This window comes from Ptychodera flava, chromosome 10, assembly GCF_041260155.1.
Source record: "Ptychodera flava strain L36383 chromosome 10, AS_Pfla_20210202, whole genome shotgun sequence".
Lineage (NCBI taxonomy): Eukaryota > Metazoa > Hemichordata > Enteropneusta > Ptychoderidae > Ptychodera > Ptychodera flava.
Window position 1 is genome coordinate 20427764 of NC_091937.1, and position 288358 is coordinate 20716121.

A 288358-nucleotide genomic window follows, 5' to 3' on the forward strand; every position below is an offset into this window, starting at 1 on the left:
GTGCCTGTTGCAATCTAACGCGTACATATTTGAAATGGCTACGTTCATATGTTCATGAATATGTGTATATATCCATGCGTATTGTATTTCCATGTACAGTGCATGTGCATAGTATGTGCATACTCAACCCATTTTATTTTACTGTACACCTACAAAAACGTTTTTAAATGTGTATACTAATTATTTTACATTCAGTTCATCACACACACAAAAACGCACGCACACACTCTGACGGACCAACATAATGATGACACAGGGCACAATTTGAGGTGTCCAGACTGATATCATGCGTTTTTCTCTAACAACAAAATGTATGCGAGAAGAACGACTTCACTCAGTTATTACCTTGATTCCTTGTTTTTTCAAGTCTTCTATTGTTTTTGTCATGTCTGCTATGCCACTCAGCATTTGCCCAGCACCTCCCATGGCCCCCAATGCCTCGATCAAAAGCTCAGCTGTGATTGCCATGAGTAAAGAGTGTGTGATAAGTCCTGGAAACATTCAAATTAAAACGAATGTAATTCAATTAAGGTTATTCCTTAGGAATTCGATTCACTTATAATGGCCATTGTGGGCTGTTTGCAAAGTCCAGAGGGACATCTGATGTTGGAATCTGCAGGGGGGGGGGGTACCATGCTTGTTTTAAAACAGTAAAGAGGATTGGATCCCTTGTTTTCAAAAAATTTACACGCTGACAAACATCTTTTCGTGGTATGAAAATATTCCAGGAAATGAACGTGATTCTCCCTGTGTTTTTATGTGTTTTCATTATAACGCTTCAGTACACATTTTCCCTGTCTTGTCTTGGCAACTGTATAAAGGCTTGTCTATGTGAAATTTTGGTATTAATAAAGTCGGGCTGGAACTTGAAAAACCCTAACAAACTGAAGCTTAAACTTCTTCGCTTGGAATCCATCCCCAACTCTCAAGCATAGGTAATCGAGGATGTGGTAGGGCTACGGATCTGCAGGATCACGCCCTCTGCTCAACACGAAACCCGAAAACCTGTTTCATTAAGCCTACATGTCTTCATACATTTCGCTTTTCTCGGTATATGGGGCCTATTCTGGTTTCGCTGATACAAACTTGAGGCTGTTCTGCATAAATGAGAGTAAATTTTACCGTATTCATGAACGAACTTAACAAGGGAAGAGACCTGTACGCATGTACGAATGTTGTCATATTCTCGTTTATCTCATTTTCTTTGTGAACGCGGCAGCATATGCCATCGGAACTACGCTATTCTGAAAAGAGCATGTGTAAGAGAAAAATCAAGATAGGGGTCCTTCCACTCGAAATTTGTGGAGTGATTTTGGAGTGAAAATACGTTTCACTCTCATCGAGACATATCAGAAAACGATAGACGAAATGCTGTTCACTGCATGTCAGACCTAAGTAGAAAACTTTTAACTTACTTGCGTTTTTGTAGCTGAGTTTCAAGAGTAGGAAACGTCACTGGAGCTCTCTCTGTTCAGGAGAAGTGTTTAATCGTCTTGTGAAAATACTGTCTTATTGGTTAATAAGACCTTGGAGAAAATGAATTGACGTCACTTAATGCAGATTTATTAGAGAACAACATTTTACAAAGGGGAGGGCTGCATAGTTAACAGGGGATATTCTCTTTTCCAGGAGAGAAAAAGTTCATTGATTTATATGTTTAATTATTGGGATGAAGTGAGTTTGATATTCATCATTTCTTGCATGCTCTAGTTTCGATAATACCAAGGCCAGAAACAACGTTTCACCGCCTTTCGACAAAAGATATATGGCCTAAAGAGAAGGTTTTGACAAGTAAATATATATGTTAGAGAATGGTCTTTCAAGTTTCCCAAATCCTCCCTGCGAGTTGCATGGTTCTGACCAAATTGCAGCAACAAATCAGAGGGGAGCCTTAGAATAAACAAATGCGAAACAGCAGTCGGTTATTGGTCAACGAAGTGAAAAACAGATCAGCCATTGGGTGAGTCAGATAATTTAGTTGATAATGAAATGTTCCATGTAAAGTAAAGTTATTCTTTGAGTTACCCACGCGAAGTACGCTTTCTAACAAAAGTAAAAGAAACATTTTACTGAAGGTGTAATCATGCTCTCTTCTCTGCAGAAAATTAAACAGGGGGAAGGAGTAGACAGAACAAATCAAAGTAATATTTTCAGTAAGCTACCCTTTTACAACGAGAAAATATTCCACAACAGCGCAACATTCGACATCAAACATGCGATTGCCCACTTCTCATTGTTTGTGAATATGTAGTTTTTGACCGAACTTTGACAGTGACATTATGATATTTCATATGTTATATTTAGGAAAAAACCGAGGACTGCAAACCCAATGAGGTCAAAAATGTGTATCAATTAACCGTCCTGACAATTTCAGATGACACTAGACACGCATCTTGTATGTTCGTTTCCATAGGAAGAGAAAACAATCAGTCACAGGAAGCGATACTCAAGCATTTTTTTTCAAAGTTGCTTGAGTATCGCTTCATGTGGCTTTATTTTTTTCTAGATTTTTTTTCTTATAGATGGTCCCTCCTCAGTAAATCAGTAGAGTGACAAAAGGCGACTTATGACAACCCTCTCCATACGTCAAAGGAGTCAATGGACGGTGAAGCCGAGTGAGTCCAAAACACACTCATATATTAAAGAAGCACAAAAGTGTCACTGACACTCCTACACCTGAATCACATTAATAGCATTTGGTGTATTGCAGAGTGTTTGAAGAACGACTCAAGCGTCGCAAACCATCAATCTGAAGCCACCCACGCAAGGTACATTTTTAAAAATACGTGAATGAAATACAACATAAATTGTATGTCAGTTTGCGCCTACTGGAGTCGAACTGGAATCACTTGTTTAATTCTGTGCACAGTCGCACTTTTGACTTTTTTAAACTGATACTGACGATGTTCACTTATTTTCGATTTTATCTGTAGACGAACTTAGCCTCAGTTGTGCTTTTGGTGATCAGCTGTTTGATTGGATAGTTTTATTAAAACCCAGTATGATGAACACTTAACGACAAGCTCTATGCCATTACTGGTAGGTAGCGTTCAAACTAAAGTACTCGTCCAGTTTCTTTGTTTAACAATCGTGACCAAAAGGGTGACTATGAGAATGCAGCAACTGCAATAGCTTTTGGTCATTCTCTGCTTAAAGTGTTTATAGATGAAATAATCCATCAAATTCAACCCGAGGTTAAGCTTGCTCAAATCCATCAAACTACTATTCATTATACTTTTGATTTGGCATGCATATTTATAATTGTTTTGGTAACATGTATTATCAATGTTCACGATTCGAGCTTGTGGATTGACCATCTATGTCACTTTTCGTCCGCCAGTGTTTCAGGAATTTTAATAGACTTCTAACAAAATAGGTGGTCTGTCGGCTCGAAATTTCGGGTGACAGTCTTCTTGGATTAATTTTTGGACTTTGTGTTACATTTTGAAAAATATCTATATGGGAAGATCATATCCTACAAATGTTTGTGAATGCAAAGGGTGTATGTATGTATGTGTGTATGTATGTTTATATGTATGCATGTGGATGTGTGTGTATTTATGTCGCTCTTGGTGTCCCCTAATGAATGTAAAACTGCATACACAGCGCAAGCCTTTGTCACAGTTTTCAAAGTTGTTTGATTTATGTTGTATATTTGAAATCATACAAAGAGTCACGTACTTTTTACATAACAGGTATTTTATCAAAATGTTACTGCATTGTTAACATAAATGGATCAGAACTTATTTCCGATGAGTGAGCTCACACAGTATTTGGTTCCTTTTAATGTGTTAGTCACTAGACAAGATGGTTCAGGGCATGGTTCGGTCTCTCGGTGTCATGGTTTTTAGGCCTGCCAGGTATCATATGTGGGACATCAATCTACTTAGTTTGATCGGATCATAAATAATCTGTTATCTCTCACATTGTTTATTTCTTTCGCGTAAGTCTGTGTTTGTTCAACCAAATCTACTCAAGGAATTTGTGAAATACCTAAAAACAAGTCCTCAAGCCAAACACATGATTTTTTTTTTATATTCTAGACAGTGGAATTTGTAAGTGATTCCGCTGCCGTATATCTGTGGCGCGGCAGATGGTGACTTAAGACCAGCACTATTTGTCAAGCTGCGCCGACATATTGTACTCTAGGATTATCTCAATCTTACTCAATCTTACTAGCGATCCCGAAGATTCACTTGCTATCGATTATCTTACTGTACTCTGATAAAAATAGCTTTTGACAAACGATTCTTGTCGTGTTGCACAATGTCCCCGTGGTGGCACTTGCAACACAGGCTGAGTGCCTATACTTGTTCCGCAAAATTTCAAAACACTTTACCTTGGATTTTTCGACACAGAGACATCCTTACTTTGAGAACAATAATGCTGTAAAAGTGTATATAGCTCAATATTATCCATTTCTGGTGGTATTAGTAAGAAAGCATTCAGTTATTAAGGCCGGGGTTGGCCAGCAAAAGCCAGATCGGTTCACCTTAAATTTTAAAACTGCAAGGGGGGAGGGGAGGGGGGCTCTATGTATTTTTCAAAAAGCCGGAAAGGAGGGCCCCTTGATTTTCATAAGTATCCATCCTATCAAAAAGCACTTTCAGTGTTCAAAAATATTCTGGAAAATGAAAATGATTGTCTGCATGATTTCATTCTCTGAAGTCATTTAACTGGAAATCTGAATAAATGCAAAATATATTGGCCAATTGACCCCCTTCATGAATATGACCTTATATCCTGGCGTTTTTGTTGATATGAGGGAATTCCAAATGCAACATTTTCCTCTGAAAAATGCATGTATGTCAAAATGCACATTTCTTTTGAAGTGAGGCATGTTTGAGATGTGGGTGAATGTTACACAGTTTTCAATTAATCTGGTAGACTTGTATCAACAGAAATATTATACGTAGTCCAAGAAGGGACCACTGAAATTGCCATGTAGGTTTTAGTTCAATGCCCGTTGAGAAGTACACGCTTTGTACATTATATGTACAAAAACTGAACAAATACTAGATTCGTTCCAAGTCTAAGGGCAGATAAATATCAAAACAGAACAGCAGGCGGTCACGTTTGAAGTAGAGTGTCGCATAGATCATGAGCTGGACTTGATGGCCCTCACCAGCCAGTGACTGCTGCCGAGAAAAGCCAAGTTTCTGGGAGCCAGTCTAAACAAATAATTAATTAATTACAATCGTTCAATCAAAGAGAACAAAGGAGAACCAGATGTGAACTGAATGTGCTCACGTGGTTTACAACAGGTTCATTACACAGTTCTACACTTCAAAGAACAATCAGATATCTGTCAGATCATTATATGTAGAAGCAGGTTGTATCAACTTTTGCACAGTAGTCTCGGAGTTAGATCACTGATTACAAAACTGCATTTAATATGCAAATGAGTTGTTTATTAACTCCAAACTCCCCTAATTAATTTGACACCGCTCAGTGCTTCACGCAACGATTAGAAATTTATCAGATTAATACCTTTAGCAGGTTAAACCTAATTTGGTGCCATAATTTCAGAGTTATATCACTAATTACAAAGTCCATTAAATATGCAAATAAAACCTTAATCAACTTCACACTGCTAAATGCTTTACAACACAGTCAGATATTTGTCGGATCAGTATCTGTAACAGATTTCATCACATTTGGTGCAGTTATTCCGGAGTTATATGACTAATTGTAAAATTTCATAAAATATGCAAATGAGCTATTTATTAACTTGCCACTGCCAAATGCTTCTCAGTACAATAAGATATCTATCCGCTTAATATTTGTAGCAGGTATCATCAAATTTGGCGCAGGTATTTTGGAGTTATGTCACTAATTACAAAAGTTCATTAAATATGCAAATGAGCAGACAATTGACATGACACCAACAGAATCGTATGAAACAAGACCTTTACTCTTTTATTAAAAGACGTCGATACATTAAGGTCCAAAGCCTACATGGGTGTTGACCCTTATGTGTTTTACTGGACTTTTCTTCGTTCTGGAAACCTGCTGCAGCTCTTAAGCCTCATCAACTTGGCATGGGTATAAGATAACTAATGCACCTTACGTTGATTATAATGCCTGGCCGTCATATAGGGTTTTCCGAAAATCTTAAAATATCAAGGCTAATCAACTAGAAAATTTGACATGTGCTATGTAGGTCCCATGCCCTTTGGGGTTACATGACTTCGGTTACCGTACTGGGGTTTTACCAAATTATTCTTCTCCGGAAGAGACGCGCCATTTGAGCTGAAATTTTGCCCATCATTAGTTTTTGACTATTTTTAAGTTTGCAAAAGACTTTTCATTAGGTCAGCACACATGATTTTGAAACAATTGCTAAAAGCCTACAATATCCAAGATATACTATTCAAATTTCCTTCTCAACAACCAAAAGACGATTCGGGCTAAAACAATTGTCATCATTAATCCAATTACTTTCAAATTTATGCAAGTGCTTTCAAGTGATTGCGATTGGTTTTGCTGTTATACCAGAAACCAATATTTTGAAATCTTGTTCAACAGAGCCCGTAGGCCGTCTGAGCTCAAATTCACAATCAAGGAACCACTATCTTCTCCAATGTCCTTTATGGCCTTGGATGATCTTTGACCTGATCTCACATATCTCAGCAACTTTGATAATCAGCAGGTTACTCTTTTATTGATATTGACCATTATGATACCGAATATACTATGAATGATTCAGGATGGTCCTACTTTACCGTCCGTAGATTTTACACCATGATATGTAGCTTTGAATTTACAATTGACCCCATGTGCTAAGTTAAACTCAAAACAATAGAAGTTTAGTATAAATACTCTCTGTAAATTAAGAAGCCGTTCGAACACGAAATCCGGACCTTAACGTTATCAGCTACGTAGTTTTCAACTTATTCCCGGAAACAGGATGGAAACATTGGAGCCGGAATTTGTACAATGGCTATGGAAACCAGCGGTTCTCTCAACATGATTGGAACTTTATAAATTGGGATAATTTGATAGTGTAGTAATCTTGGATGCAAATGTAAGCTAATTATGCTTTCCCTCTTTTTGCAATAACCTGTTTTGTGGGTAATTTGTAATATTGCAACTTTCAGACGAGTCCGACGGCGGCGCTAAAACTCTATTCCGAATCTTTGTATCCGCGTCCCTGTCCGATGCACACATCTATGATGGTGATTCCAGTTTTTCAACCGAACCCTACGTCAAATGTTAGCAAACTCCGAGCTCAGTCCCGCACGTGAAGGCGAGCCGGCGGCCAGACGATGATGTCTTGCATAAACCATGTGCGCCACGGTGTAGTTCAATTACCCCGACAGTTGTCAGATATACTGTAGATAGTTGTGTCATGCAGTTCTTAAAGTGGGTCCAAACATTTACATAGAAAGATCTGTCCAAAAAAGTTTTGTTATAATAGATAGTCATTATATTGTCACGCAGGTTTTAACGCGGGTTCAAAAACTGACATTAAGTAATGTCCAAAAATTGTTTTATTCAAATGACTGATTCATCGCCTTTGTTATCGTCTGGACATCCTGTTTTCGTTCGGAAAGACTGTTACATCAATATCTTCCCTACGCACAGATCGACCTGCTGTGGCACGGTCGTGCTTCCAATGTTTAAGAAACATCTCGCCAAATATCCACTTACTAGGTGACGTTTGTGCACGAGCCACGTCTTGTATGTTAGTAGTCAAGAACGTGTGACAGTTAGTTATATTAGGCCTATATTGGTCAAATTTCGATGGAATAGAGGATGGAAAAACTTTGGCCGACTTATTATTTTTTATGCAGCAAGCGACAAGTCCCCCCCCCCGCTATGTAGATACCAGTTTCACTGATGATTTTAGCAAAACTACCAAAATGCAATTTTCTCCATGTGTCAAAAAAGCAAATTTAATGAATATTTTCGAAAACTTCACGTACCTGTCGCAAAATATGTGTAATCATTTTAAATATCAGTTTTATACAAGTTTTTCTGTACCTTATTTGTCAAAAAAGCTGAAATATGAAATATTGATATTTTTAGGGAATCTGCTCATCAATATTAAAGACAGAGTGACGAGAAACAAACTGTTTTCCATGGTCATTTCATCAATATATGCAACAGTGTAATTTCACTCTTAAAACTTACAGTTAAACAGGCTTAATGCTGGCCAGTTGTAAAAATGTAATGAAGAAAACAATCATTGAAATAAATTGGAACAAGTGACAAACTGTCAGTTTAAGTCCTCTTTGATGAGATCTGGATTTTCTAAAAATGACAAAGTTGCTGTAGAGATAATGAAATAGATTTAGTAAATTCTGTATAGCAGTAAATTTGTTAAAAATGGATGATTTATCTAATTCTGCACCAAAAAATATTGCATGTCAGTAGTTTTTTCACCTTTTTTGACAAATTGTTCAAAATTCTATTCTCCCAATTTCGTTCCAATCTTGTTATTTATAAATTTAGTCCATGGTCATTCTGTGAAATCAATCCAAGTCATTTTAAAGTTTATCTTTGTTAGTACAATATGTCGGCCAAAGTGAACTTTCATTATTCCAAGCATACCCTTTTCACGAAACGAGTACGTCTGTACTGTTCTATGACGTTTCTATTCCCATCAAAATAGGTAGAGCAAGTGTACTCGATGTGCTGTTCAACTGGTCAAATAAAAAGATGCTTAGAATGATATATTTCGTTCCAAAGGTATTAGTCTACAACATCGGTGAAAATTAAGGAGATCTAAGTTGAGGTTGATAGTTTTGGTAAGTTACAAATCCAATATCTTGCAAAAGTGAAGATATGGGGTTACAGATTTGTTGGAATGTCTTCAGAGTTCTTCTGACACACTGGCAAGAAGACGCTACTTCTCAATCAGAGTCTCATTTAAGTACACAGAAATTGTATCAAGGCAACAAACGATAGATCAGAGTTTACCTAAATGAGTTTTAACAGAGGACGTGATACCTTATGGCCACTGAGATTAAACATCGAGTAGAGGTCAATCTGATGAGGTCGAACACTGAAAGTCGGTCAACTCTCAATGATCTCGTTCGTTACAAAGGAGTCAATGGACGGTGAAGCCGAGTGAGTCCAAAACACACTCATATATTAAACAAGCAACAAAAGTGTCACTGACACTATAATACCTGAATACCACTAATAGCCTTAGGGAAATTGCAGAATGTTAAAAAAATATACGACTCAAGCGTCGCAAACCATCGATTTGAAGCCACCCACGCAAAGCACTGCCATGGTAAAATAGCGACAATCCTCTGTTTTGTTAAACATTTCTCTGCTAGGAGATAACCCTTCGTTCTGTAAAAAATTGTCTCCGATCTTTTAAAAAGTTCTTTGCTAGGAGACAATTCTCGGTTCCGTTAAAAATGTCTCTGCTAGGTAGGAAACATGTTTCAGTTCTGTTAAAAACTCTGCTGGGAGACGTTCTCCGCTCTATTGTTTCCAATTTTGCTCCACTGTTTGCTGTGGCACAGGAGTACTGGAGTGCATTATTTACAAAAAATCAAAACTAGCAACAACTAGGACGACACTGTAGTAAGAAATGTGCTACCCTTCTCTGTAACTGTCTTCCTATACATCAAGAAAAACAACAATTCAAAACAAAAGCCTTCATCAAGTCTTTGTTGGGAAACTGGAGCTGTCTGTACTAAGGCTGAGAGTTGGCCGTTCTATTGGGTTGGCCAGGAAAGAAGACAAAAGACAACATAAACAATGAGCTGTCTTACTAACATAAACAAGTGACTACGTTTGCTGATAACAACCAAACCACGAACGGCCTTTCTCAAGGCCGACACATATTCAGAAAAGAGCACTACCGTCAAAAAATAGCGTCAATGACACTGTAGCTCCCATCCTGGACTATTTAGAGTTTGTTCTCTGGTAGATATTTGAACATGTGTGAAAGGGATTAAGTGAATGAAGTGAAAATACTTAAATGTAATGTACTGGAGACAGTGAAATATGTTTAATGTATTTATTCAGAATATAAAATGGAAAAAATACAGAATTTGAAATATCGAACACTGTGATACTATGGGGTGAGAACACCGCCAAAATTATCTTGAAATCTTTATTTAAACTTATCTCATCATTATTATTCCATTTATTTTGGTGATTTGGTGATAATTATGTAAATATTTTGCCATTATTATGCAATTATTTGATCATTATTTGGATATTATTTTGACATAATTACGAACCTATTTGGTAATTCGGTTGTTGTGACATTATTTGGCATTGATGTCTTGATTTAGAACTTATTTCACAATTATTATGCCATTATTTGGTGATTTGGTCATTTTTATGTCATTATTTTGTCTTTATTATTCGATTATTTGGTCATGATTACGACATTATCTTGATATTATCTTGACATTATTATGAATTTGTTTTGTTAATTAGCTTCTTTTGCTATTATTCGACATTGATGTCTTGATTTGGAACTTATTTCATCATTATTATTCCATTATTTGGTGATTTGGTCATGTTGTCAAAGGTCTCCCATCCTACTAAATAAAAAAAGACATAGCACTTGTGGTTACTTATTTATTGACATAAACATATATTTTAGGTAAAAGGTCATCGAGGTCACATGACATTTGGTCAAAAATTTCTCTCCTATAGTTATCCCTATATACCAAAAATCAGACATCCAGCTCTATTGGCTTGCTCAGAATTAGATATGTGCATAATTAATGGGGTACAGTATGTGGTGTCATAAGGTGTCCAATCATACCAAATATGAAGGGTGTAGCACTTGTGGTTACTGAGTTATGGACAAATATGTATATTTGAGGTCAAAGGTCACCGAGGTCACGTGACATTTTGTCAAAAAAATTGTATTGCTAAGTTATCCCTATATACCAAAAATCAGACCTCTAGCTCTATTGGCTCGCTCAAAATTAGATATGCGCATAATTAATGAGATACAATATGTGGCGTCATAAGGTGTCCCATCATACTATATATGAAGGGTGGTAGCACTTGTGGTTACTGAGTTATGGACAAATATGTATATTTGAGGTCAAAGGTCATTGAGGTCACATGACATTTTGTCAAAATATCCGAGATATCTGCGTGAACGGATGGACTCACGGATGGACGAACAGACGGACATGACCCAATGTATAAGCCCACTGGACTTCATCCGTGGGGACTAAAAATTGTGTCACTGCATCCTTTTTGCAATATGAATACGATGAGAAACTAAATTTTTATTTTTCGTGGCCTTATACATGGGAGTCTATGGAGATCTGCCTTGTACAGGGGAGTCTATGGACGTGTAAACTAAACATATGCAAATTTCACCACGATTTGCCCAAATTTGGGAAAGGTCACTCCTATGCACTTCCATACCAACTTACAAATCAATCGGACTTTTGGTTTCAGAGAAGAAGATTTTTTGACCAAAAATGGGAGAAAATTACAAAAAATTCATGAAAAATAGCAAATCCAAGATACTGACCCAAGATTTGCACAATCATTTCAGGTCAGCCCAAAGTACTTACATGCTAATTTTCATGTAATCTGCTCAGTGGTTATTGAGTTTTTCAATTTTGACTGTTTTTACATTTTTTCACTTAATTTGCATATTTTTGGCAATGACATCTTCATTGAACAAAATCTCATCTACAGCCCATCATCCATGTACACACCAAATATCAAGATGAAATGTGCAGTAGTTTTGGAGTTTCTGATGTTGACGGACAGACATACAGACACACAGACTTACATACATACACACAGTTCCCTAGCCTATAAGAATAGCTTCCATTGCCATATATACATATGGCTATGGGAGCTAAAAATGGAAAACCCAAACCACATGCGACACAAATCTAAACATAATAACAGAAAATACAAAAAACAAAACAAAGCACAAAAAGAAAACGCAGAAACAAAAATTATAGCATGATGAAAAAAAACCCTCACAATACACAAAGGACAAAATTAAGCAATGTTGCAAACAATAACCTAAGATTGAATAAACCTGTACACACAAACAAACATCGACATTAGAGTACGAAGCAGAAGTTTAAAATTCATTTGACACTTAATCGTCGAAACAGAATGTCCTTGTACATGGAGGAAGAGGTAGTCCTATATGTAAGAATTTATACTTTGTCAAACCTTAGCATTTTAAAATTCAGTCATTCTACCAAATCTACAAAAGTCATACTAAATTTATCTTTGACGACACAAGATGTCGGCCAAAGTAAATTTTCATTATGCCAAGCATACCCTTTTCGCGAAACGAGTATGTCTGCAGTGTACTGTGACTTTTTCATTGCCGTCAAAATAGGTAGAGTCAGTGTACTCGCTGGGCTGCTCAACTGGTCAAATACAGAGGTGCTTTGAGCGATATATTTTGTTTCAAGGTATTAGTCTACAATGTCGGTGAAAATTAAGGAGGTTTTAGGTTGGTAGCATCGGTAACTTACAACTATGCAAAGGTGAAGTTATGGGTTTACAGATTCGGTGGAAAATCTTCAGAGTTCTTCTGACACACTTGAAAGAAGCCCTACTTCTCAATCAGAGTCTCATTGTAAGTACACAGAGATTGTATCAAGGCAACAAACGATAGATTAGAGTTTACCCATATGTGTTTCAACAGAGGACTGATACCTTATATGCCACTGAGATTAAACATCGAGTAGAGGTCAATCTGATGAGGTCGAACACTGAAAGTCGGTCAACTCTCAATGATCTCGTTCGTTACAAAGGAGTCAATGGACGGTGAAGCCGAGTGAGTCCAAGACACACTCATATATTAAACAAGCACAAAAGTGTCACTGACACTCCAACACCTGAATCACAGTAATAGCCTTTGGTGAATTGCAGAATGTTTGAAAAACGACTCAAGCGTCGCAAACCATCAATTTGAAGCCACCAACACGAAGTAATACAACATGAAATACAACAAAATGAAATACAGCATGAATTGTGCGTCAGTTTGCGCCTACTGGAGTCGAACTGGAATCACTTGTTTAATGCTGTGCACAGTCGCACTTTCGACTTTTCAAACTGATACTGACGATGTTCACCTATTTTCGATTTTATCTTTAGACGAACTAAGCCTCATTGTGCTTTTGTTGATCAGCTGTTTGATTGGATAGTTTTATTAAAACACAGTATGATGAACACTTAACGACAAGCGCTATGCAATTACTGGCAGGTAGCGTTCAAACTAAAGTACTCGTCCAGTATCTTTGTTTAACAATCGTGACCAAAAGGGTGACTATGAGAATGCAGCAACTGTAATAGCTTGTGGTCATTCTCTGCTTAAAGTGTTCATAAATGGTATGTAATGTATGTATGTATGTATGTATGTATGTATGTATGTATGTATGTATGTATGTATGTATGTATGTATGTATGTATGTATGTGTATGTATGCATATATGTATGTATGTATGTATGTATGTATGTATGTATGTATTCATGTTTGTATGTATCTATATATCTAAGTATCTATGTATCTATGTATCTATGTATGTATCTTTGTATGTATGTATCTGTATGAATGTATCTACATATCTACGGTATCTATGTATATAAGTACGTACGTACGTACCTATTAAATGTCTGTCTGTCTGTCTTTCTGTCTATCTGTCTGTGTGTAAACATGGAATTATGTCGGATCTGAGTGTCCGATCTTGAATATGAAGCTGCATACACACCCTTTGTCACAGGTTTTTAAAGTTGAACGACTTATGTTTGTATATATTTGAAATCACACAAAGAGTCACGTACTTTTTGCTTAACATGTATTTTATCAAAATGTTACTGAATTGTTAACATAAACGGATAAAGAATTTATTTCATATGAGTGACCTCACACAGTATTTGTTTCCTTTTAATGTGTTAGTCACTAGACAAGATGGTTCAGGGCATGGTTCCGTCTCTTGGTGTCATAGTTTTGAGGCCTGCCTGGTCGTCATCAACAGAACGTTAACACGGAGTTTGATAGGATCATTGATAATCTGTTGTCTCTCGCATTGTTTATTTCTTTTCTGTGCGAGTGTGTTTGTTCAACCAAATCTTCTCAAGGAATGTGGAAATACCTAAAACATTTCTTCAAGCCAAAAACATGAAATTGTATTCGTATTCTAGACAGTGGAATTTGTATTTGTTTAATAGTTCCGCTGCAGTCAATTTGTGACGCGGCAGATGGTAACTTAAGACCTCCTTCACTACTTACTTTAGCTGCGCAGACATTTTGTATTGCAGCGTTATCTCAGTCTTACCAACCTTACTAACGTGCGCAAAGATGCACTTGCTCCCTTTCGTGTTACTGCACTCCGATAAAATGGTTTAAATTAATGACTATACTTGTGTTGCACAGCTTCCCCTGTAGCAGTCACAAGAAAGACTGGGTGCCCAAACACCCATAGTCTAGGATTTTGCAACCAAAGAGCAACCTTATTATGAAAAATATATATGTAAAATAAACCAGAAAAAACCTCCCCATACGATATATGAAATCTAGGAATGGGTGAGATAATTTCAAATACAGTTACAACCATGTGGATGCTGTAAAGAGACTAAGAATGTCTTGACTTATCAATGTGCAGTCTGTAGTCCATTGTTGTCGCTTATCTCTATTAATAGTTGTGGAAAAGAGGCGCACATTTTGATGTCTGTTAAGACCTGAAGCATGTCCCTGACCATACGTCCTACTGACATGGCTGTTCAACTACGAAATTAATTTGCCAAATTTCATAGGAGTATAATTCTAATCCGCTTACGGAATCAGTGTTAAAGAAAAGCACGTGTCTATCTTTTGCATTTTCACGGGCCAAGATTATGAAAAGTAACTGCTCCTTTTCCGTGGCTTCGCGAACGTAACACGTAAGGGTTCCCATTTATATCTGGATGTGCCACTAGTGGGCCGCTGCTTGCACTTTGAATTCAGGGACTTTTGAAGGTCGCCATCTATGGTGTCCAATCCCTGCCAAATTAGTACTTTCTATTTTTAGAGGCCCAAGCCTACAACTGCATGTACACGTCCCAAACTTGGTACATTACTCATGGCTAATGAGAGGTGGTGCACCTGACCCTTGAATTTTTAATTATCCACGTGACCTGGCGGCCATACTGGATTTATGAAAATCGAAAAGTGGCTTCTTTTGGTGACCTAGGGGTATGGTCAATTTGAAATTTGTATAGTAGCAAGCATCTTCTCTGTTTTTTTTTAGCATTTGCTAATAAAGTCGTTAGCGGTAACGTGACCTTGGCCGCCATATTGGATTTTTTTAAAAATCAAATTTAATCTATAAAAATCTTAAACTCCAGAACCAAAACACCTTTCCATTTGAAATTTTACACATATTATCACGAGTGTAAATACTATCAATTTTTGGAAATGCATCTGGATTGGTAACGTGGTTTGGCCACCATATTGGACTTTCGTAAAATCGAGTTTAATCAATAAAAACCTAAGACTAGAGAACAAAACAACATTTGAACCGAAATTTTTTTCATGTCATCAGTAGTGTTAATACTATCAAATTTGTGAAAAAAATTGATCAGTCAAGTGGTTTGGCCGCCATATTGGATTTTTATGAAATCGTTTAATCTATGCAAAACCTTAAACTCCAGAACCAATACAACATTTTAACTGAATTTTTTTTCTTTTCATCACCAGTGTGAGTACTATCAAGTGTACAAAAACCATATACAGATCGGTCACGTGCTTTGGCGGGCATATTGGGTTTTTTTTGAACAACCTACGATTACCAGCGAATAATGTTTATAAATCTTCTTCTCCATAACCACCAAACCATTCGAACTGAAATTTTGATAATATCATGCATAATGTTGGGTACTTTCAAGTTTACAAAAGGCATGTGGATCGGTCACGTGGTTTGGCGGCAATATTAATTTCAAAAAGACCAATTTAATCTTTAAAAAAACTGAATATTTTTCTCATATCATCCTTACCTTATCAAGACTGCAAATCGTGTGATTTGGCAATCGGTCATGTATTTGGCTGCCATTTATTTTACCAAAAATCTACAATACCCATCAGATGATTTTCAAAATTCTTCTTTACAAGAACCATAAGACCTTATAAGCTCAAATTTTGCTAATAGTATTATCAGTGCAAGTACTTTCCACAATAGCAATTGCTTGGGCCCCAGTAACGCTGCTTGCAGCTTATAGTCGGAATTCAATCTTACAACTCAAAATTCTATTCTGAAAAGTCTCTTGTTTTTTCGAGTTGCCCGTGCCAGAACAACCTGTGTGTATGGACTGAAACTATGGGTGGTCAAACTAACGTGCTGTTCTTTTCTGTGTAAACCATAGACCCTAAAGCATCAGTCAATTGAAAGGCCCTCTGGTCCGGACATAGCGGGTCATTTTACCTAAAGAATAATGCTAACCAAGCCTTCTCACCATGGACAGTTTTATAGGCTCAAACCAAAAGGAATGAGTGCGGCCTGAACAAAATCCAAACACAATTTTGTCATATATCGTGAACTTGAATATTACTGCAACTGTGTTAGTATATCATATTATCATGTTTCATATGACAGGAGTGACCCTACATTTCGTTTTCTTCGTTGCCATGGTTTTCACGTTGAGTCACCGTTTCATGTTGGCAGTGTAGCGTCTCCGTTGGATACGGAGTTAAAGCCCACCGTGCAGTGAAAGCGTGTAAGGGAGTGTTCAGTTATTATGGCCGGGGGTGGGCCGGCAAAATCCAGGGGGGGGGGTCACCTCAAATTTGAAAACTGCAAAGGGGGGGGTCATGTATTTTTCAAACAGCTCAGAGGGGGTCACTTAATTTTCATAAGTATCCGTCCCGTCAAAAAGCAGTTTCAGTGTTCAGAAATATTCTAGGAGATAAAAATGATTCATTGCATGATTTCATTCTCTGAAGTTATTCAACTGTAAATCTGAACAAAAGCATTATATCTGTCACATGAACATCTTGACTTGGTACCTCTGAGGCTTGTCTTATTGTAAATCGAGCTCACTGAGGACAATGAACAATTCCTATTACTTACATTTTAGAGATATAGCAAGTTTTGTCAGGGAAATTATTTAACAGTTACCTGTACTGAGACTACTAGTACCATGAAAAGTTAAATAATACTTTTAGGTGTAATTCCAATATCATAATTGTTGTCCACATCTGAACTTTCAAATACCCTATTTGAATCAAGTAGATTTGTATCAATTATCAAACACCTGTAAAAGCACAAATTAATTTAGGTTAGCATTGTAAAAAAATTATTCTTATTTTTTTCATTGACTCCAATGTATAGCGAATCAACATTTCGGTGAAATTCCAAAATCCAATTTCTTGCACACATATCAACCTTTAACCACCCTAGGCTAACTAAGTACTGTAAAATGAATTATCAAATGTCTATAAATACACAGATTTAGATAGTTTTGTATTGGAAAAAAATTATTCATAGTTTCCTCTTAGACTCCCATGTACAATGAATCTACATTTTGGTATAATTCCAAAATCCAATGTCTGGCAAACACATCCATTTAAAATTTGTTACCTCCCTAATCTAATCAAGTACATTGATGTCAATCGAGAGTACATAAATACACGGGTTTACCTATTTTTGTATTGAAAAAAATTATTCATACTTTCCTCATAGACTCCCATGTATAGTGGATGAGCATTTTCAGTAAAACTCCATAATCAGATTTCTTGTATACATAATATGCACCTTTAACCATCATATTCTAATCAAGTACAATTATGTTAATTATTGAACGTCTGTATATGCACAAGCATACCAAGTTTTTATTGAAAAAAAAATATTCACAATTTTATCATTGACTCCCACGTATAATGGATGAACATTTTTTGTGAAAGTGTAAAGTCAAACTTTTTGTCCACATGCAAATTGTAACAACCCTATTTCATTTAAGTACATTTATGTAAATTATCAAATATCTATAAATACATAGATATAGTTTTGCATTGAAAAAGTATTACATAGTTTTCTCATACATTACCATGTATAGTGAATCAACATTATCAACAGCTGATTTTCAATTAAATCCAAATATCAAAATTTTGTACACACACGCTTGCGCAAAAATATTGCGATCCACCTGTAATTTCTGTCCAACCCCTGTGAGGGGTAATTTCAAAATTATAGCAAGTCAGAAGGGGAAATCTGAGCATTAACACCTTGTGAGTTTGTAAGGAAGGTCATTTGAAAAAATCTAAGATTTTTTTTGTGTGTTCTATCGCTCCATACCCGCCTGAGGTGTTTGTGTGTGCAGCTTTACTCAAGCAATACGTGTGTGTGTGTGTGTGTGGGGGGGGGGGGGGTCATGAAATTTTTGTCATCTTAAAACGGGGGTCATCAATTTTTTGTTACAACGCCACAACGGGTAGGGGGGTTCACTTATTTTGACTGACGCGCAGGAAGAATTTGCCGGCCCACCCCCATAATAACTGAATGCTCCCTAAGAGCATGGTCACCAAGCAACGACGTCAGGCAGAAGTAGCCCGGATGACCCATAATGATATCAGGATACCATGCATGCTGCATTATTGCTTGTGTTTTCAACAGGTGCCTCCGGTATACTGTGTGATCGATGATGACGTCATCGAAGTAGCCCTTGTCGTTGTCGCGTAAAGCTGTCACCTCTCTGGCATTTATAAGTGTGCCGGTAAAGTGCTTGATTTTACTTCAACCTGCCATCAGACCTGCTTGGGACACCCCGCTATGTACATTATTCGTGTGTCGAATGATCATATTAGACAATTTAAAGTATATGTCACCATTCTCCCTACAATTATTCAAATTCTCGACAACAGAATCAGTGCATCGTTAGGGACACGATGGTTGTTGTCTCTAAGTTTAAAGTTCATGGCCTGTTACATATAGGAGTAGACAAATCTGCACTCGTCATAATGATTTTAAAAGGCAAATAGCTCTGTCTTTTCATGTTTTTTTTTTCCACTAATTTTCTTGTGTATGTCGACTGTGGCTTCTGGTTCTGCTCCCCAAATTATCTTTAAAAACTACCATTTACAACCCATAGTCTGTGCATATGAATTGCACTGTTATTATTTACATTTAAACTCTAGTCTGGCCCATAATTCGATTGTCAACAATAACAATTGCAGTCTTCATCTGTACAGGCTGAGTTGACACGCTCAACAATGCATATCTGAGCATGGTTTTGGGAGTAGAACAATAAATTATAGTTGACATTGAAAACAAAAATAGTGAAAACAAATCATCTAAAGATACAGGCAGTGGTCCTTTCAACAGCATCTCAACTATGCGGTTCATTGTGTGGATGCGAATAAAGGCTTCACAGTAAAGTATGCTGGTTCATTCTAAAATTCCGAAAACACCTTTTAAATTATAAAGCATCAGCACTGAATTCGGTCGAGTAAGTGAGACTAAGTAAGAACAGTCGTGGCCCAGTAATGTAACTTTTTCTGAATTCGCAGAGCTATCACTGCTCACCACGTGCAATGGAACAAACCCAGACATCGTATACTTAGGTTTTCTTGAGAGATTGACTCAAACACAAATATTATGAGCTGACTAATTTTGATATGGGTAATTTGGAGGGGCCTACTCTCTCCACACTACCCACATACATATTGCCATTCTTGTTTCTTTTATTGTCTGTGATTAAAACAAGACAGTAATTTCCGATCGATACACTCTGAGTGCCCTGTGATCTTTAAAATCGAATTGTATTTTCTTCTTCGTGTCACGCTAGACACACGAAACACTCAGCGTACAATAACAGACAGTGCACTGACTATGATGCAGAAACTAAGGGCGACATTTATTATTTTTGTGTTTCTCATCTCCCGACCGACGGTAAATTTCAGCTACGACATAGAAATAAAAAAAAAACTTTTTCTATTTGCGCCACCTCTGAGGCGATCATCCTAGCAACAGCACCACCGTCATCAAATTGTGAGATTGCAGCGACTCAGACTGAAAGGACAAAGAGCACAGAACACTGAACTGAAAGACAAGAAATTGCAGTGACTGAATGGACAGAACATTGAACTGAAACAAATACACGTTTATTTGTACTTAAAAATTGTAGAAACTGAAGGGACAAAACATTGAACTGAAACAAATACAGTTTTTTTTGGTACTTGTTTTTTTATTTCGACCGCCCGCCCTGCCCGAGTATTCCTCTGGAGATGAGAAACAAAACAAAAATAAAAGGGTCACCCTAATGTTGTCACACGATAGTCAGTTTAGGATCATTTCTTCCGTAAATTTAATATTGCAGTCTTCGAAAGGGATTGGCACATTTTTGTCCGGAATCTGTCTGAGAAATAGAAGAAAACATTTATTTCTGAGGTGTGTATGATATTGGTTAGGCCTTACTTATTGCGGATGGTGAGTGGAAAAGACGCCATCTCGCGACCAAGTGTCCCATTGAAATCTGGGTTCCATTCATTTGAAGCGCTTTTTATTTTTATTTCAGGTAAATTAGTTTAAATGACGATCGAGGTATCGCCAAAAAGGTTTAATTTCGAATAAAATATGCATGCTTTATCTTCGTCCTATTAATATTGTGTAACAGATTTGATAACTTCTTGATTCATATTTACTTGTTCTCCACCCAGCCCTACAATGTGAGGCCATTTTAAGAAAATTATTTGTGTGCCGTCCTTGGATTTTTTAAAAAAACTACCAGCCAGCCAGGGAAAAGAAAACAAACACAGAAAAAAATACAAGTGTATTAAGGTAAGCTCAATTTTTATTTGGTATCCTTAGGAAAAATAATATTTTTATTTGAAATAGTGTTTACATTGTATTTGTTTTCGTAATTTTCTCTGGAAACCTACCAGCACGCGGACGGCAAACAGATAATTTTATTTAAAGCGCCTAATAGGCCATTATCCCAAACACAGGTTGCCGTCTCTCCCTCTGTTTTTTAACTCGAAAGTTTCGGCGGGGATTGATGCACGTGTATGAAGCTGGATGAAACAGCACTTCTGTCACCACATATGACTACAGGAAAAATCTTGATTTTCCTGATGACAATTATGTCTTCATAAGCTTATAGCTGCATGACCAGCGCCGGAGTCCCGACCGAGTCCCTGTGCCGGTGTGGCGCCCTCTATTTAAATCATATCCCCCAGCCCTCTCTAAACTGTTGCACATAAATTAAGACCTTCCTCAAAATCAACAGACAGCAGCGACCGCCTCCCTCGGTCAATTCTTTCCGAATCTCATACGAAGTCATGGGAGATTGCAGTGTATCCATTCTACCGGACATCGAAACCATTCAACTTTGTAATGAAGCCATGACATTATAACGGCGTAATGGAATGAGCTTATCCGATGAAAACAACTACCGTGGATTCGTGACATTTGAAAAATGCCACGATTTAATATCGGGATGGACGTCCAGCAAACTTATGACTGCCAGCCTATTGTCATAGCATAATCTGATATCAAAATAGGTCCTTATCCTCAATTCTACCTCTGGAAAGCGGGGAGGAATGTGACCGATCGACATCCCTAATCGACTTAGGCTTACTTAATATTACTTCGAGTCATCGGCTATTTGCCAGATGAACATTTGCTCCCATCTACGCCATCACAAATTTTGGCGCAAAAAATTCTGATACTACCCCAACATTGAACATTCTCAAACAACAGGCCCTATACCGACAAATGTGCGATCGAATACAACTCCACAGTGACAGTCGATTTTAAGCAAATAACTTTGGGGAAATTGTCATCATTTCTAAGCTATCGATAACAAGTTTGTGAAAACGTTCAAGCAGATTCTGAGCGGAAAATATAAATGATCAAAATGCGTGGACCGTGTGTAGAGGGCGCTGGTCATGACCAAGGAACGTGGCGGATATCCATCTCCGGGCCCTTCGCGTGGACAGCTGAATTTTTGCTAGAGCAGTGATTTGAATTTTTCAATAACAATAAGAGGTGAAGACTTAATTTCGTTCAACATTTTCGACTGTCTGATTTGATTTCGATCTTTATATATGGAATAAATCCTCCTTTGGTATTTTGTTTATTGTTCGAAGTTTTCAAAATATTACGATTAACAGACTCCAATAAATTAGCTACTTTTAGTCCGGATTTCATATTTAGGAGCCATCTGCATAATTCTAGGAATATGCTTTTTAGTATTTGTCAGTATATTGAAACATTTCTTGCCAATATAACTAAGCCGCTTCGCCTTTTGACATACATTTAGGTTTTATTATCCATCTTCTTAAATTGTAAGCTGACTGTTTAGTTGAAAGCGGGAAATTTCCACTACTGGTAATGTCACCACAACACGTTCAGTCTAATCATAAAACAAGGATATCCTAAGTCGTGATTTTTTTTGAATAGCGCCTCTTGAATCAGATCTTGTAAATGCTCTCGTTTGGTCAGCGGGTTATAGGCTGTTTATACTACCCCTTGGGGAAATCGTCGAGGGATGTTAAATCAAGCGTTCTTATCAATTTAGGTCGTTTGGATAATACGGAAAGTATACAAGACAACTTTGTATCATATATTACTATATTTAATAAAAAATATAATGGGAAATTCTGCGAGAAAAGTCTGACAAATTAATTCTTTTTTCTTTTTTCACATTCCACAAGAGTTTGCGTTACTGCCATTTTAATTAAGTATAACTTCACATAACAAAGAAGAGAATCCTTGTCCTTAGGGTACTTTCTTGTTAGTCTAGACGTTGAAGTGTTTGCGAAGGATGTATACACAGACATCTCTGGAGGGGAGGAAGAATTGACGGAGGGATTTGAAAATATCAAGGGTATGTTGGGGTCATTTGAAGGGATTGGGAGGCTCGGGACTCGAAACGAAACTGCCTTTGGTTGATATGAAACATATGTGGGGTTGTCTCTTACGTAAAAAGTCACAAAAAATAAATTGTATGGATAAAAACATCCTAGCCTCTGTTGTGTATCTATTGTTATGAAGACATACGCAAACATACAGGTACTTTCGTCAACCAAGATCACATGGAACAGCTCCAGCCTCTTTGTTCTGTGTGAACATGAACATTAATTTTTGTTTTTATAGAGCAGTACAAAGATTACAATGTGTCGCTTGTTCCAATGCACGATATTTAGCATTTATGAAATTTTCGCAGCATTCTCTGGTAGAGACTGGAAATCAAAACGTTTGCGCTTCTTGTAAGACTGAATGGCAGCTGTTGATAAAAGTACTGAAAACAACTTGTTCGGCCCCCTTTCCATACATTGACACTGCAACAGTGGAAGTCACATCGGGTCATTTTTAATAGGGTACAAATGAAACAGTATACACACACTGACTGGCCTCTAAGTAAAAAATCAGATTTATGGGTGAGACTAGACCATCTACGTGACCCCAGAGACCTTACTCTATTAATAGTTGTAACGTTTGCCTATTTTTGTGATGGTTTTGCTCTGTGTATCCACTGCTGTTTCTTGTTCTTCTACTTGAACCGTGATGTAAAGTCCAGTTTATTTTAGCTTATCAACGCAGCCATATACAGTCAGCATCGTTATTGCTTAAAACTGAATTCTAGTCCGGGCTAGAATTCATTGGCCATCAATGACAACGATTATGGCTTTTTCACACATTCAGAGAGAATTTTGCCAAACAGAATATTTGTCATAGCATGGCAGCGGCTATGGGGAGTTGAACAAGAAACTGCAGTTGATTAAGGGACCATAACGTTATGAAAAATTGGCCAAAAGGTACAGCAAATGTCCTTTTTATACAATTATGTTAATTATTTTTCGTTTTCCTGACAGTTGGGGGAAGTCATCCTGTTTCCAAATCTTTTTTATGTGTTCGTTGTTTTTTTCTGTTTTATTACGTGAAGTTTTCCGGTCAGAGAAAATATGTCAAAACAGAGGCTACTTCCCTGCAAACAAGCACACACACCTACACACCGAAAAATTACGTCAACTTCAAGATCAGGTCACTTTTATTTTGAGGGGGATTTCAAAATTATAGCAAGTCAGAAGAGGGCATTCAAATGCGTTTTAAGTTTGTGAGGCTGGTATTTGAAAAATAAGAGAACTTGTTTGTATCCCCTTCCCTTCAAGAGGTGTTTATGAATGCAGCTTAAATAAAATGTATAATTTATTTTAGCTTCTAAGCAGAGATGCAATCACTGTATCATTCATTGTTTGAGTCAAAATCTTAAAAGACAGAAGACTTGATTAGAAAATTACCAAGATAAGGAGAGGGGCTATCTTCCGTGCACTCTTCTGCTAGTCCAATATGGTTGTTGGATGACTTTGACCTGGTGATCGCCTGTCCCGCTGAGGTCACAGTCATTGATGAGTTAAACAAATGATTGAAAGTAAGTTTATGAACAGACAAATTTCTAGCTGCAAAACTATTCAGTTAGCAACAAGCAATATCACTATAGCGAGAAACCTGCACTGCAATAGTTGTTTGTGGGGTTTTTTCATGAGCGTCAGAATGAGGAAACAAAACAGCTGCGTATTCACGGGGGTATATTATATCAACACTGACAAAATTATCACTGACGAATAACAAAGTCTGGTTTCAGAGGAACAAAATCACAATTTAGAGTATCTGGACATGACTTTCGGCGATAACAAGATAAACGAAACGCACAGTACTGAAGATTTCCCATAATTCATCATGATTTGTGCACACGGAAACTCCTTCGTGAAATCTACTGTGTCTCTCATGTGTAGACAAATTCACAGACTAGTTTTTTAAATTCTGAAATCGTACTTTTGAGGATACCATTCTTCTCAATTCCCTTTTTAAATGATTTAGAAAAGTATGCTTGATTGAGAGAGGAGATAGCACTTTTGTAAAATTTTCCACTGATTGTGTCTTCAGCCATACAGAATAATGTAATGAAAAGTAGGGAGACTAGTTGCACCTGTTTTATGAAACAAAAGGATATTGATTTTTTCCAAACAGAAAGACAAAAGAAATTTGCATGCTAAGTTTCCTCAGAGAATGACCCCTTCAGTTTGTCATAACTTGCTGCCTAAAAGTATGGCATTTGTAGTACCTGCAGAATGTGACTTTTATGGTTATTTAATGGTTTCTTTGAAATTTATACGGAAATATCTAATCGCAGTTTCAATAGATATAATTAATCAAGTATCTAGAGGTTTTTGTTTTTGTTTTTTTGTTTGTTTTTTTTTTGTAACTGGGTGAAAACATACAGAATAGTAATAAGTTTTATTTTCTTTACTTGTCTTTTACAAGTTGTGAGAAAGCACTTTCATGTTCTCTTAATCGCACTTCGGCGTTAAAAAATTCAAATAAATTAATATTTTGCAGCTTATTTGTATCTTTGTAAAGCATCCATGACTTATAGATGGTGAACATTGCTACTACTATAAGAAGATTAACAACTTTGTTTTGATTTGGTAGACCACATAAAAGTGTCTTCAAGGTGATCTCTACATGAAAATGAAAGTTTTGTAATAAAAAGGATCGAAAGTCTCTCCAGAAAAGCTTAACACGCTCACACTCTATGAACATATGACAAGGTCATTTGTTGACATACAGATCTGACAAAGACTGGTTTCCATTATTTTCCACCTGTACAGGTTTAAACCATGAGGAAGTATGTCATGTATAAATTTGTACATAAAGTTTGACAGTTTTCTTTCCTTAGTTACAGTTATAACTCTGTTATACCATAGTTCTGACCAATTAAAGTCATTTCCTAAATTTAAAACTCGATTCCACTTTTTGGAAACCCAAGGCTCGACAAATTTTTACGAATGAAAGACCAGTAGTATTCCTTTGTTGTGATTTTGTGGACAAATTTTCGTGAAGAAAAACCTGGCAGAAAAACAGAGGCTGTCAACAAGTTCAGCGGCTCTGGTTGAAAAATAGAAGTTGACTGCTCTACTTGAGCACGCTTGCCAGCTGGTATGGCATTATACAACATAAACAGCTCACATACAAAATTTGAATTGTCATGAATATTACGTGAAAGCCATCGTATACGAAAACTACCATCAGTATCAATGACGTCATTTATTAAGAAAATATTAGACTCGACCCATGATTTGAATAGTAGAACTTTACCCTTAAACTGAACATGTTTGTTACACCAGATAACTTGTTGTACGATATCTTTTGCATTGTTGACTGGTGAACAGCCCCCACCAGCCTTGTGCCATGCGATGATGGCATATCTATAAAAGTCCGGGAGACCAGGTGTGGCCGGACAATACTTTGAGTCATCAAAATTCATGTGAAAATCATTTTATCAAGTCCTGCTCTATACAAATAAAACAGGGGAATGCATTTCCATGAAGGCATAATATTATCGGAGTTTTCTCTCAGAAAACGTGAAATCAAAGCAGCAAGGAATGGTTGTGATATCCATCCATGATTCAGCACACTAGCTTGACAGTCATTATACAGGACTCGAATAAAGTTAATAAAATATCCCCAAAATTAAACTTCTTGAGAACATTGAACATAAAATTCCACTCAACTGTATCGAAAGCTTTTCGAAAGTCAAGAAAGAGGACAGCACCTGGTAAGTTTTCATTATGTGTATACTCAATGATATCATAAATTAATCTAATATTTTGCCCGATAAAGCGCTTTTTCAGATAGGCTGTTTGGTCATGATTAATAATCCTACCTAGAACGGGTTGTAGTCTGGCAGAAAGAACAAAGGCGATAATCTTATAATCCAAATTAAGAAGACTTATCGGTCTCCAGTTTTTAAGTCTGTCTCGTTCATTCCTTTTATGAATTAAACGAAGGAGGGCATGTCTTTGCGTATATGATAATTTACCATCTTGCATACATTTGCATATGGTTTCATGAACTATAGGGCCAACACAATCCAAGAATTCCTTGTAAAATTCCGCTGTTAACCCATCACTCCCAGGGGCTTTATCATTTCTTAAACTGGCAACAACTTTAGTGCATTCACTATATGAAATTGGCATGTCCAGCAGTATTTTTTCCTGGGCATTTACACTATTCTCGACAATAATATTATTTAAATAAGTATTGACACTATCACTAGAAACCTCATTTGATGAGTATAATTGATGATAAAAACCCCGAGTGGCATTTAATATATCCTCAGGATTTTGTAATGTGGTCTCGCCATCCTTCAGACTTACAATGTCATTTTTAGAGCTGCGCTTTTTTTCAAGATTTAGAAAGTACTTAGTCGGCTTATCACTTTCTGCATACCATTTTGCTCTGGCCCTTACTTTTGCACCCTTTACCTGATCAGCATAGAGTTGCTCAATCTCAAACTTCACTTTTTCATACTCATTTAGGACCATCGAGTCAAGGGTAGAATCTATTTTCTTTTCAAGCTCTACAAGTTTTTGTTCTAGCACAGGTAGGCGGTCACGCTTTTCTTGTGCACGTGATTTGGAAAAGTTGATAGAGAAATCCCTTATGCGGGTTTTACAGAGTTCCCAAGTTAAATCAATGGGACAACTACGACTTTCTATTTTTTGTTTTTTTCAATTACATTTATTACACCTTCTTTGTATTTTTCTACTTGTAGTAGATTTGCATTCAATTTCCAGACTCCGGTCCTCTTGGAAAATCGGAAATCTTAACGGAGACAAAAACAGCACGGTGATCGGTGAGGATGGCTGGCTGGATTTTACAAAAATTTACACTTTCCATGAGAGTTTTCGGAATAAAAAAGAAATCAAGCCTTGACAGGACTAATGGTGTCTTTTGACGAAAAGTAAATTCTGATACATTAGGATTTTTAGAGCGCCACACATCAACAACTTTCAAAGACGAGCAAAATGATTTAAGAGCAGTTATTGAACTGGAAGCAAAATTAAGACTTCCGCCTTTTTTATCCTTGAACTTGTCGAGAAAACAATTAAAATCACCAGCAATTATAAGTTTGTGTATCACATTGGAAAAAATCCAATTTGGAGTATCTAGAGGTATCTAGAGGTTTTAGATTATTGCTTTCAGGCAGTACTGAAAAAGTTATAAAAAATTTAATGTCGTGTGTACAAATCAAACTGAATTGTGGGTAATTTATTGTACTGTGAAACGTGCGCGAGAAAAATTGGTATGAGAATACATCGTCTCCTTGACGTTATTTTCTTGTCTCTTGTTGTAACAATTGAATCAACTAAGCTCATTTTTTTTGCTTAATGTTAACTTGGTATCAGTAGGATGGAGAACTAACCTCTTGGAACTATGGCTGAATAACAGTAAACAAGCTAATAATTTAGTAGAAAAATAAGAAATGGGACAAAATAAAACAAAATAAATAAAAAACAAACAAGAAAACTAACAAAAAACGACTGACGGATTAATTGTGAGACTTCCATGAAAAAGACAAGATTCGCCTTGCTATGGAATGGTACATTATATAGCAAGGTGTTTCCAACAGTTGTGTAGTTGTGTGTCAAGTTCGCGTACCGCTTTTAGTCTGGCTCAGACAACCAAACCCCATATATTGCGTTGTGATCCACGGGCTGGCCCGAAGTCTAACGAAATAAAATCGTATATACCTACAGAGATCGTTCACCCCCCCCCCCCCCAATCTGTATACGAGATGGCAGTTATGAAACACTCTACCGTATTCTGTATAATCTCGAACAGTTGTGTGGCCACTATGTCAACACACACACTTTCAAAATCGCGTACCATTTTTAGTCTGGCTCAGACAACCAAACCCCATATATTGCTGGGTTCCCCGACTCTGGCATAAAGTCCTGCAAAATATAAATCGTGTACCTACACAAATAGTTCAGAAAACCCCATTTGTATCGGAGATGGCAGCTATCAAAAATTCTACGCGCGAGAGATCATGGAGGTAGTAGAGACTCTACTACCTCCATGGAGAGATGAAGGAAATCAGGAAAGGAGTAATCGAAATGAATCGTAAATATCTTAGTTGCTGCTTTTCTTGACGGCCTTATTGTTTGGAGAACATAGGATCATGTTCATCATGATAATGTTGATACACTATACATGGTAAACATATATTTTCTCATACATGTATGAGGAATCTATGTAATACTTTCTCAATGCAAAACTATATCTATGCATTTATAGATATTTGATAATTTACATAAATGTACTTAAATGAAATAGGGTTGTTACAACTGGCATGTGGACAAAAAGTTTGACCTTAGAATTTCACCAAAAATGTTCATCCACTATACATGGGAGTCAATGATAAAATTGTGAATATTTTTTTTCCAATGAAAAACTTGGTATACTTGTGCATATACAGACGTTCAATAATTAACATAATTGTACTTGATTAGAATATGATGGTTAAAGGTGCATATTATGTGTACAAGAAATCTGATTATGGAATTTCACTGAAAATGTTCATCCACTATACATGGGAGTCTATGAGGAAAGTATGAATAATTTTTTCCAATACAAAAATAGGTAAACTCATGTATTTATGTACTGTCAATTATTGATATCAATGTACTTAATTAGATTAGAGTGGTAACAAATGGATGTGTTCGCAAGAAATTGGATTTAGGAATTATACCAAAATGTAGATTCACTGTACATGGGAGTCTGTGAGGACAATATGAATATTTTTTCCAATACAAAACTATAAAAATCTGTGTATTTATAGACATTTGATAATTCATTTTAAAGTACTTAGTTAGCCTAGGATGGTTAAAGGTTGATATGTGTGCAAGAAATCAGATTTTGGAATTTCACCGAAATGCTGATTCACTATATACTGGAGTCTATGAGAAAACTAAGAATATTTTTTACAATGCTAAACTAAATTAATTTGTGCTTTTATAGGTGTTTGATAATTGATACAAATGTACTTGATTCAAATAGGGTATTTAAAAGTTCAGATGTGGACAACAATTATGATATTGGAATTTCACCTAAAAGTATTATTTAACTTTTCATGCTGCTAGTAGTCTCAGTACAGGTAACTGTTAAATAATTTCCCTGACAAAACTTGCTATATCTCTAATATGTAAGTAATAGGAATTGTTCAGTGCCCTCAGTGCAGTGAGCTTGATTTACAATAAGACAAGCCTCAGAGTTGTCAAGTCAAGATGTTCATGTGACAGATAATTATACTTTTGTTCAGATTTACAGTTGAATAACTTCAGAGAATGAAATCATGCAACGAATCATTTTTATCTCCCAGAATATTTCTGAACACTGAAACTGCTTTTTGACGGGACGGATACTTATGAAAATTAAGTGACCCCCTGAGCTGTTTGAAAAATATATGACCCCTCCCCCTTTGCAGTTTTCAAATTTGAGGTGACCCCCCCCCCCCTTGGATTTTGCCGGCCCACTCCCGGCCATAATAACTGAACGCTCCCTAAACTGAACACTTTCTTACGACAACAGCGGGTAATATGAATGCGCTGTGATTGGCTATCCTCTTCGGCTAGCACTGCTTCATTCCAATCAATGCTGTTGTGGTCGTGTCATGACGTTTCATGTTTGGAAGGTGGCACCTAAATACATGCATAGAAGATCGTTTTTGACGCAAAGAGGATAGCATGTATGAGTCCAGTGTATTGGAAGCCATTGATGCTGGTTTCTTGAATAAACTGTGGCTTTTGGGTCAGGGAAATCCGTCTCGTACGTGCGTATAGCGGCCATTTCGATTCCCAACTTGTAATTGCATATTGCATGTGCGTGACACTCTTAGTGCTGAAACCAGCACCAGTAGTATCTGGCAGCAAGTAAAGCGCTTTTCAGGTGTTAGGTCACGTACTTGTGAGATATCGCCAACTGAATGGCTTCAGCATTTTAATTCTGCTCACAATCCTGTAAGACAGAAAAGTAATTTTGACGCTACGGTAGAACATTTTCTAGACAGTTTTGACTTTGGTGACAGTGTACTAAATACTGATCTAGATGTAATTCTTAACGGTGACATTACCGTCACTGAGATCCAAGAAGCACTGTACAAACTCAAATCAGGTAAATCACCAGGGCCAGATGGCATCCCTTATGAGTTTTATAGTTCAGCTAAGGACACTCTGATACCTCTTTTGCATTCATTTTCAATGTTATTTTTGATTCAGGGGTTTATCCCAACGATTGGTGTAAAGGGATCATTGTTCCGCTGCATAAGAAAGGCAGTCAGATAGACCCTAACAATTATAGAGGTATAACTCTGCTAAATTCTCTTGGAAAGATCTTCACTTCTATTTTAAATACACGCTTGGTAAAATGGGCAGACACAATTGGTTGTATTTCCGATTGTCAGGCGGGATTCAGAAGTGGTTTCAGTACAGTTGATAATATTTTCAGTCTGCATATTATGATACAAAAGTACCTCTGTAATTCAAAAGGTCGTTTTTACTGCGCTTTCATAGATTTTAGCAAAGCTTTCGATTCCGTAGACCACAATTTATTACTGTACAGACTTTGCTTTGAGGGAGTAAGGGGTAAGATGCTATGTATTTTAAATTCAATGTATAGTGAGCTGAAATCATGTGTAAGGGCTGGACAAGGCATCACTGATTATTTTCAGTGCTCTGTCGGAGTCCGGCAGGGTTGTATGCTAAGCCCTTTCCTTTTTTCTCTTTTTATAAACGAACTGAACAATATGTTGGAAAATTCGGGACATTGTGGTATACAGATTACTCAAGAATTGCACGATTTGTTTTCCCTTTTGTATGCAGATGATGTATCTATTTTCAGTGATACTCCAGTTGGTTTACAAAGACTACTTACAGTACTGGAGTCTTTTACTAGCAAATGGAAACTGTCAGTAAATATGAGCAAATCACAAATTATTGTATTTAGACGTGGCGGGGTTTTGAAAAAATCTGAAAGGTGGTTATTTAATGGGGAATGTATGAAACGGTCAGTTATTACAAATATCTCGGTTTAATGCTTTCCAGTAGGAATACCTGGAGTAAAGCTACATCAATATTAGCAGATCAAGCTAGGAAGGCGATGGGCAACATTTTTAGAATGATCAAGCACACTGGCAGCTTGCCATTTAAAGAGTACTTTAAACTTTTCGACGCTATGGTTCTGCCCATTATCACATATGGGTCAGAAATTTGGGGTTACACAAAATACCATGTTCTCGAATGTGTTCAATTGAAGTATTGTAAGAGATTTCTTGGAGTTAAATCATCAACCCCGGACGCCTGTGTGCTAGGTGATTGTGGCAGGTGTCCTATTTTCTTAGTCACTCAGAAAAAAGTGATCTCATACTGGTTAAAACTTTTAAAAATGCCACAAAACAAAATAGCAAAGCACAGTTATAACCTTGCGGTGCGGCTAGATGACAATGGGAAAGAATCCTGGGCAACGCATGTCAAAAATATTTTGTTTAACCATGGGTTTGGGGAAGTTTGGTTATTTCGGACACTGCATGAAAACGCAATAATACAGATAAATTCACATTGATGAGTTGCCTGTATTATAGAATAATACACGTGAATTCACATGAATCCACATGAAAACAGGCTTTCTGAATACAAGCAATGGATTATTAACTGTATTCACCAGTATATGCACTATTCAGCTAAAATACAGGCAATAATCCATGCTAATACGGTAAGTATTATAGCGTTTGTATGCAGTGTCAGGGGCCGGGGGACTTCAATAACTTCCTAAAACTTTTTGTAATCAGAGCAAGTGATATTTTCAAGCAAAACTGGTGGTCAGAAGTCTGTACCAAAGATAAACTTCGTCTTTATAGAAATTTTAAGTTAAACTTTTTACCAGAAGATTACTTATTTATTGATATGCATATGAAATTTAGAAGATCAATTGCTTGTTTGCGGAGTTCGGGTCTTGGTTTAGAAATTGAAGAGGGTAGGGTTCGTGGTATTTCTCCTGAGGAACGCACCTGTAAGATTTGCGATTCGACAGAAATTGAAAATGAATTTCACTTTATATCTGTCTGTCCCCTTTATCAGAATTTAAGAGAATCCTATTTACCAGTCTGGTCATATAGACAACCTTCAATTGAAAAATTTTATTCTCTTATGTCATCTGATAACAAGTTATAATTTCAAACCTTGCTATATTTGTGTACAAAGCTTTTAATTTGAGAAAAGAGTATTTTTGAAGTATTGTATTTCCTTTTCTTCTTTTGTTTATCAATGATTTATTTATCTCTGTGTCTGTTTACTGTAACTTATTTTCTGTATATTTTTTGATGTATGCGATCCGGTGGCCTTCTAGAGCAATAAACCATATTATATTGTAATTGCATACCTGAGCGGCCTTCGCCGTGTATCCAACCGCAAGCGACTGTGGTCCCTGCATACGAACTTTTGAGCTAAACTCTGACTGCAGCCGCCACGTCATCGGTCTTTTGTGCATCTGCCACCCACCATGCCCATCGACACGATGGAATGAAAGAGCGAACTGCGAATACCACATCAACTGACTTGAGATTACAAATCGTCGGTTTCAGTCGTGTTGCTTTTGTACAACTATGATTATTAAGGTATGGTTCCACTCTTTTCCATATTCGTTTTCGATCCGTCGTCTTCGGTTGATTATCAGCCAAAGTCGTGGCCACCTCCGGCCCCTTGAAGGAAACTTGTACGTTGCGGCGCGCAAATCTTTGAAAGTTAATAGCAAAGAGGTTATTTATTCGACCAGTTTGTTGGCATATCCAAGCTACATGTATACTGCAATCCAAAGCTAATTATGGTGAATAAGAGAAAATTCTCTGAAGGACAGTATGTATGCGATTTTACGGATCTCAATGACACTCACAAAAATGCTTCTCTTGTCTATGGTATATGGGCAGGGGAGTGTCTCAGGGAGCATGGTTTTAAACTTTGTCGGCAACTTCGGATGTGCACTCTTGAACACGACATAATATTGACCTTTTATTTTAGAGACGGAGAACTCTTCTCGCTGTCTGCAGCATTTGGTTGACTTGTATCATAATCTACCTGACGAAGACGTCATCTGACGAATGGTTGGGTATACCGATGCCTTCAAGATTGAAATTCTCTTCATTGCGGACCAGTTTATCAGGGTAATGAAAATAAAATATAAAACAACTGTTTTTCGTCTTTCACTTGTCGGTATTCTTCACGATGTAATGGCGGGGTTTGCTTGATCTACGCTTTTCAACTCGGGTTGACTTTAAAAAGTCCCGGGAGAGAAGACAGTTTACAAGTTTAAGAGGCTGAAGATTTCAGGGTCAGCTGCTAGTCCAGTGCCTCTGTGAACCGATTCTTCATGAAGTCACGTGATGAGAGGTCGACATGTGTCGCTGTCAATCTCTATAAATAAGGCTGCGTACACAAATAACGGTAGGGGAGGGAGGAATCGCGATTGAAATTTTTCTCAGATCAATACCCTCAAAAATTTTAACCCCCCCCCCCCTCCCACAATTATCATATAGCAGCATACTTTAGGAATGCACACAAAGAAAAAATAAACATGTATTTGGCAGTTCTGCTCGCAAATGTTCAACACTGCCTGTTAGTAGCAGTTTGTAAAGTCATATTACCAAGGAAAATTCTTAAATTGATTCATTTTTAAACACATCAGTGGATTTTTTTGATTCATTAGTCAAAGCCGACTTGAGTTAATCCAACTAGATCTGACCAGGCCAAAGGCACTTCTGAAGAGCACACAAAATGACGATCATGAGAGATTTTGCAAATTGTGAATTCCTGGCTACATTAGATGCTACATGTAAGTTTTTGCAAAATCAACAATACTGGAAGCTTAAAATATTCCATCAGATAAACGTTTTCATCCCTGGAATTTTTGGTGTAATAATGGTAAATTTATTAAAATTAAATAATTCCATTTAGTCACATATTTGTTCATTTAAATTACTGTAGATTCTTTACTGTACAAAGTTTTATTTGTATTTTACGATGAGAATGTGAAAATTCAGAAAATCAAGTATGATGACCCCATCTTTTCTCTTTTATATTTGCTTATTCTCAAATGCCAGAATTCAAAAATCCCTGACAACTTTCAAGTGTCCCGGTCTTCCATGTGTTGCTTTCTGGTCTGATCTTATGTACAAGTATGTTTCGCTGCCATGATTGTCACATGACCCGAACTCTTCTTCACGTATTTCATAGTCAGAGCTATCTCTGTCACTGCCGGAATACAGTGATAGTGACACTGCCTGTAGGCAGATTATAGCTTTGATAATTTTGACAACAATTTTGTACAGTTTATACAACTGCATTCTTGTTCTTCTTTCCTACAGTGTGTTGAACTGTCCAATCAACACAGCCTGTGAATATGTATCCCGCATTTGTATCATTGACAAATGACTTTCAGTCTGGAATCTAATTCAATTATCACCCAATATCCATATATGCGGGCTTTTGTCGACAAACTGAATATTGTGTGTTTTAGCATACTGTAGGGAGACAGCAAGACACTGTCTTTGATGCTACATAGAAATATTGAAAAGATTATCGACAGTTGCAGCTTCTGCACCTGATAGTAGGCCTACTTTGTTGTGGTTTTTTTACGACAGTTGATACATTTTCAGTTTTTCGAGACAAAAGTAATGAAGGGAACAAAATGGTCCTAGATCTTGTTTAATTACTACTAACATTAGAACAATTGGATGACATGAAAATGTTATTAAATTTTCATTGGATTGCCCATGAAACCCTTGAATCGTAAAAAAGGGGAACCAAAACATTTTCAGGTTCCCCCCATAGGCAGAGCAAAACTTTCAAGTCCCTCTCTACGTAGCTATACCCGAAAATTTTCGATTCCCCCCTGAATTACCTTGGCAGACAGTATTTTACTTCAGAACGCTTTGTTTTATAGAGAAATGTTAACTTCCAAGATACTGTTTTTCACGCTCTTTATGCAGACATTTAAACTGGTCAGTCTGCCGCTGATTTCAAACATTGCTGTTTTGACAATTCGGCCGAAGTGGCCGGCTGCAAAACGCTTGCCTCATCCATTTTCTATCCAAGAAAATAAGAAACATTACACTAAGGGAGCCGTCATTATTTATGACCTGGGGGGTCGGAGGAATCTGAGGGGGGTCACTCAAAAAATCGAAAGCTACAAGGGGGTTGCTCGAAAGTGGAGAACAAGAAGGTGGGCTACTCATCATAATACAGGTGGTTTCAAGTATAAACTTAAATCTCATTCAAATGAGAATGATCAGCTATTCGACGTGTCAAACCTTATGTTAGAGGCTAGTACTGAGAACATTTTTCAGTATTTCCTGATTAAAGATTGATATACTTGCCCGATCATTCATGAGAAACGTCTGCTTTCTATATTCTACATGGTATAGGTTACCGATAGGGGAATGTGTAAAGCAAGCTAATTCTCATTCTATAAAGTTTAAAACCAGTGGAATGCCATGACATCAAACCTATCTTTTATTGCAGGAAAAGAATATTAATAATAAATATAAATAAATGTATGTCTGTCGCTGTTTTTCCGTTTTCAAAAAATGTAATCTTCATTGAAATCAGTGAACCGGAATATAAGTTTTGGAATACTGTTTCAGATTTCTTTTCCTTTGAATTTTACATACAAAATAAATTAGAAAAATGTACTCCCCAAGTGCCACCAAATAACACCATTTTAATCTCTATTTTTCAAAAGCTCCAACAGCAGGAAGGGGGACACCCTGTCATAGCAATGGAACCTCTTTCCGACACGTACCACATGTCCAGGGTTTAATCAGGGTCAATACAGGACCTGTCGCAGCAGCAATCCATTTTACGGTATAGGTATTTAACTTTCCCATTTTTTTTGGAGTGGGGGTCTCTAAAAATTTCTGTAGCAGAGAGGGGGGTTACTCAAACATGTCATGGTTGGCAGGGGGGTTACTCGAAATTTTGGAGTTTCTAAAGCAATTCCTCCGACACCCCCCCCGGCCGTAAATAATGACGGCTCCCTAAGCTAGGGGGTCCAAATATATATACTAAATACTGACCAGGCCGTTGTTGACCTCTACAGAAACTTTACTGCGATGAAACTTGAAACTTGCTTTTAATTAGTTCTCGTTCCAAAGACCCATTAAATAGAAGGGTCGGACACTAAACGCCATAACACTGTGGATTCCGCTCATAGTTTCTTCTGGAGGCGTATCCATCACTACAAATGTCCTTGCACAGAATGACACAGATGTAGGCTTAAATCGCAATGTTTATTTTAATAGCGTCACATGTAACTCAAGCATGTAAATCAGCACATTGAAAGAAGTCAACAGTTTAAATTCAGCTTTCCATATAACAGATGACTTGCTCTTGGTTAAGGCTTTTTTGCAATGGCGCACGTTTTGACGATTCACATGCATATTCATAATTTCTTTACCAAAACCTTGCGCAATGACTGGTAAATCACGTGACGTGGACTGTGACAGCGAGGGTGACGGCAATCCAACACAGTATTACAATTCTATGGAAGACCGGTCACGACATGCGACATGCGACCTGCGACTTCAAAACTGCGACCTGCGTCCTGCGAGTTTGAAACATACGACCTGCGACTTCGGCATTTAGACCAAGGTGTAGGCCTAACCTGCGACTTCACAACAGCGACCTGCGTCCTGCGTGTTTGTCAAACTGCGATATCAGTCTTGATTTGTTCGCACCATTGCTGTGAACACGAGCCTGAAAAACACGAGGGACACCATTGCACTATATTAAAACAGCCGGTTTACCGCATTCTCGCGACCAGAGCATAATTTTCGCACCGCTGGCCTACGCAAAAATCGGCCAGCGAAAGAATTCAACCAGCGATAGAAGTGCATGAAGCTGTGACGGTAGAGAATTCCACAAACGAAGAGCACAAATTTATTTTCCTTCTTACGAAAGGCAAACTGATCTGAAATAATGCAATAGCAATAGGGTTTTAAACGTCTACATCAGTGTTTAGGCCTAATAGTTTCTGGAACCTTCTGCCTACATGATCTAAAATATTATATACACACAAAAAATAATATGTACATATTATAGTATGTACATATTAGGCTTAAACACTGAAACTAGGATTGTAGGAGTGTTTAATTATGTCCTATTTACAGTTTTAACTCGCGTTATCTATAAAGAAAGTCGGTCACTGGCTATTCATGGTTAGCAAATATGTTTGGATTGCACTTCTGTCAATATCAGTATTATTTTAACTGCTTTACTTTGCATATGTTATTTGTGTAGACAAATGTAGTCCGAAGTTAACCAGTAAGAATATTTTTATTTTTCCAATGAACAAAAAGTTGGATCAATTCGATTTTTGACGAAAAGTAAAAATGAAATTAGACGAAAAGATGGCAACATCCGATGATCAATCACTGGAGAATTGAACAAAACTGGAAATGTTAGAAAATGAACGACAATAACTGAAAATTTGAATGTTTGCAATGACATTGACGCAGTTATGATACAGGGGGGACAACTGATGAATTAAACAGACAGCTAGATGGTTATACCACAGTGAAATGAGGATAAATACCAGAGATATCTAAAAATCAAAAGGTTTGTCGATAACATAAGGAAAGAAGCGAGGTAAGGCAGACGAAGAATATCTAAAATAATTTGAAATTATAATATAAACATATAAATGCCTATCACGTAGCATATCATTTTCCATGCATTAACACGTACTGTCAACATTTCCGTCATAAAATTGTCTCTCCAGATGAAAATGAGTGAACTGGTGAGTACATGAATTGAGTTTTGCCAGACTTGGTGAACGATTTACCAAAGCGAAAGCAATGGCTTATTAATTGATCGATGTTGAACGTTTAATCTCATTTCCACGTTTTACCCTTTGAGCGCTGTAATTTTCTCCCACCAAAATTTTAGTGCAAAATTTTACCAATTGTATGAATTTTCTGTAATTTTTTGATAATTTTGGACCAAATCGACATCACATTTCATTGGCTACAGGTTTTTCCCAAAATTTTTGCAAAAATTGGAGAAAAATTGACAGGGGTTTATTATATAAAGGGGACAAAAATCGACTTTGGCGCTCAAAGGATTAAAGTTCACGCAAGACGCCTCCAATCTAATACTGAGGAAAACACCATGAAGCGTTACGTGTTGTTGTCGCATGTCGCAGTTGTGAAGTCGCAGGTCGCAGTTTGACAAACACGCAGGTCGCTGTTGTGAAGTCGCAGGTTACACCTAGGTCTAAATGCCGAAGTCGCAGGTCGCATGTTTCAAACTCGCAGGACGCAGGTCGCAGTTTTGAGTCGCAGGTCGCATGTCGCATGTCGTGACCGGTCTTCCATACAATTCATACATCGATAATCAGTGCGGGTCATTTCCCAAGTTGGCGACGCTATACCATAATATCATTTCCACGATTAGCCAATCACCAATTGGATTACGTCATCGATATGATTTTAGTCACTGCAGGTTCGCCAGCATTGTATGAATCACTGTCGGCAACTCCCGGCCGTCGTGTAGGCCGTAAAATCCAACACTTCGCACTTCTTCCTGAATTTCATAATGAACATGATCCTATGTTCTCCAAGAACACTTCGATAAACAATAAGACCGTCAAGAAAAGCAGCAACAAAGATATTTACGATTCATTTCGATTACACCTTTCCTGCTTTCCTTCATCTCTCTCGCGTAGAAATTTCGATAGCTGCCATCTCCGATACAAATGGGGTTTTCTGAACTATTCGTGTAGGTACACGATTTATATTTCGCAGGACTTTATGCCAGAGTCGGGGAACCCAGCAATATATGGGGTTTGGTTGTCCGAGCCAGACTAAAAATGGTACGCGATTTTGAAAGTGTGTGTTGACATAGTAGCCACACAACTGTTCGAGATTAGGGACTGGACATAAATTACAGGGGGGGGGCTGGGTCGGTGTTTTCGAAAGACCGCTGCATCAAAAATAGTGACCCTTCAAAAGTTCATTCACAAAAATTAATGACTCCCCTTATCCGTGCATGAAAATAAGTGACCCTCCTATGTTACTGAATACCCCCCAAAAAACCGCAATGTGTTCAAGACCTCCTTCTGACTTGCTAGACTTTTGAAGTCCTCTCCCAAAAGGAAGGCAAAATGTGGCCGATATAACGCTTTGTCCAAAAAATATCAAATCATATGTGTGTGATAATTGATGCAAATGTACATTGCTTGAAGTGGCAGGTAAAAAGTGCATGCGTGTACAAAAAATGTAATTTTTAGATTTCATCGATAATGTTGATTCACTATACATGGTAGTCGACTATAAGAAAAATAAGAACGTGTATTTTCCAATATAAAACTGGCAATATCTGTTCATCTATAGATGTTAATAACTGATATAAATATACTTGATTTGCATACGTTGTTTACTAGTGCTCATGTGAACAAGATATTTGATTTTGGAATTTCGCTCAAAATATTGATCAACTATATATCACATGTGTGATTTCACTCATTTTTATTTAATAGAGAAAAAGTAACTTCCATATGTTGTCAGACAGTTTCTACACGTATGATTGAGTGAATGTGTTTTGTGCACTCAGTACACTTACACAATAATTATAGAGATTGTTCGGAGGATACGCGATGTTATATTGCTGGAGATATAGACTCTATAATCTTCGTACTTTGGATGGAGATGAGTGAATTCGAGAACTTTTGCTGGTCTTGTGCGGTAGCCAGCGAACAGAACACCAGCCAAGAAAGTTTGAGCGGCTAAACGCCAGTGATTGGCGGGCTATGACGTATACTATGTCACATGTCTGGTGACGTAGAAGAAGAAGCTGGAAGACGGCATGGGGCCGGACGCGACTTGTGTACAGTCGAATTTCAAACTTTCTGTTCCGACGTTGTGAACGTCGGAACTGACTCAACCATCACACCGTCTAGTACGGGTGAGACTCAGGAACATTTAGAGAACATTCATATGTGGTAAGAGAGACAATTTCTGACAGAACGATCCATCGAGCCCGACCACGTGTGGGCGAGTGACGTAGCTACGAGTGAAAGGACAGACCGGAAGCTTCGGCGCGAGTGGGAACTCACCAGCCTGTAAATGGAACTTCTATGCACCTTCAACGCTACGCCGCGCTACCGGACCAGGACGCCAGGAACAGTAACGATCAGGTTTAGTAGATATACACGCTTGTAGGACAACAAAGATTCTCGTCCTTCGAACTGTGTAAACTTTGCCTACAAATCCGAGCTTTCGGCGGAATCGAAATCGTGCTTTAATAATCACACACACACGAGTGTAAGTCGATTTTGTATGAGTGATTCTTCGCCGCTTGGAGGGACGTTTATAGTTTGGATCGTGGGTGAAATTTGTTCGAAAAGTGGGCGATTGTTATTTCCCTACAAGAAGGCTTAGAATTGTATGAGTGTTTGTACAAGTTGTCTGACACTGAAATACTGTTGTATTAGTTTGGTAGAACTACAACTAATTTCAGATTGACGTTTAGTGTTTACTGAATTTTACTGAACTGTTGCATTGTTCGAGTATCAGTTTAGAGTTAAAGCCTCACTGCTATAGGCTACTTTTATTTTCTGTACACTTGTAAAATTACTACAGTGTGTTCAAACTTTGAGATAACTTTTATTTGTCATAGTGACCGGAAATACTGTAGAGTTGTCACTATTAGACTGCTGAGTTTGTTTTGAGTGCACACCATATGAACAGAGAACTGGTGTATTTCTATGTGTTGTGAGTACAGCCAGTTCAAAGACATTAAGGCTTACTAGCACATAGCTATCATGTTTTCAGTGTTATTCAAGTAAATTGTGACGTCACGGAAACAATTTCTTTGATGTGTTACTGTCAGTCTTTGCTATACTTGTTAGCGAGTTGTCAATCATTGTACAATACAGGGGTATCTGCGAATACCCGCTGTTGTTGTTGATTTATTCTTGGGTAATAAATATTGTTGTTGGCGGAACTGTTGTGCCAACTGATATGATTGTGAGATCGCTTTGTATTGTACATTTAGAAGTAAATACCACCTATCTGAGCGAACTATCGCGACCAGGTTAAGAGGTCTCAGTGGAACGAAAGTGAGGAACATTTTAATTGTCAGTTTAGGCACAGACTTTCATGCCGTTTGACAATATATTTTCTTATAGTCACGCCTGGCACAACTTAAACAAATTTTTGTCAACTCTCAGGTGTGACATATAAATGGCGCCCAACGTGGGGCATTAACTAACAAAAAGGTTGTGCCCAGTATCCAGATCAGGTGGTAAACAGTTGATAAAAGAATTATTTAACCAGCTTTGTCTGTTGTTAAGGATATTAACATTTCATAGCATTATCAAGTGTATAGTGTTACATAAGTTTCAAAGTGATTTACTGTAAGTTGCGTGCTCTGTATGTCGCTGTGCGTGTGGCTTGTATTCGCAACTGTGATTTGCACAACGACTAGAATGGCATCGGATGAAACAACCCCTCTTTCGTTGGGCATGGCTGGCCGGGGAGTGAGACGTTTGCGAGGAGTGTCATCAGCAGACACAGCAGTTGGTAGGAGAGCTGGTGAGCCACAAGACTTTACCCAAACAAATATAGAGAGAGAGATTTCACTCAGGCTGGAGCAAGAGAAACAAAGATGGAGGGTCGAAGAGAGTGAACGGTTAAACCAGGCAAAGGAGCAATGGTTGTCAGACGAAAGACAAACAAGAGAGGCTTGGAAGATAGCCATGCGGGCAGAAGAAAATGAGAAAAATGTCCAATTTCAGAAAGAAGTAGAAGAGAGGTATAGACGACGGGAAATTGAACGGCGTGATTGGGAGCATAGAGAACAGTTCAGGTGTGCGCAGGAAAACTGGGATGCTGATTATGGAGTCAGTGGAGGTGCGGTGGGAGGAGCTCGTGTTGCAGAGAGTACGCCTATGCGACCAGACCGATCCAGATTGCCCAATTCCACACCTGCTGCGGGGGAGACTTCAAGCCCCATATCAGCGAGGCCGAGTAGAGAGTACAATATACCCACCTCTTCACGTCAAGACTTGTTTGAAGATGAGATCGCTCGTCTAGACAATGCATTAGAGAAAGAAAAGATGACCGTGGGCCCACATGGTAAAAAGTGGCAAACTGCTGACGCTACACCTACGACCTACAGAGACAGCGATGGTAATTATACAGCAGTGTACTTGGGAGACAAACACAAGTTAAGTACATTTTCTGGTGATGTAAACCGCAAGTCTGATGTTGACTTCCAGACATGGGAAGGGGAAGTCATGACGTACATACATGGAAATAAAGAGTCTGCCATGTCGATGTTACGAACTATCAGAGCGTCGTTGAAAGGCGGTGCGGTCCGACTTGTTGATGGAATGGGACCGACAGTCACATTTGACCAAATGTTGAGAAAGTTACGCAAACGCTATGGTAATGTGCAATCAGCAGAAACGCTGCTAGCGAACTTTTATAGTAAGGGTCTTCAAAGAGACAATGAGAGTATAGCCGACTTCGCTAACCGCTTGGAGGAGGAATTGAATAAGGTACAGCGAAAGGGTGGTATACCCAAGTCAGCGATGGATGAACGGCTGAGAAGCACGCTGAGAAGCACATTCTGGAGAGGTTTACGAGACGAAGACATTAGAGACAGTGTTCGTCATCGCGTCGGCCAAGTTAACGACTTCGATGAAATTGTAGGGCTTGCACGAGAGGCTGAGGAAGAAGTCCGCGAGCGAAGACAGCCCCGTCCTTCGACATCGCGTTCGAGATCAGCTGCTGCCCACCAAATGATTGCCGATGAAGACGAGGAGATGGCAGACAACTCAAAGAGGACACTGCTTTCTGAAGAGGACATCATAGATAGTGCAGCTAGAGAGTTTGCCCGACAACTTGAGCCATCTCTGAATTCGGTTGTGCAACGCTTGGACATGTTAGAGACGAAAGTTAGTTCTACTTCGGGGTATGGCACACAGGGTTCAAGCTCCGCTAGCAATGCCAACCAACCCAGACTTAAACAACAAACAGATAGACAGTATGCGGCTAGACCCAGGGCACCTCGACGCTGTTTCGGATGTGGCAATGTTGGCCACCTGGTGCGAGACTGTCCAAACCCCAAGCAACAGAACTCAACATGCTACCGCTGTGGAGAGGGAGGACACTTCTCCAGAGACTGTCCACAAAACAAAGATGACTCTAAACAAACATCGTCGGCATCTGGCAAGTCAAATAACAAGGCCCGTAAGTCTGACAGGAGTCAAACCAAAAATGTTCGGCCAGAACGTGACCCACCTGCTAGGTATCACCGCAGGCGGTTACAACGTAGAAAATGGTATCATGCATCAAACGGAGATGACAGAACGACACCGTCGGATGTAGACACAACTGACCAAACCCTGCGGATGATGCAGACAGATATACGCCGCAGAGTGGTTGGACCAGCATATGAAGAGGCGATTGTAGTGGATGGCCATGATGCCCGCTGCCTCATGGACACAGGTTCGCAAGTTACTACTTTGAGCAAGTGGTTTTATGACAAACACTTTTCGGACCGCCCACTGGAAGCATCAGCTGATGATTTGCGTATACTTGGAGCCGGTGACCAGGCAGTTCCAGTATTAGGGATCCTGGAAGTACAGGTGAGACTGCCGTCAGCGATATATGGCGTAGAACAGACAATGGACGCCCTGGTGATAGTTGTCCCCAACACCGAATATGGAGACCAGATACCTATAACACTGGGCACAAATGTGTTAGAACCATGTATGCGAGCTGCGGCAGTCATCAGAAAATCAAATCACAATAAAGTTGACAAGATGTCGGTCCAAGGAAGACGAGCGTATGACAGAATTCAGTCCAGGTACCGTTTTGCTGGCAAGGATGGCCATGTGGGGTCGGCACGTGCTCTTCTGAAGAGACCAGTTACGATTCGCCCGGAAAGTAGCGTAATCGTGACCGGCAAATTGTCAGGCGCAACTGCGAATGATGAGTACATGGTCAGCGTTGAACCAGCATTGTCACCCAGCTGTGCAGCAACGGCCAGTCCAGTTGTTACAGCGATGCGTTGCCAAGTGGATCAGTCTACAGTTCCTGTCAGGTTATACAATGGCAACAACCACAACATAACAATCAGACCTGGCAGTGTTATCGCGGAAATCAACGCAGTGACAACTGTAGAAAGTGTCCCTATGAGTAGACTGGATGCAACCGTAAACAGTATCCAGGCCGATACCAACAGTGACTCATGTGATGACGTTAAAGGAACTACTATAAAGGGTGTTAAATTTGACCTAGACCCAACATTGTTGTCCAAGGAACGTCTTGGAGTGGTGCGTGATTTGTTTCGTCGGAACTTGGGTACATTTTCTACTGGCGATACAGACCTTGGGAAGTGTGACTAGTGAAACATCGCATTAGACTCACAGACGACATACCTACACGAGAAAGACATCGTCGACTGCCGCGCCAGCAAAGTACGCGGAGCTTCGTCGATTGATACAAGACATGATGGATTGTGGCGTCATAAGGGAGTCCAACTCGCCGTACGCAGCGCCGATTGTCTTAGTTGGGAAGAGAGACGGGACAACCCGGCTATGTATTGATTATAGACGTCTGAACAGCAAGACAATCCGGGACGCCTACGCGCTTCCAAGGATCGAGGAAAGTATGGAATGCTTGAAAGGAGCCGACTGGTTTTCCACAGTTGACCTCAAGTCGTCCTACTGGCAACTATTGATGCACGAAGATGATATCGAGAAAACAGCCTTCGTGACTCCGGTTGGGCATTACGAGTGTCTCCGTTTACCCATGGGGCTGTGTAACAGCGCTAGCAGCTTTCAGCGTGCAATGGAGAAGTGCCTTGGAGACTTGGTTAACCGCTCGTGTATAGTCTACCTTGATGATATTGTGATATTTGCTTCAACGTTTGAGGAGCACTGCCAGCGTCTTGAGGAGGTACTCAAGCGGTTGAAGAAGCATGGGTTGAAAGTGAAGGCTTCTAAGTGCCAGTTTTTCCGGCGAGAGGTCAGCTTCTTGGGACACATTGTGTCACATGAGGGGGTGAAGACCGACCCAGCGAAGACTGAAGCAATTAAGACCTGGCCTGTATCCCGCAGTGCTAAAGAAGTCAAAGTTTTCCTGGGAGTGTGTGGCTATTACCGCAGATTCGTAGAAGGCTTCTCCAAAATCGCGAAGCCCCTGAATGACTTGACCACAGGACTCTACGTAAAGCACAGGACGAAGGGCGGAAGATGGTACGACAGAAGCCACCAGAATTTGTGTGGACAGAGAAGTGTCAAGTGGCATTTGACACCTTAGTTGAGCGTCTCACAAACCCACCCGTCCTCGCATATCCTGATTACTCACTGCCTTTTGAGCTGCACACTGACGCAAGCCTACTCGGGCTTGGAGCAGCACTATACCAGGTACACGAGGGAAATGTAAAGAGAGTGGTGGCATATGCCAGTCGTGGGCTCTCGAAAAGTGAGAAGAAATACCCAGCCCACAAGCTGGAGTTTTAGCGCTAAAGTGGGCTGTGACGGATAAGTTCTCTGACATGCTGCTAGGCCGCCATTTCCTGGTATTGACTGACAACAATCCCCTAGTGTACGTTACCACCAGTGCCAAGCTAGATGCTACTGGACATCGTTGGATGGCAAGGTTGGCAGATTATGACTTTCGGATTGAATACCGTCGTGGAGTACTCAACAGAGATGCAGACGCGCTCTCTAGGAAACCACAGTCGGGATACTCAACAGATGCAGAAGGACGTCCTCACTGGCTTGATTGGGTCCCTCCAACCCCTCAAGAAACAACAGTAATGAGCAGCCAGATGGTTGTGGCAATTCTTGAAAGTAAACTTGTCCCCATGGTACCAGCCATGGAAATTATCGGCAAAATTCCTAGATGTAATGTCCAGACGTTAGCTGACATGGTTCCAGAAGGTACTGCGACATTACCCACCATTAGTCATGCCGAGTGGAAGGATCTACAACTGGCAGATCCGACGATCGGCACGATATACAACTATGTCCAAAGAGGTGAACCACCTGACCGTCAGCAACGTGCGTCAGAGACTCGCCAAGTATCTGCAGCATTGCGAGAATGGAAGAAGTATCGGTTACGTAATGGTGTGCTCTACAGGCAAAGAACAGAAAAGAGCGGTAGGACAGTATACCAGCTATACTTACCACCCAGCCATAGAGAGACTGCCATGGATGCATTACACGACGAGATGGGTCATCTGGGCCAAGAACGTAGTATAGAACTGATGAGGTCACGATTTTACTGGCCGGGTATGACAGATGACATCATCAACAGAATCCGTCGATGTGAGAGGTGCACACGCCGGAAGATTGCAGCTGGAGGTCGTGTGGTTGCTCCCTTGGTGCCGATATTGACAACGATGCCCTTAGAGTTACTGTGCATAGACTTCCTCTCCCTTGAGCGATCAAAAGGAGGATACCAGGATATCTTGGTCATGACAGACCATTTTACTAAATATGCCATAGCAGTGCCGACTAGAAACCAAACTGCCAAGACAACTGCGAAGGTCTTGATGGACACATTCTTGCAGGAAGTCGGCATCCCAACTAGGATCCACTCCGATCAAGGGAGGAATTTCGAGAGTCGGTTGATTGCTCACCTTTGCACTTTGTTGGGCGTGAAGAAGTCGCATTCATCCCCATACCACCCTCAAGGGCGGGAATTGTGGAACGCTTTAATCAGACGTTACTAGGCATGTTAGGTACGTTGCAGCCAGAACAGAAACAGAATTGGGCTCAACAAGTCAAAATGCTGACTCATGCATACAACTGCACAACGCATGAGGTCACAGGTTATTCCCCCTGGTATCTGATGCATGGACAACACCCGAAATTGCCGATAGACTTATACCTTGGGTTAGAGCCTACTGATGAAGCAGAGGGGACATACGACCAGTATGTGGAGAAGCTGCGAAAGGACTTGCAAATGGCCTACAGGATAGCGGGCAGCAGAATGGCAAACAAGGCGCAGAAGAATAAGTACCTGTATGACAAGAAGGCCAAAGAAGCTGAATTGGAACCAGGTGATCGTGTGTTGGTGCGCAATGTGTCTATCCGAGGCAAACAGAAGCTTGCTGATAAATGGGAACACAGTCCTTATCTAGTTGTGAAAAGGGTGACCCCAAACATCCCAGTCTACGTACTGAAGCCAGAGTTTGGAGGGAAGCGTAAGACAGTCCATCGTAATTTACTGATGCCATGCTACGCACTACCAGCAATTCCTCCAGATCGCCCTATGCGCGTACCAAGGAGACAACCCTCCAGGCCAAATACCGCATACAGAATCCGACTAGACATACAAATAGAGCAGCTGCAGAACCGAGCGACGCAGAAAGTGAAAGTTCTTCCAGTGATGAAAATTGGGCTCAGAGAATAAGAGTACGACGAAGTAGTCCAACAAGACCCACAGAAGTACAGATACCAGAAGTCAATTCACCCGCACAAGGGTCACATTCTGATGGTGATACAGAAGGCATCAGTCCACCTCGCGATGAGCAACAGAACCAGTCAACACAGATGGATGGAGCATCGTCAGACAACAATCTGAACAGCAATGTGTCGCTACCCACTCAACCCGAGGACAATGTGGGAAGGGCAGGACCAGATGTTCAGCCAGAAGACACAGTCGCAATGTCACGTGGTACTGATGACAACAAGAGTGCTAAGTCTGCAGATATGTCAGACACCCAAATCAGCAATTCGAATGTGAATGCGACTGCCCAGAGTGATGCAGCAAGTTCCGTGCATTGTGAAGAGGATGTGGTGAATGTTACCAGTCAGGCGTCGGAACCAAGTCAACATGATAAAGATGTGACTGATTCCCCTAGCGTCAAGGTTGACACGGAAGTAGCAGATGACACAGCTACAGAATGACGGTATCCAACGAGAAATCGACAGAAACCACAGTATTATGGCTACAGTAATACGAGATATGTCGTCGACCACGGGTTGAATGCAGAAGCACCAGTGTTTGTGCCAAACAATGAATTAGTGGGATGTGAACCACTTCAGATGCCTTGCTACCCTGTGATCCAGGGGACTAGAATGAGAATAGAGTTACCTGGTCTGAGAAACAGAGAAGTGTACAGTCATCAGCTTTTTGCGAGAAAGCTGGCTGCCATGAGAAATTCTGAGAGAAAGCCAAGTTATGTTGGAGTCTGCAAGAGGGACGAGATTCGTCGCATGCCGACTTCACAGCCGAAGCCACCTATTTTGGGAAACAACCCATATCTATCAGACTGGCGATATATACCATTACCGACAGTCAGCCATGGACGACTATAGAGTATGTTACCAAACAATTTTAAGTTATGCATTGACCGCTTCCACTTACCGATTCATGTACAGGTGTGTGTGTGTCATGTAGCTACTATGTAAAGAGGAGCCCGTTTGTGATGGAGTATTTCAAAGGGTCCTGCCACCAGGTGTGTTAGATGGAATTCTCGCCCTGCTGCATTGTTCCCGTACACGCTATCGTGTAGCGTAATTGCAAGATTTCGAGTTGACATTTATCCTTCTCATATGGCTTCGCAAGTTGGGGGACAGTGTGACATATGGCGGAGAGATAGTTGGCCATGGTACGAGTCGGCGACAGAGTACCAGAGATGTGTTGGTACGGGTTGGATGTGGAGGCGTGTTAGAGATTGGTCAAACAAATTATACGCAGCATAAATATAAAGACGGCGGCAACCTGTCATGTCGCTAGCCTGCGTGTTTGCAAAGTCTATGTGTGGTTTTGTTCTTTGTGTTTACAGAATTTCTTACAGTATTCTTTTTAGGAGTAGTCAACACTGACTGGTTGCAGCAGAGGAGCCAGTCATTCATTACCCTATATGGCTTCAGTCTCTTTTGCTTGCAGGGTTAGCAGTGTAATGTTGTAGAGTCACCCCAACAGTGCCCACCTGGATTGTCCTTGGATGACCCTTGGTCATATCTGTGAACATTCGTATTATGTAACTGTTCTACTGCATGTATTTACACCTCACCCCTGAGAGGGCTTACCTGGTATACCTTATATACTAGGGTGGTTACTTGTAGGTAGGACTTCTAGATTGTCAAGGAAGAGCAAACACATCCTTATTAGACCGCGATGTAATAGGTCCATATTAAGATGAAGTTTAGCTATTGTAGTCAAAGCCACTGTAAGGAGTTGTGTGGTACATATTTCCAAGTAGGGGCAGTTCCAGGGAGGGTTGTTGGCATGTCTCCCCTTACACTCCCAGTCGGCCGATTATCGACCGATGGTGGAAATGGAGGATAAGGGATGACATGCTTTGGGGAGGGAGGGTATCACATGTGTGATTTCACTCATTTTTTATTTAATAGAGAAAAAGTAACTTTCATATGTTGTCAGACAGTTTCTACACGTATGATTGAGTGAATGTGTTTTGTGCACTCAGTACACTTACACGATAATTATAGAATTGTTCAGAGGATACGCGATGTTATATTGCTGGAGATATAGACTCTATGAATCTTCGTACCTTTGGATGGAGACGATGAATTCGAGAACATTTTGATGGTCTTGTGCGGTAGCCTGCGAACAGAACACCAGCCAAGAAAGTTTGAGCGGCTAAACGCCAGTGATTGGCGGGCTATGACGTATACTATGTCACATGTCTGGTGACGTAGAAGAAGAAGCTGGAAGACGGCATGGGGCCGGACGCGGCTTGTGTACAGTCGAATTTCAAACTTTCTGTTCCGACGTTGTGAACGTCGGAACTGACTCAACCATCACACCGTCTAGTACGGGTGAGACTCAGGAACATTTAGAGAACATTCATATGTGGTAAGAGAGACAATTTCTGACAGAACGATCCATCGAGCCCGACCACGTGTGGGCGAGTGACGTAGCTACGAGTGAAAGGACAGACCGGAAGCTTCGGCGCGAGTGGGAACTCACCAGCCTGTAAATGGAACTTCTATGCACCTTCAACGCTACGCCGCGCTACCGGACCAGACGCCAGGAACAGTAACGATCAGGTTTAGTAGATACACACGCTTGTAGGACAACAAAGATTCTCGTCCTTCGAACTGTGTAAACTTTGCCTACAATCCGAGCTTTCGGCGGAATCGAAATCGTGCTTTAATAATCACACACACACGAGTGTAAGTCGATTTTGTATGAGTGATTCTTTGCCGCTTGGAGGGACGTTTATAGTTTGGATCGTGGGTGAAATTGGTTCGAAAAGTGGGCGATTGTTATTTCCCTACAAGAAGGCTTAGAATAGTATGAGTGTTTGTACAAGTTGTCTGACACTGAAATACTGTTGTATTAGTTTGATAGAACTACAACTGAGTTCAGATTGACGTTTAGAGTTACTGAATTTACTGAACTGTTGCATTGTTCGAGTGATCAGTTTAGAGTTAAAGCCTCACTGCTACAGGCTACTTTTATTTTCTGTACACTTGTAAAATTACTACAGTGTGTTTCAAACTTTGAGATAACTTTTATTTGTCATAGTGACCGGAAATACTGTAGAGTTGTCACTATTAGACTGCTGAGTTTGTTTTGAGTGCACACCATATGAACAGAGAACTGGTGTATTTCTTTGTGTTGTGAGTACAGCCAGTTCAAAGACATTAAGGCTTACTAGCACATAGCTATCATGTTTTCAGTGTTATTCAAGTAAATTGTGACGTCACGGAAACAATTTCTTTGATGTGTTACTGTCAGTCTTTGCTATACTTGTTAGCGAGTTGTCAATCATTGTACAATACAGGGGTATCTGCGAATACCCGCTGTTGTTGTTGATTTATTCTTGGGTAATAAATATTGTTGTTGGCGGAACTGTTGTGCCAACTGATATGATTGTGAGATCGCTTTGTATTGTACATTTAGAAGTAAATACCACCTATCTGAGCGAACTATCGCGACCAGGTTAAGAGGTCTCAGTGGAACGAAAGTGAGGAACATTTGATTGTCAGTTTAGGCACAGACTTTCATGCCGTTTGACAATATATTTTCTTATAGTCACGCCTGGCACAACTTAACAAATTTTGTCAACTCACAGGTGTGACATATACATGGGAGTCTATGACAAAACTGTAAAAAAAATTTTCACTATTAAAAATATGCACTATTTGTGCATATATGGACCCTGAATAATTGATATAATTGTACTTGATTAAAGGAGGGTGGTAAGACGTGCATCTTTGTACAAGAAATTTGGTTTTGGTATTTCGCATAAAATGTTGATCCATTATGAATTGTTGTCTATGACGAAACTATACTTTTAAAAAAAAACAAAACTTGGCAAATCTGTGTATTTATGTATGCTTGATTATTGATATTTATGTTCTTGATTAGATTAGAGTGGTTACAAGTCCATGTATGTGCAAGAAATTTGATTTTGGGATTTCACCGAAATGTTGATTCATTATCCATGGCAGTCTATGATGAAACCCTATGAATAATTTTTATCCAATACAAAAATAGGAAAATCTGTGCATTTATGTACGCTCGATTATTGGTATTAATGTTCATGATTAGACTAGAGTGGTTTCAAGTCAATGGTTGTGCATGAAATTTGATTTTGGAATTTTACTGAAATGTTGATTCACTATGCATGGCAGCCTATGATGAAACTATGAATATTTTTTCCCCATACAAAACTAGGTAAATCTGTGCATATATATATGTACACCTAATTATGAGTATTAATATTAATGATTAGACTAGAGTGGTTTCAAGTCAATGGTTGTGCAAGAAATTTGATTTTGGAACTTCACCGAAATGTCGATTCACTATGCATGGCAGCCTATGATGAAACTATGAATATTTTTTCCAATACAAAACTAGGTGAATCTGTTTATTTATGTACACCTTCTTATTAGTATTAATGTTAATGATTAGACGAGTGGTTTCAAGTCCATGGTTGTGCAAGAAATTTGATTTTGGAATTTCACCGAAATGTCGATTCACCATACATTGTAGGCTATGAGGAAACTACAAATACCTCATAGGTTATCTGATCCTAAATTGTTATTCAAAAGTTGTTCGACTTGAAGCTTCCAGTTGTTATTGATTACATTTTGCACTATTCTGAATAGTTCGTATTCTGTCAATGTCCTCAAAAAATAAAAAATGTACATACAGCTTCATAAATATTTGACACCGACCTATACCCAATGTATTGTCAATGAGAGAATGATATCAAATAAGTGATCTCCCAAATCGTTATTGAAAGCGTCATTATAGGGGACAGTTTATATGCACAATAGAGGAGTTGGATAAGTAGAAATCATGACAACTTAAATCAATGTGGCTGCTTGGATCATCAAGACATTGTTTATTATACCCTTAAACTTGCGCCCGAAGAGCGCGCCGAAAATGGAAATGACAGAAAATGAAAGTGCCAGGAGGTATTTTTTTTCTTTTTTCAGTATTCCATATTTTCCAATACGTGCACATGCAATTTCAGCTTAGATGCATAAAAAAGGTGACCCTCCTCCATAGGCTTGCACAAAATTTTATGACCCTTCAAAAATGCTTGCGCGAAAAATGGCGACCGACCCCCAAAAAACACCGGCCCACCCCCCTGTAATTTGTGTCCAGTCCCTAAGGTAGAATTTGTATCGCTGCCATCTCCTATAAAAATGAGTTTTTGAACGATCTGTGTAGTTACACGATTTATATTTCGTAAGACTTCAGGCCAGTGTCCGGGGACCACAGCAATTTATAGGGTTTGGTTGTCTGATCCAGATTAAAAATGGTACGCGAACTTGACAGAGTGGCTATACGGCGCGATTAATTGTTATTTCACGAACGACATCCGTATTCCCATGACGTGTGCAACGCCAAGTCTTTTGGCAAAGCCCCTCTTTTACAGCTGACGATATTTTTGACACGGATGCACGATAATACACGATTAAGTTATGTGAACTGTACAGCGGAGGTGTTTATAGCAAGATAGAGTTCAACACTATGGCGTACGTAGACGCACGTGGAGGTTGCCAGAAATTTTTTTTTACTGATGGCGGGCTGGCCGCTGATTGGCTAATGATAGGAAGAAAATAGTACGGAATAGCGTCGCCAATTTTGGAATGACCCGGACTGATAATGTCCGACATGTCGTTGCATTGATTCATCTAAAACTGACACAGTTTACACAATATGGTCTAATGTGCAACATACTAATCTGACTTGTTAAAACGGCAGGTCTCAATCCCAGGTTTTCGCATTGGTGGTTGTTGACATTGGCTAATTATGAGGTCTTGTTTTCCTTTGAAATTTGTGTCAAGTCTATCAATTGTGTGGAAATAAAGATGATATGATAGCAAACCTACCCCTTTAAAGTCAGAAAAGGCCTTTAGAGAATGATTCCATATTTTGTAAGAGAAGTAAAATTAAAATTGATGTCTCCTAAAACTGGTATTCACGCTTTTGACCCATATTAGCGGGAATTATTTATATGATCACAGAAGCTGACTATAGCTGACAATAGTTTTATTTTATTGAATTGAATTTGGTAATAACAGTGTCGGTCAGATGAGCGGCAATCAACATATGAATCGTTCACAAAGTGTTAATATTTCCTTTGTATCAGTCTACAACAACGAGCTATTACTACATTTCTTTTGTACAAGTCTGGCATGAGCATGACGAGTGGCGGGAAATATCCGTTTCGTAAGTTCTCTTTCCTCTCGTTTCAGAATCTCGTCGAGAATGGCGTCTACACTTCACCTCACGAAGGAAGATCTCTGTGTACCTACGAAGAACATCGTCTACGTGAAGACCCATAAGACCGGCAGCACGACACTGGCCACCATTTTCTACCGTTACGGACACGACAGAAACCTCTCCTTCTTGTTCACTTTCCGGCAGCCACACGGTCACTTCAGACAGGAGCCGCTCACACCATATTCTCAGCCACAGGTGTACCCGCCGGTGGGAGTCCCTTACGGAGAATATGAACGTTATAAATTCAACATTTCGGCTGGTCATTTGATTTATCACAACAAAACTGTCTTTGATTATCTGATAGCAGGACGACCTAAGTACATCACAATTCTACGAGAACCAGTACAACAATTTGTTTCCTTTTTCAGTTATTTTCATTTTCCTGAAAGATATATGAAAATAAAAGCTGATTCGCCGGAAGAACGGCTCGAGTATTTGGAAGAATTTCTCAGACAGCCGTCAAACTACAGCATCCACGCTCGACTTGGAAACCGCAGCATCTACATTCCAAATAGAAACCCACAGTTCTTCGACCTTGGGTTACCCTTACAGCAAATGGACGCGCCCAGTGACGTCACACGGGCCCTGTCCAGAATCGAAGCAGACTTTGATCTCGTGCTGATTACGGAATATCTCGACGAATCTCTCTTGCTGTTGAAGAAAAAATTCTGCTGGGATATGAATGATATTTTATATTTTAAAACAAACGTTCTTCACGCAAACGGGACCAAATTGCCTGAGAATCTTGTACAGAAGACAAAACAATGGAACAGCGCCGATGTAATATTGTATGAACACTTCAATCGAACTTTGTGGCGGGAAATAGGAAAATACGGGCCGACGTTTGAAAGGGATCTTTTAGATTTGAGAAAACGTTTGGAAGACCTGAACAACGAATGCATTCAAGGACAGGTCAAAAATGCCAGGACACTTAAATATGTCAATGTGCTCAAACGCAATGCGTCGGTTCTATGCCAAGACCTCAACCGGAACACACATTCGTATTTCGTAAAAATAACAAGAAAGCAGAAAATACCACCAGATGCGAACGAAAAGCTTAAAAAAGGCTTGGTTCCTCAATTCTGTCACAAGAATGGAACTACGGGCGAACGTTTGTAGGTCCCTTTGTTGGATATTTCATTGGCGAGATTTAGACTCTAACTTTCATACAGCAGACGGAGTTGCCGCCCTCCTCTTAGCTGCATTCAATTTTACAAGGGGGGGTCGGAGGAATCGCGTTGAAATATCATTGTTTTTAGACACACACCTCAATACCCTGAAAATTCGAATCACCTATCTATATGATCAAATTTGTTTAAGAAGTTCACCAAGGATGATTTTTACATATGTGCTAGCTCTGTGGTCATTTACCCAGGAAAAACTATTTTCACCATATTCATAACTCGCAGGATTTTTCACAAAAAACGATAATATAGTACAGGAAGTTGCCCATGTAATTTGAATCATGGGAAAAAAGCTCCAAACTTTGAGCTTGCATAATGTGATATGGAAGGGACCATTTTTGGACGGGTATGGCCCCCCACATTGTCTACTCACAGTAACACAGTAGTAAACAGCAACACAAAATCTGACAGTGGATAGTTTATTATAAGTAATTCATTGTTTATGCAAGGATAAACAGTATAAACAAAAATTATGTAAATACGCACAGCCTGGTTTAAGCATGGGTGAGTGGACAATGCCATATCCATGGGAAAATGGTCCCTTCCATATCACATTATGCAAGCTCCAAGCTTGGCGCTTTTTCCCATGATTCAAATTACATGGGCAACTTCCTGTACTATTTCTATCTTTTTTTTTGTAAAAAATCTTGCAAGTTATAAGTGGCGAAAATAGCTTTTCCGGGGTAAGTGACCTCAAAGCTAGCACATATGTAAAAATCATCCTTGGTGAACTTCCCCTTTATTAAGTCCCCCCTAAACTATCATGTAACCAAATATGCATTAGGGATATTGAGGTACTATCGCGTAGTTCTGCACGCAGGCGTTCGACTCTTAACTACCTTTTTATGATGCACGCATAAATATTCTGTAGTGGTTATAGAAATGTTGTTAGCAGTTTGTATGGCGATATTCCTCAAGCAAGTTCTTAAATTGATTCATTTTCAAATGCATCGGTGGACCTCAGCGATTTATTAGTCTGAGTCCAGTTGAGTTAATGCAAATCTGGCCGCAGCGGGGTCAGTTGTACCCACCGAAGAGCACCCAAAATAATGATCATCAGAGAATATGCAAATTGTCATTTCCTGCATACATATTGTAAAATTTTGAAAAAAAGAGCGCGATGACCTAGATGATACTTATAAAAGTTTTACAAAATTGACGATACTGGAAGATTGAAATATTCAATTCAATAACACTTTTAATCTCTGAAATTTGGGGTGTAGCGATGTCAAATATGGTAAAAAGCTAAATGATTCAATTTAGTAACTTTTTTCATTTAGATTAAGAATTTTTCCCGTTGTAAGTGTTAATTTTGTGTTGTTAAGAATGTGAACATTTTATTCACTGCATGAACTTGAAGAATTGTTTTGTATAGTGATTTGAGGTGATTTTTCGTGAAAAAGTAACCTTTGATAGTCAGTTTATAGAGAATCAAGCATGATGACTCCATCTTTTCTTTAATTTTTTATTAATATAATATACAGAATTTCAAAATTTTCTAACTAAAAAGTATGACAATAGTTTCATATATCTTTAAGAAAACAGTGTTACAAATATAAATTTCGATACTTTTTTTCAGTATTTTTGCTTTTTGTATCAACTCCAATCTCTTCCTTAACATCTTATCATATTCACTTTAAGCTTATCGACACAATGTATTTGAAAATAAGAGAACTTGTTTGTATCCCCTTCCCTTCCAGAGGTGTTTATGAATGCAGCTTAAATAAAATGTATAATTTATTTAAGCTTCTAAGAAGAGGTGCAATCAGTGTATTATTCGATGTTTGAGTAAAAAGCATCTAAAGACAGAAGTTTTGTTGAGAGCATTACTAAGATAAGGCATATCATTGAAAGACACAAGTTTTAATTAGAAAATTACCAAGATAAGGAGAGGGTCTATATTCCGTGCACTCTTCTGCTAGTCCAATATGATTGTTGATTGACCTTTGACCCGGTGATCGCGTGTCCCGCTGAAAAAAGGTCACGGTATTTGATGAGTTAACCAAATGATTGAAAGTAAGTTTATGGACAGACAAAAGTCGAGCTGCAAAACTATTCAGTTAGCGACAGGCAGTATTAATATAACGAGAAACCTGCACTGCAATAGTTGTTGTTTTTTTCATGAGCGTCAGAATGAGGAAACAAAACAGCTGCGTATTCACGGGGTATATTATATCAACACTGACAATATTATTACTGACGAATAACAAAGTCTGGTTTCAGAGGAACAAAATCACGATTTAGAGTATCTGGACATGACTTTCGGCGATAACAAGATAAATGAAATGTGCGTGAGCAAAATTGGTATCGTCTCCTTGACGTTATTTTCTTGTCTCTTGTTGTAACTTTTACTGGGCAGGCAATTACATTGAATTTACCATTTTTTGCTTAACCCTTGGAGCGCCACAATCAAATTTTTACGGCGTCTATAAAATAAACACCAGTCAATTTTTTTTCAGATTTTTGCCACAATTTTGGTAAAAAAAACTGTAGCCAATGATATGTGATGTCCATTTGGTCCAAAATTATACAAAAAAGTGCAGAAAAAATTCATAAAAAATTATAAAATGTTGCTGTAACATTTTGGCGGGAAACATTGCAGCACTCAAAGGGTTAATGTTAAATTGGTATATGTAAGGCAACGGCGATTTAACCTCGGGGAACTCTGACTGAATAACAGTAAGGGTAAAAAAATAAATTGTGCTGTTCCGATACATGGTTTTCAAAAATTGGGAAGGTAGGTAGGGATTTTTTCCAAAATATTTTTAATTTTAAATATGCATTTTAAATATGCAATATTTCCAGAAAAACGTATCATACATATAAAAGGAATAAAAATATAAAAGACGTCCACGTTCAAGCAAAAATCAAATGCCAGGTAACGAACGCGTGATTTTATTGGATTTTTTTTTGCTTTCTGTTTTTACCTCCGTGTTTACGTAGTTCTAAAACGTTTAAGGTCGGCAGGAAAATATAGGGTAGGTCGGGTTATCGGAACAGCACATTTTTTTCTATGGCCTCAACAAGGAAATAAAAAATAAAAGATAAAAAATATGAAAAAAAGGCCAAAAAAGAAAAAAAATTGACGAAACAAACAAAAATAAACAGGTACACCAGCAAACAAATAAATGACTTACGGATTAATTGTGATACTTCCATGACACAGACAAGATTCACCTTTCTATGGAATGGTAGGTGAATGGTAGGTGGCAAGGTGAATCTTACAGTTGATTGTGTAGCCAATCTCTCAAGTTCGCATACCATTTTTAGTCTTTCCCAGACAACCAAACCCTATATATTGTTGGGTTTCCCCGATTCTGGCATAAAGTCCCACGAAATATAAATCGTGTACCTACACAAATCGTTCAAAAAACCCCATTTGTATCGGAGATGGCAGCTATCAAATATTCTACACGAGAGAGATGAAGTAAATCAGGAAAGTGGTAATCGAAATGAATCGTAAATATCTTAGTTGCTGCTTTTCTTGACGGTCTTATTGTTTATCAAATTGTTCTTGGAGAACATAGGATCTTGTTCATCATGAAAGAAGTGCGAAGTGTTGGATTTTACGGCCTACATGAGGGCCGAAAGTAGCCGACAGCGATTCATACAATGCTGGCAAACCTGCAGTGACTGTAATCATATCGATGACGTAATCCAATTGGTGATTGGCTAATCGTGGAAATAATATTATGGTATAGCGTCGCCAATATGGGAAATGACCCGCACTGATTATTGATGCATTAATTGTACAAAGGTAACATATTGCTACTGTGTTCTACTGCAGTAATCTAGTCTGTTTCACAGAAGTCTCACAATTGAGCAGTCCGTCGTTTGTTTGCTTCCTTGTTTACTTGTTTATTTTTGTTTACCTGTTTGATTTATTGTTTTATTTTTCTATTTTTATCTACTTTTTACTCTTTGAGTTAGAGTTGCCTGTGGTTTAATGGCGAGGTATCATGTTGGAGAGTTTGATATGGAACGTTGTAGCAGCTTGGTCTGTTGAGTTAGCCGTAACTATATTTTCATTATTTTTGGTGCGATTTCCGACGGGACCCGCGCTTTCAACATGAAATGAACACTTTCTTACAACAACAGCGGGTAATTTGAATGCGCTGTGATTGGCTATCTCCTTCCTAACAGTTAGCACCGCTTCATTCAAATCAATGCTGTTGTAAGAAAGTGGTCGTTTCATATTTTTAGAAGATGGCACCTAAATCTGCTAAATATGCACAGAAGCTCGTTTTTGACGCAAAGAGGATAGCAGGTTTGAATCCAGAGATGTATTGGAAGCCATCGATGCTGGTTTCTTGAATAAACTCTGGCTTTTTTGTCATGGAAATCCGTCTCCGAACTCTGAAATACGTGCGTATAGCGGCCTTCCGATTCCCAACTTGTAATTGCATACCACAGCGGCCATCGCCGTGTATCTAACCGCAAGCGACCGTGGTCCCTGAATATGAACTTTTGAGCTAAACTCTGACTGCAGACGCCACGTCATCGGTCTTTTGTGCATCTGCCACGCACCATGCCCATCGACACGATGGAATGAAAGAGCGAACTGCGAATACCACATCAACTGACTTGAGATTAGAAATCGTCGGTTTCAGTCGTGTCAAATTTGTACAACTATGGTTATCAAGGTATGGTTCTACTGTTTTCCATTTTCATTTTCGATCGTCTTGGGTTGATTATCAGCCAAAGTCGTGGCCAACTCTGGCCCTTGAAGGAAACGTGTACGTTGCAGCGCGCAAAATTTGAAAGTTAATAGCAAAGAGGTTATTTATTCGACCAATTTGTTGGCATATCCAAGCTACATATATACTGCAATCCAAAGCTAATTATGGTGAATAAATGGAAATTCTCTGAAGGACAGTATGTATGCATGACACTCATAAAAATGCTTTTCTGGTCTATGGTATATGGGCAGGGCGTGTCTGAGGGAGCATGGTTTTAAACTTTGTCGTCAACTTCAGATGTGCACTCTTGAACACGACATGATATTGAATTTTATCTCAGAAACAAAGAACTCTTCTCGCTGTCTGCAGCATTTGGTTGACGTGTATCATCATCTACCTGATGAAGACGTCATCTGACGAATGGTTGGGTATACCGACGCCTTCAAGATTGAAATTCTCCTCACTGCGGACCAGTTTATCAAGGTAATGAAAATAAAATATAAAATAACTGTTTTTCGTCTATAACTTGTCGATATTCTTCCCAGAGGGTTCGCTTGATCTAAGCATTTTGAACTCGGGTTGACTTTAAAAAGTCCCGGGAGAGAAGACAGTTTATAAATTTAAGAGGCTGAAGATTTCAGGGTCAACTAAAAGTCTACCTCTGTGAACCGATTCTTCATGAAGTCACGTGATGAGAGGTCGACATGTGTCGCTGCCAATCTCTTTAAATAAGGCTGCGTACACAAATAACTAGGGGGGAATCGCGATTGAATTTTTTCAGATCAATACCCTCAAAAATTTTCAAGTCCCCCAACAATTGTCATATAGCCGCATACTTTTAGGAATGCACGCAAAGAAAAAATAAACATGTATTGGGCATTTCTGCTCGCAAATGTTCAATACTACCTGTTATTAACAGTGGGTAGAGACATATTGCGAAGGAAAATTCTTAAATTGATTCATTTTTAAACACATCAGTGGAATGTTTCCATTTATTTGTCTAAGCCGACTTGAGTTAATCCAATGTGACCAGGTCAAAGGCACCTGCTTAAGAGCACACAAAATGACGTTCATGAGAGAGTTTGCAAATTGTGAATTCCTGGCTACATTAGATGCAACTTATTAGTTTTTGAAAAATCAACAATACTGGAAGCTTAAAATATTCCATCAGATAAATGTTTTCATCCCTGGAATTTTTGCTATAATAATGGTAAATTAAGTAAGATGAAGTAATTCCATATTGTCACACATTTGTTCATTTAAAATACCGTAGATTCTTTGCTGTACAAAGTTTTACCTTTGTGCTATTTTACGATGAGAATGTGAAAATTCAGAAAATCAAGTATGGTGACCCCATCTTTTTTCTTTTATATTTGTTAATTCTCATATGCCAGAATTCAAAAATCCCAGATAACTTTCAAGTCTCTGGTCTTCCATGTGTTGCTTTCTGGTCTGATCTTGTGTACAAGTATGTTTCGCTGTCATGAGCGTCACACGACCCGAACTCTTCTTCACGTACTTCATAGTCAGAGCTTTCTCTGTCACTGCCGGAATACAGTGATAGTGACACTACCCGTAGGTAGATTATAACTTTGATAATTTTGACAACAATTTTGTACAGTTTATACAACTGCATTCTTGTTCTTCTTTCTACAGTGTGTTAAATTGTCCAATATTCAGCTTGCCAGCACAGCCTGTGAACATGTATCCCGCATTTGTATCATTGACAAATGACTTTCAGTCTGGACTCTAATTCAATTATCACCCAATATCCATATATGCAGGCTTTTGTCTAAAAACTGAATATTGTGTGTTTCAGCATGCTATAGGGAGACAGCAAGACACTGTCTTTGATGCTACATAGAAATATTGAAAAGATTATCGACAGTTGCAGCTTCTGCCCTGATAGTAGGCCTACTTGGTTATGTTTTTTTACGAAAGTTCATACATTTTTTTAGTTTTTCGAGACAAAAGTAATGAAGGGGACAAAATGGTTCTAGATCTTGTTTAATTACTACTAACATTAGAACAATTGGATGACATGAAAATGTTATTAAATTTTCATTGGATTACCCATGAAACCCTTGAATCGTAAAAAAGGGAACCAAAAAGTTTTCAGGTTCCCCCCTACAGGCAGAGCAAAACTTTCAAGTCCCCCTGTACTACCCCAAAATTTTCGAATCCCCCTGAATTACCTTGGCAGACAGTATTTTACTTCAAAACGCTTTGTTTTATAGAGAAATGTCAACTTCTAAGATACTGTTTATCACGCTCTTTATGCAGACATTTAAATTCAGTAAATTGGTCAGTCTGCCGCTGATTTCAAATATTACTGTTTTGACAATTCGGCAAAAGTGGTCGACTGTAAAACGCTTGCCTCATCTATTTTCTATCCAAGAAAATAAGAAACATTACACTTAGCTAGGGGGTCCAAGGATATATAGTAAATACTGACCAGGCCGTTGTTGACCTCTACATAAGCTTTAGCGTGATGAGACTTGAAACTTGCTTTTAATTAGTTCTCGTTCCAAAGACCCATTAAATAGAAAGGTCGGGACACTAAACGCCATAAAACTGTGGATTCCGCTCATTGTTTCTTCTGGAGGCGTATCCATCACTACAAATGTCCTTGCACAGAAACGCAATGTTTATTTTAACGGCGTCACATGTAACTCAAGCATGTAAATCATCACATTGAAAGAAGTCAACAGTTTAAATTCAGCTTTCCATATAACAAGTGACTTGCTCTTGGTTAAGGCTTTTTTGCAATGGCGCACGTTTTGATGATTCATGCATATTCATAATTTCTTTACCAAAACCATGCCCAATGACTGGTAAATCACGTGACGTGGACTGTGACAGCGAGGGTGAAGGCAATCCAACACAGTATTACAATTAATACATCGATAATCAGTGCATGCAGGTCATTTCCCAAGTTGGCGACGCTATACCATAATATCATTTCCACGATTAGCCAATCACCAATTGGATTACGTCATCGATATGATTTCAGTCACTGCAGGTTCGCCAGCATTGTATGAATAGCTGTCGGCTACTTTCGGCCCTCGTGTAGGCCGTAAAATCCAACACTTCGCACTTCTTTCATGATGAACATCATCCTATGTTCTCCAAGAACACTCTGATAAACAATAAGACCGTCAAGAAAAGTAGCAACTAAGATATTTTCGATTCATTTCAATTACACCTTTCCTGATTTCCTTCATCTCTCTATCGTAGCAATTTTGATAGCTGTCATCTCTGAGACAAATGGGGTTTTCTGAACTATTTGCGTAGGTACACGATTTATATTCGCAGGACTTTATGCCACAGTCGGGGAACCCAGCAATATACATGATATATAGGGTTTGGTTGTCCGAGCCAGACTAAAAATGGTACGCGATTTTGAAAGTGTGTGTTGACATAGTGGCCACACAACTGTTCGAGATTATACAGAATACGGTAGAATTTTTCATAGCTGCCATCTCCTATAAAAATGAGTTTTTGAACGATCTGTGTAGGTACACGATTTATATCTCTATTTATTTGACCACCCTATCATGACAAACTATTTTGAGCAATTTCTTTTACAGGGCACAATAAATGACGGTTCAGAATATGTCAAAGTTGGGATTCAGGAAAGTTGCCTTTACATGTTGTAATCTTCGAAGATGGTAAACATTTCACTATGAACTGTCAAAAAAGTTGAACTTTCTGATAATTCTACACTAAAATTATTTTGTCTTTGATTATTTCCTAATTAATTCAATTATTTAAAATCATATCAATTATTTTTTTCTGGGTGAATTGATAGGGTTTATACAGTACAAGAATTACATACAATGTAAGTCATATTTTGATCAAAAATGACAAAAAAAAATTCCTTAACAATACAGATTTGCATATTTCATCACAATTTGAACAAATCTAAGTTGGGTTGTCCCTAAGGACCTGTATACCAAATAACAAATATGTCTGACAAGCGTATATGAAGAAGAAGATTTTTTACCCAAAACGCCTTTTTTGGCATTAATTTGCCTTATTTTCAACAAAATCAAAAAATCAAAATAAACAGTTTCTCAAAATCATATTTTTCATCTACACAACAAATATCAAATCAGTAAGTACTGCAGTTCTCAAGATATTTGAGTGGACGGACGCCTCACAAACGGACATACATACATACATACATACATACATACATACATACGTACGTACGTACGTACGTACGTACGTACGTACGTACGTACATACATACATACATACATACATACATACATACATACATACATACATACATACATACATACATACATACATACATACATACATACATACATACATACATACATACATACATACATACATACATACATACAGATTGACGGCGGACGTCGGACGGATACCCATCCCAATAGCTTCTATAGACTATAGTCTATAGTAGCTAATAAAAATGATATGATGGCAAACCTGTCCCTTTAAAGTCAGAAAAGGCCTTCGCATGGTAGGTTTAGAGAATGGTTCCATATTTTGTAAGAGAAGTAAAATTAAAATTGATGTCTCCTAAAACTCGTTTTCACGCTTTTAACCCACATTGCCTGGGACAATTCATATTCACAGAAGCTGACTATAGCTACAATAGTTCTATTTTACTGAATTTAATTTGATGATCATAACCTGTCAAAGGGAACAGTAACAGGAGTGCATTCTCGCGAGCCAGAGCTTAATTTCCGCTCCGCCGACCTACGCAAAATTCAACGGGCAGAGCTAAGTTGTTGCCGTAAAGAGGCGCGTTGTTTACGACGATGCAGCAGTGTCGGTTTAATAGATGAGCGGCAATCAACATTTGAGAATTCCCTTGTCGTTCACAAAGTGTTATTTCCTTTGTATACATCTACCATGACGAGTGGCGGGAAAATATGTTTCATAAGCAGATAACTTCTCTTTCCTCTCGTTTCAGAATTTCGTCGAGAATGGCGTCTACACTTCACCTCACGAAGGAAGATCTCTGTGTACCTACGAAGAACATCGTCTACGTGAAGACCCATAAGACCGGCAGCACGACACTGGCCACCATTTTGTACCGTTACGGACACGACAGAAACCTCTCTTTCTTGTTCACTTTCCGGCAGCCACACGGTCACTTCAGACATAAGCCGCTCACACCATATTCTCAGCCACAGATATATCCGCCGGTGGGAGTCCCCTACGGCGAATACGAACGCTATAAATTCAATATTTCGGCTGGTCATTTGATTTATCACAACAAAACTGTCTTTGATTATCTGATAGCAGGACGACCTAAGTACATCACAATTCTACGAGAGCCAGTACAACAATTTGTTTCCTTCTTTAGGTTTTTTCAGTTACCTGAAAGATATATGAGAATAAGAGCTCATTCGCCGGAAGAACGGCTCGAGTATTTGGAAGTATTTCTCAGACAGCCGTCAAACTATAGCAACCGCGCTCGACTTAGAAACCGCAGCATCTACATTCCAAATAGAAACCCACAGTTCTTCGACCTTGGGTTACCCTTACAGCAAATGGACGCGCCCAGTGACGTCGCAAGGGCTCTGTCCAGAATCGAAACAGACTTTGATCTCGTGTTGATTACGGAATACCTCGACGAATCTCTCTTGGTGTTGAAGAAAAAATTCTGCTGGGAAATGAATGATATTCTATATTTTAAAATAAATGTTGTTCACCCAAACGGGACCAAATTGCCTGAGGGTCTTATACAGAAGACAAAAAATTGGAACAGCGCCGATGTAATATTGTATGAACACTTCAATCGAACTTTGTGGCGGGAAGTAGGAAAATATGGGCCGACGTTTGAAAGGGATCTTTTAGATTTGAGAAAACGTTTGGAAGACCTGAAAAACGAATGCATTGAAGGACAGGTCAAAAATGCAAGGACACATAAATATGTCAATGTGCTCAAGCGCAATGCGTCGGTTCTATGCCAAGACCTCAACCGGAACATATTCTCGTATTTCGCAAGAATAACAAGAAAGCAGAGAGTACCACGCAATGCGAAGGAAAAGCTTAAAAAAGGCTTGGTTTCTGAATTCTATCACAAGTCATAAGAATGGAACTACGGGCGGGACGTTTGTTGGTCCGTTTGTTGGACATTTCATCGGCGAGATTTAGACCCTAACTATCACATAGCAGACGGAGTTGCCGCCCTCCTATTAGCTTCATTTAATTGTACGGGGGGGGGGGGGGTTGGAGAAATCGCGATTGAAATTTCATTGTTTTTAGACACCCCCTCAATACCCTGAAAATTCGAATCACCTATGTGATCAAATTTGTTCAAGTCCTCCCCCCCCCCCCCAAAACTATCATGTAACCAAATATGCATTAGGGATATTCAAGTACTATTGTGTAGTTCTTCACGCAGGCGTTCGACTCTTAACTACCTTTTTATGATGCACGCATAAATATTCTGTAGTGGTTATAGAAATGTTGGTAGCAGTTTGTATGACGATATTCCGTGAGCGTGATGACCTAGATTTTACTTATAACATTTTTACAAAATTGACAATACTTGAAGATTGAAATATTCCATTCAATAACACTTTAAATCTCTGAAATTTGGGGTGTAACAATGTCAAATATGGTAAAAAACTAAATGATTCCATTTAGTCACACATTTTTGTCATTTAGATTAAGAATTTTTCCCGTTCTAAGTGTTTAATTTTGTGTTATTGTACGATGAGAATGTGAACATGTCATTCACTGAATGAATGGTTTTATATAGTGATTTTCAGTGATTAAAAGATTTGCAGTGACTTTTCATCGCCAGTTTGTAGAAAATCAAGCATGATGACCCGATCTTTTCTTTAATTTTTTATATTACGCAGAATTTCAAAATTTTCTGATTCAAAAGTATGACAATACTTTTACACATCCTTAAGCGAACAATATTACAAATATAAATTTTAATACTTTTACAGTATTTTTGCTTTTTGTATCAACTCCAATCTCTTGCTTAATTAACATCTTATCATATTCAGTATTCAGCTTATCGACACAATATGGATAATGTACACTTACATTGGTGTCAGTTGCATTTCAGTCCGGCCATAAATTGAAGTGTCAATACACGATAACGCAGCTGCATATTCATACTCAAGCTGTGTAACTAGACTTAAAGCGTTTCAACATGATAAAGATTCAATTACTTGGTCACTCTTTACAGACGATGTATTCTTTGCTGACAAATACAGGTAGCCATATAGGAATAGAATAAGATGCACTTTTTGTTTACCATAGTCAACACTTTTCTGTGAACATTAATACACCTATTTTCCCTTTTGACCATTGTTTATTGATAAATGTCAAGTCTCCCTGTCTTTCATATGTTGCTCTCTATTCTGATCTTGTGTATGTTTCATTGTCATGAACGTTGTATGACCAAACAGAGATTTTTTCAACCACATCAGTGTCAGAGCTATCACTGTCACTGCCGGTATGCAGTGACAGTGACACTGCCTGTAGCAGTAGCAGTGCAGTAGCTGTATTTTCGAATATTTTTGTCCAATTATCAACTGCGCTCTTGTTCAGCTGGCTATAGCATGTTTAACTTTTAAAGTGTTCCGCTCACCAACACAGCCTGTGTATGTGTACCATGCATTTGTATCATTGAAAAACGACTTTCAATCTGAACTCTAATTCAGTTATCAACAATATTATTTACATATACAGGCTTTGTCGACAAACTGCATGTTGTGCGTTTTAGCATGATGTAGGGAGATAGCAAGAAACTGTATTTGACAAAGTGCATAGAAATATTGAAAAATATTATCAACAGCTGCAGCTTCTGCCCTGGTAAAAGGTCTACTAGCTGTTTTTCCCCATGAAAATTAAATGGCATTCATACTATCTTAGATTTTTTGAATAAAAGTCATGTTAGGTGATAAAATTGTTCTAGACTTTGTTTATTACTAACATCAGAACCGTTCAAGTTGGACGACAAAGATATTGACTTACCTACCAAATTCTGCAATCTGAACATTGTAAAAAATGGAACTTTGACCAAATATTTTCACATTACCCTTTTATCCAGAGCAAAACCTTCAAGATCCCCTCTACAACCCCCTGAATCCCTCCTACCCCACTCTCTAGTATTTGTGAATGGAGACTTAGTGATAGTAAATACGAGAAGCAATATTTGTGCTACTATGTGGTGCTGATAATCCCCTGTCTGCTGTCACGATGATCTGCCAGGCCGTCCGGCATTTAAAATGGTTCTCCTGCAAACGATGAACCCGTAAATAGAAGCAAGCTCCTTTAAACTTTGCGATTTTCAATGCAGGATATTTTAAAACCAAATGGATCGAGCGGCAGGATATAAATATTTAGCTATAAACAGAGAATAAAATGGCACTGACGACAAACACAGCTTCGACAACACATCTCTATGTTGGCCTTTCAAACATGTCACCAAATGCTTCAAATTAAACAAGTCATAATCAGAACCTTGAAACTGATGGCGACTACGCTGACGAGGCAAACAACAGGTGTTGCTCTAGGTACATGCAGATATAAGTTCGTTCACCCGACACAAACACAAATTTAAAGCTGTACAAAAACGTTTGTGAGCTGCACTGCACTTCCATCGAGCAGATGTTATCCACAAGTATCGCAGTGACAGGTTTGACTGGAAATGTTTCCTTCAAACGTCAGTACACTCTAACAGAAAAGTAACCTTCCCTTCACAAAATAAAACCAACCCTGGCATGTGATCTATGCATGCATTTCTTTCTCCGTATACAACAGATTATACAATCAATTTTTTCTTCCATAGAAATTTTACAAAGTCATATTAAATTTGTTTTCTATTTTTTGCTCGTTGCATTTTCTGATGATATAGAATTCACGAAGCAATACTCTAACAACAGTTTTAGACAAGATTAGTGAATCCTAGCATAGCAAATATTCACAGGAGACTCTATAAAAGTTGATGGAAAAACTAATTCTCGCATCTTTCCCCTTCTACATAGATTGACCCACGCAAATGCTAAAAACATTTTTCTTTGTTCATTGTAGTATACTTCATCGTCAAAGCCATATAACACGGGGACCATGAAAGTCTTACCTTGATTCTTACTTGTATCACCAGTCTTTTGAAAGCATTGCCAAGGTCACAAAACAACATTTTCTCGGGGTTTTAACATATTAACCCTTTGAGTGCCAACGTCAATTTTTGTCACCTTTACAAAGTATAATCCAGACGATGTTTTCGAGGTCCAAACATGTTTTGTATGATTTTTTCCAAAATGTTGACCCAAAACTGCAGTCTGTGAAAAGTGCTGTCCATTTGGTCCAAATTTTTAAAAGAATTATAGAAAAATTTGATAAAAATTTGCAAAAATATTGCACTAAAATTTTGGTCAGAAATATTACAGCACTCAAAGGGTTAACTGAAACAGATATGACTAAATTTAAGTTTACTCTGCGAATTTCGTGACCCACCACCTGGTCAATATCTAAACGGTGACGTCAGTCGTGGTCAGGGTGTCGAGCTGACATCACAGAGTACTCATACACGACGGAATCGGTCCCCTAAGTGGATCTCTATGTGTTGTCCAATCGCGTCAGTGTGTCTGATCCATCAAGTGTTAGTATCTAAAATGTGTTTGGTCATCCGAAGCCATTTTGACAAACACGTTTTTGTTGATAGAAACTAGTTTTAACTTGCCATGATAAAGACAGATATGCACAATTTACCTTTGAGAGTGTTACGCTATGGTGCATCAAAGACACTTTGTTTTCTTATAACGAACTGTCAAATCTCGCGTCTTGAAACGTTGATAAATGCAATTTTCAGCATGCTACGAATCGTCCAGTAGCAAATATACCTAGTAATGAGACCATTCGGAAAATTTCCCTGTATAAAAGGACTAGAACGCGATTATATTCTTTTTCTATATTAAGATTGCGATTGTCGACGATGCTGAGTAAAACGTGCATTCCTTTGTCAGCCGATGTTACCTGTATGGCAGTTGTATGTGTATGTGTATGCTCAGTCTAAGTTAGGAATGTTATAAGTGGCGTCAATATTTTTTAGTGAAATTCTAGGTTGATGCGACTAGCAAACGATTTGAATGGGGCGGAATATTCATTTTTTTAGCAAGTGGAACCTTGAATCCACGATGTCATCTGAAAGTTACAATGAAATGTAAAATCGATAATAAAATTCATCCCATTGTAGATTCACACCATACCAATGCTCCTCGAAAGTGAAAGACTTAAACTTTTGCTCAAAATTTCCTTAGGGAATCTTCCAACCATTCTCTTTCAAAATCAAGAATAAAAATCAGGGGTCACTGTGCAAATTTTGGTACTAGAGAAACAAATAACCCAAGATTTACCGATATTTAAAATTCAAAGTGCCCGCCATCCCTGGAGAAAAATAGAGAAAAATATATGGAGAAAAATATAATTTTCGAATTTCGGAAAACTAAGCTGTTGAAAAGGTTTTTTTGCACCAAGAGCTTTAAAATGAACCCCCACAAGTGGTAGATCAGAATTGAATTGTAAAAGTTTTGGAGTCCGAATGTCTGTCCCCGAGGTGCGTTCTGCCTTAAGTTAAAAGTTTTAAAAGGGTTATTCCAGTCGAATCATTACACACAATAAGAAAACAACAGTTAGATTCCAGAGATGAAGATTACATTGGTAATTTTTTCAGGTAGATATCATCTAATCCGGACTTCTCTATCCAGTTCACAAGATGACGATTAACGATGCCACTGCAGTGTTTGGTAACACGATAGGACGTAAAATTTATGAGGACACCACGTCACCAGTCATCGCGTAGGGGCCTACACATCGACCCCTCTGACCCCGCGCCGATGATGTTAGCAGGGAAAGACACTCTACGCTAGACGTGGTGAAGAAATTTTCAAGTTTGGACGTATATCTTTGACAAGTTTTCAACATCACGATATGCAGGTAAAGTTTTGTACCGGAATGGTGTAATTTTTCCTTCAGTTTCTTTTCCATGACACGGGTAACATACGACACCATGGTTTGCCGTAACTGAGCTACATGTGAAATTCGTCGACAATCTATTAGTATCGTCAACGTGTCACAATACGCTCGAAAGATTTTTTTTAAATCTGAGCGCTTAGCACAGCACTAGAGCTGAAGAAAGCTTACTGTGTATGCAAACGTATGAGTTCGCTAGATCGAACACTTCATTTTGTAGCAATAACAAAACCCTAGTCAGGGAAACTAACGCTGTTAGACCTAGACTCACTCTCTCTAGAATGGCTGAGTTAATTTTTAAGAATATTTCACAGACATTAAGCAAGAGTGTTGTGTATTCTGCCTTCTAAAACACCTATATCTCCTGTGATTGAACTTTTTCATGACTTTATATATATATATATATATATATATATAATATATATATATATATATATATATATATATATATATATATACATACACACACATAATGTATGTATAGGAGATACTCAGTGATCGAAAGAGGGTGTACGGATCTATCTTGCCCTTTGAACTGAAATCGTAAAAACATTGACAAGTTACGAAATAAAATATCACAAGATTTGCCTGTCTGACTCGTAGTTATTCATATCCACCAAAGTACAGACTTCATCGAATCCTCCTGCCCTGAAATGGACACCGAAGTGGGGCGAGACATTGACCCATCAAAACGTCTTTAGCAAAGGATGCACTGTCACACTGTGAAATTCAGTTCGGGTGTTTTATTAGTTTAAAATCGCTTGACTGGCACTGCCAAACCACCTGGGTATCCAGCTTTGTTTCTGAAATCTGAATTTAATGCAATCAGCATTTCCAAAATGGAAGTCTCATAGTCGTGAAAATTTAACGCTGACCAAATGGGAAAAAGAGCGACTATTTCAATGTATCCTTGGGAAAAAAACTGCATGGAAATTAGAGCCTTTTTTACAAATATAGCCGAATACGAGGTAAATGTCATTGATTTTATCGATGAATTGAAGCGACACATTGGTCAAAACAGTTGAACTTGAACCTTAATAGCAAATAGAAACGATAACAGGATAGACGTGGACGCTAAAACAGTTTGACAAACAGTCTGTCTAGTACATCACATTCACGCAAATTCCTTGAGAAACTTTATACATCCACGTCGAAATTCTTTTTACAGTGCCAGGACTTTTCGTAGGAATATAGAACATACAGGGAAACCAATTTGTGACGTACGATACCATGGTAACGCCACTGCAACAGATTACGGAGTCATCATCATGTCTTAACTAAGATGCTTTTCTGTTTTATATCTCAGAAACAAGTGACCCTCATCGCTGTCTGTGGCATTTCTGTGTGCTGTATTTTCATTTATCTCATCGATACTTCATCAACGAGATGGAAGTTTAAGGCAGTGCCGACAGGATTCAAAATTTTCCCGATGACCAACAACACAACAAGGTATCAGTAATTGAAATTAAGGGCACAATTAGTGTATCTCTTGATCACATTTTCGTTAAAATTCAGTGACATAAATAAATAATGGCATTGGACCTAACACTGATATATGCTGTATGAATTGCCAAGTTGAATCTTGGTACTTCTACACTATTTTGGGAGTGGGACAACACTATGTATCTCCCAAAGACAACAAAATTACTCGAAAATATATCAAAAAATTACAACGAATGGAGCATTAACCACAACTTTGTGTGACAGACATTTTATAAAGAGTGCTAGTGAACATTTTGAAGTGTGCAAGACTGTAGCATCACAATCACCCTGAGTGGGCCCCCGAACCACGACTCGCCCCAGCCATCATCAATCATCGATCGACGGCATGGACTGTAAGTCAAACTGCCCTGCAGTAGTATAAAGTACTGCTTTTAGAGGGTAGTAACGTTTGCAGGAAACCTAATCGCATCCTATCGCAATGATGCTCTTCAGGGACAGATATTCGGACTCTCAATTTTTACATTTTTTTCTGATCCACAAGTTAGGCATGTTGGTGCTCATTTAAGGTAGTATGCACCTCGAAAGTGAAAGACTTAAATTTTTGCTCTAACTTTCCTCAAGGAATCTTTCAATCATTCTCTTTCAAAATCAAAAATAAAAATAGGGGTTCACCGTGCAAATTTGGTACTAGAGAAACAAATTACCCAAGATTTACCGTTATCAGAAATTCAAAATGGCCGCCATCCCTGTGTTAACTCTATGGAGAAAAATAAAATTTTCGAATTTCCAAAAAACTAAGCCGGTAAAAAGTTTTCTTACACCAAGAGCTTTAAAATGAACCCCCACATGTGATATATCAGAAGAGAATTGTAAAAGTTTGAGAGTCCGAATGTCTGTCCCCGAGGTGCGTTCTACCTTAAAGCAAGCTGATGACATAAGAAAAGTTTTCACTATCTTAGTTTTCAAAAATCGACAATTTTATTTTTCCTCATAGAGTTAAGACAGGGACGGCGGCCATTTTCAATGTCAAGTATTGGTAAATGTTAGGTTATTTGTTTTTTAAGTACTTAACTTTGCAGAGTGACCCCTGATTTTTCTTCTGACTAGTAAGAGAATGGTTGAAAGTTTCATTGAGGAAAGTTTGAGCAAAAGTATAAGCCTTTCACTTTCGAAGCGTATACTACCGTAGAGGAATATATTTTTCTCGATATTTTTTATCTAACCACTGTTCGCATTCGACATACAATTAGTTACAGTAGCAAGAAGACACCTCAATTGTCAAAAGTCTAAACTAGTGACACGGGCCTCATGGTATACACATACAAACTGGTTTAATATCTAAATATCTGTATTGATTAGGAGTCGTAGTTAATACAAAAAAAACAATAGCTGTGATCACATGGTATACAGCGTTGGTCCATTGACGAGGAAAGCATGATGAATTGATCTTCTTGATTTTCACACCGTATGATCTGTCAAAATATCGTTAAGTTTTCAATATATACAGTTTGTGTTTCGTCGACAGCAGTAGTGTAATAAATAAATCAGTGAATGTAGTTGGTGAAAAGCTCTCTTCACTGTGTGTGTGTTTGTGTGTGTGCATGCATGTATGCACTCGTATATAGTATGTGTGGGTGTATGTGTGCATGCATGCATGCGTTTGTATGAGAGAGAGAGAGAGAGAGAGAGAGAGAGAGAGAGAGAGAGAGAGAGAGAGAGAGAGAGAGAGAGAGAGAGGGTGGGGAAGCAAGAGACAAAAGACGAATGTATGGAATAAATGTTCGTTGACTCCATTATTCCACGTAAAATGCACATTTCTTATTTATTCGAACAATTATTCTTGGTGTTCAGCCTGTGAACATGCCTACGTGTGTTCTGTCCAATGCTATCGTTGACATCTGAATCTTAGTCTAGAATTCATTTTTCAACTTGATATTGCACATTATTCAGAATTGCCGCGTTTGCCAAGCTAATGGTTTTGTGTTTCAACATTACTCTGAACGAGTAGAAGATGTCTGTGTGTTTGTTCTCTCAAAGAAAAATAAATATTATCGAAAGTTACAGTCATTGCTGCTTTAGGTACTCGCTGGAAAGTCAAGTTCAACTTGAAAACATTGTATGTTGTTCAGCGATCCTTCAGAGTTAAATTTAAGTCCCTTTACGTTCATAATCTTGAAAAGTTGCCATACAAGTCAAACTTATCAACATGAGGTCACAGAACCAGAAACCGTAACTACTGAACATAGACCCTCCGACCCTAAACTGTTTACCCGCATGGTTTTGATAATTTTTGCTGGTTTTTTTTTCAGCTTCTCGTCGATTGTGACAACAAGCTTTGACATATCAGAGCCAGCCTCGTGCAAGCCATCGAAGAACGTCGTCTACATTAAGACTCACAAAACCGGCAGCACAACACTGGCCACCATCTTGTATCGCTTTGGTTACCATAGAAACCTGTCCTTCTTGTTCAGTTCCAAGCAGAGACTAGGCCACTTCAGGCACAAGCCGATGACGCAACGCTCGCTGCCAGAACTCTATCCACCAATCGGAGTTAGTTATGGAGACTATGAAAAGTACAAGTTCGACATTTCAGCAGGTCACGTGATTTACAATCGTGCAATATTCGAGCTTTTAATTCACGAGAAACCCAAGTACGTTACGATCCTTCGAGAGCCAGTCAGACAATTTGCATCTTACTTCAATTTCTTCAATTTCAGGCGACGATACATGAATAATACGAACATTTCATCATCCGATCCCTTCGCCTATTTAAACGAATTTGTCTCAAATCCCTCAAAATATACAAATGCAACCCATAGTGACGTCAACAGCAGGACTCGACAAAATCCGCAATTTTTCGATCTTGGCTTGCCGGCAAGTAAAATGTCCGACAGGAGTTTCATAAACCAATCCATATCCCGCCTAGAGGAGACTTTGATCTGGTTCTGTTGACGGAATACCTCGACGAATCACTGATACTGTTGAAGAAACGGTTTTGCTGGCAGATGGAAGATATTTTATATTTTAAGATGAATATTCGTCACACAGATCCAATAAGGGTTCCGGAAAAGTTAGCCGGTAAAATCCGACAGTGGAACCACGGTGATGTGCTGCTGTACGATCATTTCAATCAAACTTTGTGGCGAAAGGTCGCCGAGTACGGTCCAAGGTTCAAAACGGATCTGGATATATTTAAACGACGCTTAGAAAACCTCAAAGCAGATTGTGTAGACGGATATGATGATGTCAACTCTCGCATCGTCAAAGTGTTGAAGAGCGACGCCTCTGTACTCTGCCAAAGGCTGAACAAGGACATATATTCATGGTTTAAACAAATAATAACAAGACAGAATTTTACCCTTACAAAGAACCGCATAGCGCCAGTACAAATGCTTCATCGATTTTAGCTTCCAAAGAAACCACGTACAATACATCGACGACAACGAAGAAGAGATTGAAGCACCGTCCCTCCAGCAATGGACGGCTGGTGTGAGAACTTTGCTACCTGACCTACAACGCCCTCATCGGTGGAAGTCGGAATAATGCATTACCTTCGAATATTTTGTTTAAATATCACAACTTCGCATAGCTACTTACAAATATCAAGTCGTCGTTACATTCCTTATTAAATGAACTTTTCTATTCGTCGACGGACAAATAAGCGATATTTACATTTATATGACGTCACATGACGCAAATGCATACTTGATAATTGAAACGACATTGAGAAATCGCTTCGTTTTTATGAACTTTACATACCCCAGTACCACCAACAATTAGAACACCAAATGCATGACAATAGTCTGCTGGCTCTTACAATCGTGTTACACCACTTTTTTCTTTTAAAAACGTTGTTTTATCTATTCGATAAAATGTTGGAGGACTATTCGAAAGAAGGAAGAAGGGAGTCCCTCTGCGACTTACAATTGTAGAGTTAACGTTTAAAACTCGTCCGACAAGTGGACAATTCAGAATAAAACTTATGCTTTGTTTCACTCAAAAATTAAGAAGTGCTTCCACTGAAATATTTTGTCTGTACAGGAGTGAGATAAAGAATGCTGGGCATTGTATCAGTGTTATTTTATCCCATATTTGATGAATAATCTCCACTATCATTTTCATCTACTGGAACTTATTGCATGACGATGCATGATTTCACTGATTTTTCAATGATTTTAGAACTTTGATAAATTGTATAATTTGATCACTTTGGTTCCTGATCAGATTGTTCAAGCTTCTAAACCGACTCTTTGAGTACAATGATTTGCAACTGGTTCTCGACCACTCGTTCACATGTACGCAATGCCTGTTGCCGCATAAATCAGTAGAAGTGTACAGAGAATAAGTGATGTGGTACATGCACACTCCAACCATTGGTGGCGCTGTACATTATATCCTTCTTGGGCGTTCTGCCACTGTCTGTATTGCAGTGTGGCTGTGGCGATGGTTAACACATATCGGGGCTGCAGTTCATGAGACACGTTTATCCTTGATTTTTCCATTACGTACTTGATACCATGCATGAATTGATTCGACGAGTCAACAAATATTGTCACAACCTAGTTTTCGCCTAAATTCAGATACGTTGAATACCTCACAATACAAGACAAGTATCGCATAAACGAAACTTTGGAATCGATAAATATTAAAGGGTCAAACGCTGTAACTTTTGTTCATATTTTCATCATGTTTGTTCTATAAACCGAATAGATTTATCTCCTCCCCGAAGCATGTCGAAATACAAGGTATTTACCTTGCTGATGTAGTTGTTTACAATATCCAACGTTTTTGTTGTTGTTGTTGTTGTTGTTGTTGTTGTCAAATGACGATAATAATGAATATTACACGTAAGAGGCCATTTTCACTATTTTAACACCAGGCATTCCGACATTATTTTGAGGATACGACAAGCAACTATTTTACAGACAGTACAGTAACCATTCTTGAAAGTACGTCAAAAGTTAGAACCATGTAATTTCCCATCGTCCCGCATCGTCCGCCCGCACGGCTCGTAAGCCAGACAGGAGTCTTCTGCCCGAACAGCAGGCTTGGCAAGCGAAGATGATAACCCCGCTGTGAATTTCACTTCCTCCTTGCGTTAGTATCAGTAATATTACGGTAAATATAAAGAGGACAGAGGACGCTAATATTAAACATTACCATGGTTGTTAAAGTATATTTATTATCCTTAAATACAAAGTTTGACAACAAGAATTTTAACAACAACAGAAAAAACACATTGTTCGTGAAGACGTCTGATGAAGGAACAGAGAACATCGTATGCTGTAAAAAGACTATTCACTGAAAATTGACATCCTTATCAATGTGGACTAAAGCCTTTGAGATTTTGACATTGCTTAAACTTCAATAACTGATTCAATTCCTTTTAAAAAATCTCTAGCATCTCAATATTTAGAGTTTAGTAAACACGACAACGCACTAAAGCCTCCCAACTTGAAATATACTGCAGGAATTATAACAGCTTGCTGTCTAGACTTGTCGGCTGGGCGTTTCAAAATTTACTTGAAATAACCTGAAAGTTTACTTCAAATTGCAACACTTATCAGTGACTTGCAGCATGTACAAGATTAAGAGCCTTCATGATTTTTTTTCCAAACCAGGCCTTAGATACATTATATACGAATGGAACAATCACACTCACAAATCAAAGTTATCAAATTGAGCGTACATTGAACAGTACCCGGCACATGAACTGTAAAGTTGATATTCAGTTGATATTGCCCCTACTGTGAAAGGCGTTTGTTTCCATGGCAGCAGCCAGTCTTAGCCAAGCTGGAATTCGTCGACAATTGTGACAGTTCCGTCAAAATAAACTTTCAGCGATATCAAGAGAATTTTTAATAAATCAGAGCCGTCAAGACGATGCAATACGATAATTTCTGTATTTACTGTATGACAGAGTTAAGTTGCGTTTAGATACCATGAGTAGCCCTACACTATACCATTTGCATGCTCAGTACCTTATTAACATTGTCATGCGATGAATTTACATTTTAATACTGCTCAAAAGACAAATTAAATTGTGTCGTGTGTTGACCAGATAATTTTAACAAAAACATTACGTCAGGACTGAACGATAGACTGTAAATGCGCAGACTAGATAAAAAGGCTGAATACTGGGCGCATAACCTTAGGCATGCTTAACTGATAAATGGTTAGTAAAAACATCTATACAAAGAGCGAAATAATGAAAAGTATACTATTATATTAGCTGTGGGCCCATAGCTGAGGTGGTTTTCTGATGGGTCTGTGGTAACGGTTTGAAAAAGTCGTCGAACTCAAATTATCAGCACGTAGTAAAAGGCAGAAACCCCGTCAGAAAACCACCACCACCACCACAGATATGGACCACCATCTAATACCTCAAACTTATCGACATTTTCTCGGAACCTTTTCGTTCTCTGATCGACTGTAGTTCCATTTGAATCGTTTTTGAATTATATTTGCTGTTGCTTGCATCTTATACACATCAAGTGTCATCACTAATTTGCATTGCTGTCGTCGACAAGCGATATATTCCGACTTAAATTATTTCGGGCTAGACATTTTTCACGACGTATTTACCTTCATCGCTAACTAGCACGGAGGTAAAATTTAAGTCAGAGCATGTCATAAAATCGACTTCATAGCAGCTCCTTTATGCAGAGCAGGCGAATTAATTTGTGACTGTTGACACGCGAGTTTTGAGTGTCTGTATGATACAACTAATGTGTTGGTTTTGATATCGCAGCCGCAGTCGCGATCAATGGTAATGAATAATGACCTCGTCCACGGGAAGCTGTGGTATGGTCTGATTTTCCATACGATTTTGACGTAGAAATGTTTTGTGGCTTTTGGACGAGGACTGAGCGCTGCGTTTTGATTGGCTGGTAGTAGGTTGGTCGTGCGCTCTGCGACGATTTTACTGTCTTCGAACGAGGAGGCCGAGGTACGCCATAGTACATCCCCAGTCGCTGTACGTAGGTATCTGCAATATACAGAAACATATTGAATATCTGTTGGAGAAAAGAGTACGACGAACAAACGAGCATGCATGCATCAACTGATTTACCCTTACTTTGCTCACAGACCGGTGATTTTGTTTTATCCATCTTCAACAGTGTCACAAAATAACATTTCTGACAACATTAAGGATGTAAAGGAAATATTCAAATATTTTTGTCCTTAAATCAAGAAATCATCATATAGATTTATTATATGGCTTATCTCTGAAAAGATGGGGCCAGTAGATGTCAAGGTCGTTTAAGACCAAGGTCTTCGCAATTTTGTTCAAAGAACTGCCATTCTTTCATCGTTTTGACTTTTATTGTTGAAAATTACATTCGAGGACGTGTATTTGTTCGGGGTGAGTATGTATGCTAGTATTTTTCTGACACTTACCATTATTTCGATTTGGTCTGTTGATCTGGCTGTGTTTCGTTCTTGCAAACCTGTTGTACTGTGACGTCAGAGTGGGCATAGCCGGTTTCGAATTTTGGTTGTCCCCAAACTTACTCCTGTTCTGGTACCTCTCATCTTTGATTTGTCCGTTAACGATAATGATGCAGCCATTTTTGGCATTCCTATCCGAAACACGCTTCGTTTTGGCGTTAGAGTCGTGAGTTTCCACGAATGTATTTGACCGCCGCACTGCTTCGATGGGGGTCAAAGGTGAAGGAGTATTGCTTGTGTTTCCGTTCAAAGCGATGTCTATTTCCTTCCAGATATCATCAGGGTAACAGTCGTCATTAGAGCTCATTCTCCCTTCCCGGACGGCCTGCGCAACTTCATCTGCGCATGATGTCAGAAATGTAGTTCCCTCATCATTTCCGCTGTCAGGACGGCCATCTTCTCCCAGTAGGCCATCGCCACTCTGCAAGGCTCGCTCCCTCTGTAAACTAAGAGCAACTTTTGCACTTTCTGGTGAACATTTGGCAGACACTTGTCGGGCCTTCACTTCAGCATCGTTCTCTGACTTTCCGTTTGTGTCACAATCATTTTCTGAAGTTTTCTTATCGGCCGAAAGGGCGACCTGTATATAATACATGCCCTCTGAGTCATGTCTCCGAGGCAATAAATTGCTTACGGACGCAGTGACGTCATCTTTGTCTCGTCTTGGCGATATTCCCATACTTTTCGACATGTCCTCGATCACTTCTTCCTGGGTTGGAGTTTGTACGTATCGGCGCTCTTGCTTTTCTGACTGAGCTCTTGCAACTTTTCGGGCGAACGCTACGTCTCTCAGCCCCTTCGTTCTATCGTAATAATTTCGCTTTTTAGGTTTCAAGAACCCTTTACGTACGGCGTTCCATTTACTGCACTCCATCGCCGAACGCAGAGTGGACGTGTTGGAAACTGTCGACGAAACGGTTTCCTCTTCAGAAACAGTGGCCGTCTCTACATCCGGGTATCCGTACCCGCTCATTAATCTCATCACCATTAAGTGATAAGTCGCACTGCTGGATACCGGTTTTCTCTCGATAACAGATGATATCACTGCAGCTGAATCAAATCCGTGGTCGACCATCTTGTTCAGTATGGTCTCGTCGAGTTGATTCTCCTGCGGTTTAACGGGGAACTTAGACGGGAAGAGTTTACATGAGTAACCACGATTAATCCAGGAATGCCTCATGATTTCGCGAACTTTGATCCTTGAGCTTTCATTTGGTTCCAACATCTTCCTCAGCAAATCCTTGCAGTCTGGAAAAGGAGCATATATTAACATTGTTGAATGTGCATTCTCAAACTTCTCTACAAAAAGATACAAATTAAATACAAAAAAAGGTCAAACGAGCATCCTTCTCACTTTCCTGAAACGTTGATTATAAACTTTATGAGGTTTGATTTTAATATGATACTCTTTGCCAGGGTCTTTGCAATATAAAGGCTGTTTGACCGACTCGAAAAATTATATTACCTTGCACTCAATCAAGTCAATCAAGTGCACATTTTCGTTGAACGCCATATATTTTACATATTGGCTATTGTACAAGGACATGGAATGAAAGGCCCTGATTTTCAATGTCTAGATGATACTAGTATAAGTGGTCAATTATACGTTACCATATCACCTGTGGTGTACTATGGTCATGTTGGAGTATTGCTTAATCTGTCTTCCACAGTGGATAGGTCAGTACGAAAGACATACCCTGGCGGATTGTCATCTGATTAAAGCGACTTGAAGGCTTGAACACACCATAACAAGTTTCAGATTCCGATTTTGAATGTCTCACCTTTCGTCAACATGTGTGGAATCTCAACGCCTTTCAAAATCCTCTTCTGTAAGTTTGGTATGTTCATCGGTGGATCCACTTTGAATGGCAGTTCACCTGTCAGCATGGCGTACATATTCACACCCCTGTAAACGAATGACGGACTATTAGACCCAAGCTTTCATTTTGAAAAACACGAACATCTGTGATTCGTATTTGTAGTTTTTATTTTCGCTATTTTACATCGATTATATCTTAATGCTACAGGCACTTCATGATCAGTGCTCACTAGTGTCGACGACTAGTTTACCTATGGTCAAACAAAATTATCCCTTTGAAACAAAGTCACTGAGATCTCCAAAAGGGAAGCATGGACGAGCATTGAAATCTCATTTGAGGCCCGGAAGCTAGGTTTTGCTTCGTTGCTTTCAGACAGATTCGATGTGCTGACGTTGCACGTCTAGAATTCTTAAATTTTGTTGTACATCTTCCATCCTGCAGAGCAGCTGGTTTTGACAGAAAATAGTAATAATATTGTCCGTCTTACAGTAGATTTCTTACGATGGACGATTTGTACTTACATGCTCCAGACATCAACTGCTGGACCGTACTCAGTATTACAGAATATTTCTGGTGCTGCATACGCAGGCGATCCGCACTGCGTTTGCAGGAAACCGTCGGGCCCCAACATGTTACTTAAACCGAAATCTGAAAGACATGCACATTTAACATTTGTAAGAAACTTCAGTAATTGTCTGTATTCTAAAGTAACTGCTTTCGTCATATCGCTTAGATGGTGAGTTGTGTTAGCTTAATTTTGTGAAGGTGGAATCACACCTAGCAAAACACAAGCATGGAAAAACAAAACCTGTTTCGTTTGGCTGTAACTCACCTAGCCGACAGACTAGATTTACGCAAAAAATCCGAGCACAACAATATGATGAAAGTCCCTAAAACACGACAACTTGCGAAAATAGGTTGTTGGAAGTGATACATTACTGCCAGTCTCATGAACAACAAAATCTGGATGGTGTAGTTTCATGCATATGCAACATTTCAAAGGAATTCAAAAGTGTTACATGTAGTTCGAATTTGAGTTCAATAATAGAAGAAGAGCTTATTCTCTTCTCCTGAACGGAATGAGTTTTGTCATGCGTGTTTTAAATATTCACGGTCCCTCATTACTGACAGAAAAATGCTGATATCTAGCTTTCAACTGTAAACTTCAGATATCTGATGCTGTCGGTAGAGGTTCCGATTCTGAACCAGCTGACAGTTGAAGTTAATAGAACGAAAGATGATGGCGTATGTATTAAAATGGACAGTGATCCAACAGATCCGTAAGCGAATCGATTATCTTGTCACCTTTCTGGTCGGCAGCTGATAGAAATCAGCAGCTGACCTTCTAAGATGTTTTGGTGTTTTAAGTATATGTACGAGAAACTGTCAGCAATCGAACGAGTAAACAGAATTCACGCTACTAAAGTTAATTGAGTGGGTAAAATTAACAGCAAGGGAGCCGGGAGATGACATGGAGGAGGAGAAAGGCGCCATGAAAAAGGAAATATGTTTTTTTCGGGACATTGACAATTTCTTAGGGCAGTTCATACCGTAGGGACTGCGAAAAAAATCAAATATAGTTTCCCTTGGCTCCCCTGCCGTTGATTTTTCTCGTTCCCTGAGGATTTGGCGAAGGTCCTTCCGTTACAGAATTCTCTAAGCTCTGATTGCACGGTAGTGACACTAGCTTTTACAGGTTCCATGATGCAGTGCGCACTACTGGGGTATACAAAAAGCGTACGTTGCTCATAGAACTTTTTAGCCGTAGGGTTACTCATAGAACACTATGGAAGGTTACACCCTGGACTATATTTTCGTAGCTGATGGATACAAAATACCTACAAGACATATTTTGGCATCGCAAATTTGTTTCATTCTTGAATAACAAACCGTTATACTACACAAAATCAGTATGTTTTTGTTGTTTTGAGTGTGTATACGGTGTTTGATGCAGCCACGGCAGTGCATTGTGGGGTAAGCGGGAAAAGGTCTATTAATGTGCAAGAGTCTTACCAATCATTTTCAGGTTGCAGTCTCTATCCAGGAGTAAATTTTCAATCTTGATGTCCCTGAAAAGAGAGATGTGTCGTGCGTTTATCATTATTCGATTTTATACGGTTATGATTGCAAATTGCTTTGTGATTTTTGACATTATATTTTGTATGAATGTATCGGCAATATAACAAGACCAGAAGTAACGCCCGAATATTAATCTCCGCCGAGGATTACGAGACACTAAAATAATGAGCGCAAATAACGTCTGAAATGTTTGATTATCTGGCGGCGCCTTGTTGATGAACCTGCGCCGCTACAAACTTGAGTTGACTCTGTCAAGTGAGCAAGTGTTTCGTATTTATGAAAACGATACTTTTTTAGACTTTTAGAGAAAACGTTCATTTAATCACCAAATATTAAATGTTGCACATTATTATAGGTTCACGGGCAAATGTCGATTTTTTGGTCAGTAAAGCATCACAGTTCAGTGTTTTTGACTTGTTACTTTACTAGCCTTGCTGTTCATTTGAATGATTTTTTCCTGTGAAATTCTAACCTGTGTATTATGTCGGCTTGGTGCATATGATCAACTGCTGACGTCAACTGTCTCATGAATTTTCTTGTTTCTCTTTCTGTGAATCGCTTCTTGTCTTGTAAGTAGGTCATAAATTCTTGGCCGTCCGCCAACTCTAGAACCAGGTAATAGTTGTTTGGCGTCTCCAGAACTTCGTAGAGTTGTATTATGTTTGGATGATGAAGACGTTGCAACATGGCCGCTTCCCGACGAAGGTTTCTCTTCACATATTCTCGTTTTTCAACCAGTTTCTTATCAATGACTTTAACTGCAACCTGTGTGTGGTCACATAGGTATAGAAAAACAAACGTTAATACACTACATTCGTTGAGGGCGAATGGCAAAACCGTTGTGGTAAGACTGACTGCACGCTGATGGCTTGGACTATGACCTCAGCCAAATCCCGAAGGCCAGATTATAATGTGATATTCATATCCTAACAGTTGCTTTCAAGAAACATTTTAGAGACAAAATTAAAGAAGAATCAATAACAAAGGCATGATTTATGGATTTTTTGTAACACGCGTGGAATCATTCAATGAGTTATAAACTATATTTTGACAGCGAAGTCATCTTAGTCAAGTTCGAGAAATATGGAGAGAGAGAGAGAGAGAGAGAGAGAGAGAGAGAGAGAGAGAGAGAGAGATGGTGAGGAAGAAGTAAGAATGAGGGGGAGGAGACTGAGCTAAAAACTGCAGTAATAACGTCAACCAACTGAACCTGCCTAAGAAGATCATGGAAAGAGTCGGATGTACCGTGGTATTCCAACAAAGAGATTATCTTAAACCATGTGTTGTTTTTCTTCACGTTGCCGAATTCTCATTGAATAGTCTGGGGTTATAAACTATAAACAATGAATCTTTTGTATACGGTTCTCAATACTTTCTTATCGATTTACAGTCATTGGACTTGATTGTCAGCCGGAAGGTATTTCACTTGTCGATATTCTGGCGGAGCGTAATCGCAAATACCAACACAAGCACAAGCCATGTGCAAGGGACTGTGGGTAATTTAAACTTGGCCGTTTCGTTTGATCTCAGAGTCTTTCCCCTGACCGGAAAGTTTGGAATTTGCGAATCTGTGACAACGATTTGAACTTCTATCGAACACAATAAATTGCTAGTAAGGTTGACACTGCCGACAGGTTTTCGAGGATCAAACATTTCACAGCAAAATGTGTATGCTGATTGAGCCGCATCACGCATCTACATGTACACAGTTTCCATGGCGCACGCACTGTAACCGTTGCGTATAAGATGGCAACCCTTGCATGTTAGATATAGTAACAGTGGCATATAAAACCTTGTAAAGTCGGTGCAAATCATATCTACGCTAATCCGTACGTTGTTTCATTCGTTATTGGGCGTTTTTCTAAATATCGACGGCCCCTAAGTATTCTTTTTTGTTTATGCATACACCCAATATGGTTTAGGGGTGTTTTCTAATTGTCATCGCTCAAAGAGTCAAGCCATAGATGGATCGTAGGCAAGCCGTATTTTCAAGCTACGTGTTGTCGTATACTGTCGCCATGAACACGGGTGTAATCCTATTAAATGTTCAAAAAGAAATTCTTACAGTTTGCGCAGTGATAGCAGCTGACAAAACTTATTATGTTCTTCTTCGTAACAAGCACTGGCAACAATATCTTCCCACCACCCATCCATCCCCAATAATGTGAACGATTCAAAACGCCCAAGAATGAAGTCATGTTCGAAGAAAGGACAGGCGTGGAAAGTGAATCGATCTCAGAAGACATCGCGTGCTAAGTATTCCAACCAATCACAAAACAGTGGACGATTTCATCCACTCATTCTGTTCTCACCAGACTGTCAATCGATTATGCCATATTTTGAAATAAAAAGTCACACTCCAGTTATAAAAGTATGAGTAAACTTGAACTTTCCAATAAACTATGCCAACGTATGGTATGTCTGTGAACCCTGGAACATGTTTTTGCGGAATTGAGCCTACAGAAACTTAAAGAGAATTTAAGCTGTAGTCCGAATATTCTTTCTAAAACAATAGACACAATGATGGATTAACTTTTTAAATTTTTTAAACCAAAAATTCCAGAGATAATTTGATAAACGCAGCTTATTTCGCGGCATTTTGGAAATTTGAATAATGTCAAAATCGAGAAAAGCTGAATTAATTATGTGAGGCACACTAGTCATTTGAGATTGTAGTACATGGAGTGCCAGGTCTCTACCTGGTTGAACTCGGTCGCTGGTAATACGCCCTGAACTTTGCTACGGTAAAGGAACTAGCATATAAGCCTAAAGGCAAGCGTAATTGCTTCATTCGTGTATTGTTTGCTGAAGTTTCAGTGTGCAAAACACTACTGTATCAACAACGGTACGTAACACCGACCTCTGTACAGTGTATTCTCGCGGTTGGCACTGAATCCCGTCGATGTACCGTTGTCTCCAATCAGATATTCGGCCAATGAAAATTGTTCACGGTAGCTGTCATCAGTAGTTTTGCAATGTTTACTAACAAAGCAATCTACTGTTGCGGATTCGTAGGCGGACCGCCAGCAAAGGAATCTTTTAGGGACTTGTCAGTTTCTTCGGCCGGGAGGGGGCAGTGGATTATTTTTTGCGGACATCAAAAAGTGGCTCCATCTCTTAGAAAACACAAAAACAGGCCGACCCTTCTGCTTTTTACACCCGTAACACATGTTTTTTTATCTCCCGCTGGTCGATTAGCATTTTATTGTATCAGTTTCCACTTGTTGCAGTTGTATACCTCTTTTGAGGCTGTTTGTATTTTTACCTAGACATGTCACACACGCCCACATACCCATCCGTCAATCCATCAAGCCATCCACCTATACACTGACAAGAGATGATGAAGGGACCGCCGTACTACTTTTTATACCTCTGGATGAGGCATTGAGTTTAGTACTCTGGCAGTTTAATTAAACTCAAGCTTGTCCACTAAGTATCGCAGATATTCTACAAATGCTCAAAAATCAAGAGCTACCACAATACAATGTAATGTGACGAGTATCTGTGTACAGAATTAACAAACCTAACGCGTCAAAGGACAGCCCCGGTCAATGGTTGGGTCAGATTGAGTCTACATCCTCAAATTCAAGTGTTCAAGAGGGAACAAAGAGATTGTATGTCTGTTAGTTTTTCATTTGTCATGATAGATCTAACGGTGCGTGACTTTATTAAGCATGTGACAACAACAGGATAGAAACTCAACGTTTAAAAGACATAAAGGTTGGATGTGACTACTATAGAATTTTCATGCTGAAACGTTGTGTTTAAAGCCCGGATTATCCAGTGCGCACAGCATTATTTGGATTTTTCCCGAGTGTTTATTAACTTGCAGCGTTAACAAAAGCAACAGAATTGGTAGTTTGGCTCTATGTCCATTGTATGGTGTTAAAGTGCCCTCGGATGAATAATATAAACATCACTTTGCACCGCATTGTCACCAGTGTGAGTTAGCGAAGAATTTCACTACTTTGTCGATTCAATTTGCGGGTTCAGTATGAATCGAAGTTTCTCAACTGTGGATGTGACGGCGTAAAGATTCATTAATGATAGGTATATGCCCGGACTATGTATATAAGGGAGGTTATTAACTCATCAAGGCCCTATTAAATGCACAAAGAGTAACAAAGTGTCCATAGCATATCACTTTTCGGATCCGCTTACAAGCGTTTACAAATATCCCGACCTTGTCTGAAGAGTTGGGTTCACGGCGCATGACCGGTAAACAAAGATGGTTCTTGTTGTGTCGCTGCCATGACGACAAAGCCATGGCTCGCTTTATTGTAAATCCCTTGGTTACAACACCGCGCAAAGCAGTACGTACACTGTAAACCATCATAAGAAAGCTTACCTGGAAGTTTAGATGACCGAACTATGCAAAAAAACTGTTATGAACTTACACGAATGGGCCTAACTTCAAAGTTATTAAAAATTTACTTGAACTTGTGACCACACAAGGTGGAACATATTGTTCAGCGTTCGTGCAATATTAAAGTTTTAGAGTCCTCGGCCTTCACCGTTGGTATGCTTACTATAGGAAGAGTGAACGAAATAGTAGACTTTAAAAGCACACTGTATCAAACTACAGACGAGGTTTTTCTCCTTGTCTATGATCAAACAATCCTTCAGCGTCCATGACATTTCACAAAGCTGATTTTCATAATATGTAAAGTAAAGAGTGTATCAAAAAGTATAATGATAGCTTTGACGATAAAAGTCCCTGTTATAGGTAAATAACTGATCTCGAGTCTAAATTATCAATTAAAAATCTCTCTCTCTCTCTCTCTCTCTCTCTCTCTCTCTCTCTCTCTCTCTCAGAGCAGTTATATCGGTCAAACGTCGGCTGCCCGACTTTACAAGTTGGCAAGGATCCAACCGACAAGCTAATAACACATCGTTTTTTACATGTTTCTCACACAGTGTATGATTTTTAATTACATTCCCTTCATTGTGTGCGCGTTCACGCTTCTGTCGCTCATAATCTGTCATTTATTGTGAAAAAAAATGAAACCTTCCCCGACACGGCTCGACGAGTTTCCTTTCTACCAACTCATAAATTATCGAGATAAATGATTAAATTTTCAAAGGTCACGACCCTGAAAGCGGACGGAACAAATTTGTTCAATTCGATGACCATATAGCGGTTAGAATTCATAACAAAGGTTAAATGATATGAGTACATTGTGCTGTGTATATATTTGCTAGGCGTATACACCAAGCGAGATTAAGATTGCTAAATTGTCAAGGTGCCGTTTAAACCGTGCACCCAATGTTTCGTGATTGAAGCCTTATATTTGTAGGCCATTCTCTTCGTGAATTTTTTTATCAGATGTGGTGAAAAGACGGGAAAGTAGTTTTTATTTTTTTTCTGACGGTCGATCTAGGGAATTCATTTATATATGTAAAGTAAATCATGTTCGACATGCAATTAAAGCTTACATAAAGTTGCAGCACTTTTAACCAGACGATATGTTGCCAACAAGTTTTCCAAACTAACTGCCTGAATATTGCTTTCAACGTGCGTCACGACCATTAGCCTTATACTGAACGGATATTTCATAGTATCTCGATAAAATAAGTATTATATAATATAGAAGATTTTTTTCTAATACCGGTTTTGAATCAGATTCCAGGTCGGTTTCTGACGGTGTACTCAACAATTTGGCGTCCGGTTTTAGTTTACGGTGATCCTGTGTTTCAGAAGCCATGCACGTTTTCTCGGGATTTGGAAAAAATCTACCTTGATGCAGTAAAGGCTAAAGCAACATTTGTATACGTGTGCCCTGACCTTGGGTATATGCCGCACTGATACAGGGACGCAGAAATAATCCACAATATGCATTTATTTTAAAGTTAGACAAAAATTTCAAGACAGTAACTCAGCGTCGGTGTTGCCAAAGTAAAGCGATGTGGTATACATTACGAACAATAAAACACACGAACGTTACAGTAAAATAGTCCCAGTGTTGTACATTGGTCCGCAGGGAAGAAAATCCATTATACTGAATAGTGCCATCAGTGTAACGACACACACAGAAAATTGAAATATAACCACTGAGTTAGTATAAATATAATGGAACAGGGTAGAACCGGAGGCACTACTCCAGTCAACCATCAGGTCCATGATGGAAGGACCAGTGTGTCAACAGAACAGAAACTAAGTTTTGGTCTTACCCTTTCTTCCGTCAAGATATGAGTGCCTTTGCAAACTCTAGCGAATGATCCAGACCCAATAATTTGTCCGAGAATGTAGCCTCCGACTTTCTTCCTTTTGTAAGCCCTACTGGACGGTGCCCGTCCTGAGATGATATCATCCTCACAGAAGGCGTCGTGTCCAGCCATTTTGGTCCGAGGCAGACTTCAGTTATGCAGGGAACGTGGCCGACAGCACGCTCTGTCATGACCGATGCAGGAATGCGTAAAGACGGGGATTTCGCCCATCGCTTCGATGCTAAAGTACCGAGGTAGCTAATTTTGAAAAGGGATCATGAGATCTCGTTTGAGGAACAACATTGTTCGAGATTTGTAGATTCGCACAAGTCACCCTTACGTTAAGCTTTATACAGCTCCATCGTTGAGACGTCGTTTATCTGAAGTAGCAGACTTCAACACACGGTGAAATTCCGCCAACTTGTCGTCTGATCAAAAGCTGCGTAACCGTTGCTTCAGCAAGCGATTCACATACACAAAGCAGTGTCCGTTATGCGGTATTTAGCCCCCGCTTTACTTATATGTGTATCCAGCACTGTTTACTGAAGTAAATGGCTGGTGGTGCGTAGCTCAGGGGGAAAGTATACGTGATCAATGGTAAATATTGATTCGGATAGACTGTCTCAACACTCCTTGGCAAACGCTTTGAACAACAAAAAACAACTTACAAGGCCTATCCGTCAAAATTATCAAAGGCAGTCAAGCCGAAAGTTCACCGTGCAATAACTCTTCCCGCGTTTTAGATATCTTCTATAGGCAGGGAGATAGGCCCTTCAAAATTTGCATAAAGCTAATGAGAAAGTCGTAAAAGCATAAACTTCGGCACTGAAGATTTGTCTCGCGGATCTAAAGCCGCTGAGGGTGAATTTCTATAAAACAATCAATATTGAGACTTATTTGCATGAAAATTGGACAAAGAGTCCTTAATAAATGGTACTGACCTCTGACCTAGCATTCTTGAAGCATTGTGGCTACTTTCTCATTCACATGCGTTAGGTATTGCTTATGCTTACTGAGGAAAAATCCAGTGGCAAATTGTTAAAGTTCCCCCTAAAAGGCTGTTACTGGATCTTTTCTGGTAGCCGTTGCAGAAGAAATATAAAAGAGTTTGAGAAGCAGTAAAGTATATTTTTTCCGAGTCAACTTGTACGAAGCGATGATGAATGAAAATAAAAAGACAACAATATCACATGTTCACGTATCAATTTCAGTGTTGCTGCCAAAATTACCGGTATCAAGTGAACCCAGATGCTCCAAAGATAATTAAACTCAAGAATCATTTTCGGTTGATTTGATTGTTCTGTGAAACGATTTCTTGCAGAAGCCATGATCTAAGAAATGAGAGAGAGAGAGAGAGAGAGAGAGAGAGAGAGAGAATGAAACAAACCTCTTTGTGTTATAAATATTTGTTTTACATGTTCGCGAATACCAGTCAGTCTTACCATGCTGTAATTGTCTTCTCTGACTTTGAAGACCGATGACGTAGACATTTACGTCATATCATGCTTGTTCAGTTCTGTTCTCGGAAAACAAAAAGCGAAAAGCACATTGCGTCGCTGTCGACTTTGAAACCATTTCCGACTGTAATGTTTTGGTACATACCAATAGATCTTAGCGGGCTTTTGTTTCCAGTCACGTGATTATTTTTTATTTATTTATAAATTCTATATAATTCTTTTTAAATTTATCTACAAATAAAAAAATAATCACGTGACTGGAAACAAAAGCCTCCTAAGATCTGTTTCTATAAAGGCAGTAAGACTGAAAACATTTCCTATTTTCCCCAAATGTTATCAAATTTACTCTCATCAGAGATTTTCCTTTTTTCACCACCTCTGTGGATCAAATTGTCCATCATCTAGATATTTTTACAGTTTTGACTTACTGAGAATGAAAAATGATGTTGATCGGAATATTGTCACATTAATTCGATGTTATCAAACATTACCACAACAGTCATGGCGAATGAACTGCGTCCCGCTCTTTATGTTTGGCCCATTATTGAATAATTGAGAAAACAATCACACAAAATGCTCTAAAATCTTATCCTTAGTTTTCAATATTCAGCGAAACAACCACTTATAAAATTCAAGCAGACTTCGAGAAGTAAGAACATTGTCGTGTCCGAAGCCAACTCGACAATCGCGTCTTCTAAGTTTCTCTGTGACATCACAAACGTTCGCGTTCCGAGATTCCTAACCTCGTTCGTCTTAAAACTGGAATACCGTATTCTACGCAGAATGAGAACTTTAAAACTCCGAATGTTTTCTTGGGACGAGGCTATCGTCACCTTGATACGTTCTAAGTATCACAACAATCACAATATTCGATTCTGTGCGGATTGTTCCTGGAGCTATCTCCACAATTTCTGACAATTTCGTCATATCCAATCCTCGTGGCATTTTCCTCGAGTTCTTTCATAATGCCATCCCGGCGCAGAGGTTTCCGACGACGCTTGCGCCATTGTCGAAAAGCCACCAGAGACTTTTCAGGGCAACGATACTTTCGTCAGTGCCGTCGTCTACCAGCGAAGCGCCGGTTGGTAAATCCAGGACCACTCACTTTAAACTGAAAGTTTTGTCACATTATAGCTTACGCGGGAAAATGCAATCTTATAAATTACAGTACTTTTCTTAACCTAAGTTTTATTGTGCATTATACAGATAAATCTAGGAAACGGCAAATCCGAGAGTTTCGAAGACACACATTTGCTGTCAGAACAATCGAGTTTACGAAGCGAAACAAACAGTCTTGTTGAGGAGACTACTGAGGTGGATGTCGATAATAATGTCAGCGATGAAACTACTCGTGTTCCGAACATCATACCAGGTAAAGTTTAACGTTTAAATAGTTATTTTATTCATCAAACGAAACGGATATCTCTCGAAAGTTTGTTGAGCTATACTATCTATCTGAAATTTTATCAGACTACCTATGTATATATATATATATATATATATATATATGTGTGTGTGTGTGTGTGTGTGTGGTGTGTGTGTGTGTGTGTGTGAGTAGGTGTACGTGTGTGTGTGTGTGTGTGTGTGTGTGTATACGGTGATCGTTACTGCTTACTTTCCCTACTGAAAGTGAACAATATCGAGTAGTACACTAAGCAGAAGTTGTTGCGGAACAAGTAAGTAGAGTTGGACCTTCTATGTCAGTTTTACAAGAATTGTCAAGCTTTCCGCACATCGTCCGGTCCGCATGGCTTGGTTGGGTCGGTTTAGACAATATAACGAGCTAAAATATTCCTTTGCATTATTATTTCAGATTAGTGAATATCTCATTTGTCCAATCATCGTAGCCGAGTCCTCTTTGTATTATGATAGTGCGATACATCACCAGTCTGGTCCTCTGCCCCATTTCTACCGAATTGGCTGAGCTGCTCACGAAAATTTCGTGAACAGCGCAGCCAGCGGTAGAAACGGAACAGGGGCAGACCATGGAGCTTGACCAGGCTAATAAATCACGAGATTTCACATTTGAGATGTTATACACCAGTTGACCATTTTAGTTGATAGAGCAGAATCAGTTTCTTGGCCAGCGTTCAGTGTTTCTAACACTTTCAACATAAATCTAGCCAATGACAATTTTGAAAATTTTGAAAATTGATAACCTCTCATCCAGGATGGCATCAATCTTCAAGAATTTCTTTCTGAAGTTTCGATTGTTTGCACGCGGTTTCAAAGCTGTATCCAACATCGTTTTCGATTGATTCCTGAAAATATTGTAACATGTATTATGTAGTGAACAACAAATCGCATATGACTGAGTTGATTTTGAGAAGGAATATTTCATATTGGTATCTTGTTGACATATCGTTCATCTCTTCAACATAAAATTGAATAAAAAGAATGCAAGGCTCGAAACTAGCACTATGTGGACCTTGTCTGTCCACGTGACCGTAATAAAATAATATTGATTAATAACAAATGGCAAAGTGTGAAACACAAACGGGTTATTCTTTGCTCATGTCTTTCTTTATTCTGTTCACAGTAAGATTATAGCAATGGGGTTTTTGTTTTGTGGATTTTATCGTAAATATCAAAGCCATGGACAATTTTGAAAATTGATATAACCCTAATGACTTGTTTTTGTGAAAAAAACCAAAAACAATGCAAATGAGTTCAGGATTGGATCTATCGAGGATGGACAGAAAGAGTCACACATTTCGCTTCCTATAATGTAGCACATATTGGCGTTTTTTGAAGATCATCTAAAGTTTAGTAAAATTTACACACTTTTCATAAACCCAGTCGTGTCTATGGATGTAATGATTCATTTCTGGAAAACACTATCAAGATAAATCGATATTTCCTACCCTCTTCGCAAAGCGTAAGTCCCTTGGAAAACGCCAATTCGATGAACCTTTTCTGCCAACAACGCGACAATCTATTCTTGGACTTTACCTTCACCTGACCTTTGCAGATAACGCTTCCTGGCTAATAGAATTACAACAATAAAACATACATTTAATCGTGTAAACTACCACTCTCCATCATGGGTTTCAATTCAATGTTATATTTGCTTTATATCTGTTGTCTGAATAAATTTCAACATGGTAAAGGAGGACCTCACTAATAAAAGTGAAAATTTCACATATCAACAACATAATTTATTCATCGTTGCTTGTTATGAGTTATTTCCTGTGAACAAAGAACGGAAAGGGGTGACTTTGTCTCGGTTCAACGCTGCGGCACAGGCGACCCAATCACTATTAATAAGCTTATTATTGAGTTTTTCTCAGTTTTCTCTGATCACTATCAGTCCCTCTCCTTTTTTCATGCTCTGACTGATCGTAGTAAATAAAATAAATGACTATATAGCCTTCCCTATAGCCTCTTGGCTCTTTGTTTATTTTACACCCCATTACAAGGACGCTTATCTCTCATATAGGGCCTACACATCTTGTAATTAATTAGTCAACACAACTAATTAAGCTAATCCGTGGACTTATCAAGGGTTGGTCAACATTGCAAAGATAGAGATGTAATGAAAAAGTAGATCTACAAACATAGGTGTTGATCATTCGGAATCATGAAACAAAGAGTAAAAACTAACTTCTGCACTATTCTCAGATAAGGCGCAGTTTCGTCGCTAATTTAAAAGTAATGGAAGGTTCGACCAAACGAAATAATGTGAGTCGAATACTTACCGAATATAAACTTGCGAGCGCGTTAATGTTAAGGAAATTTAAGAAAATCCATTCTAATCACAATACTGACAAATAAATTACGGCAAAGAAGAGCACACAGTAGGAACAAGCGTTGCGCATCGAATAAACTACAGACGTTCTGTTGTTCTTTTGTTGTTGCTATAGCTGCAGCATCAATGGTTCTACTCCAGAATAAAGAGAATGCGTCATTTTCCAGAGTCTCGACTCGGAATGCCAGGGAGATCACGTGATCGCGGTACGAACAACTCACGAGTACAATCGCATGTGGAATTACACGTTCTTTCTAAAAGAGTCCGTGCACTGGAAGAAACTTGGACCAGTGAAGTAAGTCTGGACATTTTGGCACGACAGATTAAAGCAATCTGTCAATGATTGTGGTAACTTAGGATTGTACAATACACACGCTACCTTATAGAGGTTTCCGCCAATGGGTCCAGGGTCAGCGACAACAATTTTTTGTCCATATATCTGTGGATTTGCTATGTGTGTTGCACTGCAGACACAAGTGTACTCTGATAGATTGTATGAAGGATGCATGTAAGACTAAAAATTATTGCAAAGGATCACAAAATTTGACTTAATTTACATGCATGGGACAAAAATGTACTGGACTTGATTTTACTAATAAAAACCGGGAAACAGAATGGAATGATACAATTTGTACATTTGGAATCTTAATATTTTTATTGGCATTTTTGTACATGAAAAACAATCCCGGCAAACAATGCTACTTTCATAAAGTGTTTTCTTTGGGTTTTGCCATTTGAATCATTCAGGTTGGGCATCTATTCGAGCAATCCAAATACAGGTGAGATATTTCATCAGTCATGACACGTAAATTTGTGAAAAAAAAAACCCACGACAGTCATGATTTAGCACAATTTGGGGATTTGCTCTCACTGAGATGATGTACAAAAAAATCTAAAATGATGTCATCGTTTGGGGTGGTATGAGGTGAGGATATTTGGTGTTGTTTAGCTATGGCTTTTCTAAATGACAAAAGAAAGGCACCAAGTCTTCAGACCAATCAACCACACAACATATTTACACAAACAACATGGTTTAATGATTCTCTAATGTATGTACAACTTTTATTCTGTAATATTATGCAAACAATGTTATAAAAACTTCACGGGAAAGAGAGCTGTACCGAACGCTATTGATGAAAACAGATACAGGTGAGATGTTATCCAGAGCAGACAGGCGACAGTATTTACAAAGGAAATAGCAACAATGAGCACTAGATGGCGCTCCACATTGCAAGCCGCAGAGGGTATGAGAAGTACAGAAGATTTTACAACTATTAGCAGAGAAGGCAACTGTCAATATTGCCGTTACAATGATAATCAAATTCGGTAAAAAGAGTTATGAAACATTATACAAATCAGGAAAAACAAAGAAAGACAGAACTTACTAAAAATCTAACGATAAATGGAATCTATTGTCACAAAATCTTTTAACATTATAAACATGTTAAATACATTAGAGACGTATAAGACTCTGTTTAAATAAATTTGAACTTGACACTTATGGCAGTGACATTTTCACACATTAGTATTTCACCTGCCTTGGTGGCCAGATCACAATCTGATCACACATTTTTGTCAATCATAAACAATGTTTTTTTCTGATCTATTTCCAGGCACTCATGTACTGTATTCTCTGTGAGGCTCCTCATTGGTGTTCTCATTTTGTGGAAATATGATTGTGTAATTAAAAGCACCAATATTAGTATGAAAACAGACTTACTTATTTACTGTTTGACCCAATGGAAAAAGTCAGTAACGGCAGCAAAACCACAGTAGATGCTACGATACATTAGAACATATCAACTTAGGAATTGTTGTTGATCAGATAGTGTAATATTATGAAATGTACAAACTAATCTGGAGTATGTGAGAACTGTTCAATTATTACGGAAGTAGTATTAAGGTAGTATATGCCTCGAAAGTGAAGGACAAACTTTTGCTCAGATTTTCCTCAATGAAACTTTCAACCATTCTCTTTGCAAATCCAGATATAAAACGGATACCATGCGACAACCTTTCAACCAGCCTGCCAACTTGCGTGTTGTAGGATTATTGTCAAGTTCAACGGCGTGATTGAAGTACCAAAGCTGACATTTCCACAATTTTTGAACACTGGTGTGTTCTGTGTACACACGCAAGCTACCTACCCACACACAAGAGTTCAAATATCCTTCCCCGAGGCACATTCTACCTTAATTTGGAAAATTGGAAGGAATTTACAGTGATTAAAAACAACAACAAAACCTTGTAATGAGGCGTTTTGTCAAAAACACTGACCAGTTCTTGTCACCACGACTAACATTGTCTGAACAGGAAAACAATGTGACAACATTGACCAAAATGTTGACATCTACAATTTCCCTCTGCACAATTCATACACTCAAACAAAACGTAAATGAACAAATCTTTAGAAGGCATCATGATTATAAACAAAATTGCAATTTTTAAAAGATACAGTATTTTGTGCTTTACATGTATAGATTTAGATTTAAATATTTACTAAGGAATTTATAAACTTATTACCATTATCTTGTTATAGTACAAATAAAAACTCTATTTTGAATTCACATTACAAATTTTATGCTGGAACTTGGCAGGTATCCAGAAAATTAGAAATTAAAAAAAATATTACATAACCCTGTATGCAAGCATGTAATTATACAGTGTGCATTTAAAATCAAATTTGATCAGAGAGATCAAATCATATATTTACGGCAGAATTGATCAAAGTATACTAAAACCAATGTACAAATTTCATACCAGCAAATAAAGTGATTTGAGCAAATTTTAATTAAATATTGAAGCAAATTGTGCAGCTCTTCATGCGTCCTACAAAACCCACTACTTCTAAACCATGTAGAACAAAAGTATGCTTTCCTAAAGTCACATGCATTCCCTTTGCTTTTGTTTGCCATCAGCCGTCTCATTTTGACAAAAATTAGAAGGGTTACTAGGATCACTTCGGAGGGGCAGCTTGGCTGTTTATGCACAGTGAAGATGGTCACTTGCACAACTTTTATAATGGCGGACATACAGTGCCCCCTAGTGATGACCATTCCCGACAAATAATGCTGCTGCTATATGCAATTCTTTGCGGAGTGTTTTTCAATTGTGTATGTCATAGATTTTGCTTTGTTTCTGGCAGATACAGACTTGCAACTAAAAACCGCATTTTCTGACATCAAACAAGCAAGATACATGGTGAAATTTTACGCTGTGAAGTTAACTATACTTTGGGATCACATATCTCCTTCCCCGGCATCTAATCCTTGAGAGCAGCAACATTGAAAGTCTACCCCGGGGCATGGTGTTCACAGTGCAGATCAACACATTACCAGCAGTCAAAAATTTTACGAACATTGGAACACTGATCAGCAACTTTGCAATCTACAAATTACCATTCATGTCGAACACGGTGGAATGTTTCTATCATATTCTCGTTAAGTACAAAAATACAGTGTTGAAATCAACACGCTGTGATGACTCATGGGTAAAAATTGAAAAGTCTTCAGACCTGAGTTTTGGTTTCATTTGCATATCTTGACTGCTGTCTTTGATTGGTCAGATCTACAATTATTACACTGGATCAAATTACAAAGGTATAACAGGACGCCAAATTTTGTCAAAGTATTATTTCTGCATATTTTCAGGAGTTGTTAACTTCTCACTGGAAGACGGTATTCAACCGCTTGAAATGTACATTTACACATGTTGCTTTTTGGTTTCATTTCTTTCATTTGTCAATGTTTACAAGTTTCTTATTGTTCATTGATTGAAATCTTTTCATTGGTCAATGAAATCATCAACTGTCAAGGACGCATCCATTGCTTTATACCACAAGTACCTTAATCCGTAAGTGACATTTCTAACACTGTCTGTGACTGGTCAGTACAACCCCTGCTACACTTTGCATGGCCAATCAGGTTCAGTCTTTGTGGAAAATGCTCAAGTATTGTTACTTTCCACTAGGTTCGCAGTCTTTGATAATTTTAAACATGAGCTGCATATAAAAACTTGTCATTCATAAGTCACTTGTACGCTCATGTGATCAGTGTAAAAAGTTTCTGACAATTTCATTTATAAAAGTTTGAACCATTTTCATAGAGTGTAACGTCACCATGGATGGTGCCCTGTGATTGGCTCTTGAAAGCCATGTCTATGAAAGGAGTCCTATGATTGGTTCTTTGAGTGTCAAGTGTTTAGATGGTGCTGTAAATTGGATGGTCTTTGGGTATCTTGCCATCCATCAAAAATTCTTCTGTACATGTTTAAAGCTCTTTTGAGAAGAATTATTTGCATATTGGCTTACGCTACATTTAGTTTTCATAAAACATGACAATTTCGTGCACAGAAATATTTTAACAATGGGTGATTTTTTATCATGCTCAATATAAATGCATGAATTAAAGTGACCTTACTCCAAGGTATGTCATACATGTAGGTCATGGGTCATGGTTCAAGTACAGTATTGTAAACCACATCCACCAAAAAGCCTTAGAGACTAAGGCATGATATCAGGCTGAACACAGACCCTGAGATGTCAATTCCAAAGCAAAAAAAAAATTAGCAGTAATTCTTTTTTGACATCTGCCAAAGCTCACCTTTTCATGAAGTTCATACTCAGAGAGACGTTTGTAACTTTTGATAATATTTTCATTATTTTTGTTCAGTAAAACAGATGCTGTTTCTTATTCTTCCCCACAAGAATGTAAAAAGATAAAGTATTATTAGCCTTATGAAGGCCATGCACTGAGTACGATATGCAATGGTACTGTTGACAAATACAGTTTTGTCTCGACTGATGAAGTTTTGTCTTGACTGAAATGGAGCTGTCAACAATAACCTGGTTATTACACATGTACAGGCTGAGTTTGCAAGTTGAATCCTGGGTATTTTGACATGACTTTGCAGCGGAGGGGAAGAATAAGAGATTGCGTTTCACAGACTGAACTAAAATACTGAGAAATACATCAAGAGTTACAGCTCATACTTGACAACTTCTTGTCCATCTTGAGCTCAGTTGGAATCTTAATTATTGCCTCTGAATCGGGAAGAATACGGCACAATAATGTTCCATCTTCCGCTAATCCGATGGCTTTATCACTCAGGCTGGCTGATATAGTGTCCAATTTTGCTTCAACTTTAAAAAGCCGCAGTCATATTCTTTTCATAGGTTGACAAATTCGTACGAATAATTCAAAAGTTTTTGCTTTTTTAGCAATTTAGTGTCATACATGTGTTTCAAATCCATCTGTGGAATGCTTTATCGACAAAAGTTAACAACATCATGTAAAAAATTCACTCGATTTTTGAAGAAACTGATTCCGTTTCATCTGTTATATCTTGTCTCAGTATTGGCAGTTCTCACACCAAGACATGATATCTTGAATACATTTTCTTTTCTGATTTTCTGAGATTCGTCGTCACTTTAGCACATACTTTGTTGCATCTTCAGAATGTCAATAGCCGATAGCAATCGTCGTATGTGTCGCGGGTCATTCACGCCGCAGTTTTTCAGATCGTCTTCGTCCATCTGAGGTAGGTTGTCCACGCAGACCCATCCACGGCTGAGGAAAGTGTCTATGTACATGGGCAGTCCGTGACAAGTCAGCCAGGTCTGGATGGAGGAATCCTGGCTTGCAATGCTGGGCAGTGACTTGGAAATTTCAGTCAGGGACACACTGGAGATCTGTGAACAGAAATATTAACCGTGTTGGTTATCAATGGTTTGATCATAATTTTATCATACCAGTATATTGATTTTGCAAATACAGTGATCTGATTGGTCGAGACGTGAAAAGAACATGATATATTCGCGATATACCATGGCTGGCACACGCCCGAGCTCTCAGCAAGAGCAAGAGTCCTTTTTTGACGTTTCGTGTCAGAATTTCAATATACTGTTATGATATAATAGCAATAAACCACACCCAGGGACGGTATACCACTCGGTTTTGACCAGTTCATATACCCACTCGCTATCGCTCGTGCATATATGTCGTGATCTGGTCAAAATCTCGTGGTATATCATTGCTGATGTGCTTTATTGCTTAAATACATGTATCTGGATAATGTTACAACATTGTTGATGTATGATATTGTATTCATATCACTAGCATAGTGTGATGGCAAAACATTTAGCAGAATGTACTTATGTTAATAAAACAAACTTTCTTAGTTTTTTCGACAGTGTTTAACTTAATCCTTATCCACAGGGGTAAGCATGCATTGCAAACTTTAACCCTTTCACCACAATGGTTTAGCCCAAACCCATTGTTATAAAAGGTTACTAAACAATGGACCTATTTGCTGGGAATTGGGATGAATAGATTGACCTGAATGAAGGCTATTAACTCTATGTTTACACTGACTACAATACAGTCCACCAACACCATCACGCAAAACTTGACAAAAGCCACAACCAAATGAAAAAGAATTGAAACTAAAAGAATAAGCAGCCAAAACAAAATGCTGCAGTAAACGCAACCACATGGGTTCCACTTGGGTGAGTGTATTTAACGCAAGCTAGCAACTTGGTGAGTAAATAAAACACAAACAATCAAATCCTGATGAGACTCACTCCCTGTCTGCTGAGCCTCTGCAATTGTGTCATCCTGACCGTTTCCATGGTATTGGCAACTTCCTGTATGGGTGATTTTAACTCCTCAGCGTATCTCTGAATCAGAGCTACTGGGATACCACAGAATCCCATCTACAAAGTCAAACAGCAGACTCCACATCAGTATCAGTTAGTAGCTCAAAACACAGCCATATTATGTGCATTTCATTCTGTTAAGTCCCATGCCTATCTATCAACCTACATGCTGGCCCTTTTCATAAGAATTCCAATATGTGATATGAGATCATACACACGGGTTCCAGTATAACTTGGCTATCGGTATTACCAGGCAAAATATGTGTTTCCGTTTACAGTTTTGTATGGGTGGCATTTGCAGTGATCCACATCGTTGGTAGCGTTGTCAGTGGTGCATATCATAGGTGGCATTAACAGTGGTGCACATCATTTGTGGCATTAGCAGTGGTGTATATGGTGGCTTTGGCAGTGGCGTACATCATTGGTGTCATTGGCGATAGTGCACACCATTGGTGGCATTGGCAGTGGTGCACATCAAAGGTAGTATTGGCGATGGTGCACATCAACGGTGGCATTGGCAATGGTGCTCATCAAGGGTGGCATTGGCAGCAGTGCATATCAACGGTGGCATTGGCAGCGGTGAATATCATTGGTGGCTTTGGCAGTTGTACACATCATTGGTAGCATTGGCAGTGGGACACATCATGTCATCATTGTCACTGGTACACATCATGGGTGACATTGACAGAGGTGCACATCATTTATGGCAATGGCAGTGGTGCACATAATTGGTGGCATTGGCAGTGATGCACATCATTGATGGCATTGGCAGTGCTGCACATCATGGGTGGCATTGGCAGTGGGCACATTATTGTCAGTGGTTCAAATCACGGCTGGTGTTGGCCGGGGCACACATCATGGGTGATATTGGTGGTTGTGCACATCATGGGTATCATTGTCAGTGGTTCAAATCATGGCTGGTGTTGGCACACATCATGGGTGGTATTGGTGGTTGTGCACATCATGGGTGATATTGGCACAGGTGCATACCATGATTGGCATTGGTAATATGAAAGCCCAGAATTATGTGTAACTAATATATTGTATTTTTGTGCTCAGTTAGACTGATAGGTATATGACAACAACTTCAAAGCATCCATACATGCCTAGCTAAACGTGAGGGAATTCTAGCATGTGATCAAATGCTGTGGCAACTTACAGCAGCAAGTGATATGGACATATTCATTTTGAACAAGATCACAATCCTTAGAGAGAGTAGTACACTCTATGTGGTTGGTTTTACTGATATCAGAGTATTAGAGACTCAGAAGTTGCTATTTTTCCTTCTTGACTGCCATTTCTTCCATGTTTACGTCAGCAAAACAGAAAAGTTCAGTGTTACAAGCAGTAGTGAAGAGTACTTATGTGTGGTTTTTACAGCAATAAAAAAGTCACTGTGTCTGTACAAGGTGTTAACTTATATTTTGTTGGAATTACTTTGTAAGAAAATGAGTTAGGATGACTTTTCCCATGAGGTAAAATTGTATCAAGTAAGTGCATGTTTTAAATTTATACTGAGACTGCTGTGATATGAACTATTTTCCAAAGAAGAGTATTTGAAGAAGAGCATGTTTATGCATACAGACAACTTCAATGTTTTATAGAGAAATCTGCTGCAGAAATAGTTGACTGGATTTAAAGTGATCAGGATGGTCACCCCCTGTACATTTCCACACCACTGATTAGGGCTGCACTGAGGCTTAGTGTGCAGTATGGGTCCAGGTAGTGGCTGTCCTAGATCTAAATTAACACAACAACATCCACTATCAAGTAATTGCATCTTTTCATTCACATTGTAAATTTACTCATCTACCAGTACTATTCAATTTTGAAGTTTTATACAAAATCAGTGTGTCTATGAAGTCAGCGCAATTGACAGCTCTCATCATGAAATTTTACAGCACTTGTCAAAATTAACACTCCAACATGGAGATCACACAAACAGGAGAATCAAGAATATCAACGTGATTCAATTCTAAGTTTGATGAGTACAGTCGCATGAAACCAACAAATTCCATTTTCTGTGACCCCTATGTGACGTTTCATCATACATGTAGCAATTTGAAAGTAAACAGAATTGAAGTTCAATGTTTTGTTATTGGAAATTGCAAATCCTTGCTTGGAAGTGAGGGACTGCAGCGTTTCTACAGCCTTCACTTCTGGTCATGAACAAACAGCGCCCCAATGGCAAAAGCTGAAATTGAAAATGTCTTACTTTCTACAGTACTTGCAATTGACCTATTCGGGGAATATGGTGGCTGTTGCCGGGTTCAATGAAAATGATAGAGTGATAAAAATGAACATACCAGGATGTGAGGTCATGAAAGGGTCATGAGAATGGATAATTGATATAACACTTTTGGTGACAAAAACAATATTCTGTACCAAAAGGGACCTCTGCCATGGCATATTTTAAGCTGAAATATTTGTGTACATGTAGAGATATTTGCAGTTAAACACAGTAGTTGACACTGGGAAGAAACTGACTTTCCAATGGAAACTTACTTCTCATTGGTCATCACTGAAGATGAAATAGAACACTGTTTCTTAATTTCTTACCTGATCTGAGTACGGCTCCTGACATAAATTTATCCTATCATCTTCAAGTTTTCTGTCGATGAGGCCGGTCAGAGACGTGGATTGTGGGCGTGGTTTCCTCTGTGTTTTGAGGTTGCCTATTGGTGCATTTTCTGGTGATGTCACAGGACTCGCTTTGAGACTTGATTCCGGTGATGCTGACGGTGATTCAGGCACTTTGGCTGGAAGTCTACGCTTTGGTTTGGCAGGCACTGGTGGTTTTATTTTGGCAACATGTTTTGGAGATTCACTCCGGCTCTCCTCGGTTTTCCACCTGACCGCTTCGCACTTTCTGTCCTGCGTTTTTGCAAACTCCATAGTCCTTACCGATTCGTGACCACTTTGCGTCACCACTTCCACTGACTTTCTCCGCTGTAAAATCCCGCTTGTATTGCTATTTTCATCCAACGGTCCTCCGAATTTTTCCAGTACTCTTTTTTCCTGTGTCTTTCTCCAGGAATTCCCGGCCCTCCTATCACTGTAGCTCTTCTATTTTGGCCGGGACTCAAATTTGCCGCTGTCGCCTCGTACAAACTGACCAGCTCATGAAATGATGGGCTGGAGTGAAGAGGTTCATTGTCAGCGGCCACATCGACCGGCGATAGTTCATGCGATCTCACCAATTCCTGTACTTCACGTTCGCAGTCGGCCAGTGTCCTAGCAACCTCCTCCTCCTCAATCTCATGCCTGTGACATATTTCCTCGATGAGAGAGTTCGACGTTTCAATACTCACATTCACTGACGGTGATTCGTCGTTCCTGACGTCGTCTCTAGATTTTGAGTAAACTTCGATATTCACGTAGTCGTGCTTGTTTTTGATTTCCACATTGAAATATCCGTGTTTGCTTGGTCCCATGCCTGGGTCTCTGACTGCTGTCCTCACCTGTACACAGACACCTCCTGTACTACTACCTGCCTGTTCCTTTGCTCCCTCTGACTGGCTCCTTTCCTGATCACATGACACTACTGCACTGTCACATGCCTTACTGCGCTGTGATTGGTCCAGCGATGAGTCACATGACTTTTCCTTATCATCTGATTGGTCAATTGCTGTGTCACTGGTTGATTGGCTGTCATGCCAGGTGTTGTCTTTGCTTTCCTTTGCTACAGTCGAGCCAGATCTGGGACTTTCCCTTGTCAATAAAGTTTCAGCACTTGCGTAGCATCCAGAATCGCGCGGTGACGACGTCAGTTGTCCCAAAATATCTGTGGACAAGAGTTCAATTTCTTTACTTCCAGATTTCGTCTGAGTTTCATCAGTTTGCACATCAGCATCATCGCCGGCATTATCTTCATCTGCAGTTACAACAGGAAAATATATTTCAGTCATATTATCAAAATCATTTCATTGCTAGGGACAATATCTATAACCTTTGATAATATTTTTACCTATTTTGTTTTGTTTCTCTAAATTATGATGAAAGATAAAATATTATTCTTCAAACACAACACATGATGTACATCATGAAATGTTACTGATGTTGCTAGAGAAATTCTTGCAAAGACTAAAATTGAGTTGTCAACAATAACAATGGTTGGACATTTCTCATATTTAGAGTGTGTTGATAAATTCAACACTAGGGGCTCTGACATGATGACAGGAAGTGAACAAGAAAAAGTATTTCACAAACAGCACAAAAACGGTGGAAACTATATCAAAAGTTACGGCTGATGGAGCTTTAAACTGTTCTCAAAATATATGTGTCGGTTTGACAAGCCAGACGATTCACTCTGAAAAACAGATTATCCCTCTGAAACAAGTTTTGGGTTCAATCCCCGCATGATGTGAAAGTTCAACAGCAGGTCTGAGTTCAAAAGATTAAAGAAACAGACCAACCGTTGAACTTATCAATTTCTTATCATCCTATGTATCGGTGCTTTTATCATCCATTGTGGTGGCTGATTCTAGGGAAGAGCAAAATCTTTGATTTGAGATCTAAAACTACTCCTACATAGAGGTGAATACCATAACACCGGTACCTAAGTAGACACTTTATCATCATAGCACTTGTTTCACAGGGAGTAAGGTGGACAATGGTTATACATAACCCAGGAGTGGAGACAATACAGTCAATGTAGTACAAATAAGAGTACAGTGCATGTGAGTAGGAATATACTATTGTCACCTTAACTAAGTATATCCAATTTTTCATGTCAATTTTTTTCAGAATTTAGCCAAAATTTTGAGAAAATACTGTAGCCAATGAAATGTGATGTCCATTTGGTCCAGAATTATCAAAAGAACAGAAAAATTCATGAAAATTTGTCAAATGTTGTGCTAAAATTTGGTGAAAAAAATTACAGCAATCAAGAATGTCGGCATTACTGCTGCACTCGCCTACTATAACACTTGATTAGCCAGTACAAGTAAGCAGCAAATATGAAATGGATTGCTTCACTGTTGGCTGATTCTAATCATACTCTGACATACCTTCATACTGCAACAGTTCTGCTGCTGTTAGGATCTTTATCCTGTGTTCTGAATTTGTGATATTTAGAGCATCCAGGTCTTCGTCTTCGATGTCCTTGAACAAATCCAGCGTTTCATAGCCATTCAACATCAGCACTGAAATGTACTCCTGTAAATAGACAAATGGGAAATAAATGTACAAACACTGAGAAATTACAATAGCAAAGTACCCCAGTCTGCCCTCTATGGCCTATAAATGCAATATTGGCATTGCTAAATATTCCATTCTACCTTCTATGCCCTATTTCTCAAGTTTCTGTTTTTTCCGGTGCCATCATATTTTTTCCTAGATTTATCACTTTTTACAACTTTGGACATCCTTTATTTCCTTGACCCTTTGACCTTCATGGTCGCTACCTCAGGCAAAATTTACCCCCATGTAACCTTATATTGTCCTGCACTTTAACAGGGTTAAACCTCTGGGATGATTTTGTCCAGAACAGTCCATCCTTCTCTATATATATCAATATTTCTACAGCGCCCTCAATATCTATATTTTGAGATTAATTTTCTCTAGAACCCCAAGGCTGATATTGTCCAACTCTCTCAAAGTCCTTTCTTCTAGGTTGATCTCTCTAAGACCCTTACATTCCTTACCATAAGGCTGATATTTTCTTTAGTGCCCTCAACGTGCTTACTTCAAATTTGATTTCGCTATTGCCACTACAGTCCTTACCTGAGGGCTGATATTTTCTTTAGTGCCATCAACGTGCTTACTTCAAATTTGATTTTTCTATTGCCCTCACAGTCCTTACCTGAAGGCTGATATTTTCTGTAGCGCCTTCACCGTACTTTTGTCAAGATTGATGTCTCTAATGCTCTCATAGTCCTTATACCTGAAGGCTATTTTTCTCTAGCGCCCTCATAGTCCTTACCTCCAGGTTAATTTCTCTAATTCCCTTACAGTCCTTACCCGAAGGCTGATTTTTCTCTAGCGCCCTCACAGTCCTTACCTCTAGGTTAATTTTCTTCAGCAATCCCTCCACATCGTTTGCCTTCGGCAGTTTCTTAGAAGATCGTCTTCTTGTTCTTGGTTTCCGTACTTTCTTCTTCTTCTCTTCCTCTTCATCAATGATATCCACATAGATGAATTTAAACGTCCCGACTCTGTTGTTGAGCATTCCCATCCACGTACCCATTGGTGGCATACTGATGACATCGATCAAGGCCCCTCTCTGTTGCACAAGAAGCAAAAATAATGCAAACAGTCTATCAGAACTTAGAGTGTTAATGAACGCATTAAATTCTCAGAGAAACTTTCTACTGTAGCTTTGACGCTTGTTTTGGCAATTATCATTACTTTGTAAAATGTATGAATATTGGATAGACTTTATCGGATACATACAAAACATAACAATGCTTTTACTATTATAATTATTGTAATATTACACCCTAAGTTGTTTTTAAATAATACAGACCGGAGACATGAAGGAAATGTTATTAACAATTATCACAAAGAGATTTTGGTCTTTAAATGATAAGGTACAAAGAAAGAATTTTAATGAAGTGAGAAAAACGAGCATTTAAAGATTACTGGAAACAGAAGTAGGTGGTGTTTTGTGTAGATGCAAATGTTACCTTGTCTGTCCAAGGTGGCTGTGACGGTGGAGATAAGAAATTTAAAATCTTTTTTACTTTCAATGGTAAGCAATTGAGATTTCTATTCTGGTTTAGTTTTCACCGAAAGGAAGTGAAACTTGGCAAGTTATGGACACAGAACAGACTGTTGGCAATGTTCCATTCTTTGTCAAGCCCTGGGACAATCCATTACATGTCTTCAAACAAAAGCTATGAATTTGCCACCCCTGTCTTCCCAGTGGTTCAGCCCTCACACAAAGTGGACTGATGCATTCTAAGGCAGTTTGGGGAACGTCTTCAGCTTCAAAGATGTCTGAACCTGGATATGGAGTTTTTCAAACTTTTTTTGCTTGAATGATGCTAAAAAAGTATACTTTCACTGTCAAAACTAAAATCCAGAGCTTAGTATGGTATTAGTTGGATTATCAGGTGAAAAAAGAACCAAAAATTTACACAAATTTGGAATTAGAAATGACCTTGATTCTCTCTGTGGAATTTGATGGGAAAGAAGATATACCTTCCAATTTTCACAAAACAGGGCAGTGATAATTCATTCATTTAATAAAGCTTTCAAAAAGACTGTAAATTGCAGACTGGTAAACTAAGTATTGTGAGGTATGTTGAGTTTGAAAATCCGATCCATTCTGCACTTTGCCGTAAAGTATTGGACAGAATCAACTGTAAGTGCTCTTTAATACTGAAACCATGGCAACTGATTACACAGCTGTCCATCTTTAGACTATACGGCTTACCTTCAAACGTAGTGAATCGGTGTCATAGGGACTTGGTGTAAAGTCTGTGTGTACTCTGGCTTTGGCACAGAATGGTCCTGTGTAAGCTGGAACGTCGTCATCCTGCGATGCTGTGCTGTCTCTGTTACTGCTGCAACTCCCACTGGAAACACTCGGGTTGCTATGTTGGCCTGTTGAGAACATAGTGAAATACATCAAGTGAAGTTTCTAGCTGTGTATTCATTGATTCACATTTGTGCATTCACCAATCTTTGTTTTTTATTTTTTCTATCTAAAGACTGCGTCTTTCAATAGTATTGTTGTTCTCATGGTTAGTGAAATGTTGCTACAACAGCAAAATATGGAAAAGAAAATAAGTTTTTCAACATTTCAGTTTTATCAGAAATGACTTTCAACTTCTAATTGTCAAGAACATTATGAACTACTTTCAACTGAGTCAAAGTAGTCCAAATTATCATACCAGAGCTAGTTTTACCAACCAATTCTTTGAGGGGGGTGGGGCAACCATTTTTTGGAGGGGGTGGCGGGGGCTATTGAGGATCCTGTGAAATTCAAGCCAAAATCTTTTGAGTAAATTAAAGTTTATGAACTTTTCCTCTTGAGGCAATTCCAGAGCCTGATAAAGTTATGTCTGTCTGCACCGTGTTACCTGTTTTGAGATGATTCTGTAGGGTAAAATGTGTGTGTGTGGGGAGAGGGGTACTAGTTTAGTTGGTTTACTTACTGAAACCACTAGCACCACTGATTGAACTCCGTAAACTTTCAGAACTTCCCGAAGGCTCAGACGGTATCTCAGCATAGTCTCCATCCTGTAGAGTAGAAAAAAATCAAGGACATTAACTGAAAAATAAATACAAAGACTCCTCATTTCTGTCTGATCACATCAAATACAAACACCAAAGTTGTGCAAATTTAGATTTATCAGAAAATAGTTCTGAATCAGTCTTTGGACAATGCTCGTTCGAGAAAATTAATTTCCCTATGTTAGTTAAAGGACTTGCAGTGCCAAAGTCTATTTTTGTCGCCATCATAAAATATAATCCAGACAATTTTTTTTTCCAGATCTTCCCCAAAATTTTGATAAAAAATTGTATCCAATGAAAAGTAATGTCCCCTTAGTCCAAAATTGTTTCAAAAATTACAGAAAAATTCATGAAGATCGGTAAAATGTTGCACTAAAATTTTGGTGGGAAAAACTGCAGCACTCAGAGTGTTAATTCTTGCAATAATGAGCTTGATGACAACACAAGGTGATAAACCCACCTGATCTGATATAGATCTACTTTTGGAACTGGACAACCTTCGTCCAATTCTCTTGCGCACGTCTTTTTTCACTTCTTTCATTTTGTCCAGAAAACTTGGCGTCCTGGCGATGTCAGCGGTCAGCCTCTTCTGCTGAAGGAAACGGTTGTCAACAGGATAAATACATCAGTGAATTATGGGAAACTAGTGCTAAAACGGTTACGATGTGGGTGCCCGGGTAATTCTGCTTTTTTCCTCAATAAACATGGCAGTAAAAACTGAAATCGTACCACACAGGGGAAGGAGTTCAACGTGAACAATGCACCCCCACTGACTTGAAATGGTTTGGTTTCGTATCTGGAATGATGATGTCATGTTTCCACGGAATCCAATAGGAATCTGCTTTTGTGGGATGTAGAGGTAATGTTGCACTCCTTGGGACATGATTTTTACATGCACAGAACAAATGACAATACATTGCTTTGAAATTCTTTGCAGTGTTAGGGTGCCCTGTAAAACAAAATATTACGAAAATACACAAACAGTGACTGGATAGAGAAATAGAACAAACGATTTGTCAAATGACTTAATGGCCGATAAAGCTCCATTGTTATTTTTTGCTGAAAACAAATAGTACCTATAATTCACATTAAAAGACAACTGAAGTGACAGTTATATTCATTTTTTGACAATGAATTATTTTCAAACCAATCATTGACAAACATTCGTGACAGAGGCCAAAAGTTTTTATTGAAGTGAACTGCATTAATAAAATAGGTCGAAAAATGTCATAATTACTTGATCTAATAAGAATGTAAGTCACGTTGTTATGAAGTGGGTATCTGGGAAGAATTCTCAATCAAATATGGTAACTTTATGCTAATTTTGATATCATTCGATAAGAGTATCCTTAGGGTACACTACATATCAAATTTCACAGCTGTAAAACTGCTGGTACTGTGTTTTGACCAAAACTGACCAAAATGAGCAAAAACAACCTGAATGAGGTCATCCCTGGAAAATAAAATCCACACTACCTCAGCATTTGAAAAATCCAAGTTTGGTTATCCTGAATGACTTGTACACCAAACAAGAAAGATTTCTGATTGGTGGTTTCAGAGAAGAACAACAAGAGTTTACAGAGGGCAATGGACAACGGATGCTATGGTCAATCAACCTATGTTAAGGTAGAATGCGCCTCGAAAGTGAAAGACTTAAACTTTGGTCAAACACTCCTCAGTGAAACTTTCAACCATTCTCTTTCAAAATCAACAATAAAAACCAGGGGTCACTGTGCAAAGTTTGGTACTAGCGAAACAGATTACCTAACATTTACTGATATGTGAAATTCAAAATGGAAGCCATCCCAGTGTTAGTGACATGGAGAAAAATAATGTTGGATATTTTAAAGCTACGATATTGTATATTTTTCTTACTCCAAGAGCTTTAAAATGACCCCCACTAGAGGTGGATCACAATAGAATAGTAACAATTTGAGTCTGATATATCTGTCCAGAGGCGCATTCTACCTTAAAGGTCTGTTTCTGACAGTATAGCTTGAAAAATAGAACAATACACACCTCATTTGCATTGCCATTCATTTTCTCTGTGGTGTTGTACGGACTTTCTTCATTTTCTGAAGTTGACACGACTGATCTGGAGTCTTCCTCTGTCCCGCTTATGCTTCCCTTCTACATGAAGCAACGGATAAATCCTGTCAGTTCAAGACTTAAAGTACATCCCCATTGTTTTCAATAGGGTGGGTGGAACCATATATTGAGAAATGGGGAGGTCAAGGGTTAATTGATCAAAACTGCCTGTGCAGTCTTGACACATTGTATCATAAAACATTATGAGGGAAGTGTCTTGTCAATGTAGTGTATCTGTTTACAGGATTGAATAATTACATAAATTGGTGCATACAGTTGATTCCTATGCTTTTTGCTGTTTTTATTTTATGTCTTGTCTTAAGTGAACCACTGCACAGCGGTCAGAAATTTTATGATTGCCAGGTTAAGAAAAATATTTCAAAACAGGTTGGGTTGTTCTGTTTACAAAGAGAAAACATTTCCATAATATGGTCTGTGCTGATAACTCGTACATATTTAAGTATTTAACACACCTCTCAACTTAAGTGTCCAGTTTTTCTTTTCCATTAGAAAAGTAGTATGAAGAGTTTTGTACATTCTGTACAAACTCAGTGAAGTTACTGAGAGTGGAAATTTCACACTCACTGACAAGAAATCAGTAATAATAGAAGTCATATCTGATTTATGGAAGACGTTTTGTTTTTTCTTGACATAATATAGGGATGTGATTGTGGCCATAAAAAAAATCAAAATCAAATGTGACGTGTCATTCTACTTCTAATGATTTACCTGGGAGACCTGGAAATAATTTTCACTTTCACTATGCCAAATATTAAATCTTACCGACGATATCCTCCTTATTGCGTCCATCAGTCTATTGCTCCTCCGCGATGCAGAATTCCGACTGAAATGTTCTGTTTGTTCTGTTTGGTCAGGAAGTTCTGATTTTGTTGGGGACACTTCCACGTTACTTCCGTTACTCGGCGGTAAATCCCACTTCTCATTGGGAGAAGTGGATAAGGAATTCCTGGAAGCGATATCATTGTCCTCCGTGCTGTTCTCCTCAATGTCATCGATGCAAACATAATGACTTTCCTGGGGTAGTTTTTCATCAGAGCTTAAAATTGCCGTGGTACTCTCACCACCATCGGAAACACCGGAATTCTGCCTCTCTATGCTTTCATCAGTCTCACTTTTGGACATGGAAGAGTCAATAGTTGCATATGGAATGTCACTGGAAGAAGGCGTGTCCTGATTGGTCGGATTCTCTAGTACTGGGGAGGATTCACCCTCCTGATTGGCTGAGGAATCTACCGTCGTTGTATCACTGTCCGGGGGTTCTTCATACAGGTGTGTCAGTTTTTCCTGATTTTGTTTTGGTGATTGAGGGGAGGATATTGACTCCGGTGACAGAGGAGGGGATTTCTGAGGTGAATTATCTCCTTCTGGATCAGGAAAGAAACGGAAAAGCAACACAATTTTCATTTTTATTATTATTAAGATTTCTTTAAAAACGCACTACACATATGTCACAGTGCACTGTACAGAACACACAAAAGAAAATATGTAAATTTACAAAATACTTGATGCAAGTGTCAGGGATAAAGCAACACGAGCAGTCCTGCGGTGAAGAAAATGTACCACAAAGCATGAACAAAATCACTGATAATACAGATTTTTTTTTAAAAGATAGGTTTTCAAACCACGTTTAAAAGACTCAACATTTCTTGCAGTACGAATCCCTACAGGCACCATATACCACAATGATGACACGAACACTGAAAAGGCCCTCTGTCTGTATGCTATATTGAATTTTCCGCGAGGTGGAATCAGATGTAACTTGTCTGCAGAACGGAGATCTCTGGTAGGAACATACTGCTCTATCAGCTCTGTCAAATACATCGGTGCAAAGCCTCTAATTAATTTAAAAGTAATAAATATAATCTTGAACTTAATACTTTGCAGCCAATATAACAATATTTTTGTTGGAAAAAATAATATTCAATGATATTATGAATTATATTCAATTATATTCAAATTGCTAAAATATTACATTGTTTATTATATTGAATTATATTCAAGTTATACTTATTGAATCTATATATAAATATTATTAATTGTTTACAGTGATTTTTACATGCTATAATTCATGTTAGTTGTTTTTGAAAGTTAATTTGTACTGTATGATAAGAACTTTGCATACTAATGCAAATTTAATGAGAGATACATATCATTTGTTTTTAATTTCTCTGTAGTTTACCGCTTACGTAGATCCTTTTTTAATATTTATAAACTTTCTGACTTACCGTTTGTGTAAAATGTGGAAGCCCTATCTTCCTTGGATTTTTTCTTTTTCCTCAAAGACGGAATTCTCACTTTAAATGACGAATGTTTCGGTGTCCTGTTTGGACTGCTGCTATCGTCCACCTAAATCAACAAACAACATAAAACACATTAGGAATTGATCAGCAGTTTAAATTTAATCTTTGGTTTTGTTCATAAAAAAAAAATGCAGCTTGTTTCATCAAATATATTTAGCAATGAGTTAAACCAGGAATTCAAGTTGACCATAGTTTAAACAAAACCAGATGCAGAAATGAAAATAGAACTACATACATTTCACTGCTTGCATTTATCAGTACGTTTGTTTGTAAAGCTATAATACAGTATTTTCAGCGTCCATTTTCTGCAGAACATCGTAGTGATCAGAATGTGATATTTTATTCCATTGCTGCACAACTATCTGACAATTATACATATTTCAAATTAGATAAGCATAATATTTCAAATGTAAAATAACTAGTACACCTGCCATTTAAAGCATACCAAAATTTTTGCTAGGTATGTGGGGTTGTAGTCGTGCATTTTTACCTTTCAATTTCCTTACATTTCAGAGGGATTCACACTACTTTACAAAGAGGGATGTCATCCCTCAGACAAATACAAAGTTTGAAATCTTCAATAAAATTCATCATCACATGTACTTGTTTTATGTGGTTTATACTGGTGCAAAGCTTGGAATATCCAAGAATCTAACCCTTGCCACAACGTGCATCATGTGACGTAACCTGCCTCTTTCCCCTGAGTAATATTGACCTATGATTGGTCAATCCAAACCTAATGTCATTTGATACCGAGGTTTTTTAGATGGTATTTTTAATTTTATCCAAATCTACATCAAAACAGTCAAGATTCTGTGCTGTGAAAGTTGCAGATCAAGGAAAAATTGCTGAGTGGGAATTTTTGACACTTGGCATTTATGTCATTTCTTTCAAAATCAAGCTTGATGTCCAAAGACCTATATTACACCATTGAACTTGTACTATGTTTATTACACTACATGCAAGATAGCATGATAGTGGCCAAAGAAGAGATGGATTTACTGGACAAAAGTTCCTACTCAGCAATTTTTCCTTGATTAGCAACTTTCACAGCACAGAATCTGCTTCTGTGTATCTTACAATAAATGGTTACAAACAATTGTACCTCATCTGCTGACTGTGATGTTGGAGTCCCTGGTTGTTGCATAGCTGTTTGCTCTTTTTCCTTCTTCTTTTCTGCTTCATATTGCTTGACCTGGGTTGCAAATGCCAAACAAGTTTGTAAAAGAAAAACATTATACGTTGATGTTATGACAATTTCTGCACAGTAAAAAAAGACAAATGAGCTGAAAATACTACCACCGAGGGCGCACTGGCCATGAAGCATGTTCTCTATTCTACAGTTCACTAAATACTGTCACCATACTCGTGGTATACCGATGTTGAAACAAGTCATCGTAGATGACACAGTCCCCACTTGTTAAAGGGTACTTTGATTACAAGTCCTCAGAGAGGATAGAGTCCTCTTCATGAATTTGGTCTGTTATGCCCTTTTACTAAGTTTGAATAAAATCGGTGAATAAAATCGGTTGAGACGTGCCCATGTTTTGGCTAAGGACATGAAAAAATTGTAACAAAATGGCTGCCATGCAGCCATATTGGATCATATCATGAAATAAATTGACCTACATATGTATGACATAGGTTAATGTCCTTGTACCAACTTTGAATAAAATCGGTTGAGATATGCCTGAGTTATGGCTCTGTACATGAAAAAATCATAACAAAATGGCCACACGGCAGCCATACTGGATCATATCACAAAACATATTGACGTGCATATGTATGACATAAGTCAATCTCCTTGTACCAACTTTGAATAAATTTGCTTAATACATGTCTGAGTTATGGTTCTGTACATGAAAAAAACGTAACAAAATTGCCACACAGCGACCATATTGGATTGTTTCACAAAACAAATCAATGTGCATATATATTACATAGGTCATGTCCTTGTACCAACTTTGAATGTAATCGGTTGAGATATGCCTGAGTTATGGCTCTGTACATGAAAAAATCATAACAAAATGGCCGCCTGGCGGCCACATTGGATCGCATCACAAACCAAATTGACGTGCATGTCTATGACATTGGTCAATGTCCTTGTACCAACGTTGAATAAAATCGGTTGAAACATGTTTGAGTTATGGCTCTGTACATGAAAAAATCATAACAAAATGGCCGCCTGGAGGCCATATTGGATCGTATCACAAAACAGATCAACGTGCATATGAATTACATAGGTCAATGTCCTTGTACCAACTTTGAATAAAATCAGTTGAGATATGCCTGAGTTATGGCTCTGTACATGAAAAGATTGTAATAAAATGGCCGCCTGGCAGCCATATTGGATCGTATCACAAAACAAATCAACGTGCATATGAATTACATAGGTCAATGTCCTTGTACCAACTTTGAATAAAATCAGTTGAGATATGCCTGAGTTATGGCTCTGTACATGAAAAGATTGTAATAAAATGGCCGCCTGGCAGCCATATTGGATCGTATCACAAAACAAATCAACGTGCATATGTATGACATAGGTAAATGTCCTTGTACCAGCTTTGAATAAAATCGGTTTAGATATGCCTGAGTTATGGCTCTGTACATGAAAAAATCGTAATAAAATGGCCGCCTGGCAGCCATATTGGATCGTATCAAAAAACAAAACGACGTGCATATGTATGACATGTGAAGTAATCTATGTACCAAGTTTGAATGAAATCGCTCCAGGCATATCTGAGATATCTGCGTGAACGGACGGATGGACGCACGCACGCACGCACGCACGGACATGACCAAACCTATAAGTCCCCCCGGACGCCGCAAATTTCAAATGTTAGACAGAAACTTTTATAAACATACATTAGACAATGTGAAAGTTATTCTTACAGATATGAGGACATAACTTAATCTGCTCTCTCGTATAAACAAATACTGCAAGACAAATTTATCAATACACAAATGGTCGTACAATAACCATAGTAAAATATGTGCACTGATACATGTTTGATCATTTGACCATTTTGATATCAATCAAAGGTTTTCTATATCTGCAGATGATTTGTAACAGATGGAACCATGAGTGTATCTTGGTGTAAAAGCATAAAGGATGTAAACTGGGATTAATTCAAAGCTTTCAATATTGTTACCATTTGAAAGACTATTAGGCTGCACAGACAAGATAGCAGACAATCTGACATACACCAAACAATGCACATACAGAGACTACCGACATCCTTACAAAAAATGTTACGAGTTAAAAAGAATACAAAGTAGATGTTACTAACCCTTGCCAATGCTTGGTCTATGGTGATTGCTTTTTCTTTGACTAAATTCATCAGTGTTATTCTGTCGTCATCACTCATTGTGATTTCACTGGCGTTGAACTCAACAGCTAGAAAAAAAAAAAATGTTCAGTGATTTTAGAACTTTGTCAATACCAGTGAAATTTGTGACGTCATCTCCGAGATTATTACTGATAATGTATCCTATTATCCAGTGTTGTGGCAAAAGATGTTTTCTACATCTACAAATACACTGGCATTGCCAAAACTGTAAAATAATAGCAATAATGTAACCCCTCCAGGCCTGGCTAATAATGGATTCAAGCAAACTTTTTTGTCATGCAAAATTTACTTTCGTCCATTATGGGCCAGGACGGGGGTACATTATTTCTTAAATATAAGCAAAAACATCAATTCTATTAAGCATTATCATTTATTTATTCAATATTTAATTTCAGATGTCTGAATATTTTAAATGAATCTGCCACTATTAGCAACTGCCTCTTTGATTCACAATATGGCTTTGTTTAGGGTCTTCCTTTTTGTCTTTCTCATGGCCTGCTGCCTGGACTGTGATCAGACTATTCTCTACACCTTGTTACTTCACTGGCTTTGATTTTAGGCTTAAATCTTACTCAAAAAATTACATGAGAATTTTTCCAACAATGTGGATTCCTAAAGTGTCTGCTGTTAAAGTGAATTTGAATGAAAAAACTTCGGAGAGAAAAAAAGTTTTAATGGATTCGAAACAAAAGACCAAAAGTTGTATTCCAACGAATAAACTTAGGAGTTCTAAATAGTGTGAGGCTGATGCAAAACATCATTAGAGAGCGCTGACCTTGGGTCATTGTAACTTACCATTTAAGGAATTTAAATGATCGATATCTGCTGCAAAAGTGCCAAACATGTTTAAACATAAGTCGCCTGGTTATCTGATTTCTACTTTTGGTAGAATTCATGAAACTTTTAATCCTGGCGATAACGACCCATGGGAGTCCGCCCCGTAATTTGGCACAGTCTAATTGCCTCTATTTACATGTGATCTTAGGTTTTTCAATCCATACTCACCTTCCGTCATTTTGACCGGTTTGCTTTTGTTGGAGGACTTGTCTTTCTTGAATGATTTCTTGAGAAGCTTTCCAATTCGGCCTTTCCTTTTCACTTCGCCATCGGAGAGACCACTTTCTGCAAAAACCGCAGATTCCACAATGTCACATGAATCGCCTAGAACTTATTGCTTGGACAAAATCTACTGTAGCAATCTTTAGATTATTGTTTTAAAGCACATGCAAGATGCAAATAAATAAATAAATAATAAATAAATAGATTCATAAATAAAATAAATAAGTAAATAATCATTTCAAAATTATCAATGAACATTTCCCATCCTGAAAGCTCAAAGTTTACTCCAAAGACAAGTTAACAGACAATCTGAAAGCAAATTCACATTAACGTTCAGCTTTTTTCTTTAGAAGATTTGTCTAATAGCTACTTAACATTTGTTTGTGTTTTTTTTATGAGACATCAAGGCGACAGACAATATGAACAAATGTGCGACATAATTTGCTATTCTGATTTCTTAGATATTAATCCCCATTATCTACCCTTCTCTAAATACAAACATACCGTGATGCAATCACTATAATATCAATCTCTAAAACAACAATTTGCATTCTGGAATCCCAAGTTTAAAACACATGGCTACCAAGATCAATAAATGAAATAATTCACATATCAAAACTTTCCACTTAATGATTAATATCCCATTATTTTTACTTTTTTCACATTTACTATTTCAAATTATTATATTTCACAGTTCAACAGAGAAATTTTGAAAGCATGTCTCCATGTTCTGCATGTTACAAGTCACCTCTTGGATGCTCCAAGTCGGTGATAAATTAACAGGAAATGTCATGTCAGCAGTTGTGTTCCTTGACACCCAGTCTGTACTTTCCATTTTCTATTATGAGTTTTACTTGAGCTGTTTCTTAGAATCCAGAATTCTATACCACAATTGGACAACAAATGCAACAAACACATCGTGTCACTTTGTTGAAAATGACATCCACAAGACAAAATATAAAACTGCCGCTGGATGCAGTCAACTCAATTCATTTTCAATTTTTGAAATCATAACCGGAATAAAATTCCATTCCTGAACACCTTTATTTCACCTGCAACTTCACACTGTTTGCGCATCTCACTAATACTCCACACTCAAATGAATTTTCTGTACAAATTACATCTGGGTACTTAGAATTGGATGAAAGGCACTGTTCATTTAGTTTCACATTACTGGTATCCGAGTTAAAGTTTGTTTCACTTTTGGAGCCATGTGAAAGTTGCATGAAAGATTCAAGAATTGGTTAACGTTAAATGTTTAACTTAATTTGAAACAATGATTGAAACACTATATGTCTTGATCAATCTCAGTATCTTGATTAATGTTCACTGCAAGACCCCAAAATATTTTTTGAAAATGAAACATTTACAGTACAGGACTCAAACAGAAATTATTCTCTGGACTTTTCCTTTTCCATGGATGTTTAAGGTAGAACGCACCTCGGAGACAGATATTCGGACTCTAAATTTTGTATAATTCTTTTCTGATCTACCACTTGTTGGGCCTCATTCTAACGCTCTTGGAGAAAGAAAAACTTTCACCATCTTAGTTTTTCGAAAATCCAAAATTTAATTTTTCCCCATAGAGTTAACAAAAGGATGGCAGCCATTTTGAATTTCAAAAATTGCAAAGTGTTGGGCACGGTGACCCCCGATTTTTTTATTGTTGATTTGTTAAGAGAATGGTTGAAAGTTTCGTTTCGGAAAGTTTGAGCAAAAGTTTATATCTTTCACTTTCGAGGTGCATACACTTTCGAGGGGCATACTACCTCAAATATCAGGTAACTACAAAATGTAAATCTAACTTATCTGCTGCTACTTTTGCCCTCATGTGACAAGATCAGAAAGATTGGAAAATTACATGTAATAAAGCAATAATGTCTGTACTTGTGAAGTCATTTACCATGACAAAGTAAATAATTTTGCTCTGAGAGTTGCTGTCCCTGCTCTGTTTTATGGGCAAATATGGTGTAATGGCCATTTTCAATCATTTCAAGAGTTTATGGCAGACTTTACTCAGGAGTACTCTGTGTACATTTTATGAGAACAGTCTGTGACTTAGAAGAGCTGTGACCTCCATTCTCAGTTTGTATATCCTTGGGCTTTGTGTTCATAAGGTCGTTACTTTATCAACACACACACATTGCACACATCAGGCTCAGTTTCTATTTATACAGGAACAGTTTTGGATTCTGAGGGCTTCACATATCATAACATGCCAGGGTAGACAAGATTATTATTCAATGTTGCATTCTCCAAAATGAAAAATGCTAAACAAGAATCATAAATCCTGTTTTCTTTGCTCATCCTGATTATTATCGCCAATATTTTTCTGTTTTGTTAAAGCCACATTTATGTCTGGTTCAACTTTTAAAGCTGAGAAACTTCTGGGATGAACGGCTTTCCTCTGTGAAAATATTCAGACTTCTGATCATTATTTTTTGGAAACAAAACTTGATAAAGAAGTTTACATTTAACAATTAATGCAAGAGTCTATCTTTCACAATCCATTTTTCTTTTCACATTCTAACAGGTATGATGTCAAAGACAATTTATGGATTAGAAGCCCTACGATCTACACACTACAATATTTTGAGATTTCTAAAGAAAAACTGCACCAGCTTATATGAAATTTTGATTTTTTTTTCAACAAGATACTATTAGCTCTGCAGTTATTCCTGGCCTACGACTAGACACAATTAAAGCCTATATAGCAACAGGGGAACGTACAACACAAAGGACAAAGCTGAAGATTGTAAGGCTACTTTTCTAAAATCCATGCCCACGAAGCTGTGCCCATAAGAGCTTGGAACAATAAGAAAGATGATAACTGAAAAATACAAAGACGACAGACATCTTCCAGATTCTATAAATCCTTGAGATTCGGTAAATCTTCTTAGAGAAAGGATTTGACACGTAGCATTCCCAAGTAGAGCAGCTTTGCCATCAAATGCTATTAACTTTGATAGATTTTCCGCTGCTATGTTATATTCCCCAGGATATGATGAAAGATTGCAAAGAACTCTCCGCATTCTATAATTTCATTTTTGCTGGTGGTTAAAACAAAGACCTTGGAAAAAGGATTTGAAGAAGATTAAACTGGAAACGGGTGACACACTATTAATGAATCTACAGTACCAAAGGCCAACATTTTTGAATATTTGCAGTTTTGCACTGAGGGAATCAAGAATACTGCTACAGCACAAGTGTAATTTCAAGTTCATGTACAAATATTCTGAGGTCATCCTATTCAGGCTGGTCAGATGGCTACAAGGCATTCGTTTGGGCCTTTGGGAGAACTGCAACAACTCTGACCAACTGGCAAAATACAATGAGGCAACTGCACTTTTGAAGTACCATCAAACCTATTGAGGTGTCTGTACCTGTAGTATCTATATGGAACTGAATTTATCTAACCTTGTAGGTACGTGTACTATAATTTTCCCCTCCAAAATATTAGTGCAATATTTTAGCAACTTTCATGTATTTTTCTCTTATTCTTTTGATAATTTTGGAGCAAATGGACCACACTTTTCATAGGCAACAGTTTTTGATCAAAATTTTTAGAAATATGTAAAAAAATCTGTTGGGACCGGAAAAAAGTCTTGATTATGTTTTATAAAGACAACAAAAATAGACATTGGCACTCAAAGGGTTATGAGAAAATGTGGCAACAGTAAGTAATTTTTTTTTTGGTGTCCACTCAAAATTCTAAAGGTAGGCAGATGTAAAGCAGTTAAAAACAAACATTGCCTTTCTTTTGATTTGTCAGTTTTCTCGTATGACATATACATTCCTGTAACTCTTTGCTTCCAGAGGGTATTTAATGTCATCACATGGTTCAATGAAAATTATTTTACTACTGAAGAATTTTGTAACAATGCAAAAGTCACGGCCTGGTTTTGAGTATGAGGAGTGGACAACCATAAGGGTATTTGTGTCTACCATTCTGGCAGGATGATATCATGGGCCTTGCTTTAAAGTATAAACACAATATCAAGTTAAGCATTATCTGTGCATGGAGATACATGTACCTGATGGCTTTCATGTGTCACTCTGACGTGGTTGTTTTACATTAACTGGCAACTTTCACAGCGCTGTATGCTCTACAGAATCCCCTAACAAAACTAATTTTTCCCAAAATAACTGATGGATTGAAACGTGAAAATAATCTTGCTATATTTGCAATACAGCACAGTTGGATCGTAGGTAAGCTCTCAGCTATAGAAAAATTCCATTTTTTTGACATTTCATACCAGTTCACTCCATATATGGACTTTACTACTTATGTACATATGTTTGGAATTGGTCAAAATCTTGAAATATACTGTTGCTGGGTGTATTTCATTGTTTAATTGTTTATACTGTTTTTTCAATCATTTCTAACCTTCAAATTTGTCTCTGTATTCCAAAATCTACAAACAGGACAAAAGTTAAGTTTCGCATGCAGCGGACACAACCAGCTCAACTATGGCTCTTAAATTATTAAAACTCACTACGTTGGCAACTGCTGCACTCGGCCTGGTTAGATTTAGTTTTCCAAAAGTAGCGAATGCGATTTTAAGGATTTGTGGGAGACTGCACAGGGAATGTAAGTTTTTGGGTTATGGCGTTAAAACTGAGGGAGACAGGAGGGTGGTTTCAGGTTGCCGAGGAGGGAATATTTTTTTCTTTTGCTCTGACATGAAAGATATTTCATATCCAAACCTTGGGAGGAACTGCACCAAGTTGTAAAGCCTGGCAAACAACCAACACTGACATAATATGCTGTAAGGAATTGTGAGATAGGAAAGACAGATTAAGATTTAAAAAAAAAGTGAAAAGATAACTTGAAAAAATAAACACAATAAAAGATGAAAACATAAAAAGAGAACAGTGAAATAGTACATTGGATGATGAAGGTTTTTGATTTAATTTTTTTAAAAAAAGAAACAAGTTAGATGCATAGAAGAAATAAAAGATGAAAATTGAAATAATATTTCTACATACCATCGGTTTTCTGAGTTTTGCTCCTGTGTGGGAAAAAGGAGAAATATGTACATGTGGTTAGATTTTATCTTATTGAAACAGTTGACATTGACATTGCTATTGACTATGTCTGCCCTTGACATGGTAAGTACTGCATATCTAAACACTCACAGACCTGTAATAGGAGTCAAACAATTTGTAACTGCAATCTGTTGCCAGCTTAACCCTTTCAGTGTTTCTCACAAAAAAAATACCAATTTTTATGGTTTTTTTCTGTGATTTTTTAAATAGTTTTAGACCAAATGTACCGTACATCACTTTTCATTGGCTTCAGTTTTCAATCAACATTTTTCAGAAAAATATGAAAATAATTGACACGATTATATTCTATAAAGATGACGAAAATAGGCTTTGGCACTCATAGTGTTAAAAGCATCCATGTTGGCATATTGAATGGACAAGAACTGGTATTTTGATAATACCCTTATGAAAAATGCTTTATTAAGTTCTATGAATCATATTTTTCTATAGAATTCGATAGAAAAATAGCCAAAAGTCCACAGAAGTCTATGGACATAAAGCCACTTTTCTATTGAATTCACCAGAAATACATAATTCCATAGAACTGTATAAAACATTTTTTCGTGGGTGTATTACAGTATTTTTAATTAAAATACAAAACATATACTTTTTCTTCTCCTTCTAGTCAAAATATGTTGCAAAAAAGTTACATTGCAGTTAGCACATACTTCATGTTTGCAAGGTTGATATTTTGTTGATAAGTGAATTCTACTCCGGTCTAGACTGAAAGTCAATGGTCAAACAATAATATTGGACATAAAACACATATTATAGGCAGTGTTGATAAGTTGTACTCTGGGCAATTGGATATGATTTTAAGGGTAGAACTAGAAATGTTGTTTCAAAACAACAAAAGTAATGGATAGTATAACAACGATCACAACTATTTAATGAAGTCTAGGCAAAAACAATTCTAATATCCAGCTATGGAGGTCAGAGGTCAGACAATACATATAAGAGATGTTATAGACATAGCTGGAATATTCTGAAAGAATATAGAGACAAGTATAAACTTGAACTTGACTTGAAAAGGCCACATACCGGTACATGACATACCGGTACACTTGACCTTTTCAAACTGTCATCAGTTGGCTCTGAGCCAAAATTGAGCCTAAAATGTTCATACGTTATGCAAAGTCTCTTAAAACAGATCATCAGTGTTAATTAAAATTTTATTAAATTCAAGATCAATGTGGAACACACATGACTTAAAATTTTAACAAATTTGCCTACATTTAGGTAAAGTTGATTGACAATTTTCAAAATATTTATTTTTTTATTAATGATTATTAAATGGTGAACCAAATTGCTTTGAAATGTGAGCCCGTTAATCCCTTGTTATGTACCGTACAAAAAGCTATTCCTGTCCGATACAAAGGTCAAAAATGTGATTTACCGTCCGTATGCTATCTACAGATGGTGATAGCCAACGAGATGAGAAACAGAAATGTGCAGAGATACAAAACCCAGAATATCAGGATGTGTGGAAAGAGGTGCTTCGCACATTTACCCTGGGGAAGTTTTTGAAAACACAGGAAACTTCGTAATCTTTCAAACTGTGACGACACTAGCTAAACACAGTCAAGAATCGACAATCACTTGGTCAAACAGGAAGTCAACATCACATGCTTTTATTTTGACATGATTGAGTATGATCACTGATTTAAAAGACAAAAATCTGAGAAATAATTTCTTGCCCTGCAGTTTAAAGTTAAGTTTACAATGTTGACCGGTCTATATTTCACTAGAGACAACCTTGGTCACCTCTATGTACAGAATGTAAACAAACATTTAGTATATAAGGTCCGGGGAAACTTTTGGCAAGATTTCAACTATGCTCAGATTTTCAAATCAGCATCAAGGCTGAATGTTGGTAAAGCTTTGAACTCAGGAATACAGAATGATATAATTCTCTTTAGGACAGAATTACTGCAGACATAGTGAACGGGGATATGATTTTTGAGTGGACATATTGGATATTGGTTACCTGATCTGATATTGGTTACCTGATCTCTGCATAGGTATTATATTTTGGTGAGACTTTTGCCAATTGTGATTACTCCTGACAAACTAAAATTGTATCAAAGCTAGGGAAACAGATACAAGTCAGAGTGTTGAGATCTGGTAAAATACAAAAGGAAACAATTTGCAGACAATAACCGTTGCAATGTTACTATCTGGGTGTGGATCCCATCGAGAAACCATAGGTATTCAAAAGCCGGTAGACACACACATAACACTGAGTCATTGTTTACAAACAAATGCAGCTGTACCTTTCACATACCGACCAGTCGCCATGAAAAGAACCAAACTAAACTTGAACTAACCGTGTTTGTTACACCATTCTGACAGTCTTCACAAGATGTCCTGTCTCAGAAAAGCCAAAATTCAGTAAAAGTGTACGGTCCACTTGCGGTTTGCTGTTCACATGGTGCGTCACCTTCACCTCTAAACGAACACACTCACACACGTTCCACATTCCTACAACACTACTTTTATCTCATGAATATTCATAGAGGACGTCCCGTCAGGGTCAGCCCATTCATGACTGCTCTATTCATGCCGTTGGAGGGAAATGCTTCCCGCCAAAATTGAATTGTACCGGTTTAATTCTAAATTTACTTTCCCTTTGACAAGACAAATCATTACTTAAGTGTTACCAAATGACAAAAGGCTCTTTTGTTTACAAATACAATCACCACTTACATAACGTCTTTTGTTTCAGGTTTTTGTTCCCCTAAACTAACTGTAAATGCAGAAAGCTGGCCCAGATCAAATACTACTAGGTAATATTTGGGTTCACGATTAAAAGTTGAAGGACAAAACATTTTTAAGTGTACCAGTGTACTTAAATAAATGCAAACTAAGCTAAGATAAACATTTATCAGTATTGCTTCAAAAGTTTTGAAATATTTTTACAAAAATTTGTAATATTTTCAAAAAATTTGAAACATCCTATAGTTAACTATTTCTTTCCTGAAAAAAATTGTTGCTGGTTTAAATATTATAAACAATACCATAGCGATAGGTTTCCTCAACATGATTTTAGTATTGACAATTTTACTGCATTGTTACCATTATATGGTTTTCAGTGTTAAACCTTGTTTACATGTCTGGAAAGCAAATTACACCATTTCTTCAATTCTTGGTTGAGAAAATGATTCTTATTGGCTTATGCAAATGAGTTACCAGAATGATTAAAATTGTCAAGAAAGTGGAAAAAAAAAATTCACTGAACATCATTCATGATGTATGGTGAAAAAAATTGTGGAAAGAGCCTGTCATAATTCAAAGTTACTGACAGCTGAAAAGAAGTGTGCATTGATTGCACTGGATAATGAAACACAGCAATCCATGAAATGCTGAATCCATAACTTACAATTCCTGATATGCTTTTCTACAATGGAATCATTTCTGTGAGTGATGAGGTTGATAGAAGCAGTGTGACTCTCTTTGATTGATAAATTCCACTTAGATCATTTCCTGTCACTATAACTTTGAATATCAATGTCAAACATACTCACATTTGCAAATATCATCAAAATATCATGTGTCGAACATTCAGAAACAACAGACATGAGCTTGGTAAACTAATTCAACTGTTGAAGATGGCCTTCCATTACATTATGTCCTTGTAAGCACACACTTTACCATAAGTAATTGCCTTTATCTTGAAAAGAGATGAGTTAGACATGTGACTGACTTGGAAGGTGAAGAAAACCAATTGAATTTGCAAGAGTAAAACTGGAAAATCTGTATAAAAAATAGAATAAAGATCACAAGAATGGGGCAATTTGGTTTTTATCCGATTTTTAACCTTATTTTCTGGTTATCATTGTGAAAACTGGATTGGTATTTCTCTTTTCATTTGCACTTGAGCAGTGTTTTTATTAACCCCTTTCTGTGAGACGTCTTATTGACTTGCAAGGTGAGAGTGTTACTGTTAGGCACATAGCTTAGGGGCACAATCATTGGCATTTCTGTTAAATTCAGTTACATGTGTACAACACAGATCCTTGCTATTGGGGACAAAGCACTCAAATTGTTCTACCCATTGATAAAATGCTGTAAATAACTTCAATGGCTATAGACTCATTCTAGGGTCAGGCCGTTGGGACCCTTTCAATTAGCATAATTAGTCATGCCGATTAGGCTGTTTAACTATTGTTAATTACTTTCCCACAGTGACTTCCTTGCTATCGTTATGCAAATTACGTGTTGAAACTCTGCCAAGTTGGTTCCCATGGCATGTAATTAAAGGGACCTTGGGTGTTGACTACTTGAGCAATCATTTTAAAATGTTTATCAGAAACAAATAGCAATCCGCTGTTAACTGTTATACCACACCATGCGTGTCGCAATGCAAGTATTTTCTGTATGGTTTCTACAATCATACATTACAAAAGAAACTGTCAAGTTAGATTACTTGAGAAATTTAAGAGTAAACAGTATGAAAATTTCATCACAATTTGAAGACATTCAACGAAGGTTACCTCTGGGTACTGGTACATGCATACCAAGTTTCAAAGCAATAAGAATAGCAAATTGAAAGAAATGCTTTTTTTGGACCAAATGTTAAAAATTATCCCAAAAATACAAATACGAAAGTTTCACCACAATTTTAACAAATCCGACAGAAGTCAACCCCAGGATCAAGAATATTATTAAGTTTCAACGCAATCAAACAAGAACTTTGGGAGAAAATGATTTTTTTTGACAAAAAATGTTTAAAATTGCCCCAAAAATACAAATATAAAATTTCACCACAACTTAAACAAATCTAACAGAGGCAACCCTAGGATCATGCATACCAACTTTCAAAGCAATGGGACGAGCAGTTTCTTCAGAGATTTTTACCAAAAATGGGAAAAATGACTGAATTCAATTAAAATCTAGAAGAAAAGCACTTGCTGCAGATGCATATGTATGTGAAATTACAAACAGACTTACACAGTACATTAATACATTTGATTATTAATCAGTGGCAGGTGACAGATGTACAGAAAGATAAACATTTGAAAAGGGATGTTGAGTCGATCAGCCTGAAAATGTCATTTCAAGTTATTTTTAGAGTCCATATTGCCAAGGACACAGTCTAGACTAGTTATTGTAATCATGCTTACAAACACTGACAATGCATCAAATTAAATGACCGCAAATCAAAATATTGTAATTTAAAATTTCTCTCATTTTGCTGGGAATTTTCTTTACATTCTTTTAGCTTAGTTTGTGGAGCAATTCACAGGTCAATTTAAACCAGATGGACCGAAAAACGAACCAAATTTGAGAGCATGTTGAGGAAATTACGGCTACAGATGGTAATTGATTTCTGAAATGTAAATAAAATATGAAGGATTGCTGAAAGAAGACACCAAGGGAACGATAGAGAGCAGACAGACACTATCCAGGGAATGGAAAATTCCATCCCTGAAGGTTTCCTGTCTCCGTTCTTGCTGTTGGACTCAATGGTTGGAGCTGAGCCGATACTAGACTGCTTTTCTCACTTCACTAACACTCTGAAGTTGTCGAATTATCTCTGTCAGGGAGACATACACCTTGTGTCTGCAAGTACACCGACCTCATCATTCATGTTAATATGTGAATCGCTCTGTTCAACGATGTGCTTCTTTCAGGGGTCAATCTGTCTCATTTCAGATCTTAGACTTGGACATGAAAACACACCATTTTGACACTCCTTTTGTTTTAGCCACAACACGTCACTGGTTTGAATTCACTCCAATTAAACAGAAAACAGCTTTGTGATTTGATGAAATTTTTCCAAGCTGTGACAAATTGACCCAATGTCCAGACTGTAGTACTATACAGCCCTATTGTTTTTAACAGAAGATTGAAAACAATAGGACTGAGTGATATAGGAAGAGTTTAAAACATGTACCTGTCCCTTTAAGAAGCATATAAATGCTGCATGCCATTATAACTGTAAGAATTCCAATTTATGATGTACTTATTGTACCTACATGCATAAGTGATGCAAACTAGGGACAAAATATTTCCAATTAACAACTAAATTTTTTTATTTATCTCAATATTTTTCACATTTTATGCATAATTAAGACAATTGTCAATGTAACAATCTGTTGCAGTATTTCTTTTTTCCAGTAAAAGTTTGCTGAACCAAGTCTTTCATTTGAAGAATTTCACAGCACGGAATTCCTATTCCAAAAATCTAGAAAACTGATGACTTTAACTTACATGGCAAGAAAGTTAAACACATCTTTAAATATATGAAACGAGTTGGAACCAGTCAATTGGCACTAGAGGGCAAATTTTTCAATTTCTGATGCAAGAACATCACCGGCATTCTTCCAACTGTCTCCATTCTATTCCCTAATGTCCTGGCTAAGGATCCCGGAATGCTGGAAGCAATGCAAACTATCAGTCAAATCATCTCGATGGTTCAGTTTGTCTGGATCAGAGTCTGGAAGGAGCCATTACCAATATCATTGCTATTCTAAAATAACATGAACTGTTGGGCACCTCTGTAATTGCAGAAATGTTTGAATTTGTAAACAGTCACCCATAAAGCTGAAAGTGGCAAAACAGGGGCCTTCAGGTTGACAGCATGTATTGCAATAGACCACATACAACCTGACGTACTACCAGTTTGATCAATGCTTTCATGATAATTACACTGTTTATAACATTTCCGGCAAAGTTTTCAAGGAACAGCAACTTTGCTCACAAAAGGAGCTACAGCATAAGTGTTGGGAATGTGTCACAGCCTACAGAATAATTCTCATTGGTTAGTTTGGCAAGAAATAGAGTTAATGGACATGTGTCATCCAATCAAAAGCATTGTTTGAAGAGGGTATGATGAGTATCGTATTCAGTATGACGTTTTGCAGAGCTGAAACAGAGTTGAGAGGGTATGTTTTGTAGACAGGAGCCTGTTTTGTTCCGGTTAAAAACCCAATCCAACGCTAATCAATAACAATCCCTAGACCATGAAAGTCATCTGTTTCACTCCGGGAATTCAAATAATCAAACCGTGACTGCAAGTCGGTGTAGCGTTAAGATTGCAGATGGTTCAGAACAACCACGTATGGTTGGTACAGTAAAATGAAACTAATCTTTTTTTCACCTAAATTAGCCTGTTGTGATCAGCAAATTCTCCATAAAAATGCACACTTGACTTGTAAAAGTATTTCCAACTAGTGATGCGTCTTCTTCATAAAATGTTCTCATAATATGACACACATTGAGAGTGAAAAACTTGATTATCCTCTAGGACAGCATAACAACCCTGAATAATTCCTTATTCTCACTACCAATGCTGCAGAGAAACTCTGCATATTGAAAAGAGTGAACCTTAGAATCCCAATGGATGGCAGTATAAACACATCCAAATGCAAGTAAACATACACATTCTAATACATTCATGCACCTCTTTATCCACAGATGTGTCCACACGTCCATCATGTCTTTGTCTTGTGTCCTTAAACATGATTGCAGCAGCCAGTGCAAATTCTGACATTTCAAAGATGACCCAATATTGGGTCAGACCCAACATTTTCCCAAATCAGGTCAAAGACCATGAAAATTGAAATGATGGTTTTGGAATATCAGGGTGTCCTGAAAAAGACATCTTCCTCGTTCAGACTTGACCATAAGAAGACAACATTGCCGGTAGATGATTGGGACCAAAGAGTACTCAATTTGCCCATTCAGAAAAAATGCATGGCCCCGACTGAAGTCATGAACATGAAACCACAAATGAGGAGAATGACATAAAATGACTGGAAATACCAGTGATGATAGCAAAGGAAGATCCAAATTCATTGGAAACACTTGCGTATGATGTAGTCCTCTGCTGCGATGCCGCAATTACTTGGAAAATAATGACCTGGAGATAATCTGATTAAAATTCATGAGAGCGATTAAATGAGAACTTTAGGGACAAATTACGATCCTTTGGTTGGAATGCTCAGAATGGCTTTTTACCAGAATTGGTAGGAGTCTCAAGAGACACATTTTATCTTCATAGAATTAACAGTAACCTCAGGTGGCAACAGCTCTCATAAAATTTTCAACACCAAATTTTCGAAACTGGAAGCTATACCTATCTTGAAACCAAGTTTACACTGCACTCTTTCAGATCAAATATCAACCAAGTAAATGTATGTCCACAGCATTAAAACTCTGAATTTCACAAACAACCTATCTTTTTTGATTTATAAATACGATTATCTCTGTTTTTATGTGACAACCAGGCAAAAACATCCCACCAACTTTACCTACTCTGCCAATTCTTACAGCTACCACAGTACAGCTGAAGCACACAACTTTCAAATATTGTTTTACAACATTCTATTCAAATTATTTATTAGGTGTCTGTAATCACTTTCTATTGCCTTGACGAGGTTTAATTACTTGAAATTATCTGTTTATTTAGATATAAATACCTTTGCCTGTTCCATTTGTCCCCAGAATATATAAAATGTGATCCTAAAGCAGTGTTAAAAGCCAATCCGAAGATGTTTTTATGTTTTGTAAGCGAGATCAGTCCCATGTCACATCTATAAAAGCCTAGACTTGAATTACTGTCATATTTGACCAAAAGAACGATTGGCTCCAATGGCTGTAGACGGCTGGCAATATATGATACAAATTAAAACTCATCGTTACATGCAGTCGTAAAAAGGACACTTCATATTACTAGTAAAATTCTGAATCTTCATCATATCAACAGAGACATAGAAATTCTGTAGGTAGATTCAGGCAAATTTGACTGACCTGTTTGCGGTTTGGCTTCTGACAGACTCTGGGGACGATATCAACGGTTCCGTAAACTGGTCAGCATTGTAGGTTTCTTCCTGCGAAGATTGAGACGAGAAAAACTTGAAATTTACTCGGAAGGGCAACATTTTCCGGCATAGAAGTATACACAACAGTGATGAGGATATGGCTCTTAGAAATAGTTAATGATTAACATTGTGTTTTATGATCCAATATTTCACAAATGTCATTAAAGGACTCATCATAAATTTCATTGTCAAATTAGCATATTTTAGAATTTAATAACATGATGAACGAAAGTGCATACATGTATTTAGTGTCAAAACATTCAATAATTTTGCTCTTATCTAACAAAACAGTTCTCGTAACACAATTCATGCTGGAGTTTATTTTGATATTTTTTTATAACAAGCACAAAACAGAATGGCAATAAATATACATATTACGTTGATCATTAACCAACTCTGCCAATGTCAACATGCCAGGCTGCAAAGGTTATATTTCATGCAAAATTTGACAGACATGCGGTAGTAAAGAAATGACACACACACACATGTATACACAATTTCTTAGCTGATAACTGTACATGAAAATTGACCTACAAACACTTATAATATATTTTCTTTCCTCTAGGATTTCCATTTCTACCATTGCCTATATGTAAAATTTTCACATTATTTTGCATTTGCAGTTGCAGTTTGGAAGGTTCAACTTTTGTCACTCAGTATACCATTTCTTTTTGATTTTATGAGACCGACCATAAATATTTGAAAATGGTCGATTTTGGTGACTCACAAAATGTACCAGAAACAGTAGTAAAAGATATGTCAGAAAAGTGATTATGTTGGATTGAAAAATTAAACTATAACAAACAAAAAGAATGAAAAAGCTTGAGCATAGCGTTCAACTTACTGGAAGGAATGACCTGACACTAGACGGACTTGAGAAGGTGCTTCTTATCTGAGAGTTGAAATTGCAAACAAATGAACAAGAAAATAAAGGCAACAAAACGTGTGGGTCACAGTACAAGTGATAATTTGTGGCTTTTCTACGGTGCATGTGCTGTTGCTACAGAATGCGAAACTGAAAGTTGAACTGATGAACAAATAACAAGTGAGGCTGGTCTTTGTTGTTAAATGCCATTTTGGATGATGTAGATTTTCTTTGTTGTTAACCCTTTGAGAGCACAGTAATTAATTGTATCAAAATTTTCATGCGACATTTTACCAATGTTTGTAAATTTTTTCTGTATTTTTAAAAATAATTTTAGACCAATGGACAGAGATTTTTATCGGATAGAGTTTTTGATCAAAATTTGGGGAAAAATCAGAAAAAAATTTTGTGGATCTGAAAAAATTGTATGCATTATATTTCATTAAAAGTGACAAAAATTAACTTCGGCACTCAAAGAATTAACCAAATCATGTCTTTTACAACATTACTGGTAACATTTTTCACTTATCTTCACTTCAAAATAATTTGTGTCATTAATCAAAATGACAATGGCTTACGACAGCAACGGTTCAGTGCGTATAACACTTTGGTTTGGTTCTAAAAATAATCTTTGCTAGGATGCACTACTTGTAAATCCACCAGACCATATATCTACTGCTATATTCCACTGACATATCAGATTGCTCCATTAGCGCCTTGACTGGCCTAAAGGATAACTGGCAACTCCAGGCATTTTACTTCATAATTATGAAATCAATATGATGCAACTTAAAATAAATTGGTATTATTTTCCTCAAAGTACTGCACAGTCTTCATTACTGTCTACTTGTATATTTATTTTTGATTTGTATTTAATGCTCCTTTTGAGCCGAAAACTCAGTGGTATAAACTTTAACTTTGATACAGATACTGACCAAACATTGAGGTTTTCAAACAACCTGCATTACATGAACATGGCAGGTAGTATAATTAACATTAAACTCATTGAAATTTATCAATGGTTGGTAAAGTTTTGCAATTGAAAATGAAATACCTCTAGATCATCAGTTTTACAAAAATGTCCATACACTGGAGGAATTTACAAAAAATTTTAAATTCATAAGTCCAAACAAACTCAATTCATATGTTCAATTGTCCAGTCCACCCTTGCATCCGATGAGGGAAACTACACGTCTTTGAAAACTTATGCTCTAATAACATTCAGTTGATCATAGTGTGCTACTACTGGTAAACCCTAGATTATATTACAATTCATGTGAAAATCAATGGACAAAAACAACTCTAGGTCTCAGAAATACCCAATCTGGCTTTCACAGTCAAACACATAATGATATTACATCATTACTGTACTCACTACAGGGGAACGATCTGTATAATCCTGAGATACTCTTCTCTTTCTGAGTTCGTCCATACGATCCAGGACATCTTTGTGGCTGGTTTTAAACTCCTCGGCGTATCTTTTGGACAAGTCATCTATGTTTCCCTTGGAGCCATCCTGCAGAGACAGTGGAAATGGTAGAAATTTAGTGATAATGTTACGGCATACCCCCTGGAATTTTACTAATTGTGGCAGATCTCAAGGATCAGTTTGGAGCCACTTACCGAACTTTCCGGGTGCCTGGCAGGCTTGCTGATAAAACCCACTAACCTACCCTGTGGCCATGGATGTACCTTTGCATCATTTTCAAGCCAAGACTGAAAGTCCACTGGTAGATTGTGTTGGTATGCAGTGTGTGTTGCAGTTACTGTAGTTTGCTTTGCACTCATTGGATGAATGTTACAATTCAACTTTTTTGAAATAATATTGATAATACAGTTGACTGACTGGATTTAATCTTTACTGTACTTCATCAATAAGATGGATGCACCTTGGGGACAGATATTTGGACTCTCAAAACTTTTACATTACTCTTTTGGCCTACAACTTGTGAGGGCTTATTTTGAAGCTTATGGAGTAAATAAAGTTCTATCGGCTTAGTTTTGTGAAAATCAGGAAACCCCACCCCCACCCCCTCCCCAACCAAATGACACAGGGACAGCAGCCTTTATGAATTTCAAATATTATCAAATATTGGGGAATTTGTTTCTCTGGTGCCAAAATTTGCACAATAAACCAATATTTTTAGACTTTATTTTGGAAAAGAATGATTAAAAAGTTTGCTTGAGAAGATTTTGAGCAAAAGTTCAGGTCTTTCATTTTTGAGGTGTCAACTACCTTGAGGCACTTGTGCTGAAATGAGAAATTTCAAGTAAGGTGCTGCAAGTCAACGCTGATGTCAATCCAAAATTTCGCTGTTTTGAACATTCTCTTTATCAGTCAGACTTTGAAGCTGCGAGGTAAGGGAAAGAAATGTCTCAGCCAAAAATAAATATCTATCTTTATCATTTTCTCAATAAAAACCAACTTGTGTATTCAGTTGTCAGCTGATGACATCATGTCAATATGAAACTCAAAACTGAAACTGAGGAAAATTGATCATTGGATTTGATGAAAGTACCGGTAATGTGTAATCTTTTGTCCGGACAAACAAAGTGAAAAGTGCATTTAAGTTTGACACTAAAATCTGCAAAGTCAACCACCCCAGTCCTTCCATCAGGGAGGGACTGTAATACAGCACTGCTCTGGAGACCTGATCACTGAGATAGCAGAAAACAGACCCTAGAAATTTCCGTTCAAGTGTAAAATTTTGAGATAACCCTTGAAAAGCTGACAAAACAATGAGAGTGTGTGTGGGCCATTTGCTTTCATTTGTCGGACATGATGTAGGTCTGATCATGTTGCAAGTTCAATTTAAAGTTGCCCAGACCTTTGGTCCTTAAAATAACAAATGTAAGTCACCCTGGTGTGCTGGCAATGTCCAAATTTGAAGCTGGCTATGTTAAATTACACTGCCTGATTGAAACAAAACACAGGTCAAATCTCAGGTACCGGTATACTGGATGTCTGGCTTCCTGTGACCTTTTGAAGGTTGGGGTCACTTAAGGTCAACATGCTACTTTGGTTTCTTGTTGAAGGGGCTGTCCTAAAATCCATGGTTCTAGCATTAGTTGTTGCTGACATTGAGTATTTACATGGTGTTAGCCCCTTGTTTTCCCTCAAAAGTTTTATTAGTTTGCTTATAAAGTTGACAAATGACCTGACCGACCATGTACTAGTGCAGCTTAAGGCACAAACCATGAAGCAGAACACGTCTCTGGGACAGACATTCAGACTGTCAATCTTTTTCCTAGTCTTTTCTGATCTACCACTTGTGGGGGCTCATTTTAAAGCTCTTGGAGTAAGAAGATTTTTTACCGTATTTGGTGTTTTAAAAATTGAAAGTATTACTTTTCCCCATAGAGTTAACACAGGGATGGCGCCATTTTCAATTTCAAAAGTGTCATAATGTTTCTCTATACCAACTTTGTACTGTGACCCCTTGTTTTTATTCTTGAATTTGGTGAGAGTATGGTTGACAATTTCACTGAGAAAGTTTAAATAAGTCTTTCACTTTTGAGGTGCATACTACCTTAAAGAGACAATGGCTGTAGCCTTTGAGAAATACAGAGTATTAGCTTTGAAATCACAATGCAGAGAGTAAAAAAATAGTGCAATGTTATTGTTGCCAAATGAATTCTAGCCTAGAATAAAATTGAGTTTCAACAATGACATTGAACATGGCACACATGCAATCTGTATTGGCGATTTTGACACTAGGCATAACATATGAACTGTTAAATAAGCCACCCGGTAGTATTCAATAATGGAAATCTGCTGGCACCAAATCAATATTGAACCAGTCTAAGTGATTATTTATACAGAATGCACTGTAAAAACAATCAGAATTTTATCTGATATCAAGTCTCCCTCTACCATAGAGAAACCATATATACAATATCTAAAACATGTCACTGGTACTTAAAGCTCTGAAATCATGATGATAAAAATATTTTCAATTTATAATCATTTGTATTTTACCATGTTTTGAATGAAAATTGCTTGATGGTAGAATGACCAAACAGAGTTTGTTGGAGTGTATCACTGAAATAAAGTGCATAATAATGTAACACCTTTCAACGTATCTATAAATTCTGATTAGATTAATTTGAATACAGTTCTGCTGCAAATCGATCATAACTCAATTTAAAGCCTGTATGGTAGTTTTATATTACAAATTACATAATCATACCATTTGATCTGTTAACTTATTCACTTAGACTCTCTGAGTCAACCTTGATAGCATGCCAAAACAAGCATTTCCTAACGCAGATTAAATTTAAAAGAATTAATTTATGAAATTTTACATGATATGTGAATCACAGCTGTTGCACTAAATACCAATACGTGAGCATATTTTCTCAGATTATTTTTATTTCATAGGTCTAATCTTTTTCTTAAAAAATGTGGAATAAAATGTGATGGTACAAATCATTTTTTCAAATACTAGTATGATTTTTCAGAAAAATTCCTTGCAGATTTACATTGTAACATCATCAATCCTTGTCAACTTTTTTCATAAGTACATCAGCATTCTACAAGAATCACTTTGATTTTTTTTAGGTTTCAATATTTACCAGTATTCTTTGTTTTGATAATTCTCAAAATAATCATAATTTACTCAGATTATGACGCCAATTGAATACCATTGGTGTTAAAATTACTGCACAACTTGGAAACTTTGGTAAAATTTATACAACCATCGGCTGACAAATATATTGTATGTATTTCTCACATTGTGTAAATCACTTTTCCAAAATTTGAAAATTCTTGCGGAGACAAGTAGTTGAACTTTTTTCATATTAATTTTACCATTTTGATTTCAAAACAAGTACAGTTTCCTTTTTTCCCTCTAAGCATGTTGAGATAATGTAGCCTTGCAGACAACTCATATTGTCTACAATATGCCACATACCGGTATACTGTTGACAAACAAATTCTAAACTGGACTAGAACTCTGTTGCCAAAAATGACACAGGACAAATGGAAAGACCAGAGCTTTTAATGAATGCCAACACTTTGGTCACTCACCAGACAATGTGCATCATACTGTAGGTGCTAGACACAAACACAGTATGTCAGTGACCCCTCAGATGAATCAGAGGTCAAAGGTCAATGAGTTTCCCTTTCTACACAGGCATCACAAAACGGTTTAGTCTGTGTTTATGTGGCCTCTTTGCTCAGGAAGAAACATTACAAAAAGACATTAAACTGTCACTAGGAAAGCCTCTTACAAGCTACATGTATTGCTGACTCAAATCCAGTACGTGGTTAAATATACCAGTAAATGGACAGATGACTTTGATCAAGTGAGAATTATGTGCTTGACAACCTGAGGTTATTATGAAAATGCTAAAAAGGATGCATGAGGACATTTAGCGCAGCGTATCGCCTGATGTGAAGCAGAGGGTGAAGAGAGACACCAATGTCTGAATGTAATGTCTGTGGTATTTTCGGGATAACCTTATTCAGCCTTAATTATGTCAAATGGGCCGAGTAGTGTCACTGTTTTTGTGCAATGTCAATTGTTTTCCTTCCTTTTTACAGCACAAGTGTTGAACGATACCCTGAACACTTCTGATAGCCTATGCAACCACTACTACACCTACAGAGCACCAGACACATTCTCTTCTGGCAATTGTCAAGTGGGTCACTTGAAACGGTTAATCCAGGTCTAATAATTTACTCTGCACTTGGGGCACCTTGAGACAGTCAATGTTACAGAAGCTGCATTCTGTATAGCATTTTTAGTGCATGTAAAAACTCTATTGCATATTTATACATATGAAGGGCTTTCAATATTGACTTAATATATTTGGATTACTAAAACGTCTGGAAAGTCTTATGAATAAATTCTCTGTGATAATTCACAGGTATATTGCACCCAAAATTTGTAAAATATTGACAGCAGTTAGGGAACATAATGCATTTTTAAATTTAGCATCTAATAGCAGAAGAAGTGTGGTATTAGGGAAGTTTAAGATGATGACATGTCAGATAACAGTCAGATCTGTATCAGTTTTGTTGACTTTTCCGTCTACTGTAACTTGTAAAACAATACGGTCACAGAACAACAAATAGTACAACTGTAAATCTAAATTGTTTACTATACCGATAGCTATACTATTGTTGTCTGCACACACCAGGAACCTGCCTTCAGACTAATTCCTCACATTGGCAATAAAATTATTTGAGGAAACTTGGACTTCAGAGTTCAAAAAGAAGTTGTAACATAATTCAACTGATAGAGTTAAATCATAGTGGAAAGTTTAAATTTGCCTCCAGCAGATAATGCCTGACCCGCCAATGACTGAATGTCCATTCAAAACTTGCCATGATGTAACGTTTTTTTTTGAAACTAAAAGTACTTTTGTATTTGTGTGATAGATTTCTACACTGTGCTGTACCTACCTTGTTAAAAATATCCAGCACAATGCCGATGTTTGTTCTCGCATTCCACGTAGTATATATACAAACATAGATACAACAAATTTTGACATGAGTGGCACAATGTTTGTCTGGGTATTACTGGTACTACTTTTGAACTACAAGAACACAATTGTCTGGTGGAGGAAACATTGATTTTTTTTTCCACACGCACAAATGAAGAGCGTCTGCCGTCTGCTGCCAAGGTGACCATGAGTCACTGATTGTTCAGGAAGCCATTCTTTGTTCAAGTTGAGACCACATACAACTTCCTGTCAACAAAGACAGCAATTTACGTCATTTAATTAATCATTAAGGAATATCCAATACAATCTGCTGATTAGGACTAGTTGCAGGTTTATGAAAACTTGAAACTACTGAGTATAACTACCGATTATAACTATAATCACAGTTTCAAAATTTTAACATCAAATTACAAAATGGGGAATTAGGGAAGTTTTTCATTTGGTTGCTGTTTATAAAATAACAATAATTTCAGTTTTGCTTGAGTTGAGGAATTTTGCATGTTGTCATTGGCAACAACTATAAAAGTGAACTTGAACCTCCATCCCTCCACCTGGTGCAAACCAAGACTACCAGGTACTTTCATGAATAACATAACACGGCAGTGACTGGTTAATGAATCTAGCTCACTTTTAAGGAAATATAAACTATATAAACATGAGAAGAAACAGTAAATTTCACACTGTTTAATGTTTGACCACAGAAAGTTACATAATTGAAAACAATTAATGCCAGCTTTTCTGAACAACAAGTGTTTCATGAGTTGCTTCTGGCATTTGCTGATAAAAAAGTTGTTTTGAATTCCAATGAAAAAACCCGTCCATTTACAACTCCTCCAGCTTTACATTGCCATCAACTTTGGTTTCACTTCATTCTATAACAATGAATCTGTTACGAAGAAAGACATTCAGAATTGGGATGAAGAGTCTATAGATATTCACGTGATTTGGCAGCAGTATGCACTTTTAACTCGCCAGGTTTCTGAAAAGTCTGAGTCATATTCAATACGAATTTCTTGAAATTTTACGTCAGGTATTTAAAGGTATACAGTCACCTGTAATCTAAATATGCCCATATATATGGTCATGGGACGTTCCTTTGTATTCAAAATGCCTTGTGAGGGCGCTGTTTTTAAAAAGCGGCCACCTGCTTAAAATCTGTGATTGGTTAGATTTTCTCTTTCCATGGTGAGTGTGGCAAAATTGGAACAGGTGACAGTATACCTTATGAGAGTCAAAGCACAGAGTACCGATATTGTGTGGTACATGGCAATAGGTCATACTATTTAGCATTCACTGTTGTCTAGAACTCTCATCTCTCGGCTTTGGGGGTAGTTTACTGAAACTACGTATGTAGAGAGCTTTTAGACAAGACTGACTGTTACTGCTTTGAGTCTTGACCAAACCCAATGCAGAAATGGATAATATCCTCAGTTCTGAGAAAATAGGTCTCATGTACTGGTATGTCAAGTGTTTTGACAATATCTAGTTGCAATGGTAAATATCGTCACACTTTACTGCTCTGCAAACTTTGATTCCTCATTGTTCATGTCTTTGACAGTCATAAACTGTTGTCACTAATGCTTGGTTTCCTCCATGCTGCTAATTCTCAGGCCTTCCATCCCTATTTAATGCCTGGCCCAGGTATGGTTGCAATGATACCTTGTACCGTTAATACAGTGGGATATTGCACCATTTTGGTACTGAGGGGAGAGCCGCCTGGGACTGAGTAATGAACTTAAACAAGTCTCATCAAAACAACTTGAAAGGCACTCAAGAATTAAGCTTTCATATAAGACACCTACAATACAACTTATGAGAGAGATTTTAGGACAAGTAAGTATATACAGTAAAACAACTGAAATAAATGCAAACAGAATAACAAACACGGAAGATGGAAACTTTTGCTCTTTTTCATTCAGAGAATACTTGAGATTTTAAAACATCATGATGCCTTAATGAACCTATAAAGATTGTAATACTAAACTTTCAGACCTGACTTTCTGGTAATTTACCAGAACTCTCCTGTACATAGGAGTTCAGGCCTGCAAGGCGAGCAAATCTCGCGATTCAATGAATAAGAAGTTTTCGTCATGTTGAAATGATTTTTTTCTGCAAAATAATATCAGTGGTTGCATAAACATAGATGTTCAACGGCAGAATTTATTTGTCAACGGTAACATGCATGTGCACTGAAACGCACATCATGTGGCACATTTTGTATTTTGTATAATTCATACCCTACTTATGATACATAGCAACTTCATAAAACAGCTCAAATTGCCGTAATTTTCTTCACAAGAAATCAATAGGATAGAATGGTATTTTGGATGATGAGAAACCCTGTTTCAAGACCATATGTTTCTCAAAATGGAAGATTAGCCAGAATGTTCACCATAAACCATGGACACCATTAATCGTAACAATAAACTGATTACAATACTATGTACACTGTATACCTCTTCATAAAAACAAAGGATCGTGACCATGGATATGAATATTGATGAGGAAATGACGCTGTGGTGATCAAAATCCCCATGATGAAGTTCAATCTTGGCTTGTTGCCAAGTCCCTTACTGAAAGAGCTGCCTTCTAGAATTTACCCCTGTGTAGAGTACCCTGAAGGGGAATATACAGTCTGATTCATCTTGCAATTGGCATTTGTAAAGAAAGACGCATTGCTGCCAGTAAGATTTCAGAGATACCATATAGAGACAGCTGAAGCAACTACAGTCAGTCGATGAATCTGGATTTCAGAGTTCTGCTGTATGCCAGAACCAATCATGCACACGATGGAGGATTATCAGCCGATCAACTATTTTGTTATCTGAAGACTGACTCCTTCAACCAGTGTTTGATGTCAAAGCGATGTCTAGACAAGGACACTTTTAGGGATATCTGTGAATAAACATGGTTTTTACATGAACTTTTTCAATTAAAATCTTGCTGGCTTGAAATCATACACTGCTAAAATCTAAACTTTTCATTTAAAGTTCACTATTTATTCATTTCATGGCCCTGGATCAAGCTGTGCGTTGAACCAAGTAAATTCATCTATATCAACTACTTCCAGACTGTCTTGAGAGAAGAAGCCAACCAATTACAATTGGTCATATGAGCTAGTGTTTATACATTATTTTCCATCAAGTAAACCAATTTTGGAGGATATTTTGAAAGAGCGACTTTATTTGATTCACATGGTCTGATTCAAATCAGACGAAAAGCCAGTACAAGTATTAAGTTAATTCCTTATAAAGAACCATACAAACACTTATTCAGTAAATTGTCCGAAGGATGGCTCTCTCTTCTACGCTACTTTTAAGGCAACATTTGCAGACAGATATGCATTACAACAACAGACTCAGAGCCAAAGAGCAGAGAGATGCTAAAGTTCACTCCAAGGCTGACTCTAGATTATTGGATTGCCGATTGGAAACAGCTGTCTGGAAAATTACAAGAGTTCAAAAGAAGACATGCAGCCTTTCAAATTAGCCTAGATTGCTTTAACCGTCAGCTTGCCTCCGTAACTCCGTCCCCAGGACGGAGGTACGGAGGCAAGCGGACGGTAAAGCAATCTAGGCTACCTTAAAATTAATCTGGCCACCCACTATCAGTGACTAGCAAGTGGTACAATGTTTCCAATTTCAAACCGATAAAACATCTACAAAGTCTATCTGCTGTCTCTTTTTAAGCCTCATTTCAAACTCAGAATTATGTAGTTTTAATTTTGAAATGAGGCCTAGATCTCCAGACTTTATCAAAAAAATAATTCCGTACAATTCTTGATAGGTGGCATGGGGGCATGTTTCACAGACAAAAGTCAAATAAACATGACTTGATGATTTTATGCAAAGGGTTCCTTGTGGAATTCAAAGAGCAAGGCATGTACAGTATGTACCGGTATGTAAAAAATGCCTATTTCTACTTCTGAACTGAAAAGTTTGCTTTAGTATGGCAGGAGGTTTGCTCATGTCCATGTACACATGGCATGCATTCAAGTTTAACTTTTTTCTTCTGCTTCAGTACTTATCATACATACAGGGGGGGGAGGGGGTATTTGAATAAAATTGTGACTTTGAAGGACATGCAGAGTTTCAAGTTCAGATGGATGTTTGTTTTCGTTACACTGAGCCATCAGACCATGCGGGCCAGTAGAGTCAAGATGGATAACTTATTTCGGGGTGTTACAGTGATTTGTAAAACTTACAAATCTGCTGGTTGCTTGTATACAGTGTCCGTAAAATCTGAATATCTTGAAAATGTCACTCATCTCTTTGAAAGAAAGCACGAGTCAGATCGAAAAACAATGTATACTGTTATTAATGATACTACTGGGTAGACTGCAATTCAGTAGCAAGCTGGAGTTTTCACTGCAAATGATGAGGTATCTTTAAAAGTCCCTCCATCTTGAAAAGGAATTTTGAGCTGATACAACAAATAAAGGACTTTCAAATTGATGAAGATGAAACAGCAGGCATGAAAACAGAGATGCTATGGAAGCCAACAGTGAATTTGGATAAATGGCCCTGTCGTGCTTTAATTGTTCTGTTGACGGAATTGGACCTGGGAAAATGATTGTTTGTGTACGGAAGCCTACTTCTGGTTACACAACTTTTTTTGCCTTTCTTTCACAGCAGCTGTACTTCGTGGTGGCGCATGCACCATGTATGTACTGTAGACTTGGGATCCGCATGTTGCAGTGTTAGCTACCATATACCGGTATATGTTTTAAAATTTGACAGAAGCAATCTACAAATGTACATAAAGTTTGGTATCACATTGATTTCAGAAAGTTGATTGTTTGTCTCTTCTAGTGCTGTATTCTTATCTAAATGAGGAAATGGAAAGTTGATAGACTGTGATGTGTGAAGTAATTATTAACAACTGCTGGACAATTAGCATGCATCAGTCATTCAATTAAATCAATCCAAATTAATGGTCTCTGGTGAAAATACTTGAATTCCTGGGAGATCGTAAAGCATGCCCATCATAGTTAGACCAGACTGCCACAAGTATGGCACTAGAAATGCCTCAAGCAACACAGGTGGTGTTTAGATGTAAAACATCAGGCCGAGTCTTACACACCATACATGGTAGCAGCACTCATTTAGGAATTGTTGGGAACTCGTAAAGTTTGATTGGTTGAAAATCTATACCGATATTTAGGCTCAGTGGGATTAATAAATTTATGTATTTAAAGCTGGTCAACTCTGAATGACAGGACACAGCACCTGTATTTTCTGTCTTAAATGCAGACCATACAGGTGCTTTCCATTCAGAATCTAGCAGTTTTAGTTTGCTTGTCCTCATTACATTGTGTAAGCCACCATGCTGGTATACTCTGTATTCAGTCTATTTCAAGAGTCATGTCAGTTTGTGGAAAAACTGTCATTATTTATGTCATAGAAACCACGTCAATTTTCTTCTTTTATTTCTAGTATGTTGAAAAACTATTTAACTGGCAAACATAACACATTGTCAATGATATGCAATGTTATAGTTGACCAATGAATTCTGGTCCTGACAAGACTTCAATTGCCAACATCAACATTCTACACATTGTTGACAAATTGAATCAAGGCATTTTGGACTAGATTGTGTGAGCAGAACAGGAAACCAAATCTTACAGACAGAACAATCATAATGTAAAATGCATCAAAAATTACAGCTTGTGGAGATATAGCTTTAAGTATTCACTGGCTTAAAGTTTATCAGACTATTAAAGGATGGAAAACCACTGGTATAATGAGAAATGATGTGACCAGGAGATGGACAACAAGGTTTCTTCATCTAACCTTTGCAGTTAGAAAGCTATAGGTTATAGTGGTTCAAGGCTAAAACCAATGATTGGAACACTAGCTCCGTCATTGAAATTTGATTTTCATGGCTGAGCTATCTAAAATACTTCCTTTCATTCTTGTACCTAGAGATAAACCTTACCATCATGTCAGGGACTTTTCATAATCATAATAATAACATCACATGATATCACGTATTTCATACATGAATACCAGTAAATATTTTGATGTGTACCACCGTCAAATTATTCAAATAAACCTTGTTTTCAACCAAAAAAGTTGATTTGAGAAAAGTGAGAAACAATATTGAAGCAAAACAATGATAAAATTCTTAAACTCAGGGAGCAATTTACCGTACCATGGGTTTGAAAGACTACAATAAAGTTGTTTAATCCATTGTTTGTCAGTGATAGGCAGTACTGTCTCACTGCAAAGACAATGATATGTTTTCACATAGGGATATTCAAAACGTGTATTATCAATAACATGGTATACATCATATTTTACGTGTACTGAGAAGTATAATTGACCATACATGGTACGGGGAAACAATGATCTGGAAATGCAATTGGGAAAGTAACATTAATCAAATCAGGTTGCAGAAACGATAGGAATGTTCCATAACTAGATTGAAGGGGTGGTAGGCATTTTGGAGGTGGGCTTCATGCAGACCATTACTGCACGAGATATACTCTAATGCTGAGGCCAACAATCAATATGTATAGCTATTCAATGAACATAAGTAAACTGAATCACTTTGAAGAAAATCATGAAAGTTTACAAAACTAGAAACTGAAGAAGCCAAACCTGTTTCAGTGGCATTGGAAATTCAAACAGTGTGAGATATCAATATAGGGAAATGATATGATGTAGCATATTCACCCTATATACCGGTACATGAACAACTGTTGAGTGATGGAAGCCATCCGGATGTACACAATATCTCAAGTATCCAATAGTAACCAATGACGTGTAGTTTTCTTATGAGATTATGTTAATTATAAATTAGAATCCTAGTTTATGGATACACTGTGTGAATCCTGTGTCTTTTGCTTCAAAATTGTCAAAAAGTCCACTAAAACACAACCGATGACAGTTGGTTGGAGGAGACCCTATAACCAATTCAAGGTTAACCCTTTTATTGCTGTAATTTTTCCCAACAAAATATCAGAGCGGAATCTTCACATAATTTCACATTTATATTGAATCTTGTAGATTTGGTATATCTGGTTGGACAAGGTCTACAGCCACTCGGTCACTCTAGAGTGACGATGGTTAAATAAAGTAATCATAAATATTAGTCTGATATGCTGTAAGTATCATTTATATGCAGACTGTGATGACTCAATAACTGGCAGAGTTTAACCCTTTCACCACTGTGGTTTGAACCAACCCTTTCACCACTGTGGTTTGAACCAATTCTTTTGTTTTCCACTGTAAAGTTGGACCTCTAGAGAGGGAAATGGGGATGAAAGGGTTCAGTTTAGAGGTCAGCCAGATGTCCAGATGGCAGCTTCTAACTCAATGAGCTTTCAAATTACTTTTGTTACGCTTGAACAGACACACTTAAATCTACGGGAAATTTCTCTGCGTCTTATAAGAAACATCTTCAAACTTTCCTCAGACTCTTGCCAATTAAATGCAGACAGAATGTTTGTGACCAGAATTATAATAACTGCACACTAATTCCAAAATAGATCCGGACAGATATTTTTTCTGTTTTCTGTTTTTAATGATGTGCCTGATTTCTGAATTACTGTATACAGCAGTCACAATGTCATTATAGAATCTGATAAGATGAAATGTTTTATACACATTGAAATTTTCAAATGTACCGGTATGGCAATGTGTACCAATGTGAAAAACTCAGGCAAATATTACTAGGTATGAGCGCATGAGAGAAACTTTTCAACTGGAATTTTATATGAGCTAGTACACCTGGTTCTATCAATTATATCACTTTTTATTAACTCCTGAAAGTGATAATTACTTTTTCAAAAAGAAACAAAATGACATAAACATGAGATGACAAATCAATGGTTTGTGATGCAAAGCAATTAAAACTTATGTTCCTGAGATTTCTATGACATTTTAATGTAAAATGGCCTATAGCATAGTCCCATGATAGAGCTTTTTACAAGTCGGAAAACTTTTCACATTGTGCTGACATCAAACTATTGATATATATGACAAGCTGATCAAATCAGTGATATATATACTGCGGCTCCTGTGCATGTTTAGCTTCACCATCACATTTTAGACTTTGGTTTGTGGCATCCACAAATTATTTCCTTTCACCTCATTTGCAGGTCATGTGATGGTCAGGTGATGTTGAAGAGGTAATGTCATGTGATCATGATTCACACTGACATAGCAATGCCACGTACCGGTACTTATCCCCACCCTCTCTGAAATACGCCGCTTGAATTAAAACTGTTGGGCTCCCACACATGGTGTCTATCAAAGTCTGGAGTACAATCATCTACTGTCCTGACAATGACAGTGAATACTAACCAGTAGCAGTTACGGTAATTGTAATTTCATCCTATCTAAGATGTACAGAAATTTAAAACGGCGCATGATGCATGGATTTCGCATTCACCCGTTCCTTTTGATTATGCCCTTGAATTCAAAATGTTTGATGTACTGGTATGTACTTGTATGAGGGGTACATCATCTGTACTGCAGTTGTCAAACTTTCTTGACTATAAACCTTGGAAACCTATCTGATTTCATGCAATCCAGGGCACTGAAAATAAGCTGGACAGCTGGATTTCACATTATCCAACATCACCTTTGTAATTTATTTCTTTTTCAAAGATATTTTTGCACACAAGTTCAATGTTTCAAGGGATGTATTCCTTGAACTCTGGGCCACGTCCAGGCTGACAGGGTACGTCAGCGATAAATTTCCAATTAATTTAGACATATGGCCATCAAACTTTACAGTCGAATTCCTCGTTGATAAGGAAGTCATCTCCTTGTACACAACTATCATGAAAAGTCTCGTCAACATTAATAATGTTAAACTTTGTACTCCGTGATGCCAAAAGTTAGGATTAAATTTCATTCAAAATATCATAATTCATTGATTGATGTAACAGCTATGGTTTATTTGACTCTGATTCCAAAACGGGGTCTCAACATCATCAATTGTCTGGAGATTTCATGAATTCTTACAACCAGTAAGTCAAAGGTTCACAAATATCACATTAGACAGCCTGGGTCTATAAACAACAACTGCTGTTATCTCAAAAGTTACACTGATACAATTGTTAGTTTGTGGGCAATCACTGCTCACATGTGTACCATATCTCCATCACTGACAAACACTTGCATTTTTCGCTGCCTCCTAATTGGCCATTCTTCACAAGGTCACAGTTGAGGTCTGCTGACGTGTTTAGTATATTCACACATTCCTCAATATTTTTCCTACTTTCATAAACCAACTGGTTAAAACAACATCTTATAAAACTGGTTATTTCATCCATCCTTGGTCTTTTTAACAAAATCAAATATTAAAGAAGTAATCAAATGTTTTTTTGCGTACTGACACAGGCAAAGCTGCAATGCAAATATTTTGAATGGTTCTGCCAACTTCAAAACCCACTCTATTGAGGAAAGAAACTCTCACCAATAAAACACTTCAGCCCTAAAATTTTTCTCTACCTCACAAGAAATCATAAACCTTACACAAGAATTTCTTTCCTTTTATGTGCAATGTCAAAATAGAGGTGGTTTTGATCATGCAGGCAGCCACCGAGTGCAGGTCTTATTTTTTTATCAACTTTGATTTCTGAAAAATTTCAGAAATGCCAATCTCAAGGGTTGCCCGTTGGGAGACATCTGGATGGGTCGGCATTCAGAATTGCAGGGACTGCCAGCATCGGTGAGGTGACATTGCAAAACAAATCCTAGTCAAGACGTGAACTACTGCAGCTCACAAAAAATAATTTTATCTTCTATATACGGTACCACACTGGTAAATACTAAGTTTTTTACAAAAACAGTGGTGAAGAAATGATTTGTTGAAAAGAGAACTCCCAAATTGCATATCAAATTATAACACAGATCCATGAAAGCACAGATTCTGTCAAAGAGTTTTGAACATTAAAATTTGCTGGTGAAAATGCACTACCTGGTTTCTACAAAATATATACGGGTATACCATATAATATTTTATCACTCTGTGGAGCAATCTTGTGTTTGACAGTTTTGTAAGTGCTCTGCCATGTCAAAAGATCCTGTAATGGTGAGCCTTTCCGTAATGACGTGAGCACAAGTTGTTGGCAGATGTTGGCCAGGAATTTCTGTGGTTCTTTAATCTTAAGGGATGGGCAGCAGAATGCATGACTAATCTCATGGCTATGAGAAAAACAAAACTTCCATATCAATGATTTTAACTTGGCTTTTCATTTTTATATTTTTACAGATTTGCAGACATACACATTGTAAACTATTTGTATGAATTTACGGATGATCGATGCAAAAATAGGACTTGGATTACCGTTGAAAACTCAACTTTTTTCACTGACAAAGTTTGGTACAGCCCTCTTGTAGCAAAGACAGACCTCCAAGGATGGAAATTAAGATTTGGATAAGGGTCATTATAATAAATCACAGGGGCTGGACAAAAATTCTTTGCTGTCATGAAATTTTTATCAGAATTTTGGAAAAAAATTGTGGACCTGACTCCATAACACAAGGATATTTTTCTTCTATGTACGACTTTGCTCATGTGATTTTCTTCCCGCCATATTGCTATCGATGAACCACTGGATCTGGCAAGAAATCATTACAAGCAATGCATGTGCATGCAAATGTGAGATATATACCATAATTCTGACTGGAAATCTCTCTTCCTCTGAGAAGCAAAATCAGAATCTTGAAGTGAATACCTGATCTTGATCCCAAGTAATGACTTCACAGAGAAGCAATTCAAGATCCTCTTCTTCCCAACAATTCATAATCTTCTTGAGATATTTTTTGTCAGATTCTGACAACCTTCCTATCCATCCATGACCCTACAGCAGACGTCTAATATCTTCCACCTTTCTAAACTCAACATTGGTGCATGTGCCTCCCGACAATTCATCACAACACGTCCTACGTCTTCAACAGCCAGCGCCACTTCTAAACTCATCCAAGTCACTTATGGGTGAAGTTTTCAAACTTGTTGCTGACTGAACCATTTTCCTAACAGGGGTCAAAGCCTGCTTTCTGAGGTGCACTGAGTCTTTGAGTGAAAAGCATAGTTCTGTGATGCCTATATGTAAATGCAAGATTGCTTTAAATTTGCTTCATTTTCATGTAAACTGCAGAAAAATACTTTGATTTCTTCACATTTTCCTAAATATTACAAACAAACAAATTAGGAAACTTTGCTTGATTTAGAAACTTAAATGGAAACAAAAACTTTGGCCTTGACATAGGATCCTTTCACTTCAGTTTTTCACTTCAGTTTCTGTAAAATCCAACCACATACAAGTAATTGATGAGAATGGGCTGCACGAAAATAGCTTTAGGATTAGATTAAGATCTAGAGTTGGTATGATCTGGTTTTAGTTCTGTTGGGTTATGAGAGAAATTTGAAGCCAATAACTCAGCAAGTTTGGCCTGAAAGGTTACATAAGATAATTGTTGTATAAAATTTATGGATGAAATATCACATAACAAGAAGTTGTCTCTCAACCCAAAATTTTTCCATCACAGGAAAGTTTTAGTCTTGTGTTAACAGTTTTCCTTCCTTGTTGTCATGACAACAATCGTTCTCTGTGAAAACACCACACTGAAAGGTCAAGACTGAGACATACTGGTTGACATGGCAACAGTCTTGTCTTGTCTTGTGTTAACAGTTTTCCTTCCTTGTTGTCGTGACAGCAATTGCTGTCTGTGAAAACTCAACACTGATAGAGCAAGACAACCTTGGGCAAGACTGGACATACTGGTTGACATAGCAACAGTCTGTCTTTTAGCACAGGTCACGTTGACATTGAAAATTCAAACTAAAAATAACACAGGATGATATCAGTATTCATAACATCAAAGGGATAGCTGCTCAGATTAACTGATATTTCTGTGAAGGGAAATTAAACATTGGATGAAAATCTGATTGTACGTAATTGTTACCCTTTAATCAACTATACTATAAATGATGGGGAAAAAAAACTGTTGATCAATTGAATTCTCAGAATGGCAATTGGTGGGAAAATAACATTTGGAAAGTTCCTTCAGTCTTCCAGACAATTAAATCAACCACATTGCCACTGAAGTTTATATCAGGGGTCTAATAAATTACCATTGAAATAGACCATACGTCTTTTCACAGCACGCAGTCATTAGTAGATTGCCAGCCACTGAGATGAGAATTACCTACTCTGAATATAATGGAGATCTGGGTTCAAAGGTCAATTTGGAATCAAGTTGTCAACAAAGCCAGATATCAGAATGATGTGAGTTAACATAACAGTATAGTAGTCTCACCACTTCATGCACTTCAGATCAGACGTTGTCAACAGTTTGTTTACATGATGTCATCAGATTTTGACAACAGTTTGTTTACATGATCAAGGTCAACAACTTTATAACACCATTGACAGGCTGTCAGCCACCATAGGTGTATCGGAATATATGTTCTGAAGACAACAAGAGGAGGAAAATCAGTCGCCAGTGGGGTAGGGATGGAGGGTGGGGAATGCTTGAAGGTTGAAGCCAAGCATATTTAAGTATGAGGTAGCCTCGTTCCAGGACTGTCCTCTAGAACTGTCCTCTACTCACAGCCTCAAACTGGGCCCATTAAAATGAGAATAAAACAAGTATTATTGTTCAGGTTTACACAATGTCATCAGATTTTGTCAACAGTTTGTTTACATGATGTCATCAGATTTTGTCTACAGTTTGTTTACATGATGTCATCAGATTTTGTCAAAAGTTTGTTTACATTATGTCATCAGATTTTGTCAAAAGTTTCTTTGCACAATGTCATCACTATGGACAGAGGCATTGCCAATTAGATAACCTTTGATCTGTACGAGACTCTGAGTGACATTTAATGAAGTGGATTATGTTTTCTCAGTTATCTCACAAATATTGACATTAATCTTTAAAATGATGTTTATTGACCACAAAGGTTATTCTACATGAAGGTGAATCACACGGACTTCATACATTTCTATTCATTCTGGTGAGTTTTACCAATAACAAATAATACAACCACTTTATTTCCAACAGTTACTTGTGAAAGGACCTGTGTAGCTTTAACTTTTGTTGATATTTTTTTTTCGATACTGTTGTGTTCAATGTCAACTACAGTTTCTTATCCTACTCCTTAAAGCACATTGAAATATACACAGGTATTCACCTTGTCAGCTCACCCTGCACATGTGTAGATTTCATTGTTATTGTTGACAAGTGAATTCTGGTACGGATGTAAACAAACGGTGCATTTTTACACATGCAGGCGCTGTGTTGACAACTTCAAAGACGTGGGTGTTACAACATGCTTTGGGGAGTAGAACAACACTTGCAATTGACATACAATACAAAAGTAGAAGGAAAGTTACAGCTGCTGGCCCTTTAATGTCAGACTGTTCACCCCCAATTCCCTGTAAACAGGTCCACATTTACCATTGATAACAATAGCTTTGGCCAAACCATGATGGTGAAAAGGTTAAAATTTTACCTTTACAATATTGCATTTGTTCATGTGAATTAAATTAACTTGGTTAACTACTTATGTTCCTTCTAAATTTTTGTATAACAGCCGATATTAATTTCTCACCACCTAAGAAATGTCTGAAATGTACCTGGTTTTAGGAAATGAGCTTTTACAACAAGTTGTGACGTAAACTTGACAAAGAAGTTGCTGCAGTGAATTCAAGGTGATTGACTCTTGAATGAAATGTGTAAGTGTTGATTTGTCGGCTGTCTTCCTTCCGCTGTTTCAGCTCTCTAAATCTTTTCCCTGGAGATGAAGCTTCAGCTTTGACGTGAATGTTTTTGTAACTTGTTAGAACAATGCCAAGGCAGATAAAAAGTCTGTTTACAGACACTGACGTGCGTACATTTTGAAGTTGTGTGAGGTCTGGCTTCCTGTTTGTATCCAAAGTCAATCAGTCCGGGTCAGCTCCAAAATTGGAGACTCATTATGATAATATATTCCGGCATTCAGCCAATCATTGACCAGATTACATCATTAATAAAGTTCAGGTCACGCTGGGTCACAAATTACCCACCAAGTGTGATCGGCAGTTTTGGGCCGCTTATTAAGCCCCTGTCTTGTGAATTTCGACGAAGTTCGACAGTCAACATAATCTGCAGAAGGTCATGTCCAACAAGGAGTCCGATTAGTGAGCAAATATTCGAAATATTGACGATTCATTTCTACCCCCAGTTTATCGATTTCGCTCAAGTACCGAGAATCATTTTGTGGATGTTCGTCATCTCTATTAGAAATACTGTTATAAAGGTTATTTGTGTAGGTACGCGTATAACATCTTGCAAGAAAGAAGAGCAATGTCAGAGCTTTAAAACGATACCTGTTTTGTAGTTGTCAAACGCAGACTAAAAATGGTACGCGATTTTGAAAATGTGTTGACAGAGTGGCCACACAACTGTTCCCCATACGGTAGAATTTGTATCGCTGCCATCTCCGATACAAATGGGGTATTCTGAACGATCTATGTAGGTACACGATTTATATTTCGCAGGACTTCAAGCCAGAGTCTAGGAATGACAGCGATGTATGGGGTTTGGTTCTCTTAGCCAGAATAAAACTGGTACGCGATTTTGAAATTGTGTTTTGACAGAGTGGCCACACAACTGTTCGACATTATGACAGAATACGGCGCGGGAGTTCGACACAGTATGGCGTACGTAACGAAGGACGCATGTGGAGGTTGCCAGGAAATACAATTTTTACTGATGGCGCGCTGGCCGCTGATTGGCTAATGAGGGGGGGAAAATATTATGGTATAGCGTCTAGCGACGTCTCCAATTTTGGAGCTGACCCGGACTGTCAATTGAACATAATGTAATTGGGAAAATAGAGACACAGACACCGACTGGGGGAACAGTCACTTTGATACCATAGTAACCTGGGTGAAAGGTCACAGAGTGAGTGTACAGGGAAAGCAGTGAGGAAGTGTTTTGGAATAACATTGAGATGGTGACATATTATTGTAAATTTTTAACATTCAATATTGTGTAATTTTGACTTTGAAAACATCAATAAATCAAAGAGATCATTGAATTGTAAATCTGAAAAAAAACGTGTTTTTTGTGTGGATAATGTGTTGAATATATGTACACTGCAAATCAGACATAAGTTTTGTTAAACTTTTTGAAATTAACATTTTGGTTGGAATATTACTTTCCTCTTTGAGAAATTTATAACACGCAATGTACATTGTCATAGAGTGTCATTTCATCATAATACAATTCTGCTTCTTCAAAGCTAATTCATTTTCATGTCACGAAAACAATGCAAGAAGAGGTAGTTGCAGGAGTAAACTTTTGATACAAAGCACTCAGAGATTGAGTAGAAGTACCATAGGTTGTACCTTTCCATAAAAAATGCTCAACTGGACCAACAACTCAACGAAAACAGATTCCCATATAACACAGTTTGGCCAATAGCTGCCACAGCACTGGCATGTAAATAATGAGTATTAAAATAAATTCCTCGAACACAGGGACAACTACACTACTATAAACAGAGGTGTTTTCCCCAAAGTTGGACAAGCTGAGTCACTGAAACCAATGACAAGGACGCTTTACATGTAGTTGTTTAAATAGTTGAGCACATTAAATTTCCATCTCACAAGTACGGTATTTTGTTTTCAGTGGAGAAATCAAGGTTTCACTGTCACATGTTCAAGTTTTGTGAGATCAACATGTATCCTTGAGATTCAAACAACACTCATGTTGACGGGTGTAATCATAAAAACACTTGTTGTTTAGATGTCATGACTCCGAGCACTTTCAATGAAAAGTTGCAGGTAGTCGCGTAACCCTCAGACATGATAAGTAGATTAAAACTATTCAATGAATGCAATAGTCTGGATTAGACAGGTCAAATGATGGTGTAAAAGCTACCCTAGATATACAAGGCTTTTCATGTTAGAGGTATGCAGTGCTCTATTTTGTCTGTTACGCATCAGTGACTATTTAGATAACAAGTGCGTTATACAACGGCGTGAGCTTCCGGAACCAAAACATGTACTGGCATACTTCCATGGTCTGGAGGTCTATTTTGCCATGGTAATGTGATGGCATCATTCACTAACAGGGGTGTACGAACACATCAAATCCTGGATCTAAAGTTTGGATAAAACTGGCCAAAATGCTTCAATGATCAGATCCTGCAGTTTCAGTGTACCAAAACTTGTTACAGTTGCCACAATTATGTAACTATAGTGTACAAAGGAGACATATCAGTGATAGTTATACAGACAGTAGAAGCAAGATAGCAATTGCAGAAGCTGGTATGTAAAGAAAGCATATGTTTACCTGCTAGTTTACCAGACTACTTACCAAATAGGAAAGTTACAGCTAAATCACAGCCCCTTCACTGTTGAATCATTCCTTGTACGCTCTAAATGGCTAGTTCTGACTTAAAAACACAATCCGCAACTCTTCTGCTGGAAAATCATCTGAACAGAGCACTGTTCATTTCAAAAGTCTAGAGGTGGGCCGTTCCTGTCTTGTGAAGTCTATGCTTCCCTGACGGTCTCTGACTGTAGGTAAACAAACCATGTGTGACCAAAGTAACCCCAAGGTCCTAACAGCATGAATTATGGCAAACTACCGATGATTATCATTCAGTGAATCCTTAGAAAAGCTGATCGGTCATCTTGGACCCATTCCAACTCATTTCCTTTCAGATGTAAAATCACAGATATAATAGAAACAAATAACTCTGGACTTAATACAGACTCGTTCACAGACAGAGCCTCTTAAACTGGGGATAATTAATGGCTTAATGTGTCAACAAAAGGTTTTCAAAACAGTTATATGCCAGCTTTGGACCAATATAGTCTTCTGTGACAGTACTTCACTTATGGTATAGGTGTGTAACACAGGTAGCGCCGTCCAAGGCATGGACATATTTATAAATGGTAAATTTAAGGGACTTTCAAAGAATTTCACCTAAAACAAATTCTTCTCTTGTCGAAGGATATACACAGTAGCATTTCCAATTTGGTAGTTTCATCATAGTGTTGGACATGTATGCAACTGAAGCCCCAAGACTGCATATCATTTGTGAATACAAAGTCATGTTTTTGTATTTGGGGATGGAATTATTGGCTGTGAATGAAAGAACAGTCACTCATCTGGAAGAACATCAGGGACAACAACAAGATAACAACAAGATCATGGTAACAACAAGGTTGAGCGTTAACTTTTGATGCAAATAAGATATTTAAATCTTCAGACACACTACAGAATTTCACTGATAAATGATATGTCATACTTCATTATGGTACATTCCTGGGATGTGCAAGGGAGAGAGGATATGTACTTGCACCAATATTCCTTGTCATAATCAGCTTTTTGTTGGTATCACAACAAACCCTTCAATTGTTAAATGGCTTATAAACAAAGGAATGGATCACGGTACAGACAAATAAACCACACATAAAACAGTACTATTCCTCTAAGAGAATAGTCACATGTCAATTTATTTACACCCATCACAATGTAACTTCTTCAACATCAGTTTTTACAATAGAACAGTGAGTGTGGCAGTCAGTGCGACATATTACTTGGGAGTAGGTCTATTGAACACTGATCTGTAAACTCTAACCCACAAGATGAATTGCACAGCATTGTATATTTTCTCTCACGATGAAAAATAAGATGAATAAATACATTGTCTACACCCGGCAAGCTACACTCACTCAAACAGAAATACTTCTATGTTAAACCTCCTTACTGAGGTAATGGACCTTTGCAGTGTTTTTCTGACGTACTGAGAATGTTCAAATACTAGGCTTTGTATGTGTGGGAAATGACGCCAGTTCAAGGACGATAGAGATTATAGAACACCATAACAAACAATCTAAAAATACCCACACCAGGTAAATATTTTGTGACCTATATTCTGATCAGTGGATGTACTGTGTGGTAATGAACTTGAATGGCAAAAGAGTTTTATAAAATATACATGATTGCAAAAGCAGTGGTTAGTTTTCCCCAGGTATTCTGGGTCAAAGTTCAAAGCTTCCACAATTTGTAAACACATACATACCCTGGATAATCAGTGCGAATTTGCAAACTCCGGTTGGTCAAAACTTTTCATGATGATAACAGTTGTCACTTCAGTAAAGGATTATTAAAGCTATTGTGTTTATCACATTTTAAGTTTCCTCTCTCTTGAAACAAATGCTCTTTTAAAACTCACAGCCTACATGTATATTATCACTCTATAGTGACTATAGAGTGATAATATACATGTACATCTCTGAGTGTAGATTGCTTGATACATGTATAGACTCAGACTGTCTGAGTCTATACATGTATCAAGCAATCTACACTCAGAGATTGAGATTAAGTACAATGTACTTGATGGTCAAAACCTGTACTAACATTCCATCAATTGTCTTGCAATCCTTGTCATCAAAATTTGAATGTCAGCAAGGCTGTCAGGCATTCTAAGGTACAGTGTGTGTGCAATCAACAAAGTCCAAGGTTTATGTCACACTCCTTTTACAGGTTCATGACTGACAGAGTGTGAAGAAATGTTAGAACATTGAAATGGCCATGGAATTAACTGCTACGCCTCGAGGTTATACATGACCCTGCCAAGGTGTGCATGATTCGATCTGTAGAAGGGTTGCGGAATGATCGAACCATGCTGTAAAGGGAGGCAATGATGGAATATTGTAATTTCACTTTCAGGAAGAGTATAGAGTAGGATTTTGCCTTTTCTACGTCATTTGCATATTTTGCCACAAACACATTCATCGAACAACTTTACATCTCCACCCCTGCACCTGTGCACCAAATATAAGGATGGCAGGTGCTGCAGCTTTTGATGTGGATGGACATACATACATACAAACATATGATACATATATATAGAAATGCAGATGCCGTGACCTAGATAAGCTCTCTTTGATATATACCAGTATATAGGAATGCCAAATGTGAGCTTGAAAACCTTTGTGATAAATCATGATACAGCAAATTCACTTGTCAATTAGATGAACTTTAGAGTGATAAATCATTAATTTGATTCAGCCATTAAAATTTTAAGCCACTTTTACGAGCAATCATTTCTTAGATAAATAAAATATATTAATGTTCACATTCCGAACAAAAAATTCTGTGGAATTAAAAATTAAAAGATCACATTCTCAAAATGAATACATGTTTAGTACACGGAGGTAGTCACCACAAGGCTATACAATACAATGGTTTGCATTACAAATATTGATCATGGTTAATGGACCGTAGCAATCAATATCAATTATGAAACTCTTCCCATCTTTTATGTAAATCGTTCTGTTTACATTATTAAAGAGTTTTGATTTTTACCCTACAGTAATTTCTTGCTGAGGTAGGGTATGGTTTACCAGTAGCTATATTTCTGCATTTTGGCAGAAAAAGACGAACTTTACCTCACCAGAACTTCTGTTAGCCAAAGTTTCAAGGTGTAATGGCCTCAAGGAAATGATGAAAATAAATATCTGTACTTATAGTTTTGCACTTGACCTTCAATGTTGCCAGTCACCATGGTAATTTGGACGAAAAAGGAAGGGGTTCTGTCAATTGCAGTGTTTCCTCTGCCTTCTTGTAAAATTGCTGAATGCAACTAAAAGTTGAGTTTGGCCGCAAGTGCATTTGAAGATTCTCAGAGTTTGTGGAGGAATTTTGAAGTGAACTATAAATGTGACATATGGTTGTTGCCAAAAATAGGTGTAATGATGATAGAAAAATTGCTGAAAGGCTCCTGTTGTCTGTGATGTAAAGTTCATGAGTAGCACAGCAGTGAAAAATGTGCAAAATTTCTAGGAAAATGTTAAAAGCTCTCTCACATGATGAAAATATGAAAAACAGTGTCTCTGGAACACTTGCTGCATACAACGTAATGTTCAAATTAAAGCCCACTGAAAATGTCAAAAATTTTGTTTTGCTAGTCTTATCAGTGCCATGCCTAATGGTAAGGGTGAATCCTATATCTTGATGGTATCTGAAAATGTTGTAGTGGCATTCTCCAACATTGACCTTAGAGGGCAGTATACCTTTCTTCAGAGTTTGGCGCCACTGCTTTCCTGAACTCATCAAAAGACGGAATCCCGAGTTTTTGAGTAGATAAATACAAATGTATATTGCATACATTTGAAGTAAAATCAGGAAACCTTTCGGCTAAATGAGGGATTATTGAGCTAAATGAAGGACTTAAATGTTGGCTGAAACAAATTAAACCAGAGGAAACGACTGATTTAATTGAAAACACTGGTATACCGGGTAGGTATAAAATCTATCATCAAGGGCAGCAGTGATTATGTAATTGTGGATGAAAATGCACAGAAAATGGATTATACAGCTGTCATGACCATGCATTAAGGCTATACTCAGAGGAATAAAGGCCATTTCAAATTATTACTATGTTTCTCATTGATTCATTTCATAGATCAATAGCATATAAATGTGACAATTAATATCAAAATTTGCATTTATTTCAGCCGCTTCACAAAAAGAAAAGCTGCAGTTTGCTGGATTTGGGAAAAATATTCCTTCAATTATGTCAGTCTTAAAACCTTCGCTTTGATTTTCATTTTGTTAAAGACAGCCGATCCAAGTGTACCAGTATTTTGATACAGTGAATCATATTGCCTGGCCTGACATGACTACAGACTAATACCTCACAACTTGAGGGGGAACAAGCAAACTTGTGAAACAATTACTCATTGGGCACAGAAGTTCAAGGAGTTACTGTACTTTAACTGTTACTTTTCAGCTGCGTTCTGTAGCTGTGCCATTGATATGACACTGACAGATGCGCTACATATCTGATTGTTTCTCATACTGATTTTATCTCCACCGCTGCTGCTGTAGCCATAGCAACACCTCTGCTTGACGACAAGTTCTAGATCTATGGGAACAGAAAGAGAACCTCACTAATTTTATATATCATTGAAATTGTGGTGAAAGTGTCAGTCCTTGCATGAAACTAAAAAAAAAGAAAAAAAAAAGAAATGTTTGTAATGAACATTTGTCTCACCATAATTTGTATATAATTTGGATAAATGTTAATAATGCATATTAATCACAAATACTGCTAGTGCAATATTTGGCACTAAAAATCATGTTAATAATTTGTTGAAAATTTTGCTCCACAGAGTGATGTTTAACAAAATTATAACTATGAATGGCCACTTCTTTATCGGCATCACATACCCATCAGCATGTTATCGTTAATTAAAATTTACATCGTTCCATTAGTGTTGACAATTTTCAGAAAAATTAATTGAGCTGCACGGCATTTACTTCATCATCCTTTCACAATAGCTTTGTAGCCTCAAGGAAGACTCTGACACAACAAATACAACAGCACTCATCGTTTCAATCACAATAAATGTAACAATATTCAGGAATTTTTTTCCGACCCATCAAAGGCAGTGTCGGAATTCCTTTTATGCCAAATCTTTTAATTGAAAATGGATTGTGACTATGAATAGAATTCTCGATAATAACCATTATTGACACAAAAAAACCTGACAAATTTGCTGTAGTTGCGGTTGTTGTGATTAAATGTTATATTGTAGAAATGAAGTTATATGCTACAAAGTCATTACAATCAAATTCATTACTGTAGTACTGCTGAACATATGGACAATATTAGTGGTTTTGTAAAGGCTTGTACTCCACAATCATGCTATTGTGACTTTTGTTAACAATGTTAAAAAAAGTTCCCCAAATTTAAAATGTGATCTGCAAGCTGAACAATACATCATTTCCTAGTATTTGGCTGACAGAATTAATGACAATAGATTGTTAAAACATGTCTTTAAATTTTAGTCCTTCAGAAATGCATAAACATCCCTATCAGTGATACGCCATCGATGCTGGCTGATGTGAATTCTAATTGACGTTAAAAAAATCCCTTTGTTGTAAAAGCTTTTTTCTTTATCACGAGGGTAGTAATTTTATTATCGAAATTTCTCTGAATTTATTTAAAGAATCCATAAACCTTGTAGGCTATACTGATAAAGGCAGGGACAAAGAGATAGACTTGCACCGTAGTCTTAGGTCAGTTGGCACAATGCTGACAAATGCATATGTTTCAACGTTTAGCATTGAACTTTCTTTGGACAAATTAACCAGTATGACATTTGTATATCTAAAATAAAGTTTTGGAAATGTGCGGAAACTCCTCTGAAAATGTTGGACAATTTCCTCAAATGTTGGCTCGTGCTTTCTTTTGTTTGGCAGATTTTCCCATCAATTATTTACCGGTCGTCCCATCTTTTACCTGGGGGACAACGGGAAATCCGCAGAGAGAGCCCCCACAGAAATTTATCTGTTAGCAGGCTACCACTGTCATCCGCATTAATACTGAATGAGATATCTACGGTACAATGGGATGGGTTATATATGGCTGGTAGCTGGTTTCAACTCATCGTAGTGGAGTATATATGGCTGGTGGCTGGAAATCAACCCATTGACTCATTTCAAGAATCAAATCTTCACTGGGGACCGATTGTCTTACACTGACCAGAGGATTAAATGACAATTTCTAAATTGGTTGACTGACTTCTGGAAAGTTGGCATGACTAAGTGAACTGGAATATTGTTTTGGTTGACAAAATAGCAACCGGCTTCCTTCAACACTCTCGTGACCCACGACTAAATTACAATTTAAAAATGTCAACAACAAAAAATGTATCCTTACTTTAGAAAGCTACAGATTGCTTGTAAAACAAATAATGATGAACATGACTTCGATCAGTTTAACTTATTTTCACATGTCAACGATAAATTATTCATATAATACATTCCCTGGTCATACTGACACGCTTACATGCAGCATTTAGATAACATTTAAACGGTATAAGTTTGATAAGTTACAGCTTAAGTGACTGTGAATATAAATACATGTATGTGCTGATAGAAAACTAGTGAATGCTTGTGTTGACTTCATCTTGATACATTTACACAGAAAACTGATTTAACTGATAGATTTACTGTGTCAAGGTTTGATGAAATGATGAAAATAATGTGACAAAACAGCCATCATGTCAAAATCATGTTCTTATAGTTTTACAGGCTGTGTAAAAGTGTCTCTTTAAGGCCAATTGTGACTGCATTGTGTGAGCTGCACTTTAGTAGCAGATATGATAGAATAGTGGTCACATATGCAGTGTGTGTGAGAGACTTTGCAGTTGTACTTGCCATTTGAGACTGTACTGGTACCTGTGGCCTGATGCCAGGCTATGCCTCAGACACAGCTGTTCAAAATGCTCATACTGATAGTTTTTTTTTCACTCTGACAATTAAGGGATATTTTTAGTTCATAATGTTTTTACTTGGTGACTTGAAATCAGGAAATCAGACTTAGAGATTGACTGAGTCATTTATTGATGAATTGACTGATTGATTGATTATCTGAAGGTCCCTGTCCACAAAATGAAAAAGTAACATGAGTAATATGATGGATGAATTTACAACCATCTTGCCGATAGTCGATCATTTTCGTACAAGTTTTCCCTACGTGCAACACCGAGATTCATCATTTGAGAGTTGTATAATAAATGTACGACAAAATTATTGCGATCAATATGGCAGACGAGAAATAAAGTACAGATTGATGAGTTTGGAAGACAAAATTTGAAGGCCGGGTTTGTCTCTAGGAAAGTTGAAACTTGAGCTGGTGACACATTACTTATTCATGAGCCAAAGCCCATTTGGAACATTATCAAAATATTCCGGGATCATATTACACTTATCACATGGCAAGATTGATGGTATGGAAGTCATGCAGTCATCCATTTCAAAAATTACTTTTTTTCATACATTTTGTACATGAGTATCCAGTTACAACCGATCATATTCTCATTGAGTTCAACCAATTTTTTTTATTTTTCAGTAAAAATATCAAGGTGGACACAACTTGTAAAATATTCCATTTTCTAAACACCAAAAAGAATATTTTTTTATTTGCTAGGGAGACTTTTTCACAGAGCAACTATCTTTTGATGAGAGTGTAAGCACTGTCAGATCATGTAATGGTGTCCTGTGACTCAACCGCGCTGTGCGGCAACCTAATTTTTCAAAAATTTTTAATCAGTGCTGAAAAAAAATGAATCTTGACTCTTTCTACGAGATCAAAAGCTTACCGATAAGAACCAGAGGAGATAATTTGCGATGTTACATGCCAGGCCACGAATTTTCAATATGACAAGCCATCATAGGAAGATTGATCTCCTGGCCAAATTCAAATTATTCCGAGATAGATATTCAGGTCTGTATGACATCTTCAGATCAGCTGATGCAGCCTCAGTGTCTCTTGCTTGATTAAAATGGTTTGATTTGAAGACAAGATTGAACACATACACAGCAGAGTCAGCCTGACAAATTGTACTTCTCCCATCGAAGTTTTATCTTTAAATCTAGTACATGGATATTATTCCGTTTTTACAAAACTCATTGTGATGCCCAATAAAATGCTGATTTCTAACAATTCTGTCATACAATTTTGAATTTCAAGTTTCTTGATATAAATTTTATTTCAATAATTAGTATTTGAGATGAATTTTATTGGAATAAACTTTCTATTTATAACACGATTTACCGAGAAAAGGAGATATTCTATTAATATTGGACAAAATTACCAATAAAATTATGATACACTAGCTGCCTTTAATAATAATGTGAATAACAATGTGGCATGTACATAAATTTTTTTAATTTTTTTTAATGTTCAGGCAATGCAAATTATCATTCTGTGAAGAATTAAGAGAACACAAGGCCTGTAGAAAGTTAAGACAATTTAACACTATCCTAAAGGGTATGCCTGTATTTAATTGCCACACAAGGCACCCTTAGACTATTGATGATTAATACCATGAGGAAGATGCAGAATGGTGATGAAAGTCATTTTGAGGTTTGGCAAGAAGGGTAAATCTTCTCCGAAAAATTCTGAAAAAAAACTAAAAATGTCATAGAAGAGACAAGGTCTGTGGACTGTGAAATTTATCAGCTGCTATAGTTTACAGATGTAACAAGAACTGTAAAAAGGAAAAGTGAGGCCACAGGACAAAAATATTTCAATCGATTAATCTTCATCAGATGTTCCCATAACAACAGGTAATTTTCTCTGAAAATTGGTTGAGAGAGTGACAATGGCTGTATAACTGCCACAATCCGTATTGCTGGTTCAGTATGCAATTGCAGTTAATGTGTTGCATGTGGTAAAATTAATGTTGAAATATGCATTCACTGGTATATGAGATCTTTCAGCACATGAGCTCACTTGTTTCATACGAACAGATTAAAAAGATAAATTTTGTAAATGCAATAAATGGATATTCCTTTTTCTGAGATTGACCCAAAGTTTCTGGAGTCTAATTCCCTGCCCATTTTGCTATACAGACTGGTGCCATAAACTATGGTATACCATGTGAGTAATATTGTACCAAAAGCGAGGTGCTGACAGGGTTAGTCTAAGTGTCATACCGCTGTAGTTTCTATCAAAGTGTCAGCGGGAGGAGATCACAGTGACCTTGCATGCAATCGCAAAGCAATAAAAGAGAAACATCTCATAAAGGGATACCGACAGGTGCACAGACAGCGCATATAGCCCCGATTTACATGAGAATAGAGCAATTTAGAACACTGTTCTCGGCAGAGTGACTGACACATACAGTGCAATACAACTCGAGATTTTCAGTTAAGCCGACCGGGGAGTTTGCAAAATTGAAGTGAATGTACCAATACACACTTATATTTACTCATAGCTGTGTTTTTTGTGTTGGTCTTATTGTTCATTCTGCCATGCCTCTGGTCTGTGCTGCTCAGAGTCTAGCCATATCTAGTGTCAGTTTACTGTGAATGTCAAGACACATATAAATCTGCAAATATTGGCTCTCCATTCTGGGTTTTATTGCTTTTACAGCTGAAAAACGTGCAATTTCACGGCAGTATTTTAATTTTATGGTTTGTCATCATCTTGACTAACTTGCCTCTTTGTGTCCCTTTCTAGAATTTAAAATATTGATCAAAGCTTCATGAGCGGAAATGTGCTCCGCTTGCAAAATTAAGTTTCTTGTTTTGTTCACGAAATCATGTTGAAAATCTCATATTAAATTATATTTATAAAGAATTTGAAAAGTAAATTTCCAGGGTTATATTATATACAGTCGACAAAAAATTGACTTAGACACTCAAAGGATTAATGTCAGTGTTATAGTATATGTACCGTGCTCAACAATAACATTGCATGAAGAAGTTTATAACACAATAGATTAAACCTGGAATTTGAATGGACCATGGTACAAACAAAGCCACGTACATAAATGCTTACAGATATATGTGCATTTATGTACGCATTGTGGGTTTGTTTGTACCCATGACATGATCTCTTGGACATACTGAATATGAAGAACCCATGACGTCTTTCTTTTATTCCAGAATAGAACCACCGTTTTACACCACAAAAATAATAAAAGTATTACCGTAAAAACCATATTACTTTGACTACACTATTTTTTTTCTCAAAACATAATTTTATTTCACTCTTATCAGTTGCACCAATGGAAATTTGGACTTTCTCAATCTCTAATAATTTGACCAACCAATCATGACAAGCTGTTTAGAACATTGTATTTTTGTAAAATACACAGAACAATACAATGTATAGCTCAGAATGTCTAAGTCAGGACTTCAGGAAAGTTACCTTTGTATGTTTCAATCATCCACGGTGGTAAGTCTATCACTTATGACCTGTCAAATAAGTTGAAATCCCTAATAATTCGACCACAAAAAATATTTTGGCTTTGTTTAATTTAACTATTTAAAACCATAATTTTATCTGGTCAAATTGATAGGGTTTTTACGTTATCCAACGTTACAGCTTCGTTTCCTTTGACCAATTACATGATTTATTTCATGAACCTTGATGTTAAAAAAAACATTTTCATTAGTATTGAATGCATCACTAACTTCATGAAAATATCAATTTAATGAGTAAACTGCTGTCCAAGTGCTTATAAGCCTTAAGTTTTTATCCGTAAGACTTAAATCTACATGCAAACCTTATGGTGCGTATACTGTAGCTGTCTGCCTGATTATAAACACAGCAATATGAAACAAATTGGTATTAAAAAAGGCATTTCATCCTTAGGATGCTAATCATACTGAGAACACGTACTGTCTGAGAGTTCACAATACAAGTATATGTAAAATAGTTTTTCTTTTTTGAAAGGTAGAGAGTTTGGATTTGGCGTGAGTAATTTTTTGTGGAAAGACAATAGAAAGACAAAAAAAACACAACATCTGCCGGTATAGACAATGAAGAGAGCGTAATCCATGATGCAGCTGAGGCTGAGAACCATGCAACATAAATGATATGGCCTGGGGGAATAGCACGTAGAGATTTTCAGATTTCAGTAAGTTGGATCGTTTTGGAAATTCATCACCATCCCCCTTCCATTCATTACATTCCTTCATTAGAAATGTGCGGCATCCCTTTGCTGGGTTGCCTGTCTGTTGGCTTTGATCGATCGTTTCAATTTTTCTCCACTTTCTCTGTGAAATGCACCGATTTTTCTGCAGTCTTGGGTTATGATTTGCAAATCTGTGAATCCTGCGAGCTACAATCACTCTGGGTGACATTGTTATATTTCTTGTCGGCCACATCATAGAGCTGGACAACTTTATGCACAAATTGTCACTCTTTCATGAATTATATGCAAATTACATAAATTATTGAGTCACGTAACATGGATCGTAACAAAGTCGGTGTTGATGACAGATTCCATCAAATACAATCACGTGGAATCAGCTGAGATCTGATACTGGAATGCACACAAAGAATGGAACTGTTCAAATCTTTTTTTTGTGGCAATGCTAACAGCTATTTGTATTCCTGCCCCTTTCAGAGAGATCTTCTTTCAGACTAAAATATCTGAGATTACCAACTGACACAATATCTTTTACTACATTAGCCTGGCTGTCACAACTATCATGTTACATATGCTGTACCTCATTTGCTAAATGCAAGATCATAATGTACATGTGCTGAATATTTAAAGATGGAACTAAAATTTCCCAGTTGCCATCCTATATAAATCAAAGTGACTTTTTTCGGTGAAATTGCTTTGTTCAAATGCTTTTTGGTAGGTTTTTATGAGCCAAGCGATAATGATAGTTTTCATGAAACTGACAAAAATGACATTACTTTGAAAATACAACAAATTATGAATATATGACTGAAAAAATATGTTCAATTAAATATTTCTATGGAACTGGAAAATCTTTCCTTTGAAAGTGTGCATTTTCTGTTTATTTGACAGTATTTTGGGGTTTTTTAGTGTGTGGGAGTCTGTTAGTGGGCCGTATTTATTCGTCAAACAAACAAAAATATTTACTACTTTCTGAAAAGCTGACATTGTTCTTTTGTCTTACATCTACAAATCCTTCTTCCTTTTTTTGTATCCCAGTACTGAACACGGGACCATGTACTGAATAATTCAAGCAGTATTGCTTGTCTAATGTCATCACTAAACTCACCCATTCTGCACAACAGTCATAAAACAATAAAGTCAATGTCAGACATGGCTTTATACTTCTCTCTTTGTTTTCCGGGAGAAGTGGAAATCGAGAACAAAGGACAAGAAATCATTCACGGAACAATAGCTACGGACAATGACCTAAATACTCCTATGACATATCTAATTACACACTTTCTAGCGCCAAACCCAAGGGAGCCCTCCCTCCAGAGACTGATCACTCCTTGAAGTCTACAAACCAACCAGAGATCACCTATTTGAACAATTTTCACGGCTAAAATGTTGAATTTTTCATCAGCTCCAAGATGAAGAATAGGCTTCATCTGTCTGCATGTGTACTATGAAGGTGTGTGGCTAAGCCAAGGGTAATACCCCCTAGCTTAATTTACACGGCTACGGCGGGTGCGTGTCACATCTCTGCATCACTTTTTATTGCACAGGCAGGATGATTGAGTGGACCGGGAGGAAATGACTTCCATTTTGGGGTCAAAACTTTATTCATGAGGAGGAGGGAATAGCTCGGCACAATCTGGTGGAATAACCCACCTTGAAAATTAACACTTCTCGTCCAAAATAATGCTCTGTGCAAAAATGAACATTCATACTATAAATTCCAAAACATCTTTGCAATACAAGGCTTGATTGGAAAAATTAAATGAAAGTACAAACAACATGATTCAGTGAACAATGTTTATTTCAATGGGTACTATGGTTACTGGACCATTAACAGAATGCAAATTAACAGCTTTTTTACATTTTGTAACTTTGTCATTTACATCTGCTCACTATAAACACAGTAGTCTCAGAGTTATTAATAAAGTCTGGTACAGAGTAAAAATTGTTTTTAAATTTTTCTTACAGAAGTTAGAATGTATAAGGAGAAAATGTTGCAGACATTCAACACTAAATAATCTAGAAAATTTGAACAGATTGATACAGATAAATATTCATAAACTTGCAGTGAAGATGAAAATTTGAAACTCGGTTTATCTCTTCCATCTGAGGAGAAGTTTTGCCGAGAGGTCATGGCCAGGTCATGGACTGTAAAGTGAGTTATCTGCATATTTTTACAAAGAAAATGTCTTCCATAGATATATGATAAAGACATCAATAGTAGGATGGAGGTAATGTAAAACTGCTTTTCTTTTGAGACCACTGAACACAATGATAGGTTTATTGATCAACAATGGTATCAGCTAATTCTATTATATCATAAAAGGTCCACAATATCTACAATTGGCAACTTAAATCTGATAAAATAAACAGACCCTATAATGATGTTATTCAGCTTAGACTTTCAATTTTGCTATGTATGCAATTAGTTTTTTTTAGTCCATTTTTGTAATCCAAAGTTGGCACCATTTTTTCCAGCATTTCCTCAGTACAATTTGCAATACCCTATATACAAGCAGTTGCCAACCAGAGTACCAGTACTACATTGTTGTCCATATTGGTAAATGTGCATGGTCACTGCAGGCAGTGTTGATACATGTCAGGTAGTATGGCATCAGTCACTGAGTGCCCATGAAATCACAAGCTACTGGAACATGCAGAGTATCTGCTTGGCCAAGATGTATCAGATTTTGAGTGCAAATGCCATGATTCTATACCAGGCTTCAGAAAAATTATACTAATTTCAAAGAATTTGTGTTTTTTTCCAAGTTTAGATCTGACTTTGTTCCGGTTTTTATGGCCTTACATTTCCGTTGTCAAAACATCATTGACAGTATCCCTTTCACATATGCATAAACCACAGCCTGCCACAATCATCTTTAATAATATCACATTTCAACTCCTGAAGGCACAGATAGCTTAAAACCTCCTAATCTCTTCCTTTAAAACAGAAATATCGTCTCTGTAGATCTCTGGGTATATCTCCTTCAAGGACTTGAGGCGGTCTGATACAACAATGGAGTGTCTCTATGGTTTCATCTCTGCAGACTTTGACACCTAACAACGGTATCACGTACGAGGAAATTTGTCTCTTTGTTCTGTTTTATGGAGTGAGTCTATCGAGGCATTACCTTGTAAATCAAAAGCAAAAAAAAAAGTGCGTCTCGACACAAAACGGGTAGAGCTGTTACATTTTGTGTTCTGGAAGAAATTACATTTTTTCCTTTTCTCAAAAGTACGGTAAGTTAAGCAATAAACCATAGCACTGATTGCAAATCACATCATTTTTCTTTCATTAATATGAAAAAATAAATATATGTCCAAATTTTCTGCAAAACAATGAAAATAAAACCTGCTAGTGTTACAATGGCTACTAAAAGTCACACTAATGGGTAAGAATTTATGGCTCAGACTACAAGCTGCAACAACAGCCACGCATGCAACAAAATTTGTCAGAATTTCAAGCAGCGTTGTCATGCACGTGCAGCTATATTTAGTAACAAACCTGAAGTCACGATAAGCGCAATTGAAGCGAAGGGTATACCACAAGATTTTGACCAGTTTGCAACATACTGTACAATGTAAATGCACGAGTGATACTGATTGTGAGTGCATGCATGGAATGAACTGGTCAAAGGAAAGAGGTATACTTGTTGTTGATGTGGTATTTTGCTCTTATATCATATCATATTACATGTGTAGTGAAATTTTGGCGTACAAACATCGCAAAAAGGAATTTTTCTCTAGATCAGAGCTCTCGTGTCTTCCAACCGTGCTAAATTACAAATGTAGCATGGTTGTTTTCATGCCTAGACAAATCAGAACACTGTATATACTCCATCAATATACTGGTATGATATAATGCAAAATATCAACCTTGCAAACATGATGCATTATTTATACAATGTCAACATAATACATTTTGTACAATGTTATCATTCAGAAATGAATGCTTTTCCGGACTTCAGTTTAGTTGTCAATGATAACATTTGATGTTACGTACATGGAAACCATTTTTTATGAACAGATAAAAAATTATTGAGATTGCATCAAAAGTAAAGACATTCCAAGACAGTCACTGAGATTTTCCACAAAACCTGCAATGTTTCCTATTCAGATGATATGACAAAGTATTCCGGTAGCATGATAATCTGAGTCAGAATATCAGATGACAGAGAGCAACTTTTGTAGTTTGTGCTTGCAGATACAGCCCTTCTACAACCAGACAGTGGTACATCCCAACTGTTTCCCATAGGTTGGATGCATCCATGTACTGGGAATTGGGGGTGAAAGGGGTTAATGCTTACATTTCAAAGACTTTAACACAGTATTTTCACAGCAATTCCTCACTGACATTTTGCCTGTTCACCAACGTTGTTCTTTCATCAAGTAATTTTGAATACCATCTGACCACCTAACTTGTTATTTCAATTTCACCTTTCAACATTACTTTGTTTTGACAACTATAAATATTTATGGCAAAAATTCATTTTCTGTATACAGAAGTACAGATATACAGAAGCACAAGCAAGATCAAAACTGTCCTGGAGTCAAACTGGCCTTTATGTTAATTGAGGGAGAGTAGTTGTCAATATTTTGGCACATTTTCCTGACTATGAAATTACCTCACCCTCTAATATCCTCATCAATGAGTGTCAAATGGCAAATGATACAAACGAAAACGATTCGCACACCGAAACATTTGTTTAATGCTGGGTAGATTGATGAATTAGCCCATTCTCAATCTTTAAAAACTACAAAAGTTGGGAGTCAAGGCAACATTTCTGTCAATGAGTAAGTGATGAAAATTTATTTATGGACTAGCTGTTACAGGTAGTGTGTACGTGAACAAAATGCCCGCTGTTGTGTCTTTTCCTTTCATAAATTTACGACAATTATTTCAAGATAACACCTTTCCCATATTGCATACTTCTCTGCCTTTCTTATTATTTCTTTTTGTTATGAAAATTTCATCTGCAGATTCTATAGACTATTTTGATACTTATCATCATCAATGTCGCCATGGTAATCACTACGTTATGTCTCAATAGAATGATTGATGTGACTGAAGTACACATCAGCCGGTTGCTAATACAACCGATTCCTGATGAAAAACACATTAGGGACAGACTCCAGACAGATCTGTTCTGATATTTGATGTTCACGTTTCAACAAAAACCTTCAAGTTCAAGGCCTCTCATTACTTCAAAAGACCTCAATGAAAGCTGTGCTTCACATGTCTGCCTAGTCTAGTGCAAAACATTTCTCTACAAAAAATACTCTCCCATGAAAAAAGTTTAAAGTCAACAGCTCTTAGTGGTTGCTTTTCTATGTGAGGCAGTTTGATATGCAGTTGATAAGTTAATTTCTAGACATAAACACGGTTGATTGGATAATTCGTCATCTGGAGTCACTCTTGATTGGATAATCCAGACACGCTTGTTCCAATGAATTGGCTTTATTGATTACACAGAAACAAAGCTGGATTGATAAAAAGAATAGCTCTAATATTGAATTAAATTCGTAAGAATTTAATGTTTATAAAACACAATATGTACTGGTATTAGGGATGGTAGTGTGCCACCATACGCCCTCTCTGAAAAATCTGAGAGAATACAGCAACACATGAATTAGACATTTATGCACCACTTCACAATGTAAACAGTGTTTTCATCCACTATCATGGTTTTGTTATCAATCAATGAAAACTGTACATGTGTTGATTCAATTAAAACAGTCTAACCACTGATCCAATGAAACTCTGTATTCATTGATTCAATGAAAACTGTACACCCATTGATTCGATGAAAACTGCCCATCCACTGATTCAATGAAAACGGCATGTACGCCCATTGATTTAATGAAAACTGTACACCCATTGATTCAATGAAAACTGTCCAACCAATAATGATCAAAGTGAGACTTGAGTGGACACCGTGGGTCATCAGTATGTATTAGGGAGATGGTGCAGTGGCAAAGAATGTGAAATTTCAGAAGAGTTACTTTCAGAATGTGCTTAGGAATACAATTCAGAATAACATTCAGACACTCACTATGTGAGATAATATTCTGTATATTCAGAAGAGTCCTTTCAGAATGTGCTTTGGAATACAATTCAGAATAATATTCAGACACTCACTATGTGAGATAATATTCTGTATAGAAGTAACAAGTCATTGACATTGACATAGTCCCCACTTGTAATAGGAGTATTAGTCTTGATGGGGCAGGGAAATGAGGTCATTAAGAAGTATCACTGGAGTGTATATGTTCAGATCTATGGACACATAGGTCGATGTCATTGTTCCCATTTTGAAACAAGAGGCATGTCTAAGTTATGGTTCTAAATTGGGAAAAAAGATCAGACCTCTAGCTGTATTGGCCAGCCAAGAAATACATATGTGCATAGTAAATGAGGTACAAGATGTGACATCTTAAGGTCTATTATCCTATCAAAATTGAAGCGTAAAGAACTTGTGGTTACTGAGTTATGCATATATATGCATATTCAAGGTCAAAGGTCATCAAGGTCACGTGACATTTTGGGGAAAAAACCATTGTATTGCTAATTAATCCATATATGCCAAAATTCAGACCTCTAGCTCTATTGGCTTGCCCACAATTATTAATGGGCATAATTAACGAGGTAAAGCATGTGTTGTCATAAGGTCTCCCATCCTACTAAATATAAAGGACAGAGCACTTGTGGTTACTTATTTATTGACATAATCGTGTATTTTACGTAAAAGGTTATCGAGGTCACATGACATTTTGTCAAAAAATTTCTATCCTATAGTCTGTCCCTATATACTAAAAATCATACATTTACCTCTATTGGCTTGCTCAAAATTAGATATGCACATAATTAATGAGGTACAATATGTGGCGTCATAAGGTGTCCCATCATACCAAATATGAAGGGTGTAGCACTTGTGGTTCCTGATTTATGGACAAATATGTATATTTGAGGTCAAAGGTCACCGAGGTCACGTGACATTTTGTCAAAAAAATTGTATTGCTAAGTTATCCCTATATACCAAAAATCAGACCTCTAGCTCTATTGGCTCGCTCAAAATTAGATATGTGCATAATTAATGAGGTACAATATGTGGCGTCATAAGGTGTCCCATCATACCAAATATGAAGGGTGTAGCACTTGTGGTTATTGAGTTTTGGACAAATATGTATATTTGAGGTCAAAGGTCACAGAGGTCACATGACATTTTGTCAAAAAAATTGTATTGCTAAGTTATCACTATATACCAAAAATCAGACCTCTAGCTCTATTGGCTCGCTCAAAATTAGATATGTGCATAATTAATGAGGTACAATATGTGGCGTCATAAGGTGTCCCATCATACCAAATATGAAGGGTGTAGCACTTGTGGTTACTGAGTTATGGACAAATATGTATATTTGAGGTCAAAGGTCACCGAGGTCACGTGACATTTTGTCAAAATAATTGTATTGCTAAGTTATCCCTATATACCAAAAATCAGACCTCTAGCTCTATTGGCTTGCTCAAAATTAGATATGCACATAATTAATGAGGTACAATATGTGGCATCATAGGGTGTCCCATCATACCATATATAAAAGGTTTAGCACTTGTGGTTACCGAGTTGTACCATATATAAAAGGTTTAGCACTTGTGGTTACCGAGTTGTGGACAAATATGTATATTTGAGGTCAAAGGTCACGTGACATTTTGTCAAAGCGTCTGAGATATCTGCGTGAACGGATGGACTCACATGGATGGACATACGGACTGACATGACCCAATCTATGAGCCCCCTGGGGACTAAAAACTGTGTCACTGCATCCTTTTGCAATATGAATATGATGAGAAACTAAATTTTTATTTTTCTTGGCCTTATACATGGGAGTCTATGGACTGCCTTATACATGGGAGTCTATGGACTGCCTTATACATGGGAGTCTATGGACTGCCTTATACATGGGAGTCTATGGACTTCCTTATACATGGGAGTCTATGGACTGCCTTATACATGGGAGTCTATGGACTGCCTTAAACATGGGAGTCTATGGATTGCCTTATACATGGGAGTCTATGGATTGCCTTATACATGGGAGTCTATGGACTTCCTTATACATGGGAGTCTATGGACTGCCTTATACATGGGAGTCTATGGACTGCCTTAAACATGGGAGTCTATGGATTGCCTTATACATGGGAGTCTATGGATTGCCTTATACATGGGAGTCTATGGATTGCCTTATACATGGGAGTCTATGGATTGCCTTATACAGGGGAGTCTATGGAGGCGAAAACTAAAAAGTCCTCTAACACGGCCAAATTTGATCACATTGTGAAACAAATCAACGTGCATCTGTATGAGGTAGAGTACTATCCTTTTACCAAGTTTGAACGAAATCGCTCCAGGCGTCTCTGAGATATCTGCGTGAACGAAAAAAGTCATAAAATATGCAAATGAGCAATTAATTAATAAGCCACACCCACCAAAATCTAATCAGATCTAAGTCTCATCATGATAATACCAAATACCAAATTGCATGACATTGGACCTAAGGGTTCTTAAGTTATGAGTGGAACAAAATCTGTCTACGGACGGACGGACGGACGGACAGACGGACAGACGGACAGACGGACAGACGGACACACACACAGACATTGTGGCGACATAGGACACCTTTGGTGCTTCGCACCACGGTGTCCAAAAATAGGTCACCCATTGATTCAATGAAAACTGTCCAACCAATAATGAAAATAGGTCACCCATTGATTCAATGAAAACTGTCCAACCAATAATGAAAATAGGTCACCCATTGATTCAATGAAAACTGTCCAACCAATAATGAAAATAGGTCACTCATTGATTCAATGAAAACTGTACAACCACTGATTCAATGACAACTGTCAACCATTGCCACATTGAAAACGGTACCGGTACACCCGTGGATTTGTTGATATGCATATTCATTAGTTACATCATCAGAAAGGATGATGGGTAATGAGATAAAATATACACAGTAATACTCCAACAAAGTGCAACAGCAGACTTCTTACAGGCCAAAGGAAAATGGCAGCAGATATCAGTGATGGACAGAGAAATTAATGCTTTTTATTAATTAAATAACATCAGCTTAACTCTCTTTACAATCTACAACCACACAAAAACGTTCTTTCATAACAGGTCACTGTTACCTTTTAATCCACGAACACAAATTGTTCCTGAACTTTAAAGTCACACATAAAGCAGGCACTGCCATTGGCTGTTAGAACATTTAATATCACACGGAATGGTCAAGTCTAACACTCACACTTTGCCATGACTTAAAATCCATGCATTCACATTTCAACTGAAATGAACAACGTCAATAGCAGCCTATAGAAGATGAAGTTGACAGCTTCTTTTATTACAAAACTAATAAACCTTCTTTAGATAAACAGATTTACCTTTGTACTTCACCAATACAGATGAGATTAGAGTGCTCTGTTAATCTGAATAAAGATTGCAAGTTTAATTTCACTAAAGAGACTTGACTTTCAGATTGTAAAAGGTCAATGAACTGTAAGTTGCAACCAGCATAATCTCACTCTGATTGGAAAACAACTCATAAGCTATCTCACTGGCTGATACAGGTAGCTGATTGGTTAACATAGCATAAGCCATGGGAAACTGTTTTAGGATGACCTTTGAATTTTACAAACATTTTAGCTTGTAAGTTGTACCAACATACTTTGTAAATTTCAATTTTCACCAGTCAATTAACTGTGCTACTGTAAATCATGTACGCTCATGTTTTCTATAACAATTGTACATTTCAACTCAACACTTTCCAATAAAATCTGAATATAACCTTGTACACTGATTGATTCTTGCTGAGTTTCAAAATTTTCATGCAGGTAATGCCAATAAAATTCTAAAACATAAAGAAACAGTTCTACTCTGTTCCGTAGGAGCTTACTTTTCCGGGGGTGTTTTTAATGAGCAAAAGTTTAAAGTTTCGATGAGACTGAGAGAAGTGTACTAAATTGAGCTGTGATGGCTTGAGTCTTTCAGACACGGTATGACTAATATAACTGAGTAGATCTAGTGGCATGGCACATTACTGCTTGATGTCAGTGACACTAATCAAACTCATCTTCATTGTTAATCACGTTCATGACAAATTTTGCGCAACAAATCTGGTATTTCCTGCCTCTCCAAACAAAACCTGAGGAGCTCTTCAAATTTACACTGCATACAAACAACACTAAAAGACAACCCTGCCACCGATCTCTCAATTCCTCCAGTCTCAAATTTCAAATCAATGTCTTTACTTTAACTAGAAGGTCGGGTCAGGTGTTGGCTGTAGCAATCTGATATCGGTTAGAAAGAGCCTTGCACACATCAATCATTGGTGCTAGGGTCCTCTGTATATATTTGTACACAGCCTGAACACTTTCTATCGAGATTGCTGGTATTAAAACAGCTGGCAATCAGGGCAGCTCTCAGCAAAGTGCAAACAATCATTGAATATAACAATATTAGATCCCTCAGTGCAAAAAGAAAATGTAAACGTAAGACTTTGTTACAGGTAAAATGACTCTCCACCTTGAATACAACAACCAAAGTTTCAGTGTTTTCTTTCCTCTTTCATGGAGACACATTTCCTTTATACAAAATCCATAGTAATGTAATTGTAGAATGTAATATTGTAAAAACACTTGTACTACTCATTTTATTCCGAGATAGACACTCCTGATTTTACACTCTTTTTTTGCCTTTACTTTATTCGTTGTGTTTGCTGATGCTTGAATGCTCTAAGTTATTTTAAAGGCATTAATTATTCAGTGGGCTTTAAATTTCACTGTTTTTCACTTAACGATGGTATCTGCTAAATTAAATCTCGGTGAAAATGTTAAACCAAAATAGATTGTATCGTTTCACTGGCGAAATCATTGAAAGTAAATACCAGTGAAAATGTTTGTAATATCAAAATAGTGAAATTGATAACTTTCCATGAAAATCAATGATAAAAGTATATTTTTGATTCTGAATGGCTTTATTTATTCCTACTATGCATTGTGGTACATGAACTAGGTATGCTGTACAAGAATATTGCCGCATGATTTTGTATCTTTTTCTCACAACAACATTGACCATAATCAGGAAAAGCAATTCTGAAATGCTGGGAGAGATATTCAAAGAGCTACATGTAACAGAGATACGGTCACTGATTTTTACATTGCTGTAGCCTTTCCTATAGCAAAGAATAATTCTTAAGCAAAGGAAGACTTTCATTGCCCCATGTTATTCAGCGGTGTTTATGAAAACAGGATATAATGGATTAAACAAGATTTTTTCTGGAGCTTTACAAGTCCATAGCATCTAACATTAAATAAATGGAATGGGTGTACTCGAATATTTACTAAAAGTAAGAAAGTATTGTGCAAATTTCATCACCATTTGCACAAAACAGAAAGCAGTCAGCCCTAGGAACCTGCAAACTAAACTTTAAAGTAAAGGGGTTGGCATTTAATAAAATAATTATGTTTTGACCAAAAATGTAAAAAAAATGCCCTAAAAATTTACATATGCTAATTTCAGAGTAATTTTCACATACATACATTACCCTACATGAGTTAGCTTTGAAAACCATTACACTAGCAGTGATGTTTTGATAAAAAATGACAAAATAGGGCCCAAATATTTGGATGGAGGGATAGACTGACAGATTGACAGACCGGGACAGACAGGCTGACATACTGTGATGATATTGGCCCACCTAGAGTGCCTGTGGCACACAGGGGCTGAAGAATGATAAAATAATGAAATGTTACCAACATATTAGTTTTACCTTTGCAAGGTAACCTGCAGAAATTCTTTCTACTGAATGATGCTGAGATAAATTGTCAGAAGGCAAAATTTTATACACTTGTCCTCTAATATTATCTACACTCTCCAGAAAATATCAGCAATTTGTGAACACTGATCATATCGAATTATTATTCCGCATGAAGTTGAAATGATGGTAAATGCTGAGAATAGTTTTCAGTTACTGAAAATTTAAAATTGGATTTTGTTTTTATTATACAATGCAAAGTTTATGATTACAACTGCAGCAATACCAATCAATACTAGAATACAAGAACTTCATAAATCTATTGAAATTGGTAAAATTTGACATTTTGATATTGTGGTTTGCATCGTTTTTATCTCTGAATTAAGATATCTGTGCTTAGGCAGGTCTCAGGAATGAGGAATAGCCTGGAGTTCAACAACCATTGTAATACATTCTGGTGAGCTCATTGTCCCGCCTGTCAGTTTTGACAGGAAAATTAATGACGATGAGATGGGATCCTGCAAATTTGCATGATGCAATGATCAAAGATATGAACATTATCTGTAAATATTTCAGAAATCAAATTTCACGGTGAATTACACATTGCCAGATGTTAACGATAGCGGCCTATTGGATATTCCCAGTGGGTTTCCCCAAACTGTTATCTTGTTCACATTGGCAACCCAACTGAAATTTGGGCCGACGCAAAATAATTGTCCTTTTGGGATTAAATTTGGTCCGTGTCCACACCTACCGGTACCAGAATTAGGGCCGACGTAAATTTACCTTCCTTTGTGACCTCTGACCTGTGAAAGTTCAAAATGGCGCATTTGAATATGGCATGCTGTTTCTACTGTTCATGATTTTCCTGTGTTTTTACGCACAAGAAGGGCAAATATGACTACCACTCACCCTTTTAATCATCGGAGAGATCTTCACCATTTATTGGATGAGCATATGCTGCATATGGTATATATAAGACCGCGGTGGAGAAATAACCAGTGCGCGGCATTTTTGACATGCCTCTCTAGTCTATTACGTGCACTGTGGAATCGAATGACATGGTCTCGTTTGCGGAACAAAGGTTGGTGGGAAGTTCTGCGTACGTGGGATGATATTAAAATGTAAAGACTGGATTGAAACTTTTGATAGGTGTAAACTATAGTTTCAAACGTCGTTTGTTTTGTGCGAATAGGGTGACTAGTTCAACTTCGATCCATGGCGGAGGCCTGGTCAACTGGGACCAGGGCCGACGTAACGTGTCCACACTGGCGATTTGCGTCGGACCAAATTTTGCGTCGGCCCTGAGTCGGCCCTGAACCCCCCCTTCTAACCGGGACCAAACTGAGTCGGCCCAGGCCGACTCAGCGTAGTCCACATGGTTTTTTACGTCGGCCCCGGCCCAGGTCCGGACCTGGGCCGACGCAAAGTCGTCAATCTGAACGTGTCATGTGTCACTTCACAGCTAATCAGCAAAATGACGTCTATTTTGGGGGAAAATTTATTGTATCCTTTAATCAATATTGGATAACTGGTATTGATTGCGATTCACGCTTTCCTGGGACATGGAGATATGGAAGAACAAAGAGATACCGGTACGCAGAGTGATAAAAGTGTCATATCATTGCATCAAACACCGAGATGACTGTTCCATAATGGAGAGGTTTTCCCCTAACTGAAACATATCCAGGATTTACAACACTAATCATGGTTGTGGATATGTCACTGTAGCCTGTATAGCATAGTATGCTCAACATATTGGATGCTGTCCACAGATATTCCTGAAGACAAATTTCATCATCCTGAGCACGTGTTTATTGCTATAGCTTGTGGTCAGTTCACCACCCTGACATGTAAATTTTATAGTTTCAAATTCTAGCTTAACATCAGTGCTATTACAGCACTGATCTTGAGATTCCTAAAGGAGTATTTTCTATAAGTTTTTTAAATATTTTGGTCTAATATTTTTGCATATTAATGTTTACCTGTGGTTTAATTTGAGTCAACCCTGTAACCACTTTACACACCATACATGTATCTTGGTAAGAATAAAAGACACATTTTGCTGTCTATTTCTAATGCTGAACATATATCCACAACTTTTACACAGTGGTTTGTGAAGCTGCTGAAGATGAGCAATGTTATATCTGTTGAAATGAATAAAAAATCTTGATAGATTTCATATTACTGAACTGAGATGTCAATTGCACATACCAGTAGGCCAGTAAGAGTATTGTCCAATATTTCTACTGTCAATTACAAATCAGTTCCTGCACAGTCAATGTTTCAAATATGACAATATACTGCTCGTTTTGAGATATTCTTGTATGAAAATTTTCCTTTTACATCATGTTTCAAGTGATCCAAAAGGCACATACATGGTACAAATATCATACGACCAGCTTTTCAAGCATCAACATTTGTGATCATCACAGCTTGACATGCAAAAGAACACGTAAACTAAGACAACACTTCCAGCCACTTCAAGACCTATGCTCCATTTTTTAAGATAACAACTTTGTGGTTTACCCGACTAAAATTACAATTACTTGTCTTACAACGGTACAATTGTACAAGCACATTGAAATCTGTCGATGCGAGGCTGTGAGTTGTCAATGAAACCAAAACAAGTGCAATTTTGTTACTGAAAAATGTGCAGTACCCGTTTTCCTTCATACAACCAAACGTTTGACCCGTAATTTGCAAATTATTCTAGGTCTGTTATAGTTTCCCCTTCCCCCTAGTCTTGAAGACATCCTATATGATTGTGCGTTATTCTAAATGTCAAGTGGGCATTGATGTACAAAGAAAATGTGCCCGCAAAGGTTAAAAGCATGATTTGCTCCCAGTCAGTCCAACCCTCAAAGTTTTTCATGACCTTTAGAGCTGAACTATTAAATATTGAAACATGTTCTTATAAAATTGAATGTAACTGCAGTAAGATTAAAGAACACAAATAAAAGTTGCCATGTTGATTTCAAAATTCAATATTTTCACCGCCTTGTAGATTTCAGTAAGCAACATAATTGAGCAAACGATGTCGCACACCTCAAGTGAGGGTTTTTGACAATTTGTGACATCAACATTGTTATTAGTTGCATGTCTGAAACTAGACACATTAATTACAGGGTACTGCTTTCGTACAAGGTTCATTAATATCATTTTGTCTTGTCACCTGATTCTGAGGTACTTGTTTGACTTGAAAACCGGCGCAGTGGGATGAAGACGGATAGATGGACACTTTGACGGATGGGACAGTAATTACATCCAGCTAAACTGATCAATCTTTGAACCTTTGAAATGACTCCTCTACTTCAACCTCTGTGCATTTGAATGACCTAAATCGTTGATGACTTTGAATTTGCATTCTGAATTTTGATCACATCTGAATGGAGCTGTCTGATTGGTGATTTTTTTTTGCACAAATCTGCATAGATCTTGCAGGTACATCAAATTGCAACAGCAATGCACCATGGACAATCTGATTGGCTATTGCCATGGCAGTTATGCTACTTTTTACCCAAATGCAAAAGGCTGGTATTGGTACTTGCAACACCAGTTATGCTAATTCATGTAAATAAATATGGGTCAAAGGACATATAAATTTGTCCAATATTGAACAATGCGGTAATGTACTGTACATATTAGAACTAACAGCATGCAAATATTGTGCTGTATTTTGCAAATGAGTCACAGACTAGTGTGTCAACTAAACGGTATGGAAATAGGTCAAGAAAATGCAATCCTCAGTTATTTGCATAAGTCATCAATTTTCATCGTCAAAGCCATTTGTTCATGTGTATCCAGGTAGGCTCACTTTAGAGATTGTCATCTGGTGAGAGAGGGGTTTCTATTGTTACGGTTACATTGTAAATTGGGCAATTGGTGAGATTGCACAGCCTAATAATCAGCCTTGGAAAGATGGATGGTACTGTAGGAGCAGTACGTGTGGCAGGGTTGATGGCAACTTATTCTCTAGATTGAAACATCTTAGCTGATTGTCTGTCCCTGTTATTGAGCAAAGCACTGTACACATACTGTTACTACCCTTTTCATTGGTTACATACCGGTACTATAGAAAAGATGCAAGTTTGCTTTTAGGTGTGTTTAATAATTTAAAGTAAAATGTACCTCAGGGAGAGATATTTGGACTTCCCAATATTTCCAATACTTCTCTGGTCTATCGCTCACCTGTGGTTCATTTTGAAGCTCTTGGAGTTCATGGAATTTACACAATCTTATCTTTTTTAATATTTCCCCATTGGATGGCAGCAGCAATCATTTTGAACTTTAGAATAAGTAAATGTAAGATAATTTGTTTTCCAAATACCAATATTCACATAGTGACATCCCTGTTTTGTTCTTGATCTGGTAAAAGAATTGTTGAAAGTTTTCTTGAGGAAAGTTTGAGCAAAAATTTAGTATTTCAGATTTGCAGCACCTATTATGTTATTTTAAGCTGGATTATCACATTTAGTTCTTTTCTCTTTCAAAGCCATAATTGATTTTTTGCCAAGTTTTGTACCATAATGTATAAAAGAAAGAAATACTGCAGCATACAATTTCAGTGAATCAATCCTGTCTGTGCATAGAGCCATTTTCAATTGCTCAGGTTATGTAGATACTGTTGATCCCAAGACAAACATTTTGATTTATAGCAATTGTCAGGGGGATTCAAGCAACACTTTAATGTATTTAGGAATTGTTAGTGGACTTTGAATGAATCACATCAGAGAAATATGTAAGTTGTGGTGAGTCATTGAAGAAACTGATTGCTAAACCCTCGATGCAAACTGAGTTTGGCACACTTGCAATTAGTAAATTCATCAATCAATCACTCGATCAATCGAGCTATCAAACTATCGATCAATTGCGTCTAGCTGTCAAATTAATCATCTTGATTTAGAATCAACCTTTTTCTGAATTTTTACCTGACTCAAACAAATGCTACTTGCGTGTTTGATGTTCCTATGAGTTACAAAAGTTTATAATTGATGTACCGGTACACATCTGATGTTTCAGTGATTTCAATCTGTAGAGGTCTTACAATGCATCATAAATGTAGTGAAGTTGTATCAAAGGATTATTGCTATAGACTGTAGGCTCACAGTGGATTTAATTGTAACAGTGTATATTAAACATCATTGGTATGATGGTTAGAAGATTTGAATCAAAGCTTAGATCAATGTGACACCATTTTTAAGTCATTTTTCACACCTGGTTAAAGGCCAATGATAATATGATCTGACCAATCAGAATAGAGACATGGCATTTAAAGAGGTAATAAAAGGCAAAGAGTATTCTCTGATCTAAAAAGGTAGATATTTCTTAGTTTCAAAAAGTTGTCAAAGTCTATCCACACATGGCACAGGAAGCTATGATTGTGCTAAACTTGTCCTTTTGACAATGACAATTATGTGACAAAAGTTCCCACTGACCAAAGTTGAAGGGAAATGCATTGCTCAGGCGAAATCCAGGCCTTGCCTTGTTTTATTAAATAGTCTGTATAAATGTGGAATTGCTAAATTTGGTATATTGATAAAACTATGACATCAAAGAATACAATGTACCATGCAAATTACAAGCCCTGATAGCAAAGCATCCACCCCATCCCCAGCACTCCAGTGAAGCTTTAGAGTCTCCAGCAAATGAGGTATCACATTGAAATGGTGATATTTGAAGTTCAGGCAAGTTCCGTATGATAACTAAAAGGTCACCTAATGACAAAGACGATAAATGTTTGCAATGGATAAAAGCAGCCTGTACAGGCATTTCACAGGTGTTTAATTATCTTTTGCAATGAATAGTACAAGGATATGTTGACATCTCTGAAAGATTACACAGCTAGATATGAATTCTGACAAAATGTATCACATTGAATGAAATCTTATGATTCAGAATATCTTATCCGTTGTATGACTTAACAAATGGCATAAAATTGATTGACAATGTTCATAGTGGACGAAGCATCAATCATAACGATATAATCAAATATCATTCTTTGTCAGGATTTGAATCGTCAGGTACAACGTCAAATGTAATTCATTGCCGCAACGGATTAGGCAAATGTGGTGATTAACAAGCCACAAATGCATCTGAAATAAATGGAATTCGATTTCCACGATAAGCCTCTTAAACACAAAATCTGATGCTTACCTGCCCAGCGAATGCACCGCGGACGGTGAATTTACAGAACGCAATGTGTGGTTTCGGCTTTACCAATTACTGTGTTCTTTCCAAAATGACTTCGAGGAATTGAAGTCGAAAATTTTGTAATGATTTTCATTAGCTTTGCTGAAGAACCGATTTGTTTTTATTTCTTGCGGTCAGCCACTCAATTTTCTTGAGCTATTTAGCGTAATACTGGTTGCGAGGAAGTGTTCTGCGGGGACTTAAAATACTCATGTAAATTGGTAGCTATTAAGATTCAGACCCATTCAGAGATGTGCTAACAAAATACTTGGTATTTCAGGCCAGTATAGTGGAAACATTGCAATGAAATTGTAACATGTGCGTGCAGCCTCCGACATGTTGTCAATTTCAATTTGAAGAGAGCCACGTCAACTGTAAAGTTTAGCTGACAGAAATACAAGATGGGGCAAGTGTGGGGATATTTGATTGACAGGTGAAATACAGAAACCAAGGTTGTGTCTTTTTCATCCAAGTTCATTTGCATACATTCTCTACAGCAAATCAACTCCTTTCTAGACATAACCTTCACCAACTCACCCCAATTTCCCCCTGCAGTATCAGAGAAACTATTCCACTGTAAAAAGCTTTAGTGGTGACTATCAGATGGAAGTTTTAGCGAGAAAAAACTGTATGCCTGACTATTTTGTTGCCAATCAACATTTGCAAACATCAGTTGCAAAATGTTTGAAAGATGGAAACGCTACGACAGTAAATCAAAACAAAGAAATGTTCATTGAAAGTTAAAAATGAGTGCAGGAAATTCTGAACTTGAAAATGATTTTATGACATTTCGAATTTTCCCGTCCTTAAATTAACTCAGGATGTCAACTAAAACAGGACATATCTCTTGACTTAAAATAAAAAAAAAAAAAAAAAAAAAAAATATATATATATTATATATATATATATATATATATATATATATATATATATATATATATATATATATATATATATATATATATATATTTATATATATATATATATATATATATATATATATATATAAATATATACATGTATGAGGGACTGTGACATATATCCAGATATTTTAGGCAGGCATATTAGTTCCTTTCATGGTACATCAATACAAGCAAACACACAACATCCAAGATGAAATGCCACGGTTGAAGGAAGTGGCTTTGTAAGCAGAGACTATGAGCAGTTGTCACATTGTCAGCTAATTTCCGTTGCTACATTATCCAAAAGCCATTTCTTCGTGGCAACAAAGGGGGGCTGAATTACACCGTGAGGTGAAACACAGAATTGAGGAAATTGGAGAAGGCTGCTGTGATTTCTAGACAGTCAAAATTTATAGAGACTACAATATCTCCTTGCTCATAACATGAAAATAAAGAGTGCCACTATTATCTGGTAACCTGCCACCTCTATAATCGTGAGAACATATTGCAAACTTTTCAGAATATTCGCTTCGTGACTCGAAGTCCACGGATCTGCTTATGCAGTATTTTGCATGTAAATAGCATGGCTTTTTTTTTAGGGATACTACAGAGGAAATTTGTTGCAATGTAATGAAAGATTTACGACATAATCCCGTCTCCAAATGGATGGAAAATGAATCCATCTCAATTTGGTATTTTTTCAATGATGAAATCCCTATCCAAATTTACTCCAGGCAGGGGCCTGTGCCGTACATGCACTTATGAATCTAATTGAAAGACCAGAAATGAATATGCTTTTTTTTTCAAAAACATCTGCTCCGGCACGTCATTAATCTTTGAAACATCTTTTTTGCTCACCGACAAAAGAGTCCCACCTTGGTGCCAACTTGTTGAAAGATTTCTTGAAAACTGAGTGTGGTTTTCCTTTCTTTCACAGACACGGTAAACCTCATAAGCCGTAGAGCAATGCATCGGTGCACTGATTTCGCTAATGACGACAGGGAAACAATTTTCTTTGCTATCCCTCATCTAAGACTTCCCTCTGGAGGTTAATGATTCTAGTTTCGACTAGACATGACATGACATTAGAGTTATGGTGCGAAATGAAAGTCGTTAAAAGCTTTTTTTTATGTACTTTAACATGCACTGATCGTTGCCATATAATAATGCTAGGGTCAAAGTTCATTCAACAGATCCTCAAAAATTAATGGAACATAAAGCTCAAGTAATATCACTAGTCCCATGATTCATTCCTGTCTGTCTGTCTCTCTCTCGATCTCTCTCTCTGTCCCCAACTACTGTATTGTTAAAGTTTCTCTCAGCAGTAAAACTGTACATTTCAGTACAACAGAAATTTCAATTTCATTGTTAAAATGTAATAATAATGAAATCACTGTTTGAAACATAACAGCAGTTACGCCCAGCAATGTCCAAATACTACATAAGCCTTACTTTTCAAAGTGTTGTATGAATGTGACATTTTTCATTTTTGATAAAATTTCTTTCGATATTAGCAGTTTTTCATGCCATATGGAGATGCGGATACACGGTGCCGGATGGAACATTTGGGGTCATGTTTAGGTCAGGTCTTTTCTAATGGCATCATCAAGACATCATCAAGGTTGATTTATGAGCATAGAGGAGATAAAGTGGACAGTGAAGCAATCATCATTATCGCTTCAAAATGGGTCGTTAGTCTGTGAACAGAAATGTCTAGGTCGAGGATCCTAATTAGAAAACAGCAGCATTGCAAAAATAGACAGATTACATTATAGCCACCTCAGAATGTAATGGTATTTTGTCACTGAGCTACCGGTAAGTGTCAGGTTTATGTCTGATTCTGATATTTGATTATTTATTTGATTACTTTTTTGTAACTAATAATTAATCGATCTATTTTATAGTTTGTTGATTTTCGGTTTATCTATTTCCTGGAGATGACAATACCTATTTACACTCTAATTTTGTGAATCTTTTTATTCTGGACTGCAGGAAAATTCCACTAAAGACTTACATTTTGTAACGCTTTCTACATGCAAATCAAAGTTCATGATGGTAGTAGGTTTGTTACTACACACAGCAATACGCAGCTGACATTGTTCCTGCTGGCAGAAATTCGGACAAATTTTGTCTCAATACAATACTGTCTTCATTACTGCTTCTTGTGGTCGTATCCTTTTGCATATAATTAATGTAGTTTCATTCAGAATATCACACAAAGAACCATTTTCACAATTCCTGTAAGATTAATTTTTCAGTGTCATCAAAATTGTTGTGGACAAATACTTGTTAAAATTGCATGTTAATGTTGGAACTCTGAAGTCATTACAAACCAGCCCTATCACAGTTGATCTCATATTGCCCTATCACAGTTGATCTCATATTGGTAGCTGATGTAGAGGTGTTACCATGGCAACAGCAAAAAAGTTTGTAGAAGAGTAAGATATGAGACTATGTACGCTATCTTGATGGAGATAATACAGTAAAGGTATTGAAGCAAAATTTTTTTCGAATAATAAGTTAAAATGATCAGGACAACATTCCTGAATCCTTGACTTTCCTGATCTCATACCATCATTCTATATTGTTTCCGTATTTTAAAAAGTTGCCTGAGAATTTCCTTTTTTTTCCTGCTTTAAAATTTTCAAAATAGTACGCGTACCGAGTAAGGAAAGTCAATGTACATGTATCTAAATTTTACTACTCCTAGTTCTTTGAATTTGAACCTTAGTGCAAATTGTTTGATAATAATCACCTAGCACTTTTTGACCATTTTGATGGTCAGGGAACTTTACTTTCTCAGGATGTTCAACTTAAATATTTCACTGAGTTAGAGGGTCTTGATGTTTTCCGCTGACCTGAGTAGTATCAGCATATCTCCCCTTTGCCAACCACTGTGCATGCTGCAGGTGCAAAAGATCCAGTAAGATTACAAGATATATTTGGAACTGAGATATTGACGTGATTACAAGAAAACAGATTCGCTGTGTCTGTAATACCAGTATTTACAAAATACCAGGATTTACGTCTGAGTTCACTGGATACTGGATGTAATGCTAAAGATATGTAACGTCAAGGCCAATTACCGAAGTATACGGTGCATGAATAAAAAATCCCAGTACGCTGTAAAAACATTATTATTATACTCCTTTCAAAGTCCAATTTTACAAGCACATTTGAAGAAATAGTGTATTCAGAATGCCCTAGATGGACAGGGGTTTGTGCGATTTTAAGTAAGAGTCAAATGTGTAAGCCAAGAATTTACACATTAAAAGTTCAACATGCACAGAAAAGAAAATGCAGCAGAATATAAATTAAATAAATTTATAACTTTTTGAAGAGTCTTTGTACACTGTGTGACTTAATGATCATGAGCTAATGTGGACCTGTCAGATTTTTCTGATTTTCACATGAAATGGGTATGGCATCCCTCTGAGGTCACCCAGTGTCCAATAACATCCAAAGTTGTCAGACTGTGTGACACTGTTATTGGACTCTGCATCTACTGATAATAAATCTACTGTACGATGAAAGTCAACAGGTTACAGACGCAGGTGTACAATAATACCAGTTATTATGGATCAAGATGTTCTTTTGGAACAATAGCAAGCTGACTTAACAAATACAGTAAAAGCTGTACAATAATTTCTATGATTCATACTGAGTACATTCACACAGTAATTGTCCTATATCTTTTTTTTAAGCCATTACCATACCACCTTAATATTGCACCAACTTACCATAGCAATAAAATGTTTGCAAATGGCAAAAATGAAATCTGACTCATCTAAAAGCCTGGTATTTGCAAAGGAAAATCCAGTGATTTATTTTTAAGGCTGGGATTCAGAAAGATATATTTTTTTCTATGAACACAGATTACCATGACAATGACAAAAGAGCCCCAAAATGATAATTACGAAATCAACAAAGTTTCTGTTGCGATGAAAGATTATTTTGAAATCTCTGAAAGAGACACTTGCTTTTTCAACATTTTTGTGTAATGAATGTACTAATCTCTTGGTCTACTCCCCACAGGATGTTGAAATATCGTTTTCCAATCATCAAAACAGTTCAATTGTTACCTGAATAATACTAATGATGAATCTTCCTTTGATTAAGATGATTCTTCATGTCATTCATATCATCTATGATCACAGAAATGTTTGAAAAATAAATTTAATTGAATGAATTTGATTTGTAAAACTGAAATTCAAATCAGAAATCTGATACAGATACGAAAAAGTGCACCATGCCCACTTACAACGTCTTATTTATCCATGAGTTACATAGAAATATGACATGTCCTCAGTTTCTATGGAAACTACAAAGCTGTTGACAGAATGTGTACAAACCTGACATATGACATGAATAACATTATAGTGTACACTCTCAATTATTTTGTTGAAGTGTTGGTGAAATGTGCACTCAGGTACTACTTTAGGTTGGTTTGTTGTAACTGTCATCAAGCGAACTGTAAAATTTTGTAAACCAAGTAAGAAGACAAGAATAAGATGTATAGTATAATGCCTTAGTACATCTACAGTGTCTCAATACTTTGCTGCAATGCCTCAGTTCTTTGCTACAATGCCTCAATACTCTGCTACAAATTACCTCAGTACTTTGCTACATTTTCAGTGCCTCAGTACTGTACATTGCTGCAATGCAATCAATACTTAGTGCTGGTACTTTGCAACAATTAATGCCTCAGTACTTTGCTACACTGCCCCAGTACTTAGCTACAATGCCTCAGTACTTAATAGTGGTATTTGCTAAAATGCCTCAGGATTTTCCTACATTGCTTTAGTACCGGTACATGTACTTTGTTACAATGTCTCAGTGCATTGTTACAATGCCTCAGAACGTTGCTAAAATGTCTCAGTACTTTGAAAAAATGCCTTAGTATTTTGTTACAATGCTTCAGTACTTAATAGTGGTATTTGCTAAAATGCCACAGTATATTCCTACATTGCTTTAGTACATATACTTTGTTACAATGTCTCAGTACATTGTTACAATGCCCCAGTACTTTGCTACAATGCCTGGGTCCTTTGCTACAATTCTAATGCATCAGTAAATTGCTACAATGCCTTAACACTTAGTACTGGTACTTTGCCACAATTAATGCCTCAGTGCTTTGCTACAATGCCTTGGTACTGAGTAGTGGTATTTGCTAAAATGCCTCAGTACTTTGCTACAATACCTCCTTGCTTTGCTACAATGCCTCAGTGCTTTACTAAAATGCCTCCGTATTTTGCTACAATGCCTCAGTATAGTGCTACAGTGCCTCAGAGTTTTGCTATTAAAGTCACAACGTTGACAAGTCAGCTTCTGCAATTTCTGGTCAGCAATAAACATGTACTACAGAAAATCAATACAGAAAATGGATCCTGATTGTTAGGAGACAGAAAGACAGGAAATTTCCATCATCAGACCAATTAATTTCTTATTTTGTCAATTCTGAGCAGATATTACACAAGAAATATTGATTTTGGCAAATAATGATCTACGAGTTATTTCATGGCTTCCATGTGATCAAATTAAAAAATGATGCTACCTCACAGTAAGAAAATAATTCAAAAGTCATGATCAAAACGAGAAAATTGTCTTTTTTTCTCATTTTCTTGAAAAGATTGTATTACAATGAGAATTGTGATTTTTTTCTGCAATGAACCAAAGGAATGTTCATAACGGCAAAATATGATATTAAGACCTATTATGTCCTAGACTATGTCGAATAGTTGAAAATTTCAGACTTAAATTAACATGTTTAAATGCATCAGCCATATTCAATAATATTTTGCTTAAAATTGTGAATGAAAAACTGGTAAAAGTTAAAACTACAACTTAAACTACTGGTACTTTTTATTTTCATCTCGTTGATGACTCATGCAACACAAATTACTGGACTGGATTGATCACATTCTTCAAGGAAAACGATGGAATGATGGATAATTGGAAAACTGACAGGATATTCCCGGTCATTAATTTGAAGTGTCGTATTGTACTTGAATATGTGATTCACAACTTTCGGTATCTTTCAAGTTTACTCATAGTACTACTTGATATTCATAAACTGTAGTTCTACTAAAAACACGGCTGACACCTGCTGGAAAGGATCAGAACTGACATCATTTATTTCAATTTGTTTCTGAAAAACTTCTCAAATCACACAACCTACCTACATGAATATCTGAATTTGCATAAGATTAGAAAGCCATGCATTTCAGGTTTCCCTGTTCATGATGGAACAGCCAGTATTCAATGATTTGCTTACACTCTTACCTCATCAATATTCACATGCTTCACACGTTTTTTGACTGGGCACACTTTTAACGAATCATATTCAAAACTGTAAGTGACAGAGAGTGTACGGTTCACGATGTCGGAAGAGATTTGGAACAGCTCCCACATTGCTACCCTAATGCTTTAATCTCTAAGTAAACTAATTTACAGGCGCTATCTTGACCTGGACGCAATCAGGCTGATTAATCTGGGTAGCTTTTGTGACTCCTATTCAATGTTTCGTTGCCATGGAAACTAGTAGCCAAATAGGCTTTGATTTCTCAAATGAAAATGGAAATCATTTTCTGTTGCAAAGAGCACGGTGCTTTGTTATCAAAAATTCAAATGTCAATTTTATGTTATCTCTTCACATACCAAACTTCAATCCGCTATCTGATGAAGCATTAATCTGAATTCTATTCTCTGTCAATGTACGGTTGCCGTAGAGATGGCAAATGACTTCAGATGGAAGATAGTGTCAACATTCTCTGAATTAAAAACTAATGTTCATCCAAATATGAATCAGTGAAAAAAAAAAGTAATGGAAAAAAGAAACTCCATGTCATGGACTGAGCAGCGGATTTATCAAAAGTTGAAGTAAGATACAAACAGATTAATTTGGGGTTTACACTGTTCTCATGGTGTCAAAACAACCATGTTTGCTAGGGAAGGAAAATTAAAGGTAACATCACAAGACCATTTGATTTGGTAACCATGACGACTACTGATCAATTGATTATATGATGTGATAGTACAGTGAGAGTACAGCATAGGTACTGTACAGATATATCTATACCACAGTGTGTTCTATGTACCGGTATGATGGATGCCAGTTTATCCCGGTAGCTCCAAATGCCACAAGTCAGGATTTGCAACATAGCAAATATGAGCCAAAAATTAAATATGACAACATTTACTTCACTTTTGCAGAGTCATGCACACAGCACACACATTAACTTCCTATACAGCTAGATGACGCAACACAACTCTATATGTACAATGAAAAATCTTCACGCTATTTTATCTATTTAAGATAAATGCCCTGTGATCCTCATAGTCATACCCACCAAAGCATAAACATACCTTACCATTCGCTACAAAGGACTGTCTCTAGAGCTTCTGAAGGGACACAGTTTTCAAAAAACATATACCTTCCATAAAAGTCTCCAGACTGAAGTAGGGTTTGATGAACAGATTCTACTCCATACTCAATTTAGTGCCATTTATTTTCCTTTGCCAGCACCTAATGTCATTACACCTGACCCCTTGTCCCGGTCCTGACAAAGCCAAGTGACAGTCGGCCAATTTAGCCGTACGTGATGACCCACAAGTGGCCTTCTTGAATCATTTACCATTCCACTTCATCACCTCTCACTAATGCTTCTCTAGATGGTTGCCTTTAAGTGTTGTGACTTCAATCGCAATGAAGCTCTACCTGGCTGCGGGGCCACCTGATATTCTACGGTATCTAACAGTACAGGACTTTCAGGTTTATAAAAAGGAAGAGAATTCATAAAAAAATCTCTAGAAGCCCTTCACAGTATTGCGAGTTGTCAACCCTTTTTTCTTGACATGCCTGCAAGTGACAATAGATACAAATACACGGACAAGGCTGCCATTTCCCGGCTGCAAAATTTATCTTTGCCGACAAACGTGCATAATCAGCAGCTAGCAATGATGAAGATTTATTAAGCCACACGCTCAATACTAATGTGATATTAAGAGCAAGAAGGAAAATTTACTATTTTCCAGGCATGTAAAAGTCAATAATTTCTCCTACAAGGGCACTCATGAAAGCCAATTTTCACTGATCACCAACCTCTTGACTGCTCAAACAATCAAACATTTTCTGAGAAAATGAATTCTTCATGTACGGAGACATCAGCATGCACTTACAGACTCAAGGATGGCATGACAAAGCAAGACATGATGATGAATATCGACTTCCTGTAATATCGCGACCTATTTATATTTCCCCTTAAGTTTCATCAGAGTGTTACCATGGCAACAGGCTGTTAAAGCCAGTCGGGTCAGCACATTCCTACGCAAATCACGCACCACCATTTCTCATCTGTTCTTGCGGGGGCTTGCACCTGATGACTGCACAGAATTGAGTACTTTTCTCGGCGTAAAAATCTCATGACTGCATGAAGGCCAGTGAATTTGAGTCAGTTAAGCTGAATAAAATCTGTAAGGACGTGGGATTCTCAATTTCACATTCAAAGTCACATCTGTAGCCTGGTATATCCCCCTCTCTGTTCCAAATATGTCACTGATGTATATTGCTGTATCAATTCTAAACCCTCTGGCCAACACGGAGATATTAAGGGCAATTTTACCATGCAAGGGGATAAAAGGCACCGCCCTTGGATCTGATCCAAATGTTGATAAATATCTTATTTGTGTGTGTACATCAAGTTATTTGCCATACAGCATCTTTCATTCTTTTGTGATTGTGATGATGATGATGATGATGATGGTATGACAATGATGATGATGATGATGATGATCGCCATGACGACAACAATGACAATGATGATAATAGGATGATGACAATGATGATTATGATAATGATGGTGATGATAATGGTGTTGATCATAATGATGATGACAATGATAATGATAATGTCAACTGTTGACATACCCATTTTGCATTATCTGCTGAATCAGCAGAAAGAAAGTTAAAGTCAAGTATATCCTATGTAACTCTGTTTACCTCTGCGTCCATGACAGGTATTGTTTAAATTTGATGTAATAGATGAAAAGATTGTACCATAGTACACAAGAAGAAAGCAGATCATAAAAGTGACAATTTCAAAAAAAAAACACTGCAGGTACACACATATAGTTCAAAAGAGTAAGCCACAGGCTAAATATCAATATCGAAAAATATATCTCTGACATTTAAATTTCTAAAGATGGCTCCACAGAATGAGGACAGTACCTACTAGGTGAGCAATGAAAGCACGCATGGACTGACAACACAAGGCAATAAATTTACATAGTACAATCATCAGAAGTATTCTCTGCGGTCAACTTTGTCTCAAAGGTGAGACTTTTTCTCAGGAACTGTGGCCACTTCAAAGAAAATGCACAGAGAAAAGTTCTACAGTACCGTAGGCGTAATCATGGAGCATAATGTCACTGTACTTATTCTATCAACTTAGGAATTTGCCCATACCCTTGTACTTCATGTAAGTAGGCCCTGAAGACCACGGGGAAATGTATTTCTGATGGAGACAAGTCTAGGTCAACACAGAGAGGTGTGAAGAATCGATCACATCTCCTACATAGAATAAAAACTTCACAAAATATGTCACTACCATGGGTAAATCTGATCTATGGAACATCACCATGACAACCACAAGTCTTGGGAGACGGAAGCAGCAAATTACAACAATAAACACAAGTAATGATCAGAAACTTTTCTAAATGAGATCACTGCTGCCTAACTCTAAGTGTCTAAACTGAGTTATCAGGTGCTTTTCTTCCTGGAAGATTTATCGTACACGGCCAGATGTCATACTGTAGGAAAGAGAATTGCAACATCTCTTGCATATATGCATGCACAGACAGGTGGACAAATGGCAACATTATATATTCTGTGCTTATACCCTACCGCTACTTCAGTCATCAGAGCTCAAGGTTTATTGAGGCAGTTTCCTGTTCCTTGATCTGCTTTGATGTCTTCTGATGGATCATACAGTCCAAGATACACCAGGAAATTTGCAATTATGCTTTCAGGACATTTTTCAACCTGTTTGGTTTTTTACAGAAATGCATTTCATATGTTTGAAATTGGTTATCTCCTCTCGCTATATGATTTAGATAACAATCTCGTTACTGCAGTCAATTTAATGTTTCTGCCGAAAAAAAAACACAGGTCATTAAATATACCTGAAGAAAATTTGAATTTTTTTCATAAAAATTGAACTTCATATGACCTGGTTTATCTGAGGTACTTTTAACACTATCAACAGCACTGCGTTAGTACAGTAACTTTGTGTAGCAATAGATATGCATGTGTACCTCCTCTGTGGGGATTCCACTGTACCATTACAGTTGGGCTAAACCATAGTGGCACATACATGTAGGCTGAGGGAGGGAAACGTCCTCCTTGCTTCCAAAATTAAAACTCAGGGTCTTTACACTTTGTAAATTCAAACTTATCCACATAATTATAGATATGAACTTGTAAATGCCTATGTTACCAAAAAGAGTAAAGGACATTTGCACTCGTAAGTGTACATACGGTAGTATGTATGTCGGCAGAGCTGACAAAATAAACCACAAATAAATATTAGCTTTTCCAAATCAAAAATACTCTAAATAATAAGAAAGGAAACTACCTGTTACCTGAGTAATGTATGTAGAAACTATGATATTATGTGAAGATATGAATTATTTTTCAGCTTGCTCTTTATTTCCCTATTTGTTTTACAAAAGACAATTCAAGAACATTTGCTCGTGTACATAAAACTTCTGTGGCCAGTTCCTTTTAGTCTAATTTGCTTCAGACGTGATCTTATTCTCCTATCTGTGTCATATATGGTCTATGGTAAATTCTGCTAGGATCACAAAGATTTGACGGGGCAATAGTTGCGATTGTTGATAACATATTCTTTGTTTTGTCTACAAAAAACAAAAGATATTTTCTTATTCTTCTGGTGATAGTATCAGCCTTGCCAACACAATGCTTGTCTGCAATATGCAATACCACATTGTCGATAAATGAATTCAAGTCTGGACTAGAATTCAGTCGTCAACAACTTAATATCAGATGTAACACAAACAGGCTGTATTGACAAGGTGAACAGTGCAGTTTTTGACGTGAATCTCAGAAATGGAACGAGAGATTGTCCTTTATTTTCGACAAAACAGAACAACATCCAGGAGGACATGAAAAGTACAGCTGATAAAGCTTTACATGTACTTGATCAAGAAGATGGCATGCTTGAACATGGACTTCACAATTACACATAATAATGTCAAATTTACCATTGAAAAAAAAACATTATCCCTCTAATATTGATCATCTTCTTTCTTTAATCTGCAAATCTTGAACATCTGTTGACTTTCTCATGATCAGATTTTTACTCAAGTAAAAGATCTCCATCAGACCAAGAAATTAGGACAAGAAAAAAGACTAGATCTTAAAATATTTGTCCTCACATGCTTGGTAATCTTCCCGAGTTTTGTTCCGGGGCAACACTAAGCTGTCGGCTCAATTCCTAATGATTTTCAGGGAAAGCTATAAAAATGGGAAAATACGCAGCTGTCGCGGTAATTGGAAAGAATCCCGCCCTCTTCCATTCATCCGCACCGAGCTTCCGCTGTGCAAATTTCAGCAAAAATCGATAAAATGCCATACGGCCTACTTTTACAAAGGATACAGGGTGTGGAAACACCCTGTGGAATATAATCAGATGAGAAGAATTCCGTATTACCTGTGGAGAAGGCCGGTGGGCCATTGAAATCTAGCTATTCTCCTCACTGTGTTGTTCAGGAGGAAAAAGTGATTTCTCTGCAAGTCCCTCGAGGTGAAGACAATTACAAAATTGCCAGATTTCAGTTTCCTGACAGGCGTCCCTGTTAGTTAACAATAAACCTATCTAAATGGAGGTTTTCCACGATATTTGACTAAATCTTCCTTTCTGTAGAGTTTATTACCTTCAAAACAGTCCATCAATTCGCCAGTGCTACAGTGTAATGGTATGTACATTCAATCTTCTAACTAGATGACTCTCACATTTCAGACTCAGAAATGCCACATTTATACACATTCAAGAGAATCTCGGTGGAACAACTTTTCACACTCCCCTCAATATACAGGTGAAGGCTATAATTGCTTAGCCTACGAAGTGAGAATATTCTTCTATTTCCTGTGTATACGGTATATCCAAGTTCTTTTTCAGTATGAATCAACCTGCTACAAGGTTTCATCAAATTGTCAAAATCTTTTTTGTAACATGTACTTGTGATTAACACAGATGATTTCAGATATAGTTGAAAATATAATGTTAAAAAAAAGTCAAAATGACAGGAAAAAATACAAGAAAACAAAAACACTCTTGAAAATTTTTTCTATTCTGTGATGAATATCTGAGCTATTTTTCTTATTGGCATTTATTGCCACACTTTTATGAAGAAATAAGATTTATAAATAATTCTGTCTGAAGATTATGAAAAGATCAACATATATGTACAGTACTATTGTATATCATGTACAGCAACATCAAAGATAGGTAATGCCTGTACTGAACAAGGCATTTCAGAACAAGGAATATACAATGTACAACACTGGGCGATCATTCCTGTAGTTGTATAATAGAAATATGACAAAATACCATAGAATTTGATGTGTGTTTACAGTATAAGAACATCAAAATAATTTTCATGTTGTCCAATATGTATTATATCATATTGTAAGAATATCAAGCTATACAAAGCAATATTAGTCCAAATGTATTTCAACTTCAAGCTTTACAAATCTATGTTCCTAAACACAGAGGAAGGCTTTCGTCAATGAAGATATTTCTTCCATTTCCTAGTTTTAGTTGAATCAGAACACCACAATCTCAGTTCTATTAAAGCCAGCACATCCATTTATAAGACGACACAATCACGATTTACATTGTCACTTTGCATCAATGTACATTTCAGATTGGGATGTATTACCGGCACAATTGCATTTATCTTCGGGCGCTGGATTCTTGTTCAACAACATATTCTGTTAAATCTTTGATGCTACACATTGTATCCGTTTACATATCGCCTTAAAATGATACTTCAAGTGTGATTCTGTGTTTTCCACACTGCTGACTATGCATCTAAACCTCCCATGATGCCTCCTCGACTTAACTCAGAAGGTCGGAGGTTATCACCGACATGAAGGGGAGAATAAGGATTAATGTTCTGTACTGCGGTGATAAATGTCGGCACAGACAATAAATACTGATTGAACACTGAAGAACGGAACACAGCGCTTTTTATTGCTGCAGAGGTTTGGGACTGAGTGATGCGGCTGAAAAGCATTTTATCGGGCACAACAGAACCGGCATAAATCAACTCTGTTTTGATCATTAAGTTGAGGCTTTGTGGTAAAATCCAGTACAATACTATCAGCGTAATTTCCATAGCTTGGCCAATGTCTTAAAAGAAAGTACATTATCGTACATGGTATAATGCCTTCAAAGTCAGTATTTCTCTAAAGGGCTAGTAGCTGTAAATTATGATTTTTTAAAGGGGCAGTGTTGTAGCCGTAGATTATGATTTTTTAAAGGGCCAGTACTGTAGCTGTAAATTATAATTTTTTAAAGGGCCAGTACTGTAGCTGTAAATTATGATTTTTCAAAGGGCCAGTACTGTAGCTGTAGATCATGATTTTTTAAAGGCCAGTACTGAAGCTGTAAATTATGATTTTTTAAAGGGCCAGTACTGTAGCTGTAAATTATGATTTTTTAAAGGGCCAGTACTGTAGCTGTAAATTATGATTTTTTAAAGGGCCAGTACTGTAGCTGTACATTATGATTTTTTAAAGGGCCAGTACTGTAGCTGTACATTATGATTTTTTAAAGGGCCAGTACTGTAGCTGTAAATTATGATTTTTTAAAGGGCCAGTACTGTAGCTGTAGATTATGATTTTTTAAAGGGCCAGTACTGTAGCTGTAAATTATGATTTTTTAAAGGGCCAGTACTGTAGCTGTAAATTATGATTTTTTAAAGGGCCAGTACTGTAGCTGTAGATTATGATTTTTTTCACCATTTTTTTTTGTATGTCAACTACAGTTTCTCATTCTACTTTGTTGAAACAGAGGGATCAATTTGAAATATACATATTACATTTAATAATTAACCCTTTGAGCACCAAAGTATATTTCTGTCGCCTATATCAAAATATACACCAGTCAATTTTTTTCTTATTTTTACCAAGATTTTGATAAAAATCTGAAGCAAATAAAATGTGATGTTCATTTGGTCAAAATTGTCACAAAATTACAGAAAATTCACAAAATTGGTAAAATCTTGCACACCATAATTTTGATGGGAAAAATTGCAGCGCTCAAAGGGTTAAAACAGCAATCTAAGAGGTTATTTTGTAACATATTAGAACTTCAAACACACCTTCAGTAAACGAGGATTTACTTTGTTAAGTTCAGTATTTTTCTGTTTGGATTTTACAAACTGCACACTTTGCTATTCCAGACCAATCACAGCAAACAGTAAATGTCTGTTTGACAACAATGGCATGTGCTAAATATCTGTCTCTTGTGACCTTGCCCTGACCCAGGCAAACAGTTGCCCCCCTGCCACCTGGGAAATTTAAGCACTGCAATTATTGTATTCCCATGATCTTGACAAACATTTTCACTGGTAGCACATTTATTTTCACTAGACCACACACAAGAAAACATTTTGTAGTTGACTACCTAACGTTTCAGCTACTTTTTGACAGAACCCCATCTACAACACTGTTAATGATTGCAATGTTCTTCAATTTTATGAAGTTTGTCAGTATTTACCACATAATTGGAATTCTTTGGTTTGAACACTTCACTTAGGCCGGATGTCACCTTAAGGACATTTGCTTTGTGATCAAGAGAAAGTGGATAAAAAAATTGACATCGACAATCATTATGGCATCATCGTTTGATTTGAAAACCCTTGAACAGGAAATGAACTTGAAACACGTTGCACCACTACCATGGAACTTATTTTATATGGCAAATCACCACAATGGAACTTACTTTATACAGCCAATCACTACGGGGAAACTTACTTTATCATGCAGCGAATCAATACCATGAAACTTACCGGGGGTTTTTTATACAGCCAATTATCACACTTTAAAACCTTGACACATAATTCAGATATTGGCAATTACAAATCAATTTTAGAAATTAAGTTTTGCGAACAACTTTGAACTCTATCAGCATCTTTCAGCTCTTCAACCCCACTCCTTCAAATAGATCCACCAATGCTATTCAAAACGATAGGACTCTACCACTATCTGGTAGTATATGGGTTAATATTTGCTCTGAAAAGCTTATATAAACATTACTACTTTTGCCATCCTTTGTTGTATTATTGTTGATTACACACATATTTGTCTAAGCCAATTAAGTATTATTATCATGTGTTTGTTGTTGTCTCCATCACAAAAAGTGATCTCATACAAAATCAAAGTTTCGTTACATGACAAGCAGTTGAAAGGACCCAGGTTCTGAAACCTTTGGGAAAGTGTAACTTTATTACATGTATATGATGATGATGATTCTTATACCGGTTTTATAACATGACATTTCATTTAATGATTATAATGTTCTTCTAAATTCTAGTTCCACAAAGTGGTGTGTGATACCATGATAAAGCTTAAAATCTAAATATCTGAGCTAATCTGCACTTACAGTAATAATCATTAATTGAATACACACAATGTGTCAACTTCCCATATAAATCACAAAATCATTTCATTTTAAAATGTCTGCAAAGCTGTGACATAAAATAATCCTTAAAATGCATTAACCCGGCGCTGACTTTATGATTTTGTTACGTTGTTATTGCATAAGTGGTTTTACTGTCGTAGAAAGAGTAATAAATCTAATCCAAAAACCATGATATCATCCATTATGAAACCCTGACGGTGTTGTAACAGTTCATTTTGCCAACATAAGAAACGAAACCTGGATTTTAATACCCTTTTGGAATTAATTGCAAACTGCAGGATGTGTAATGTTTGATATCAGCATGCACAAAACCATTTGCTAGCATGTATGCGCTTTATTGACCCAAATATTATGGATACTTTATGGCTCGTGTTTTCATAACCTTGTTAAAATCTAAATTTAGTAAATGATGGATATTTTACATTACAATGAGTGTTTGTGTTTTTCCACTCAGCGTCAATCTCATTTGGATACTTTGCTGTTTCAACTGCTTTGAAGTGTCACCCTGGGGCCAGCTGTGCCTGCCAGTCAAGCTTGAAAAAAACCTTCATGCTCTGCTGACAGCAAACGCATGACTCTTCCCAGCAAACAGAGAATCACCAATTTTCCAGAGATGAATTCTATCATGTTTGATGCCCCAGAGGAGTTTCATGAATAAGGTACAAGATTTGCCTTTGGCTTTTCAACTTAATGAAAATATCTCCAATAGGTTTAGCAGCAGTGCCACTGAAAAATTGAAAAAAAATATTACAAACTTAGGGGCAGTCGCTTTCTCATTCTTGGTTTTTAATGTGGGCTTTGTTACGTGAGCTCTGTTTAGTCGCAGTATAGGAAGAGCAAAACTTATACATGGAAAAGCACAAATGTTACAGTCTCTCATATCAAAGCTGATAACTCATCTCCATTACATTTTAATGGCACTGGTTTTACAGGTATATAAATACAGTATTAAACAGATCTTCAGAGATACCATATGGCTGTATATAATGCTCCCACCCCTGTTTTAAAATGAAAGGATCCAAAATATCGACTGATACAATGGGCGGTATAACAGCACGGAGGTGAAAGCGTTACTGGTTCAGACACCATATGGACTTTGATGGTTAGACAATTTCAGGTTTTCCTGGTTCATTTCAATATCTACCCTTGACCCTGAGCTCAGTAAATGAAGACTGCATCGACACAGCTATCTGGTATTCCATTCAATCATTATGCAACTGACGCATTTTAACAGCCTGTGAGTATTGTAAGTTATTGCACTATGAATGAAATATTATCTTTTTGATTGAAAATGCAGTCCAATTTACAAAGTTCAAATGGGGGTCAAATAAGACTATTTCACAGCCCCTACGATAACACTACCTTTGACACGACTCTAACACTCAAAGCCCAAGTGATTATGTTATGAGAATAAATTTGTGGATATGACTAAATTTTAATAAAAACAGTGTGAAGTCATCTATATTGTGATATTTATAATTGATTGCAACACTCATATGCAGTTTCTCTTAACTTGTTTCAGCACACCAATTTTGTATGGTGGGTAATACCTCACTATAGCAGTTTATGTTTTTACATCAGCTGACCACACATATTCTTCATCTCTGCAACTGTGAGCAAAGCAATTTTTTGGAGCCTCACTTGATAGCAAATGATCAAGTTTCTAATCTGCAATGAAACTTGGAAGGATGTAATACATAAAGTTACATATTAAACCAATCACAACCTGTTACATTGTACTTGTGCAAATGTCCAACAAGTGAGTGTTCATACACTTGTTGTCATTGGTCACCGGGATTTTTAAATTGTTGTCACATTTCATATGTTACTGTATAGTATTTGCATGCACTGCATACATGTACATGTATGCCAGGATTGAAGAAGTCTAGAGTCTTGATGTCCTCTGGGCCTTTCCTCCCATGTGGAAAGGATGGAACTAAAAGCAAAAGGCTCAACACAAGACGTCTAGACTGTAGACTAGATTTGAAGATTAGATGAGGAAATGTAAGTTGAGGAAGCTGCGCTTCAGTTGGATGAAGAATTTATTGAAGTAAAAGCGATGAAAAGTCATCAAAAGTAAAAAGCGTAGCTGGAAGTATTCCTACTGGTATGGCTGTATGGTAGATGTAGTAAGATAGGCAAGAAAGGCGGATTTTCTGTTGTGAAAGTGCAGGCAACATCCCGTCCTTGTAAAATCAAGGGAGTGTTAAACCCTGATTGCCCTGTGAAATTCATGATCAGACACTCTGAGGTACGATAATCCATCTCAGCGAATCCGACTGACGTGATTTTCTCGTTTATCTGTCCTGTAGGGGTGTGAGCAGCATATAATGCTGGCCTAATGGCCAGCTGACGGTGTAATGTACATGTAGCTACGCGTATTTGTGATCATTTCTTGTGGTGATGAGAGGCGGTCAATATCACGATGGGTGGGCCATATCAATACTATACGCCTCTTGGGAATTCACACATAGCATGTCTGAGCTCACACAAAGCCCATCACTGGAGAAAACTTCACAGATATTCCTTGCATAAAACAAAATCAGCAGTTGCACATTTCAGGAGCTGCACTTTGCAACAGGCACTGGCAATGATATGCGCTAAATTCATTCAACACCAGCTGTTGATATCTAGAAGGCGCTGCACGGCCATACTGCTGAAACCGCACGTAATCCACTCATACTCATGAATTCCAAGTGTGCGGTCGGAAGGACCAGCTTTGGGGGCTTGGAATCAATAAGCCTCGGTCAAATAATCTTATTTATCTAATAGGAAGTTGTTTTTAATAAACTCATTAATTATGAATACAGGATGATCATCGAATGCTGGGCTATTGATTAGCGGTGAGAAACGCGCAGTTGCAGAAACGGTGCTATTGTACCCAGGGATTATCTCCCTTGATGTGCTGATACAGATTTCAACGGTGTCCTTCATCAGCTGAGATACATTACCGGGGAAAACGGAGGGAGGATAAACAGACCAGATGTGAACTTGACATCTGTTGGTAGAGAGACATAAACTTGTCAATCACTGTCAACCTTGAAAATGATGAAATATTTGAGAATTTTATGCATGTATCAAAAAGGTCAATTGAATTAGACATATACTGGTATTTTGTGTTGACCTTCACCGGTACTTTGTAAAATGACACACAAATAAATGATGGAAAAGTGCTGGAATAAACAAATACTGGTATGGTATGTCTTGCTATTAATGGCATTCAATTTAAGGGTATGAATCTCTCTGATGTACTGCCTGTTTATACATTCACTGAGAGTTGGTGACCATAGATCTAAATTATTTATATATTTAAACTCTAATGACATATGCAACACTTGTCATATGGTAAATCATGTACCTTGAGGCCCTCCAAGTTCATAGCTTGTATTTCCTGCATGTACAACAAGTACAGTACAGAAAGTCTGATTTGTTGATTTTATATTTCATCAGACACATCAACTAATCAGCTGTTTCCTTACAATTTGATAGATACAATACATCAATGACAACTCTTGAACTGGTACACTTTCAGCAATACTCACTAATATGTGATGAATAAATCATTTTTATCTAGCGGAATGGAAAAATGAATAGAATTGGAAATTATGATTCAATTCATAAATATATCGATTAGTTTTGAGAATTGTTGTGCGGTCTTTGTCTTTAGATCAAATTTTCTAAAATAATTTCCAACAAGTGGAAGAGAAATATCCAGGTGTTCAATTGAAATATTACATAATGACTTGAGGTGTCCATGGACTTACATGTACATTTGCAGTCGTCATATATGAAACACATAATGGGTGGGATTGTGAAAGCTACTAGTAATGGAATTCCCAGACACAATGATACAATCAAACATATCAGCATCTTTTCAACATTTCTGTTGCACGGTGACAAACTTGAGAGGTCAATTACAGACATACGCTGAGCCTCATGCAGTGTACACACTTGAAACTAAGAAGTTCTACAATGTACGGACTTCTGAGTAAGAAACCAAAGGAGAAATACTGAATGGTGTTATTGGATGTGACAAGACACGTCTTCATCATAAGCAAGACTGAAGATTAGTGGACACTGAGAAATTTTGTTTGAATTGCTATCAACCTAGGGAGTCAATCCATACAATCACTTTTATTTAGAGCCCCCTAAGAAAATCCCTTTTAGTTTGCAACCAGAGGTGTGTCCAATAATCTTCACTTGTCTTGCATCATGGTATTAATTTGGTAATGACGAGTAAGTTAATTACCACAACATTTTCACTTGTTGCTGATGCCTTCTACTTATACCATAATATACTGCAGCATTTTATTAAAAGGGCCAGCAGCCATAACGGCTTTTTTTTGGAAATAGGTCATTTGCAAATCAATTTATGATGTAATAGTAATTGCATATGCCACTCCTTTTGTTTCATAATTACATTCATATTAAATTATTGTAACACCGCGTCATCAATTTCTCATCAAAATACTTCACCAGATACCAGATATCTGTATAGTTGAACTGTCCCATGAAATGTCATGCACATACTTTTCAAAAAAACTGTATAACATAATTTACGATGGTGAACCCAAACTCACAGCTTTGCAGCCAGACTTGTTTTGTTTGCCAGTAATCTTCTCAGATAGCAGTCAGCATACTGACTTTTCTTCTGTTGTATTTTCTTTTCACATATTTTTAGAAAATAAAAAAATGGAAGACTACTTCATCTTGTTTTAATTTCCAATGGTGTTGGAGAATAAGATGTTTTTATACAGGTTGGGTTTGAGATCACAGGGCAAAAATTGTTTCCAAATCCCACAGCAGGCATTTTTTCGAGATCTCTGATTTTGAAGCCTACTTCAAGCCTAGTTCAAGTACTCGATGGCCAATTTTATCCTTTTGGATTTTACAAAGTGTTGTTTCGTGAAAAAGAAAAGAAATATTATTTATTAATCTGTAGAATAGCGATGACAAAACTATGTAGAGGATATAAATAAAAAGCTTGCAGAAGGTTTAGAATTCGATTATAGTCATTCGAAAAAGCTAACCAATTAAGCACGTTTTGATTTAACAAAATGCAAATTGCTAGATTTGTAATTGTTTGGCCACAATAGCAATCCAAACCCTAAAAGTTTAAGGTTGCCCAATCTACTTTCTTCTAATCAACTACAGCTCTCTCACAAAAGTGATACAAATGAATAAAAACTCAAAACCAAATATTGGCAAATCTGAGAAACTATTATGTGAAATTGAGTCGGTGGCATTAATAACCCGCCAATAAACTAATTGGCAACTACAATATTTGGTTTATATTACTCTTCATCCCAACCTGTATTGATGTGATGTTATTAAAGGCGGTATATATTTGCATTTGGAAAGACGATATGGCTTACAGAAAGAGGCTCATGACTTGCAATAGATTTAATTTTTCTGCATGGATAGTTCTAGCTTCATTAAAATGTGAAAAGCTTTTGTCACATCCCTTTGTGAAAGCTTTCCCTCCAAGTTATTAAAATCTGTGAGAGTGGCATGTAGCAGAGGAGAGTAAATTGGTTCTTGAGACGTCCCAATAATGGAGCTGACACGCCGGCGAGGATTTCTACGTCTTGAAGTGTGCAAGCAGATAGCCGTAATTGCCTGTTCAATCAGTTGTAATATCCTGCGAACACTCTCATGGCGAACAGAACGGCTCTATCAAATGAAATTTGGAAACACATGTCGATGGGGGAATGGCTGCCACAAATGAAATCTAAATAAAAAATTTTGGGATTGGGAACACATCACATGAATGAAATGTGGAAAAAATATTGATGTAAAGTTTACTGAATATTGGAACCCAAATGTAGTGAGCAGAATTTTCTAGACTTCAATTTTCACAATGTCCCATCAATTCTGAGCAAACGTAATGTCTGAGAGATATATTCTATTATCTGTATTTGGGACAGTGTGCGTTGGATTAGATGAAACTGCTTGATAGTGAAAGTCTTCCAGAGTGCTTCATCCCTTACTAGCTGACCTTCATGTATATTCTATGACCTGCCACCTTTGAAACTAATTAGCTTTTGACACACTTTCTGATGGAAGTGGTACGCTTTTTTGTCAAAATCCTCATGTTGTGGATGAAAGACTAGACGTAGGGATGTGGAAACTCATTGAAATTATTATGGCATATTGTGTAGAAGTGGAGAGTTCTCCATGGCAACCAACCTAGCTTGACTGCCTCATTGCTATGGTTTATGATCCAATGAAGAACAATGACTGAAATGACAAAATCAAGTTGTACCATCGATCATCACGGCTATTTACAACCTCTTCTGATTATCATCAGGCAAAAAGCCCATCACTGCATCTGAAAAACTGATTACTCATCACATCTATTGTAATTATCCAGGATCATTTTGCAAATAAATCATGTGACCACTTTCAACCAACCAGCATTAAGGAAGACGCAACTTCAAATATAAAATCAAATACTATTGTAGTACTCTCCTTGCCTCTCAATTTATTCTACTACACACTGCAAATCGTGACACTGCAACCTATATTGCTACATGTACTCTGTCATAATACAAAACAATAGTACTTTGTACACTGGAATAAAACATTGATGTCTAATATTTTATCATATATACCGTACTTGTACACAAGTGTACTGGACAAGATAAAGGCGAGTTTTGCAGCAAATTTATCATAACAAGTTACTGGGGTTCCCTATGTGTATCAATGCAATCAAGTTACAGGATAAATGTTCAAAAGGTTTCCAAATCATTTCCCAATGTTCTGACACCTTAGCAAATTGCTGGTGGAAAATATGAAACTTGTCTGGAAGTTATCTCAGAAATATGCTTGTATGAAAGACCCGCAGTACAGTATCATTTCGAAACCTGCATTACCAGCAATGATGACCTACATGTAACTTTATGTTATAAACATTTAAAAAGTCCCTTTTGTGTATATTGATCAGTAAAAATTCCAAATTTCAATTCCATATAAACAGACTACACCTACATGTAATACAGGCTATATACCTATTATATACAGATTATTATAGACCACACCTACTACAGACTACACCTATTAAAGGCTACATGGACAGGTACATCTCTTACAGACTAGACTTACAATGCTCTGTGAAGGACACACACCTTAAAGAAGAGGAATTTAATTCAAATCTTTGCCAAATAAAACCAAATTATGCAGCAGAATTAAGTCTCACCAAATGCATGTACCATGCTACAAAGGAATTACTTAATCGCCACATACACTGCCACTTTGTTCAGGTGTGGTTGATTCTCTACACAGACTCATTAATATGTCAATATTTAAGACTTGAAATACACTCACATTTATGAAAGCGTTAGCAATATGTTTTGAGCACAGTATCTTTTCATGTCACTTCAACCTGTTCACCAAGAACAAAGTAATAGAACACACAGTCTTTGATTATGCAAATTTTCTTTGCTGCAATATCAATTTACTCTGCATTAATACCAGCACTCAATATCAGAACTGACCCATGTCAAATATTTATATTATGGCTTACACTATTTAATTAAAAATTCCCACAAATAATTGATGATGAAATTCTGATGACCTAGTGGTTCAACAGGTAAATAAGACCCTCTAACTACATGGTTATCTTCACCTGAGACCACTGCTTTTTCAAACTTGAAGAGTATACTTTTATTAATATATGATTTAATCAGAGCTCTAGCTGTTAACCCAAAATATAGATCTTCCTCTCTCTCTCTCTCTCTCTCTCTCTTCTCTCTCTCTCTCTCTCTCTCTCTCTCTCTCTCTCTCTCTCTCTGGTGAAATACAAGCATGCAGTGGCCTTACAGTAGAATTCTTGAGGTAATAGGACAAAGAATGTGGTAGGATATTCTGATATAAAAGAGCATCATTGTTCATGAAGAAAGAGATAGTATGGCCATCAGTGTCCTGAGTGTGATTTAGAACAAAAGCAGGGGATTACTTTCAGTCTCAAATCCTCCCAGACTATCCATTAAATCTTAATCCATCCTCATATAATATAGTACAATGCGCCCCCACAAAACACAAACTGCAGTGGAGAATAGTGTAAAAATTTCAAACATTTTTTTTGTTTTACTGTGGGATGGCTTTTCCATGGACTTGTACCTGGCAACAAGTATAATCAGGGGACCACACTTTGTCTTTTAATAGTCTTTTTTGTTTCTTTGTTTTCCCTTACGTATTATGTTGAAGGTTAAGAGACCACACACTTAAAGATGTTTACTTTTGTCAAGAGGGTTACAATTTGTTGACAGACACGGAACAGTTACATGTCTGGGCATCCATTTATGACTTGCTCAGCTAGTCCATAAGGCATTACAATTCAGCAACAACCTTCTTGTTTCTTGAGGATATTTTCATTGGCAAGGACCGATATTTTGAGCAGATCTGAGCATGTGCAGCTGGGTTGTGGGCACGTCACAATGACAACTTCATTCCTGCTCCTCTTGCAATGTAACAACAGAAACCCGAAGGCTATTACAGAAATTAACTCTGAAAACCGGGCAAGACATTTCAAGTCTTTCCGGCACTATTCCTGGTCTCAAGACTGTAAATCCATGCCTCATCACACTGCCGCAGTCAATAAGATTAGAGCTAAACGTCTCGGAAAGGATATTCTCTCCCTTAAATCTTCCTTCCAAAGAATGGCATTATAGAGTATCCTTTCATACGTACATTCCTCCTAACCATATTTCAACTTCTCTGTCTCCTGAATGTCTGCACAGGAGCTTATCACAGACTGAAGAAGCTGTGTGTAACAGCCAACACACAGAGTGAAATACCTATATGTAACGGCTAACACACTTTTCAAGCTATCCAAGGCTTGGAAGAGAGCCCTAAGTCTTGACAAAGTCAGCTTACTTGATTTCCGTAATTACTTTCATTAGTTTCAACACTTATTTCACTCTATTCATCACCAAAATACACGATTAACCCTTTTAGTGTGTTATTTTTTTTTTCAACCAAAATTTTAGTGCTTTATCAATTTTTCTGTATATTTTTTTTGATAATTTATGTATTTTTTTTATAATTTTAGACCACAGTGACATTGTATTTTATTGGCTTAAGTTTTTGATCAAAGTCTGAAGAAAAATTGTCTGGCTCTTCAAAAAAGTCTATCTGGTTTACATTTTATGAAGGCATCAAAAATTGACTTTGGCATTCAAAGGGTAAAAGACAAAAAGCCTTGTAGTCTGGTTTGATTCCTCCTGTTCATTTACATTGGATTTTTATTGTCTGAAAATGGTTCTCGAAGAAAATTTGTCATCAGTGTAAACTGATAACATTCACCTTGAAGCCGAAGAGAAAATTATGTTATTGTTACTGTGCATCGATTATCAACATGTATCTTCATGTAAAATTTTTATATTATGAAAAGTCTGTGGTATAAACAGAGCACTATGAGTGAAATAAAAATATTCAAACACTTTTCCTTTGGTGATACACATATTCTAAGCAAGATGTTGTGCCTCGACTCATTTCTTTGTAATTTTACAGTGATAAAATATTTATGGCTGCCATTGAAAATTCAAGTTTCACTGTAACTGCTTACTCAGCACTAGTCTAGCACCTCTTCTCAGTTACGGTGTATGCTATGATCCCACTAAAACCTACAAGTTTCAGTGGAAGAGTAGCGTACACTGTAGCCAAGGAGAGGCCCTAGACTAGCTCAGTACTGAATATTGTAGATGTCAATGCCATATTTGGAATCCGCTGAGTACATACCGAGACATTGAATTCTGAATGAGCATTTTAACTCACCGTTTTGTTGATACATTACTATTGATTTTTCTTTACGACAAAAGAAATGAGTTCAAAGCCATTAAACACAAAATCAACAGCCTCAGTAGTTCTAGATCAATGCTGTGTTCACACTTTCCTGGCAGCAGTAATTGCCCCATCATATGCAACCCACCTTGTACGTTGAAAAATCAATACCAAAGCCACAATCCCACAATGGGCGTATCCCTATTCACACTCAGTTGCAATAAGATAAAGATTCATGTACTGAAGACTCAAGATGTAAACAGAAATCAGACGCCGTGAGAAAACAACAATTTTCCTCTTTGTATATATTTCAACCACTCAAAATATGGCTTGTAAAACTATTAATAATAAGTACACTTATACAGGTAACACCAAACTTTAAACCATGCAATGTTTATACCTTCTCTAAACAAAATAAGAAAACAACCACGCTGGGTAACCTGCTCAGCTCTAATTTCCAATAAACAGTTCCACATTCACCATTATTAACAATAGGTTTGGGACACACCATGGTGGTGAAAGGGTTACATGCTCATGTTTGCCTCTGGTTTCACTTTCAGCCCATACTGATTGACGCACTTCCACGCAATAACAGATATTAGAAAATCTGAGGTATTAGAAAATCTGCTTAGATGAAATAAACTGGTCTCCCATGCATTGAAGTTCTGTACAATTTCAGCTGAGGATATTGTTCCATTCAGATATACAGTATTGCAGAAAAAGTCAAGTTGTCCACGAGAAGTCATGGTTGCATTGACATATCACAGACTCTTTTGAAAACAACCTTTCATTGTTCAACAGTTCTCATCTGTTCTCTGGAGTATTTCAAGGTATTTCTAGATCCAAATCTTTGATTTGAATACGAGTAATCATGGCTGGCATATACATGTACTGTATCGCACTTCAAGCTAGCAGCGACGCTCAGCCTCTGTACATACATGTACATGAATACTTGGCAAAGTTTTTATCCTACCATTTGTAATGCAGAGCATAATGGATGCATGAGTACTAGTACATGTAGGTACCACTACGGAACAAGGATTTCATGTTTGTAGGACGCTGCTGCATTTGTGTAAAAATCTGATCAAATGTTGCGAAATACAGTATGGGGAGTCAGCAACTGAAAGTATTATTTTCATGGTCAATACAATGTATTAAGAATGGATATGTTGGCTCAACGTCAGTTTTTGCAAAGAAACCAACCATTGTCATATAGTCTAAGCTCAAACAGGTGGGGAGGTTGAATAGATGCGATACGTAATACAGTTGAATGACATTTGTAACATTTTATCGCATAGCATATTTTGGTCTAAACAAAACCAAAGTTTGTTACAATGGCCGGACTGTTATGATCGGCAATACATCAAAGGAATGCAAAGTTGCACAGGGTCTTTTGTACAAAGATAATAGCATGTCCTGTACCCAAAAGGGATTAACAAAGTCCTTTGAAAAGAAGGTCTACGCTTGGAGTACAACAGTGGCATGAAGATTGATGACGCAAAGTCAATGTTCTTTCTGCCGGGGTGTACACAGTGTACATGGCGGATTTATAGTTGATGACAGTTCATTGTTTATTGCCAGTGACACAGAGACGGCTGCTGTCAAAGGTGGCATACTGTGGCACAGCCTGCCTTGAACTGCCTCCGCCTCAAATACCACGGAGTCTATTACCATGACAGTTGATGCTCTTTTGTCTAAACACAGTGAGAGCTCCCACGACATTTGTGCGTGTGAGCCATTGCATGTCAAACTGTCTGTTTACACACAATGTACTGATCTATCAACTCAGTGATGTCCTCGGGACATCGTCACTGTTTATCTGTTCTTGAAAAGAGAGAAATTTGTCGATGGTTTCGTGGCATTTCACCGATTTTGTTTTGCACTGGTAAATCTGAAACCATACTGGTACGCAGCTGGTATTTCCTGGTTGTCGCCCTTGACTTGAAGGATGGCTTTTCAAAGTTTCTTTGTACCCTATGGGCAAAAACTCAAGTTTTAGAAAATTCAAAATTCAAGAAAGTTTTTGAGGCTCTCGGTAATTCAGTTGATAAAAAAATTATCTTCACAGTAACTGTGTGAAAATAATAATTTTTTTCACAAATAAAAAAGTGTCACAAATATAATTAGCTTGTCCATTACTATCAGTGATGATATCATGTATTTGGTCCACATCTTCTACCAGATCAAAATTTATTGCGACTGGATCCACCATACAGAAAATCACTAAGTTGACTTGTACAATTGCTCAATTGATAGCATTTACTTGTTCAATTAATTTCTATCCCCAGGACACTTCAATTACACTGACATCGGTGTGTTGGGGGCAGCGGTTATTAAAATTTATATATCGCCAGTGGAACGAACATGTGTGGCTATTTATAGATTACATGAAATATACATGTCAACACTGACTACTGGAGTTGTATTTGCAGGAAGAGAGTATTTTATCGGTGGAGAGACAAGTAGGATGAGATAACAGTGACATCTCACTGTGTTCCATCACATGGTTAGATTGCATGCTATGCATGATCGTCATTTCTCGTCTCACTGAAGCAGAAGCCTGATTAATGCTGACTGCAACTCATACACACCAGGTGGCAACAGGTACTTCCTAGTGTTTTTTCTCCGTTTTAAGGTAGAACGCACCTCGGGGACAGACATTTGGACTCTCAAACTTTTACAATTCTGTTCTGATATACCACATGTGGGGGGTTCATTTTAAAGCTCTTGGTGTAAGAAAACTTTTCACTGGCTTAGTTTTTCGAAATTCGAAAATTGTTATTATTCTCCATAGAGTTAACACAGGGATGGCGGCCATTTTGAATGTATCTTGGGTAAATCTTGGGTAATTTGTTTCTCTAGTACTAAAATTTGCACGGTGACCCCCTATTTTTATTCTTGATTTGGAAAGAGAATGATTGAAAGATTCCTTGTGAAAGTTAGAGCAAAAGTTTAAGTCTATCACTTTCGAGGTGCATACTACCTTAATTTAATTTCTGTGCAAGTAATTATGAAAACAGTTAAGTCACCCTATGTGATGCCCCTTCTTGGCTTGCCTTACAGCTGTAATCAAATCATAGCCACAAAATGAAACACCTTATTGTTGGTGAAAAGCAAATGTACATCTAAAACCTGACTAGCAGGAACATGGCCAACTTTCATGAGCCAGAAATTCAAATTTAAATCATTTGAATAATGCAGGTAAAAATTTGTTTTTTTCATTATTGCATGGATGAACCCATCTTCAGATCGATTCAAAGTGTTCAACTTGCTCGAGCAATAATATAATGACTAAAATCATGTGACAAATCTCTTGGTTGGGCAAAAATTCATTCTGAAACTAGAAAAGTAAAACAAAATATGGTTTCAATGAAACTTAAGAGAGTACAATATATTATGGTAACAGTCAGAAGAAACTCAGAAAAATCAACAGAACAAACATGCTATATATTACAAAATATGAGCAACTTTCAGATTCATACAATTATCTTCTTTGTGGGATGGACGGAGATTTTTTATCCATTAAGTACGCCCATAAACATCAGATTATAACTGTTCCAAATACAGACAGCATACAGTACCTACATGTATCACTAAATGAAACTGAAAATGTCTCTCTCCTTTCCTGACTCTTGGTGATTTATATATTGTCAACAAAGTTGTCTGGGATATAGTTATCTTATTGTCTGGTCAGCATCAGCACTGTTTGGTGACCAGCTGCCACAACATGACGCAAAGCATGAATTTAAAATCCTAAAATAAGTCAATTATGGAAAGTGAGAGAGAGAATTGCGAGCATTTACGTAACACGGTAGACAGCCTTGTTGCATTCATTTGTAGGTTGTTTTTATCTCAATTCGCCATGGCTGCAGGCTACAACGTCACTACATATTAAATTTTTGTAGCGAGATCACCATTCACCATGGCTGTAAAAAAGCACTCGTTGAGTCTTACATCACGACGACAATTGTTACAATGCACACACGTCTGAAAAGGTGGAAAAAATTATTTCCTTTTCATTAGAGTTTCACATCTCATCTGTGATTGCAAGTAGCTGGAAAAAAAAATATTCCAAACCCCATCATTTCCGTAGCACTTCACCACGGAATTTTTTGCCGAGGCTCTTTTCAGCAAATTGCATGGCTACATAAGTGGTTCGTCTCGCGTCGGTAGAAATCACAGCGCTGAGGGAACACATTTCTCTGGTCTTTGATAGTGTTTTTTCAACGCACCTTTCCACACTAATGGCCGTAGCTCTCTCGGCTTACACAGTGAGAACACTATTGACGCCTTTTGTCAGTAATACCTCCTGACATCGCAAATGGTATGAATTTGAGATATTTTTCAGCAATCGAATCTCTTCGAACCCGAGGGAATATCATTCAAATGGACTATCCATTGAGCTGATGTAATTACAGCATTTGTCAAACGAGAAGAAATCTCATCACACACTCTTGAAGTGTGAAGCAGCATTACCAGACTCATATTTCCTATTATACCTCAGGCTATTGATAGAAATATGTAAAATATTTTGTTGTGTTCACACTGGTTGTATTAAACACAGCACATGCTGGAACACACTCTCACTTCATTGATACTGCCTATTAAGTCATTTAAATCAGAGTAGTTACTTCTCAAGTCTATATTTAAATTTTCACACGCAATCAGTATAAATAATCTACACTTTCCTCCATCTCAATTCAAATTTAGTAATATGGAATTTCCAAACCATTACATAATCAGATAAAATCCAATTTTCATAACTTCAATTTCTCTGCAACAGATGTCAAATGTTAAGATGAAAAAAGACAACTGAAAAAGATTTGAAAACTATCACTTTTTCTTTTGATCGTTAACAGCCAGTCATGACACACTGGGACATGAACCTGGCTGAATCTGGCTAGGTTTCTTTAATTACCAGAATACACCAGAAGTATGAGTCTAGTAGACGGTTGTGTTTTCATGGCAATTGAATAATTTTCAAAGAGAATTTGGCTAGGTTTCTTTAATTACCAGAATACACCAGAAGTATGAGTCTAGTAGACGGTTGTGTTTTCATGGCAATTGAATAATTTTTAAACAATATATGCTGGTTGCTATGAAACAAAGATGCAGGTATCTTTTCCTGCATGCAACATTGATAACATGGCATGGACAAACCAGCTATACCTGTATTATTTTCATGATTTATTGCAGTTTACTTTTATTAGAAGAGGATTATCTTTTCCCTTATGGCTTAAATTATACAATGATCCTAATTATAAGTTTTAATACAACCAACAGATACTGAATAAATGCACTGATGAAATGTGGCTGGCCTTCGGTAATAATGAAATGCATACTAACAATCATATCCATTAATTATTCACAGTATTACATCATAGCATATCACATGCCATTATTAGGTCATATCATATCATATCACATTATATCATTTCACATCATGTCATTATCATGTCATATCATACCATATCACATGCCATTATCAGGTCATATCATATCATATCATATCACATTATATCTATCACATCATGCCATTATCATGTCATATCATGTATCACATGTCATCAGGTCGCATCATATCACATCACATATCATTATCAGCTCAGGTCATAGCATATCACATCATGTCATCATCAGATCATATCATATCATATCACATCATGTTATTGTCACCTCATACCATATCATATTACTTATTTGAAACCAAATCTTTACGGAACTTTACCATGATTGCAAGCAATTCAATGTTTCCTATCCTACTGAAATTCATAAATTCATCATCCAAAGATTGTAAATTAATAGTGCACAGTATGTCAAAGTCAAAATTTTTTTGATGCTACATATACAGATAGACTAAATAATATGACATAGAATATAGGTGCAAAACTATTTGTAAATTAAATTGAGTTGGCAATTCAATTTGTCAATGAATAATTTCAATTACCATATTTGGTTTGTAATTATAACTCAAATCAAATTAGGCAAAACACTGATAACGGTTCAGACTTGGGTGTGTCTCTGATTTTTCCAACAATATAGCAGACACAAAGGTGAATATTTTGTCATGAGATTAACAGCAAAGCTATTAATTCCCCCCTAAAATCATAACTTGTAACTGTGTGAGTCTCATTCTAGTGCAAAAATTACAAAACAAGATAATAATTCACATCATGCACTATCGTTTTTTGTGATACCCACCTTCCTAACATATCTACGACAGTTCACTTAGGTGGACATTTTGTATTCAGCCCAATGTTGATATTTCATTAGTATAATTTTATTAGTCGGCATTGAGCAGTGGGCGGGCATGGTTGCGGACACACAAAGGTGAAAATTACATTTGGAGTTATCTGTCATTATTCAACTTGAAACTCTAACATCATTATGGTTTCTATGACAACCCGTGTGTCTAACTGTATTGGAATTTTCAGGAGTAAGTCTTCGCCAAAGGGCTGAAGTGACAGCTATGCCAATAGGGTGCATTTCTCGTTGATGGCTTGTGTGAAATCTGTCCATAGCCTAAAGGCATGACATTTAAAGCTATCAACGGTCACAACACACTGCATATCCGCAGCTTTCATGTCTGCTAAACCTCTAGTACGCCCCAGCACAGCCACAGATTTCATAATCTGAAAGAAATTTACGTTATTTGGATCAACGCTTGTTGACATCACGCTTATTTCAACAAACCATAATAAGTGGTGTCTATACAGTTGATTTACGGCTGTTTAGACGCATTACATGAGAGAATTCGTGGATGATTTCTTCTGGCTTGGCCAGCATGTACAGTCTGGCTTTACAAGTGTTATGTTAGATCCTTACATTACACAGCACTTCAGTACAAGCACTTACAAGTATTTTTTGAAAATGATCTGTTCCGACTGATCGGTGAAATTCTATTACTGCCACAACAATGACTTGACCATTGCTTATGCACGAAGCATGCATGACGTTGAGAGACCGAGTAAGTAATGTCATTTACCCTTTTTTTTACATCGATAGACCTGTACAATGAAATCATCACAAAAATTACAGATGAAAATTGGTTTATGAAAACTGTCAATTGAAAAAAACCTGACACAGCTGCATGATCGGAGGAGAAATCAGCTCGGTTTACAGTTACCTTAGTTGACCTGCCCTACATTTCACTTAACTAGTTATTTTGAAGGTATAGTATGGTTTTTAAGGATTTAGTGAATAAATAACACACATCAAAATATGAAATTGTTACATAATGCTTCAGTGGATGAGAAATGAATGGGTAACAGTTCATAATCGTATTCTCCATCTATTTTTAAAACAGCTGTAATTAAATCAGAAACACTGCCTATTTCTGATGGTTTGTTTCTGACCACTTGTACCAGCAATCAATATTTAATTTGAGTAATATAAACAGAAACTGGCACCACAATATTGATAAGAGTGACTTATATAAACAGAAACAGGGCAATTTAAAAGTTGATACATGTAATATAGGTGTGGTACATGCTAGCCAAAATAGATATGACTTCATTTTGCCTGTGCTTTTGATCACTCAGAGTAAAAGTCAATCACACTACTACAATCTTGTCAGTCTGTGTGTTTCATTGGTGTACTTTTCAGGGTCCAAATTATCGGCATTTCTGGAATGACCAATGGACAGAAATTATGAACAGTGTATCTGACAGCACTGCAGCATATCCAACGCTTGAAACATCGCATCTTTACCAGTAGGCGGCAAAGAGTTAACATCTGTAATCAGCTGTTTCCATCTCACCATACTTGCAGAAATGTCTTCCTGTTGTAATTTTTCAAAGATTTATGGAGACAGCTCACAGCAGATGTTTCCTGATCTTTCAGCTCTGTATGTGGTGCCAGTGTTATGTAATAATAGACCAAGCCATAAGATGTCCTCTCTCAAATTGTACAAACACCCAACTTAATAAAACAAATATTTAAAAGTATAAAAATAAACCACGATGCTTATGTCATTTGGCAAATACTAGGCTCTTAAAAGGTCTTTGGTGAATGTTGCAAATAGAAATGGATATTAACAAAAGAGGCTTGAACAATTTCAATTTGCGCTGAACTCTTGTAGGTAAAGTGGTATGAATTCTGCAAAAATTGCAGATTGCCTACCTGTGCAAAGGTGGTGTTTTATGTAATTCCTGAGAGCAGTTAAATTTCTTCAGTATTACAGAAACGTTCTGAAATACTTCAGGAGACAACCGAGTGACTGCATCAAAACCATCCACATGAATAAACCACGAACTTTGAGTTGCAGGATTGTAAAATCAGTGATATAAACTCAAGACAACAACAGATAAATAGATAAAGTCTCAGACAGATAAGTAGACTGACTGTGTAAATAGAAACAAATTCATGGGAAAACTTCTTACCGGGGTACCTGGTGGGCCAGAGGGACTGTGGTACAACACACCATGGTCAATGACATTGCCCAACTCTGAATGATATCATAGTAATCAAGCAAAGCTATACTGGCAAATCAAGTCATCACAAACTGTATGTTCTTTTATCCATGAGATTGTTCCAGGTTATATTCTATTTTTAAATATGATATCAAAAAAGCTCAACCACACCTAGGCGCAAGATGATTAATTCAGATCAGCGTGACTATCATATCCCAGTATTCAATAACCTTCATTGAAATAATCTGCCATGCAAATATTTACAAACCACTATGCCTTAACACAGTGGCATAGTCCCACTGTGATGGTGCTTTGCATGGCTACACTATGCATTTTGCATTTTGCAACACCGACTTTAATGATTTGTACCCAAGCTTAAAACAGTCTTCAAACCCTCACTCAACAATATTAACAACCCCACCCTACATTAGCCAATGATCTGAAAACCTGTCAACAGCTGTGCATAAACATGTTAACTTTCACCCACTGCACCCCTTTCCTTATTGAAAACCTATAAGTATAAGCCATTTTGATGTGAAATATAGACAATACCCGCGTATACAGTAGCTCTTGGATTCGCTATACTGCTAGTCATGAGTTGGTTCTCTATGTCAAATGGGAAATACTTATCATGCGAACATAGCCTTGACAACTTCATCAAACGTAACACAAATACATACTACCATGTAATACATATGAATGAACCACCGTATTTGAATACTGACCATAATTACCCACGGCTAAATTCGTGTGTAGACATAATTTGGTTTACATATTATTTAAATCAGTCTTAAAAAATATTTTTTAGAGAATGAATAACATTATTTAAGCATTAACTATTCATGGCAATTCCATCCATTATTGTTTGCAAAAAAGAATTTAATTCTAACATATTTGATACTGTAACGGAAGATTCTTTGTGGTGAAGAGTGTTGCTACACATGTATACTGACAGATGTTCCGATATACTTTATTCTACGGGTTTGAATTCACAGACTGTTTAGAACTCAAGATGGTGCTTTATTAGTTGAGTTTGTCATAACAACATTCCACGGTGAAATGGAATGCTGGGAAAATTTATCAGTTCACCAAATTTATGATCCAGAATACCTTGTCCTCAAAATGTCACGATGCACTCACTCCAGTTTACAAGGGATACACGAGTATTTCTGCAAACCTACTTTGTAAATAAATTTACCATAACATTTAGGTTTCTTCACAACTGTCCCTCCCCTGCAGAGAGATTTAGAATGGCTGTCTAGCGAAAATATGTGAAATTTTGTAAATCACTATATAATTTACATGTCGATGTGAATCTAACATTTTTTGGTCCAAAGTTTCATAAAGGCTATTCTCTATGTATCTTGAAATTGATGCTTCCAATTTACAATCGTTTGAAGAAAGACATTTCAAATGTAATTTTTTCTCTAGTTTTGACAACATATAAAACTGCCAAATATTAACAATACCTGGTATTGAAAAAACACCGCACTCTCAAGCAGCAATATTGATATGCATCACCTGTAACTTCTATCTGCTTCTGTGAATGAAAGTACTGTGTTCATAAAGTGCACATCAACATAAACTGAAGTCTTCTGTTTACACATATTGTTAGGGCTAGACACTCTCTAATCTTTCAACAAAACCATGGACAATGCAAGGCCTATGACAAAGCTTTACTTCAAGTCGCACATTTGTCCATTTTTCACCATCATTGTTTGCAAAATATTATATATGAAATGACATCTTGGCAAGCCACTAAAATGAAAATTTCTTCACTGGTATTTGAATGAAATTCATATGTATACTGCCTTGATATTGACAATCACCTATTTTTGTGTCTTTGAAAGTTTGATAAATCCAAATGCAATAGATAATACTGACACAGTGTCCTTTGTTTACTTATAGACAGAATGTGCCTTAGGAACAGATATTCGGACTCAAACTCTTATAAAAACATATTTTTGGTCTACCACTAGTGGGTGCTCATGAAGTAAATTGTTTTCACCAGCTTACAATTGTGAAAATCAAAAATTTCATTTTTCTCCTGACAGTTTACACTGGGATGGCGGCCATTTTGAATTTCAAATGTCAAAGGTACACCTTAGATAAATTGTTTCTCCAGTACCAAAATTTGCAAGGTGACCCTTGATATTCATGCTTGATTTTGAGAGAAAATGATTAAAAGTTATCTTGAGGCAAGTTTGAGCAAAAGTTCGAGTCTTATAGTTTTCAGGCCTGTACTACCTTAAGCAGATTAGATTCTGATGTATAGCACCAAAAATGACACAATTGGATCTAGCAAGCTCTAATTACACCGTGAATACGCCTTTTATAAAATTTGCATGTGTGGAAAGAAGCTTCTCAAGGGACAGTGGATATTTAATCACACCCATGACAAGAACATAACAGACTGTGTTGAGGGAAGGGAGGGTTCTCCGGGGGTTCTCCCCTATTTCAGCAAATTCACACTAACTACAGTGTATGAACCACAATCATGATACGAAAACCATCAACATGTATGAGAATTGTACTGAAATTTTCTTTTGAACTGTTTATGTTCCAAAGCCTGGAAGCGCTTTCAACTTAAAACAACCTACTTCAATAATTTTATGTGTTTGGGGAAAACAAATTACAATTTTTTGGGTCAGATTTTGTCACTTTAAAACTTTCCTTTCAAAAGGGTTGGGGCAGGTGGTCTTAGGTCAATGCGATACATTTCATTCATGTTCCACACACCAAATGGCATTGTGTACAATCCCCTGACCAACTGTCACTTCAAGTCAAGAACTGAATTATTCTCAGTAGTCACTATTCACTTTCAAGTGCTATACACTGATTCACAGTATACCAGTAAGTTTATTGCCTATATCTATTATTCTTTGAGTTTCAACTTAATCCAGATCATCCCTGGAGCTGCCTCTTATTCTAAGAAGCTAATCTCCTTTCCAGTGTTCTCCCCAGGAATTTTTTAGAAGAGGGCGAAGACGTGGTGCGAAGCACCACAAGCGACCGCGCAAGCGGTCGCGGGGGGAGGTCAGGAGGGGGGTGTCCCCTCTCCTGCCGTTGGAGCTTTTGAAAAACAGAGATTAAAATGGTGTTATTTGGTGGCACTTGGGTAGTATTTTTTCAGATTTTTTTCGTATAAAAAATTCAAAGGAAAGGAGATCTGAGACAGTGTTTCATAACTTTTACTACAGTTCACTGATTTCAATTGTGAAGATTACATTTTTTGAAAACGAAAACATAGCGAGAGACATATATTTATTCATCGATGTCAAAATGATCACGGTGACCATAAAACTCAGGCTTGGGGAGCATTTTTTCAGATTTTTTTCGTATAAAAAACACAAAGGAAAAGAGATCTGAAACAGTGTTCCATAACTTTTATTACAGTTCACGGATTTCAATGAAGATTACATTTTTTGAAAACGAAAACATAGCGAGTCTAGAGACATACATTTATTCATCGATGTCAAAATTATCACCATAACACTCACGTGTTCTCATCCTGATACACGTCCGACCGAGCCTAAAATTAGGTTGTTTTGCTTTGGGAAGGAATACACAAACGAAATTCTAACCTCCTATAAAAACTTCAGTGTACTCTGCTGTCCTTGGTTACCCTCCAGCTCCTTGCCATGTTTACTCAGCTAAGTCGGTTACCTAATGCACGGTCCCTATAGGGCCGTGGCTAACGTAACGTTACGGACTGAGCCATGCAAATATGGCTGCCTTCGATGAGTTGCACATGGGCTTATGATCTCGGATGACATCACAAACTCGCGAGATTTGCAAGATCGATGAGAATTACGTTTGCAGTCTGCAGGATCGACGCTCACGCTCGCATTTTGCTTGTAAATCACTGTCAACTTTTTTTCCCGTACATTTTATTGTTTTATTTTTCAAAAAAAATAAATCTTTTTCATTTCTGGCAAGGGGGCGCTCGGAATTTACAAGAGGGCGCCACGCCCCTGTTACCTTATTCAGGGAGAACACTGCCTTTCATTCTTGGTTGAAGGAAAAGATATTCAAATTTCCCTTTGTTTTATTGCTTTATTTAACTTTAAAAGCTAAAGTCAGATCTTCTTGGTCCAGGGCTTGTCTGTAAAGCTATATAAACCTGTATGCAGACAATTGCAAGTGTAAGAATAAAACCAGCACTACAAGGCCATTCATTGTTACTCCCACCATAAACCACATCTGCTTTGTGATTCTGAGACTATTGTGTTGAGTTTAAGTGACTTTGAGTCTGAAAAATATCCCTATGGCAGAGACAGCTTGCCAAGAACTATGGTATACAAGTTACTGAGTACAATATGGGCCATGAATGAGTTCAACGGCACTGAAACTGGGAAAGAATATTTTGCTGAATAGCTTGGCCTTGGTAGACAATGAACAGAAGGAAAGTTTGTGGAAACCGCGGGCATGGCATTGTCTTGGAAAACGTAGATTTTTCACTCCCAGGTGACTGACATGACTATGCACGACACAAAACTCTGTTATCCCCCAAAATAAATGTAATCTCCAGTTACAAAATTGTATGATCTCCTCAGTTATTAAATAATCCCTCAAGTAGGCAGGTGAGATAAACAGTGTACGGTGTACGTTAGCCGGGATAGATTTGTCATTTTCCAACATTAAATCACACTACTTAGCATTCATCAGGCGTAATCCCGTTAGCCGAGAGTCACAGCCAATCACGGCGTTTCCCAATGACAAACAGCTGGCAATCTCATTTTTTATATATAAACTACTCCGGATAGAATAATCCATTACCTGGGTGAATTTATCACTTTTAGTAGATTGCATAGTGACAAATTGCCCATGGATGATGCAGGTTTTATCAATTTTATGCGCCACTCTGGTTACGTTTGCCTTCACATGGACTTGAGGACAATTGATGAGAAAATGGGGGTTTACATTTTGCCTTGCTCTGTATTCATACAACTTTATAACTTGATATACTTGTGATAAAATCATTTCATGCCTACAGCAACCTTGATATCAAACCCATATTTATGTGGAGTATATAGAATTATTTATTGATGGAAAAGAATTTTTTTTGGTCAATACATGGCAATATTTCCAACATAAAGAACATCAACAACAAAATCGCTCTTTCATGTAATTCAGCTATGTGTAAATATGAAAAATAAATATTTTTAGTGTAGAAAAACTCTATTGTATTCAATTTGGTATAGGAGCTCTGTTTTAGCCAAGTGACTAGGATCAGACATTACAGAGCATCTTACAGTAGTTTAGGATTTAAATTTCTCTTCCATTATAGCAGTGCGCTTTTTGTAAAGACAACAATAGCAGCTATAGTAAGAATAATCATCATCATTATAATCATAATTATCATATTTATCATCATCATCGTCGTCTATCAATACATTTTCACTGTGGTCTATAATAATAATAGTGACGATGATCATTTTGTTGATATGAATGATTATCATTATTACTATACCAGTAATAATAATAATAATAATAATTATAATAAACATAATCATTATCATTATATCATCATCATCATCAACAAATATATTTTCACTGTGGTCAATCATAATAAAATTGACGATGATCATTTCGTTACTAGATGTATAATTATCATTATTTTTGTTGTTTGTTATTGAATCTAACCAAGAAATCAGGGAACAGAAAACTTGAATACACAATATGTTACCATGGCAGCATCAAGCCTGGTACTCAAATTACTATCTCCAGTCCTGACTCATCTTCATCACAAGACGAAGACATTGTTGACTGTTGACTCCACAAGACATGATAGCCATAACAAGCCAAAGACACCATTCAAAGGATTTAAGTTACCTCCTTAATTTGGAGGTCAACAGGAACATGTACACCGCGATGGTTGTAAAAAGCCATATGGATTCCAAATTGAAGTGAATGACGACGCTACTGTCACTGATGACAGCAACTGCTGAAAATGTTACGACCACCTGATCTTCTGGGCCGCTCATCAAAATCACAAAGACAAGGGCTCCATCGAGTTAGGGCTGTGGTTACCATAGAAACCACCAGAAGCTCTTCATTATCAGCAATCTTATTAAAAATAGCAGACTTATTCATCTGGTTGCTATGGTAGAATAGAGCAAATATGATAACTGAATTTGTTCGTCGTAACTTATTCAATAATTAATAGTTGAAATTCAAATCAAACCAATCAATGCTTTTTCCATCATATTCAATTTTCCTCATTCATCAATAAATTAATGAATTCATCCTTTTTTATGTGGCTATCATCAACATGAACTTAAATCTGAGAAAAAAATTGAAGGTCATTAGAGAAGTGCATGTATAGGCCCTGTGTTTCATTGAAATTTATGTAAACACAATACATACTGCATTAAGTGAAGATTGTCCCTAAAAACAGACTTTTACTTTTCTTGGAATTTTCCCTGACAGAAAAATGGTATAATCATTCCCTCCTGTCTTCAAGTGTGCCAGCCTGACTTCCAGAACAGACTGACATTACCAAGATATATGAGAGTCAGTCCTGCACTGGTCTATTCAGAAATTGCGATGCTTTCATGCTATGGTTTTAATTATTGTTGGTGAACCCCGACAAGAGCTTTAATGAATCAACTCTGCTGAAATCAGTAACATATGTTTTATGTCAAACACTTGTATTACATATTATAACACCTATCTAAAACCATGAAAAAAACTACCGCTGTCAATACATTGCACTTACTTACCAACAGAAACTGCATGGAATTATCAACATAATTTTCTTACAAGTTACAGGTCTTTGGTGAGGTACTCCTCCCCTGTGGATATTATTATGGTTTGGCCCTGTTTTACAATTTTCAAACTCTGGTATGTCAGCATGTATCAATTGCCCTAATTTCATTTTATTTCACATGTACGGAAGAACTACGGTATGTTCAATCATTCATTGAACGATACTTGCACACTATAGATCAATACAACTAAATCAGGTAAACCAAAGGATTAGGGATGGACCATTAGCTCTACGAGGGGGTGATTAAAAACAAATAAAATTCAAATCAAAAGATTAGGGGAAAAAAATCTTCAGATTAGTTTGCAAAATAAAAATAAGAATGCAAAAAAATAGTAAATCTGACAGTTTACGTCAAATAAAAACAAATTTGCACACCATGACTCATTTGCCCCACCTCCCAAGATCTAATGGTATGTCCCTTAGCTTAGCACAATCAATGCGTGATGTGAGCTTCTGTTTGAGCGCCAAGGTCAATTTTTTGTCCATTTATAAAATTAACCCCAGCAATTTTTTTTCAAATTTTTGTGAAACATTTTAATAAAAAACTGTAGCCAATGATATGTCATGACCAACTGGTCCAAAATTATCCAAAAAATTACTGAAAAATTCATAAAAATTCGCAAAATGTTGCACTAAAATTTTGGTGGGAAAAATTACAGCACTCGAAGGGTTTAATAATGGGTGGTTGCTGTTTTCTACTGTTGCACCTCAAATGATACTGTAAGGTACATTATCTCGATAAACTTTGAACAGGTTTCTGTCACGCACGCAATCCTCACTAAGAATCCAGAAAAGTTCGGAAATTAATACTTTGTGGGTCATCGATACATCACAAAACATAGTGATATTATTGTGTTATCAAATTTCATTTCCTGTGACCAGAAATTCTTTTTCCCATGACATGGAAAATATTGTGGGCACTTGACAGCTGGCTTCTGGCCAACTTTGGATGAGGACGCAAAAACGCATTACTAACTTCTGTCGATTTTCATTTCGCAAACCAGTAACGTGCGAGGCAAATTCGCATGAAAATTTATCAAAGCTGTAACCCCAACAAGTGTAATTTTGACATCGCAGTGTGTGCTGGACATCACAATGCCCGCTTTTGAGTGAAATAGCAACTGGCTTTACGCTCTTTGTGACGTGCAAACAGCTCCGGTCGAACGAACTCGTGCGCTCTATTATTTGTAGGTGACCCTTTGTCTGTGTCTTGCCGTCTTTTGACCTTCCCAGCTGGGATGGCTGCACAGATCAGCAAAGCGATATCGAGTTGACAGTTGTGTACGTTCGGCAACCGAGCACGCTGGCTACCGTCTCCAATCGCTACGCTCCAGCAGCGAGTTGCACTGAGGCAATGACCTTCGTCGCTGCTGAGCTGAGCTCGGTAGATGTCCTAAATGACGCTGTGATTTCACCGGACAAATATTTTTTTTTACTCAAAGCTGAAACCTCTGCGAAAGTTTGCTCGGCGCGATCGTGTTTTCATGCTAAAATGAAAACCAAAACAGTCCGCTGTGAGCGTGACTGCAGATTTTAATCAACCGTTAACACTTTACGTAAGGTCTACCGATTGGACTTTGTTATCGGGTATATTTAACACCGACGGAAATATTTCACACTCAATAGATAATTAAAAGTGTGAATGAACTTACCGATTGCGAAAACGGAAACGAACTTAAGTTTATCCCTTCAGCCAGCAATTTATCTCTGATCATCATACGAAGTTGCAGTTTTGGGTATGAAATCCTGTCAGGCGCTGAACCTTCCCGGTCGCTGTTGTAACAATAATCATAGTTATTATCGAAAACATCGCCGTTACCCACTTTGTGGTCAGAGTCCGAGTCGGACAAATTTTCCGTTTGCTCCAAAGTAAAATACACATGCGTCCCCCCTTCTTCTCTGAGTCTGGAGACGGCTCTCAGAATATTTCTGCGGTGCGATGGGTTCTCAACGCCGATCGCATCTAGGTCGGGTTCGCCAACTTGTTTGCAGATTTCCAGATCGTCGTACCCGTTGTCGACGAATGCCTCCGCGTATTGCAGGAGGTCCATGGATCGAAGCCATTCCTCGACGATGTTGCCCGCCATTGCGAATTAATACTGTCCCCCAACGTGACTGACACCTTGAATTTTACCTCATATTCGAAGGAATTCCACGACTAAACATCACAGCAAACTTCCCACCTCAGCAAGATTTTTCGCAGGGACTAAAGTCGAATGATTTGACGCTTGCGCACTTGTATTCAATACGTGACGTCATTGTTTGGGATTCCCTGTCATTGGTTTGATCAACACACTCCACAGCTCGTGCCAATATTTGAAATTTTATCTAAGCCACATCCTGTGAACAATATCCAAATAGCATCAGTCTAGCCTCAATTCATCCAAAAAATTGGGATTTCATATTTGTGGAGACAGGAAACACCGAGGTTCGTGAACAATGAAGCATTAATCATAAAAAGTAAATCGGTCACGATGTTGCAGGCAGCGTCGCCCCGCCTACAATCCCGCCTACATTCAGTGCGCGACAAAAGAAGGCATAATTTTTTGTGTGCAATAGACGATTATAAGAGTCGCTGTGTGTCACTGTAGTAGATTCCAGCAGACCACAAACATTAATTTATGGTATGGCGATACGGGCGAAGGATAAAATTTACATTGCCCTAGGATGACAGCGCTGCTGTTGAAACGTTCGCGACAACGATGTTTCCACAGCATGTGGTTCGATACACGGCAGGGGGGAAAGAGGCTTGCAACTTGCAAGCGCCCTCGCCGTGTATCAAACCACACGCGACTGTGGATGCTGCCACAACATTTGAAAGAAAGTTTTTTACGTGTCTACAACAGATATCAGAAAGATACATCTACTGTCTATGATGCAACGACGTGCATCGAATTTCTTCTTCTTGTTTGCCAAAACCACAACCCTTTTACGATTAGCACTTCGTTTTTTTTTAAGGCCGCATTCAAAAAAAGTGGTGAGGGGGGGGGGGGCTGGAGGAATTCAGGCGGGGATTCGAAAATTTTTGGGATAGTCGAGGGGGGGACTTGAAAGTTTTGCTCTGCCTATAGGGGGGGACCTGAAAATATTTTGACTCCCAACATTTTTTTGTCGTCCAATGGTTCTAATGTCAGTAATAATTAAACAAAATCTAGAACTGTTTTGTCATATTTTATGTCTTTAATCTCGAAAAAGTCTAAAAATGTATGAATGCCATTAAATTTTCATAGAACAAGTTGGCCTTGTAATGGGTAGGAGCTACAACTGTTGATAATTTGTTCAATATTTCTATGCAATGTATCAAACACAGTTTCTTGGTGTCTTTCTACAGCATGCTGCTGAAAAACACAATATCAGTTGGTCAACAAAGCCCGTTTGTCTAAATATTGGTGATAATTGAATGATGCAAATGCACGGTACACGTAGGCTGTGTTGGCAAGATGAATACTGGATAGCTCAACATTCTGTAGGGAGTAGAACAAGAACACAATTGTATAAACTGAACAAAAATATTGTCAAAATGAAAAGTTAATACAACTACTGCCCTGCTACTACATACTGGCAGTGACAGTGATACATGTAGCTCTGACTCTGATGTAGTTTAAGAAGAGTTTCGGTCATAGGACACTCAATTGACAGTGAAACATACATCTTATACTTGTACACAAGATCCAGCCAGAGAGCAACACATAGAAGACTAGGGGACTAACAGTTACCATGAATTTTTGAATTCTGGCATATGAGAACAATCAAATATTAGAAAAAAAGATGGGGTCACCATACTTGATCTTATACAAATGTTGATGAAAAGCCAGTTTTTCTAAAATCACTTAAAATCAATATATAAAACCATTCATTTCAAGTTCATGCAGTGAATGAAATTTTCACATCTCATTGTACCAATAACACAAAAGTAAAACTCTGAACAGTAAAGACTGTAATTTAAATGGAAAAATGTGTGATTAAATGGAATGTTTTATTTGTTATCAAATTTGCCATTATTACACCCAAAATTTCTGAGATTAAAACATTAATTTCATGGAATATTTTAACCTTCCAGTATTGTCAATTTTGTAAAACATTTTATAAGTGGCATCTAAGTTGTATATGTCTTGTACTTTTGAAAAAAAAAAATTCGGTAGGTCACTGTGCTCATTTTTTCACAATTTGGTAAACGTAGCTAGGAATACACAATTTTCATACTCTCTCATGATTGTCATTTTGTGTGCTTTTCAGCTGGTGCCATTGAACTGGCCAGAGTTGGATAAACTCAAGTCGGCTTAGACTGAGAAATCCAAAAAGTTCACCGATGCATTTAAAATGAATCAATTTAAGAACTTGCCCTAGGTATATGGCTCTACAACCTGCTGATAAGAGGTAGTGTTGAACATTTGCGTGCAGAACGACACATTACATGTTTTTTTTAACTCTGCGTGCATTCCTAATAAATATGCGGCTATATGGTAATTTGGGGGGGGGACTTGAAAATTTTTGAGGGTATTGAGGGGGGGACTTGAAAATTTTTGAGGGTATTGAGGGGGGATCTGAAAAAAAATAAGATTTCATCGCGATTCCTCCAGCCCCCCCCCCCCTCACCATTTTTTTGAACGCGGCCTAATACATGCACGCGTTGGTGCTCTGTTTGTCCACGTGTATCTCTGCTATCGTTGTTTATCTTTAATGTTGTTACGTACTCGCTAAGTGGTCTCTCTTTGTTTTTCTTGGCCGGTATCATGGTTGTGTGGAACAAAGCGCTGGAAGTATCAGCGCTCCACTTGTGCGAGAAAATTTTACATTTCATGCACGAAAAAAAGTTATCAAAGACGGCGTGAAACTTGCACGTGTGGGACATGAAACTGGTAAATCCTGGTCAGTATTGTCATGGCCGGAGGTACAAGCGAGAGTACTTCCATGGTATAATATTATAAATCCCATCGAACATGGAAGAGCGCAGCATGAATGTGGAAGCGAGACCTCACTTCTACCTCCATGAACGCAGTTTTCATTCCCACTGCGAGTTAACTCACTTGTTCGTTTAGAAACCAAAATAAGGTCGGCTGAAACCAAAACTTGACAGCAGTTTCGAGTTCGGAAAAAAAAAAACATGAGACGCACGATGTTATATGGGCTCTAGGTTGCTACCGCATCTGCACGGTAACGCCATTTCTCAAATGTTTTTTGCGGTAATTTTACACGACTTCTTTTAGGATTCGCACTGGAGTAACCGTGGGCTGAGGGAAGTATGGGCGCTGAGACTTTCCTTCTCTGAGATGCGATAGAGGAGCGGCCGGCATAAATCTGGTTCGATGAACGGCGTTCGGAAGGGATCGAGGGCGGGCGCGCCCAGGCGGGAGTGATGAAAATCGGAAAGAGGCCTGGACAGAGTTTATAATCTGATCACGGCTGCAAACTGCAACTGTCGCCAAAACACCTCACAAATCATGCTGTCGAGAGTTTTTCAAGTGCCACCGGAAATAGAGGGCGAAAAGATGTTCCTTGGAAAGCAGCAAAAGCATTAACCTGAAATAACAGTATGGGAACAGCTTTTCTTTGATATTCAAGTGCGCATTGTAATGATTGCAGCGATCTCTGTCTACATCCTAATGAAACAATTAATTTTTAGCCTTGCCAGTAATTTGAGCTCCCGGGGCTGCGCAGTTGTTTCGTCAACATAATTACGCAGCGTAAAGTGTGTGCAAATCAATTTGCAACATTAATTAATTTCCACGCCTTCAAGCATGATTGTTTTATGGTTTTAATTTAAACTGTGTTTGGCTTGACGCGCCTCCAGACTGTCTTTTCGAAATCCCAGTGCATCCCTTTTCTCCGACACGCATCATATTTTTCTCTTGCCGCTTTCGAAAGTTCTTCCAAAGCATGTAAATGGTTCAAGTTATACATGTAAACCAGTCTACAGCTGTGTAGTTGCATGGGAACCAGCTGGTAGGGTACTGCAGCGCTTGGCAAATCGATTTCAAGTGAAAGCAATTAGACAAAGGGTCAACGTCCGGCCGGAGTGCAAACCCATGAAACCACAGTCGTTTAGAGAGCTATCCAGCGCTGGGACTATTCGCCCCATAGACGAGAGTACAGAAGCGAGAAATACCTCAAGTCTGGAAACAGAATGGCTATAAAAACCACGCCATGTCACATTCCGTGTCCGATTTCACTGTGAAAATTAGCAAGTTCATCTGTTATGCAACCGTCGATCGTTCCCTATCATTCTAAAATTTCATACCTGATACTTTATCTGATTCAAAAACGCTCGTTTCGTGTGATTTCCGGCCGAATTCGACGGACACCTCGCCAGAACCTGGGGGTGAGCAACATTCCGGTCACCACTTGGGTACCTCCACTTTACTGACGTTTGCGCCGCCTTCCCATGAGGGATGACTGGAATGTTGCTCACGCTTATGTTTTGGCAGGTGTCTCTCGAACTCGGCCGAAAATGACAGGAAATGAGCATTTTGTAAGCAGATGAAGTATCAGGTATGAATTTTCGTGTGATTTTCGGCCGAATTCAGAAGACACGTCGCCAAAACATAAGGCATGAACAACCTTCAAGTCACCCCTCATAGGTACGCGGCGCTAACGTCAGTAAAGTGGAGGTGCCCAACGTCCACTGTGAGGTGACCGGAATGTTGCTCACCCCCAGGTTTTGGCGAGGTGTCCGTCGAATTCGGCCGAAAATCACACGAAACGAGCGTTTTTGAATCAGATAAAGTATCAGGTATGAAATTTTAGAATGATAGGGAACGATCGACGGTTGCATAACAGATGAACTTGCTAATTTTCACAGTGAAATCGGACACGGAATGTGACATGGCGTGGTTTTTATAGCCATTCTGTTTCCAGACTTGAGGTATTTCTCGCTTCTGTACTCTCGTCTATGGGGCGAATAGTCCCAGCGCTGGATAGCTCTCCAAACGACTGTGATGAAACGTACAACTACAGAGCTGTACGTATGGTAATTTCGGACCTGTAGAGGGCGTCTTCTAAAGTTAAAACCTGAACTGGAAGCCTTTTTTTGCGTTCTCTTGTACGAAAAATTGACAGTATTTGCACACGACAGAACAAGTCACTCTCTGTCGGATCACACGTAACATTTCTGAGCAGTAAACTTTTATTGTCCTCATCTTGTTGTGTGTCAGAAATATTGCAGCATTCAAACTTTCATGTTCAGTTATCTTCATGCCGACTTGGTCTTGTGAGCTTGCAAGAATAAATAAAATGAAGATTTGCGCCATTCTGTTATTTTGCTACAGACCTTGCATAAGATACAAATATACACCTGTACAAAATTCAAGACATGTACACAATGCAGACAACTTTCGAATCCCTACTTAAATCTGTGACCCCATAACAGATACGACCATAACTTCCTTTATGAATGCTTGGAGTTGATGGTTTATTTTCTGGGGAAAATTGGAGTGCTTCACTAAATGAAGAATATATTTAGCGATTTCCATGTATTAAGCTTATATGATTCACATTTAGTGTCACTATCAGCAGTATCAGATTAATGTAGTTTTCTGCGACAGTCGTTTGCGACTGTCACACAGTGTCAATTTTATGTTTGCAGCAAGACTGTAATTAAATGCGGAAATAATTTTCAACAAGACTGCTAAATGCTAAACATGTCTGTGATAGTTTTTACTGTTCAGATTACAAGGATGTAGTGGTCCGTTCTTTCCATTCATCGTTAAATTGTTATATCACAAGGTACAGTCAGTGATGGCTTAAATTTTTTTTGCAAGCTTAAAATGATGGAAATAAAGGATTCTCTAAATGGTACTTGTTCATCTCATAGGGATCACAAAGGGAGACAAAGAAACATTTGGCACATGAAAGGGGAGAGGTTGGGGTAAAATAGCATTCATCACAACCATAGAGTGCAACATTCACTTGTCCTTTCGAGCTCACAAGTCTAGTGCAACTTTCATCATCGTACAAATGCATACAGTCAAACCTGTCATAGTGGTCACCCTTACAGAGCGGTGGTCACTTTGTGGCAGTCCAGTGGCATTTTACATGTTAAAGGCCCTCTATAGAACAGCCACCTCTCTTATGTGGTCAGTGGTCACATGGAATTGCTCCATTTTGGTACAAAACCTGTATATAATGGTCAATATATCTGACTCTCAAGGACCTCTATCAAAAAATGCTCAGACTGGCAAGCACGAAATAAGTCTACTTTTACTGATTTTACATTCTGCATTACAAGCTTTCAGAAACTAAATAGCTGTTCTATGTTTTTTAACAGATTTATGTTATGGAATTTTATAATTGCTTTTATCTTTCCCTAAATTAACCACTTAGCGCACCACCTGCACAGAAAGTAATGCCACACCCACCCTCTATAGAAAGGCCACCTCCATATAGTGGTCACTTTTTCTTGGTCCATTGAGTGACCACTATACACAGGTTTGACTGTACTAGTATTCGCTGGTACAAGTACCATTGGCCGATCCGAGCAGATTGGCAAATTCAAAATCTGTAAAGCATCTTGTCCTGGTCGCATACAGTTCAAACGAAGCATTATATTCTTGACGTTGAGGGCGCCCCTCTATGCGGCTACAGGGAGCTCCCAGAGAAGAGGGCCAGCCAAGTCAAACAAATTGCCGTACGGCCCGGAAGTTTGTAAATGCCTTTTCACCCAAAAAACATGGATGCAGCAGACGGTAGGTCTGTTGCAAGGTTACTATTAGCTCATGAAAAAAATGGTAAATTGAGTGTGAATTGATTTGTCTGGTTTTTTTTAATGCTTACCTGCATGGGTATCGAAAGTTTGAGTGGACGCAAAACAAGTAAGCTTAAATGAGCCTGGTATGATAATAACGGGCATTATTATACACCTTTTACTTAATTGAAACATAGTGATTATATTATCAGTCTGAGTGGTTAATATTATATTATCAGTCTGAGTGGTTAATCTTCTCAATGCCACGGATCTCCCTACAATTAAATTTTATGGTTTATTTTGTTTGTTTTTTAATGACTAGATGATACAAGTGAGAGTCTGATACAGCCATGCCAAGTACAAATCACAAAGACATCTAACACATTACAGGCGCAGCCAACTGGTAAATTCAGTCAATTCATCACAAAAAAACATGTTTCTTGAGCTGATTTTACATATTTTTATCCATGACCAATAATGTTGAGGGGAAAAGAGCTGTTCGCAACTGCCCTCCCACTAGCATGTGCAAAAAGTATGCCCTCTCACTGAATTATAATGCCCACTGCTCTCCAGCATCTATGATCTGCCTGCTCCCACTGCCCTCTATCCAGGCAATAAACTTGCCATTTCCACCTTTGGACATTGCTCCCCTCTTAGGCCCTTAGTCTTCCCTGAAGTTCAATCAACCACAGCATTCCCCTACCTCCATCTGGTTTTTGGTACTCACTTTCCTAAGTTCTCTCTCTGCCCACAGTAAAAACTGAAGTTTCTTCCCTGCAGACAATACAAATTTTTCTCCACCCACCGAAAACGCACACTAAACGCACACTAATACCTTTTTGCACAAAGTTTCATTGGCTGCATCTGTCATTGTCTATGAATAGATATATAGTACACAATCTTTGGACCAATGAATCCAATTAACGTCCTCCATCAATTGTGAACAATTATTGTTTGATTTGCATATTCAAACAATACCTGTTGATGTATTTTGAAATACACGAATGTATTAATCTAGGAATCAATAATTGGATGGGAAAGGATGGCTACTGTCATCTCATGATCCATCATTTTGATGAAAAATGCAGCAACTTTCAGCTATGAAGAACCAGTCTTTTTTACTGATATAGTCCATGGTCCTACATGTACATGAATATGCCACATTGATAATAAGCTATTGACATAAGAGTTGCATACTTAAAGGGAGGGGGGAGTCATCCCATCTGTAGCTGTGCATATACAGCTGGTCTGTTGCTATGTACAAAATATCCCAACATCCCTTGTGCATATCCAAAATTGGGTTGGTTATACCTGTTTCCTTTGGGTATTAAGTGTGTAAATATTAATATCAAATGACTAGAAAATTCACTTTGCTTGGGTATCCTGGGTAGTTACTGACTGTGGGTTTCACGGTCACCTAACAGTCATCATGACAGTCTGCTGAAGTTTATTCATGCAATTTATGCTGACACGGTATCTATCTACCGTGTCACCACGAATTTGCATATATTTATATATGATGGAAGAAGCCCAGGTTTACTCAGAACAGCATCTGAAGCAATACACAGTGTAGGAGTCCCAGCTGTTTTTATTGTGGCCACCACTTGAAAAATTTGTGATTGGTGAGGAATACAGGTGACCAATTCCATGGATACTCATTGAAAGGTATACAGTCACCTGTAATCTAAATATGTCCATATATGGTCAAAGGGGCGTTCCTTGGTTTTCAAAATGCCCATGTGAGGGTGCTGTTTTTAAAAAGCGGCCACTCTCTTAAAATCTGTGATTGCTTAGATTTTCTCTTTCCATGGTAATCGGGACAGGTGACAGTATACCTTTAATGACACTTTTTGCCCAAACGAAAATGAATGTGTTGCATGTCACATATGAGATGCTTTTACTGACAAAAAATTTTTTTTTTATTTATCTCTTCTTTTGACTAAACTTTTCAATTTACAGGTCTGCTTATATCACTGAAAACAAAATTGTCTGACAACATTAAAAAATAATGGTCAAAGTTACATCATTGAAAACAAGTTACATCATCCAAAAAATACATGAATGGCCATTTCTGCCTATCATCGTAGGTTTACATGGAAGGTGATGGCGTCCATTATGACATGAACTTGCAAACAACAGTCGGTGAAAAAGTGCTATTTAGCATACTGAACTGAGACTCTTGCATATGAAACGTACGTTTTACGATAAAAGTGAAAATCTTCAAGACTGTGCAAGTTTGGCTGACACTCTTCATGTATTGAACCTGTGCTCTCTGTAGAGTTTTTGGGACTGCTCAGTGTTCTAAATGTAGCAAATAGAGTGTATGCAGGGAAATTGGATGAAGGAATTCATACTGTAAGGCGGTTGTACCTGAATCAAATTGATGAATTTCAACAAATCCAAAAGGAGTCACAAGAAAGCAACTGATGCAGTAAAGGAACTTGCTAGACGAATAATACAAAAGATATGTCTACAGCTATTTTGTCTCTAAAAATCTGCAGATGTTACACATTCATATATTTTGAGTTACAGAGAGCACCAATGAGAATTCTGGTGGACAATGTGCATATGGTGATACCAATGCATGCCATGGATGCACTATGAAAGCTTACATCACTGTAATAACAGACTTGACTGTGCAACAAGTACAGAACTTTATTGAACTGTGACAAGCAAATAAAACTTTTTCAATAATTTGACAAGTCTCTTTTACAGTTTGATATACTAATATTCGCAATGTTTCATCCAGAGTGTTATAATAAGGGGGATATGGTCCCATGTGTCACAATAACCTAGAGATCAAAAACTGTGGCTATGTAAATTATCACAAAGAGAAATGATTGTGGGTATTGTCCCAGGGCAAGGACTTTCAAAAAGTTTTTCAGCAACTGTCATGGACTTTTTGAGGTCCAAAAGGCCATCTTCCAGATACAATTTTTACGTATATATCGTTTTTGATATATCACTTTACATACCCCGTTTACAACACCATGAATTGTTATCTTGTAATTTTGGAAGTGGACTATCAATTTTCCAGAACTCAATTTCATTTACAAAGACATTTCCAGGACTCTCCAAGAGGCTGTAAATTTCAAGCACTTTCAAAGACTTCCCAGGTGTGTATGGACCCTGCAATGGAATCTCATGGCCTGGATGGCACACTGCATTTGGGATTTCTGTAGCAACCAAAAATTCAGATAACCAAATCCACTTCAAATACGTTTTAAAGTTACATGGCTCTGAAGCAAAACAATGTAAAATTTATTGGTCTTGAACTGGTGCATGTAACTAAAGCTTCACCATATTTTGGCTAAGATTTTTAGTTACATGGTATTGAGGTAAAAGAATTTAGAATGCACTTGTCCTGAAAGATAACCCATGCCCTTGACATTGAGGCAGCCATATTGCTTTGATGTATCAGTATTCATACATGGCAGCGTAGGCCTCTTGACCCATCTTAATGTACGCCTCCTTCTCACCGGGTGTCATCTTAGCAACCATGTCATCGGTGACCTCATTCAGAGGAATTTTCATGTTACCGATGGTAACCATTAATTCCTCTTCATCATCATCATCGTCGCTGTCCGCCTCCATGGTGGCGCTCGTAGATGGCCGGGCACTTTGGATTGTCTTGAAGGGATCCTCATCAGAATCGCTGGAGTCACTGTCGTCGCTGTCGGCAGCGCCTGGAATCGTTGGATTTAAGCCGGCAGCTGGATTCAAGCCACCTTTCCTCTCATGCGCCAACAGTGCACGCATGATTTCCTCCCGGTCTTGTTTTGTCTTACCTGGCTTGGTACTGCCAGCACTTCCAGATGCAGAACTTTCCATATGTGACACTGTTTGCTCTGTGATAGCGCCCTCTATCGTACTCTCTGTCATCCAGACTGGCCTTTCCTTGGGCGCTTCTTTCACAGTCTTCACGTTGTCTTCATTCATATTTACAGTTACAGTCTGATCATATAAATCATAGGTCTTGTTTCTGGTTGCTTCACCGCTCCAAATATCTCTGTTTTCCTTGGGATTCCGACCGGCATTTTGCCTGTAGCGAAAAAAAAATCCAAAGAAGTCATCATTGGAAATTGCACAATTACAAATCTTGGTTATCTTTATCTTACCATGTTGAACTTTGTGGATAGTGTCATTTCAGCTCATGACATCTCAAATTTTAATATTTGCAAAATAAAGATCCATATTCAAACTACAGATGGGTATTTAATGGACAACATCTCAGAGGAAATAGAGCTTATGAAAGATTACAGGATCTGCAAATTTATGCACAGTCCTAACTCCCTAGGAGAAACAGGATGAACAATTTGTAATTCTTGACCAAATCCAGATATGGGTTGGGATTTTTTACACAAAAATGTGAGACGTAGACAGTATTTTTTGTCATGGGTAGTGATTAAGTAAATGTTACCGGCCTTGAGAGAAAAAATGACATCATTTACGATCAGCGCTATTTAAGCAAAAGCTGAGTACCTGTTTTTGAAGCAATTCTCAAAAATAGAACATTTAGCCATGGTTCAAAACGATGGGCAAAAATAGTGAATCAGTGCTTGCAATGAGCTTACCATATGCAGACAGTTCTGCTTCAATTATTGTACAGGTAGAAGAAATAATCATATACCTGTTTGATACTCTTTCACCCAATACAGACATTGGTTCAGGTTCCAACACTTCAGGGGCCAACTTCACATCTTCTGTCTCCCTCAAAAGGTCATAAAGAGGGCGCATTTCTTCATTGAAACGAGCCATCTGAGTCCTGGAGTCTTTCTTTGGCATGCTACTTTCATCTTCTTCAACAACTGACTGGCAATATGTGCATTTCATCTCACCGGTGAACGGATCGTACAAATCTTTGGCATCAAAATCATTGAATGTCTTTTCACAGGTTGGGCATTTGAACGACGCTTTACAGCTCGAGTCCCTCTCTTCATTTTCAAGCTTCTGTCTCATCCTGTCGAGTTTGTATTTCACAACGTTCACTAAGATTTTGTAGTTGATGAAGTAATAGTTGTGTCTGTTTGTCCTGCCGTCTGCCTGTGTTTCAACCCTCATGCGCTGTTTGATAAACTTGTCATTTTTAAGATGGTTGAGGATGCTCCGCAACTGTTTCTTGTCAAATTTTAACAATTCACCCAGCTCCTCTTCCTGAATGCATGGGTTAACAATCAATATATCTATAACCAGAGCGGACTCAATGCCATAAAATCCCCTGACAACATACTTGGCTAATTTTTTCAGTTCGCTGGGTACAGATGTTAGAACTTCCGGCTCAGATGGCATGGCAGACATGGTAATTTCTGAAACAAAAGATTTGAAACTGGAGTTGAGAAAAGTACAATCAATCAATAAACTTTGTACAGTGACAAAATGTAGCTGCATGCACACATGAAAGTAGTCAACAAACTCCATCATACCGTTATTAACCCTTTTCCTGCCAAGTCCATATTTCACCATCAGGTCAAGATGGTTAAAATTAATGAAACACAACATATTCCATATGGTGTATTTTAACATAATACTGTACATTTGAAGGCTGTTGAAAACATAAATACTGTAAACTTGATTTTTTGGACTAAAGTTGCTATAACATACCAAGCCAAGTGGGTGAAAATATGTCATGTTTTGGCGCAATACCGCTTTTTACTGACTTGGCTGATGGGGAACTCCGAAGTGATACTGTCTGGCAGGAAAAGGGTAAGTCTGCTTGAATTGTTTTTTTTTTTTTTGCTCAAAAAATTTACTTTGTATAAACCAGAAATAGTACTTGGAAAAAATTGCAGTTTCATAATGGTAAAAAAAATGGCTTCTTGACCCATTTCTTCCACTTGATCAACTTTTGAGCGATAATTCTTTTTCACCCTGTTAACAACACTTATAACAGTTATAATATCGTACCAGTATATTGATAGTGCAAATACAGCAATCTTGATATGATTGGTCGAGATGCGGAAAGAACTGTGGTATATTCACGATATACCACAGCTGGCACAAGCGTGAGCTCTTGGGAAGAGCAGAAATTTTCTTTTGACATTCCACGCCAGAATTTCAATATACTGTTATGATAATAGCAATAAATCACTCCCAGCGACGGTATACCACTCAGTTTTGACGAGTTCTCATATGTCGTGAGCTGGTCAAAATCTCGTAGTATACCATCGATGGGTGTGCTTTATTGCTTTAATTGCCGCATGCAATGAGATATATAGGTATTCTCTTGGAAATCTGAATGATGTAACAATTTAAAACTTCCCCTCTTCTTGGTTTAATTAGTTATTGATGGTTTAGTTTCAGGTAATTATGCATTAGTAAAAGTATCCAAACACCGTTTAAACCTAATTTGACGATTCGTGGTTGACTTTCACACATCGTAGGAACCGTCATTGATGCAACCACCGGTTGCATCAATGACGGTTTGCTTGCATTGAAATTTGAATGTCTGTGGTAGGAATAGCTGCAAAATTGTAGCTCTACGGTGAGGCGGTCGGTGAGTTTTGGTTTTTTCGACATCGCTCACCAGTAGAGCTAAAAATGCCGAAGGCCCTGTAGCATACAAAATAAGCGCGCCACACATGGCGCGGCATTTTCATGTAAAATCCCACATATTTACTGCATTTGGTCGTACCGATTTATCACTACTGAAGACAACACTATACTACACTAACCTTGTCGTTTATGGGGTTTGGTATTAGCACAGACACGTCGATCGCGTTCCATAAACATTGAGCGTGTTTCTGGGAGCCACCATTACCGGAAGTTGGTAATGTGGCTCCGAGAAATGTTTTTGGAACGCGATCGACGTATTTGCACAAATACCAAAATCCCATACACGACAAGGTTAGTGTAGTATAGTGTTTAATCTTCAGTAGTGATAAATCAGTATGACCAAATGCAGTATGGGATTTTACATCAAAATGCCGTGCCATGTGCAGTGTGCTTATTTTGTATGCTTCAGGGCCTTCGGCATTGTAGCTCTACTGGTGAGCGAGGTCGCAAAAACCAAAACTCACCGACCGCCTCACCGTAGAGCTACAATTTTGCAGCTATGGTAGGAACTACATCCAAAACGCTTTTTCACTATTCATCATCATGACAGCAGGGAAAGTACAAACAATGCGAAATAGTGGGGGCAAGTGAGTGACCAACGCCCTCCTCCCCCAAAAAGAACAAAATAAAACAACTAACAAAAACATGAAAACCTCTCAACTTTCACGGCACTGAACTAAACATAAATCTAACCGATGTAGCCAGTCGCAATTCAATTTCTATTGAGGAGAAAGTTGGGAACCACATATCAGTTATCACAGCGTGTATCTGAAATGACAGTCGGACCCAAAAGAGTACCGGGCGCAAATCACCCCGAAAACGCTTAAAGCAAATGCTAGTTTAAAATTTCAGACTATACTATACCTTGTTGTAGGAATAGTTTAGCGCACGACCACCAAAAGTGCGCTGGGATGGAGAAAGAAAGGCAAATCTTGATGCTACACAGTTCGTACACAACGCGCAGAACGGTGTGCTCACTCGGGAAGCTGAAATCTTGTAAATAGTGGCTATTACTTCCGGGTTATATCGTGCTGTACGAAACCCAGACATTTAAGAGGAAGACTCTCTCAAGTCCCATGTTTAAGTTTTTCCCTACAATTATGAATGTATTAATTAATTTTTATGATTATTGAGAATAAATTTTCAAATGATTTGAAAAGTGAGAACACTTGTAAATGTTTAGACCCACAATGCTTTGTGTGAGACGATTCCAAAATGGCCTCGATTGACATCGACAAAGTCAGGATCGTCGTGGTCGGCGACTCAGGTGAGCTCAGGGAAACTAAAGTTGATGGATTCAGGATGTGTCGATGTGTAATTGTATTATCAAACTCTTACTGAGATTAAGTTTATCGGTTGATGAGGATGTTTCTTCAAGTGTAATCGGGTTTGCCACCGAAACTAAAATGAACTTATGTCATGTGTACACGTCAGTCTGGCCGTCCCATTGTGACAGCTCGCCCAGCTGCTGTCTGCATGATGCCAACACATCACCGTAAACGATATCAATACCGGCAGTGAAGTGATGCCGGTGATCTGTTGCCAAAGGGATTTGAGAACAGCTTGACTTCAAAAATGCCAGTCTGTAATCAGTGTTGAAAGTATAAATTTTGTTATGAATATAAATTATTATATTTATATATTGTCAACACTATTTATTAAGAATCACAGTTTTACACATACTAGACAAAGCAAGATCTAACAATTTACCATAGACTGTCTTTGGTCAGTCAATGAATTTTGGGGCAGTCACCGGTGACTACGGGTCGTTTGAGTAAGCCAGTTATGAAATTTTGGACATTTTTGAACTATTACAATTGTGAGGCACAATTGGGCAGTGGTTAGGGTAGTGGACTCACTATCGGAGGATGGTGAGTTTGAGACCAGGCTGGTTGGTCCTCAGTTACAGTAGGGCCACAGTTATGGCCAGAGTAACTGACCAACAGCCGGAGGATGGTGAGTTCTTTACTGTAGTATGGTGTTGTACCCTTGAACAAGGTACTTTACTCATTGCTCCATTGGGTAATGGGTAGTGGGTACCACCTCATCCTGTAAATGGGCGTTCGCCCCTTTGATGATGGATTGAATTAAAAACAAGGTAACCCCAATCCTAATGAAATAAAAATGAGTTTTAAATGGTAGCAACATTCAAGCCATGATCTGAATGATTGCAAAGCATTTTTTTATTGAACTTTTATGTGCTGTAACAGGTGTTGGGAAATCTTCACTAGTTCATTTAATCTGTCATGGTGAACCAATAGCAAATGCATCATGGACAATAGGAGCAGCTGTAGATGTTAAAGTAAGTAAATAACCTTTTATTCTAGTCTAGGAACTCTCCTGGGTAACGGTGTATGCTATGCGCTCAGATAGGTTTCGGTGAGAGTACAGCATGCAGCATATATCATAACCGAGGAGGGGTCCTAGACTACCATTTTGACTCAGCCATGTCAGGAATAGCAGACTCACACACAGTATGAAGCTAATCAGTCAGATGGTAAATTCAGAATGGAAGCTATAGACAGATAGTAGGATACGTTTACAACAACTTTGTGACAATTTGATCACAATGAGATGTAGTGATAGTAAATGCTTTCCTATGGAGGGGCAACCAAAGACAAGAACAAAAAAAGCAAACAAAGGTTGAAACTTTACCGTCTTTACTTGTGATATTAATTAGATTACATTTTAACTCTCATATCTTCTCTGTAAATTTTGCCATCACCGATGGTATGTACGGCAATGCAATCTTGACTGTAGTATTCAGTTTTACATTGTGAATTTATAGTTATGTGTGTAATAATTTATTTCTTATTGTTTAGTCTATTGTATTATTAATGAATCTATCCACTTAGTTATTGCAGTAATTGGTTTCAGACTGTTTTTATAACTCTTTAATTTGTTTATTTGCGTCTTTCGGATGTCTGATTTTACCCAGCAGTTGGATAATAGATGTATCAAGCTTCATCCAAAACATTATTGCATACTTTGAACAAACACAGAATATTTATTTTGAGTCATCTGTACTTTTCAGAAAATTGATGATATTATGAAGTATTGTGCTTCTAGTAAAGGTATCAGACAAGATTGATCAGCTGTGTCACCTTCAGTACAATTATTTAACACAGTATCATTTTTATAGACATATTTTCTCTGACATTTTATCATTTTTTTACTCCAGGTGCATGAATACAAAGAAGGGACGCCGTCACAAAAAACGCATTTTATTGAATTTTGGGATGTTGGAGGGTCTGCAAATCACATCAAAAGTAGGCATATATTTTACAATCCAGTACACGGTAAGGAAATTGTTTTACGTTCTTTTGTGTGTGTGTGTGTGTGTGTGTGTGTGTGTGTGGTGTTGGGGAAGGGTAGACATTGTTGGGTGTCTCAACATTTTTCTTTTTGTCATTGTTAAAAGCTATGAATTGAGCATTATGGGACATTGATTTCTTACATATTGATCAACATCATATGCATTTAAAATATTCTTTGATCAACACCGTTTTAAAGGCTGTCACCGATTTCTTATCTGGCACATAATTGAAAAATAGTGAAATAGAATTGGTAGGTTTCATTAATTTGTTTATAATTTCTGTATTTAACTCTCTATAGAAGATGAACTATACAAAGTTGAAAAAGAAAACGAACCACAAAATACAAATGTCTATGACACATATGAACTCTGTATATGCTATCGTTTGTTTCAGGTTTAATCTTAGTTCATGATCTTACGAATCGAAAGTCACATCTTAATCTACGCAAGTGGTTAGCTGAAGTTCTGAATAAAGATTCCAACGGCATAAAGTCGGGAACCAATGGGTAAATATCATCACTGCCTTGCAAAAAACTCTCTCTGCTATAAGTATGAATGTTTTACAGGAAATTACTACCACTACTGTAATATCAAAATTTCACATGATTATATTGTCACAGCGTCTCTGTTCCATTTTCATCACGTGTTTCACTACACTACACCGCCTAAAAGTTGATGATGTCACGATCTTCTAGTTTTGTAAAACAGAAATTGTACATGTTTCTGCTTAACTTCCTATATTGACTTTGTTTGTTCCCTTTAAGTTTAATATGAACCAAATATGGTGCAGCAGCATTGCTGAACAGTGCTTCCCGGCAAGCCGTGTTGTACCTCAATGTGTTGAGCTGTAGTTACCATTTATATCACAGTGGTTTTGTGAAGGTATGAGTTGATAGGTATATGATTTGGAAAGTTTTATACTATTTCTGTTTTCCGTGATGGGTTTACGAAGCGTAACCCTTGTAATGTATCCGGGAAATCCTGGTGCAATGTTCCTGGATTCTGATGATGTACTTTGTGCAATTGTATCGGAGTTTCCTCTCCTCTGACGTTTTATGTTTTCCACCACAGAGTGAATGATTATGACCCAGAGCAGTACGCTGGTAGCCATATACCAATCTTAGTTGTTGGGACAAAACTGGACCAAATAGACCCCAGGAGGGAGAGTGTTCTGTCAAGGGGTAGCCCTGTTGCAGAAGAGTGCGGCGCTGATGAAATTAACTTGGTAAGTAAAAATGTCAAAGTCAAATTTGATTGTTTGTTGACAAGTCTGTATCAAATAAAATGGTAGAGGTTCAGGACTGTGATTGTACATTGCACAATTCAGCACATTCACAGAGTAGATGTACGTTGCAAAACTGGTCAGACAATCATCATTATTAGTCCCCACGGACACCGTCCGGGGGACTTATAGGTTTGGTCATGTCCGTGCGTGCGTGCGTGCGTCCGTCTGTGCGTCCGTCCGTCCGTTCACACAGATATCTCAGATACGCCTGGAGCGATTTCATTCAAACTTGGTACATAGATTACTTCATATGTCATATATATGCACGTCGATTTGTTTTTTGATACGATCCAATATGGCCGCCAGGCGGCCATTTTATTACGATTTTTTCATGTACAGAGCCATTACTCAGGCATATTTCAACCGATTTTATTCAAATTTGGTACAAGGACATTGACCTATGTCATACATGTGCACGTCGATTTGTTTTGTGATACGATCCAATATGGCCGCCAGGCGGCCATTTTATTACGATTTTTTCATGTACAGAGCCATAACTCAGGCATATCTCAACTGATTTTATTCAAAGTTGGTACAAGGACATTGACCTATGTCATACAATATACGTCCATTGTTTTTGATACAATCCAATATGGCCGCCAGGCGGCCATTTTATTACGATTTTTTCATGTACAGAGCCATAACTCAGGCATATCTCAACTGATTTTATTCAAAGTTGGTACAAGGACATTGACCTATGTAATACATATGCACGGTAATCTGTTTTGTGATACGATCCAATATGGCCGCCAGGCGGCCATTTGTTATGATTTTTGCATGTACAGAGCCATAACTCAGACATGTTTCAACCGATTTTATTCAAAGTTGGTACAAGGACATTGACCAATGTCATAGACATGCACGTCAATTTGGTTTGTGATACGATCCAATATGGCTGCCGTGTGGCCATTTTGTTATGATTTTTTCATGTACAGAGCCATAACTCGGGCATATCTCAACCGATTTTATTCAAAGTTGGTACAAGGACATTAACCTATGTCATACATATGTAAGTCAATTTGTTTCATGATATGATCCAATATGGCTGCATGGCAGCCATTTTGTTACAATTTTTTCTGTCCTTAGCCAAAACTAGGGCACGTCTCAACTGATTTTATTCACCGATTTTATTCAAACTTAGTAAAAGGACATGAGACCAAATTCATGAAGAGGACTCTATCCTCTCTGAGGACTTGTAATCAAAGTACCCATTAACAAGTGGGGACTGTGTCATCTACGATGACTTGTTTCTCTATCAGTTGCCCGTTTTATCAAATTTTACCAATTGATGTTATTACCAAGAATTCATGAAGTTTGCTTACCCCTGTCATCAGACTCAACCAACCTGAGTATAAATTCTTTCCCCTACCCAGGATTGCTTACAAGCAAAGCATTTATCAGCGGGGTCAACGAATTCAGTCAAATTAATCAGGTTTTTCGATAAGGTAAGGACAATTCACATTCTTCCATTGGCCTGTAACAGTCATGTGAGACTCGTGTCATAAGGCAAGGATATTAAAAAAGATGCTATTGGTCAAAGACAGTCATGTGATAACCAAGTGATGGGACATGGATGTGTCAAAAATTTCATTGGTTCATATCTATACAGCGGATATCACATGGTATTGATAATAAGCAGGTCATAGATCATGTTTTCAAGAATCTAAGTGTGTATACAGGTTTGTGTCACATGACATGCCCATGACTGTCATGTGACACAGACTGACCAATGGTCTGTCTCATCTCAACATATCATGAAGCTCATGGAAAAGATGTACATAAATAATGTGTTATGCGAATTTTATTGCAGCGCGCAAAATAATTTTCAGTCTTTATTTACAATTACAGGCTTGTTTATGCAACAAAATGTAAGGCTTTATTTTTTTTCTTTTCACTGAGCATGTTACTTTGCAAAGGAATGTCTTCACAAATTAGTAAAATGGCTGCAAACACTGTTTTAAGTTTGACACTTTGCAGGGGAAATTGACCCAGCAAATGTAAATGCATTTGAATTGATATGACTCGTGAGCTTCAGTGATATCTTGAGATGATTCTTAAGAGCCTAGGCACAGCTAACAATACAGACTTTCTTCTAAACTTATGTGTCATTTGTGCATATGTTGATGACATGCACTCACCTGTAAGATTTAAAAAATAAAGATTTAGCACTCACCATAGATTGAAAGATCTGTCACTCGAGGGCGCTCTCCCTCGAGCGATGGATCTTTCAGTTTACAACTACCACTTCACGCCATCTCTGCCACAGTATACAGGACACTCTTGTCATAAAGTTTGCTTTCATCAAAGCAATCACGCCTTCATCCTAACATGTGCTGGCACTGATAATTCAGTAACATTACTGTACTCTTTGCCAACTGTAAGAACAGTAATCACCATTTCAAAATAGCTCGTAAACAATGCTAATAATAATAGTATAGAAATAATACTAAATGTTTGTAGTCTTGCTGAGATTTTGCTATCCTCTTCTCTGTCTGTCCCTCTTCCGTAGGTGATACATCGCCGTTTTCACTCTGCCACTCCTAAGGATTCACCTAGTCAGGTCTGTCCTAATGTCAGCATCTTCTATCATTAATAATCCCTCTCGCCGCAATGGTATAGTCCGCTCCTATTGTTCTCAGTTGCAAAGTTGGACGTCTATACAATGTAGTGGTGGTGACAGGGTATACTAATCCCTTGCTTGTGTCAGCAACTCAAAAGTCATACTGCATGCTGTCTCCAACTGTTCTAACAAAGAGGACAAAAATTTCTCATCTTCCAGCTTATCTGTGGTCACATCTATATTTTAGAAGTTATCCAGCAGTGTCAGACAAATTGTCCAAAGCTTTGAAAAGCAGAGGGTCTACTATTTACATAACAATGTATAATTAGAATATTTTTTGTTGTGAAAATTTATTCTTTTGTATGGTTATTAACATATCAAAAGATTCCTCCAAAAAAATAGAGGGGTGGCACACCCCTCAAAATCCCTTTCTGGATGACCCTGGCATTGACTGTCAACAGTTAGCTGGTCTAATCTTTTTGCTGATTTGAGATAATTGTGATTAATCTTCACTGGAGAAAGACACAAAATGCTGATCTATTGGTTAGCAAATACAGAGTATATATGCACATGAAAACTTGATAACTAAAAGCAGTACACAACAACTTGAAGCAGAACAAGACAAAATAGATATTCATCTGGAATAACACAGACAAGCTAGAAGAGAGAACGTTTCATTTTTGCACCTGATAACCCTTTCACTGGCATGTTTTGGTACATCTCCATTGCAAGCAATAGGGTTGGTGGACAGGTACATATGGAGACGGGGGTGCAAGGGTTATGAAAGGATGGAAAGGAGTGTGCTTGATTTCCAAATGAGTTTGAATTTCTTGCCTGATATTATTTGTGCATGGTTATGTTAATGATTTTACTTGCCTGTTATTCTGTTACATTTTGCATGAAGCAGATCGTGTTTCATTGTTATCTCATCCTCTCTGATGTTTTGATCTCAGTCATGATTGACAGACTAGTTTATCCAAACAGGCTTCTAGAATCTTTAAGTGTGTCTGATTCCCTTGCTGCTCTGATTAAATGGACAGGTTCTTTATCAGCTTAACCTCTGAGCAAATTGATTAACTGTGTACAACTTTCAAAGGAGAACAGAGGACTAAAATCACATAAATTGTCAATGTAAACAGCCACTAATGTGAGAACCAGGGAATGAGAACTGCCCCTTTAAAATAATGCGAGAGATTTGCCGGGCATGTCAAAGTTCACTCTTAGGTGTTACATACAAGTATCTCATAAACTTAGATCATATTAACCGTATGAGTGCTATAATTTTTCCCACCAAAATTTAAGTTTAACATTTCACCAAGTTTTATGAATTTTTCTGTAATTTTTTGATACTTTTGGACCAAATGGACATAACTTTTCATTGGCTTTGGAAAATCTCAAAAAAAATTGTCTTGAATTGAAAGAAGTTGTCGGTGTTATATTCTCGAAAGGCAACAAAATTTGACTTTGACACTCAAAGGGTTAAGCATGGTGGTATGCAAAGAATGAGTAAACTTGATATCTGAAGTGTGTATTGAGTTTAATTATTTGTAGTCATTGCACAGAATTCACATAAGTTATTAATAAATCATAGTATGCTATTAATTAGACTCATTACAAATCGAGCAAACAAAATTTGGAGAACTTAATTTGTAGATTTCAGTTTTAGGGGTTCCTGATCCATATTTTGATTTTGCAATGTGCAGAGTTTTAAAAAAGTTTTGGATTTCTCTGAATCATCAATTATTATTTTACAGTAAAGTGGATTATGGACCATATCAAATATAGTTTGTAAAATTGCTGACAGCCGTTGACCGTAATCATCTTCATGTTTTATACCTCTCACTCTTTGATGCTGCCTGCGAGATTTTAAACATAATCTTTGTATAAAGGACACTTATTTTATTTAATAAAGACCTTTTTATCTCTGTGCACGTTTTGTATGCATTTTCTGTCAGACTTACACTGCAGCCGCCTTCTAGTTCTATTCATCGCTCTGACTTTTATGACAGAATGCAGACCTGACTATCAGGAAAGCTCAAGTATATAGTTAGTAAACACACTTTAGTATGCTAGCTTCTGCACTTGCAAATGCTGTGCTAGAACATGTCGTATTCAAAAAGATATCCAGGAAGTACATGTAGTATATCAAATAATTTAGTCAGTGTTTTCCTAAGCAAATTAACAAGGTAAATGAATTCAACTTATTATAAATGCACTATTTCTGAACTATTGAGGATCTCTTTGAATATTAAGGTATGCTGGTTGAACAGTTTATTATCATTCTGAATTCTTGACAGCGGAGTGACGTCAGAGGTTAAACACACATGAGAGAGGTGAATGAGAGATCAGACAATACAGAAGAGCAAATGATACAGAAATTGTGTGAAAAAAGCAGAACTAAAAGTTATGTCCTTTATGCATGTTGAAACTTTGAATATTGGTTTGGTGGTTGAAAAATCCGAACTTCAATTATTTTTTTTCACCTAGCTGTGACGCAGAAATGACAGAAAAACCTGCAAGTACCCAGATTGCCCACTGTCACCCATAGCAAATAAACATCGATAAAAGACAGCAAGAGTTCATGGGTCCTTGAGAAAATATTTTGCTTAGTACTAGGATTGGATAGCTTGAACCATATTTGTTAGGTCTGTGTTGAAAATTTATGCCTGATGTTAATGTAATATCAACCAAGTACCGTGCATGAGATGTTTCATTTCATTGTATAAGTCACATCTAGATCATAAATGGGAAACACAGTTCACTCCCTCATGATGCATGTCGGCTGCAAACAGCTGCTGGGTGTGCCCTCTTAACCCTTTGAGTACTGTAATTTTTCCCACCAAAATTTTACTGCCACATTTTACCAATCTCTTATGAATTTTTCTGAAATTTTTTGATAATTTTAGACCAAATGGACATCATATTTTATTGGCTACAGTTTTTTATCAAAATTTTGGCAAAACTCTGAGAAAAATTGACTGTGGTGTATTTTATAAAGATGAGAAAAATTGACGTTGGCGCTCAAAGGGTTTAAAGTAAACCCCTCTGACAAGCGGTTGAAAACACAAAGACTTGGTCCAGGCTGGATGGGAGATAGTTGATATAGCCAACACAGAGTCACCCAAGTAATCATGGAACAGGCATAGTGAATAACATGCATGGCATTATACATTGGTTAGGGTGTGACAGAGAGGACTAAGTGCAAAGACATCGGAATAATCTCACTGTCATTGTGAAGCCAAAGATAACCCTTTCACCCCTCGTGCTCATTGCAAAGGTCCAGTTTTGCTCTTGAGAACAATAGGGCTGTACCAAAATTTTATGGTGAAAGGGTTAAGCTGTCACATGGCTGTGCCATGTGAATTTTCATGTAATAGGTCATGTATATTTTGCTAGTTATGAAAAATTACAAATTTGTACCTTTTGTCCAGTAACATTGGTATGTTCTTTTGCATAGTGTTTGAGAAATTCCATCATGACGACACTGCTAGGGTTCAGGTCAGGTGAAAGTTTAATGAAAATAAAATGACAATACTGTGTTCTATAAATACATATGCCAATATTTGTCTCTCTGCTACACTATGATCAGATCCCTCAGTCCTTTGTAGGTTCAGGTTGTATCTGGGTCAAAGGTTATTAATGGGTATAGGGTCAGACCACGTATTAACCCGTCTGTGTTGTTGCCATCAGAACGGCCAAGCAAATTCCACTCTATTGCCGTCCTGGCTCATTTGGTTTAAATGAGTCTTTGCCAAAAAGAAAGTACCAAGGTAATTTTCTGCTCTTTTCGTCAATTCGACAAGATTAGATGAAAAAGTGTAAAGAGCATTGTACTTTATCTGATGTGCAATGCAAGCATAACTAAAGCTCCCTCTGTGGCACTAGGATGTATTTCTTTTGTTTTATATGGATATTTCATTTTGTTTTATCATAGTTGAGTAGGGAAAGCAAAAAAGTTTATGGTACTACATGAAAGGAAATGAAGTAAAATTAATTATAATGGTTATTCTGTAATATAGACTGAAAATTATGTAATTCTATATCATTCAATAATTTTGAGTGCATATCACTTGTACTTGCAGGTCATAGAAAGGAGATTTTTTGCAAGGGACTCTATGCAGGTAAGTGATCAGTGGTGTAGTACATGTAGTCGTAATGGTGTTATGTGATACTCTTCCAATAGATGAAGAGAAATCTTTATGAAGAAGTTTCCAGTCCTTGCACTTGACTTCTTAGGATTATAAAATGAGCTCCCAATTGCCTCAGGTCTATTTCTAGTAGAGTCTTATCCAAGAGGTATATTGTCCAGTATCTGCTTGCTTGTATGTGTTGCTTGGACTCTGCAAGGGCTGGTTTTAACCATTGTGTAAATTGTCATTCTTGTAAAGTTACATAAAGATATGTGTTATTGTCTTTGACAATAACACAGCACTTCTCATACCTACCTACCTATCAAGCTTACATATATACATACATACATACATACATACATGCATACAGACAGACAGACAAACAGACAGACAGACAGACAGACAGACAGACAGACACACATATACATACATACATATTACATGCCTTTATATCGAATGTCGTGCGCCTCCATAGAATTCAATGGTAACTTGTTGATGTCAGGACCGCATAGTCATTATCCGACTTTAAGTGAAGCAGAACTATTTAGACTGATGACTTGATGATTTAAAATAATAAAATTACATGTTTTACATAGGAAATTCTGTTTTTACAAAATATGCGAAACAATTTGATAAACTGCATAATAGTGAATATAAATACATCAATGCCCCGTTGATGATGAAGATCATTCTATTTTGCAACAGATTTTTGTCTAACATGGAAGTACAGTATATAGTTGTAATTGTAAGTAAACCCCAAAATTTGGAATGAAAATTATGTGAGAGAGGCATGTAACAAAACAGCTCAAACAAGGGGCTGTGTAATGTTGAGGCAGGAGACCATCTGCCAACCTTACGTCAGGCAAATGGTCACCTAACCTTGGGCACATAGGCCCATGTTTGGGTTATAATATATACTACACACATAAACACCTACCTACCTACCTACCTACCTATCTACATACATCTATCCATCCATCCATCCATCCATTCATACACACACACACACACACACACACACACACACACACACACACACACACATATACATACATACATACATACATACATACATATGTGCATGCTGTATAGACTGGTTTCACTCAGTAGGTTTTTCAGGGTTATTTGAAGAGAAACAAATGGGAAATGTACAAACAGAACAAACACAATGAAAAATACTTCAAAAGTTCCTGTTAATGTATGTTTAGTCATTTGATAGCTCTGTTCTGCATAAGTAATTCCTTGTTTCCAACTCTAACTTAAAGCTCGATAAAAAGTAAGGGCTTTATAAAAAGTAGAGAATACATTTTTCTCACATGAAACTCTATTTTACTTATTTTGTCCTAAGAGTTTTTAATTTGATTTTCATTTCAGATGGGATCATTTCAAGAGAGACGACGACCGCCACAGTACTCCAAATTGAAGAACACTCACCAAGACTGATGACAATATCAACAAACAAGTTAGAGCAGCAATTTTAAATTAACTCAGTTTTCTTGAAATCTCAGAAATAATGATATGTGACCTTCATTTGTTATTTATCACTCCACTCTTATTACTCACTGTTTTACATTTACTGGCTTGCACACAGGTCTAAAACATTCTATTGAAATCAGTTGTGTTTGACTTTAGCCTAGGGGCAAAAGGCATCAAGTCAAATCATCTCAGTTCTGAAAATTTTCAGGCTATGTATATTTAATGAAATTTCTTGAATTGCCCATCAAGTGGCCATTTTTTTCTTGCTCTGCATGTGGTTATGGTAACCGTACATGACAAAGGAGTAATCAGACATTTCACAGATTACTTCCTTTTTGCACAGAAGGAATGGCTTGATATTGTGGCATTGTCTATAAAATACACAAACGTTGAATAAACACCTGATGGTACTTTGTCTTGTAAGGCAAACTGACAAGATAGTACCGTGAAAAACGAGGCAAGATGTCAAATTTATTTCATATCGCATGTAATGAATTTGAACTGAATTTTGTTAAAATTCTTCCTCAGTGTGGAATATTTTCAATGGGGATTTTCCTTCTCATTCAGTTGGTGTACATGATGTGGTAGACTTCACGTTACTTTTTTAAAAAAACGAGGTATCATGTGCAATTTATGTGACAAAATATGTAGTGTCAAAACATGTTTATTTAAAAAATCACTTCAAACATAAAAGGGAATCTTTCAAATGGAACCTGAGCAATTTTCCTATTTTCACAGGATTATTACTACCTGTCCTGTAAACAGGTCCACAATCACCATTGATGACCAGCTTAGGGCAAAACCGTACTGGTGAAAAAGTTAACACCAATTTGTCCTGAGGAACATAAACATTTCTGATCTAAGAAAAATCTACCAATGAAAAACTTTCAACGAAAGCTGGATTTCACTAAGATGTGAATATGAAATATTTGTATTAAAGATGCATTGTCATTGAAAATCGAGTCTAGTGACTTTAAATGTATTTCTTTGATCATAATTTTCATGAAATTGTAGTGTTGTAGATTTTATTTGCTGAAAGACACCAGTTATTGGTTTCTACCAGTGCCAAGAGAATTTTTCTGTTCATACAGCTTTGATTAATAGAACATCATAGCCCACTGATGCCATGATGTCAATTTGCTTAAGGTAGAATGCGCCTTGGGACGACTTCTATTCAGCCTGTCAAACTTTTACAATTCTTTTCTGATCTACCTCTTGTTTGGGTTCATTATAAAGCTCTTGGTGTAAGAAAAATTTTCAACATCTTAGTTTTTCAAAAAATCAAATGTTTTGCTTTTCTGTATAAGTTAACACAGGGATAACATTCATTTTGAATTTCAAACATCGGTAAATCTTGGTTAATCTGTTTGTCTAGTACCAAACTTTGCACAACCACCCCTGATTTTCATGCTTGATTTTGAAAGAGAATGGTTTAAAGATTCCTGGAGGAAAATTTGAGCAAAAGTTTTGAGTCTTTCATTTTTTGAGGTGCATGCTACTTTAATCATTGGGTATATTTCATCAGATTTATTTTATGAGCTTATTACTGACATGGACTAGTTCTTTCTCTACAAACAGAAAGTTTATTATAGGGATGGATTTCACATAATGTATATAGAAGAATTAAAGGAGATATGTTTAATTTTGAATGCTATCCCAGGAACAGTTGATATATAGTGTGACATTTTCTGTGAGAGTTGTCTGCCCTATACAAGCGTACACACTTGTACTTAACCAAGAAAATGATGCATTTTTGCATTGATATCCTTGACTGTAGTACACATGTATGTCCTCTTATTGTCAAGTTATGCTGCAAAGGTCCAACAACACTACCCCTTTTCCCTGCCAGACAGTACGTATCACTTACCTATGTGTATCTGCAAAGTCAGTAAAAAGTGGTAGTGAGCCAGATCTATATGCATTTTCACCCACTTGGTTTGGTATGTTGAAGTACGTTTAGTCAGTAAAAATCATGTGTGCAGTATCTCTGTTTTCAGGTGCCTTCAAATGGTCAATTTTATCTTACAATGCAACATATCGGACACCTAACGTCTCACTGGCTGTAGCCAATTTGACCTTATGGTGACATATGAACTTGGCAGGATAAGGGATACAGTGGAGGATTGAGTAAGTCTAAATGGTGATCATAAAACTACACTACAAGTTGTGAAAGAAGGCCAGTGTTGATTGTGGACTTAGAACTGTTGGTCGTGGACATAATCAGTCATTTGATTGTGGAAGTGTGCGCCTGGAACCCTGATCATGGAAGTGTGTGTATGGAATATGCACAGAACCCCACTGGAGCATCAAAACATTGCAAGAGTTTCTGCAATGCTTGGAATATGTTCATTAGATCAAATAAAAGGCAAAGACAATAATGTACTCATGCAAGCCAGTTCTATTTTATTTCAAGCACATGTTGTAGGTCCCTTAGATGGTAGGTTAGATTTCAGGTACCAATTCATGTTTTGAGTGCATGGGAAACTTCAAACTCAAAATTATCAAGAATTTTTAAAATCTCTTAGACTGGTACTAGCCAGTTGAGATTGAATCTTCCTGAATGGCAAAAATCATAATATCTACTACTAATAAATGAGCCTAGTGCAAACATGGAAATCATTTGACATGTGTCAAATCAGCGGTGTTGTTTTGTCCAGGTCAGGTCAGTTCAGGTCTGGTCAGGTCTGTACCAAATCCATTCCTTACAAAGTGGTCTTCTTATCATCGATTTCGTCAGCTGTGGTGAAAGCAGTGTTGTCAATTCCATTTTCCTCGTTTGGGACAGTGCTGTAGACATTCCCTGTTGAAAGGAAATTCAAAAAGCAAAGATGTCATCAAGTTTTGAACACGTGGCATTGTCCGTGTGTATGAAGAAGAATACTGTGAGCAACAGTCACTGCAACGAATAATCATCTTCTCTTCATGTGATGTTACAGATAAAAACTTTGACTAATATTTGCTGCTTCTTTAACCCTTTGAGTGCTGTATTTTTCCCCATCAAAATTTTAGTGCAACATTTTACCAATTTACATGAACTTTTTTGTAACTTTTCTGATAATTTTGGACCAAATGAACATAATATTTCATCAGCCACAGTATTTTATCAAAATTTTGGCAAAAATCTAACAAAAATTGGCCAAGGTATATTTTATAAGGGTGACAAAAATTGAAATTGGTGCTCAAAGGGTTAACCCTGGTGATCACCCAAGTATTTGTTCTGTCCTTGCCTGTATTTCCCTTTTGGCACATGGCACATCAAAATGCAAAAAAAACCATGTATTTGCAAGTGTAAATCTCATCTCCGCTTGTATTGTAAAATACACAGTGTTCCCCTTACTTCAGAACAGACCAAAACTCAGCGTTGTTAAGGATAAAATTGGACATGTGTTTGTAGGTTGAACAACAACCATTTCAGCATGACTTAGGAGAAGAACAAAAAACTATGCTGAAACAAACATAGTAAAAATACTGGAAAATACAGTAAAAGTTACAGCTGCTGAATCTGTAAATTTCTTACACTTCTGAAGAAGGGATAGCTCCTTGAGTAAATCGGTGAAAAGATAATGATGTCTATGGCTGTGTGATGTACAGACTAACAGTTTACTTACCGGAACTATGTGGTGCAATATCTCCATTATCGCCATCCATCAAAGCAGTGCTTCTCTTGGTGTACACTGATGTGGACACAGAGGAGGCATCCATCTCTGTGTAGTCGCTGGCGGTTTTCTTTGGTTGCTGTTGGTTCCTGCAGCAGTGCACCAGAAGTATCAATGCCAGCAGTCCAGCTACACCCAACAAGACACCTGCAGCAATCAGTCCGGCGGTGCGCGAGTCATCTTTTCCTAGAGAAACAGCACAGGTCAAACCGCCCCAGTCCTCGCCGCATGAACACATGAACCCATCATTGTTGGCTGTTGGTATGCAGGTTCCACCATTCTCGCAAGGTTCAGATCCGCATGGATCACTTTCCGAGCAGACGGTTCCTTTCCAGCCAGTTTTGCAGTCGCAGCGGAACCCTCCCTGCTTGACTTCACACCTTCCTCCGTTCATGCAGGGATTGGTGTGACAGTAGTCGTAAGTCTCACATCTATCTCCATTGTAGCCAGCTGGGCAGTTACATGTGTAGGAACCACTGCTTGGGATGCATTCACCTCCATTCCTGCAGCGGTTTGGTTCACAGGGATCATCGATTTCACAGTTGTCACCTTTGTACCCATAAGCGCAGTGACAAATATATTCGTTATCTCCAGTTGATTCGCAGTCTCCACCGTTGTGACAAGGGTTGTCATCTTGTTCACATGCATTGACTTCTTCACATGTGGATCCCATCCAGCCATGTCCACAGGTACACCGGTAGTCATTTGGTTCTCTATCCATACACGTGGAACCGTTCTTGCATGGATTGTCCCAGTGGCAAACCCTCTTAAACTGGCAGATATCCCCCATGTATTCCGGGGTACAGTCACATTTGAACGATCCGACTTGGTCGACGCAAGTACCACCATTGAGGCATTGGTTGTCCTTATCACATTCATCAATGAGTTCGCAGACATCACTTTCATCACTGTATCCATCTTTACACCGGCAGATATAACCATCAATTTTGTCCACACATTCACTGTGTTCGTCTGTAGCATTACAAGGGTTAGACATACAGGCTGAGCTGCATCCTTCTTCAACACCATCTGATGGCGTGGCCGTTGTACCACCAGTATCACCGTCAAAACTGTAGATAGAAGCCATGCCAATCCGCAAGTCCTTCATGCAGCCGATGAAGTCATCGCTCTTATCCGGCATCGCCCCAACGATCAGACTCTGTTTGTTTTCCAGATATTCACGGAAGGTGCCGGCGGCACTTTCGACTTGCTGACACCCAACGCCCTTATCAACCTTGAGAGTGAAATGGTTTCTAGAACGCATCAGCTTGACCGAATGCCACATGGAATCATTGACTAGGACGTCGGGTACCTGCATTGTCATATCACCTTCACCGATGTCGTATTCCAGGGTGACAATACCATCTACCAGTCTGATGCGGATGTATTCCTGGCCTTCCCTGGTGGCATCAGCCGTTGTACTCAAAATCGTTCCGGATGGATTCGCTGTACGAAAAGAGATTTGGTACATGGTTTTCTTCGGATCTTGTATGTCGGTGTCCTCTTCGTCAAGAGTGTAGGTAACGTAGCTGTCATCCTTGAAACGATATTCAGGGGTCTCCATGCTGCAGTCAGCGCCATAGTAACCAGCATCACAGACGCAGTAATGGGACGCCATGTCTGCCACACACTCACCATGCTGACAAACTGGCTCAGACTCTTCGTCCATGCATCGATAATAGATGTCACTACATTTTCCATCACTGTCCTTTTCCTTTGCCGGATTCCCAAGATGCAGTAGCTCACCGTCTTGGCTGAGGTGCCGGATACAGCCATCAAAACCTCGGCTCACATCAAAGCTGATGTCTGTTGGATAGGAGTAACTTGAATCCGTTCCTCCTAGCTGTAATGCTGAATTCAGATTTAAAATTCTGTGGAGAGATAAAATGCATGCCGTTGTTCAATGTAACGCATTGCCACAATTTGCATATATATAAGGCCATGGTCCCTCTATTAAACAGAGGGACGGTGACAAGGTATAGTCAGCCATGTTTTCCCATGGAGCAGTCATAGCTGAGGAGTTTTGAGAGCGCATTCAATTGCCTTACATGTCTAGTGGAACAAAATATAAACAATTTGCAACCATGTATTTTTGTCACTTTCCACTTTTTAATGTACAGTGAATCGCAATATATAAATATGTAATGCACTATTGAGGAACAAACTTTTACAATTCTTTTCTGATCTACAACTTTTAGGGGCTTCAGTTTAAAGCTCTTTCACCATCTTAGTTTTTTTTAAACTGAATTTTTTTTCTCCATAGAGTTAACACAGGGTTAGCGGCTATTTGGAATTTAAAATATCTGTGAATGTTTGGTAATTTGTTTCTCGAGTACCAAAGCTTTGCAAGGTGACCCGCGATTTTTATTCGTACTTTTAAAAGAGAATGGCTGAAAGATCCTCTAGAGGAAAGTTTGAGCAAAAGTTTTAGTCTTTCACTTTGGAGGTGCATTTTATAAGCCAGAAATACCGGTAGTTTACTCACTGATCGTGTCCAGGTACAGTGCCAGAACTAAGGCATGTGGATGTGTCTTCGTTGCTGTAAGTTGGGTACTCATGGACAGATGATGTCATACACCCATCAATCATGAGATAGACTTGCAAGCCATGTTTGTAAACATCTACTTTGTGCCACTTTCGGTCATCCAGCCGTGGCGATTCTGGAACGTGGAGATGCAGAGTCCCATTTCCGAAGTTGATGCTGAGCTTGACTTTACCATCCACCATACCGATCGCGATGTAATCCTTCAGAGCAAAGTAATCGTCGGTGGTCGGTCCATTGTAGAGAAGCATCCCGTCGGCTGATTTTGTAATGAACTCTAAGCTAGTATGAGAATCTTCACAGGTTTTCAAAGAGTCGTACCAAGCAAAGCCACTTCCTGAGAAACTTCTCTTGGTGTCCTGGCATCGAGGACCAAGATAGCCCTTGGGACACTGGCACTGGTAGCCCATGGATGTCACCTGACAGATTCCGCCGTTGTAACAGGGATTTGGATCACAGGACGGTGCTGGGCAGGTCTTGGCCTTACAAGTACACTCAGCGGTCATGGAAGTCTTGATGGACAGGGATAAGGAGTTGGGTCCACTGTCTTGGAGAGTTTCATCACTGGTGTCCATTGAGTAGACCACAGAGCACGAACCACCACCGCATACAGAAGAGTCCTCACACGGATTAACTTTGACTTTTGAGATAGTAATGCCTGCATCAGTCTCAATCTGAAATTGTACAGATACAATAATATTTTAGTGCCACGTTGAGACAGTAGTCAACAAGTCACTCCCACCAAGAATCACTTTTGCTCTATTTTTACCTAATGCTACCATTGACAGATTTGATCTGATATAGAATGCAGTCAGTGTCTACTAAAGAGAAACAATTGAAACTGAGCTTTGAGCGAGATTGTTTCCTTCATTGATAATGAGAAAAGTACATAACTATTTAGTCTGAAAGACATTGACAGGTAGGTAATTGCTACAAGGAAGATAACCATCAACGTTATGAGCACCATACATGCACATAGACCCACTGAAAGGGAAAGAGCTCTTCATATAATCATCAGATTTCTGCAAAATGATATTCGTTACCTTATCTTTATTCTTTGCCACAGCAGCGTCTAATACTGTAGCATGGTAACCCTGTACACTGTATCGTACATCAGCCATGTCTGCTGCTGACATAATACACATAGTTCCCGCATCCAACTCCACATCGTCTACAGCCAGAACGTCAACCAGGTTTTCATCAACTCCCATGACGGATGCCAAGGACTTGATGAATTTCTGCAGACTGCTCTGGCCTCCTGACTTTCCAATGAAGTCAGCCGCTGACAAGCCCGACAGGCGCATAGAGGTGGAATGGTAAATATCACTCTCAAAGACGTACTTGACAGTGACATTGACAGTGGATTCTTGGTCAGAGTGCACGCCATCTGCAACATTAACTTTGAAATGATACATGCCTTGCATAGTCTTGTCCATGATTGATATGGCACCAGTATCTGTATCCACCTATGTAAGTGAATATGGAATGCAACAATTAACTATACGAAATATGTCACAATGCTATACAATCTTATTAAAATCCAATGTAGATCTGGATGGGTCATTTATGTTGTCGTGTTATGGCTCTTCATTTTTCTGCAGTCCTTCCCTCACAAAAAATATAAATTTATAGATAAAGAAATGAAGTGCTGCACAAATCGTATTTGTTAAAAATATGTCCCCAGTATTGATGATTAGGGGGGGGGGGTTTGAAGAAAAATAAAGACTGCATTACGTGATAGCATAAAAGACCGACACATCTCTACATTGGATTTCAATCAGATTGAATTCTATACTGCGTATTGTTGACTTTTAGAGTACCGATAGATATATTAGAGGGACAATATGAGAAGCCACAAGATGTGTCTTGATACCTGGCACATCAATATGAAAGTTTTTGCCTTTTTCAAGAGTGTTTGTACATTCTACAGGTGAGAGCAACACTCTCCTTTTCATGATCTTTTCTTGCATATCGGGTACTTCCTGAGATAAAGCATGCATGGGATTTGCACTTCTGAAGCCATGGAATCTTCTGAAATGCCTTAAAAACAGAAACAATGCATACACGCAGCATCACTAGTGCCTGCGTTATTGAAATTCCAGATGTTTGTGTATACTTACTGCAAAGTTGTTGGTTGCAGTTAGTAGAGTATAGGTCTTGCTTTCTGTCTCAATGTCTTCATCTTCGGAATAAACGTAACCAATAACCTGCTCTCCACGTCCTCTGTACTGGAAGACAGTGGCGTCCAGATGACCGGGTCCGTGTGGATTGTCATTCATATCGCCAATTTGAACTGTCAAGTACTCGTGCCAGACAAACCCTGCACATCGGTGATGACAATAGGCACGCTGTAGAATTCCTCTATCTCTCGGTCGAAAACAGCGTTTGTCCACAGATCAGCAGTTTCTGTCAAACGTTCAAAGTGACATATCAGATACAAAATACACTACTCCTTACCCTTCAGAATTGATCATTTAATACATAAATACTGCGTATTACCCCTTTCAGATACTACGTTGCAGTACAAGATGTGTTTTACTCTCAGTTGCTAATCTCAGTTTGTCTATAAATCAACTAAAAGATTTGACAGTATCCGATGAAGTGTCAATCTGTAGGGTTTTTGTATAAGCATTCATGGCCAATGAGCCTTATTCACCATTTTTGTTGGGATTTTATCCCTGCTAGTGGCTGTCCACATTGTCACCTCGGTGTTAGAAACAAGCATTGGACAAACACATGATTAATATAGCCTACAAACTTTATGTAGATAAAGTTACATTACACTGCACCACATTACATTACATTGCATTGCATTCATTACATTATATACATTACACTATACTACATTACATTACATTATATTACATTACATTATATTGCATTCATTACATTATATTACATTACACTATACACTACACTACATTACATTACATTATATTTTATTACATTGCAATCATTACATTACATTGCATTCATTGTGTTACATTACATTACTATACATTATATTGCATTGCGTTGCATTGCATTCATTAGATTGTGCCCCTTACATGATATTACATTGCATTACGTTACATTACATTACATTACATTCATTACATTGCATTGCATTACATTCATTACATTACATTACATTACATTACATTACATTGCATTATATGGCATTCATTACATTACATTACATCATATTGCATTCATTACATTACATTGCATTGCATTATATGGCATTCATTACATTACATTATATTGCATTGCATTACATTACATTGCATTGCATTATATTGCATTCATTACATTACATTACATTGCATTGCATTACATTACATTACATTGCATTCATTACATTACATTACATTACATTACATCACATTGCATTGCATTGCATTCATTACATTGCATGGCAAAACACAGAAGCCATTTCTAAAGTCATCAGTGGCCATCGGCATTGTTTCATGCAGGAAGTCATGAAAATTTTCAAATGTCCAACACCCCATACTTACCATCTCCTGTTTGATTGAGATAAAAGTGAGTTGAGTCTGTAGAGAAGGTAAACGGTGGGCCATTTTCTGCAGTGTCCCTGTCTATAGCTGATATTGTAATGACGAATTCACCTACAGCACCATTTTCCATCACTATAGGTCGGTAGTCTTCGGCAAACATCGGGGCGTTATCATTGACATCCTCAACTGTCACCGTAAAAGAGGCAGTACCAGTCTTCATCGTTCGACCTGTTTATAAAAAATATTGACGCCACTTTTAACTCGGTAAAAACAGATATAGTGTGTTCATATGTTGAATTCAAATGGTACACTATTTGGTGCAATAAAACATTCGGAGAGTCGTTGTTTGTGAGAACATATATATCGTGGTATATTCAATGAAGAAATGCCCAACTTCATAAAATAATTTTACAACAACAAATTACCACTATGGGTAATTTTCTTTGTAGTTTTGCGTCATTTGAATGGACGGAGAATCAGTTTTACAAACCTTTCATTTGTAGAGGAACGCCGGATTAAAAATCTGGTTGATTTGTTGAATTGAAACATGCTTTCTGCCACCATGCAAGAATATGAATCTCAGCCCATTTTCACTGGATTCGATCGTCAGGGCTATTCTATGGAGAAATTTCAACAAATTCTTTATTTGGTATTTGTATAAATTGAGAGTTGCGTGATTCTAAATACTCACCCATATCGATAGCAAGAATTTCCAATGTGTGTTGCGCGTCTGTTTCTCGGTCAAGTTCAGCAGTCAAAGTAATCTCTCCGGTGTCTTCGTCGATATTAAAGTGCTCGGTTGACTTGCTTGCATCACTAATAGAATAGCTGTAAAGAATTGTGATCATCAAAGTGAATTTTCAATCTTCTCTAGTAGCAATCAGTGAATTTTACTGTACCCCCCCCCCCCCTCCACCCGGTGAAAATGTACAACTGAGTACACATGCAGGTAAAGATTAGACTTCCTGTGTGCTTTCGCAGCTTTCTCAGTGAAACTTGTACTTATGGACACCTCTCTAATCAGGACAGGTTTATCTAACCTAAAGTTACGCTTTGAATAGAATTTGACATGTCTATTGAGGACACCTCTATATCAAGGACAGTTTTTCCATGCCTGACAGTGTCCTTAATAGACAGGTTTCACTGTAATTGACTGCAGAATCTGCTAAGCCAAGGACCGGTCTTGGCACATAAGAAATCGATTAGAATCAATGAGTTAAGCATCATAAAGGACGTTTACATGATAAAAACCTCCCATTTGCAGCACGTGGCGATATTTGAGTTGCAACTCGCTAATGTTTGAAACACGTTTTGTGGCCACACTTCGGTAAATATTTTTACATATAGCTGCATTTGATTTCAAACCACCTTATCGAACCAAATGATGCGAAAAAGATACAGCTATTAGGGTTTCAATAGTGAATTTGAAACACTGATGTTTTCCCAAACCTCAAACATTATCTTACTGAAATTGTCCGTTCGGGGAATTTTCATCATCATCATCAGTTGCGGTGACAGTTTCCAACACTGTGCCAACGGTGGTGTTTTCTAGCCAGCTAACTGCGTAACTCGGGGGATCGAACACTGGAGCGTATAGGTTTGTATCCATGACTTTCATGAACAGCGTTGCCTGGCTGGTGTACCGTGAGTTGCTTACTTGGAGAGTTAGGTTGAAGGTGTTGTTTGTCGAGGTCACACTCATAAGATCCTGCGGAGTAAAAGCGGACAAACATGAAATGTGGTTGTTCCCTAAAAGTGGAGCTAGCGTCAATGGAACTTTACAACTCGTATCAGAAAGTAAACGCCTGCCAACCTGTCCGGGAAGGTAGATTTTGGCTGGTGTGCACCCGTTTAAACTCTTCAACTTGTATTCATGGTTTACGGTATGCGAGTATGCAAGGTAATTTACGAGGCAGACAAATTTCGTTCTGGCACACAACTTTTCAAAGTTACCGGTCTAGAGTTTCTGGTTGTGTCAATGATTTTCTCACACTGTACTAACGAACCCCCTGCCCGTTTTGTTTCATTATATTTTCGTGGGTAGGAAGGGAGATCGGAGAATAGGTATATTTTCTATACATACTACCGGCCACAAACAGTACGATAACCACATCCTTGTATCAAAGTATTCGTACCGAAATCGCCATCAAAATACATATTCAAGAAAAGCAAATGACAGTAAAAACAACTAACTCCCCCCTCACCCCAAACGAGGGCAACAGCCACCCCCCCAAAAAAAAACAACAACAAACAACAAAACCGTGAATATCACAAACTCGGACCAAGGACGACTACCTTTAACACGATGAAACTAATTTGGGATATTGAATGGTGAAGTAAAGTTGGTGTAATCTGCAAATGTAAGCTCATCTACTTTTCTTTTTAAGTCATACACAAGTACTTGTTTTTATGAGTAATATGTAATATTGCAACATTCAGCTATAGGGCACCTAAAACTTTTGAGAAATTTAAAAAATGTTCAGATCAAATTACCCCATTAGTTCTAATCGTGTTCTTTATGGTCCTAGACCTGACAGCGTCACTTCTCAAGAGACAATGGACTCGGTAGATACTGTCGGAGAACAAATGACACATCATTGAACATTATTAATAGGACTAAGCAGAGCCTGTGTGTTATCCTTCTACCAATGAGACTCTTTGGTAACTTTCATCCAATGACTGTGGACTATGATCTCCCGCCAAAAAAATGTTTATCCTTTGGTGTTCTATTACATTCGGTGCATGCGCTCTGGCGCCTTTATATGTAATTGCTACAGTTGTGTTCCGGTTGGCGCCTTTTTATCTCACGGCGTGTTCAGTAATAAAGCTTGTGTGTTCTTAGCATGAACTGGTGTCGTTCGCAGTTCTGTGTAGAAGTCAGACAAGAACCTTGATCATAAAAACCCATCACGACAGGTACCAGCTTTTTCCTGAAAATTAACACTACGACGTAGCGTGTGTCCTTGAGAGTAGCAATTGTACGAGTGACAGTAATCGGCATACGCAAAAGTTTCTTACTGTTTGCAACTTGATATCTGCTGTGTTAGCTTCAGTACCGTTATCTATGCTGAAGGCCGAGTCCTCGTTGCCGCCCACAATACTGAATTCGAGTTCTGAAGACATGATGTCATCCATGGCGGACACCACAATTACCACGTGATCGAGCTCCATATCTTTCTCCAGTTCAGCGAAGTACAGTTGCTGGGCAAACCGAGGTGGTCCTGTCACTGTGATGGTAGCTGTGCTTGTACCTGTGTCCAACAGAATATTTCATTTCAACTCTTACAACTGGGGCACGTCTATTGGGACGTCACTGGTCAGACATATGCTCAAGGCAGCATCTGATATGTCTAGTTGTGACAGAGTGCACCAAGAGGCAATAGCTGGAGTGAATTGAAGGCTTTGCAAGACATAGCGGCTGTTTGATGCACCCGTATTATAATTATTTCTGGCATCATGGAAGCATTCATGGAAGTGACAAGAACGAAGTATATTTTGAGTGACATAAGCTTATTTAAAAACAGCTTCGATAATTTTTTGCCGAGAGCAAGGCACGGCCTTTTTGTAACGTATAATCCCGTAAAAACAACAGCATTACAATGGGTATCAATCATCACGTGACATTTTCATGAAGAACATTTTCAGTAGGTGAATTTTACCAACTTCCAAATCCATTTACCAGAGATACGATTGGAACTATATTTTCTGATAACAGCAAACTTTAGTAAGTTCCATTGTTTCCTATCATATGTTTTATTTTTTCATCAGCAAGAAAATGATCATTATATATACGTAGTATTTTTGTTTCAAAAGAATTCATAGGGAACTAAAATACTTTTCACTTCATGGAATTATCTCAAAACAGTTTCGACAGTCACTGTTTTCTGCTTTCTTTACAGTGAGCCGTATCAGTTTGAAATGTCTTAAAATGTTGGAGTGTTTTAGCCCTGAGGTGGTACCGGTTATAGCCTTACGTCCAATATCATTTCGATCCATCGAATGCGTATTATCGCCCTGTGCCATGGGATACCTGACTTGCTGACCGTGTTCCTAATATATTTTAAGCAAACACGAGACAAAACTTGTTTCAATGGATGTACATGCCTGCTTGAACATTGTTCAACTGTTTTGCAAGCCTACGAAACAATCACAGTGGTAATACGGCTTGTAGCTTTATGTGTGTAGAATACATCCTCGACTATTAATCAGTAATAGCAAACTCCCAGTGATATATATGCCATATATGGTAACAGAATATGCCATATATGGTAACATGGCATACTCTATTACCATATATGGCATATTCTAGTAACTGAATATGCCATATATGGTAACAGAATATAATCACATACTTTTAAGACCGCCCATATCTTCAGCTTGGACCTCAATCTCGAAAGATTCTCCTCTTATGAAAGAAGTTTGGTCGTTGTAAGCGAGTCGGATATCACCATTCATAGGGTCTATTTCAAAGACATTCGTGTCGTTGTGCTGGATATTCTTAGTGATGGAGTAGCTAATGGACACGTGATCGGGCTTGTTGGGGTCGTCCAGGTCCGTGGCGGTCATTGACCCGATGACAGTCACTGAAAGACAGCAATGTTACAAGGTAAATTGTGTGCTCTATTAGCCCTTGTGATGTATTCTTCGGTAATTTTGTTGTGTCAGTATATTTATTTTACTACTCGCAATCATGAAGAAATGACTGGTGTTAGACTTGCTGATACCGTCCAAATGCCAGTGATAATGCACAGTAGCCACTGTCTATGGTTCCATGTTTAACGTTATCCTTAGAGGGCCAGTAGCCGTAACTTTTGATGATTTTTCAGTATTTTTGTTTTTAATGTCAATCACAGTTTCTTTTCTACTCCCCAGAGCATATTATAGAACCAAGTATTCAGATAATCACCTGGACCTGTGTTATTGTCATTGCAATTGTTCACGCGTGAATTCTGGTCCGGACTAGAATTCAAGCATAAACAATAACACTGCATTTTTCACGTATAGACGCTATACTGACAGGCTAAACAGTAGATGTTACAACATGCTTTGAGGCCTGAGTAGAACAAGAAACACACAAACGGTGAAAAAAATCACCAAAAGTCACAACAACTGGCCTTTGACTAACTGAAATTTAGTTGAGATTGAACCTAATTTATCAACGATTCTTATAGCACCTTACAGTGCGTTGTTTGCAAAAGTAATATTTTGTTTCCAACTTATTTTAACCCTTTGAGTGTTCTAATCTTTCCAAACAAAATTTATGTGCAACATTTTACCAATTTTGATTAATTTTTCTGTAATTTTGATAATTTTGGACCACAGCTTTTGATCAAAATTTAAAAAAAATTGACTGAGGTGTATTTTATAATGGTAACAAAAGTGGACTTTAGCGCTCAAAGGGTTAAGATAGTACGCACATCGGATGTGAAACACTTAAACTTTGCTCAAACTTTTACTCAATGAAACTTTCAACCATAACAAGAATATAATTCAGGGGTCACATCGCAAACTTTGGTACTACAGAAACAAATTTTTAACGTTTGCCGATATTTCCAATTCAAAATAGCCACCATCCCTGAGATAACTGTATGGGGAAAAAATTCGATTTTCGAAAAATTACGCTGGTAAACTTTTTCTTCCAATAGCTTTAAAATGAGCTCAAGGGATAAAGTCGTCGGAACTGCGCGAGCCTCAAAGGTTGTATGGGACCCATACGACCAGTGTAAACACTGTATCAAAGGTACGATGGTGATTGATGAAAGTTAAAGTATGTCTGTCATAATTTACATCGTATAATTTAAATGTTTCAGCTCTGATGATGAGGTGCATCTAGATATTGTGCACGAAATAAATTCTTTGTAAACAAGAAATTCGCACAGGCGCAGTTCCGATGACGGTTCCCTTTAAGAGAGAGAAAAGAGAATAACTGCCGGTTAAACTGCCGGCATATTGCCAACGAAGATTATTCAGTAAAGAAATTAGCAGAAAATGAAGACCGAATCTATCAACTTCAACTTACCTGGCGCGGCATCTTCATTGACAGTGAAGCTATAGGGTTCGTGCATGAACTCTGGCGCCCTGTCGTTGATGTCATAGAGACCGATAATGACGTCAGCAAATCCTGATGCTCCGTATCCGTCAGCGTCTGTTGCCATGGCGACAATGTGGTACACCGCCTTTTCGTCTCTATCGAGCGGTTTGATGAGCTCAATTTCGCCGGTGCGCGGATTGATACTGAAGTAGTGTGAAGCGGTGTCTTGCAAACTGTACCAAAGGTTATCGCCGGAAGCTTCCACCTGTCATATAACACCAAGGTATGAACAAATAATATGTGTTTATAAGTACGAAGGTAGAACGTACCTCAACTGTAGCTGTAGGCAGCTTTATCATATCCATTTTTGTTTGCTTTGGTTTAAAGTTAGCTTACTTTTGACCTGTGTGTACATGTGATTTTATGAGAACTTCCGCGAGAAGAGACGAGAACTTACGAAAACACAAGGATACTTATGCCGTATGAAAACAATTATTCAAATAAATTAATCTTCTCTGAGTAAAAGGACTCTTACATTCTTCCAATCAACATATCATTGATCAAACGCATTTGTTGGACTGCTATCGTTACCTTCAAGACTTGGACTGGCGTTTCTTCGTTTTCTTCTCTTATTATCGCAGTATACACATCCTCATGGAATACTGGCTGCTGCGTGCTCAGGGCAATCAGGTTCACAAGGAACAAAGCTGCGCATGCCCACTTGGCCATGGTCACGCTAACTGTGGCGGATCCTACGAGACAAACAAGAGGAGATTCGTTAAGCTGTTTTGCACTTAAGGACAGACTTATACACATGTAGAATTAAAAGCAACAATATTGTTAATAAAAGTATCGAATTCTGGGTCTTTTTTTCGTTTGCCGCAAGTTTTGTTCCACCCATTCTCAGTCGCACAAGGTACCAATTTCGAGACGGTTTTGTTTGTCTTTCGCCATACATTCATCTCCCTCGCCCTCTCTCAAACGTAAAGCCAATTCTCTTAAATCTCTCATTAAAGTTCGTCTTGGATAGGTCCGCAAACAAAAAAAAGTCTTTCCCGCCGAAATTTTCCAAGCAGTGGCGTAACACTGCCTGTCAGTCATGATGCGTAGGTTAAACAGTGTAGGTAATGAGAACAATCGATGTTGATTGGACGAGGACATGAAATTTTGTAAATTTTTTTGATCTTTAATACATTATCGTTAGTCTTCTGTCCTGATGAAGTCACTGGTCGCTTTCTGGCGCGTTTTATCGCTCGTCATGTAAACTCCAAAGTCCATGTAAAACTTTACAATGTAATAAAAAGGTATAAATGGCGCCATGCTAATTTATATCAGCCACGGCTCTCTGAACAACCTGCATTGACGGTTGTCTGAGTCATGTGTACTCTTAAAATCTCTGCCAAAATAAATTCACCATTTTAAGAACATCAGTTCAGCAGAAGGTTACAGAGATACATAGTGGAAATTATCACGTGACGATTGACGAAGCATACACGCCAACGGGCCCAGTGAAGTATAAATAGCTCTGTGATGTGTTGACATAGTCGCCATAAATCTCGCTGCTTGGGTGTTTATTGTCACAAATAAGATAATCTTGAATGTAATGTTTTGCCAGCAGGAAGCTACATGTTTGATAACGGTTCTGCTTCACTAAACTGCTCCCATTAGTCACTATGGCTGCAGAATGGGAACGTCATCGCGGTGCGAAATAGATTCGGTTTTATAGAAGAAATTGTTGAAGAAGCTTTTATGTGTCAAAAGGTGTTCAATCGTTGTCAGGTTGTACCGATGCAGTAAAAGCGTGATGACGTAAGTTTTTACTAAAACGAGGCTCGCCATGTTACTTCGGATCTTAACGGTAAATCACGTGACCAGCCCTGTTGAAAAATTTTGCACACAAATGAGACACAAAGTTTAATCATAAAGGATCAATTCCATGGTCTGTCGGCTAATGGAAATTTCTGTTTGAATATATTTCGTCGAAAACCCGTCTTAGGCGACCCCTTCAATTATTAAACTGAATTTCGATGTTGTCTGACAAGTAACAATACAAACCAAAGTAAGATCATATGACATTGACACACGTCAATAAATCAACTTGATTGCCTTGTTGAAAGTTTGGCGTTTACTGCTACAGAACGCTGAAAATGGCAACCGTTCAAAGAAAGTTTAACCCTTCAGTGACCTTAATTTCTTATAGTTTGGGTGGCAGTTTGCTCTCAAGTTACAGAAAAACAAACATCCCTCGCAACAAACCGGTTTGTTTATTCATGCGGCACAAGTAGAATGTTTCTAGTAAGCGCGAGTGATGTCTATAACCAGATGTCCATTACTATATATCACATTGGTACCATTTGGCTAATGTCTATAACCGTCTATAACTAGATATAGACTATTATATAGTTTTTGCTATTGGTTAACACTTAAGTAACTCCTGACGAGAACCAGGGCCTAAAAAGCCATAATTATGCACAACTAGTGCTGTGAGATTTATAAGAACTGTTGTAATATCGAGGTCACATGGACCGCAAATTCAGGATAAGACTCATAAAACCGACAGAAATATTTCTCAATCGAGTTTACTCAAGGTGATACGATCGTCTGAAACTGGCATATGTACACAACTGTATCTGTGATTTATGACTTCAGCATACCTTACGCTATCTGCGCTGTCTATTTGTTGGCAGGATCGTGCACGCTATCAGATCAACGGCGAAGGAAAGTCTACACTGAAATTTTACAAATGACTTGTATCAGATTATTCAATCTAGCAGGTGTTGAAAAATTCATAATAAATGTGTTTTCTCAGTCCCTTTACATTTCATTTCATTCTGATCTGTTGCGGTGTACGTTAATTTTAAAACATGGTTTGTATTCGACACAAGAATTTTCCATTATGCACATGTATGCCACATATATGAAACACATTTTGTCTCTTTACTCCCAAAATTATGTCGCGACGCCCAAGGCTGTGTTCCATTTGTCAATCAGGCAAAAAAAGACTTGAAAGGATCTGAAGGATATCATATCAGCCATTGGCCCATCCACTTTTTAAACACTTACCCTTCGAAAAACACCCTTTGTGTTCTTATTTCGATTTGAAAGTTGACTTAAAATGTCCCACTTTAGAAAATAGGTCCTGAATTGTATCAAATTTTCGAAATGTTCTCATATGAAAGGGTCTTGGGACGGCTGAGAGTTTTGAAGAATTGCCAACAGCAGTAGTTCAATATATGGCATTCTTTACGAGACCCGATATAAAACGGTAAGATTTCTGCCTCGTAAATCATGCGCTTATGGTATTAGAAGTTTGCCGCGCAAGTGTTCGGCTTTACTTTGAATTGCAAGGTGTGCCGTGACTTCCAAGAGATCGTGGTAACACAAAATTTGCCCCGCTACGTCAGGGTAACAAAGGAACATTGAATGCGGTTTTAATCTATCAAGACAAAAACTTTATGTTTCAGATTTTGATAGCCCTTTAACCATACACTAGGTTTTGAATAAAGTGTGCATTTTACGTTGCCAGTACGACGTATAAGTACTTACCTGTTTAATTGCTAACAGTTCTCAGTTCGGCTGCCTCGATGACCCCTTGTGATCTGATTTGCAACCTGGGACAGAGTTCTGTGTAACTCACTTTACCTCAACAAACAAAGACGTTGATTGGTCGAAAGACGTGCCGTTACACAAAGGGCGCCGTACCACGAAGCTATGTCTCGCGAGGTAGAAGTGTTCACGACCTCACCAGTCAATCATGTCGACAGCAATATAAAATGTGAAATTTACACTTGTGATGGTGGGGCGCCATCATCTGATCGTGTTTAAGGTGTCGAATTTATTTTGTTTTTAAACGCACTTTCCCCCCATAATCAGGCTTTCTTCAGACCAGTAGCAATTTATATCATTAATACCAAAATTGACGTTTTTCTACCTCAAATATGTACCCTCCGTCCTTCGAGTATACTATTGCTACCATACTAAACTTTAGATTCTCCTTTTTGAAGATATATAGCATGAGGGGTTTCCTTGTCATCTTTGATTAGAAACATTGCTTTGAAAAAAATGTGATGGTTAATCGCAACGCCACCTTAAATTTGTACGGAGAGTATGTCATATCTCATCCAGCTTAAAGCAGAGATTTTGATCTTTACGCCGGGTCTTTTAAGTCACACAGTTCAGCAAGCATTGATTATAGTCAAGGCATTGTCACAGGAAGAAAAGCTACAGTGATGAAACACGCTATGCGAATCCCTTTATTTTAAACGAACACAATTGGAACTAATTTGGGATAATTGGATCTTCATATTTTTCAAATTTCTCAAATATGCTAGGTGCCCTATAGCTGAATGTTGCAATATTACAAATATATCATAAAAACAAGTGTATAACTTGAAAAGAAAAGCAGATAAGGTTACATTTGTAGATTGAACAGACATTATTTCACCATCCAATTATCCCAAATTAGTTCCAATCGTGTTTACGGCAAACACTGTCAGTGATAATGAAACGTAACTTTGAAACATTCGATCAGCCGAGTATTGCTAGTTTCACTGACGACAAAGCACGATAGTGTTATTTTCAAAGAAACAGGTCCCACCTTTCTTTTCACTTTTCCAACATCAACAGTTGTCTCGTAACACCTAGCATTCGTGGAAATTCGCTGTAAATTTTTTGCGGCGAAAAGTCGGATCGCTGGCTATAAAACTAGTATAACGGCCTTTTGATGTCAATAAATGGATCTCATAAAATGCTTTTCAAAACTATAAATCGTAATGTCTTCTCTCTTAGTCATGATGCATGCTTTCTCTTGGTCTACGATTATTATCTTATGGCATGAATAAACCGAACGTAAAAAATGGTTGCCAGGTCAACGCGATATCGGTAAGAATATGACTCTTTGAACTTCGCTTTTTTATGACCTTGAAAACAAAATGTTAACATCGCCACTTCCCATTCAAACCGTTCCAGGTCTGAATTTCAAGGAAAACAGTTCCTTTTTCTCAAATCACGTACGTGGGAGCATATTATTATAAAATGTAAAGAAGTTGACAACAGTTCATAGTCCATTTCATTTGTTTGACAGGGGTCGGTGCCTCTAGATCTGCGCATTGAAGCGTGCATATTTGACAGCAGTAGCGTGTAACTTGATTCTGTTGGGAAGTGTTCCGCATTTTCTGAACATATTTAGATGGGTTGTGTCTGAAGGTGAGTAGATCGTCCTTATTCTCTTCGAAAGATTTGTCAAAATGTCTCTTTTTTTATGCGACGGTATATAAACACTCCGCTGATTTTACCACCAGAAATGTTCTTACATCGAGCCCAGCCCAAGTTTTCTTGATCAGAAAGTTCTTGTTATCGTCAAACTATGTTTGATCCGTAAAAGTGAAGACAATACTGTCATTGTGGCTTAAACTGGACATCAGTTGCAAGTATAGTGTGTTTATTTCGAGTTCTCGATTTTTTCAGTCTCGTTCGCAGTGTACAGATTGCACTGATTTTTCAATGATCAAGGATTAATTTTGCAAAGTGGGGTTTAGTGTGAAAATTGAAACAAACAAGGCGTGTAGATGTGTCAAGTATTGATAATCCTTCGTTGCTGAACATACAGGTCAAAGGTCAGCTTAATTAAATTGGTGCTCACACGGGGAACAGAATTTCAGAATCTGGAAACTTGACGATTTTTTTGTCCGCGGTACAGCTTTTATTGGACTCGTGCTGAAATTTAAGAACATTTTCATTCAAATTGGTAATTTATTTCCGTAAAATTAATACGTCAAGCGGCAGCCATTTTAATTTCATGCTGTGAGCAATTTGACTTCCTTTAAAAACAAGCGCACGGTTACCTCAATTTTGATCCTTTAGTTTTGTAAAGCATTAGTTTAAGACATATACTAGTATACAAATATCACACAGGCAGACACACACATCCACCCATCTGTTAAATAGATAGATAGATAGATAGATAGATAGATAGATAGATAGATAGATAGATAGATAGATAGATAGATAGATACACGTACATACATACATACATACATACATACATACATACATACATACATACATACATACATACATACATACGAGTTTGTGTCTGTACATTATGTGTAGATTTGGTATGCACAATGTAAGATTAACATACGTATGTTGCTCAGCATCAACTGATATGATATGAATACGATTGAACAATAGCTTTGTGACCGATAAAAGGGGTCAATAGTTCACGCAAAGTATACCCTGGACACAAGACGACCAGACGTGCTATGCTCCCGGGCTATGCTCAACTGTGAGTCAAACTTTCGGTCACTCGGCTGTGGTTAAAATACCCAGTTCATACCAATTCTATGGCGCTTGCCTTTGACATCGACTATGTCAGTAGTTTAGACAAAGACAAGCCACGATGAACTTTCACTAATCCATCTCGCTTTCAGACCTGCATTCCTTGTATGAAGTTGATTCCAAGGAATTTGGTCGTTCGAATGCTCCCTTACGAACATCTCGCCATGTCAACCTGCAGAACACATCATTTTATTCTACTCAGTTCCATTAAACGCCAGGCAAAGCATTGCTGGAGAATAAACTGGGAATAGGGAAGTTATTCAGTTTTTAATTGTTCTTCCTGCTTAACTATAACGCCCAGTCACCACAGACGTTTTAATCGTATCACATCGTTATCAACCCGGATTTAAATAACGTCTTTTTCCTCGTCTTTTGTTTACGTTGTTTGGTAACAGGCTTCGAGGGACTGTGCATGTGGACCAAGGTTGTTTCCGTAAACCGTACGCCATGGCTCTCTTTTCCGTAGAAAGTTTACCGATGCTGGTTTCGATAGCCTGGCTTGTTAGCTTTCAGCTCATAACGCCTCTGCTCAACGGAGTTCCTGACCACCGATCGAATGACGTCGGCACCGAAGCGGACTATTCTACGATCTTGGCAGACGACAGTGCTGTTTTGTCGCCGACGGGTCTGTCTTGTGATTTCCTGGTAAGCGGTATCATCCCCTCTATCGATGAACGGTCCTTGAGCAGCGGGTGCACGAATATATTGAAAGCACCAGCAGCCGATGCAGCCAGAGCGTCGGCCACCAATAATTCTCCATCGACACTTTCAACGGGATTGGCACTGGACTGGGTGATGGTCGGAGCCGGGATTCTCCTACTTGCCTTTGCAGCGGTTGGATGCACATGTTTCCGATTCAAAGAGTACGCCTTCGGTGCGAAAGGCAACACAGGGACCGGCGGGGAGATCCCGTATTCGATTGCGTACAAAAGGAGTAACGGGATACACGATTTTGGTTCTGACAGACTTTCGGCCACCGTGGACGATATTGAACCTTTCTTTGAAGGCGACAACACAATGCCGGTACTACTGAAAGCGCTCTGGACACAAAGTATGATAGAAGACTCCTCCGAGGATAAAGACGGCAATGGGAACCGTGACAGCAAGCACGACCAGTCGTCTTTGCACGTCACCTTTGATAACAATGTTCGTATCAGCAGGTACGATGACGACCATGCCGACTTCCAGGTGACATGACTGTCTCGGAGCTGAAGCGGATACAGAGGCTAAGCATGGCCGGCGAAAGTCCATTTGGTCTCGACGATGCAGTGTTAGACTCCATTTTGGAGGCAAAGGAAGATCATAAGGAGCCGGTGACAGATCACGTGATAGCCAATACACCCGGAGCCCCAGATGACGATACTGCTGCTGCTGCTTCTGAGCAACCAGGGGACAATGCCAAGCTGCCTGAATCCCAAAGTCGACGGGACGATGAGGAATTAGATCGCCGCGACGAAGAAATGCTATCCAAAGGAAGCGATGATGCCGCGGAGCAGCCAGGAGGCAACGTCGAGCTGGCCGTCCTCCAAAATCAACAGGGCGATGGAGTCGTAGTGCACGAACAAATTCCATCGGAGAATAGCGATGTTGCTGCGGAGCAACCAGGAGACAATGCCGAGCAAACTGTACTCCAAGGTCAACAGGACGAAGGGGAGTCAGATCACCGTGATGAACAGCTTTCATCAAGGAGCAGTGATGATGAGATGGAGCAACAAGGAGACAATTTAGGTCTGACCGACCCCTATGGTCAAACGGACAATAGGCTCTCAGATCACGAAAAATCGTCATCCGACAGTAGCGATGATGATACGGAACAACCAGGGGACAATACAGAGCTGCCTGTACTCCAAAGAGACCCGTACGACGGAGAATCGGAAAACGAAACAGAGTAATCTAAGGGCAGTGAACCAGATTTCAACTGAATAAGTCTCACAGCTGACACCAGGAATGATATCTCAACAGTTTTCACTAAAACCGTTTCAGAACTCGACTGTGTGTGAGAGAGTCTCTTATGGCAATTAATTTACGTGACGCAATCAGGCTTATGTCAAATCTTCACTAGCCATGATACATTGTCATATTTTAAAGAATGACATTTTTCGAACAACTGCCCATGGAAATTTGTCAGACACTTTCAGATATACATAGTCTGGTATAGCAAGGTAGGGATAGGCATAATAGGGAGAAGTTATTGCTGTAAATAATCTTACATGTTTACATTACTCTCGAAATACTCTCCTAGTCACTGGTATTTCCTTTAAGGCAGTTCGCGCCTCGAAATTTGAAGACTTAAACTTTTGCTCAAACTTTCCTCAAGTGAACTTTCAACCATTCTCTTTCAAAATCAAGAATAAAATTCTGGAGTCACCGTACAAAATTTGGTACTGGAGACACAATTTACTCAATATTAACTGATATTTAAAATTCAAAATGGCCGCCAAACCTGTATTATCTCTATGGGGAAAGTTAAAATTTCCCGAGTTGTACAAAACTAAGGCGGGAAAAATGAGCCCCCATAAGTGGTAGGCCAAAAGAGAATTGTAAAAGTGAGAGAGTCCGAGCTAGTAGGCCCATTCTACCTTAAATCGCACAGTTCAATAAACCATGTCAGTAATGTCTGCGTTCACACGCCACCACCCAAATGATCGATCAGTGGAGTATACATAATCAAATCTTGACGACAAATTTCAAAACATATCGTCTCGAAAAGCTTCTCTATTGTTGATACACGTACCGGTCAACCGCATTGTTTTTACTTTGTGTTGAATGTAATCACTGGTCTCAGAGGAACCACTCTTTAACTTGTTTGTGTAAATTCGCAATCATATTATGAATTGCAGTTGAAGACAATTTTAATATTGAGACATCAAAGCTACAGTTTTTCACAGGTGTTATACTAATTATACAGTAAATACTGATCCCGCAGTGAGCATAACAGTATGATGAACATTAGCTTGAAAACTTAAAATAATGACAATATCGAGAAAAAAAAACAAGACTGCAAAGGGTTTGGTGCCAAATCATCGCAACTGTCTCCAGGAGGTTCTAAACAGAAAAACGTTTTTCTTATATCATTTGTGTACAAAGGCGGAATGTTGGTGTTTTCGAAATTCGTAATCGGATTAGCAATAACAACAAACCCTTGCACTTAGTAGAGTGCATAAATGCCAGAGGGCATCCATACTGTATCAGTGTACGCCGGGAAAATTAAGAGATTGTTGAGGGATCAACAGAGCTATGACCGTAGAATTTTCACTGCCAAGATCACCCAGGAGAGATTGTTTACTTCCTGTATATATATATCCAAGTTGAACCAAGTCGTGGTAGCGTGACCTTTGAACCTGAGCTGTATAACCAAAGAGGAAATTATATACCAAGTAACTATGTTTCCAATTGTGGGCGATACTATAGTTGTTTGTTCGTATGAACCTGAAATTCACTAGAGGGAAAATGGGGCACAGCCGCCTTGTGGCGGAAACAATGTCTATTTAACCCTTTGAGCGCCAAAGTAAATTTTTGTCACCATTAGAAAATATACTGCAGTCAATTTTTTTCAAGTTTTCGTCAAAATTTTGACAACAAACTGTAGCCAATGAAATGTGATGTCCATTTGGTACAAAATTATAAAAAAAATTACAGAAGAGTTCATAAAATTGGTAAAAATGTTGCACTAAAATTTTGGAGGGAAAATTACAGCACTCAAAGGGTTAAAAGTGTGTTGATGATGAATGTATACAAACACACCTCTCAGATAATTTTGTATTATTCTGCAGCTTAGTATAGGTCAGTATTCTTGTATCTTGTAATGTAGGAATCTATAAGGTTTATATATAATATTTGAGAGCACTATGTGCGTGTCAGCGTCAGGCCCAGATTTCTGTAAACCATTGAGCCTTTCCCTGGAAGGTCTCTGATTGTACATTATATATTCAATATATGTATGTATACTAACTATTGGCTGATATTGATAACAATTTATTTGGTCAGCTAATGAATATGTATGATATCGGATACTCACTACGCTGTCCTGTCAGTCATGTAAACCCGTATTCTTATAATGCCAACGCCCAACTGAATTAAAGAGAAATATCTGGAACTGTATTATTAAGCGATCGTGACTAATAATTTGATGTTGTTCTGCAAAAGGACCGCCGCTTACCTGTGTATATACATAATGTAGCCCACGTGTACTTTTTTTGCTGGTGCTAAAATTAAAAGCGATAAATGGTCAAATACTCCTTCTTTAGTTAGTGACGTCATTCAAAATTACCCTCATTTTTGGGATGGATCTGTTGAACGACGAGAATTGACTGACAGTCACATGTTTGTTGAACTTACTGCAAACAAATACCATAAGCAAGAGAGAGAGAGAGAGAGAGAGAGAGAGAGAGAGAGAGAGAGAGAGAGAGAGAGAGAGAGAGAGAGAGAGAGAGAGAGAGAGAGAGAGAGACGCAATATTTCTGGGTGTCGTAATATATTACTAGATGAAGTTAACCTTGAATGGCCTAGGCACCTCCAGTTGTCGTAGATTTAAGTTCATGCCACCAATGTGAAAAAAGAGAAGTCAAAACCCACAAATACCATTCTTTACATAGCTAGGTCATGAAGGACAACACCTTTCAGAGATCACGATTGCGATAGCAATTCAACAATGCCATTTCACTACCAACGCTAGAAGCCATTTCGACGTAGCTGAAGTGGTAAATGTAAAAATTAAGGTTGGAAGTAAAATTTGTTATTTTCCATCTCTGCAGGAATTGGTCAGACATCACACTGTTTTAGATTAGTCCAGCCACAATCACAATAATGCCAGCGCGTTACGTAAACAGACACCCAACCAACAAATGATTTTGGTTTGATTGTTTGGTAGATTTCAACAATCACTGCGGCTCTTTCATATATGTATTAGCGGACTTATATAGCTCACGACTTATCATTACGATCCAAGAACGCGGAAACGGTTCGTCGAATCACAGTTCATTGAAGGAAACAAACTGCCGATAATTCAGCTACCAGTATGCTTTATAGTGTGTTTTCAAAGGATTTATTTTCTACTGTTTGTTACGATTCTAATGAAAATCTGTGGAGAGGAAAAGCGATTCGAGTACATGACAGAAGGACGTCGACGAGAGAGGCACCGATGACCTTCTGACCTTCCGTTAACTCAAAGAGGCGTTGTCACCTGTCAGACTAAAGTATAAATACGTTTATCCCTCGCAACCATACTAAAACATAACTTTGTTTGAAATGATCCGCGCTTTGGGGTCAAAAGGCATCGACGCCATTTTGGAAGGCAAGCCACCATCGTCATAGCGTGCGTAAATGAGTTTGACATATGATAAAGGGATTAACGCGATCACCATAGAAACAACCTAGTCATGAACTACAAGCAGCTATCAAAGAATGGCAAGTTCGAAATCACCAATCGAAGTTTGAAGGATTAAAAATTCTAATCAATGTATTGGCGGCAAGGCTGGATAAGCGTTGTGATCACTATAAACCAAACATGCAATTTCACATTTTTGTTCACAGAAGGGTATAAAACGATTTTCAATATATTGCCTTCGTTAACTACTCATGCAAAGTCACCGATTGGGTTTACGGTACGGTAGTCGTTTTTTTCCTCAAAATCGTTGAGTATATTTTACGTTCTTGTAGCATAGTCCTCAACAAAAACATTGGGAACGCTCCTACTAGCCTCTGTCTATTTCCGCGGTCATTTATTGCGCGCGTATGCTGAATAATAGACTTATAAAAGAGTGAAACTAGCACTTCCAATGAGTTCGGTCTGTCGACAGTTTTCACCCTTCCGAAGATAAGCCGATCTTTAATTGTGTGTCAGTACACTTTAACGAGGAGCCACATACCAAAAATAATTTCCGCGTTATGGGCATAGAAAAATTGCATAAAAATAAAACTTCCAGGCAATTAAAAGAATCATTTTGGATCAAGACAACGGACACAATATAAACAACAGAATTAACAGAAAAAACACCATCAGTAGGCTGCCACTAGAGGGCATCATGGCATTAGGCCATGCACAAAAGAACACATTACATAACTATTACATAATTATTCTGAGAACTGTGTTTACCAGGTACAAAATGTTTTGTCGATGTTTGATTGTTGAATAGAAATGTGAATAAAACACTGATGATGCAAAAAATATTATAAAAAGATATCAGTGTTCAATGTCATTTTCAAACAGTTTTACAAAAAATAAAATTGAAACACCTCTCAGATTGCACCATTGCATACATCAATTTCTTAAATTCGATGCGAGAGGGATTGCTCTCCCCCTTCGGCATATATTATGCCATTTTCTAACATAGGGTGAGCTTTTATGTCCATACTTTGTTGTGACTTTGAATTTCATTTTGTTGGTTTCACCTTTTCAACCGTCATAAGGCAACTTATCTAGCAGGGTTAACCAGGATTTTTACTTTTACTGTATTTTTGAAAATTTTACAAATATATGTATGGATATTTAACTTTTCTGGGGCTTAACTGTGGTAGGGAGGGGGTTACTTAAATTCATCATGGTTGGCGGGGGGGGGGGGCTACTCGAAATTTCGGAGTTTCCAGTTAAATTCCTCCGACCCCCAAGGCCGTAGATAATGACAACTCCCTAAAATGCTACTGTATTCCACCATAAAAAAGACACCACACTACAGTATAGAGGCTGATGACAAGCTGGAGAGAAACTGGAGTCTACCCAGTACACGCGTGGTGCCCAGACATATACACATCACGGCCTCATGAATAGTAATAACAGCTCATGAATAATAATAACATACGATTATGTCACATACAACCTCTCCAATGTCACGGTGTGTTCCGATACGATGGGAATGAAGAGCTAGGGCAAGAGCTAGCGACATTCTAGAAGCATTGGTTTTTATGCAATACCTACTAAAAGCATGGTCCCAAGTATATATGAGATCAAGATTAAAGATTATAAAATAATATATCCTGGTTGTAAACATCAATAACAGCTCTTGAAGTAATCATATGAGGTACAATTTACATGTCACATTTAATATTCATATGACATTTTACAAAGCCATCGCGCGAAATGCTCACGGACGGTAAACACACCTATGGGGAAATTACGTTGAATCATGGGATCTTATTAAAATTAAGCTACGTCATTGACATGCCCGGGGGTATGCAGAACCAATGCGGAACAACATTCTATGGGTGATTTACTTTTGTACACCCACTTGCGTTGAAAAAAAAAAAACACACGGAAAGAAACAAATGAGCCTTTGACTTTCAAATCCGTTTTATTCAAATTACTCGTGTCACTTCCTGTGTCGCTTGTTCCTTTCCGCGAACTATTCGTCAATACTCTTTCGGATTTTACTGCTAACCTGGTCCAGTCACTAAGACTCAGACCTGATACAGCGAACGCAACGCCTTTCAAAACTCTCCTGTGGTCGCACGTAGAATCAAGGAAACCAGTGGAGGAAAGACAGGTACGTTCAAATAGACGGAGAGAAAAAGTCTGTCATACAAGTGCAAAGACCCAGTGTTGCCTGTTGTGTGGAAACAAAATCACTGGCGTATAGGCCTACTTGTGACATTGACTTCATCAAAATTCACGCCGGAAAATATTTTACACATTTTGAGAGACGGTAACGTGGATGAGAAGTTGAGTTGTGCGTCTTTCATCTGAAGTAAACCATGAAAGCCTTATACTGGGTCTTGCCGTTGGTCGCTGTGATCCTCATAGGCGGAGTGCTGGTCATGGTCTATTGTTGTGTGACGCTGAGGGCGCGTGGAAAACAACTGAAAGAAATGCGCCAAATATATGCCGTTCAGAACGCCGGGGAAAATGCCTAACCAAGGGAAGAGCGATCCACAGCGTCAGATGGCGAACAGTTCGGCGGAAGCTTCTCGCAGTACATGAGGCGCACTCAAGCAGCAGTTTATCGCCGAGCACTTCTCCGTGACAACCAAAGAATTTGAACGGGTTTGCGCAGGATTCCTTTATCGGCCTCAATCGGGTCAAGGCAATGTCACCAGGAAATCTGAGAAATTGCTAACGCCAGTCCAAGGAATGTATTTATATTAGCAGTATATTCAGTCTGGAACAGTTTGCCGGAGATTTTTACGTGAACTACAGGTACAATCATCGGATTCTACTAGCCATGAATTTTTACGGCGACATGTTGTTACCAAGGTGACCATATCAGTTCAAACTGACACTACACTCACCCCTCAGTTTTACAGTACATGTACGTCAGCCACAATATTCTACGTGAAATGCACCATTAGAAGTTTACAGACCCGTCGTGCAGGTACAAAGATGATAAATATGAGAAGGTTTTCTTGTTGTTGGATGATGTACCACGGGAAATAATTAACATTGTCGTCTGTAATAATGACATGTTTTGTTGTTCAATTGCATACAGGATATGCGGATGTCGCCGAAACCTTCACGCAACACAACTTCCCCGTTCACCGTCAGCACAATGTCGTTATTTATAGTTTAAATGACATTAAATATCGTACGCCGACTTAAGCCAGTCTAAGGTTGACCCCCTATAGTATTGACGTAATATTTTGTATTTTATGGGACTGCGACGTGTCGTGTTGGGTGGAGTAACCCATTCGTGTGTATTATAATGTAGATGATTTCTGACTCACATACTTCTGTTTGGCTGTTTACAAGCACGACACCTCACGCATTTTTTAAATGAATCGTCCAGATCGATATATACGGTCACGTCGTATTCAGGGTCAACAGTTAATTTGCGGTCAACTTCTACTCAAAGTTGATGAACGCGGACTGAAACAAAGCTTTGCATTGCAGACTCTAGCGATTAATTATTTACACAACGTTTTTTCAACAAGTGAACATGTCAGTTTTATATTCAGTAATATCATTATAAGTCCCTCCTCTTCTCCCATCTTATCTTCCTTCACACCACCATCACCACCATCCCCACCCCACCGAATCATGGCCAACAAAACTATTGGAATGTTTTCAACTGTCACGCTTTAGAAAGTCTGGCGCCAGCGAAAACAAAAGAACCCTTCTTTGATCCCGAAATCAAGATAACCCCCTTAATTTTGCCCCCTCCCCCCGCTACGCTAAAAGAAAACTCGCACGGTCCCTAGGAGTAAAAAATGTTCACTTCGAAAACCAGAAAATAGGACAGCACGTGCGATGACGTTCTTCGAGGGAGAAGGCTCATTGGACATAAATAATGATGATGATGATGATGATGATGATGATAAGGTGATGATGATGATGATGATGATGATGATGATGATGATGATGATGATGATGATGATGATAAGGTGGTGGTGGTGGTGGGAAGTATGACTAAATCGCTGTATGAAAGATGTGGCCATGCCACTTGTCACGAGAAAGAAAAGTATTTGTATTCAACGCACCTGTCGATCTAGGTCTTGAAAATGCAGAGACAGAAGTGCCTGCACACTTCATAATTACACAAGTGGTTGATTTCCAAGAACAGTTTTGTAGTATCACATAACATCAATTAAGTGCTAACACAAAAGAAGTTATTTTTTACAACATAGTAATTTGGAAAAAGCGCTCTTGCCTATGTATTTGTAACAATTGTGTTTCTGCCATCATTTTCAATACGTATGATAACTAAAACGTATATATATATATATATATATATATATATGATACTGTGTAAACTGCCGTTTTTACTGCATTGAGACTACTACAAATAAATATTTATATGGAAAAGAAAAACGGTTTTGATGATATTTCTTAAGTTGTGCATATGTAGGAGACATTACGCTGGCAAACAGGCAACACTGATGGACCACAAAATGGTTTCATATTATTTTGGTTATTATTGTTCCGCAAGAAAGTTTACTCAAGTTCACATACACAGACCTAATCACGAAACAAACCGAGATGTTTTATTATGAGGCACATATTTCATGGCTGCTAGAGTATGTCGAGATGACAGTCATTGGAGCACAGATTTGTATCAGTTTTATAGGCAAAACATGATCGCCAAAATGGCAAAGATGTATTTTCTTATAAGATTTGCTTACAAAAGAGTAAATTTTGAAGTTCACGATGATGATCTTGGATGTTACAAACAAACCGCATAACTCTGAGAATGTCGGAAGAACAATCATGAAGACATATTGTGTATACTCATGATATATTCTAGTTTTATTTTAAAAACCACGTCATATTTCTTTTGGCAGTGGATACCTTGCTTAGCTTCAGATAAGTTGATTCTCCGTCGGCGCTCGATGTCAACTTTGCACTCCTTTGTTCATCTTTTGTCGACAAATCTATAATGACCTGACCTATATTTGCATGTTCAAATGATGATGAAATTTCTAATTTATTTTAAGTTTTGTTCATTTTTCTGAACCTTGGTAATAGTATCTTCTGTGGTACTGTTGGTCCGATATCTTTTAAATATCATGTGTGGCTTTCTAGCAGTGTCTAAATTTACATTAGTAAAAATTAACATAAAATTCTCATTAGATTTGTGAAAATTAGCATAAAATTCTCATCTCCTAGTTATCTTCAAAAATTTCTTCTCAAACTACTCACTCTATCCCAAGTTGCCAGGGACAACCTCATGTGGGTTTGTTCAAAATATCGTGATAATTGTAAATGAACCTTTTTGTGAGCAAATTTCTCCCTTTTGCCTTAAAACATACATTATAATTTGATGTGTAGATTCTTAGCGATTTTTTTCTTCTAATATGTCAAAATTGGCATAAAATTTTCACCACATGTTGTAGGTATTCTTTTCACTTTTCTTCAAAAAGCTGTGAAAGTTGTCATCTTCTCGAAATATAGTTTGTAAATGTCTAAGGTGGCATCGAATTCTGT

General features: G+C 37.7%; 10 protein-coding genes and 2 long non-coding RNA genes across 30 annotated transcripts in view; 5 read left to right on the top strand and 7 right to left on the bottom strand.

Moving 5' to 3' along the window:
* The window catches only part of LOC139141443 (uncharacterized), a 5328-nt gene extending 3816 nt beyond the window's left edge, over nt 1–1512 (bottom strand). Inside the window, exons 1-2 of the long non-coding RNA XR_011554178.1 lie at nt 1416–1512; nt 346–491 (exon numbers count right to left, since the gene is read on the bottom strand). This is a non-coding gene — a long non-coding RNA (uncharacterized lncRNA). The remainder of the gene's footprint in view (nt 1–345; nt 492–1415) is intronic.
* Nucleotides 1513–33214: 31702 nt separating this feature from the next.
* LOC139142210 (galactosylceramide sulfotransferase-like) lies at nt 33215–57968 on the top strand. The gene is made up of 3 exons (XM_070712075.1): nt 33215–33405; nt 33806–33948; nt 54495–57968. Exons 1-3 carry the CDS (start codon nt 33394–33396, stop codon nt 55639–55641), a joined length of 1302 nt encoding a protein of 433 aa, XP_070568176.1. The 5' UTR covers nt 33215–33393; the 3' UTR covers nt 55642–57968.
* Nucleotides 57969–60199: 2231 nt separating this feature from the next.
* On the top strand, nt 60200–68292 carry LOC139142211 (galactosylceramide sulfotransferase-like). The gene is made up of 3 exons (XM_070712076.1): nt 60200–60349; nt 60726–60868; nt 65343–68292. Exons 1-3 carry the CDS (start codon nt 60338–60340, stop codon nt 66466–66468), a joined length of 1281 nt encoding a protein of 426 aa, XP_070568177.1. The 5' UTR covers nt 60200–60337; the 3' UTR covers nt 66469–68292.
* Nucleotides 68293–71075: 2783 nt separating this feature from the next.
* On the top strand, nt 71076–77598 carry LOC139142212 (uncharacterized). The gene is made up of 3 exons (XR_011554318.1): nt 71076–71338; nt 72681–72823; nt 75127–77598. It is a non-coding gene; the product is annotated as an uncharacterized lncRNA (long non-coding RNA).
* Nucleotides 77599–77966: 368 nt separating this feature from the next.
* On the bottom strand, nt 77967–90929 carry LOC139142214 (serine/threonine-protein kinase MARK1-like). The gene is made up of 7 exons (XM_070712077.1): nt 90340–90929; nt 84641–84933; nt 84103–84158; nt 82611–82737; nt 82051–82175; nt 80219–81517; nt 77967–79805 (listed from the first exon to the last, which is right to left on the bottom strand). The coding sequence occupies exons 1-7, from the start codon at nt 90505–90507 to the stop codon at nt 79543–79545; spliced, it is 2331 nt and encodes a 776-aa protein (XP_070568178.1). The 5' UTR covers nt 90508–90929; the 3' UTR covers nt 77967–79542.
* A 5683-nt stretch (nt 90930–96612) lies between these two features.
* On the bottom strand, nt 96613–229661 carry LOC139142224 (SAM and SH3 domain-containing protein 1-like). 14 transcript variants are annotated; one of them, XM_070712092.1, is made up of 20 exons: nt 229098–229661; nt 135349–135489; nt 133953–134000; nt 133038–133117; nt 124224–124246; nt 123942–124001; nt 119181–119297; nt 118116–118222; nt 115931–116020; nt 114751–114871; nt 113288–113889; nt 112436–112546; nt 110877–111008; nt 110338–110422; nt 109614–109783; nt 108237–108458; nt 107245–107392; nt 104795–106109; nt 102161–102292; nt 96613–101269 (listed from the first exon to the last, which is right to left on the bottom strand). In XM_070712092.1, the coding sequence occupies exons 1-18, from the start codon at nt 229530–229532 to the stop codon at nt 105160–105162; spliced, it is 3642 nt and encodes a 1213-aa protein (XP_070568193.1). In that variant the 5' UTR covers nt 229533–229661; the 3' UTR covers nt 96613–101269; nt 102161–102292; nt 104795–105159. The 14 variants fall into 14 exon arrangements, with proteins under 14 accessions (XP_070568193.1, XP_070568191.1, XP_070568194.1 ...); XM_070712090.1 differs by lacking the exon at nt 102161–102292; XM_070712093.1 differs by lacking the exon at nt 102161–102292 and having other exon boundaries at nt 110877–111005; nt 229098–229660.
* Nucleotides 229662–238020: 8359 nt separating this feature from the next.
* On the bottom strand, nt 238021–243678 carry LOC139142215 (general transcription factor IIE subunit 1-like). Its single transcript, XM_070712078.1, has 3 exons — nt 243542–243678; nt 240756–241431; nt 238021–240167 (listed from the first exon to the last, which is right to left on the bottom strand). The coding sequence occupies exons 2-3, from the start codon at nt 241421–241423 to the stop codon at nt 239543–239545; spliced, it is 1293 nt and encodes a 430-aa protein (XP_070568179.1). The 5' UTR covers nt 241424–241431; nt 243542–243678; the 3' UTR covers nt 238021–239542.
* A 183-nt stretch (nt 243679–243861) lies between these two features.
* LOC139142216 (rab-like protein 3) lies at nt 243862–257093 on the top strand. 4 transcript variants are annotated; one of them, XR_011554319.1, is made up of 10 exons: nt 243862–243944; nt 244888–244979; nt 245859–245976; nt 246388–246499; nt 247065–247218; nt 248652–248723; nt 249788–249838; nt 253529–253608; nt 253921–253959; nt 255343–257093. XR_011554319.1 is itself a non-coding variant. In XM_070712079.1 (9 exons), the coding sequence occupies exons 1-9, from the start codon at nt 243893–243895 to the stop codon at nt 255409–255411; spliced, it is 759 nt and encodes a 252-aa protein (XP_070568180.1). In that variant the 5' UTR covers nt 243863–243892; the 3' UTR covers nt 255412–257093. The 4 variants fall into 4 exon arrangements, 3 of the variants coding, with proteins under 3 accessions (XP_070568180.1, XP_070568181.1, XP_070568183.1); XM_070712079.1 differs by lacking the exon at nt 253529–253608 and having other exon boundaries at nt 243863–243944; XM_070712080.1 differs by lacking the exons at nt 249788–249838; nt 253529–253608 and having other exon boundaries at nt 243863–243944.
* Nucleotides 257094–257824: 731 nt separating this feature from the next.
* Nucleotides 257825–263921, bottom strand: LOC139142217 (putative neural-cadherin 2). The gene is made up of 5 exons (XM_070712083.1): nt 263763–263921; nt 262686–263108; nt 261586–262316; nt 259053–260971; nt 257825–258244 (listed from the first exon to the last, which is right to left on the bottom strand). The coding sequence occupies exons 1-5, from the start codon at nt 263919–263921 to the stop codon at nt 258147–258149; spliced, it is 3330 nt and encodes a 1109-aa protein (XP_070568184.1). The 3' UTR covers nt 257825–258146.
* Nucleotides 263913–265993, bottom strand: LOC139142219 (cadherin-7-like). Its single transcript, XM_070712085.1, has 3 exons — nt 265831–265993; nt 265140–265367; nt 263913–264048 (listed from the first exon to the last, which is right to left on the bottom strand). Exons 1-3 carry the CDS (start codon nt 265985–265987, stop codon nt 263939–263941), a joined length of 495 nt encoding a protein of 164 aa, XP_070568186.1. The 5' UTR covers nt 265988–265993; the 3' UTR covers nt 263913–263938.
* Nucleotides 265994–266582: 589 nt separating this feature from the next.
* LOC139142218 (cadherin-8-like) lies at nt 266583–274848 on the bottom strand. Its single transcript, XM_070712084.1, has 6 exons — nt 274717–274848; nt 271762–271922; nt 271159–271435; nt 269492–269722; nt 268158–268390; nt 266583–266847 (listed from the first exon to the last, which is right to left on the bottom strand). Exons 2-6 carry the CDS (start codon nt 271897–271899, stop codon nt 266602–266604), a joined length of 1125 nt encoding a protein of 374 aa, XP_070568185.1. The 5' UTR covers nt 271900–271922; nt 274717–274848; the 3' UTR covers nt 266583–266601.
* A 1289-nt stretch (nt 274849–276137) lies between these two features.
* On the top strand, nt 276138–281747 carry LOC139142220 (uncharacterized). 3 transcript variants are annotated; one of them, XM_070712088.1, is made up of 2 exons: nt 276138–276375; nt 277905–281747. In XM_070712088.1, exon 2 carries the CDS (start codon nt 278703–278705, stop codon nt 279399–279401), a length of 699 nt encoding a protein of 232 aa, XP_070568189.1. In that variant the 5' UTR covers nt 276138–276375; nt 277905–278702; the 3' UTR covers nt 279402–281747. The 3 variants fall into 3 exon arrangements, with proteins under 3 accessions (XP_070568189.1, XP_070568188.1, XP_070568187.1); XM_070712087.1 differs by having other exon boundaries at nt 276245–276375; XM_070712086.1 differs by lacking the exon at nt 276138–276375 and adding an exon at nt 277413–277456.
* Nucleotides 281748–288358: the final 6611 nt, after the last annotated feature.

Excerpts from the sequence above, each read along its gene's own strand:
- LOC139142211 (XM_070712076.1), top strand. Across the intron at positions 60,869-65,342 it reads CTGCGGACCAGTTTATCAAG|AATTTCGTCGAGAATGGCGT; the intron begins GTAATGAAAATA and ends CTCTCGTTTCAG.
- LOC139142214 (XM_070712077.1), bottom strand. The coding sequence starts at position 90,507 with ATGGCTGGACACGACGCCTTCTGTGAGGATGATATCATCTCAGGACGG. Across the intron at positions 84,159-84,640 it reads CAAGCCGACATAATACACAG|GGACATCAAGATTGAAAATT; the intron begins GTTAGAATTTCA and ends CTCTCTTTTCAG. Across the intron at positions 79,806-80,218 it reads CAGACCAAATCGAAATAATG|ATACCTACGTACAGCGACTG; the intron begins GTAAGTGTCAGA and ends TGTATATTGCAG.
- LOC139142216 (XM_070712079.1), top strand. The coding sequence starts at position 243,893 with ATGGCCTCGATTGACATCGACAAAGTCAGGATCGTCGTGGTCGGCGAC. Across the intron at positions 245,977-246,387 it reads ATTTTACAATCCAGTACACG|GTTTAATCTTAGTTCATGAT; the intron begins GTAAGGAAATTG and ends CGTTTGTTTCAG. Across the intron at positions 247,219-248,651 it reads GCGCTGATGAAATTAACTTG|GATTGCTTACAAGCAAAGCA; the intron begins GTAAGTAAAAAT and ends TCCCCTACCCAG.
- LOC139142224 (XM_070712090.1), bottom strand. The coding sequence starts at position 229,532 with ATGGCGGGCAACATCGTCGAGGAATGGCTTCGATCCATGGACCTCCTG. Across the intron at positions 119,298-123,941 it reads TTGGTGCAGTTCCTCCCAAG|AAAGTGGTCTCTCCGATGGC; the intron begins GTTTGGATATGA and ends CGGTTTTTGCAG. Across the intron at positions 106,110-107,244 it reads AGAACTGTTGCAGTATGAAG|ATGAAGATAATGCCGGCGAT; the intron begins GTATGTCAGAGT and ends TTGTAACTGCAG.
- LOC139142219 (XM_070712085.1), bottom strand. The coding sequence starts at position 265,987 with ATGATCACAATTCTTTACAGCTATTCTATTAGTGATGCAAGCAAGTCA. Across the intron at positions 265,368-265,830 it reads AATTCTTGCTATCGATATGG|GTCGAACGATGAAGACTGGT; the intron begins GTGAGTATTTAG and ends TTTTATAAACAG. Across the intron at positions 264,049-265,139 it reads TCTCAATCAAACAGGAGATG|AAACTGCTGATCTGTGGACA; the intron begins GTAAGTATGGGG and ends AACGTTTGACAG.
- LOC139142220 (XM_070712086.1), top strand. The coding sequence starts at position 277,434 with ATGCTCCCGGGCTATGCTCAACT. Across the intron at positions 277,457-277,904 it reads CTCCCGGGCTATGCTCAACT|GCTTCGAGGGACTGTGCATG; the intron begins GTGAGTCAAACT and ends GTTTGGTAACAG.
- LOC139142215 (XM_070712078.1), bottom strand. The coding sequence starts at position 241,423 with ATGTCTGCCATGCCATCTGAGCCGGAAGTTCTAACATCTGTACCCAGC. Across the intron at positions 240,168-240,755 it reads GGTGAAAGAGTATCAAACAG|GCAAAATGCCGGTCGGAATC; the intron begins GTATATGATTAT and ends TTTTCGCTACAG.
- LOC139142210 (XM_070712075.1), top strand. Across the intron at positions 33,949-54,494 it reads TTGCGGACCAGTTTATCAGG|AATCTCGTCGAGAATGGCGT; the intron begins GTAATGAAAATA and ends CTCTCGTTTCAG.
- LOC139142217 (XM_070712083.1), bottom strand. The coding sequence starts at position 263,921 with ATGAATGACAATCCACACGGACCCGGTCATCTGGACGCCACTGTCTTC. Across the intron at positions 263,109-263,762 it reads CTGCAACCAACAACTTTGCA|GTGGATACAGATACTGGTGC; the intron begins GTAAGTATACAC and ends TCACTTACATAG. Across the intron at positions 262,317-262,685 it reads TGGCAAAGAATAAAGATAAG|ATTGAGACTGATGCAGGCAT; the intron begins GTAACGAATATC and ends GTACAATTTCAG.
- LOC139142218 (XM_070712084.1), bottom strand. The coding sequence starts at position 271,899 with ATGGCCAAGTGGGCATGCGCAGCTTTGTTCCTTGTGAACCTGATTGCC. Across the intron at positions 269,723-271,158 it reads CAATGAAGATGCCGCGCCAG|TGACTGTCATCGGGTCAATG; the intron begins GTAAGTTGAAGT and ends GCTGTCTTTCAG. Across the intron at positions 266,848-268,157 it reads CAGATATCAAGTTGCAAACA|GATCTTATGAGTGTGACCTC; the intron begins GTAAGAAACTTT and ends TTTACTCCGCAG.